The sequence below is a fragment of the Aspergillus affinis genome, assembly GCF_023601865.1.
Source record: "Aspergillus affinis strain CMG 70 chromosome Unknown NODE_20_length_373750_cov_87_641216, whole genome shotgun sequence".
Taxonomy (NCBI): domain Eukaryota; kingdom Fungi; phylum Ascomycota; class Eurotiomycetes; order Eurotiales; family Aspergillaceae; genus Aspergillus; species Aspergillus affinis.
This window is the reverse complement of record NW_026515801.1, coordinates 1-269,337: the sequence shown is the minus strand read 5'-3', so window position 1 is coordinate 269,337 and position 269,337 is coordinate 1. Positions and strand designations below refer to the sequence as shown.

Genomic DNA, 269,337 nt, shown 5'->3' with positions numbered 1-269,337 from the left:
GCATCGAGGAAGAAGCATCTCCGACACGCGGTATACCAATCGCGGTAAGTCGTACAATCGTCAATGGCAATGTCAATGGCAATCAAATTTCCCTGAATACTCCCCATACTGACCTGCTTCTGACCAGCATACGTGACTGGCTCTACGGAGTCCGCCATGACGAGCCCGAATCCGAGACCTCCGCCGAACCGCAAACCGAATCTGAACGTCTCCGTGTGATATATCATATGATCACAGTCCCCAAGGAAGCTGGTGGTGCCGGGATCAGTCCGAAACATGGAGAGTGGGAGAATGTGCTCGCAATCTTCCCGCTGCACGACGTCGATACAAATAACGATTGCATGCGAGATTGGAGCAAGAAGAGGTTCCTGTCGCCGGAGGACTTGGACCAGATACGGAACACTTTCGGAGAAAGCGTGGGTGGGCCTGTTCAACCCGCCATGCAGACTGTAGACCTCTGACGCTAATGACTTTATTTATGCAGGTCGGGTTTTATTTCGCATTTCTGCAGTCATACTTTAAATTCCTGCTGTTTCCGGCAGCCTTTGGGTTCTCATGTTGGCTGCTGCTAGGGTCGTACTCGATCATCTATACCGTGGTGAACTCTCTCTGGGGCGTTATCTTTGTGGAATATTGGAAGCGCCAGGAGGAGGATCTCAGCTGTCGGTGGCAGACCAAAGGTGTTTCGGCCGTTCGCGCCAAGAGACAACAATTCATTCCGGATAAAGAAGTCCACGATGAGAGCACGGGTGAAGTTAAAGGTGTGTTTTCGGCATCGAGGCGAATGTATCGTCAGCTGCTCCAGGTCCCGTTTGCTCTGCTATCGACAGTAGCCTTGGGTCTAATCATCGGAACGTGTTTCGCCATTGAGATTTTCATCGCCGAAATCTACAACGGGCCTTTCAAGACATATCTGGTAAGCTCAGCCGTTCATTACCTTGCTTTTATGTTGGCTAACAAGTCAGGTCTTCATCCCTACTATCTTGCTTTCTGCTCTCATTCCGACCATGAGCACTGTCCTGGTGAATGTAGCGACCAGACTTACTGACTACGAGAACTACGAAACCCAACCAGCACATGATGTGGCATTGACGCAGAAGGTCTTTGTCATCAATTTTATCACATCTTACCTCCCAATCTTCCTGACCGCTTTTGTCTACGTCCCCTTTGCCAGCCGCATCGTGCCATATCTCGACGTGTTCCAGTTGACTGTTCGACCTTTTGTCTCGAAAGAGCATGCGGCGACAATGCATACCGAATTCAACATCGACCCCGACCGTCTACGGAAACAAGTCGTTTATTTCACAGTTACTGCTCAGGTGGTCAATTTCGCCCAGGAAGCCATTCTCCCCATGGTCAAGCAGCATCTTCTCCGCAAGTACAAGGAGTATAAACGAAAGCAATCGGCCAAGGCAGACTCGGACAGTGATTCTGACACCAAGCGCACCCCAGTGGCGCAGTTTGATGACGCCCCGGAAGAGTCCGACTTCCTCAAGCGAGTTCGCAACGAGACCGAGCTAGAAGACTACGACGTCACGGATGATCTCCGTGAAATGTGCATCCAGTTCGGATACCTCGCCCTCTTCTCGCCTATCTGGCCCTTGGTGCCCGTCTCCTTCCTAATCAACAACTGGGTGGAGCTTCGATCCGACTTCTTCAAGATCTGCGTCGAATGCAAACGGCCCTGGCCGCAGCGCGCCGACACCATCGGGCCATGGCTCGAAAGTCTCAGCTTCCTCTCCTGGGTCGGAAGCATCACCAGCGCCGCCTTGCTCTACATGTTCAGTGCCGGCCACGAAGGGCCCAACGGCGAACCGACCACCATCCAAGCTTGGGCCCTTCTTCTGACCATCTTCTTCTCCGAGCACATCTACCTCGCGATCCGCTATGCCGTGCGGGCCGCCATGTCTAAGCTCGAGCCCCCGAACGTGCGGAAGGAGCGCTCGGAACGCTACAACATGCGCAAGCGATACCTGGATTCGACCCTCAGCACTAAGGTCAGTGACGACGAGGGCGATGAGATCCCGTATAACGACCAGTCCCAGGAGGTCTCGCAGATCAGTCGGGCCAATTTGGAAGAGGATGCTCGGACCTGGGCTCGTCACGGCACGGATCCTGCGGAGCGGTTCTGGATGCGCCAGAAGGGGTGGAAGGAGTCGGCTCATGTCGGTTCGGCTATTATAAATTCCTTGTCGATTGTGCAGAATGGAACGAAGAAGGAGCAGTGAGCGGGTGGAGTGTAGGCTGCTATATATAAGGGGGGTTAGGTTAACGAGGACTTCTAATGAGTTTGGTTGTTTTTTGTATCATATAGTTGTTGGCTAGAATATATTCGTCGATAGTCTTCACATAGGGATGGGATCGCATCTTTATCGCATACAGAGGATTGATTTGGTGAAAGACATTCAAGCACAGCGTGTAGTGATTGTGGAAGCTTCATGTCTGAGGATTCAATGCCAAGCATCCTCTTTTGCCCACTTCACCTTCAATTCTACATCACCTAGGAAGATCCATTCTTCCCTGCAATCATCTTCATGATAACCTCTGTCAAATCAATTTGTTTCTGGTCATCAATCAATATCAATGGCCTTTCTAGTCCAGTATTTCTACCGGGACTGTGCCATCGAATAATGGCACTACGAAGTCTGTTAATATATCTATAGGTACAGGTCCACGTTCATAGATTTGATAACACACACTGATTACCCCAGATTTATCCAGACAGAGTGACAACAATATACACCACACTTCCCAATGGAACAATCAACGAATAGTACCTCGAAAACAAACCCACCTCGACAACTAAGAGAACGGAACGCGGAACGCGCTCCGCTCCGTCCGACTCGGAGAGTTCAGGAATACATCAGCTAGCTAGCTAGTAACTAGTTAGTTAACTATCAAAACATGAAATGACTAATTCCTTACGGAGACAAATTGTCCCCGACGGAGATAGAAACACCGTAGAGTTATTAAGGGTCTGTTTTGTTATTGTTATTGACTAATACGGTATAACTAACTAACTAATTGCGCCAGCTCCGAACGACATTGCTCACAGATGCTCCGACTGAGCGCGATGGATTGCCTAGTATGGAGGCGGTGATTGGGAGAGTCGGAAGGAACCGAGACGACTGTATGGAGTTTTTATCCTAGATAGTTTACAATTACTTCTGTACGGAGCAACCTACCTAGACGCCAAGGAAAGGCAAGAGTGCTCGCTCACCGTTCAGTCCAAGAATGTCTACTATTCCCGAGCTTGGATGCATACGGCTCGTTTATACGCATAATTTTAGTCACTCGGCGATAAGAACCGTCGGGTTTGGTATTGCCTGGTATTCCGGTATCGTAGGCGGGTAACTGTTACCATCCTCAGGGAATCTTTATTAGACTAGGATTGGAATTGCCCACCGAGGTACTCTGTGGATCATTAAGATGGTCAATGATCAATCCATTCAATTACCTCCCGTGGCGCGGACTTCCCCTAGTTACTGACTTGCTACAAGTTACAACCTGAGGCACTCGGACCAAAGCGGTGACCAGCACATGCCGCCTGAGTCATCCAACGGTTGGGGGCGGAGATTGTGGAGGGGTCTCATTGGCCGGTTTTGACCGGCGATGACTGGGCGCGTCTGGGCATGTTCGCCGTCCGAGTACCAGTTCCTCACGGTCGGAAGAGAGTCATTGGGAGTTAGAAAGGGTGTTATACTGGCAATGAAACTCGCTATCATTTTATATTGTGTATGTATAGAATGTAAGAGCAGTGGACCGACAACTACTCCGTACAGTCAATGCAATATGTCGGCGGCATTCTCTCCGGAACGCCAGTCTGGACCGCGGTGGCGTCATTCATTACCCCGAACCGTGACCGTAACCAATACGGTCACCGCCTGAATCCGGCGATTCCAACGACTTCCAGCCCGCCGCCCCCCATTTTTTCCCTTTTCTCACGTCACGTCCGAAGTCTGCTGCTGTCTGACTGATCTTTTAACTAATCTTCCCTTTCCCCCTCCCCTTCCTGCTTACGAGATCAACTCCCCCCCAGTTGCATTGCCTAGTTATCGCCAAAAGGCAAACCCGACTAGTCAGCATCATAAAACCCCCTCGAAATAACGACTAAGCTGCCCCGAGCATCGTCTGCTTACCTCATCGCCTCCCTCTCGTCGCCTTCTTCATCTATCTACACATTCTCCGCCGCTTTCTGGGAAACCGTGTAGTTTAAGTCAGTTTTTGACTTCCTCCTGTCCTCTGTGAATTGAACCCTGTCGCGTCTTACTCCGGGCGCGTCTTTGTTGTCTCTTGCGATTCGATACCCTCGATGCAGCAGCCTACACTAGCCCCAGCGCCGCATCCAAGCATGCAAACTTCTGCTCAGGTAAGCAGTCTATGCTTGTCGCGGTTTGTCATCAGATCGCCTGTCACCATCTCCCTCTCGCAATTGTATCCTGCCGCAGCGACGCGATGTACCAGCGCGGGTGTCTTTTGAACACGCCGTCGCCCCCTCGGTCGGCCGCGTGAATCGGGTTTCGCCTCCCTGGGTTTCCGCCATGGGCGACCAGGGCTCCCGCGCTGGTCGCGCGTCTATGGGATTCATGCACTTTGTTTGTTCTTATGAACGCGGTGACTAATGTTGTTGGTGTATCTTCTAGGATCATACTGATCAGAGTAAGTGTCCCTGATCGCGCGATCGTATCGAGTGTGGGAGAAAACGCGCGTTTTCTCGCGCCTGGCTATCGCGCTTGCGAAGGCCGCGAACACGATCATGAACACCACCTATATGGAGTACTGGAAATGACATTGAAGCTAACCGTGGTCCTAGTGCTACATGATCAGCTGCTGGCTGCTCAGCAGCATCTGACACATCCCCAGCAAACGCGTCCTCAACCGCCGCCGCCACAACCCCCGCACATGCAACCCAACAACACGAGTCCGCGCGACCAAAACAACATTGATCCGGCCATTTCGGGGGCGGCGATGCTCAGCGGGCCCCCGCAGACTCCTCCGCAGCCAGAACCAACGGGGCCGGAGTCTCCGAAGACGTATGGCAAGCGACCATTATCTACTTCTAAGCGTGCTGCTCAGAACCGTGCCGCCCAGGTACGTGTCGCCGGACAAAACATGGAAGATTCGTGGAGTCTTGAGCTAACGTGAGTAGAGAGCGTTCCGGCAACGGAAAGAAAGCTACATCCGCAAGCTGGAGGAGCAAGTAAAGGAGTACGATAACATGTCGGATGGTTTCAAGGCCCTGCAGGCGGAGAACTATCAGCTCCGCGAGTACATTATCAACCTGCAATCTCGGCTACTTGACTCTCAAGGAGAGGTCCCCGAATTGCCCGGAAACATTGACCTGAGCCAGCCGCGGACGGATCTGAATGTCACAACTGGCGCCGGCTCGGCGCAGGCTGCTAACGCCTCATCGGGCGCTCAGCAAGCCCAGCCCAATCAGAACCAGGCCGCCGGATCTAATGATGATATGAACTCCTTGAACCGGATAGCGAGTGCCGGCCTCGGCATGCGCAAGCACCCCAACGAGGACGCCAACTACCTGGGGAATAACTTTGCGGTCCGCCGCCCTCGGGCGGATGAGAACCAACCGGACGGTTCAGAAGCGACCAAGACGGAGCCTACACATGGGCTTCCTGTCGTGTCATGAACAGAATTGCTATCCACACGTCCTCTCCACGAACTGTGACCTTCTGCTTCCAGTTTCCTGCGCGTTACTATGTTTAGGACCTGTTATCCTTATCTTCCTTCCTTACTCATGTGCTCTCATTTTTCCCTCTTGTGGTGTTTGGCGCGATATTGCTCGGGTTTCGTTTCTGGCTTTGGAGAGAAGGGGTGGTGTTCTGCGTTCTTGTACTCGGGTTTGCAATGCCACTCACTTTGTGATTTAGACATTTGATGGGTAGGGCAGAAGGATGATCATTCCATATTTCCATAGGGTGGTCATTTTGTTGCGGATCTCCCATACAATACCCCGATGACGGTGGTCGCAGAGTACCAGCCTCTTAGCTACTGTTTTATCCCCCTGTTTCATCTTTCTTATTGTCGGCCTCTGATACGTCACGAGCCGTTTTCTTTTGCTTTTTCTTTTTTATATTAAATTCACATCTACATTACTTGACATGTGCACGTGCAACTAGGTATTATTCGCTTGATTTAAACATATCAATCAACTTGAATCAACTTTTATTTATTATGAATGGTTGAGGTCTGGTAAAGTAGAAGTAGAAGTAGAAGTAGAAGTAGAAGTAGAAGACGATGGGTACCCGAAAGCATAAATCCAACAAACTGCACAGAATAAACAAGTCTAGACATCTCGACCATAATGCCATGAACTAGGGAACTCAAACAAAAAGCAAAAGAAAAAGGAGAGGGAGAGAAAGAAAAAAAAAAGACTTTTTTAATCAAAGAACTTTTATTTTAACCCATGAGCCTCACACAACTCATGGCAAAAAACATACTTTTGACTCCCCTAAAGCAAACAGTCTAGATCTCACAATAACCCAACAACAGACAACACCCCTAAATACAATCCCAGCCCGACAGTGACTGAAAAGTTCCTCCTGTTGAGCAGCCATGCGAGGCCGTCGAAAAGGGCTATGCCGATGGCGACACCGGTCGTGAGCGCTGGATATGGGTTTTCGGGGTATTGGGGATATTGGTTGTTGAGAAGGACGATGGGATCGGGTATTTTGATGGGTAGGGAGTCCCGGGGTTGGGTTGTAGATAGATGGAGGTGGGGATTGGTGTTGTTGCAATTGCTTTTCTTATCATCATGGTTGTTGATGATGTGATTCTTCATGTGTGGCTCTTGCATGGCCATATATAGGAGGTCCCTGGATCTCTCTAGAGATCCAAGAGAGGAGATGGATGAGAATGGGGAAGGGAAGGAGCGAGTGGAAAAGGAGGAGAAGGTGGAGGAGGGGGAGGAATGAGGTGAAGCGGATGCCTGATTGTCTGACTCGTCCACGGTCTCACGAATGTCGGTGATGATGGACACTCTAATTTCACCCTTGATGGGTTGGATGATGGTTATCACGTCTGGAGTTTGCGTTGTGGGTTTGTTGACATTGACGCTGACGTCAATGTCCTTGGGCATCTTGGATGCATCTTCCCGGACGGGGACAGGATGGACAACATCCGAAGGTTTTGAAGTCAGGGGAGATTCTTCGGTCTTGGTCTTGGTCTTGATCTCCTTGGGCATCTTGCGCGAGGAATGGGCCCTTCTCTTCCTCTTGTGTGCACGCTTAATGTCCTGGCCAATATGCGCAATCTGTGCCACCAGGGCACATTTCTCCTTCTCTTTCATCTCGTCATCGTCTTCCGTGTCTGTCTCATCCCCACCATAATCCATACGCCTCACTTCATCCATATACTCATCAACCACACGCTTCGTCTCCTCATCAACCACCCCCCTCAAGAGCGTCTCCAACTCCTGAAAAGAAGCCCTAACCAGCTTCGACGGACGCTCTCGCGAAGGCACAATAGCCTGCAACTCCTGGAGAAGACTAGCCTTTTGCTCTTCTTCCCGAGCGGGTGTTTCTTCCTCATCATCGGTAACGTCCTCAGCCGGCTCCATAAGTTGCAGTTTCTGCATGTGGGCGTCTATTATATTGGACCTGTCTTCGAGGCTTTGACCGGAGGGAGATACCGACATGGAGCGGTTAACCTTGGGGAGAGGTGCTGAAGTCGAGCAGGAAACTATGACTTCGTGGGTGATTGTGCTGATAACCCGAGAGTCTCTTTTAGAGACTTCGTCGGGGCACACTTTGGTGCTGTTGAATCTGGTGGGCATCAGGACTCGTCTGGGGCGAGAAGTTCGTGCAAACATCTCGGATGAGGAGTCTGTTTCTGCTTTTGCTTCTGTAGAGCAAGAAGAGGAGGAAGAGGGATGAGAGGAAGTATAAAGACGAGTATCTCTATGTGTCTGACTCTGTCCCTGGGATCGAGACTGATTTATCTGTCCACAATCACTTTGACGAGGGATAGAAGTATCTCGCAGGCTTGGAACCGGCACAGACGCCTCAACATTGTGATGGCTTTTATGTCGGGGCTGCTCCGCAGGAGGGTCTTGGACTGTTGTTGCTGCTGCTGCTGTTGCTGTTGCTGCAAGGTACCGGTAAACTTGGGATTTCCACTTGACGGAGACTTCCAACGCTTTGGATCGGTGCCACCTTTTACAGAGGAGCAAGAACGCGATATCTTCCAGTATGTCGTCGATGCGATGTCCCATGTAGAGTTGTTTAGTGGCTAGTTCCAGTAAGCGGCTGCCTTCACTGCAATTTTCGGACGTGACTGGCAAAAGGCACCTGCGGCTTTCGTCTTTGATCAAGCCGATGCAGTGTCTATCATGTTGTGGGGAGAGGTTGAGGATTTCGGAGAGATGGAGGGGTGGTGGGTGAGTGGTCATTGGTGATGGGTATTGATGGAAGTTTGAGTATCTGTGCTACGCGATAGGTGCTCAAGGCAGGATGAAGAGAAATACTATGTGGTCAATGGTACTGATTCTTGGCCCTTCTCATGTATGATAATAGAGGGGTTAAAGGGTCATTTTATATTCATATTCTTCTACAGAAAGACATACCTATGACAGGAGTTAGATTACTGCCCTACCACACCTTTGTGGCTATGATCATGACTGCCTGAACATGTACCACATTGCACAGAAGTACAATCCACTTCACCGAGCAGGGTAGCATTCGAGGCTGAGTACTGTGCTTCGAGGGAAGGCAAGAAGCACATACATCATCGCACAGGGTTTTCAAAAATGCTACCGAGTGTATCCAGAGCTAAAAAGAATGCACTTTCCTGAATAGACCAGGGCCATAAATAGTCCCTTGAGTGTATTGATCCTCATTGGCGCTGGCATGGCTTCTGGATGGTGTGGTGGATTTGATGCACTTGCGGCATGCAGCATAGGTATAGACAGACCCTCGAGGATTGTTTCGATGACAGCCTACGATGCGTACGGAATATCCTGCAACCCACCGTTGATCTTGATAAGGTGCTGGATCTAATTGAGGCGCTTATTGGACCGATCCTGCCGTTAAGCGCCCAGCTCTAGGCTCCATCGTTGAATCCCTACCGAGGCTGGACTTTCCATAGAAGTCTGTGGCTATGACGAGGACGAACTGTGGCTGGAGCTGGATAGGGAGGCGCTGGTCTCTGCGGATGGGTTTGAATTGTTATGGTTTTGAAGAACACCTCGGAAATTACAGGCATAGGATGGCCTAGAACACCGACCATGGCTTCAAACCAAGGGACCTCTCGGGGAGTTGTCTGTAGGGGAACTGATTAGAATCAGGTTGAACAATCTCTTGTATACATCTTCCGGTTAAGAGATCTCTTACCCACTCATGATGATATCACGCTCCTGTTCCTAAACTCTAATATAGAATGCATTGATTCTGCCCTGGATTAGTATAATAGGAGCGAGAATTACCCCTGAGACATGCATTAACGACTGAACGAGGAGTGCATGGCTGGACAAAGCACGCTCACAGATGAATTAATGGGCGGTGATAAGATCAACGGTCGGGCTTAAGCGGGAGTGTCCATTTTATTTTCGACCTTGTCGATCGATCCATTTTTAATCCATTTGTTTACCCCCCCACTACCTACTTCGATCGGTTAGATTCTCAGTTCTCTCTTTTGAAAAGCATCCACTCCTCGTCTTCTCCTTCCAACTGCATTCTTCTTCATCCTCCGTATGAGTTTGTTAGCTGCCTGAAGAATAGCAGTAAGGATGGCCTCCGCCTCCACCAGTTCAATGGCCAAGAATGTGCCCGTCTATCAGCCGCGAAACTACCAACTGGAGATGTTTGAGGCGAGCATGAAAGAGAACATTATCGTTGCAGTATGTGATCACTCCGTTTTTATTTTATGGAATACCTGGTTTCTGTGAAGTGTTGGCTAACTAATAAACACAGATGGATACAGGAAGTGGGAAAACGAACATGTATTCATTTGTGGTCGCACCTTGTCTACTATGGATCATTGTGAACTGACATATCTATCCACAGAGCTTTACTGCGAATCAAAGGAGAGCTAGAGAGCGGTCGTCCAGGGAAGGTATGTTGTTACTCTATTCCAAGTTGATATATCAAGTATTTTACTCACAATGTTTCGCTAGCTCATTTGGTTCCTCGCGCCCACGGTCGCATTGTGTGGTCAACAGCACCAAGTCATCACCGAAAATATTCCAGCCGTTCGGACAAGAACACTGACCGGTGCAGACAAAGTGGATCTCTGGACTGATCAAACTATATGGGATGGCGTATTGAAGGACATGCAGGTTGTGGTCTCGACTCACGCGGTTCTGGCAGATGCGATGACCCATGGCTTCGTGAAGATTTCTCAACTGGGCCTGATCATATTCGACGAAGGTTTGACCTGCCTGAATGGTAACACATGCTCGGAGCATCGCTGACGACTGTCTGTTTATAGCTCACCATTGTATGCGTCGTCATCCCGCAAACAAGATCATGCAGGAGTTCTATCATCCCACACTGGCTCGATTAGGCCGGGATGCTGTCCCTCGGATCATGGGCCTCACAGCCAGCCCTGTGGTCAGATCGAATCAAATAGATTTGCGGTGAGTGTGAAATGTTTCGATTGGGTTGTGGGTATCAGTACTTACCTAGGCCTAGTACGATCGAATCGAATCTTGACTCAAAATGCAAGACGCCTCGGATTCATCGGCAAGAGCTCCTCGAATATACCCATAGACCCCAACTGCGACAGATTTGGTACACCCCGCTAGATGTCGAACCGGTACACGGTACCAAGTCCTTGGACGCCCTGAAATATGCGTGGGAGACACTGGACCTCTATGACGACCCGTTCGTCCAGAAGCTTCAACACGACCCATATAATCAAACCAAGCTGCAAAAAACGCTCCTATCTCGCAAGACGTACTGCAACGATCAGATCAAGAAGCTGCTCGACCGCAGTGGCAGCCTCTTTCATGAGCTGGGGGGATGGGCTGCGGACTACTACATACATGAATCTAAGATGCAGGTACTGTCAAAGATATATGAATCATCGGCGATGGCAGACTGGGTGGACGCTGAGAAAGATTACCTGATTGGGTTTATGAATCGCCTGCCCGAGCCAGATGTCTCGCTGGAAGACTTCCGTCTCTCGCCCAAGATGGAGGCCTTGATCGAGTTTCTGGATACTATGAACGACCCCGAGTTCTCGGGGATCATCTTTGTGAAGCAAAGAGTGACAGTCAGTGTCATGGAGAGGTTATTGTCGGTCCATCCAGTGACTCGATCTCGCTTTCGATGCGCTTCATACGTTGGCTGGTCCAACAACGGCGCACGCAAAGAGATCATCGGCGAGCTACTTTCTCGGAAGTCGCAGCACAATACACTGGATGAGTTTCGCGAGGGGCGTAAAAACCTTATCATTGCTACTGACGTCTTGGAAGAAGGAATAGACATCAGTGCTTGCAAGGCGGTCGTCTGCTACGACAAACCACCTAACCTGAAGTCTTTCGTGCAACGTCGAGGCCGTGCTCGACAGAAGAAATCGGTATATGGGATCCTGCTTTCGAGAGTCGATGAATCTGGAGACTTTGCGAAGTGGCAGGGTCTAGAGAAGGCAATGATCGAGACATATCAGGACGAGGAGAGACTTCTCGAGGAGGCCCGATCGCTAGAGGAGCTGGATGAGGATGTGAAGGGAAGACTGGCGGTCGAGTCTACTGGGTAAGTTAATATACCAACCTAGTGCTGTCTTTTCTAATGATCGTGTGATCTGCCTGCTAACATGTGACTATTAGTGCTGTTTTGACCACTGACGTTGCCTATGCTCACCTCAATCACTTCTGCGCCGTTCTTCCCCGTGATACGTACGTCGATAACGCACCTAAATTCTCCTTTGAGACGAACCAGTTCGGCAAGCTGCAAGCCACGGTCACCCTACCGAACTGCGTGAATCCTGCAGTCCGTCGAATGACTGGCGAGCAGTGGTGGGGATCGGAGCGAGCAGCAGTCAAGGAAACCTCGTTTCTGGCGTATAAAGCACTTTACGAATTCGGCCTGGTGACTGACAACATCCTCCCGTTGAACAAGAAGCCGGAGCTCAGCCAGAATCCAGAGCTCACGCAGTTTGAAATGCGCGAGATCCCGGCTATGGTGGAAGTGTCGGAGCAGTACGACCCCTGGACGCATTGGGCGTCTTCCTGGTTGAACCCCGACCTCCATCAGACACGCATTCAGGTGCGAATGAATCGTGAAAACAGCCCCGAACTGTACATGAATCTGATTGCACCGGTTGCTTTACTCCCCATGGCGCCATTGGAGCTATACTGGGACAATAACACAACTTTTATCTTGTCGTTCGAAACTCCGAAGCGAGCGAACGACATATCGGTTGATGATGTGAGAAACATGAGAGAGGTCACCGCGGTGTATCTCCAGGCCACTTCGAGAAATCCAGGACTCGATCGTGACTTTGTGACGTTGTTTACTCCGGACATAGCTCATGACGAATTGGAAGAGTGGCTCCACGAAAACCAGGGGAAAGAGCGCGCGCTCGATGCCTTCAACAGCAATCGGGATGAGAAGCTCATGGGAATTGTGCGTGATGAAGGGCGCTCCGGCGACCTATACGGATTCAAGGGATGGACTTCATCGGAGGAAGATCCTAGCATGCTCGCACTCGAGTGTGAGACATTTCCACGACGCCGAAACCTTCTAAGTCGACAGACTCTTGCTGTTAATAAACCCGCGCTTCTGGGAAAACATGATGGCCCGGATGACTTCGATGCGGTCGCGAAGTTGCACGTTGTCTCTGCAAAGGACTGCACTGTTGATAAGCTCCCTCTCACGGATGCCGTCTTTGGATTGTTCATCTCTGCCATCCTGCATCGGATGGAGACTCATATGATTGCAACCAGCTTGAACGAGACTATTTTGCATAACCTCGGATTCGAAGCCATAGAGAATATACTCACTGCCATAACTGCGCCCTCCGCGCAAGCCTCGACCGACTACCAGCGATACGAGTTCCTTGGAGACTCTATCCTCAAGTACGTCGTCAGTTGCCGGGTTTTCTATGAGCACGGCAACTGGCACGAAGGATATCTCACTGAATGGCGCGGCTCAATCGTGAACAATTCCCGTCTTGCACAGGCAGCTCTTGAGCTGGGGCTTGACTCCTTCATCCTCACCAAGAGCTTCATACCACGCCATTGGAAAGCGCCACTGGTCTCCGAGAAGCTCAGACACGTCGCTGCCCAGCGAGACATGTCCAGCAAGATGCTCGCCGACGTCGTCGAAGCCCTGATCGGCGCCGCATTCATCGAAGGCGGATTCTTCCAAGCCGAAGCCTGTATCCATCGCTTCCTGCCCGAAGTGTCACCCCCGAATCCCAACCCGGGCCCTAATCTCCAAAGCCACGACAGCAACGGTACCATCTCCAACAGCCCCCGCTACCTCATGTACGGACCCCTCCAAGACCAAATCGGATACCGGTTTAACGCAACCATCCTCCTTTTCGAAGCCCTCACCCACCCCTCCTGCCAACACGACGCCTTCACGCAATCCTACCAACGCCTCGAATTCCTCGGCGACGCCATCCTCGACATGCTCATCGTGCCCATCATCTTGAATGCCCCTAACCACTTCACCCCAGGCGACATGACCCGCATCAAGCACGCCGTCGTAAACGCAAACCTCCTCGCCTTCCTGTGCATGGAATTCGCCGTGCCCCGCGAATCCACGGACGTCAGCCAAACACCCTCGGGCCAGTTCACGCTCCACTCGACCAACACCCCCGTCGAGCTATGGCGGTTCATGCGCTGCGACGGCGCCGAGATGAGACGCGCACGCGACCTTGCACTGACCCGCTACGCGACGCTGAGAGAGGACATCATAAAGGGCCTAACCTCTGGGTCCCATTATCCGTGGGAAGCGCTGGCGAGTCTCAACGCGGATAAGTTCTTCTCGGACGTCGTGGAGAGTATAATAGGTGCGATCTATGTGGACTCGGGCGGGGACTTGAATGCATGTGGGCGGTTCATCGAGCGCATTGGTTTGCTGCCGTATTTGCGGAGAGTAGTGAATGATGGGGTCGTGGCCATGCATCCGAAGAATCGCGTGTTTCAGATGGTGAAGGAGGTGAAGTTCAGTGTGAAGAGGGTGCAGGGGCAGGCGGGCGAGGATGCGTCGTATCGGTGTGTGGTCAGGGTGGATGGGGTGGAGGTTGTTGTGGTGGAGGGTTGTTTGTCGGCGGAGGAGGCGGAGGTGAGGGCTGCGAATCGGGTGATCGAGGCGTTGGGATAGGATTCCATGTACGGATACTCTCCCTTTTCTTGTTTTGCCTTGATTTAGAGGATGGGTTTGTCATGGATGTGGACTGAAATTCAAGGACTTTTCCGGTTGATCGATTTATGATGATGGGATATGGATATGTATGGACTAGATGTAGATCGCCATGCGATACGTTGTGACGATATGCATTCATGAATGAATAATGAACTGAGACATTGTGTCCACTAATATCAACAAAGCACTGAAAAGTAACTGAGCATCATAGGTTTTCATGATAACCTAAGAAAAACAAAAATATGAAAGTAACTGGACAAGGAAAGTTTGACGTGTAGTCTACAGAACACAAAAAAGAAACGCTAGTAGGGAGAGACAAAATGCACCAAATGGAATGTTACACAACATGCTGGAATCGCTCTCATTTCTTCTTCTTGCTGCCCTTGGGACGTCCTCGAGCTTTCGGCTTAGGCTCAGGTTCAGGTTCAGGCTCGGGAACAACTTCTCCCTCTTCCTCTTCTTCCTCAACCGGAACCTCGCCATCAGAGCTTCGCGATCCCACCAGGTCATCCTCACTAGCTGCGACCATCACACCCTCATCGGTGGCGTCGCCTGCCGAGGAAGTCGTCTCAGGATCAGCTTTAGGGGAGGACGCCCATGATCTCTGCGTAGTTGGCCTGCGAATCCCAGCCAGGACTTTCTTGGTTTCGCTTTCCTCGCCGTTCCACGATCCGCAGCTACCACAGCGCCAGCGGCCAAGTTCTTCCAGGGTCTTGATGCCCGGAGGAGCCTGGCCGTTCACAAGTCGGCAGGTGGTGCAGATCAACGCGATCCGATTCTTGGGCTGTGTCTCATCCTCGCCCAAGAGCACGTCCAACAAGCGATCATACCAATGGGATTGCTCGATGTATTGCGGGGCACTGGGGAACGCATTGGGGGCGAAACCGGGCTCGTCGAATGCCGAAGGCGGCGGTTGCGGGGACTGCGGCTGCGGGGTGTTTGCAGTAGCCTGCTGTAAGGGGGAGCCAGCGTACGGGGACGGAGGGGGCTGCAGGTCGGGCGAGGAGGGAGCGGGTTGAGGCGATTGGGGAGGGGTCGGTCGTGGGATATTGGCCGTGGGAGGAGGCGCGAGACCGGTTCGCTGAATCGGGGTCTGGGGGGTTGCGGGCTTGTTGCGCTTGGCTTCCGACTTGCGTTTCTCGGAGCCAGGTTTGCTGGCGCGTTCTGGCGTCGGCGACTCCCCCGCGTATTTCTCCAACAGTTGTTGAGTCGAATTGTACTTCGTGGCGACCTTGAGTTTTTCAATTGTTTCGTCGCGCTGTTGCTGGAGTCCTTCCAGGTACCGTTGCGATTTGTTGATGCGGTAGTCGAAATACTTGCTGGCTGCTGCGCGAACGACGTAGATCCTAAGGCGCCAGAGTTGTTAGACATAGTCGGTGTAAAGAAACGAAACGAGGACGGGGAAGCCATTACAAAACAGGGCCGCCGGCGATCGCCGAGTATTCCTTCACACCCCAATTCTCCCATCCTAAAACGAGGGCCAAGATGATCGAGTAGAGAAGATAAGCGAACGTGGTGTACAGAGTCCAAAGGGCTTTGAAACGACGGGCATTTTGGCGGTGAGTATCCAACCGAGAGGTGGTCTGGGTGATTTTCGTCGAAAGAGTGGAAAGTGCCTTCTCGAATGAAGCCGGAGAGTTGTCTTCTCCCTGTCGTCACACAAATGCGTTAGCCTGGAGCGTGTGCGAAGCCACCAGAGTGGCGGGCCTACCTTGAAGGGCCACAGGGACACCATGACCAACGGCGTGTGTGTGGAAGAGTGGAGCTAAATTTGATTTGGAGGGGCTTAGCAAGTCTTGCGCCGGCACATCCTCAAGCGAGCGATAGAGAGGGATTTTGCAATCCCCTGGAACAGTCGACCGGAAAGGGGATGGTGGAGGGAGAGAAGAGGTGGAGAGAGGGCGAGGGCGCGAGGGCAAAAGGCGATGCTCAACGTCAGCTGCCCGCACAGACCACCCGTCCGTCTGTCACTCGCCGCCGTCGGAACTCGTCTTTCCCTCTTTCCCTCTCCTTCCTCTCTCCTTTCCTTTCCACTAGTTGCACAAACTCATCATTTCCACCCCTTTCATCCATTCTTGTACAACCAGAATGAGCTGATTCTTTGTGAGGCCTTCCCTGCGCAGTTAGAGAGACCTTCGTTTGCTTCGTGGAACCATGCCTTTGTGGTAGTCCATTGACTCTAGTATGTCCGTACTGTACAATATGAGAGAGTACGATCAGAAGCGCTGGTCTACTTCAAATGACAGACAGTGGTCCAAATGAACCTCTTCTCAACCTCGGTATCTCATAGCGCCTTCTCGGCTGAGACTTCCTACAGTAGCTGCTCCAAGTCATGACGACACGTTGCCCATGGCCTCAATTGTAGATCATCCTATTTGACGGGTCCGGCCGAGGTGGTTCCAATATCCAACCCCCTTAAGTGTGAATTCCAAATTTACAGTGTCTCTTTTGCGCTCGAGTTCTTTCATATAATCTCCGCGGAGTCTAATCAATTCTTCCCCAGTGGATCCCCTCGAGGAACAAAGAAGATAGAAAGCTAAAACCCGCACGGCCACTCTCGAGCAAGTCCGACGGGTGCTCACCTGTGCTCCAGAACGCCACCGTCATGGGATTGAGAGGCACGTAACAACCGTGGGAGGGAAAGTGATCTATCCTTAGACCACTATCGTTTCTTTGTTCACATTTCCCTACACCTCGGAATCCCACTCTGGAGCCTGGGTCCTGCCATTGGTTAAGCTCTTTTGACTGCCGCTGACCATGGTCGGACAGGGGGGAAACTGATTCCTCCCACGCGTCATTGCGTTCATGATAACAGGTCATTGCAATGGTAACACATTCACGTTTTTCCGGCTTAGAGCCTCATCAGGGAGGACGAAATTCCATGTGCTCCGTGTACAACAATTGCTCATGTTGCTCAGGCTGCTCAGGCTGCTAGGTATACTGAACCAGCAAACCCTTTTTCTATTCTCCCATCATGTTGTCACCACTTCTGAAATTGCGTGTGAGAATTAAGGAGCGTGCAAACACCCAACTGATGATACAGGTCACTCACTGTGCCATCTATTCTCCGGTAACATTTTATTGGGCCAATCAAAGGGAGGTGGCCCTGAGCTGGAACCATGTCCATGTTGACATCGAGGCGCAGGCGCAATCCAAATTCAATTGCTACAATTTGGTTCTTGCTCAATGTTGACCCGTCGAAGAGGGTCGGCCGAACAAACGTTCTGGACCTCTCCATGAGCAAATGTACAGAGGCTCGTGCTATACATGATATGGATTGTTATCAACTGCGTCTGCCTGGTCCATCACATTCCTTGGCCGGAGCAATCAATTAAACTTTGGTGTTGTTTTGGTACTTTTTCAATCTCGTACCCATAAATATTGTAAAGCACGAGCACACACCCCCTGCTTTGTTTTTAAATTCTACGCCTTCGTCTTCTCCCCCGTGCTCATATGCCCGAATTCCTGTCGTCAAAATGTGTTCTATACACCTATGATCCATATTATCAAGAAGGCCCTGTTCCATTGTCTTGTTTCGAGAGAGCAGATGCTCCAATCAATATGACTGGAAGTCCTACTGCACAGTCCGTGGACGTGTCCGAGGGCCTCACCCTGCTACTCGTGTCATTCATGTCCATAGCTATATACAATGGCCTCGAACTCTTTTTTTGGATCTTCGATTTCTTCAAGCGTCGCCATGGCTGCTACTTCTGGAGCATGGTTATCAGCGCCTTCGGCATCATTAATTTTGCCCTCGCCCAGGTGCTCATTTTCTTCAACCTCGCTCCCAAAATCGTATGGGCCCCTTCCATCTCCATCAGCTATCTCACCATGTCCACTGCCCTCATCATGGTTCTCTACTCCCGGCTCCATCTCGTCACCAGCGACCGTATCGCCCGCTGGGCCCTCTACATGATCATTGTCACCACACTAGTCTTCCCAGTCCCCATGCAGATCCTCTTCCTCGTCGGCATCTTCAAACAAAGCATGCGCGTTCTAGATATCAGCCTCATCTACGAACGCCTCGTCGTCACCGTCTCCTGCGCCCGGGAATACCTTATCCTGGCCATCTACAACTTCGAAGCCTTCCGGAACCTCAAATACGTCATCGCCATCAAGGGCCCACAGGGCCGAAAGGTCCGCCGGATCCTCATCGCAACAACCTTCATCATCGTCTGTCTCGACACGGCCCTCCTCGTCACGGAGTTCCAAGACCGCCGCGCCATCACAATGACCTACAGCGCCTTCTCCGTCAGCATCAAGCTGAAGATGGAATTCGCCATCCTCAACAAACTCATCAATCTCGTTCAGAGTCCCGCCAACCCGACCGGCCCCCTTTCTGACCCCCCGTCTTCAGATCAACATCCTATCCATCCACACCCCCAGGCCGCCCAGTCTCAGTCCCCCTCCCGTGTCCATTCCCTTGCTCATTCATGGAATCCCTTCCGGTGCGGCGACGCGAAGACCTCTAACTCGCGGGTCGAAAATAGTCTGTTCGCTGAGGAATCAGGCCTCGGTGGTGGCACCGGATTGACGCGACCAGCTACCCTCGACGAGTACCACGCGTCTGGGAACGCGCGCACGTCATCGTGGGACGAGTTGGTTCAACAACCCAGCATGGAAATTTCGTCTGGGCCGGGTGGTAAGGGGACGGCGGTGGTTAGTCAGGAGAGTAAGGAGCCATTGAGACCGGTTAGTGAATGAGTGAGTGAGTGAGTGAGTGATGCTTCATCATCGTTGTCGACACAAGCATCACGACGCTCATGGTTACCTTGATTCAACTCAGGTAACTCCATGAGACCCTCCTATCCACCCATACTCTAGACGTTTGATCAAGGGATGGGGTCATGTGGCATGTAACATGCACAAGGACAATCAATGCATCACTGAATAGGGAGGCGGAAGGAGTAAGGAGGCCATCTACAATCAGGATTCTACCTTCGGATTTCAGGGTCTCAAGTTACCGAATCCAAGATCCAGGACCAACATGATGAAGTGAAGGAGGGCGCGAGGAAGAAAGTGTAAGACAAGATTATTTTATCTTGGCTGGAATGGGACGACACATTCACTCGTTTTTTTTTATTCTCTTTTCTTTTGATCTGTTCATGTATTTACCTAATATAACCATGTAGTATGTAACTACTAATTGCATCTAAAAGCTATTTATCTGGTAAATTGTATAGATTGTCTTCATTTTCCTTAATCTCCTTTATCTCATTTGGTTTCTTCAAGATACATGTACCTTCATTTACATATCCAAGATAAATCAATACTAATTCTGTTCTTATACATCCTGAGCTTTATAATATGATGCAGTACAAACTAGAATTACAATGAGGTAGGTGAATGAATAAATAGATAGGATATTCATATATTGTCTAGCCCTTTAATCCCCATTCTAATGGTCTATCTTCCCAGGTTGCATAGGTAGATAACTACAGTCCATCGGCAAAAGGCTCAACATGGTGGTCAATTATTGTCTCAGACAAATAAGCTTCCACAATAACTAGCAGCAGTACCAGTACATACATACGTAGCTAGCAGGCAGGCTTGATCCAGAAATGCAAGACACCCCCATCCCTGCCACAGTAAGATAGACAAGAAACCCCATACGTCCTGTCCTATACAACCCCATAAAGTTAAAAGAAAAACGAATTGATAATAAACAACCCTAAATATTCATAACACATGATGGTGGGCTTTCTAACTCCCGCAGAAAACCCCATCTATAGTAAGCTAAGCTCACAAGAAACAACACAATATAAAATGGTTCTTCCGACGTCAAATAATAAACAAAAATATAACTAGTGGGGTATATTCTGAAAGATAAGAGAAGAAAACACAGATCCCGTGAGAGACGGGGGGAAATCATCAAAATATGCCACCAATAAAAGCCAAAAAAATCCCATATCGTATACAAGGATGCGTTTCGTTATCTTTGACGCCATGAAGGGTTCGCGAAATTCAATAGATAGAAAAAAAGATGCCAGGAAAACTTTTATCACGTCATTCAGAGCGTGGCAGTTTTATTTCGTTTCTCGTTCCATAAACCAGCCGCCGTTTTCCCAGTAGCCGAGCTGGTAGGTTGCGCTGTTTCGAGCGTCGTCGAGTTGAAGACCGTCCAACAGGAAGTTGAGTCGGGTGAAGTTGATGGGTTTCATGATCCAGCCGTCAAAGCCGGCGTCGATATATGATTGTGAATCTTTCTCTAGGAGAGAGGCGGAGACAGCGAAAATTGGGATTCGGCCGCCGTTCCGGTTCGAAATAGGAGATAAGTTATCTGCCGAAGACTCGTTTTCAAACTCGCGAATCATTTGAGTGGATTTCATGCCGTCGACAATGGGCATCTTTTAGAAGTCAACATTAGTAAAATGTCTCAAAAGGGTAGATGAATTGGACAATATACGTACCTGGATGTCCATCAAGACGACGTCATATGCTGCAGGATCGGCACGATACGCAGCAGCACAATCTTCGCCGTTCATAGTCAATTCCGTGGTATGGCCAATTTTAGTGAGTCGTTTCTGCAGGATCTTGCCGTTGATCGGATCATCCTCCGCAACAAGTACGCGGAGAGTTCTGGTGAGAGATGGCAGGTCTGGCGCAGGAGGCTCCGCGGGCTTTTCGTTTGGCTGAGTTTCTGGGGCTTGCTCGACTGGTGGTGGTCCATCTGGTTCCTCAGGCGCAATTTGAGAAGGGACCGGGGGCTCACCAGGTTCTTCGGTACCGGGCTGTGGATCCTGAGTATCGGGTTCTTGGGAGATTGGTGCTTCGTCGGTGGGCGGAACATCGTTATCTTGTTTTTGCGAAACATTTTCGGGTGTATCCTGTGCCTCAGGGCCTTTGCTTGGGATGATTTCGGTTATTTTTGGGTCTTCTGGTATCTTAGTGACCGATCCAGAATCACTTTTCGAGCTCTTCAGACTTATCCCGCTCCCCTGACCGGCGTCACTGCGTCTCTTGTCACTGGGAGGAGACCGTCCGTCCACGAGAATGAACTCCTCTTTCGACTGTAGCGGCGTCTTCGGCTCGATAGTGCAAATCGGTATGTGAGATTCCCGGCGACTGGACGGAGGCGCACCTTCCGGGATTGTGAACTGAAGCGAAATTTGGAAACGGCTGCCTTTGCCCTCTTCTGATCGAACACTAAGTTGGCCATGCATGTTACGAACAATTCGAGACACCAGCGCGAGCCCCAAGCCCAAAACCTGCTTATCCTGCTTATCCTGCTTATCCATGATTGCATCCAGAGACTCTGGTTCTTCTTCTCGATCGAAAACGTCATTATCGATCACTTCAGAAATTTGTTCCAATTCTTGGAAAAGCGTCTCGAGTGTGTCATGGGACATCCCAGAACCAGTGTCGTGGACCACTATTTGTACCACAGCAGTGCCCGGATCAGCGTGTCCGGGCGCACGAGATATCTCCACAGTGACATCCCCTGCAGATGTATGCTGAACTGCGTTAGAGATCAAATTCGTGATGGCCTGTCTGACACGCCTCTGATCCCCCGTTACAACCTTCGGAAGCCCCGGGTGTTGCAAAACGGTGAAATTAATGTCCTTTCGCCGGGTTTCTGACTGGAATTGGTCAGTTGCCTCTCTAAAAGTCAAGGGCAGGTCAAATGATTCATCCTTGATCAGATTCTGTCCCTTTTCGGCATTGGTTAGGTCAAGAAGATCATTGATAACATAGATGAGTGACTTGGAAGCTGAATAAGATTTGGTGAGGTTGTCACGTGTCTCGTTGTCAAGAGTGCCCTCCAAGGCGATTTCCAGGTAATTGATCACAGCATTCAACGGGGTTCGGACTTCATGGGCGGAGTTGGCCAATAGCAGCTTCGTCAATTGCGATTCTTGCAAAGCGGCCTCGTTCTGCCGCCACACTTTGATGAACTTGCCGTACACGAGGCACATAATTGCTGCTGTCTCCACTTCCGACTCAGTCCACTCCCGGGACTGATCCAAAACCGTTTCTTTCCAAGTCTGGAAACTGCCGCGTGGCTCCAAATGGTCCCCGGCGAACTTCTTCTCGTAGGGATTCCCGCCCCATTTGATTTCCGTTAGCTGCCCTCGGCGAAAGAAGACAATGAAGTCCATACCGTCCGTTGATAATGGCACATACAGCATGCCCGAAATCGTTTTGAATCCAGGTTGGAAATGCAGATCGGGGAAGTCCCTTTTCACATTGTGAGAAGCAAGGACGGAATTGAACTTGCGGACTTTAAGATATTCCAGCAGAGCCAAAACTTCCTGTGAACGCGTGGATCCACCCAGAGTTTTGATCTCTTCTCGGATAGACAGAGCGGCATAGTCTGCGTTGAATAACTTCAGCAAATCATCTGACGATGCGATTATATACCCCGAAGGATTCGCGTCCGTAGGAACGGTGTTGATGAGTTTGCGCGCCTGTAAGCGGGAGGCATAGGAAAGGCGCTCGATGTTTCGTGATAGAGTGTCGCCAATTAAGCGGCACATTTTTCGGAGCGGGAAGGAGACTCGCATGCCATACTCACTATGCGTATGTAACGAGATCAAGCCCCAAAGAGCGTGCGGCCCGTCAATGCTAATTGACATGGATGCGCGAACCCCCATGTTAGCTAGGTATTTGACATGAATGGGCGACATGGCACGCAAGTAGGAGTGTGTCATATCCAAAGGACGTTCCAGATCTTCCTTTGCCCGACAGACCAAACGAGCGGTGGCCTGGACACGGTCATAAAGCATGCGTACTTTGTTGATCCGGTAGAGGTCGCGAGCTTGCTTAGGGATATCCGTGGCGGGAAAGTGGAGTCCTTTGTATAGATCTCTGCTGGTGCTAGGGTCTACCAATTCGGCCACCACTATGCCATTCCAGTCGACGTCAAACTGATATATCATGACCCGATGAAATCCGGTCAGTTCTTTGACGATTCCGACGGTCGTGTTGAGGAGCGCATCCAAAGTCTCGGGACGACCGAGCTGGTCCTGAATCTGGCTTATAATGCCGAAGACTTCCATGGCCGCTGCTTCACCGCGACGACCGCGCGCTTTCCGAAGTACCCGAAGGGGTTGGCTAACGTTCATTGTGCTAGAAGCCAATTGCTCGGGCGTGAAATTAGCACCAAGGGTATCCGTTGGCGTTGTGGTCATCGACTGTTCTGCAGGGTTCGGGGGGTTAACTCTGTCGTCTTCTAGCTCGAACTCGCAGATAATCAAGTTTTCATTGGCGGGATTGACGTGAATGGCGCACCAGAGCCGGATCGGTCGGCCTACAGGTCCAAAAAGAGACAATATAAACACCTCCGGTCCGTCCGCGCAAGGGTCGTAGGTATCCTCCCTAACGAAGTCAATATGGTCCAGCAAAACATCGGCCTGGTCTTCCAGCATGATGTCGGTGAAACTCTCGAGTGCGAAGAGTCTCCTTGGCGAATAACCGAGTATATGCTTGGTGTTTTCACTGGCGACGCGAACTGCCAGAATGCCGTCGGATTCCTCACGCAGCGCGACCATGGCACCGAAACTCTGTATCGCACCGGGGGTATGAATCGGCTCATCTTCGCAGGCCATGAAGCCGCTGCGAGTTCTCCCTGTGATGATCGCATGACCTTGTTCCGTGAAGATGTGTTTGAATCGTTGGGTGATCAAGCTCTCGTGGTCATCCCTTGAGTCCATGTTCTGACTGGAAGACCTCCTACTGGCATCGTCGACGTCGTGGCTTGCCGGTAGTTGTTGTTCACCTCCCAAGGACGAAGCAGGGATTTCCGGGAAGTCGCTGGAAGGCACTGGGGTGTCATTGTCGGGAAGAGGGGCCTCGGTTGTCGGATTCCGCTGGGTTTGCAACTCGCCCCAGGTCTGGGCATCAATGATGGACAGCTGCCTGGCTCCTGTCGCAGGTCCCCTCGTAGGCGATGTCACGTCTCGCGGGTGTTGTCTGTTGGACGAGGTGTCGACGGAGATGATCGATCGGATGGGATAAACTCTCTCGGCGGCGCCGCCACCGGGTTCTAACGGCGACCCGCGGTTGGAAGTCGGTGTGCGGGAGGTTGCCGTGTCGAAGTCGGATAGCCGCTGCTGCCCTTCTCCGACCTCCCCATCTACACTTGGCCTCGAGGAGGCCTCGTCGGGGTTTGAAGTCATCCCAAACCCCCAGCGGTGTTGTCAAGTAGCGGGTGTAACCAGGATCCGTAAGGCAAGGGCGAGCAATAATTATCGGGGCATCGGTTTCTTTGCGTCGGGCGGGGGAGGCGATTGGGGCGATAGTACGGAGTCCGCGGGTTGTTTGTTCTGAGTCGTGTCGATTGTCGGCCGGAACGATGGGGTCTTAGAGGTAAACGAAGTCGTTTTTGGATACGCGGAGGAGATAGTTGACGGTCATCGCAAACGTAAATAGGGACTGTCTAGAACCTAAAAGAAAGAGCGAGAGGGAGAGAGGGGCACGGGGAAGAAGGGCAAGTTGACAGGCGCGTTATGTAATGAGGTAATACTCCAGCTCGTCTGGTGTATGGTGTGTGTAAAAAAAATGCAGGGACTCGGGACTCAGCACAGGCTATTACCAAATAGATGGTAACCCCGGTAAGCTAGCAGGTTCTGTCTAGTTGGGGCGGGGAAGGCGCGAAACGATCCAACGACACAGTTGAGAATAATCGTAGTCCTACCGGGGAGGAAATCGAGGGAGGCGTTCAGCCCACCCAGCACATTGGCCGCCACCGGTAGAGACTCCCGCCAATTGCAACAAAATCAAGGCTCCCGCCGAACGAGAACGACGCGATGACTTTTCGGGATGCGCAGAGAAGGTTACGGGGTCTGCTGGAGACTTTGGTTGGCCACTCGCTGCATGTCCGTTGACGGCCATGCACGCCCGCCTGGATTCGGGTGCCAAAAGTTGGCACTGCCCAATCGGCCTCTGTCTCGGCTCACCCACTGGGTCTCTGGGTGGAGGCCTCGACCCACGAGAGATCCTCCCTTTTGTATTACCTTACGTCGAGAGACGGAGAGGAAGTGTATGAATGTTTCCTTATCCATCGGTCTTCAACCCATCACTAGCCGTCATCGATTCCCTCGCTCCAATCAATGGATGATGAAATCCAGCATGTGATGGTCCCCCTCGAATTAAGCATCTTACATCTCAGACATCGTACGAACCTGCTTGCTCTGCACCGGAACGTATAATCCAATCTCGCATATCTGCCGATCCCCATTTTGATATCCCAATGGTCATATCTGTCATCTCATATCATAGGTAACTGATTCTATATCCTTCTATGTACCACTTCGACGTCATTTATTGATTTCGGAAGGAATATGCATCTTGTTGTACAAAGATATTATTCTATGTCTATGTAGGTTACCTGAACTAGTTTTTATTTTTTATTTTATTTTTTATTTTTTGGGTGGGGGGGGGGGGGCGGGGTTTAAAAAAAATAAAAAATAAAAAATAAAGAGACTCCGTATGTCCCAATTTCGCAAATTCAATAATCCTACATTTCGAAATCATAAGACTTCGCTTCGCACAAATCCCTATCGCAGTGTAGCATGATTCAATCCCCGAAAAAAGGGGTACGCCCTCAAACGCCACCAATGTAAGAGGAAGCCACGCTCCTGAAAATCAAGAATAACAATGAAAACCAAAGAACCATCCATTCCATCATAACCAAGACATGCAATGCAGTCATGCACCGTCACTGTGACTGTAAGCGATGCCGACAATCGTAATAATACTTACTACCTAATGTCCCACCCGGTACGAGGTACTAACCACTAGCGCTGGCCGTGATCTCGATATTCGGGATCGGGCGACGGATACTCCATTCGAATTTGAATCAAATTGATCCTTGCGATGACCCACACGCGTCTCCAATTACGAGTAATAACTGGATAATTATAGGTGGCTGTGGCTGTGGCATATTAATGCCAATACCTACTGTGTATGGTTGTATGAGCTGTTCTGGCCTGCAGATGTGTGAACTGCCAATTGTTGAATGTCAATGGATTCGGATATCTAGTAGAAGGGTCTAGAAGACCGTTTTCTAAAAAAAATAAAAAATAGTAAGACTAAGCAGCCAACTGACTAGCCAGTAACGGTTGTAACCAGGTCTCTGCCAAGGAGTGGCCCTGGATTCTGGACTAACTAACCTGCTATAGATTATAGACTCGGATATTGATTCCACTGTGATCTCGGCCTTCCAGACAGCACCTGTCGCTGTCAAGGGGACTTCTCATGCCTATAGTCTCTTCTTTAATTTTATTGTCTTAGTATGATTATCCTTATATAGATGCATACTTCTTAAGACGAAATCTGGCTAATATGTACTCGTGTCTTAACGAAAGCAGGACAAATAGATAGTGGTTTGAATAGTGCTTAAATTAATAAAGTTCTATGGTATTGACATCGACGTTATGATACAAATGATAATTAACCGGATCTAGTATATAACATGGATCATATGCATGTTCGTGTGATGTGCATGGCGTTGTAAAATCGGAATTGTAGCGGAGACTCCGTGTGAAATGGAGTCGTATATCAAGAGGTATAGATGATTGTACAATCTATCCTATGGGATTATATAGACCGCAGGCGGAAGGCGGTCTGTCGGAAGGTATACAAACCTTCCAAGGGTGGGGGTCACCCGTCCGACGGGATTCTGGAGCGTTGCGGCCTTCTGTGTCCGGTTTGGTTTCTATCGGCCTTCGCAGTAGCGGTGAATGGGGCACAATCCGGCATTGGCCATTTCCAAGCAATCTCCTTTGAGATCTATGGCTGGCGCTAGGATGTTTTCATCCAAAGCCACAGTCGCACCGCACCCCGCACACCGTAGGGTGGAGTAAATCTTGAAAGTCTATAAAACATCTTCTTTTGGGTTCCCTGATGCTGGTAAAGCCAATTGATAGTTTCATGAAGTTGCTAGAAGATTTCAGATAAATGTTGGGAATTCATCTGTACGAGGAAAGATGGTTTCCAAGGCATGCGATCACATGACTGTTTCCGTTGTGATGAATGCCCACCACGGACGGAGATCAAGTAATCGGTAGATTCATTCCTTGATCTGCCAGACTACATGTTCGTAGGACCTGACAGGTTCTGATTGATATCGCAGACCAATTTTGAGGAATCAGGGTGGTCGAGTGTTGGGTCTTGCGTCTGTAGAGGTAAGGCTATCCATAGAGATTGCAGCCCATGGATAGACGGGGCGACTTCTTTCGGTGACCGGAGTAGCATGGGTGATATCCCCGGTAATTTGATCGGGGTCCACGAAGTTCGGGAATTCTTCATGTTCCGTAGAACTGGACTCTGTGGGATGCGTGTGCACCAGCGAAACAAGTTTCCTGAGGACACCGAATTCCAGCTTCAACTTGATACTGTATACCGCCGCCTTAAGCGTGGTCTGTAACGTGTAGAAGCCAGTATATTCTAGGGACAAAAGAGCCACATCCAAGAGGATAATGATTACGTTAATAGTAATCAGCTCGTACATGGTCTTGTGCCGTTGAGGGTCCTTTTCCGGTCGAAGCCGGAGCAATTTCACCGTCTCGCAAATATAGATTCCAGATATCAAGATTTCCTGCGCACAAAACCAGGCCAGCTGCATGCGCTCCATGACATTGTATCCTCGGATGATCGGGTCTGTGCCAATATATACGGTGGAATATGTGAGGACGGTCGTGGGAATGAGCAAGATGACGGCGTCGACGATGATAAGGTAGAGGATACGGCGTAAGAGTTTTTGGTTTTGGACAACTAGGTGAAGTCGCGAGTAGAGAACGATTGACTGGCCGGGGACCATTGCGTAGAAGCCAATTGTGGAAAGAGTGACTGCTAACCATATGGGCCCTATGGAAAAGAATTCGAGAAGATAGCCAATGGCGTGCGGAATGACTCCAAGGATATCGGAGATCAGCATGGTCCAGAAATAGAGACCAGTGTAGCGGTTGAAGGTGAGAAAAATGAGAATGACCAGCTCAATAGCATTGTACAAAGCAATCGAGCTGAAGACAACGATCAAGATCTTGATCACAGAGCTACCGCCCTGGTACCCTCCGATGAGTCCATCTGGAGGGGTTGAAAGAGCATCGGTCATGGCCGAACAATGTATGTACCAATCCTACCCAATATTGTTTCGAATGTAATATGGTGTAAAAAGGCCAAATTGTCTTTGGGTTGGGATGAATGCGACGTAAACGGTGAACTGACGAAACCTCGAACAAGAATTGGGAAATCAGCGAACGCCATGGTCTTTCAAACCGGGATACCGCGGAAGCCAGCCATATGATAGATCATGGTTCTTTATAGTGGATATTGTAAATCTCAAGGCGTAAGGACTCGATTTTCGATTGGTTTCATCGATGCGACGCTTTGCGCTCTCGATTCCAAGACACCTTGGCTAGTCCGGTATCCTCCCCAGGTGGCACGTTTCCTCGGGAGACGACGGTTCAGTAAGATAGCTGCAATGATCACGGTCTGGGATGTCCTCGTTTGAAATATCACACGATACTTCTTGTTGTGGGAGTGGGCGAGGGCCGTTGGGGAAAATTTCTGGCAGGGGTCCCTTGAGACTAAAGCATTGTACTGCGAGAGTGGAAGAGTTCGTTGGGGTTATATGAGGTATATGTGGACAAAAGAGCGAGTATCAGAAGCTTCGACGCCATTCATACATCATCCGTGGAACAATTTGTCAAAGGAAATCACGAATGGAGTGGAAAGCCGCGGGGGCAGGAGGGAAAAGAATTCAAGGACGCTAAAGGGCGGACAAGGAACGCAGGATGAGAGGATTAAGAAGAGTCCGGGGGGCAATTCTGGGGTGATGGCGCTAAGCCCGTTTGGGCGCTAGCTGGGCAAAAACTGCTGCCAAGTCGTCTCACATGACTGCCCTCCTCTCGTCCGAAACGAATGGAGGTTATTCCTACTCCTGAGTCCTGACCCCTTACGCTGTACGGAATACGCTGTCGGAAGTTGAACCGATGTTGAGCCTATTCATAGCGTGGAAATGGAGGGTTTCAAGGGGCGACAAATGGTTTCTAATCTCTCACATGGGTGAGGCATTGAATGCCAGGCATGATCATCCACTAGACTCCCTCGAGACGGTTGACAGAATGCGCGTCCTCCCATCTCCACTAAGGACAATCGGCAATTAGTATCACTGTCTACAAAATTGGCCGAATCCATCGCTTCCGATAACTGGGTCGAAATGCATGTCAGATGTCAATTTCAAACAAATCTTTACTGAAGGTTCGTGGCTCCTAGGTTCCGCCCACACCGCGGCCTAATCTCCTAGCACCTCCTTGACTTGACCTAGAAATTGGAATTCAGTTGTCGACCAGATTCACAAGAACGCCTCATTCTAGGTTCCTTGGCTGGACGACGATGTCCTGTCCGCTGGACTCTCGGACTTTGGGACCATCGGCAAATCGACGAACGATACGGGTAAATATATTTTTAAAGTTGATCAGGCCCACACACATCATACCATGCAAGGGTCCAGACTCCAGACCGTAGGAATCCCCAAGGCCTTCGAATGTACCTGGATGGAAGGATAGGGGGCCTACTCCGTATTGCGGTCCGAACAATCAGACAACAGAGGAAATCGAAGAACCAGAAGAGTGTCGCTCAAGACCTCTCCAACAATTTAAGAAACCTTCCAATCGCCCTCCAGCCCTCCACTGCGCCATGGAGTCTAGCTTTTGCTCCACATTCCTTTTCGGGGCATCAACTCCTGCGCACCTCAAAATTGCTCTCGAGGGCGATTTCATCTCTTGTATGAATATCTAATGGTCAATGCGACACCATACATTTATCTCCGGAGCTATAGAGAGACATTGCGCACTGTTCAGATGCTGCGACATGGGCAAGTAGCCAAGTGCTCTCTGTGAACAAAACAGAGAATTGGAGACTCCAGGAGACTTTTTTTCTCCCCTTTTTGTGGGGCAGACACTCTAGTCTCCTCCTGGGATCCGAGACGAGAAAAGATGTGCCGAATATGTGGGTCCAACACTGCATTTTGCATGGTCTGGAGTACGTACTCCGTACGCCATCTCTATTCCAACACGTAGGCATGAGGGTAGCCAAATTCGATTTGCCTTCTTGCGATCATGCAATTGAAATCCTTGAGGATCGGCTGACTTCAAGAACTTTCGTCTGTCGCCAAAAGGACTCTGCCGATGATTCTTTGGCTCCCGTTGTAGGGTATGGATTTTTTACGGAGTCCCGCCGAAAGTTTGGGTTGGAACGACCATGGTACGCTCACTCTCCAAGACTAGGGACTGTAGTCGGGGCAAGGCGATTTTCTATGGTCTCTGGTATTCGCCGCGCAAGGACAAGTTCAAGGAGTATTCTGGAACTTTTTCGCTATTTACTCGGTAGGGGTTGCTGAGCATAGACCTGAGCATTGGGCTATTGAGCAGCAGCCAGCAATACAAGCATGATCATTGGGCCAGAGAGCTAGAGTGCGCTGTGGATTGGCGATTTCAGATTTGCGGAGTATGTCTCAGATCCTGCGACCCAGTGGCTGCTTCTAACAGGCTGTTTCATTCTATCCAGATTTCACAGTAGTTTGGAGGTCCAAAAACATATACTATGATGGCTTCTTTTCCCTGGGATCAAATAACAAGACAGTCTGCCGAGTGTTCCTGTTCGTCAAATGTTTGCTAACTGAGAATGGAAAATAGGTCCAGATTAGTCTCTCGGGTGAGTATAATGGTTCTGCTAGAGGGAAAAGCTCAATGAACCACTGTGAAAAGCCGGAGTTTACTCCGTGAGCAGTTCAAAAACCGAATCAGTTTGACCTGAATCAGGGGGCATTAATCCATTGTTAGGGGCTCAGGGAGAACAAAAGCGATCGCTTTGGGGTTGGCCAGCCGCAAGCCCGAGTGGAGCCGCCAATTGACGGAAAATCTCCCTGGACCTCGGGTGTGCACAATGCAGCCGGGCAGATAAGGTTTGCTTTATTGCCGGCCCTTGTACGAAGTAAGCACTAAGGAGTAGTTAAACACCACGCTTCTCGACGGTATATGCACAATGTTGAATTATTAATAGAGCGAGATCTGATCTATCCCACGCCACAGTCTGTAAATGTCCTTCAAATTATTGTTCACCGACTCTCCGCTCACCGAAAGCACGGGCTACTTCCATAGTATGGAGTAGTACCATAGTAGTTTGACTATCTGTGGAATCACCGCCGATCAGGCTTTAGCCAAACTCCACTACCTAAATGAGCCGCGCTTTGGTTTTCGCTTTCTCCGTCTCCGACCACTTGTCCCCTGCCTGCGTTTCTGTCAAGTTTCTCATCTTATCATCATCCTTGCTGCAGATTTCGACAGATACATGACTTCGATTTCGTGGATATAAATATAATATACTATACCCACTCGTACACGCACATCATGAGCTCTGCTAGCCCCTCTTGGGACTTTATTATCGTTGGTGGTCAGTAACTTCGTATTGCGAACAACATCCCTTATCTCAAGTCAGCTCGTTTCAAAATTCATCCGTTAACATACTAATTTCAGGTGGTCCGGCGGGATGCGCTCTTGCTGCAAGACTCGCGCGGTCTTCTATGCGGCCCAAGGTCCTCCTCTTGGAGGCGGGACGGCGCAACAATGACCAAGATCTGACGGTCGATGGCCAAAGATGGACGACCTTTATGAACGGTGACCTGAACTGGGGTTACAAAACCACCCCTCAAGAGCAGTGTTACGGACGTCAGATCGACTACTCCCGTGGAAAAGTCCTGGGTGGTAGCAGTGCCATTAACTTTGGTGTGTATACCGTAGGGGCCCGTGAGGACTATAACCAGTGGGCATCTGCGGTCGGCGATGACTTCTTCAAATGGGAGCGTATGCAGCCGCGATTCAAGAGCCTGGAATCCTTCAGCGGCGCTATCGCTGATGCTAAGAACGCTAAATACGCGACCCCCAATGCATTTGACCATGGATCTCGCGGTGGCTTGAAGGTCGGATATGCCGCTGAGTGGGAAGATGACTTGCCTCTTGTGATGGATGCATTCGAGCAGGCGGGACTTCCTCGGAACCCGGATCAGAACTCTGGTGATCCTCTTGGAATGGCTCTCGTTATCAACTCTTCTCACAATGGCCAGAGAGTCACTGCAAGTGACCTCTTGCTCGGCGCTCCTGACAATCTCACTGTCATTACTGAGGCGCCGATTCAGCGAGTTGTTCTCGATGGCAAGAAGGCCATCGGTGTGGAGTCTAGGGGAAAGAAATGTAAGTCTTGTCTCTGCAGAGTAGACCGGCATCAAGTCTAACGCATAGGTCTAGATCTCGCATCCAAGGAGGTTGTCTTGACCACCGGTTCTCTGGATACCCCCAAGATTCTGATGCATTCCGGTATTGGGCCTGCACAAGAACTCCAGAAGTTCCAGATCCCAGTGATCCACGATGTGCCCGCCTTAGGCAAAGGTCTTCGCGATCACTTCTTTGCGCCCTTGTGCTTCCAGCGCAAACCGGAAACAAATGATCGCAACGCCTTCTTCGGCAACAAGGCCGCCATGGACGCCGCCATGGAGCAGTGGAGAAAAGACGGCACGGGGCCCTGGGCTAAGCATTCCTGCCAGATCGCAGCTGGATGGTTTAAGTCGGACCGCGTCACATCTTCGGCCGAGTTCAAGGCCCTCCCTCCAGCAGTCCAAGATTTCATGAAGCGTGACACAGTGCCCCAGTATGAATTTTTGTCGCATTTCCCTCTCCACCTCCTCGACCCCGACTTCACGAAAGACTACAGCTACGTCTGCATGCTGGTGTTCTTGATGAACGAGCAATCTAGCGGCGAAGTCACTCTACAGTCATCCGACCCCGACGTGCCTCTTCTCTTCGACCCGAAGGTTCTCTCCCATCCCTTTGACCGGCGCGCATGTATCGAAATCTACCGCCAGGCGATGGAGGTGTGCAACCACAACGCGTTCAAGAAGGACAATGTTTCCACATTGATTGCGCCCACCTCGGACTCAGACGAGGACATCTTGGAACACTGGAGAAACACTATGGGCTCTAGCTGGCATATGACCGGCACAGCCAAGATGGGCAAGCCCGGCGACGCTGATGCGGTGGTGGACCCTAAGTTCCGGGTCATTGGCATCGAGAACCTGCGCATCGGCGACATGAGTGTGGTGCCGGTCTTGACGAACAACCACACCCAGGCAACCGCTTATGTGACTGGTGTGACGTGCGCAGATGCCTTGATTGCCGACTATGACCTGGATATCCAGGCCCGGCTGTGAGCGGTGTTTTCTTGTCCTTGAATGTTTGGAACACTTTTTAGCAAAGTAATTATCAGTTTGTCAATAGCATAATATGCAAGTAAATAATATGAATACAGTATCCGTAATTCGAGAATCAATTGCCTCATGCGAATTAGCTGTCGACAGAGGAAGCAAATCACATTTATGCCTTTAAAGCAAGGCATCAACAATATGACTAAGCGAACACGAGAAAGCGAATTTGCGAACACGAAGCGGTTGCATCTAACTTTTGCCTCAATCCCAACGATCATGTACAGGTCACCATGTTCGCAGGAAACCTGGCCCCAATGACTAATCCGTCTATTCGTGTGCGCCCAAAGCAAAGAGCTAGCCATACCAAGTCCCGAAATGGTTGCTACACATGTAAGCAACGACGAGTCAAGGTGAGACATGTCCAAAAATGCGCCCAGATTCTGATACGTATGGTGGCGACCGGGCACAACTGGTCCGTTGGGATATCGATTGACTCGGAATACGTCTACTTACTAATCTCTAGTGTGATGAAGTCCGACCGGTTTGCGGCGCATGCTCGCTGAGAAACAGTGACTGCTCCTTCCCCAGCCATTCGCGGAGCTCCCCAAATAGGCGGGTTGTGGCTCGTTCGGAGCCTCATTCGGAGCCTCGATCAGAGGGTCCTACTGAGCCTGACACCATTTTCAACTCAAGCGACACATGGCCACGGGCTTTCAGGTGCTCAATATCTGGTCCGCCGCGGCCCGTGGACCCGACAACGCTCGACACACAAGTCAGTCATGGTAGCAATGTTATCAACATGACCGATCTGAAACTCCTGCAGCATTTTATGTCAAATATCTCAGAGCAATTATCATTCAGCCCCGGAAAGACGCGAGCTTGGAAGACGATCATCCCGGAGATCGCAGCGGAAAACGAGTATATCATGCACCTTCTTTTAGCATTGACGGGCCTCGATATGCTCTGTGAAGACAACACGCCCGGTTCAAATCCATCAAAGAATAATAGCCCCTTGGGGCATCAGAATGATGCTAGCAACGAGCCCGGGAGTCATGATCGCTACCTACACACAGTGATTGAGCATCATCAAAAAGGTATTCAAGGGTTTATGGGAGATTTGGGAAGACTCTCCGAGTTAAACGCAGAAACTGTCTTTGCGGGATCCCTTCTTCTGGTGGCTTTTGCCTTTGCGTCTCTTCGCGTGAAGAACTTAGACCTCATTGTCAGCGAGCCAGAAGCAAATACGGGGTCCACAAGCCATGACACCTTCTCATCTGACCCTGCGATAGCGTTGAACAAACCTCGCCTTGACTGGTTATATCTTGTCCGAGGGCTAACGTCTGTTGTTGAAAAACACTGGACTAAGCTGCGAACAGGTCCACTGAGGCAGATGCTAGTATTTAGCAATGCCAAAGATGGAGAAGTCTTGGGTAATCTCGTGGAAATCCTGCCGGCCGATCTACCCCACCGAATGGCATGCTTTGCTCAAGGAGCCCATCAAGCGGTTACCAGATTGAGAGCCTTCTCCAAAAGTTTAAAGTCAGTTGTTAGCCCGACGGCTAGTGACTCCGATGCTCATTCAGAACAAATTCGAGAACAGATGGGAAGACCGCTCACCGAAAGTGAACTCGTTGAGGAACAAGAATCCACTATCAGCATTCTTGAAACCATGTATAATCGAATCAAAGCTGTTCTTCTCTTTTCAGACAGCGGTACCAAGGGCTCTGCCCATGCAGACTTGCAAGGGGAATTAGAGGACGCTGCAATCATGGCATGGCCGCACATGTTCCCTCACGGGTTTATTACCTCGTTGGAAGCGGGAGAGGAACACGAAACTCTGCGGTGCCAATCTTTTGTTATTCTTGCCCATGTTTATATCATTGGGACATTGTTCGAATCGCTTTGGTATGCCGCAGGCAGTTTTGAGCGCGAAATCATGAAGATTAATGACCTGGCTCAAAGCACCGGAGACAGTCGATTGGTCTCTTTGATGCAGTTTCCTATGGAAGTCATCGCTGCTCGAAGCGGGACTAATCAACCCTAAGGATTGGATCATCGCCGGACTTGCGCAAAAATAATCGCTGCATGGCCCTACAGTTGCGTATAGTCCATCGCAAGTACACTACGTTGGTTGCCGTGCCCACTCGGGCTTCTCAAAATTTCATGCGGTAAGCCTGGGGCTCTTCCGTCGAGGCCCCATGTTTGATTATTTATTTATCATGGCAAAAAGCAAACAGGCAGTGACACCAGAACTTGGCTCGTTCATCAGCATTGTCGTCATAATCTTTGTCCTAATAGATGTAGCGGAAGTGGGGGTTTTCCTGGTCTGTTCGATCTTCAAATGCACGGCCAAGGTTGTCATCGTTGGGGTCTAGACCCGCCTCCTGCAACATACGCTCCTTCTTCTTGTTTTGGGCCTTCAAATAGAAGCGCAAGAAGATGACAGCCAGAGTCATCGCCGAGTAACAACCAAGATGGACACCGAAGGCAATTAAATAGCGCGGAGCATCCCATTCGAGGAACACTTGGGGGCCTGGGTTCATTAGCTTTCGTGCTTGCCATAATTTGGGAACTGTTGCGACTTTACTTACCGATCGCATTACCCACGGCCCAGGAGACAAAAGTCGCGGCAACAACCACGGACTTCTTGGTGGCACCAGCAATGTTACGAGAGACCATGGAGAGACACAGATTCTGAGCCGACCAGAAGGAAAGCGTGATGTAGTAACTGATGAGCAGACCGACTTTGGTGCTCATGTTGTGATTCTCCACGGTCATGAGGACGATGGTTCCGACAAAAGATCTTCAAACACAGCGTCAGTCAAAGTTTCAAGCGTGCAAGATACTATGGAGGGTTTTGGAAACATACGGGATGATAAAGCCCATCATGACCAACAAGTTCTGGTGGGTTTTCTTGACCAGCCACGCGGAACTGAGAAGCACAATGATGATATAGAAACCCAGAACCATGGCCAGCAGCTGGGTCTGGAGGGTGTTGAAGTCGAAACCGGTGATGATGATGTTCGCAAACGCTCCAAGACCGCTAGTGGGCAAGGTTGTGAACACCTGGATGGCACAGTAACAGTACATTTGAGGGTCACGGAAGGCCTCCCACATCTGGTATGAGCGAAATTCCTTGTTCTGCAAGCCTGTCTGGTTGCCACGGACACGCTCGACCATCAAATGCTTGTCTTCCTCAGTGAAACACTTGGCTCGCATAGGCGAGTCGGGCATCCAGAGGATGACGAACCCCCCCCAGAACACGGAGATGATTCCGTATGTCATGAAGAGGGCTTGCCATGATTGGATAACGCGTTCGTTGCCGATTAGACTGAAGCAATATGCCAGGAGACCTCCGACAATTTGCTGGCCTCCGTTCATCATGTACCTGCGTGATGTTAGATTCAGGCCATGCGATGCCCCCAGGTCTTAGGGGAGGAGCTAGCCACCTACCAATATGTAACAGTGTTGGCCTGTTCTTCTCTCTTGTACCACATACTGGATAGAATCACGAAGGATGGCTGGCAAACGGCTTCGAAAATACCGAGGAAGGTTCGGACCGTGACCAAGCCGGCGAAGTTATGGCAGGCGGCGTGCAAGGCCAAGCATGTACCCCAAAGGATGATGTTGATGCCCAGGTATTTGGCAATGGGGACTCGTTGGATAATCCAGTTGGTGGGGTATTCGACGACCAAAACGGCGATGTAAATACAGGTTGTCAACCAGGAATACTGGGTGGAGAGGGGACTCGGTCAGCATTCATTCGTCTTGGGTTTGAAAGGGTTTGAGGGCTCAAAGGGACGGCAAACCTGCTGTCCATGCAGACCCAGTTGCTCTCGGATTCCCATGATAGAAGCAAACGACATCGTTCCCTTATCAAGGGCTTGGAGGAAATATGTCAAGATCATGATTACCAGCACACGCCGGTCGATCATCCGTCGCAGTCGACGACTGGTAGCATCGTCGACTTCGACTTGACCTCGTGTGGCATATTCTTGGACCTCTCTGTCGACCCTCGAAAAGTCCATGTCATCTTTCTTCGGGTTGTCACTGGGAGAGAGCACTCGCTCAACATGCGAGATGTCTTTCTTGTCCTTGAAATCACCCATTTCCGTTGCTGTCGGGGCAGTCACGGGGTCGATGTTGCCCTTGCCGGACGACACCGAGGGGGGTTTATCTTGAGCCATGACCGAAAGAGATCTAAAAGGAAAAGAGGACGGGCAACAAAGCTAGCCGCGAAAGGTCCTCTGCAGTACGTGCCAACAGCAGGAAAGGAAGGAGACAAGTCAGGCGGTCCTCCCAGGGGGGGGTGGTCTCAGGTTTTTATTATCGGTCAACAGGAGAGGGATCAACACACTTATCCTAGCAGGGAATGTTAAGCACAGTGCCGGTGTGGCTTACTACTTACTATTTAGTGGTACGGTGTACTGCTCATCTCATTATCCCCGGACAGCATTCCCCAGTTTTTTTTTTTTTTTTTTCTTGCCTCTTTGCTGGCCATTTCCGGAGTAGACCCTGTCTGGGGACAAGGGCGCGGGGATGATGGACCGAAAAGACGGGGGACGGCAGGGGCCCATTGGACGGGAGGGAGCTGATCCATCAGCTCGCTAACGACAGGGCCAATGGCGACTGCTCGACCATAATTTGGCAGCAGCTTGGCGCAGGAAACTCGGGGGGTGATAGCCCGAAGCCACAGGATCCCACGCGGAGAATTGCCCGCATTTCTTCCGCTAATCAACCGTGACTCCGCACGGAGAGGGTTATTAGTGCACGCCCCCTCCAGCCTTTCGTCCGTCACACGCCTCGTCGTTGGCTTTGCTTATTTTTTTGCTTAATTTTTTTTTTTTTACTTTCTCGCCTTTCATTTAACATCTTCCATCATGGCCTCCAAACCGTCGCCTCCACAGGTTCGCGAGAAAGTGGACTTGCTGATCCGTAACCTGGTCAACATCAAAGATGCCACCGGTCAATTCCTGCTGCGTCTCCAGGATGGTCGGGTCATCGACACTAAATCCTGGGCCGGCTGGGAATGGACGCACGGGATTGGTCTATACGGCATCTGGAAGTATTACGAGATGACCGGCAACCCGGACCTCCTGCGCATCATCGAGGACTGGTTCGCCGCCCGTTTCGCTGAAGGCGGCACGACCAAGAACATCAACACCATGGCCGTGTTCTTGACTCTGGCCTATGTCTACGAGAAGACGGGCAACGCTACCTATCTCCCTTGGCTCGACGCCTGGGCCGAATGGGCCATGCACGACCTCCCCCGCACGCGCTACGGAGGCATGCAACACGCCACCTATCTCACGGAGAACTACCAGCAGCTCTGGGACGACACGCTCATGATGACCGTGCTCCCGCTCGCCAAGATTGGCAAGCTGCTCAACCGGCCTGCGTACATCGAGGAAGCCAAGCGCCAGTTCCTCGTGCACATCAAGTACCTGTTCGATACGCGCACGGGGCTCTTCTACCACGGCTGGACCTTTGAAGACGGCGGCCACAACTTCGCCAATGCCCGCTGGGCCCGCGGTAATAGCTGGATCACCATCGTCATCCCGGAGATCATCGAGCTCCTGGACCTCCAACCCACCGACCCCATCCGCATCCACCTCATCGACACCCTCGAGGCCCAGTGTGAGAGCCTCCAGCGTCTCCAGGACCCTTCGGGCGCCTGGCACACTCTGCTCGATCACGCTGACTCCTACGCCGAAGCCTCCGCCACGGCGGGTTTCGCGTACGGCATCCTGAAGGCCGTCCGCAAGCGGTATCTGGGTCCTCAGTATCGCGAGGTCGCGGAGAAGGCCATCACCTCTGTTCTGGGCTATGTTGATGCTGCCGGAGAGTTGCAGAACACGAGTTTCGGAACGGGTATGGGAGATAGTTTGGAGTTCTATAAGTTGATTCCTTTGACGGCTATGCCGTATGGCCAGGCGATGGCTATTATGGCTTTGGGGGAATATCTGCGGGGCACGCTATAGATTTGGGGGTTAGATGAGATAAGATGTTACGATACATTTATTTATGAATATATATCAATGCATATAGATGGTTTAGGTTTTGCATTTGCATGCTCTCAGGCTCTATCATGAGTTATAGGCTTTTGCTCATAGCAGCTTTTGTATTCCGTGGATCCCCAGCATCTTGACCGGCCCTAAACTGCCATTGCAGAACATTAGATAAATATTTGCACTTGAGACCTCCCACAATGAAAATAATCACGATGCGCAAATAAATAAACACAGATGGAAAAGCTGCTTATCGCTAAGTGTTATCTCCATAATTATTCCTCATCCTCGCTTATGCACGTCGCCTATCGCCCTGACAGCTAAGCTTCTAGTATATCGCCTCGGAACGAGCCCCCGCCTTTCCCCACCAACCGTCAATGACTCAAGTCAGCTTCTCTCTTCGCTATGAACTTACCCCGAGTTACCTCAACAGCCAACAACCCCAGAGGCCTTGCAAATAGCCTACTCCCTGAATGAGAAACAGCTCATCCCTCCACATAGTAACTATCTACTAACTAATAGGTAAACCTCGCCATGACGCAACCCGATCCAGCTGCGTTCCGCGTCCACGATCCCCGCTTCCTCTCCATCCTCGGCACATCTTACCCATTCGCCCATGAAGCAGGGATCTACCTCCCCAGCAAAGGGACGGTCATCGTAACCAGCGCTCGCCTGACGGAGGAGACTACCACCGAGGCAAACTCCACTTAAACACAACCCCAGATCTAGAAGACGGAGACGCAGACAAAGACAAACCAAAAAGTCCTTATCCCACGCATCAACTTAACCACCGCCGCGGTATCATGCGACGAGATTCCAACCTCCATCCCCATGGCCAATGGCGGCGTGAACTCTTCTCCTAACACGATAACGAAGTCCTAATCTGGGGCCAGGGATCCCTCGACTCCCCTAGCGGCATCTACAGCCTTTCGTTGACGGAGCCGTACGAATCCGTACGAATCCAAACTCCTAGTGGGCTCGTTCTACGGCCGACCATTCAACTCGGTCAATGATGTCGTCGTGCACAGTGATGGATCGGTATGGTTCACGGACCCGACGTATAGTTTCGAGCAAGGGTTTCGTGAAAAACCGAGGTTGCCGAGTCAGGTTTATAGATGGTGTCCTCCGCCATCCTTATCTTCCTCCTCCTCATCGTTGTCGGAAGTGGTGGCAGAGCTGAGAGATGCGAAGATAGAAACTGGTAAGGAGGACGAGGAGGGAAGTATTCGTGCAATGGCCGATGGATTCGGCAAGCCGAATGGGCTTTGTTTCTCGCCGGATGGGGAAACTTTATATGTGACTGATACGCACTGGTTGAGTGGTGATGGAATGTGGATGATGCGCGGGTGTCGTCAATGTATGCCTTTCCCTTTTCCCCATTCCCCTTTTTTTGCCCTCTGGTCGTTGCGCGTTGCTCGAATAGACTTTCCATCTTCATGGTTTCTGTGTTGTTTATTTACCTAATTGACTAACTACCTGATCAAAGCTACGCATTCGACACAACCAACTACCGCAACTCCCCCTTCCTCACGAACCGACGACTCTTCGCAATGACCGACAGCGGCATCCCCGATGGCATTAAATTTGATCTAGAAGGGAATGTGTATAGCGGGTGTGGCGACGGGATTCATGTGTGGTCGCCCGGTGGGGTGCTGCTTGGACGAATCCTGGTGGATGGGGGCGTGGCGAACTTTTGTTTTGGGAGAGAGGGAGAGATTTTCGCGTTGAATGAGCATCGGGTTTGGAGGGTACAGTTGGGGGAGCATGTTAGGGGGGGTTTGTTGGGGGTTTGGAATTGGGTAGAACTTTAAGTGTGAGATGGTTAGATTTAGGGGACCGTTGCTACCACCCCCCTTTGCATGCTACCACCCCCCCCTGCCTGAATTTCGAGGCCAACACTGACCGCTTTTCTCACCGCTTTCATCCTCGAACTTTTATTTATTGCTACCTACTACCCTGCATGTATATCACACATTAGGTACCTCCGATTACTATGTAAATTCCTAGTAAAAATAAGTCACTCCTGTTCCACTGTAGTACCCAATAAGGAATTCAAAAAAATTGTTGTTTACGCCTTCAAACCTCCCATTTTTCTACTCATAACTCGCGGTTTTTACCCATTTCTCTCACATTTCACTTTCCTTTACGATGGCTTCCTCGCAGCCTGATTCGCCGTCCGATTTTGAGCCTGATGCTATTCCCGAGTCCCCGCCGACGATGCCAAGCCATCAAAATACGATACTAAGCCTCTATGACGCGCTGTCAAGCCTTCCTGACGCTATTCCCGAGTCCTCGCCGCCGATATCAAGCCTCCATACCTTCCCGCTACCCCCTCTCGATCAACAGTACGATACGCCAGAGCAAGGAATTACTGCAATCAATGCTTTCGCCCGTCCTCATGGTTACGCAGTCTCGATTCTTCGGTCGAAGCGTACAAAAAAAGGAGTCATAAAGACAGTCCGGTTATGCTGTAATCGAGGACGGGCGTATCGAGATCGGACTGCCGGTAATAAGCGCCAGCGGCAGTCAAATACGCTCGCGATTGAGTGCCAATTCTCGATCTCCCTACGGCTACAAGAGAGCAATACCTGGCGTCTTACAGTAGAGAATTCTACCCATAACCATGAAGCCTCGCCGGTATCAACCCATGTAGCCCATCGCATCGCGGAAGTATCCAATAAAGCGGAAGACATTCGGAAGCAGCTTGATCAGGGTCTTTTAACTCGCCATATCCTTACTGCACTTCGAAAGGAGGATCGAGACTCATCTATTACCGCCCAAGACATCTATAACCTACGGAGAAGGTTTTATACAGAGTTCCTTGCCGGCCGTACGCCTCTTCAAGCTCTATTGATAGAGCTTCCGCGCGATGGCGAATGGATCTTCAAGCATAAAATAGACGATAAGAACTATGTAACAGCCTTATTCTGTATGCATAGATCGAGTATCGCGATGCTTAGAACAAATTCATAGGTTATTTCAATGGATTGTACGTATAAAACTAACCGATACGGCTTTTCATTGCTCAATATCGTCGGCTTTGCCGCTACTGGATCTAGCTTTTATGTCGGCTTCGCCTTCATGAAAGATGAGAAGGAAGATAGCTATCAAGTTATTCTAAGCTGTCTTGCTGAAGCATTCGAATCCCTTAGCCTTGAGCTACCCCAGACGATCCTCATGGATAAGGAAGAAGCACTGATAAATGCTATTAAGCTTGTCTTTCCTTCTACAAAGCATATAATTTGTCTATAGCATATCAACATGAATATTATGAAGAAAGGCCGTCCGATACTCGCAGAGCAGCTAGCAAAAGTTCGGCAAGAAACATTAGCTAATGTTTTTTTCGCTTCTTCCGCTTCCTTAGCTTCCTTACAGCGTCAGACGAAAGCAGAGATAGACCGAGAGCTCCGCGAATTAGTTAATAAAGCATGGGAAAAGATGCTACAGCGATAGATTCGCATCGTCTATACTATTACGACCGAGGAAAGGGAGGAAAGATAGAGGCAATTCAAAGAAAGCTACAAGGAGCCAATTTTCGAGCCTTTACTCGAATATCTACAGAAGGAGTGGCTGGATAGCTGTCCTATGTACTTTCTCCATGAATACACGTCAAAATACCTTCATCTCAATAAAATCGCGACCTCTCGGACCGAAGGAGCTCACTGGCTGCTTAAACAGGACCTTCAAGTCTCTACTAATGATCTACTGGTTGTTTTCCGCACCTTTGAGAATGCTGTAAATCTTCAATTCAAAAAGCTCACCGACGCGATCGAGAGTGATAAGATAAAAAGGCCTACTAATACTCGCTGGAAGCAGCTCTTTAAGCTTGTTTTTGGACGGGTTTCGGTTAAGGCTATTGAACATACGAAGAATGTCTACAACCGTTTCTTACCGGAAGCTGAAGATAAGCAACCGATTCCTCTATTATGTACCTGCAATTCGAAGAATACGGCAGGGTTTCCATGCATTCATCTTATTATGCAGTACGAAGAAGAGGAAAAGAGCTTTGAGCTTAAGTTATTTTATCAACATTGGCATTTGTACAGTGTATTTGTACCTCCTATTAACCCGCTATTCCTACTCCAGGATCCTCTCCAAGTGCGCCGGCGAGGGCGCCCCCGAGGCGCTAGGAACTTCATCGGCGGCAGCGAAAACATTCAAGCAAGTACCCAAGATACCTCTACCCAGCGAGACCCTTCCGGCTTCGAGCTCATGCTATCTCAGGAAGGTGGTCGTGGCCGTGGGCGCGGCCGAGGACGTGAAGGGACACAACAGGCATCGCAGGGGGTGAGAATAGCTTCATCTACGGCCCAGAAAGCTCAACAAGCTTCTCAGGAAGGTGGACGGGGCCGTGGGCGCGGCCGAGGACGTAAAAGGACACTACAGGCATCGCAGGGGGCGGGAATAGCTTCATGTACGGTCCAGCGCGAGGATTCCTGGCCCGACCGCCTCAGGAAACGTCGGGGAGCTCCATAAATGGCTGATCTAATGCAAATTACTCGAGTTTTTTTTTTTACAATTCTCATGCGATTCTTCAAGAAATTTAACCCAGAATAGCTTGATTCTTTCATTTCTGCAGAGTTTTTGAAAACAGCATCTATTTCCTATTTGGGACTAGCGCCATGCAGTTGACATGGTAGGTGGTAGAGTACGAAAGTGACTTCATTTAATTAGGAGGTTGCATAGTAAATGTAAGTACCTCAAGTTTGTGTTAGAAGCATGGTCGATGGTGGCAGAAATATGTCCGGCAGAAAAATATTGGCCTCACAATTCAGGCAGGGGGGGGTGGTAGCATGCAAAGGGGGGTGGTAGCAACGGTCCCCTAGATTTATGGACACATCATAATAATGAGTTGAACGATGTAATATGCAAAGATTCTGACAGCTTTTCAAGAGATACTGAGACTATAGTATCTTGTCCCTACAGATATTTGTCTGGAGTTTATAGCAAGGCAGACCGCACACTAGCCAGGTTGGTCAGATAGCGATATTTCATGTTGGAAATTATGTGTCAGAAAAGAAAGCTAGCAAAGAAAATGCCAATGTTAAAGGCTAGGATAGGAGGCTCTTTTGCCTTTAAGATCACGGCTGTCCATTTTATCCACCAGAGAACCCTCCCGTTCGTCCATACCCCATGTATCAACAAACTATGACCATTAGCACCAGTACACAACCAAGCTTCTAAAAGTAAAAGAGAGATGAAAGGAAAAGAAAAAGTCCACTTACTCCCAACAACCCCATTAACCGGAATATCAATCGAAGTCGTATAGCTCGCCGCATCACTCAGCAAATAGACATACGCACCCCCCAGCTCCTGCACCTCCGCCAACCGCGGAAATCCCCCGTAGTATTTCATCTGCTGCTCCCAGTCTGGCTGCTGCGGCACCCAATACGTCATGGCGGTGTTCACCAGACCCGGGGAAACGCTGTTCACCCGGATGCCGTACTGCGCCCACTCCATGGCCAGGGTATGCGTCATGTTGCGGATGCCGGCCTTCGAGGCGCCGTAGGGGGCTGATGGGACGCGCTGGTCTGTGTTAATGCTTTCACTGGATGAAGGGTATACGAGATGGTAGGTTTTCCTTCCCGATGTATGTACAGCCCATACCTTATTCGGACGATACGAAGCCATCGACGCCGTAAACACGACGGAGCCCTTAATGCCTAATTTAATAAACGCGCGCGCAGCCGCGCGCGCGGTATAAAACGCCCCGAAGAGATTAACATTAAATAGTGATTCGATTTCCTCGGTTGTGAAGTCCAGCGCGGCTTTATGGTGCGTTCGTCCCGCGTTGGCGACCATACCGTGCAAGGCTCCGGCCTCGACGATGATCTGGTCGATTGCGGCCGTGATGGTCGATTCGTCGGACACGCTGGCGGTGAGGGAGAAGAGGCGGTTTGGGTAGCGGGTGGAGAGCTGTGTGAATTCTTCGCCGGGTTGGTTGATGTCGATTGAGTAGACTCGTGCGGCGCCGTTGGTGAGGCAGCATTCGGCGATTCCGAGACCGATTCCCCGGTTGGCGCCGGTGACTGAAGGGGTTTTTATGAGCTGATGAGTTTGATTTAGGCCAGGGTCTTAAGGGAGGGCTTACTTGCGATGACTTTTGAGGTCAAGCTAACCTGGGTTTGAGGACCGGGGTTGGATGTTTCAGCTGTGGTGGCCATGATGATGGTAGTTCCTGCGAGAGTAGGAGATTTTGGGCCATTGTCGATTAGATGTTGCAGTGGCAGTTGCCCTTTTATAGCGATTCTTAGACTGCATGGCTTGCAATTACCAGCATACGACTTGATCACACCCAGATGGTTGCATGGCTTGGAACAGCCCTCGAGTCGACGATGAGTGGGGAAGATCGGCGCGGGGAAGATCGGCGCGGAGGGGAGGGGGGGACCTCGAGACGAGGCAATCATGACATTTCCCCCTGCTCATCCCATGAATGTTGCATGATAGAATATAGATTCAGGGTTAGAGGGGAAGTTCACCTGCATTAAGTTATTTCGCGGTTCTCTGAATGTAATGTCATACTTCAAGGGACCCGGATGGTTAGTATATATTTCAACTAGCTCGGTCTATTTAAGGATGAAGTGGATCGACATGGCGTACTCCGGAAGACCATCATGTTGAAGAAAGAAAAAGAAGTTATGAACGAAGAGAAGATAAAATCGTGAAAAATGCATGCGATGTGAGCACAAAGACAAGAATGCGTCGAGAGAAGGAGAGCCAAAGATGATGAAAATGATGTTTAGGTTTGAGTAACGGGATATTGCAACTGCTAGTATAACAAATCCTCGATGGTCTAACGGTCATGATTTCCGCTTGTCACTCAGCAGAGAACGAGCGCGGGAGACCTGGGTTCGACTCCCAGTCGGGGAGGTTTCTTTTTTGCTCTTGTTTTTTTTGTCCCACCCGTTCGTTAATCAACAAGAGAGATAGATAATAATCTGTTTTCATAATGATTGTGAAAGGAAATTTAATCAAGTTTAATTTCAATGTTATATTTCGATGCTATATTTCGATATTCAAAACCACGTCATTATCATGATATACGACCATCCTCGCCTAAACTAGACATAATTCTGATGCCACGTAAAATCCGGATTCCTTGTCAAAAAGTCCCGAATAGCCTCACTCGCCTTGACCGGCTCTCTCCCCAACACCTCTTTCATCAACGGATGTGTCGTCTGCAACTCCCCCTTCTCAATACCGTCCCACCACGACCTCACCATCTCAAAGAACGCAGCCGGCTTCCCACCCAGATCATTCGCCCCGTTCTTCCGCACGTACTCGTCGCCCGAGACGATCTCGAACGCGACCTGCCGACCGGTCGTCTTGTTGATCACGTCGACGATCTCCGACGGCCGAATGGCCTCTTGCGCCGTAAGAAGCACGATCTTGTTCTCGTGGCCGCCGGCGATCATCAGTCGGGCCGTGGCTTCGCCGAGCTCGCTGCGGAGCGTAAACGCGATAGGCCCGTCGGAGGGGAGGGAGATTGTGCGCGTCTCTGGGAACCAGTTGATGAAGACGGGGAAGGCGTCGGTGTAGGCGCCTTCGCGGATGGAGGTGTATGTGACGCCGGATCTGTGGGTAGGGTGGTTAGATTCGATGGACTTGGAATGTGCTGAACGAGTGATGTGATTTGGTGGTGACTTACTCTTTCAGGAGATTTTCCGTAGTGAGATGGACTTGCTGGACGGCTGCTTTCGAGGTGGATTCCAATCCGCCGAAGGCGAGTGATGTATACCAGACCTATACATAGTAGGGAAATTAACCAATTGCTCTATTTCTTGCTTCGAAAGACGTGGGAGAGAACGGTCGCATACATGCTTCACGCCGACTTTCTTCGCCGCATTGATGAAATTCTCATGCTGTCTCTGCCTCTTCTCATTATCGAACACGTTCGTGCTAACGAAGAGTAGGTTCTCGACGTCGTGGAACGCAGCCTCGAGCGACTCCGAGTCATCGTAGTTCGCGTGGCGGAACGCAATGCCTCGATCTTCGAATTGTGGGCGATTCGACTCGCGCGAGGACGCAGCTGCGAATTCAGATGCGGGGAGGTTGTTGACGAAGTACGCGAGGACTTGTTCGCCCAGACCGCCCGTGGCGCCGGTGACGAGGTACTTGAGGGTCATTCTTTTGGATACGGGGTGTTGTGTGTTGGGTTGTTGTTGTTGTTTCGACTGCGGGGGTGGATTGGGGGCTGGATTTGAAATCGCCGGTGGTAGAGTTGGAGGGAATTGGGGTATATTCGACTGAATGAATGGATTGTTGAGTTCAAGGAGTCAGAGCACGGAGATGTTTTATACTCTGCATGTGTATTTCGTCATAGCTGAATCGAATCGATTAGCTGGCAATGGAATTCCAGTGATGTTCCTTCAGTAGTGTTGGTTGGTAATCTCCCTGCCGCATCGCGCCATGGTGGAGAGTACCTATACTCCGTTCTCCGTGTTTGGGGGCTAGTTACTTACCTTGTTAGTTGTTACGTAGTTAGTACTACTTAGGTTAGTTAGTTCGTAGTGGACCAGAATTAGAATGACAGCCAACGAATCTACGAACCGGTCATGCTCATGATTGGTTGATCTTTAATTTATTTAGAAACAACTGCTTAGAAATAATAACTGCTAAATTAACAGCGGGGGATAAGGGTCTCTGACCACCGCAAAAGGCGATCATGAAGTTTGAGAAGAAGACAAAGAGAAGGAAGGGGGATAAGAAAAAAAACATTTAAACTCGCTGCAACGCGAACTGCACCTGGCATCGATCCTTCAGCCCATTCTCGACAATCTCAATCCCACTGACGGAGCTGTCATCCGAGTCGCCCTTTTTGTTGATCTTGGCCGTCCAGATGGACTCGAAATATTCGCACGCCTTGACAACAAGTTCCTTCAGCTTGGTGGACGTGGCTGGAGGACCCGCCATCTGGAGGTCATATCCGTAGTACGCAGACGTATTCCCGAGTCTTCCGGGGGTGGGAAATTGTGCCGCGGTAGTGTCGGCAGGAGTCACATATGTGTATCCATCGCTGTCGTGGTTTGAATCGCTATCATCCACCAACTGAATATTCTCGGTCTCGTCGGCCCCGTTGCTGAAGAGGCACGCACTGTCGTCCCCGGAATAGAGAGTTATGACGGCGTTAGATACGGTCACATCGTCGGACGACTTGTTTTCTCCCTTGATTGTGATGGTCTTCACTTGCCCTGCGGTGACCTTGAGGTCGGAGATCGTGTATGAGAGCTGGGGGGAGGAAGCAGTATCAAAGGTGTCGATGAGCCGCCCATATGCCTCCTCCTCGATGAAATCGGCTATAGGGTCGGGAGGGGGCTTGGTGCCCATGAAGAAGTTGATCAGGACCTGGACAATCACGAGAACGATGCCAACCACCGCCAGAACAGCCCCAAGGATCGGTAACGCCACGCTCATGGTTTCAGTCACGGCCCAGAGCCCGATGTCGGATCCGACCTCGATCATATCCAGCAGTACCGTCAATCCCTGGACAACAACATTCAACACGCCCAGGACTTTGCCGGGATCCGACAGAGAGTTCCAGTCATTGGCGAGGGAGAAAGACGTGGCAACTACCAGACCGAGGCCCGGGATGGCGTTGAAAACCCGTAGCAGCTTGCCCGACCAGTTGAACCGTTTGGCTGCTTCTTCATAGCTGAGGGGAATATCATCGGCAATGGCATTAAGATCTTCGTTCCACGTTTCTTCGCCCTCCGGCGCCGTGGTAGCTCCCTCGGAATGAAGCCCGTCGGCGATGGCCACTCGATAGTCTTCATCACCGGCGATCTTCTCCGCCACCTCGTCCATCGTCTCCCCATTCTCCATGATTTCTTCCGTCAGGCTCTGACTGAAGTCTCCATGTTGAGCTTATCGGCAGACGTGGAAGCCGGCTTAGACTGGAAACTCTTAAAAGCATTCAGCGCTTTATCGACATCGTCAGCCACCTTACGAATTACTTGGATGATCACATCCGTTCGTTGAGAATCAGACATGGCATCCCACGATTTAACGAGGGACCAGAGATTCACCGCCGCCACTGCCAGCGTCATGCCAACCTGGTATGCAATCAGTTGATCCGCCTGATTATTCGTATGGCTGGGTAGTTGCACCAAAGCTTCTGGCGAAGCGATGGCAAGGGGTCTGGAACCTACCATGCATATGCTTGTGATTCCTTTCAACATGGCCGCACTAGGGAGGGGGATTTTGCTAACCACTCGATCAAAGGCTTCCCCAACCCATTTCCAGAGCGAGGTGCCTCCAAACGCAGCCTGGACCCCTTTGCTAAAATAACTTAGCTAACCGGCGATCTCCTTCATGAATGTGGCACTTTTATCGAGGATCGCTGCCGCGCGCTGCTCAGCATCAGCTTGCTGGTTCAAGTTGTTCTGTTTCTCAAACTCTTCGATCTGCCCCCGCAACGCCGCCTCCACATCGCTTGAAATGGATGGATATGGAATCGTGTAGCCATGGGTACTTGGAATCCTGATTATCGTCTTGTTCGATATCCGCATACTCCAGACCATCCGACAAGGCAAGGGCCATGAATTGGTTGAAAAAACTGCTGTGACCAATCCTTTGATGGACTCAGTATATCCAAAATGTTGCATTGCTTGTTGATCAGGTTGTTACCCTACCCAAAAAATGAATGACATGTTAGCATGGAACTGGTTGCCTCGAACATTGGAGAAAGAGGGTAGGAGGGTGACGAGACGGTACTGACACTGTCATCGATGGGAAAATGCGCCCACTTGCGCAGCTGGCGAGGGTTATTGAGAAGGAAGGTGTAAAGCTGTTCAGCCCAATTATCCGGATTGTCTGCTCGGTACGGTTCCAATTTCTCCTTATTCATCCGAAACATCGCCTCCCAAGAAACTAGGCGGTTGATGTCGTTGTATTCTTCACTCTGCGAGAGACTGTTTTTGCCATTCCCCTGCCACCAGTACCAGAGGTTGTTCATCTCTTTTTCCGTGAAATCATTCATGTAACTTGACGTCCGCCCGACGTAGCGACAAATGAACGCAGGGGCGTACTTGTTCTTGAAGATAACTTTCAGCTTCTGTGGAAGGTTGCCGGCGAGAGAGGCTGGAAAATCCTTGTCCGGCCTGGGTTTATGCAGGATCTTTTCCCTTTGATCACCATTCATCTGGTACAGCATCATTTCCTTGATAAGTGTTTGCGTTTTATTGAGGACCTGGTCGCTCCAAGTTAATATCGACATTAATATGAATAAGGAAGAAACAGAACGCACCGATTTTTCATCGTAGCCTGCGAGGTTGATGAGATCTTTGATACTCAGCGCGGTGGAGGAGGGAAGAGTCTCGGTGATTCGTGCTGGTCGAAGCCGTTCGTTGGCGACAGTGTCGATCTGTCCAGGTCTTGTGATGGCAGCGTACGCCTGGGAGATCTTGGAGCGACAGGCCTGAACTGCTGAATCATCCTTCAGAGTCCCTTTTACCAGATGACTAAATTCATATCAGTACCATGGAGCCTTGCGATGGGTTATTTATTGCCGCTCAGGACTTCTTACCGGTTGCCCTTGTTTTCTCGTTTCGTCGGATCGTATTCAAAGAAGTAGCCAGTGATCTTATCATCAAAAATGTCGCTATCATCGAGCTTGAGCGTCACCTCCTGGAAGAGTGCTGGTATAGTCACATCAATGTCCAGATCCGAGAAGCCCACATCGAAGGTCTTCTGGACATCCAGTCCGGCGTTAGATACAAAGGGAACCAGAGACGCACGATTCTACCGCACGTTATACAGGTCATAGCTCTCGTAGGTCTCGTTACTGCTGTACAGCTTCCCTACCACCTGGTACAAGTCTCCCAGGTGTTGCCCATACTTTTGGTTGATTTTGTCTCTTAGATCGTCAAGTGCAGGTAATCGAACACCGGGGATGTCGACTCCCTGTGAGGTCTACCAGCCATCTTCAATGGGGCCTGCATCGACTGGGTCCTGAGGTTCGGTTCTCTCTTCCTCGTCGGCAGGCCAAACACTGCGATCATACGTTATCTGCCACTCTGATAATTTAGTCCACTCACTGTCATCGTCAGCCGCCCGCCTCGTGCTGGTTAATCGGGAGTTCAGGCTTCGTCCCTGTGCCTCAAAGGAATGGGTCTGGTCCCGACAGAGCGTTTTCTGAGGCTCGGATTCGGAAGATAGGTAGATAGCCCCGCGTCCTGCGGTTGCATGGGAGTAGATCTCCACAACTCCATGCTCGAAGAGGCGCGCCCATTGGATGCTTCTCTGGCGGGGATCATAGGTGCTTCGGAGCTGCACATCGTCGTCGACCATGAAATAGCCATCGACTAGTAGGGTCAAAGTCGGAAGCTCATATCCGGCTGGTAGGCGATCCGGGGCATGAGCGTCGAGGGAAAAGTTTCTCTTGAGCCGTTCAATTGCCACCCCTTTAGGTACTTCATGGGCCTTTCTGAGGTTGACCCAGTCTCTAAACGACAGAGAAGCGATGGAATTCCATGACACAGGATGATTTCCCTCTGAAGAATTGTATTGACCGAATAGTTCCCAGTTCAAGCGCTAGGAGATGGCCTGCACGTCGAATCGCTGGAACATGGGCGATAACTCTCTGCAAGTGGACAAGAGGGCTAGCAGTTGGTCTTCAGGGACCTGGCGTAGCCTCCATCTGGTTTTTCCAGGTGTATGACAGGGGGCATTCGTCTCAACCACATAACCATGTGCGTGATAGGTCTGGTGCTCCGCAGCCAACGCCAGCGTGTGTGTCAGTTCCGATGGAGGCACCTTGTCTTGGTCGATAGACTTGATTTCCACCGTAATCCATTCCTGTCCCTCTACCCGGAAGAGCATGTGTCCGACGGCGAGCTGGCCAATGTGTCGATAGGGGTTGAAACGTCGGGCTCCCTTCACATCTACTGCCCGTGGTCCGGTAGTTGTCTGGAACACCTGCGAGGCAGGTATGCAGGGAGACTGGCCGTCTACACCCATTCCTGTTAGTTAAATGCTATGATAATCGTCTAGAGTGGAAACTGCACTCACTGAACCGAACAAGCCTTGTCTTTGGTGACCGTCTAAGGCGATTCTGGCGTACTGCAACTGACTTTTCCGGGTGATCAGGAGCCAGCATTGCACCCCTGAACGTAAGTCCTCCACCGGTCGTGAGCTCCCATCGGCAAGTGCAATGGGGGTTTCCGGCAGGAAACCAGAAACCATCAACGGAGTGTGTAAACCGCAAGCTTCATCTCTGACCGGACGATTGTCCCCCACCAACCCGTACTGGCCCTCGTTGTAGCAAGCTATTCCAGAAAGTCAGACGTTGAATGATCAAGAGCCAAGAAGCCTAGCGTGATAACCAGATTTGTGACATACCATCGTGCAGCCAAGTCTGGATCAAGGACCACTTCTTGGCTTAAAAGGCGCGATACAAGCCCTCCTCCCAGAGGGGCACAGTCTCAGATTCCCATGCATGAGTCAGCGCCATACAATATGATTGCGATTCATTCACTATCTCTCCTTGGTCCTGCAAGCGCTGCAAGCTCTCCCGCAATTCTCTATCGTACACACATCATCTGCCACAGCGCGGGCCCCACTGCCGGTCTCACTCATTTCATAGAAGGCCTTGGTCACGGTGAATGTCTTCGCGGGGACCTGGAACCCGGTGATCGCATCGAGAAGGCACATGTCGAAGCTGGCCACGCGGCCGCAGAAGCGGACGATGGAATCCATCTGGTCGGGATCTCCCTTGCCCCGGGCCTCCGCCCAGAGGGTATTAGACCATTGAAAATTCTGAGGGTCATCGTTGCTTTCCAAACTCGCAATTCCATTCGCGACCGAGGGAAACATCAGCTTGGTCAACAAGTCGGCGATCGCGAAGATGTCGATAGCCCAATGACCGGGATCGGGGTCGTCTTCGGGGTACGTCGGCGCCCGATCCACACACGCTTGCAGGTCTTGGAGACCCCTGTCACCCTATAACATCTTCCAGACCTTCTTGTGCAGTCGGTGGGCATAGTCGACGTAAGGTAGCTTATTGAGGCCTTTGGTTGCTTTCACAGCGTCGGCGAAAACCTGCTTCACGTCGTCTGACATTGTATCGCTGCACGCAGTTCAAGGCGGCGAGAGTGGCTTATTCAGGGATACTTTTGGACTAGAATCTCTTGTTTGTTTGAGGAGTAATGATCCAGACCACTAAGACCCTCTCTTGCGCATGACAATAGTACGAAATTGCAGCCTCAGGCACCTACAGGGCCAGTGCTGGCCTGAGGCATCACTCTGAGCGACTCATCGTTGCTGGGTCTGAATGCATTCACTTGTACTTTCTGCCGAGGTAAACTGCCTCTCACTTCACTCCTCTCTCCTCTTACTCCCACTTCTGCCAACCCACACTCAAACTGTTAATCGGCCTTTTGCCATAGGCGCGCCTAAATCCTCCCGGGGCGAGTCCTCAGGCCACTCCACAAACCCCATGGCCCCCGTCGCTAAGGATGATGAGAAGATGGCCAAAGGAAAGGAGGAAAAGAAGCCCCTTGAGGGTCTCGCTGAGGGAGTGAAGTGGCCAGATTCTGGCAAGAATTTGTCCTTTTCTACCGATCATCAAGAACTTCCAGCCGAGAATCAAACTGTTTATGTTGGTCAGGAATTCAGTGCTATCGATCTTCAAGCACCTACGAGACCGAGTACAGTCGATTACAAGACCCAATTTCAACAATCGAAACAAATCATCGTCGAATATCTCCTTGACAAAGCCCCGGAATTTCGAAAACTATCTGAGCTCCGGGAGAGGGTGAGTCCAGTAGCGCTTCTTGTATAACCCACACTAATATCACAAATAGGGATGGAACGATCCAGCAGGAGATCAATTCTTTCAAACGCAACGCCAAAGAGCAGACAATGCAGACAAAACTCAGCGCTGGAGGTTCTACAACATGATGAAGGAAATAGGAGAGTATATGCATCAGGTCACTGGTGCATTACGAATCCCAAGCTCTCCCTCAGATACGCCCCGTATCCTTGATATGTGCATGGCACCAGGGGGGTTTCTTGCGACTGCATTGAAGATCAATCCTGAGTCTCAGGCATTGGCGTTCAGCTTACCTATCTCTCAAAAGGGGCATGATGTTCTTCTGCCAAAGGATCCAAGAGTAATACTCAAGTTTCTAGATATCACAATGCTGGCTGCGGATATGGGACTGGTTGATATACCATTTGATCACCCAGACGGCCCAAACTTTCTCTCTCGTCAACTAGGGCCTGAACTTTTTGATCTGATCTTTTGTGACGGCCATGTGCTCAGAAATCATGATCGGGCCGCTTATCGCGAGCATACGGAAGCCACCAGATTAACTCTTACCCAATTAGCACTTGGACTTGAGCATCTTAGACCGGGAGGGACCATGATCGTGCTTCTACACAAGATTGAAGCTTTGCATAACGTTCAGCTTCTATACACATTTAGCAAGTTTTCCACCGTGCGTCTTTTCAAGCATCCAAAGATTCATGGTAAACGGTCTTCTTTCTACATGATTGCGACAGATATCAAGAGCCATGGTATAGATGCTGCTAAGGCGATCGAACGATGGAAGAGGATATGGAGAGTTGCTACTACTGGGACGCTGAATATGTATTACAAGGCTCTCTGTGAGGACAACTACGATATGAACGAGATACTCCATGATTTTGGCTCGGAATTGGTGCAGCTGGGGAGAAATGTTTGGAACATTCAGGCAAGGGAACTGAAAAAGGCACCTTGGACAAGGGAGAATGCAGTTTCTGGAAAGACCATCAGTACCAGACGTTAGTGGTGTATGTTTCATCAGAATGTAGCTGAATGGCCAAGGGATCTTATTTTGATAGCCGTAGTCCACTCAATAGGTTGAGTAGCCCAAAATGGTGACCATGCTGATATAGCAATGAGTGTACCAAGAAAGACGCCTCAGTAGGAACCGTCTGATACGCCTTATTATTCAATCTAAAGCAGAATCGTTACATATACTCGCACGGATTTAGATAAATGTATGCCAGGTGGCTATTGAGGTAAGAGCTATCATAGATTCTTGAACAAAGGACACAAGTCAGACTAAAAGTAAGCACAGACAACTCGTAACAGGACAATCAATCTCATGGGCTCTTCTTCAACCACAATCTCTGAGAGTTACAGTATGATTTCAAACCGTCAACACCCCATTGCACACCGATCCCACTGGCTTTGTGGCCACCGTAAGGAATATTTGGCAGCACATCAAAGTGTGAGTTCACCCAGACATTGCCAGCCTCTAATTGACTCGCGATGCGCTGCGCTCGCTTCAAATCTTTGCTCCAGACCGACGCACCTAAGCCCAAATCGCTGTCGTTCGCGCGATCAATCACGTCGCTCTCTGAACTCCACTTCAACAAAGGCAGGATAGGCGCAAACGGCTCCTCCTGGACCACGCGCGACGCTTCAGGGGGATTATCGATGATGGCCGGCGGGACGAAATATCCATTCGATTCTGGGATGTTACCTCCTAGGATAGGATTCAGGGCATCTTTCTGAATGGTCTCGAAGATATTTTTGGCTTTTTCGAATTGCATTTCGTTCTGAATTGGACCGATGAATACGTCGGGTTCGTTTCCTTCGCCCATCTTGAATGCTCGAACAAATTTGACCAGCTTATCGCGGAACTCATCGTATATGTTCTCGTGGATGTAGAGCCGTTTAATCATCATGCATATCTGACTGGTGCAAAGGAACGATAGAATTGCCACCTATTTATGCAACTAGATTAGCCGAGACGATACCGTCATAGGTATGGATTGAGTCACCTTCGGAACCACAGCATCAATATCAATATCATCGCATAGAATCGCCGGATCATTACCCCCCAGCTCCAGCGTGATTCTCTTCAGCGTTTTCGCACAGCTAGCCATAATCCTCCGACCCGTGACACTGGATCCCGTAAAACTAATTTTGTCGATTCTCCGATGCTCCGTCATCATCGAACCCAGATCATCGCCACCGCTCAAAGCCTGCAACAGACCCGGCGGGAAGCATCTCGTGCCCAGCTCCGCAAGCTTGAGATCGCAGTATGGCGTGAATGGCGACGGTTTGACAATCACCGCATTACCCGTGTAGATGGAAGGCACGATCTTCCCGACCGCTAGCAGGAGAGGATAATTCCAGGGTACGATGGCGCCGATGACGCCTAGCGGGACGTATCGCTGAATAACCTTGCGTTCGTCCGTCTCCTCGATTACTGTTTCGGGCAACTCGAGGGTGGGTAGAGTGCGTGTCCACTGTAGGGTCATGTTGATTTCCATCTGGGATTGGTCCAAGGGTTTGCCCTGTTCACGTGTCAGCAAGGTAGCTAGGGAATCCCTGTTTTCTTCGATGAGATCGGCGAAAGCGTTCAGTGCCACTCGACGCTCTTCGAAGGAGGTAAGAGACCATTTCTTAAAAGCTGCGTGAGCTGCATGGACGGCTTTGTCGAGATCGTAGGCCGTTGAGACTGGGACCGGCGGGTTCGGTTGGCGGTTGGCTGGATTGATGCCGTGATGGGTGGTTTCGGTGCTGGTCAGTTCGTTGCTGATGACATTATGGAAGGTCTACTCTGTTAGTGTCCTGGGTCTGTTTTATCTGAACGATGAAAACCTGGGGATATTACGGTAATATCCAAGGCCATGATGGAATAACCGATGCGTGTGATGGCGAGGTCAGTCTCTCGGACGAGGACCAGGAAGAGGAAGAGGAAAAGGAGCAGCGTAAGAGGTCTTATATGTGCACTTGCTGTGTCACATCTCCATTCTGAAAGAGGCCGTTAGCCCCTCAGTTGTCCGTGCATCATGACAGCCTGTCTAAGTTGCACGATCTGCATGCGAAGATCAGTTTCTATGGCTGGGGGTGCGGGGTTCTTGGTATACGAGCCCAATCAGTAAGCCTCGATAAATCTCACGAAGCACGATGCGATCATACTGCGGAATTTGACAGCCAGTGGGACGCCTAAGGAATTATCTCCCGCATCTGAGGAGAGATGGTCGTCGTGGTTGTAGGAGCAGTAAGGGAGGATTCGGGTACGACGCGGATACGACAACCGCGGAATCTTCTACTTCATACTACAAATCACAGAGAATGGGTTAAGCAAGCAAGACTTCATTGCCCAACAAGTATCAGTTCTATCTTTATCTAAATAGTCGCAAATTCCCAAATCTCATGCCACGGCGACGACAGCAATGCCTGGCTACTATATCACAACTAAGCAAACCATGTCCAGATCCCCAACCCTAACAATAATACCCACTGAACGCTATGAAAATATTGCCCGTATTACACGAGGAGGATGAGTTACCCCCATCTGCGCTGTAAAGTGGCAGCTCTATAGCAGGATTAGCTTGATTCTCTTCATAGAACACCCCTCAAAGAAGACAAGTTACTCACCATTCACCGGCAGCCCCTGTTTCGGCATTCTCACGATCGACAAAGGCGGCGGAGTCAGCGTATTCTCACAGCTGACTTGGTCTCCTCCGCCGTTCACTGAGGCCGAGCCCGTCCAGACATCGATGTGCCAGATGTCCCTTTCCCAGTTCTTGTCGCAGGCCGCGCAGAAATCCTCGTTGCGCGCGTACTTCTGCAAATAGGGCACGTAGATCATCTCGCACTCCTCGAATTCGCCCCTGGCTGTGGCGAAGGTGACTGGGTCATCGTACGTGCCAACTCCGCCGGCACTGTTGCCTCGGCCGCAGTTGTAGAGGATGTCTGGGCCGGGAGGGTCGTTGTCGGGGTAGCCGTAGAAGGTGTGCGAGACGTCCTTGAGGACTTCGCATGCCTTGATGGAGGGAGATAGAGCGAGGAGGGTGAAGAGGAACGCTTTATGCATTATGGAGGACATGGTGGGTAGGCGGGTGGGTGTTTGTATACGAGAAGGCGCTTTTTTGCTATACGTTTTGGAAGGAAGGTGCAGGTGGGAAGGGAAGAATTTCCGGGGAAACTAGGCGAAGGAACGACTTTTTAAATGACTCATAATAGGCTTTTGTTTTGAGTCATCTCGAAAGATTTTGAGGCCTGAGCCGTGGTCGTGTGGCCATGTTGCCGTGATCCTGTCGTCATTTGGAAGTATGGAGAACTTCACGACTCATCATGAAGGAAATGATGAGGAACAGATAGATCATTGATGAAACACGGTTCGACATTCGTTAATACCGCCCTGATGACCCCAGCACGTCCATCATCCGCGCAATCGACTTGGTATAGACCTCCACGGCCTGGACCTTGAGCACGGTTAGCTCCAAGGACCCGGCATTTTCAGCGACAAATTTCGTATATTCATCCCGCACAGTGCGGTTCAGATTGTTCTTCCGAACACCGCACTGAATAGTTTTGAGAAAGAGCTCATCCGAGACAGGATGCGTTCCGTGAAGAGCCAACGGGGTGGTCGGGGATAGTGACTTCCCGATAGCTGCGAGTCTAGGTAATGCATTCATCAGCACTTTCCCTCATTTGTCTTCCATGAATAGGGTCGAAGAATATTACATACCTCCCCAAGTCCCACGCCCTCTCTGGTCCTCCCTCCGGATACCCACCATGAATATTCCCAAATGAAGGCGCCAAAAAATGCACCCCGGTGCGCCGGACAAATTCCTCAACTTGATCCTCCCTCGTCATCACAGCCTCCATATCGACCGTCGGCAAACCGTCTTCTCCGCCCTCAATGCGCCCCATCTCCGCCTCGATGGTGATATTCAAGGCACGAGCCCGCTGCACGATCTCTTTACAGTAGTTGATATTAGCCTCCTCGTCGAGCGACGACGCATCTACTATGATAGAATCGAACGACAGAGCCAGCGCCAACTCGACATCGTTTGTCTTGATGCAGTGATCGAGGTGCACGGCTATGGGGACGCGCGCGGCGTGAGCGCTTCGTACCACGTAGTGGATGAACTCGGGGCCGTGGAAATTCATTGTCCAGGGGAAGAGCTGGATGATTGCGGCCGAGTGCGTGCGTTCGGCGGCGCGGATTATGGCCATTACGCCGTCGGTGTTGTAGCTGTGTTGTTGTCAATGTGGTTCTATATTCAACTATGAAAAAGCGATGAGGAGGTTTTTTTGACTCCTGATTGACAGGTAGGACGATGGTAGGTATACATACCAGTTGTAAGTCCCGACAGCGTAGTCATGCTTGCTGGCATGGTTGAGGATTCTCCAGGTGAGATTGCTTTCGGGATACGTGTATCCATCTTTTGAGGAGGCCATGATTTGTTTGGTGTTTGTCGTGTTCCACTGGTGGACTGATGGATTGTTTTCGCCTTCTTGGCTTATATAGAAGTGTTTGTATGCTTGGAGCAGGCAAGAGGATGACAATCGGATCGCGGTTTATAATGTTGGCTAGGGATTATCGGGCTCGGACCGGGTCCGAAAGGAGTGGGTTGGACTATCTGGACTAGATCTAGGTTGGGCAATTCAGGTGTTGATCGAGCAGTGATTGATTCATCTTTCAATGTATGCGGAGCTCCAGACCTGCTGCAACATATCTCAGTCAGAAGTTTATATGATGCCAGGGAATCTAACGTAGAATTAACCTAAAAGGACAAAATGCAACTTCCGATAGTTTAATTCATAGTTACATCATTGCACTAATTAATAGAAAGCGGTGTATCCGACAAGCTCAACTCATCAATGCCATACTGCTTGGCCGCATCAGCAAACACGCTCTTCTCAGCATCTGCATACGGAATTCCCTCCTTCTGACGCTGAATGCCCAACCGATACTCCGGCTCTCCAGGGAACAGCACCTCCGAGAACCCAGGCGCCGGACTCACCCCATGAACCCTTTGCACCAAGACATCCATCCTGGCCTTAAAGTCCTCCGTACTCATAAACACATCCGGCTTCAACACAACAAAGCAATGGCCCACATTCTATGGCTTCGCATCTTTATACTGATCTCCAACATCCCCACCAAACGCCGCTCCCGTCAAAAACCCCGACATTACATCCATCAGGGTCGCAATGCCCGAGCCCTTCGGCCCCCCAATCGGCGCCATACTCCCATTCAGCGCGACCTCGGCATCAGTCGCCGGATTCCCATCCGCATCGAACGCCCAGCCCAGCGGGATCGCCTCCCCACGACGCGCCGCCTTTCGAATCTTCCCCTTCGCCACGACCGACGGCGTCATGTCCAGCACATACGGGACCTCAGAGCTCGAGGGCGCGCCGGCCGCGAACGGCGAAATCCCCAATAAGGTCTCTTTCCCGCCGAAGGGCGGCATCTGCTTCGCCGAGTTAGTGAACACCAGCGAGATAATATTCGCGGCCAGCGCCTGTAGCACGTAGGTGGCGGCCATGCTGAAATGATTAGAATGGTTCACGGTCACCATGCCGATGCCGTAGATCTCGGCGCGCCGTATCGCGTCCTGCATGGCTTTCGTGGCGACTACGAACCCGAAACCGTTGTCGCCGTCGAGATGCGCGACAACGGGCGTCTTTTCCGTGATCTGCATGTTGGGCGTTGCGTTCACGCGGCCCTTGCTGACGCGGTCGAGGTACTGGGGTAGACGAGCTAGACCGTGTGTATCCTACGTGTAACCGAATAGTATAGACGCAGTCAAGGGAGGTGCGGTGGTACTGATGACGCCGCGCACGTCAGCCAGAACTAAGCATTCCGCCATAGACTTGGCGTCATCTTCGCTTAGACCGGCCTTGACGAGCAGATTGCGAGCGAATTCAGTTGCCTCGGCGGGGTTCGCATAGTATCGGGCCTGTGAGCATCATTAGTGACTTTGGATCACAGCTATTCGTGTTTTTAGTACGCACGTTGGAAGCCATGACGTAGATTTGAGATCGATCAAACCAAAAGCTAGGAGCAACAGTATATTGTGCGTAGAATAAGTTGTTGTATGAGATTGAAAAAAACGGTATAAGTGATGTTTCAATCAGTTAAGAAATTAAATCGGAAGAATCAATGTTTCAATGTCTTTGTAAAAGGAAGGACGGTGGAATAAATCCCGATAGAAGGAGGGCGGTTGGTCTCCATCGGATTCGGTCCGAAATCGCTCTGATTGGCTCGAGATATCTTGTAGAGGGAAAGGGTTCGAACAGCAACCGATCGGACGACCATATAATCATTCGGAGTGATTTGAATGGTTTCAATTAGAGATACTGTAGAAAGGTTGACGACAGGCCCTGTCTTATGCTCACTCCTATCGTTAGTCCTGTAGCTACGACACCGTATCCTGATAACGTTTGCTTTTATTGCGAATTCTAGAAGCTTATCATTCTGATTCACTTTTGGACACAATGTTTTTCATGTCAAGCATCATTGGTCTAGTGGTAGAATTCGTCGTTGCCATCGACGAGGCCCGTGTTCGATTCACGGATGATGCATTTGTTTCGGTTTTTGATTTTTTTCCGCAACATGGGATGTTGTTTACTGCTTCATTTTCCTGCCGAGACCTCCTCATTGACTTTAATAGTGGCATTCCATACAAGTATGGCAGCTAATAATATAGTAAAGCGGTCTTTCTAGTAATATAATGTGGGGGGCAGCATTCTACTCTCCCACATGTATAGTATCGTACACTCTCGGGGCGAGTTCACCCCTGCTTAGCGTCCTTGCAGGGCACCTCGGAGGCCTTGTGACATATACGGTTTACTTACTGAAAATAATTTTAGATTATTATTTATTAAACTATCATATTTTAGTATGACTGCATTGTAGGGGTGTGTATAGAAGATCTAGGTGCCTTGGGCAATCTGCCAAACATGAAAACTAGCGGAATTCACCATGATATCGGCCATCAAGACCATGTTGATATGAAGATTAAAGAGACTTCTTGACCCCTAGATAGTTGATAAAGCAATCCAATCATTTTTTACCACTTCAGCAGCCTACCCCTGGCATCCAGTATTCCTACAATTAGCAACTGCCAAGGGTTGCCGCAGCGTATTGAGAATCGAAGCAGCGGTGGATAAGCGTATTCGCCTTTCCAGACGGTAGTGCTGTGAAAACCTCGCTACGTCCGTTTCGTGGGAAATGCCTATATCAGTCTCCAATGGGTGAAAGCAAGTAAGTCAGACAGAACCATGTGGCGTCTCGGATTACTATCAATGTGTTCCGCGAACCTATTTAGCTGGTAGAACGTTAGGGGCGTAGTTCTTGCCCAGTGGCCGTGCCCAAAATATTAGGAATTAACAGCCCTTGCAGCTCGCCTACAGCACAACAGTTTAGTGTACAGGCTATAAGGGAGGTAGGTCGAACTAGCGGTCAGGATCAATGGTATGAGTAGTTCCGGTAGTTCTATTTAACTCCCAAAGTTCTGCTGCATTAGGACGAACACGGGAATCCGACCAACACTCTCCAGTAATTGCAAGATGGCCCATCCTCCTCTGCATCGAGGGAAGCATGCCACCGCTGTAATTTCAGAATGTCAGCAATTAACAGACCTCATAAACAACAAAACAGAGGTTACACTTGATGGAGAGTCACTCAATGTGAGTGAAGTTGTTGGCGTTGCGTGGTGTGTTGTCGTCCATACACCCTTGCAGATTCCTCCTTGACCTTGGGCAGTTACCAGATACCGGCGTCAATCACTACAGATCCCCGAGTCCATGCCAAATTGAGAGATAGCGTTCATCACCTCGATCGAAAACTGGCCAACGGTGAGATAATCTACGGCGTCAATACGGGCTTCGGGGGCAGTGCAGACACCCGGACAGACGATCATACAACCCTACAGCAAGCATTAATCCAGCACCAGGCGTCTGGAGTACTGCTTCCAACGGACCGCCATGGCCAACAGTGGGCGAAAAGTCAGACTCCACGCATACGGAATCCATACGGCTCGACAAGCCTCAGCATGCCATCTGCCATGGTGAGGGCTGCCATGCTCATTCGCTGTAACTCTCTGTTGCGCGGGCACTCAGCCGTCCGGCAAGAGGTCATCGAACATATTCTGGCCTTTCTACGCGGTGGCCTCACCCCGGTGGTGCCGCTGCGAGGGAGTATATCGGCGTCAGGTGATCTGTCTCCGCTGTCGTACATTGCCAGTGCGCTGGAAGGCAATCCAGACATCTCCGTCCGAAAGGATCTAACCGAAGACGTGATGTCCGCCGACAAAGCACTCCAGCTGTTGGGGCTTGTACCACTCAGTTTCGGCCCGAAGGAAGGCCTGGGCCTGCTCAATGGCACGGCATTTAGCTGCGGTGCGGCAAGTCTGACCCTCTACCAGGCCAACCAACTCGTTGTCCTATCTCAAATCCTCACCGCGATGGGGACAGAAGCTTTGGCCGGCTGCAGAGAAAATTATCATCCGTTTATTGCCGAGGCGCGTCCGCATCATGGTCAAATCGAGGCGGCATCGAACATCTACGCTCTACTGCGGAATTCCCGCCTACTCAAGGCGTCAGTCGACAGGTCCAACGATAGCTTGGCCCAGGATCGCTACGCTCTTCGAACAGCGTCACAATGGATCGGTCCCCAGATCGAAGACATGCTGCTCGCTATGCGTCAGGTGCATTGTGAGTTTAATTCGACCACCGACAACCCTTTAATCGATCCGACAAATGGCCATGTCCATCACGGCGGCAACTTTCAGGCTGCTGCAATTACTGCGGCCATGGGAAAGATTATGAACGTGATGCAGATGCTAGGGAAGATGATCTTCTCCCAGTGCTCAGAGCTGATCAATCCGGCCTTGAACAACGGGCTACCCCCGAACTTGAGTTTCGACGACCCCAGTCTCTCGTTCACCATGAAAGGGGTCGATATCAATATGGCCGCCTATATGTCTGAGTTGAGTTATTTGAACCACCCAGTCAGTAACCATGTGCAGTCGGCCGAGATGCATAATCAAAGCCTGAACTCGCTGGCTTTGATAGCCAGTCGATATGCCGCCGAGACTGTGGAAGTGTTGTCGTTGATGATGGCCGCTTATATGTATGTGCTGTGCCAGGCTGTCGATCTCCGCACCTTACAGGTCGAGTTCATGGAAACGGCGAAATGCGAGATCAACACCATAACCGCTGAGATTTGTGATTCTGCCTGCCACCTTGCCGAAGCTGAGTTACAGCATATCCAAAATACGATGTGGCATGAGATCATGCAACACTGGGCTCGCGGCAGTACGAGTGACCTCCACGACCGAAGCCAGATGGCAGCACGTAACTCCTTGGGAGCGTTGGTGCAGCTACTGCCTGCGCCTAAGACCACCACGTCGGTTGCTGCTTGGCTCACTGCGCAGCACAACTGGGTCAATCGAGTTGCGAACGCCTTACAAACCAGATACTCTGCGGTACGGGAGCAGTTTCAGGCAAATCCTACCACAAAAGGCTACCTTTGCAGGAGCTCGCGGAAGATATACGAGCTGGTACGTGAGAGGCTAGGGGTGCCATTACACCGCGGGATTGTTGACCACCCGACGTATGCTGCGCCGGGCCACGATGCCAAAGAGAAACAATGCACGGGCTCCCAGGTCAGCAAGATATACACAGCTTTACGAGAAGATGAGTTTCGAGAGGAACTGCGAGAATGTTGGGGTTTTGTTGACTCCTCGGTGAAAACTAGCTATAGATGTGTTGAATGTCCTTAAGACAGACCATCATAGACCAACTAATTTTACCGAAATTGCTCTTTATATCCTCTCAAATGCCTTAGAATTAGATATTGCAAGTGAACCTCGCCTTGCAGGCCAAGTGTGGCGGTGTAAAACCGACTGGAAGTTGGCTTTGTACAACTGAGAGATGCGGCTCGCAAGGGTGCAGGAGCAGACGATTTTAGGCCTAATCGGCTAAACTCTGCTGCAAGGGTTTGATGGATCCTGTTTCAATAGTTTCAATACATTTCCGCGACGGTTTCATGTACCTGTAGAACCCTGTCGCATGGGGGTGGTGGTTGGCTCTGCACTTGGTGAGCGTCACCAAGATATGAGGCCCTACCTAAACTAATTTATGAAACATGGGTACTGACCCTGTATTCTCTAGCAACTGAGCATCCAGCGTTAGTACCCGAGAATCCATCCATGATACCGCACAGACACAATTGGGGCCTGCTCAAGGCCCCTTGCTAGTCGCAGCTCTAACGCCGCTCTACATATGCAGGGGGTTCAGCGCGGCATGTTCAGCGCACGAGTCAGACCGCCACATCCACATCGACTACGCTGACTATGTATAACAGCAGACTCAAGAGAGCTTTGTCGTCCAGGACATACATTTGGACCGTATTTTCTCTCGCCTGTCGCGGGAACAGTTGTGAAAGTTGCTCACATCCCTGGAACATACTTTGCCGCGGATCCATCGAGAGGCTTTGAAAATCTCGACTCGACCACATGGAAACCGTGCCCGGACTGTCAGGCTCCTGATGCCTCGCTTAATATGCTTGCATTGATGGCCACCAGAAAAGCAATCAAGTGCCCTGAGAACGGTGGTGTTCCTTGCAATCGGCATGGCGGAGGTATTGAGTTGTAGGTCAACCGTTGCTGCGGGAGACCATGTACTCAAGGGTCAGGAAATCGGAAGTTTTCATTACGGGGGAAGCCCTTTTTGTTTGTTTTTGAGCCAGGTGTTGAGCTGCAGTTTTCACATGCGGTGTACGAGTCTCTAGCTCGTGTACCAGGGATTACTGGTCAATGCATTGCAGTGAATAGTAAGTTGGCATCATTAGAAGTGAATGTATCTTGAATACCCGTTAAACTCGAATTACATGGGCCCTAGGCATCCAACAATGGACCCTACGCCAAAGACCGGTCCAGTTTAGAGGTAGGAAAGAAGCAGTGGAGTCGCCATTCAGGTCAGAACCACATGAGTGGCCATAACTATGCGCAACAACGACACCAGGTACACATATAGAGCCTCCTTGAGTGGCCTGATCAGGCATTTTTATTTCCGCTGGCATCGCTTTTGAATATATAGCTCCTTTTGTCATCATAACGTGCTCAGTAAAGAGTTTGGGCTGTTGATGAATATTGCCACTGTTGAGGAGAACCGGTTAACAAGCCTCTCAGCATCTGGTTTCCCCCCCAACCTGCTCGATAAAATCACAACCGCATACAGGGAGCCCTCCTGTGGATATGTGTAGAGATAAATCGTCCTTTCAGGCGGATTATCGACGCTATGCGCCGACAAGCGCCAGATAGTGTCTCTGACCTGTGTCACTGGGCTAGGGTTAATATTCTCGTGTAAGACTATAGAGTCAACCTCTGTATCACGAGGCCAGTCCGTACAGTTCGAGACAATATCCTGCCACTCAAGTGTCTGGTAGTCTAACGAATCTATGTGTTGGTTCTGCACTGCAAGTAAAAGATCCTTGACCGTCCAGGAGGCGTCGTATTGTATGCGCACAGGAATCGGGTTCAGACATGGCCCTACAATGTTCTCTGGCTCGGGTACATCGACATAACGGCAATTTACCATTTGACAGAAGTTCAAGTCGTCTTTGCCTGTCTCCTGCCGGAGGACGTATGACCAAGCTGCCTTGACTATCGTAGCCCAAGTTATACCAGAAGGGGGTGGAATGGCGATGGGGATGTCGTGCGCAGCCACGATACATGTCTCCTCAGGGTGGTCTCTTGACGGGGTGAGAGGAATGGTCGTCGGCGTCGACCCAACTAGCAAATTACTCCAGAATCGTAAGGAATCTGGAGTACGCATTTCGGCACATTTCCTGACATAGTCCGCGTAGCTGGTTGGGGTACTGAGGGTCTGACCCTCGTATAACTTCCCGAGATCGTTCAAGATCTTTTCCAGGCAGAGTCCATCAAACTGGGAATGGCTAATTCGTATAATAAGCGTATGTTTCTTGAGGTGATCATCCTGCAGCAGTGTGAACTTCAAGAAAGGCCCTCCCTTGGGGACAGGCGATTTCCGATCCTCTGCACAGAGCGAATGTGCCCACATATCACAGTTATAGCTATCGGTGGGTGCCGTGAAACCAGCCCAGGGTACTTCCACTCTCCTCAGAACTAACTGCACATGATTTTGCCTGAAAGGAACAAAGATAGTCCTCAGTATGGTGTGCTCTCTCACTAGATCTTCACAGGCCCGGCGTAGTCTCACGGGGTCCAGAGGACCCGATATTCGGACAAGTAGGTAATCCATGATCTGATACTGGACGAGGAATAATTGTGTCTCCCGGACTGGAACAATGTCCTCAATCATATCAGTGGTCAGTCCTTCAGGAAGATCACGTACAAAATTCTTTCGTAGAGAGTGGAATTGATCCAGGTCCGCTTTGGTTGAGGTCGTTTGGCTCTGCAGGGAGGGACAAGCCTTGCCGCACTTCGCAAGTGCGCTCAGGCTAGGTTGTTGAAGACAATCAGCGACGGTGATGGATACCCCCCTTGCTCCTGCAAGGGTCACCATCTGCCTTGCTAACAAGGAATCTCCTCCCAAACCGACAAATTGATCGTCCATCCCAATCTGTTCGGGTGCAATGGATAGAACCGTTGCACAGATGGACTGCAGCACTGCTTCCTCATTTGTGATAGGAGGGCAATAAGGTCTGGGAGCATTCATATATGCGAGTATCTCCTTTCGACGTAACTGAGAGATCGTCTCTGCCAACAGTTTCCGATGAAGCTTTCCCGACGGTGTTCTCGGAAGTTTTGAAACGGATATGAAAGAGCTCGGTATCATATACGCAGGCAGCACCTTGCTCATCCGGTCCAATGCTCGCTGGGCAAGGTGTAGGAACGTATGACTGGGTGGGAGGAGCTCGCATAAATCCGACTTTCCATCACTCTGCGAAACGGTGGGGACAATGGCTACTAGCATGCCGTACTGAGACTGACTGTCGCTTGGGCGAACTATCTCAGCGACAACATGGGAGGCCTCCGGAAAGTGACTGCGTAGATGATATTCGACCTCGGCCAGTTCAATCCTCTGGCCGCGAATTTTGACTTTTCTCCCTTTGCGGCCTCTGAACTGGAAGGATCCATCAACCGGATTCCGGGAGAAGAGATCCCCGGTTTTCAGAAATCGACTGGATTGATCATTCCCCACTCGTTGCCCCCATAAAGGATTGGTGATGAGTGCTGCCTGCGTTTGCTCTATGTTGTTCAAGTAAGAGCTTGCCAGACACGGCCCTTGAAGGACCAGTTCCCCTTCAGCTCCCAGAGGCATCAATCGGTCATGGTCCGTCGCATCAACAATCCAACCGGCGCCCCAATCTGGGTAGCCGAGCGAGGATAGGTCTCCCGGTTCGACAATGCGTTTTGTCATGATGGGACTACCGCACTCAGATTGTGCATACATTGAGTAGAGAGCAACTTGTTTCGCCCATTTGCTGATTTCCAGCCGCCCTATCGCTTCCCCCACAAGGAACATGGTTTTGATACTGGGAACCTTCTTGGGATCGATGACTCGAGCCACAGATGGTGTAATCATAGCCCAGGTGACACCCATACTCTGGACCAGCCCTTCCATATTATTTTCGAGCTGATGCTCTGATGGGATACACAAACAAGCTCCTCGGGTCAATGCCGCTAGATGCTCCCACATGCAGGCGCTGAAATTATAGGATGTCGATTGAAGTACCCGAGACTCCGGACCTAGTCCAGGAACTTCGGGACCGCTGGCAAAGGCCGTGTGGCTCATCAAGACCCCTTTGGGTACCCCGGTCGACCCGGACGTGAATCCAACGTGTAGTGCGTGATGGCTCTCATCTGTAACTTCTGTCCAACGGTTTGGTTTCCCTGAAGCCTGACGGGAGTCATCATCTACCACATCCGGTATGATCATGACTGGGGGACCAAGGAGAGAAGCCTTAGCATGATGTCGACGTGAAGTGAGGACCACTTGGGGCAAAGCCACATCGCACAGTGTTGCGAGCCGATGGGCTGGCTGCGAGGGATCTAGCAGTGTAAACGCTCCTCCAGTTTTTAAAGATCCAAGTATGGCGACAGGTGTCCATTTAGACTTCTCGGACAAGATAAAGACAACATTATTTGGCCGGACATTGGCAGCGGACAATGTTTGAGCAAGGCAGGACGCTTTGCTGTCAAGCTCGCTGTATGAGAGATCCCCATCCCAGGCGCAAATGGCTGGCGAAAAGGGCCGTTTTTCACATTCTCGTTCAATCAAATGATGAACGCATTCGATGGATTCCTCCATGCTACCCAGCCTGTTCCACTCGCCCATTTTCTTCAGGTCCTCCGGATTGCTTTCTTGGATGTCTGCCAGACGAGCGTCCTGATTCTTAGTGACTTGATCGAGAGTGAATGCGAATTGGTGAATCATGGATTCTACTATTTCCTGACACACGACGTCGGAGTCAAAAACGGCGTGAACGGTCACACATTCGCCTCCTACTCCGCAGCTCACGATAAATGGATAATCAGAACCAGTTGTCTTGTGTAATGTGGCAGTTGCTTCGTCCAGACCGTTCAGCGGCCGAATTAAGAGAATATTGCGGAAGTCGCATATGCGAGTGGCCTCTGCGCTGCTGGTGCGCATATTGCTCAGACCCAGTTGTTCGAAATGGCGCTTCATACTCCAGTATTGGCTCACCATATCAGATGCAGTCCGCACTGTATCGCCAGACTGCAAGGTGAGATGGCAAGGGACAATAGAGTCTGGCCCCTTGTGTTTCCCGTCACTGTCATCCAGAAGGCCATAAAGAACTTCAGATGAGCTTGTATAAATTGCGAGAACTAATGCCCAGCTGAGGCATAGACGGGTTGGCAATGTGTCATCGGAACTGTGATTTGAGATCACCCTTTTGATCCGGCTGTCAAGCGAAGTCATGTAGGATTCAGACGGTAAAGATGGAAACGTCACACCGTCAAACTCCATAAACTTGCTCCCCATGGCCGACTCTGCCATACTGTTATTTTTTCCGGTTGTGGCCGTCATGTCCAGTTCTGTCCTTGTCGCTTAACAAGATATTTTGATCGTCGATTGCTTCAAGACCTTTCAGAAAAATCACACTGTAAGATTTTAACTTGCTGGGAAAGAGTCTTTTTACATAAGACTCTTGCCAAACGGACGGGGTTCTGGATAGACCCTTTGTGAACCAAAATTACCCTAGGACAGAAGTGCCCCGGTGATTCAGGCATCATTATCACAATTCCTATTTCCCTTGATTGTCATATCCCTTGATTGTCATATCCCTTGATTGTCTCAGGCATTGTTTGTTGATCGTTGCATGTTCAGGATTGCGCAGATTTGAATACTTAAGGGGTGAGGATACGAGGATAGATCACGAAGGGGCAACCTGATTTCATTCGTTTATGACCGTTACCTGTGGGTGTATGAGAAAAACTAATTGTGTTGACACCTTTCAATGCTTCATTCGTTCTCCTTCACTGCCACGCCCCTGGGCATTCTTCAACGGACGTGTAATGATGCCAAACAAATGAGATGGGATTCCTCAAGCATTACTGGCGGCATGATACATAGCTGATGATCCTCAGGGTGAGCTACAATACGCTGCAGCCTTTCTACTACTACATTTTACATGATCTCCCTGCGTCGCCAGTACGCGTGGCTGACCTGGCCTACTATTTCAATTCATGTTTTTGTCTACATTCCAGTGTACTCCCACATTGTTTATGCGAGGGCTAATGCCGGCGCCATGTAACACAAGTAAAGTGGTGTATGGAGTATACATCGTCATCGTAAGCAAGGGAGTATGCATCTCAAAGCGGTTCTTCCCACCGAGAGTTTTCTGGCCTACGGGCAGCTCACACTATTAAAGCCATTTCCACAGTCACTCAGAATATTCTAAGCTTTGCGTAAGGACCCCATCATTTCAATCCGTTCGGTCAGCGTACCAGCTGTTCACAATTACACCTCGACCTGTGCTAGAAAGACTCTCAGTGCTCTCAATATGGGCTCTATCGGGCTTGATCATCATGACCCGCAGCTAGCAGCTGCTCTATCCAGCAATGAGGCGGCAGATATGGCCACTCTAGACTGCTCAAAGCTAAAGGGGTCTCCCTCAGAGCGGCGTGAGGCTCTTAGACAACTGGACGAAGCCCTTCAAAACTACGGGTTCATCTACCTTGCCAACCATGGCATCTCACAGACACTTTTTGACGAAGCATTTCAATGGATAAGTCGCATCCTTTCAAGATATATGCTATCCCATATCATGAAGCTGACTAGTCTCATACTCCGAGCGCTTCTTTCACCTCGATCCTTCTACCAAGAATATGATTGCTCGTCCGGCGAGCGACTCCCTGGATGATCACTATGGGTACGCCGCGTACGGTGTTGGGCACATCAGCCAACTAGTTTTTGGAGAAGAAGAGGTCGAAAAGCATCACGCTGCCTCCCCTGACCACAAAGAGACGCTGGAAGTCGGCAATCCGCATGAGCCAAGTGGAAGCGGCCCAAACCGCTGGCTGCCGGAAAATATCTTTCCAGGATTCCGGAAGTTTTATGAGGGATTCTGGGACGCATGCAACGAAGTCGAAAAATCACTCCGACAGGCGCTCTGCGAAATTATCGGGATCGAGCTTGACACCCTCTGTCGGAAACAATCGCTCAATTTCGGTCACATCAGCTTCCTCCATTACCCTCAGATGGCCCTGAAGCCGCAAGACGGCAAAGACCAGCGGCGATTGAATGCGCACACGGACTATGGCAGCTTGACGCTAGTATTTCAGGATAACGTCGGGGGGTTGGAGGTCCATGACGGACAGGTGTTTAGGCCCGTCATTCCCAAGCCGGGAACCATCGTCGTCAACGTCGGCGATATGTTGGAACGCCAATCGAATGGGAGGTGGAAGAGCGCCTTGCACCAAGTGGTTGGTCCTAGGAAGGAGGCAATAGTGGAGGGGTTCGAGACATCCAAGACTCTTCTCGATCGATACTCCATCGCATACACTGGAGCAGTAGACCCAGAGGTGATCATTGAAACATTGCCGGGATGTGAGGTACCGGGCCGATGGAAACCTAGCATGGCGGATTGTGACGAGGAGAAGCCAGTTACCTCATATGAGTGGCTCCAGAAAAGAGTAGCAGCAGAGTACCATCAGACTTCATAAAAGCCACCAAGGAAGCGAGGAGGGGCGAGATAATATGGACAAAAGACATGTGGTTCTTTTTTTTTTATGGGTACGCCTTCCAATTACGCCTTCCAAGCTGCTTGTATAGACCGACATTGATTCCTGAAGTCCGTATTTATGGGCTTACACTACTCGACGCACTGTATATGGTGAGTTAGCTATTATTTTGCCAACAAGGGTGTACTTGCGCTAGATACTAAGCCAAGCAACTAGAATACCGGGCGCAAGGAGAATCATTAAGAATTCTATCAAGGGATACTGAGTGACCCCCAGTCCTAGGCTGCATACCATACAGCTCTGCCCAATGGTACGTAGCTTTTTGAATGCCCAATGCCTCTATCCCTCTGCCTTTTGACAGTGTACATGAATAGACCGCGAACGCTTCAGTTCGAAAACATTATTTCACCTCTGCTTCAAATGCTGCTCCCAAAATGCACCAGGAACTGGAAGTGCCATCATGCAAGGGAACTCAATGGGCACATACCGGCGGGAGTGGGCCCCCTTGGGCAGTATATGTTATTTTCGGTAGGTATTTAGGACTCTCGTAACCCGCCCACTTTATGCTGCTTGTAGTACATTTATGGTGCGTTTTCAGCATCCTGCCACACCTTATTCTTTAAGCTCGCGCTATCTTCTTACCAGTTATTTCGACCCTGTCTATCTGTCATGGTAAACTTAGCTATTCCATGGCTACGCCGTGGCCGAAGCCAGAAAGCTCCCCTGCTGCTTCAATACAGGTCCTCAGTATTCTTCATCACATTTGTGGCTTCATATGCGGTTTTTACAGTACGTACATGTCAGGCTGAAAAGAATTGGGCCGACCGTAGGGTTAACGGGTGGGCTGACAGGACACGTGATAGGACAGCCTCCTGTATGGATTGGTATGCATTCCTGTGCCTACATACGGTCAAGACCGTTGTGGATTCTAACTCATCATGACTACCTTATTAGCTGGTTCCAGTGATACCTACTGCTATGAATGAGCGCCTTCAAGTTCCTGTGAGAGACGGTACAATTCTACAGTGCTCTGCTGCTCTATTACCCATTTATGAGGCTCATGAATATCCAACATCCATGCAGAGCAAAGATGGACATCTATCTTGATGGCTTTATACGGTGCTGCTCAGTTTATCTTTGCACGTGAGTGAACATCGGGCTGTGGCGCGATCGGTGCTAAATGTGTACAGCTATTAGTGGTTTCTTGTCGGATCGAATCGAATCGAGATGGTGGCCCATGATGGCCGGCGTGCTGACTCTAGGTGCCGGTACCGCTTTACTGTGTGCCGGTAGCAGCATCGGACTCTGGGTAACAGGCCGGTTGCTACAGGGAGCAGCCGCTGCAACGGTATGGTCTGTGGCATGCGCCTTAGTAGTTGACACCGTGGCAGGTGATCGGCTCGGCCACGCGATGAGCTATATGAGCATGGGCATGACGCTTGGAAACCTGGCGGGTCCTCTGACTGGGGGTGCAGTATACGAACACGGGGGCTACTATGCAGTCTTCATTGTGGCGTTTGCTTTTATCGGAGTCGATATTGGGCTGCGGCTGTTGATTGTCGAGAAAGAGCAGGCTTTAAAATTCCTCCCGCTACCTGTTACTCCAAGCTCCCACAGCATCACAGCCCAGGCCGAATCAGGGCTGGAACTGGCAGGTCTGGACGACCATGATCCAGTAAGCCTACATCCACACACGGGTCTAAGAGGTTCTTGGGAACTCCTATCCTCTCTGCGCATGCTCATCGTCCTATGGGCTTGCGTCGTGATTGCTGTTATTGTTTCGGCTTTTGACAGTGTCTTGCCGCTTTTTGTTCAAGACACGTACGGTTGGGAGCAGACTGCGCAGGGGCTGATCTTCATCCCGCTCCTCATCCCGAGCTCTCTCAGTCCTATAGTCGGCTGGGTTAATGACCGCTATCCCAGCTCTCGGCGGATTTTGGCGGGAGGTGCTCTGATGATGAGCGTCCCAACCTGCGTTCTTCTCCGTCTAGTAGAAGTCAACGATACAGGGCACAAGATACTGTTGTGTGCGCTTCTTCTGTTGCTTGGTATTTGCATGGGTATACTATTCCCACTTGTGCTCGCGGAAAGCTCATATGCCGCTTCGGAAAAGGAACAGGAAACCCCATCTATGTTTGGTAAACAGGGGGCAACGGGACTTGCATACGGGTTTTCAAATGCCGCCTATGCTGCTGGCTCAATAGCTGGGCCGTTTTTGGCTGGACTCGTCCGGCAATATGCCGGCTGGAGTACGATGTCGTGGTCATTGGGCTTGCTGACCGGGGCCTCTGCTTTGCCTGTTGTATTGTACTTTGGCGGGCTTCTGTCCTGGCGAATAAATCCACGACAGTAGCTAGTTGAATCAAAAGGGAACTCTACATCTTCCATATCGGAATAAAATGTAGAGATTTAGTGGCTAGGCTCCATTCACCCAGAGCGAAAATGCGAGTGACGGATATGAGAAGCGTTCTAGCTATTATGCTTCTAGCCTTTCTAATTATATCTCATTGTCAGCGAATATGGGGCAATTTGCCGCTTCCGTCTAGATCAACTCTGACGGCATTCAATGGCTTCAAGATAAGCCGATTTCAAAGAAGCCACGTAGTCATATTGCATGTTAAATAGCTTCGTTTCGATCCTCTAGATCAAGAGGATCAGACCTTCATTGAGCCTCGATTCTGCATACAAATTACTAGGCAATACGAAACTTTCATGATTCAATACTCATCAAGTCCAGCCGAAGATTTAGAATTACCATAGGACGGAAACTCTGATTGTTAGCGGAATTGATCTGGAACTGGGGTATGGATAGAAGCAGACTTCAGTTGCATTAATTATGCAGATCTGATAGCCCTAACTTATACGGAGTAGATATAAGGCGATCTATAGCAGTAATCAATGCCTTCATTCAGAATAAAACTCGATGTCTCTGCACGGGTAAGAGCTTGGTTAATCTAACTACAGACATGTTTGCAGTCCCTATCCAGTGAAATGATGTACAATATATTCTCCTTCGCTCTCGTAACAAGTACATACGACCACAGGGTGTGGAGAACAGGGCTTCCCGTCCGCTCAGCCGTACTTAAGCCACACGCCGGCAGGTTAGTAGTTGGGTGGGTGACCACCAGCGAATCCCTGCTGTTGTATGTTTTTGTTTTGGCTTAATTTTTGGCTCTCTGCATTGTACAAAATATGAGTTCCGGAGTGTGAACTCTTCTAAGCCCCAAAACAAAGGAACTGGTGGGCCCGAGACAAGCGAGTTGGAGGGTAGGCGTGGCCCATCGATGGACTGATATTGTCACTGAGTTGTGTTGACAGGACCCTGAAGTGAGGTACCACTCGATTTATGCATTCCGACCATCCAATGATGTACTGATATAGATATTGAAAAACTAAATTAGTCCTGCCGCCACGCCCACGATGGCGCTGTGGAGCCTTCAGGAAGTATGCCACTGTATTTGTATAGCGTGGTGCCTTCGACCATGTAGTGGGTGCAGACGTACTTGTCAACTTTTGAAGTTGACGATCCATCCCAGGACCCGGATCAGTGTCGAACTCACATCCAGGTGGTATCTCACATTCTTGTATTGATTGGAAGCATACTGGTTACCTTATTAGAAGGTCGAATATAAATACGAGTGGCTGTGCAGGTATCTGTGTGTTACAATTCCATTGGGGTCATCGACCCCGGACAACCACTGGATCCGACAGTCGTCGGGCAATTTTAATCCATAGGGTGTCGGCTCCACTGACGGGGTTCTCAACAGCCGCGTACAACTCCACAACTAGATTGTAATACGGTTGTTGGCCTCGGCGTTTCCCGTTTGCCGTGGCCTTCTGGAACTGGATCCGCTCAAATGTATGCTGAGTTGGAGGCTGAGACAGTTGTGTAGCGCCGGTGTAGGAGTCACTGTACTCCAACCCCATCCGCGCAGCTGACGAGCCCAGGAAGAATCCGTGATCACTGTTGTTTGGGCTTGAGCCTGGGCCAGGTATTAACGGCGGCGGTTAACTGGGCTGTAGCACTACCTTGGCGGGCTTTCGCTCGGACTGCTTGTCACGTTTTGGCATGTGCTGGACTAACTCTCTGATCTTGCTGTACTGCCCATTCACAATCGCTGATATAGTCATTGAAAACGCAATGATCCTCTGCGTTGTGCTGTCTGGAAACGTGAGGAACATGGGGCCGTCTGTCCACGGTTGCAGGGAAAAGCTACATGAGACGGAAATATAATTGCACCGGTAACAGGTCCAGTTCTCGTTGATTTGGAAAAATCCCTTGTGGATCTTCGCCTGAATCTCTGGCTTGATGGTCTGCTCTCCCGCCATAATTGGCTGAAGGATGCTGGTATCGTGAAATGGAGGAGCATCGGCCATGGACGGCTGGAGGCGCTGGACCGGGTCCATCAATACAGAACCATGCTGAAGGTTTATACTGGAGGAGTGGTCCATGTATCCTTCAAGACCCGTAGTCATTGTGTATGGAGCAATTCTGGACGTATTGCTCAGGCTCGACAACGACGGGAATGTGCCTCCTCTGTGAACAGTGTAAGTTCCCGTGTAAATATCGATTTTTTCTAGCAGCCCCGTGCCCCCTGACACAGTAGAATTTAGTGACTGAAGAGCAGGCGATATAGTGACAGGATAGTGGCTATCGCAGATAATCGTATTTATAATTAACTTCAGTGCGGAAATAATGCCGTGCAGGAATTTGACTTACAGTGAGGGAACGCGGTAGGATCAAAAATCTGACATCCTTTCAAATCAGAGACCCGTCGAGGACGGATGGATAGAGTGGTACTGGGAGAACGCTTCTATAAGCTCTATGGTCAATTGCTTTGCCTTGAAGAGGCCATGCGTGCAGAACAGAATGGGTTGACAAGGCTGAGATAGGGAAGAACCAACTAGGCCTCGGAGAGGGGCAACGAAACACCAAAGGATTACACTAATGCAAGACCACGTACCCCGGTCACAGAGAACCAATCAACAATGATCCGTACCATGAGGCTTCGTACAGCATCTCTCTATCGTAAGGAGTGATGTCGGCTGCGGTCTGCACCATACAAATACGGCAACACAGAACGCGCCCAAAATGCAATTATCTGTTAGGCTATAAGATATGTAAATTAGACTCCCCTACCCCGTGAAAGGCTAGACATTGTACGTACAATGTTGCTGACACGAGCAAACGAGTCACTCAAATTTCTATGTTGGAGAAAGAATTGAATACGCAATGGGTGAGGGGATCTCTGTCATATTCTAGGCTGCAAGCTATAGTTTGCAGGGATTGGGATTATACGATGAACAAGGATATTGGTTTGTCTATGTCAGTCCTTTGAAAGCACAGCCTCCCAAATCCGGTTCCTTTCTGAATTAGTAGGCAACATTACTGGTTTCGCAACTCTTCTCACTCACCAGATTTAACTACAGGTTAGTGGTCCCTCATTCCCTAAGCCGGGGACTAGGGTGCAATCCAGTAGTTTGACCATCCTTATAACAACTATGGATGATCTTTACCAACCAAGCGAGAGGATAACTGTCTTTCTGTCCTGCTACTTCATCTGTGCTTTGGGTTTAACTATGGTTCTACTGCAACATACCCTGTTGTGGCATTCAAAGACTGTCTAATTCTGCGCGGATAGTCTAGGTTACATATAAAATCTATCCAACAAGGTACCTTTATTAACACCAGTACGGCTGCTCTATTAGCTATGCTGTAAATCCGGCTCTTTCGTGTTTTCAAATTAGCTCTCCAGCAGTATTTTCCCGTTCACCTGTTTCTTGGAAACGTCATAACTCCGGACGAATGGTCTGCTCACAACACCATATAGGCAGGATTAGGCTGCGGTATGACCGCGGTTAACCGCGGTTAGCCATCACCTTTCCCGTTTCTGCAGCCTCCTAGCCCTGAACACGAGCAACCTCCTAATTGCTGCAAAGACATAAAAAGAGCTAGACTGCCTGGCAAGTATAATTACTTCAGCTGTCTACCGCGTACGAAGCCTCAGCACTCAGATCCCGACCTCAGGGGAGAGGCTAACCGTGGTAGAATCAAGGGCGCAGAGAAGCGCTCCAGAATTATCGCGCTAGATTGTGTATACAAAAGGAATTTCGACGGGTAATACGATACGCCCAACGGAAATTCTGGAGAAACAAAATTAATGCAACTACTACGAGTAAAGAGGTATTTGAGATATCCAAGTGGCACAAGACAACAGTATCCTACCGGAACCCTCTAATGAAGAATAGGATTTCTTGCAACCTGGCTCCCCCAGCAGCTAGCACACAAGAAAAACGTGAAATCTAGCCCGAAACCCCTACAGAATTTTGCTGAAGCGGAAGATATACCGCTAGACACACCCACGATCCCGTCTAGATCTCTGCTATTCCCAGATATATCAATTGAGTAGGTAGAGAAAGCAGTGCTGCACGCAGGCAATACAACCCCAGGTAGTGACGAACTGTTTACCAGCATACTAAAGACAGTATGGTCCCTGGTCAAGGATATGGTTCTTGCTCTATCAAGGATACTTATTAACTGGGTATTACTCCCAATGTTTCTGACACGCTGTCCTGGCTATCATCCAAAAGCCAAATAAGACAGACCTGGCGAATCCCAGGTCGTCCAGACCAATTGCTCTTCTCTCAATCCTAGGCAAAGGCTTAGAACGCCTGTTAGCACGGAATATAGCATAGATAGCTATTTCCTACAAAGTCCTGGCTAGCCAACAGTTTGGGCCCTACCTCTTCGTTCTGCTGTTGATCCTACTACCTGCCTGCTACATGATGTAGAGCAAGCTCTAAATCTGGACAAGACAATGAGTTTATCTTTCAGCCCATTGCTCCGGCAGATAATCTTCCACTGCTGCTTCCGCTGTGGAGACTTTCACTTCTCACGGCGTAAGAGGAACGGCATCAGCAGACCGATGCATATCGGGCCGGTGACCAAACACCCATCTAAGAGCGTCAGAGTCCTGGGACTACACCTAGACACGAGACTCAACTGGAGAGCGCACGCAGGGGCGCTGCAAGAAAGGATGGTCACCCAAGAGAACGCACTCAAACGACTGACAGGCTCAACCTAGGGCCTCCCCATGCTACAAGCCCGAAGGGTCTACAACACAGTTGTTCTCCCGGCCCTTACCTATGCGAGCCATGCCTAGCACACCCCAATCGGAGGAAAACACAAGATAACACACCCCCACCCTCCGCCTGGCCCGGAAGGTCCAGGCCAGATGCCTACGAAGAATCACAGGGGCATTTAGAGCCACACCAACGTCCACCCTAGAGATACTTGCCCATACTACCCCGATAGAACACTACCTTACGGGAAAATTGGCCGGGTACCATGCGAGGGCCGCGAAACGGGAAACCAGCGAGCTCACAAAACAGATATGCAAGAGGGTAGTGGGCGTCTTCCGGCTAGTAGTCTATAGACAGGAGGTCGTGGGATACAACAGACCCATGCTACAGGGATGGGGCCAGGCATGGATCAAAAGGGCGCTACCACCAGCGGCGAAGAAGTGGACCGAAAAGTGCAGGATATGAGAGGCAGTCCTTCAGAGATCGAAAGAGGAAAGATAAGGGCTCCGCAGGAGTCCATCCGAGGCAGTCCGACACAGACCAACCAAAGACCTGCTCAAGCTTCAGGCTGGTCTGCACAAGGCCGAGAGCCCCGTGTTAATACAACTTCGGATAGGCAAGGTAGGACTGGCGGCCTTTCTACACCACGCAAAGGTGCCAAGAAGGGATTCCCCGATGTACCCCAAATGCAACGGGGGCAAAGAAGACCCTAAGCACGACAGCATACCACGAGGTCAGACATAAGCTAGAGATACAAGGACGGATAGATGTTGGGCGGCTGCTCCCCACCCCCAAGGGGGTACAAAAGATAACAAGGTGGTAGATACGAAAAGGAGTGGTCAATCAAATCCGGCTGGCAAATAGGTTGATTGAGGGTTAATGAGGCTGGTGCTAGCAAAAGGGTACCAGGGATGTGTACGAAGAACGAAAGATGCATCACTGAGACGGAGGGATTTTTTACCCGATAGGGCCCTCGGCCGGGCGGCCCTACGTGGTTTTCCCCCCTAGACAGCGAGATAGACCGGATGGCTATCGGCCCAACAGAGTAACAATTCTATTATTATGACTATTATTATTTGTCAAGACCTTCAATACATTCGTTCGTTGTAGACCTTGGTCACATGAGCAGAATTGACAATAGTAGCCCCCTGCGTAGCTCACAACATAGTACCTAGTGATCCAGCAAATACCTGAATATCAGAGTTCCGATATCAAGATCCTACCCTCCTTCCCCTGTGCAATTCATAACAAAAATCAATGACTAATTAAAAGTAATCGGTTACGATATTCAAGGTGAATATATCGACCACTTTTCAGTAACGCAGCCCATGCAGAAAACTAGGAACAACAACAGCCCCATCCTTAATAGTCAACCGCTCCATAAGCGCACGCCGCAGAGCATTATTGCGTTTCGCCGAGCCACTGGTCCCGTCGCTGATCTGCAAAGCTTCTGCAAGCTCATCACGCGAATCTCGATCCCACTTCAACCCAAGGGCCTTCAGGAGATCCACAACGGACTCCCTCCATTTTTGACCCTCATTCTTGCGCCGGGCTTCTTGGTCTAGCAGATTCGCGAGGGCAGCACCGTGAGCCACAGGCTGAGCTGAATATCCAGTAGAGCTGGATGTAGAATTTGGAATGATATTAGAGGCCGGGATCCGGGAAAGCAGCTCCTTCGCATAAGCTGAAGCAGCAAGCGCAGCATATCTCTTCCAGTGGTCGTTTTTATGCGAGTCTGCATAGTCGCTGATCCCTCGGATCACGAGAGACGGTAAGTTCCGAACGACACCTGCTGCTTCCATCTCAATACACAGGACGCCGTATCTCGCGCGCAAATCTTCTCGTTTGGTCGCACTTTTGACCACCTGGCTCCCGGAGGCTATTGGTCCATAGTGAACGCGAGGGGTAGGCTCGTCGCGGGCATCGCGCTGACGTAGGCGTGTTTTATCGCACCTGTCGCAGTCGACGCTCCCAGCGACGTGTTCGTAGTCCGATTCGAACAGTTTGTCGTAAACATCGTCGGGTCGTGAAAAGGCGGACGCTTGTTCCACGACGTGCGAGATTATCTGCGCGATATTGCTCTGGCTAACGATATCTGTTGCCTGCATATCGCAAACAGCACTCCGAAGCCGGGGCGCAGGCGCGTTAGGAAAGTCCAATTGGATAAAATCATCAGTCAACTGTTTTCCGAAATCATGATGGGTGATGCCATTAGATAGGTGCCCGGGCGCTGCTACCACAATATCGCCAAGGCGAATATCGCAAGTACTGCTGGGTGCCCCGCCACCGATTCCGACGAGGAGGGCGAACCTAATTTCGTGGAAGCTCCACTTCAGATTGGTAGCAGTTTCCGCTGCATTATGCGGTCCTTGAGTGCCAGAGGTGCACAACACGATATTGTGACCTGCGATTTCGCCGAACTTATACTGGTTCGGGTCTTTCTTGTCAATGTCGCGCGGTGCGGTGTGTTTCACCTCCAAAAATTGGCTGAAAGCCGCGAGTTCTTCAGGAATCACTGTGATACAGGCGATATAATAGTCCTCCTTCCTGAGAGTCACGGAAGATGCCATTGTTTGTTGAACCCTGTGTAGGGAGTGGGCGATAAGTCTTGTTAACAGGGTACACCCAGTGTTATCGAGTCTTTCGTTTCGGAAATCATCTATCAGAGCCATCACTTACCGAGGGATAGAAGCTGGTGCTTATTATTTAAGAACGCAATAATAATGTGGGTCGTGATGGAGGGTAGCGAAAGGCTGAGCCTTGCAGTACAAATGTGTCACGCGGGCCTGGCAAGGCATGTTCAAACTCCGCCCGAATCTCCAAGATTACATCGATGAGTCGCCCATGTCAATTGTTGATAGGGGTCAATGAGGAGACTGGTAACCCTGATAGGTGTTCCAAGCCTGCACTAGCGGTGCTGGATTGAGCGTCGTCGAATGGCAGAGGTTCCGAGTCTGAATTGTTCAAGCGCCCACGAGAAAATACCTTGCGCAGGACAGGGATATCGGCCCAGTGTGAGAGGGAAAAAAAAAGCAATAAATCATATGAACAAGGCGAAATTGGTCTTAGCGAACGGTTCACATAATGATTGGAATCTCCTTAGTCTTGTCGATATTGGCTGGCTCTAATCAGTCACTCGCAGTACGTAAACGCCTTGCTGACGTGGCTCTAGAGCGATGGCAGAGCCTCTCTACTGCCGGCTCACGGTTCTCTCGTCGGCGTGTATAAAGGCTGTTTCCCTGTGCCCAGAGATCAGTTATAAGCTGTGGAGTCCGCTGCATCTTCGGTCCACTAAGTGAGGTAGCAAGATTACTCCCCGTGGAACTATTTTGATCAATACCAGTGAATAGCCCTTTAAGTGGCGCCGCGTCTCATCGTTGATGTGCGTCAAAGCTCAAACGCGTTCCCTGTTCATCGCCCGCGATGAGCTCTCCTATCCTGAAATATAGTTCTGACGGTTCCGGCAACGAGGGTTGCGTAATTGATAATGCTCTCAATATCATTGACGGATGGAAAGAAGACTTGCCCACGAAGGAAGATGCAGTTACGCCAACGGACGATAATTTTACATGGCCCTTCAAGCGGTTTTCAAACCTTGCGAAGGTCGCAAAGGGAAAAGTCACTAGTAGCATGGTCAACTTTATCAAGACACAGTAAGTCTGCGAAGTATCTTTTAACTATTGTAATATTTAATTTTCTAACGCAATCTCCCCCTCTAGTCTGAAGGGAACGAAGCTCATATTTGTCGTCGGCTGTACCGGATCCGGGAAGACTACTCTTCTCGGGGAGATAACAGGTCAAGACCTCAATATTGGAAACTCAGCAAAATCAGGTATGTCTGCGCGTCTAAACGGTTCATGATGAATCTCCCTTATGCGTGTACCACAGGGACCCTTGGTTACCAGGTGCTTCCGGCAGTTGTACACGGAGAGCAGTACCTATTTGTCGACACGGCAGGGTTCGGTGCAGAAGATATCGATGATAGAGTGGTTTTTGAAGACATTATGGGCTGTGTCTGTACGCTGGGAGAATGGGTGTCTATTGCCGGTGTTATGTTTGTCCACGATGCCCGCCAGCAGCGATTGACGCAGAGCGAGATGAGAACGATTCGCTGGCTGCAATGTTTCTGCGGTCCCCAGTTCTTTCGGAAAATCACAATTGTCACAACCCAGTGGGACAGGTTGACTAGCGAGGATATGGACCAAGCTCGGGATATAGCCAAGGAGTTGGAAGTATTGGCCTTTGCAGATATTCTGCTGTCGAAGTATGTCACGAGCGGTCATCTTTATTACCACGGAGTGGACACCGGAGATGGCAACGGATGGAATGCTTTGTCCAGAAGTAACTGCCCAAAAGAACGATCCAAGATGGCTGCAGACCTCGTTCGAGACAAGTACGGACTACGTGATGGGATTCCAAGACTTCAGGTCCTAGAGGAGCTTGCCATCGGCTGGGGACTCTTTGAAACCCAGGCGGCTGCGTCTCTTTTCAATACATACCCGTCTTCGACGATCTGTGTACTGCGGTACAAGGCTGTTATTATGAAAGTCGACGAGAAACTTAGGCCTAAACAGCAAGAGGTGGAATTGGCGGCTAGTGCACCAAAGCCTCCACAGGAGAATCCCACTTCAGAAAAGTCTACTTCGAAATGGTGGGAAGTTGCAAAAGAGGTAGCGTGGGCCTTCTGGGGCTTTCAGAGGACTGGAACTACCAAATTTACTGAATACAGACGAGGGACTACTGCTGATGCGTGGGAAAAATTGAAAAATTGGTGGTCAGGGGAGACGCCGCCTCAGTAGGCTACGCAGACTAAGGTACTGGGGTCCGACGATATATTGCAAGAGCAGTTAGAGGCTTAGAGCCATAGGACTTATTGACTAATAGTTTTCAATTATACTGTAGCAATAATTTGATTTTTTTTTTTCCGACTTTTCATTAGAATATTTTTGCTCGTTCGGGAAACAATTTATGTCTTCTTTGAAATTGTTCTTTATCAAATATTCGCATAGCTGATCAATTTGCAGAAAAGCTTTCTTTGCTGTTTTAAATAATTTTTTCTATTTAACATTGTAACGGTACAAATATATTGAGCCTGGCGACATACACCTGTCGAGAGCCATAAAGATAGGTAAAAGTGCTGTTATTCTCCGATTTTGTCGACAATCCTTGGTCGCGTCGACATTGTTTCTCTGATATTTAAAGTAACGGATATGCCAGCCTTCTAATCCATAGAAGCCCTTTAATTCAAGATTCAGTTTTGGAAAACGCAATTGAGGGTTAAGGTATAGTTCGATCAAGAGGCGCAGAATATTTATCATGCATTCGGCGCCTTCAAAATACGCTTTCTGCGTAGACTCTGTGTAACGCGTGTCAGTAACCAAATAGCATTCTTGCAGGTCTACTATTTGTTTACAAGCTTCTATGATAGATTTAAGCAGATACCTTCGTTTTGTGATACAATCACTATGATGATTTGCCGAATAACTCGGGTGATTTGCGTAAAATAAGGGTGTATTTTATTGTGTTTTCCCCGTCTAGAGGGAAGAAGGGGCAGGAAGTGGAGTAGTCAATCAGGTCGCGCCAGTCGCCGGGTGTTGCCGCGCGTCGCCAGGTGACGCAGATGCCATCTAGAGCGCACCTAGGGAGATCGCGCGACGGCGCCAGCGATCGCTAGGGTCGCCGGTTTCAAGGCACCCACCCGCCTATTGACTGCACACAAGCCACACGCCGGCAGGTTAGTAGTTGGGTGGGTGACCACCAGCGAATCCCTGCTGTTGTATGTTTTTTTGTTTGTTTTTTGCTGGATAGGCCGTGTGCGATACAGACGTTCTGTATGCCGAGGGTCTTTTCGAAGGCTTGTAGGTCTGATAGGGATGCGCGCGCGGGCATGAAGTGCCGGCCTGGTGCGAAGGGGAAGATGTCGGGCTCGAATATGTGGTGGTGTGTGTCCCAGTCTCCTTTGGGGATTGGTTTAAATGGGTAGGAAGGTAGGGAGGGAGAGGGTGATATGGTCATGGCGGATTTGTTGGTCAGTTGAGTTTCGGTCTAGATGGAAAGGAAGGGGATTTCGGAGTGTTGTCTGTTGGTGATCATGGATTAAGAGAAGGGATGAAGAATCGCTGTGTTCTCGGTCAATCAAAACTAGTAGTTTTACGTTCGTCAGATTCGATTCAATTTATCTGTACCCAATATATCCTGTATACTAGGTAATTCTTCTATCTATACGGTCCCTCACCCCCATAATCATCATTCAACCCCACCAGCAAACATAATTTCAGTAACCAGTATTATATTAACACGCGCATCCACAGGTAGCAGACGGTCTCTCAAAACTCAACCACCCGAACGGCGGCTTCTTCGAAGGACTAACCCTCTACTCACCGGACTTCCAGTCCGGTGAAACAAAACTCATCGGTCAGGCTTTCACGGTGAAATTCGTCCCGAAGTCAGAGGTCACGGCGCCGAAGTTAGAGGGGAATTACATATGCTGTGATTGTCTTGTTTTTTTGCCCATCCATTTATCTATCTATCTATCTATACCCCCACTCAAAGGATCTGTATCTATATCTATGCATAGATGTGTGGGTCTTATATTAACCCAATGTCCCTTTGATAGATCGACATGATCCCACCATCTAGCGTGATCTTCATCTCGCAACCCCCTCCCCAAGCCAACGCCGTCTACGGAGGTCTAATGACACTCCGGGCCCAGAAACTCGGCGCCGCGGGTGTGATTATCGACGGCCGGGTACGTGACCTGGGCGAGCACCGGGCAGCAGGGTTTCCAGTAAGTAGCACTTGATACCCTTTCTTTCTTTCTTTCCTTCGATTTCGATCGTGAAATAATGTCCAACTAACAACCCAACTCTTCGCCAAATCCGTTGGCACAACCGCCGGCGGCGAAGTCTGTCGCCCATCAGAAGTAAACGTCCCCGTGCGCCTACATCCCCGCGACCAACCAGATGCATGGATCCGGCCGGGCGATTACTTGATCGGCGACTTGAATGGCGTGGTGTGTCTGCCGCAGGAGATGGCGGAGGGGGTACTGGATCTTATCCCTGGGATTGCGGAGGGGATTCGTGCGGGGAGTGTGGGGGAGGTAAGTTTCTACCTTATCTGCTGTCGAGGGGTTGGTAGGGGGAAGATTTGGAGTGGTTAGAGAGAGATGGGGAAGGGGGGGTGGTTAGGTTAGGATATCTAGGGGTTTTATAGAGTGGATGGCGATAGAATTGAGTCTAAGTGAGATTAAAACACATTGCAGTTGTTGGGCTAGTACTATTGACCCCATTTAGTTATGAGTACTGATACTAAATTGATACTGATACAATTACAACAGCCTGCATCTGGGATTCAAAGTGATTCGTAGCTAAGTTTGAAAGATCAAAATTAGCTTGGTCTAATAGAATGCTTTTCGGAATCAATATCGTTAAATGCGTAAACGGAGAAGCCGGTTCCGGTTCCGATAATAGATGGTCCAAACATGTCCGATGGACTCCGTGGGTCGTCGAATCGTTGAAGGGAGGCAGGGGCGGGCGAGACAAATATCCAACAGGGATGGCAAATGACGCAGGGGCATGCAATTTCTACAAAAAGCACGGGCAGCACGGTCTGTGAATTACCCCTGGATCCACACGGAGACGGTGGCGGAGGTGGTATAGATCATGAAGACAATGCCTAGAGCAACCATGACCATATCGCCTCGCTTAGCCCATGGGGACTCGGCCACGCCCTTCCAATGCAGATAGGCGGGGTATATATACACCAGCGGGACGCAGGCGAAGGATCCGATCAGCGAGACAAACTTGTCGAGGTCCCCTGCTCCAGCGGCCGAGATGACACCGCAGCAGATGACCAGCCCGGTGCGGAACACGTTCTTCTTCCATTTGATGGACGTGTTGTGTTTACCGGACTTCGGTCCGAATAATTTACCCTCGATAATGCGTGCGGCAGGGAACATCTGAATGGGGGTGCCGACTAAGATTGCGAGAGCATACACGAATTGAATCGTGTTCACGAACGGGTCGGTCTGCGGGAAGTTACTGAAGATCTCGGTCTGCGTGCTCTCGCCGAATGTGGCGTAGGAGAGGGCGCCAACGGCCGTGAAGAGAACTGTAATGATAGCCATGATGAGATAGAGAAGTCGGTTGAAATGCTCCGGTTTCTTCATAGACGACTGGATAGGAAGAATCAACCCAATCCCTTCGAATGTGAAGATGGAGGATCCGATAGTCAAAGTAAACGAGCTCGGGTTAAAGAGCTTGACGGTGGGCTCCATACCACGGGACATCAGCGTGGCAAGATCATAACAGTAGATGTAAGCCAGACCCAAGAGAATGAATGCATCCGCAAGGAGGGCGATCGGGCCCAATTTGGAGATGTTGCGGATCCAGCCCAGCGGGATAAGAATAACCAGTTGCAGCACGATCAGGTACCCGGCCGAGATAAGAAAATCCGGGTTGGCAGTCACAGCCTGGAGGAAAGCGTGCAGGTTCTCGGCAGTAAAGATGATACAAGCACAGACAAATCCGATTTGGGAGACAGCGATAGAACTCAAGATGAGGGAGCGAAGTCGAGGACCGGAAATCCGTTCACCAATATCACCATACCCACCACCGTACTGACGGCGACATTGCAGTAGCAAATTGAAGCACGCCGTCGAAATTAGCGCGACTGTCACTAGGGTAATGGACGAGAAGAGGATACCTCCGTTTCGGAAGGCCCTAGGCAGGAAGATGATGCCAGTGCCGACAAATGCCTTGAGCAAGGTTAAAAAGGCTTTCATGTCGGACGCATCGCCTGGTTGGCCAACACGCGACCGTCTTCGAGATCCCAGCAACGCCGTGCGTTCCGTAGCATGTCTGCGATCTCCGTCCGGGTGTCGATCGCGCCGGTCCTCGCTGGCCACCGACTCATCATCCTCCTCAGTATCAATCAGGTCCTCACCCGCGAAATTACCGTACAGGTCCAAGAAGTCCACGAAAGAGGTAGTCACCCGGGGATGGTCAAAGTCGGCATGTCGATGATGTTGAATGAAATGGCGTCGAAAGCTGCCTGGCTCTAGAGCAGCCACTCCCTCTTCGATGGCGTCCTCGGGCTCGCGCTGAAGGTAGGAAAAGCTATAGGCTCGCTTGTCTAGTTTAGCCTGCTTGGACCTGGCCTCGATGCGATAGAGATCACGGTGGACGTCACCGCCTTGGAGTTTGAGGGAGGACTGGGGCTCGAGCGCAGGGACGATGTTACTCGACTCTCCGTTGTCGTTCTCGTTTTCCGGCGGCGATGGGTACTGGTCGTGTAACGACGCGGTGAACTGCGGGTCGAGGTGTTGAGCGAGAATGTCGGCCTCTCGGGGGTCGGGCTCGTGGCCGCCCGGTAACGAGGAGGCGCCGACGGGGGTGTGGTCGTCCATAGTATACTAAAAAGATTCAAGAGCACAGCAATGGATAAGGAGGCAGTCTCATCCTGTAGAGGATAGTGAGTGATGGAGGGGTTTGTTTCAAAATGCCCGAAAGGATAGAATGCGAGAGAAAAGCGACGAAGAGAGAAAAGTAGAGAAAGAAAAGACCAAAAGAGACAAAGGATGACGTTCAACACATCCCTCCCGATGTGGAAAAGCGTGGCTGCTGAGTCATCCGGTGCTGACGCAGGGCGCATCACGAGAAGATCCGGTCTGGCCTGCGCTCAACCTTCAGGCTGCCAACTCTATCTTTCTTCTCTGCCTGGTTGCCTCGGTATCAGATGATTGCATCCTACGATGATCTAAATGCCCACGCCTTGGTCACACGGGCCTGGCATCCCGGTTTCGTGAACCCGTGCCGAGTGTTTGTATATATTTTTGGATAGCACTATAGTTGCCAATTGTCTAGTCGTCATGTTAGAACAAATGGACCCTCCGAGGAGATATCTTGCACTCAACAAAAGTCAGTACCCCTCGCGTAACACAAATAATTGCACATTCCTTATACCACTAACTACGGATTATGTTGAGTAACCAAATCCAACCCCTGTATTCCCCAAGTTTGCAGCCAAGACTCTTGGCTGTTTGCTTTCAATATGCGGTGTGCCATATTATCTTACAGTTATTTGGTTTGGGGATATGTATGCAAAAAGTGACAAGCTCTTTCAACAAATGGTCCCATAACTCAGTCGGTTAGAGTGCGGAGCTAATAACTCCGAAGTCGAGAGTTCGAGCCTCTCTGGGACCATCCGTTCTTTTTTGCTTTTTCCGTCGGTTTACTGAACTTTCTTTTCCTTTTAACTTTCTTTGTTTTTGCTCATGCTGTCCGGTAAATTCCCATACTGACATCTCCACACTCGTGAATTATCCATATTACTATATGGATACCTTATGGATAGCATATACACTGTTGACCAACCAGATATAATGAATAATAAATAGTATCTCTACGCATTTGAGGACTAGAGTTGAATAAACCAGCGTGCATTCAGATAACAACAACGTCATCCTCACAAATGTCCTACTCTCACTCAGCTCCCACTCACAATCTTTGCACATAGACCACATCCCGCCAAAGCCAACTGCCCATATCGCAGGCCATCAGAACATGACATGACACCCCCTTAACCATCCCCTCAATAGACAGTAATCGACGAACTCCCACTACTCTGATATCCCTCAGTCGCGACGATCTGATAATTATGGTTCCCCAAGCTCATGCCAAGCTTAGACCAGGCATTGAAATGATTCGCAGTGGTCACACTACCCCCGACGCGCTTCGACTGCCTAACCGACCAAAACTGCGTAAAGGTCCGGGTGCCTTCGATGGACGGCGCGTTGTACCGCACAGACGTGTAGATGTCATACGTGCCGCCGTCAGAGGTCACTGTGCCTCTGTAGGTGCCGCCGCTGCCGGGGTTGTAGGTGCCGTAGGACTCGACGATGTAGTACTCGATGAGCGGGTTCTGGGTCCAGCCGTAAATGGCGAGGTAGCCGTTTCCGCTGGGGTTGAAGCTGCCGCCGTAGTTGATTGTTCTGAGGGGTGTTAGTTGGGTGATAGATAGTAGTTAGCTAGGTGGGTAGGTAGGTAGGTCGGTAGGAAGAGGAAAAGGGGGCCGTGAGTTTGGGGGTATAAGGTAGATACTTGCCTGGTGCTTCCTGGATTCCAACCCTTTCCGCCGACAAAGTTGCCGACGTTGGACCATCGCACGGTGTAGGAGCCTCCGGCGCCGTTGGTGTAAGTGACGTCGCCACCTCCGTCGGTCCAGAAGGAATAGTAGTAGCCGTTACTATAGCCGGTGCTGCTGGGGGTGGAGCGTTCGGCGAGCTCGTGCAGAGTTTCGTTGAAGGAGTCGTTGGCGTACTCTGCTGGTTGCTCGACAGGCGCGGAGAGAACTCCGACGGCAGCAGAGAGCGCCAAAAACAAGGCGGAGAAGGAGACCATGGCTGGCGATTAGCTGTGCTGTTGAATTTGACGCGAGTCAAGGCAGTGTGGATTTGTGTTGATGGATAGTTCCTTTCTTTCGTAACGAAGGATCGCAGGTGCCTTTTGTATACCTTCATCTCGGCATTAAACACTTAGCTGGGATGCTATGTGCGGGGCCCCGGATGTATGGAGGACCTGAAGAAAGGGCCTGGAACGTCGGCTCTTGTTAGTTTAGGCTGATCAGTCGATCATCCATTTCTGCCGATGTACATGGGATAACCCTATTGGCAGACGGGTTGAAGGAGTTCATGAAGGATGAATGATTGCCACAGCCTAAGATAGGTGTGGAGATGACAGGCAATTGTCACGAAGAAGCTGTTCATCACGCCATTACCCCGTATACGCCAAGAACTGACGGGTTTAAGGCCCTTTTGACGACACCGTCTTTGCCTAATTGTGGACTCTTCAGCGTCAGGACTCGAGCTCATAAGAGCTCGAACATAGCCTGAAATGTTTCAAATAGCCTCCTGATGAGAAGGCCCTGAAGCGGCTATTTCTTCACACCTACTCATTCGGGTTGTGTCAAGACAGCGTTCAATTTAGCCTCTGCGCCCGAGAGCGCCACGGAGGGAAACTCGGCTAGCACCCGCATCGAAGAAAGCGACAAGTCTACCCCGAGTTCTTGGGTTACATCGCGGGAGTTTCAAAGTCCCGCTAAGCTATATCGCTTAGAGGTCTGTCGTGACTAGTGTGTCTAGACCGTTTGAGAGAATGTAAATCTTTAGGATATGGGGAAAAATGCACGGGATAATACGAAAAATTATTGAAAGCAGGCGAAACAGATTCTATCATGGGTAACAAGAAAAAACAATAGAGGTAACGTAAGATCACCTACCCCCTTTCTCGAACGTTGTCGTCGACAAAGGAGATCGAGGTGTATAGGCTGGAGGGCTCTCCTCGTCATGTGGCGGGTTTGAATATGAGGCCTCCGTGACTCCCAATTCTTGCCTCGGTAACTCGGCCTCGATTTTCTTGTCCACTCCACCGGTATCCTGGACATCGGCCATTATATTTATGGCTATGTCGGCAACATTAAACTCCAGTGTTTTGCCAGCACATTCAAACACAAACGACCCGGAAAGCGTGTATTGACGGGATATGTTGAACGTACTAAAAGACACGTCCAAGTTCTGGAACACAAGAGGGCTAAACATCTGATTCAAATCGATTCGACCTGATACTGGTGCTCCAACTGACGATTTTGACAAAATCTCGATGCGCTCGTCGACTTCACCGGAAATAGCGCCCATCAGGGACGGCGAGGCCCGCGCTGAAGTGCGACTCACCACGAACATCGACACAGACTGCAGTACGATATCCGGGGCGGTAGAAACCGAAGCGTTTTCCATGAACGGCACAATTTCCAACACACATGGCAGTGGCGTCGACTGAACCACCTGGGCGGAGTAGGTCAAAGAGACCTGGAAGTCAAAACGAGGTAGTCGCGCAGGCGACAGCCACGAGTGAAATTTCTCCTGAACGCCCAGATTCCGGCCTCGGTTTTCAGGAAGCAGGAGTAAGCTCCGAACGGTGAACAGCTGCTCTCGACGCTGCCGATACAACGACGGCGAATCGTACATTTTGTCCACCTGCGCTGCCCGCGGGAGGAAATTCAGCCGAACAATATCATCGAACAACGGCGTTCTTTTACCCAAGAAGCCCTTTTGGGGCTTCATCACTTGGGCCCGGATCCGATACTCGATCGCACATTCTAACTGGCGCAGAGAATCGCCCACTTCCACCGCAAAGGAGGGGGGCAGCGGATGATTGACATCGCTCCGGAAGGGGAGTTTCTCAGGCCATTTGCCGCCCGACCCAGCGTGCGACGGGACCGTGAACTGAAACGGCCATTCATATGTGTCTGGCGAGACAGAGTCGCCGTTTCGGTGCATGAGAATTCGCTCTTTCTCGAAAAAAACGCATTTGCTGCGATAACTTGCGGATGGAGCGGCGGAGCCTTTGACTTTCTTGACCGTGGCCTTGGAGCGCCCGGAAAACGTCACGCGGACGTCTTGGATTTCGATCAGATTGGGGCACTCGAAGACCACCCGGCCTCGGATGACTTCATTCCCCGAGTATAACGGTAGTGGGTTATCTAGATGGATGGCGAGGGGCATAATGGCGGCCTTGAGGGGATGTTAGTGTCCAGTGAGAGATGGGAGGACAAGCTGACGATCACTTGATGGCTTGAAAGGGCCAAGAGGCGGTGCATAGCTAGTTTAAACGGATCCTGGGCCGATCCAATTATATAAGGGAATATAAGATTTTGGTGGAAGTGTTACCTTCCGTCATGCTCCTTAGGCTGCTAGGCATCCTTTCTCTGCCCATGGAGCGCGCGGCTGTAGATTGACCAATGAGAGGCCAAGGGCTACGAGTACGCGGCAGCTGCCCTTTCCGGCGTCAATCACTCGGTAGATCCCTGCCTCATTTATATTTGGACCGGAGTTCTTTCCTTTCTACTTCCTAGACAAAGCCCCAGTATCCAACAAAGTCTGTACAAAGGCCACAATAGCCCGCGTCCCTATCCTAGCAATCTTATCGCCATCTCCCGCGTTCGGATCAAATGAGCAGACCGTCAGCGACTTTGGCGTCAACTTCCTCGGCACCAATCCCATGCATTTGACCAAGTCCGATTCCGATAATCCCCCGGGCGACGGATAATCATTCACCTTGCCATACGACTCGTCCAAGACGTCCAGATCAAGATGCACCAGAGCAGGACTATACGAGCGTCTCTGGAGCTCTGCCTCTAACTCACGCGGAAAATCCACCTTCTTCGCCGCATCGCCCCAAATCGAAACCATCCCTGCATCAATCACTCGCTGTTGCTGGACCTCGGATTGATCACGTAACCCGCAGTACAGAAACCGAGAGTAATCAAAGGGCTGGAACCCAGGGACGGTGTTCATGAGCGCGTGCCAGCTCTCTCCGCGTAGCATGGAGAGGCCCATAGCGTCGAAGTACCCGTTCTCGTTGACGTCGGGGGAATCGAGATCATCGTGAGCGTCGAAATAAATGAATCCTAGATCTCGGATTTGTAGACCACATGCGACGGCGGCGCTGGCCATGCAGTTCCCCGACAGGATGAGGGGGAATGTCTTGTTGTTCACGGCATCCGAGACGGCTTTGGAGGTGCGACGGAGGACCTCGAAGCTGCGACCGATTTCGCCTTCGAATGTATCTACTCGGTCGATTTCTGTGATGGTGATTTTTATGCCTAGATTTTCGAGCTCGTGGACGAGGCCGATGGAGCGGAGGCGATGTGGCCCGTTGCCTACGCGATGGTCGCGGAGACCGACGTGGTATGGGGAGAAGATGATGGTGACGCCGTTGGTGGACATAATGATGTTTGATTTGGAGGGGTGGGTGGTGAGATGTTTGCTTTAAATAGGATCTTGCGTAGACGTCATGTTTCCTAATTCGTACATTTCCCCAACTCAGTGGGTCTTTTGGATGGAGTGTCATACCTGCATCTGGATGTTTCTCCAAAGTGACCTATGATTAGTCATGGACTTTTTATTAGTTAGTTAATCCATCGTAATAAAATAGATAAACAAATCTAATATTGATATTAGGAGAGATTGTCAAACCAGCGAACTTAATTATATCAGTGTCTTTCAACTAGTATTAATGACTCATGTTTCCCCCAAACCACCACCCAAAACCTCATACCGAAAGAAAACAACACACACAAATCCCACCCCAAACCAATCATCCCCCTAATCCAACCCCTCAATAGTAACCTCCATATGAATCTTCGCATTCTGATGATTCTCCAACGTAACAAGACCCGTCTCCGCCAAGTCCTTCATCGCCAGATCAAAGTTCACGCCGACGACCCCAGCGTCCTCATCGACTTTCCAGACATCGGTCTTCACAGGAAGTTGGCCCGTTAGCGAATTAACGGTCTTGATGGCCGCGTCTTTCGTCCAGTCGAGGAGGATGGATGAGCTGCGCGGTGCGATTGGGGCTGCGGACGCGCAGGTCATGAGAGCCATGGTGGCGGTTGAGAGAATAGTGAAGCGCATGTTGATTTGAGTTGGTTGGATAGTGTTTTCAGTATTATTGTTTCTTAAGTAGAAAGAGTGATGAGGGAACTGGGGTTGGGTTAGTTTGGTTGAGGTCCTGATAGCGATAGGTGAGTGCGTGGGCGATAGGTGTGACATACGGATAGTGATAGTAATGTTAGAAAAGAACGACGAGGCGTAAAGAGCGACAGAACAGCTATATGTAAAACGAACGAATGACTGGATGTAAAGGTTCAAAAGAATGGCGGCTAGATAATTACCGTAGCTTGAGGTCTGGATGGGGGGAAGTCAGTTGCGGGTGTCAAACGCGTTCAGGAGATGACATTTGACAAGGCTGTGATATTTTGAGCGAGATCGATCGTTCCTGTCTAGGCTAAGGGCCGTTCTATTTACTCTCTAAAATTTAGAAGAAGTATAAAGTGTGGTTGGGATGCTGATTGGGGATCGCATGGCGCTACTTTCGTGAAGATCCACCAGGGGTTTGTTATTGTTGGTAGAGGCACTGAGGTGGGGACAATTGTTCCTGAGCTGGGTGTCTTTGCAATGGGCTCTAAACTTAAGCTTTGGAAAAATTTTCCTTTCGTTGCTTGAATTATATACGGTATTGGGCACATTTTCAACATCTGTCAAATCCGGTGGCTTGTTCCTAAGAGTTTTTTTGGTTTTCATGGAGTGTTCGCTTATCCAAGTGGATCGCAGATGGATCCAAATTTCGGCATCGGGAATTCTTAGTGGCTTGGTTCTTCCTGACGAAGATCGATTCTATTTCCGGTTTAGATGAAAAACGGGTACTAGATCCATGATAAGGATGAATAAACAAGCCAATCGATAAGAGCACAAGAGACCAGATGCCACCGCGAGGAATCCACTGCATATACTTGAATATCCCTTCGTTAAGAAGGATTGACCCTTGTTTGGTGCACTAGAAAATATTTCATACTATAGAAAGAGACAGCTAACAGGAGCTCTAGGTCTACACATAATTATCCCTAGCTTTCTAAATCGACTTCACCCAGTTTATCCTCTTATAAACAAGGGTGACACATCGTGTGGAGGAGAATGTCGATACTTCGAAGATAATTGGCATATTAGCCTAACTGAACAAACTGCGTCTTTCGAGAAACTTTAAACTTAGACAAAGTCGTAAATCGCTCTTTGAATGGTCAAATCGATCATTATTCAATAGAAACTCTATCTCAATTGGATGGTAATATCATAGTGGCGAAGGAAAGAGGAACTTATACATATTAATTCGTGTTTTCACCTGATATAATCGCGTAGAATGGCTGTTCACCGGCAAAGGAAATACCGATAATTATTTATACAAACTCTTCTTCGCGAAATGAAGATACTAATAGTAAATCACAGCGTCCTCATTCATCTTCCCTTTGGCCTGTAGCTCCTTCACAGTCTCCTTGATGCGAGCCACCAGCGCCTTGCCGTATTCCGGGCCCAGTGGCGGCGCGGGTTTGGAGGTGTCAGGTCGCAGCCAGGGAACGGGTTTTAGCCCCTGGGAAGCGTCTCGAAGAATCTGTATCGCCTGGTCATCGTATCCAGCACCAAGAATAATGGCTCCGACGCCCCAATCGTAATCCTTACTCCCCAGCGCGCTGTTAGACGGGTCATTCTTTTCACCGCGTAGTAGGGCGGGAATCTGGACCACCCCCGCTTCGGTGGTCGTGACGAAATGAATGACTAAGTTGGGATTTAGGTAACTATTGTTGCATGGGCATCGGAATCTGATCGAAGAGATGATGGATGTTTACCTTCTAATTCAGGCTTGACGGCTTCGACGACGGTAGCGCCGATCTGCTCGGTCTTACCGCAGAGGATAACGGGGACAGAGTCTGACATGATGAAATAGGGACCTGAGCTAGAGAGCTCAATAATAATAGAGGATGGCGGGAAAAAAGAACGATGCTTTGCCAAAGGAATAAACAAGTGATTGGACATGCGTTTGGCTCCCCGCTTTAAATACCTAATTCGTCAGTAGGATGGCAGCACCATTGCATTGGAGCCTTGTTCAACACCACGATGCGATCTTGCTCTATAATACACAACATTATTTGACCAATTGTCTGGAGAAATGCAGTATCTTTTAGAGAATAATATTTTGATTACATAGAAATACGTATTTAATTAGCCACCAATCATTGGACAGTTTGGCCGAGTGGTTAAGGCGCACGCCTGCTAAGCGTGTACTTTCGAGTGCGCAGGTTCGAATCCTGCAGCTGTCGATTTTTTTCTTTTCTTTGGTGTTTTGCATATGCCAACCACTATCTATACATAACTCGTTCTTGGTTGGAGTTCCCGCCTTACCAGTTCCAATAGTGAGTGCTTCATCTTGTCTTGATGGCGTTATTCAGGGAAAGTCAGGACATGCGGCGTTGAATGATATTATGTTAATATACGTTATGCGGTGGAGGGTGGTGGTCATAATAAGGAATTAATTATCTCTTAATAAAAAAAAAGAAATTTGTTCTTTTCTGTTAGCATCAGGTACTGAAAATCATCAGTCAGCTGGCTTTTTGGTCTAGTTAGAAGTCGTACCGTTGTGATTGTCAACATGATACTGATGGCGATACGCCGATACCTGAATTTGCCACTGTTTCGCTACAGACTAACTATCCTTGAATTCACTCGGGTCTTTACACGTAGATGTTTCATCTCTACCTCGATCAGAGCAAGTGTCTTGATATGATTATAGTGGAAATAAATTTGGATATTTGTTGTTTTATTTTCCTTTTTGCTTTATTTTGTTCGTTGATCGCGCCGGGATATCTCTCTTATAATTGAACACATTTGGAGACAAGACAAGAACTATTTCCTAGTATATCCCTTAAAGTACTTTCACTTTGAAACAGCCGAAGCTAGGTATCTCAAGTATAGTCGGTTTAACAAGAGGTCGGGTCGTCAGGAATACAGCGCTTCTCGGGGACCTCACGCTTGCCAAAGTCCCCAGGGCTGCAGGAGGTAGGGTCATCGGGAATACAACGCTTGTTGAGAGCAGCGACGTCGCCGGTAGGGGCAGCTGTTGCGCAGACACCGAGCAGGGCCGTGACGGCGTAGAGGGAACGGAGGAGGACCATTTTTGCGGAGCGAGGAGCGAGGATGTGCGGATAGAGGATGGAATGGAGCACGGTATTCAAGAGGGATGGGTGGATATGCTGCGATTCAGACGTGGGAATTCACTGTTTATTTACGATGGATCCATGATCATAAGACAGGGAAGCAGGGACCTCTACGCATTGCCTGATCGACATACAAAAGGGTGTATATGGCGACGACAACGGGAATTACAGGGTCCTGAAAGATTGATAAACGAAAAGCTTTTTCAGTGACAACGATCTTCTTGGCTGTTGGACAGTCGGTGAAACTCCGGGCCATAAGAGGCATACTCCGGAGTAGATTAGATCAGAAGAGTCCGTATCATTGGTAGACAACGTGGGGGATCGGCGGTTTTGATATTAACCTGCAAGAAAAGCTGAGGAGATAGGTAGAGAAGAGGAGATTCCTCGGGAGGAGATTCCTGACAAAGAGAATTGGCCGTTGGTCGTTACAGTTATTAGATCGGCAAAAAAGTCGCAGAAAATACCTCATTATACTGGGCTTAGAGCCAATGTATTAAATAGATATTTCGACCACATAATATGGAATTGTGACCTCCAATCAGCGGGTTTTCTGTAATTATTTTCAAGTAACCTTCAATAGTAACCTGCACAGTCAACTCATGAAGACAAAAATTGAACTGGTGAATTCAGTAGCAAGACACTCATTAGTCCCAATTTTCTTCCCACTAGAGCTGTATCCTGCGCCGATCAGCAGGGCCTGTGGGGTGCCCGGCTCCCGTGTCACTGTCACTGTTAGTGCCAACCTTGAGACTTGGATAATAATATGCCTTGTTCCTGGATGGAAAGAGCCCAGACAGGAAAAGTCCACGGATTAGCCATTATTTGAATGAACGCCAAGGCTTGAGGGAGAGAGCGAGGCGATGTTAGCGGCTATACAAGTTAACATAGTCTAGTCAAATGTGACTGGTCGTGGTCGAGACCACTGCAATATCCAAAATGTACCAAGGTCTGTGACTTATTGAGAATACGGAGTAGTATCCGTCTCCACACCAACCGAGAAACTGAAATGTTATTGGCAGTGACATCAGAGCTCTGTTTGACCTTGAGCTAGCAGACGTCTCTACCTACCTGGACGTCCCTCGCCCGAACTTTATGCAACCTATATCAAAATATAGTGAGCTACCAAGGAAAGAGTGGGGGAAAAAGATAGACACGAAGTGTAAATATTAAAAGCAAATATCGAGAAATTGGCATTAGAAACTTCATATTCGCCCCATTAACAAGGACCACGTACCCTCTCCCCATTAAGGTATGGGTGAATCCACTCTTAGTGCAAGCAGAAGACGCCCTCAAACAGAGGCAAAACTCCCATGGGTAACCGAAAAAAAGTTCTCGTATCAATATCTTTGTCATTATCATAAAAGCTGCGACGAGTGAAATATCGTCAACTCATGGTTCTTTTGGCAAAGTCTGTGGATATCTCCTGAATATCACTGAATATCAGACCGGTTTCTTCTCTCGTCAATAGATTATTTAGACCCCTTGAGTCACTGAAGATGCCCTTTTACCGTATGAAGTGTCAGAGGCTATAACATCGTTGTATGAATCGTTGAAGTGGTAGTTAAACTTGATAGATGATCTCCGTTTGGGACCATTGCAGCACAGGTGGATTGCGGATAGACAAGTACGCTGTAATTACCCGCTGGAGAAACCTACGGATCTGGCGTTGTAGGAATCAGGTCCTCTCCCAATAGGAACGGAACCTCTTCGCCACCACTATCTCCCGTCGTCTCAAACCCGATTCTCCTCGAGTACCAAGAACAAGCAAAATATCCGCTAGGGTACGTGGCCAGGTAATCTCAAGAATAGCATGGTACGAGAGTTCCCCGATATAGTAGCGACCACCGGACGTGATGATAAAATCAACATCAGCATTATTCCATTTGTCCCTGTTGAATAGAACGGGCGTGAAATTTTGTAGTCCATGACGTTGAACTAGACAAAATTCGCAAGTATAAGGTTTGAAATGCTCCTCGAGTAGCTGGGGACCGTCGGACCACCCCATTGGGATTGCGTCTAGCTAGAAGTGAATTAGAATCAGATTTTGTTTTTCTTATATTCTGGGACATCGGTGAGATAGGGCTTACGGGAATCTTCTTGATAGTAGTGCAGTCCGGGCACTGATGGGTAATGCGGAGACGAGGCATGACGTTGTTTTTGAACAAGTATAGTTAGAGTGGTGGTCTAGAGAGAGATTGGACAGCAGAAAGATGCGTTGACTCAGAGATTGAGGTGGTCCGAGTTGTTGATGAGTAAATGATGACGGCACAGTATGTACTTAGAACATGGACCCCCCACACTGTCTTGAAATTTTCGTCCGATTTACTACCGTGACGCTTCTTCAAAACATTTTATATATGCGCATATAAGCAGATTTGATATTTATACATTTAAAATATATCTTATGACTCTGGTAGATAGAGTAAGAGTTGTGATAGAAAGATATATTAGCAATGTAATGATTTCTATTGTATGACTCAAGATTGTGTAGTTACCCGGAGTTGTCAATATTATGCAAGGAGCCAAAAGAGTACCTCAGAATATTTGGTAAGCGTGCCTAATCATGGGGTTCTCCAATTCTTTAGTAAAACCAAACCCTCGTTAATGATGTATAAAGACTGAGCCAGTATTATGGCTCGTGTATTTTGTATTCGGTTCAGAATAATGATAGGACTTGAGTACCTATGAAGATCTTAATAAATTGGAACAAAGCCTACTTTCTCACTTATAAAGCCTTTTAATTGTTAATTCCAATCAAGTATAGTAGATTATCTCCAGTTAGGGATGATCAGCTACGGCGTCCCACCGCCAAAGCCGCGTGGGTGTACATTTATCTACCCGCTGTCTAAACGTTGCACTGAAATGATCATGGCTCTCATTGATCAGATTTTTAGCCGTCTATCTCGACCATTGTCTCATGTATTTAATATACAAACATTTCATGAAGACATCGTCTGGTTGGTAGCCTGGATTAACACCCGCCGATACGTCGTCAGAGGATTAGCTCCGTTATCCTTGACCTCCAAAATCAAATGCAACAACCAGCAACCCGACGGGCTATCACCCTTCCCATTACAGCTGTCGCTGGAAGAGAGAATGTTCATCTGCACCCGCTGACCGTTATCCGAAACGGTCAAGTTCAGCGCAGGAACCTGGCCAGCCACGTTCCAATCATCCGATCCAGGCTCTTGATATTGGAACCAGTTGTACGACAACTCATCGCCATCGGGATCATAAGTACCAGTTGTATCAAATCTGATAGGCGAGCCCACCATAGCGGTCACCTTGAAGGGACTCAACTCCGTGCTTCCATTGACCGAAACAACGGGGTGGTGGTTCGCCTTGCTGACATTCGCGGGTAGGGACCACTACATGCGAGCAGCGAAATCACTTTGGTACGCATCGCGCCATCTCCACATCGTCGCTTGGTTCGATTTGAATGTCTGGTTGTTGACGCCGACCACGCGATCCGCTGCATCGCTGTAATGGTTGTAGTTTACCTCCGTCGAGGGATCAACCTTGGTGTATCGTCCACCCCAAGATCCGTACCCGGGGTTCTCGGGGTCGCCAAGACCGTTCTGGATGAGATACAGGAAAGTCGGGGTATCGCCTTCCATGATATACTTGAAGCTGGGATACGCGACACTACCATAGGGACAGATCTGGATGTTGTCGCGGAGCCACTGATGAGTGACGGTGCTTCCGTTGGGACCGCCCTCGTCGACGCCGTAGTAAGTCTCGCCGGAGATAGCAATCCAGGTAGCAAGGCCGTAATGGTTCCAGCCGTGGGTGGAGGAGATGTAGAAAATGTCGGGGTAGTTGCGACGGATCCAGGCGCCGGTGTCGTCCTGATCGGAGATGGCGTACACACGGAGCCGAGAGCGCAGAGTCGCGGCTTCCGAGGGCGAAAAGTTCTGGTTGATTTTGTAGACCACTTGGGCGAGGACGTTGGTACCGCCCCAGGCGAGAACCTAGAGAGGTTGATCGGACGCCTGGAGACGCTCGAGGAGGAGCTTCCCGCCACCGCTGAGGGTGATGTTGCTGCCGACTGCCTTCATGCCGTAGGTCTATGGTGTGTTAGGTTTAATTGTATGTGATGACTGGGAATGGTGTGGAAGTGACCCACCTTAGGCCCACTGCGCAGAATACTCCGGAAGTAGTCTCCGGAGCGATATTGTGCATCAGGAGGAGCGTGCTGGTTGAGGTTTTGCGTGACATTGCCGTAGGCGTTGATCACCTGCAGCATATCCTCTGGGTGAGTTTCATCTCGGAGCCAAGTGGATGTTGAAGCAACGAGACCCTCGGTCTGGAATTGGTTGGAGTAGAGAAGATAGCGCGTCAAGGATTCTTGATCATCCGGTTCGGTAGAAATGTACGAAAGGATGAACACCCGAGGCTTGTCTAGGTAGGACACAAGGGATGATCTGTTAACAGCCTTGCACAGGACTTGGATAGTCAAGATCCAAAGGATCGTGGACCTGAGCAAAAATGCCGCCATGTTGCGAGACTCCAAAGAAGCAATGATGAAGCAACCGTGACCTAGCAGAGAGGTACAGATACCTTGGGACTATCTTCGAGCCCGTCAAGCCACTCATTCTTGTATGTATTGAGAGTATATTAATGGCAAGCTAGGTATTGACGGGTCTACAGCTTGGAGGTCTCATCACTGCAGTTGTCGTTCTTGGCGCTTCAGTGGACTTGATTATCGCAGCCGAAAGTGGGTCCTATACTATCAGAAATTCAATCTTCATTTAAATCCTAAAGATTCATCCTTTACAATTGTCTCGCAACAAATGGATCAGTCTACAATGAAGCAATGGCAAGTGGAAAGCTCCCAGGGAGCCGACTCTGCAATGCATGGAGACCACTATCCCCCAATCTGGGGAGCATGAAGTCCTAGTGAAATTTAATGTGGCATCCTTGAACTACCGTGATATCATGATTGTGAATGTAAGAATGACGGCCCCAGCAAGGGAAACTATTAATTGAGAGGCGGCCCATAGGGCACATATATGTGGAACACCAAGGATGGTACTGTTCCTGGGTGAGTTGCACGTTCATTTCTTCCTCCGGCCCTATTCTCCGTTCACGTATGCTTACATGTCCCCAAAACGGCAAAAGCTCCGATGCAGCAGGAGAAGTGGTAAAATTAGGACCTAAAGCAACGCGCTTCGCCATCGGTCACCGGGTTTCTCCCATATTCCACCTCACTCACCTGGTGGCGTCTTTGCAGCCGAGAGACTTTTCCTTCCAGCTAGGCTCGACTCAAGATAGCGTCTTCCGAGAGTATGGTGTTTTCAACGAACAATTCTGTGTGGAGGTCCCCTCCAATCTAAGTTACCGCGAAGCTGCATCGCTCCCATGTGCAGCTGTCACGGCATGGAATGCGCTCTACGGCGGCTCCCGCAAACTGATGCCCGGTGATATCGTTTTGACGCAGGGAACCGGGGGTGTCAGTATTTCTGCCCTGCAGTTCGCCAAGATGAGCGGTGCCCAAGTCATCGCAACGACCAGCGCCGCTGAAAAGGCAGAGAGATTGAGAGCGGAAAGCGCGGATCATGTCATAAACTACGAAGAGGACCCACAATAGGGAGAGACGGCCAAGAAGATCTCGCATCGCAGACGGGGAGCGGACTTTGTCATTGAGATTGGTGGCGCCAACATCATGACACAGTCTACGTTGGCGGTGGCTATTGATGGAGAGATTGCTGTCATTGGTAGTCAAGCAGGGGCAACCGAGGATGGACCATCCAGCGGTAATCATTCCACCTCGATCGCCATTATCCGTAGGATCGTGGTGGGCAGTCGACAGTTGAGCGAAGCAATGAACGCAGCTATTGAAGTCAACAATCTGCATCCGGTTATTGAGCCGAGGGTTTGGAAATTCTCAGATCTCCCCAAGGCCTACGATCATTTTGTTAACGGCGATCATTTTGGGAAAGTAGTGGTAGACTTTGATTGATGAAGAACAATTCTATAGTTACGTCAGGTCTCTCTGCAGACCCAACAATCAGCTCCCCAAGTCTTCGCTCGTCCCCGGTGAAAGGATTTCAGATATCTTGACACGAATTAATGATCATGTTCACTGGCTGAGACAAGTGTGTCATGGGCCACCCCAGTAATATATTCCGCTCCATCTTCATATGCTCACCCTGCCAAACGTTCATCAGTCAGTGATCCTTTCAATTGCGGGATGTTCACCTCATACGTACCTAATTTGGGATGCATCAATAAGCCAGGCTCGTATATATCCACGCTTCTCGATCTCATCCAATCGTCGATGCGATTCCAATCTTTACATTGGTGGCGGCCTTGGTCAATGCCGAAGGGAATTCGTTGCCTAGATCTGTCTGAGTGCTCGAGATGACTGAAATTCTTGCTCAATGAGAAGACTTACCCAACGCCCCATTGCATAGGAAAGATGGTTAGATCAGCGTTGCACCTCACCGCATCCAAGAGATATTGCAAGCAGTGTTCTGAAAATAGAGTTAGCCGGAATTTGTTGTCCTATCACTGACAGGGGAGTAGGCTGACCGGCGTGCTGCAAGAGATCAATCTTCTGCTTTTCACTTCTTTCTGGATGGTAATGCTCGAAGTACAACATATGGTGAACTCGCTTGATGCAATGCACCGAGTGGTACACCGCAACATTAGCGTAGACATCTCCCGACCCGTCATTGAGCTCTACAAGACCAGGCAGACCACGATAGTCCTCTGGGACCTCGTCTGGGGAGATACGGATGTTGTTGTCTGTAATTATTCTTTAGTTAGTTTCACACTGGCGCTCAATGTGGTTACCACAGCTGTACGCACATTTCACAATATCCGCCCAGGCGGCGTCAGCCTCAGGACCGGGTGGCAAGAAAATTGCGTGCTGCGAATCGGGAACCTTTCTCCCCTTTTCGTCGTGTGTCGATTTGTCTTGTAAGTCATATATTGTCCACGATATTGCTTCTTCCATGGGCGCTATGCATAATTGTCAGTGGGAAATACTGGCGAAGGGTGGAATTGTGGATGGCCTAACTGGATACAAGATTTGGCCCATTGATCCCATATGGACATTCTCTTTTGGTCAAGAGATACCAACTTGTACCGAAAAAAAAAGACTGCATGAACCAAGATTGATATGAATATCCATCCAATGAAGAATTCGCTTCCTATTCTGCGGTCTGACTTTTCCGTACAGTTGCTCTTGACCGAGGCACTGTCGCGAGGCAGAAAAGCCTCTGTCGAGTCGTGCTCTTCAGACCCGGAAGGACTGTTTCTGAAGAGGCTCCTCATTTTTAGTTGGTATTTCAGCGTGGGTTAGTCTTGTTGCGCGAAATAGGTGATTCTAGGTGAGCTGTACCGGTGGGATCTATTTCTTGATTAGTGTTTGGCAGGGTAGCTCATCCGGCCTTCCCCTTGCATGGTATCTACTTGATCAACCGCCCCCAGACAATAGACCCACTGCCATACGTAACATGCATGCAGCGAAACCCTCACACGGCCGCTTTATTTATCGTTTTCCCAGAATTGTCCATGCGAAAGTTGGTTCCTCGCGCCACGCCTCATCCTAGCTGCGGTGAGAGGTGCGGTTAACAGACTTTCATTATGACATGTCAAAATCGCGCAAGGATCGACCGCAACTTGTCACCTTTCGAATAGTTAAGTGCATAATGCGGGGTATTTGGACTCATGGCGGCATCTCAGTTTGAAGAGTTTCCCGACGAGCGATATCGTGCTCAATTGGCCTCCCATGGAGTATAAATATCTCCATCTTCTCTGCTAGAATTAACCTCTCACCCTCTCATCCACCTCCAGTCAAACGAGTTTTGCAGTACTCTTCAGTTCACAATTTACCACAACCCCAAGCCTATTGCCTTTTCTTCTGACGCCATTCACCATGCAAATCTCAAAGCTGCTTTGGACCATGGGTCTACTGGCCATTGGAGCCCAGGGATTGCCGCAAGGCAACAGACCTGGTAAATCAAAACGGGGTTTAGCTCTCTGAGAGTTTTGCTGACAGTGATTCAAGGTGCTCACAATGCTGGTGTCCAGCATGGTGGCGATAATGCCATAACCGACGATGGCCACAGAGGCCCGACTAGCGCCCCCCACGACTCTGTACCCCAAGTTCATGACCCTCAAGTCCACAATGGCCCCAATTACGACAACATTGGTGACGATCATCAACGCGGAGAAAAGCAGCGTGTTGTGAGTGGAAATGCGGACCAGGGACATCAAGACGAGGAGAAGCATCGTGCTGCGGGTGCAGATGCGCACCAGGGTCACCAACGCGAAGGTAAGCGTGGTATTTTGGGTAAAGATGCGGATCAAGCTTATGAAGGTAACATCAGCCATCGCTCGCCGGGTAAACACGCTGACCAGGGCTATGAAGGTCTACTGAACCGTCGTTCGGGCAAAGATGCGGACCAGGGTTACCAGGGTATCAACGCAAGAGATATTGGTGCTGGTCGTGGCAACAACGGTCACGTTCAGCATGATGGACATGAGGACGGGGACAATGGTCACAATGGTGATCGCGGCGATGATGCCAATCGCGCTGATAAAGGTGTCGTTCAACATGATGCGCATGAGAAGGCCGACAATGATCACAATGGTGACCGCAGCGAAAAGGGCACTGATGGCAACCGTGCTGATAACGGTCGCATCCAACACGATGTGCATGATGAGACGGACAATGGCCGCACTGATGATCGCGACCAGAAAGGCCCTGATGCCTATCGTGCCAATAAAGGTGTCGTTCAACCCGATGTGCATGAAGAGGCTGAAAATGACCACAATGGTGATCGCGGCGAGAAAGGTCTGGATGCCAATCGCGTCATCAAAGGTGTGGTTCAATATGATGCGCATGATGAGACGGACAACGGCCACAATGATGATCGCGACGATGATGCCAATCGCGCTGATAACGGTCGCGCTAACCATGATGTGCATGATGAGACGGACAATCGCCACGATGGTGATCGTGGTGATGATGCCAATCGTGCTGACAACGGTCGCGTTCAACATGATGTGCCTGAGGAGGCGGACAATGCCCGCAATGGCCACAATGACTTCATAATGGGAAGGGGTAGTGGTGGTAGAAACTAATCAAGGGTGTAATGGTGTGAGCTGGTGGAGGAAATCGATTAGAGCTAAAATCGGATTGCGAAAATGGTAAAGCATGCTAGCATCGACTATGGTGATCTTATGAAGGGCATAGTGGCAGGAATTCTAGCATGGGCATGGGCCATCCTGGAACTGTATCGCATAATAATTTTCATGTCTATAGCAGATGATGCTCGTTATAATATAATACGCGAATGATGTCTCTTTTTCCAATCTTGGTTCTTAAAATTTTTGGAAGTTGTATGGAATAATATTCACAGCTAGCCGTTGAAGTAAGCCTCCGTAGTTGATACAAAGATGACAATTTGTTCGAGGCAGTTCAGGAAATAATAAACATTACTGCCTGCAAGCTAATAGTAAGCAGTCTAATAATCGTACTGAGAGTAATTCAAGTGAGTTTAAAAGGAAATTCCATCGACATAGGACGTTTAGTTCTGAGATAGAATATTTTACTCCAAACATGCCTGGGCAGTATATATCTGACAATAGATAACACGGACCCCCAGCGAACTCTGTCAAAAAACCTGCTCAAAACTTTGTCTCCCTAACCATCAACCATCAACTCTTGAACCAGTCTCTGCTGAGAGACCACTCCCGTATAGCCTCAAAGTTTCGGCAGGTGTGCGGTCGCTCCGTTTCGCCCGCAAAGCCAGCACCACGTGGATTGTTTTTATCCCCAAAGTACAAAGGCTTGAGTGTCACCGGGGTTAGATCGGCCGAGCACATAATTCCTTGTCGCAGATGATCCACGCAGTGATCTGCCGGTGATAAAAAAGGATTAGCATGGAGTTCTTTGTCAACGTTCGGCTTTTAATGCCGGTGCCGCACCCCTGCAGCTGCAGCCGAGCCGGCTCTTAAAAAAAAAAAAAAAAACTTTGCAAGGAAAGAATTACCGATATGAATTCGCATGCCGCCCTCTTCTTAAAGCTTATGTCCGCCGTGGTGAGCTTGACCGTTGATATATCTCCTGAGCGCGTCCAGGCAATGGAGTGAGTGCAGGACTTCTACCCCCCCAAACACGCCGGAATGTCTGGTGTGACTTTGAATGCCAACTAGGGGCTCGAGGGCTGGTAGGGATGGTTGGTCTTGATTAAGCCGATCTATTTCTTCATCATGCAAGACAAAATATCGACGCCCAAAGAGTTCGTCCCAGGCTTTGTCGACAGCCTCTAGGTCGCGACCGACATATGCCGTCTCGCCAGGCTTTCCCTCGGCGCGGTATATGGTTCCATTCTCTAATACACGGAGACCCGATGAAAATCGACGTCGCTCGAGAGAGATGTGAAGTTTTGCGTCGTCGAAGTCGGTCGCGAAACCGGTCTCGTAAGACCCTCTGAAGCGAAACAGCGTATAGGAAGATGGGAGGAGGAGAAAGAACTGTATAGTCGCGATTACCAGGAGGATGAATGTTGATAATTGCCAGCCATATCTAGAAAGACGCCGCTGGGAGGGAGGCTCCTCATCTGCTATATCTTTATCACACTCGCACTTTTCATCCTGGCATTCTTTTTTGCGTCGCAGGAGCTTATAGTGTTGCTCTTCATCCATTTTGATCTTGGAGGCGAGAACGCTACTGACGGAATATACAGGTGGCATGAGCACGGGCAGACGCAGCAGCTGAACAGAAGCAGGCGAAAGGATGAAACTTGCACGAGAACTTCATGATCAACAAATACTCGGTAGTGGGTAGGGACTGTCATTCTCGTGGGGAGAAACTTCCCGCCATCAGCGCCGCTGCTTTGGGGCATCAATAGCCCGCCGAGCTTAAGCCAAAAAAAAAAAAAAAAAAAAAAAAAAAACCTTGAATAACCTTTCCATTCAAGGAAACTCAAAATTTAGACTAACCTATTCATCAGTAATCACTGGCTTAAATCCTCAATCGATCTCCTTTTCTTGGAATGTAAGTGATATCCATTCAAGGGAGACGTATGTTGTCCGCCACTCTGCTTTTCAAATCCATTGAAGAACTTTTATAATGTTCCTTCTTATCGGCATTATGCATGAAGCCCTTGGCATTTCGCAATATTAAACATTCGGATGATGAGTTTTTTCCTTTGAAATTAGAAATGGGGGGATAATCGCAGATCAAACTGCTGGTGGCTCATCTGTCACTAATGAGACGAATCCATATCCTAAGAATAGCTGCATAATGTCTAATCTATTATCAAGAACTCTATTCTAGATATTTGGGAGTATAAAGGTGAAATAACAAAATTAACTAAAGTAAAAGAGAACAGTAGGGGAGGTAAAATCTTCTGTCAGAGCCCGGCAAGTCTATATAAGCATATTAAATGGTTTGACGATACGATATGACACAAATGGATGCTTTATCCGCAGCCTTTCTCCATACTTAAAAAAAACACTAAAGGGAGAGGAAGCATGGCTAATGCAACAAACGCTAGTAAAGAATTTCCCCATCCAACCCCCAACGCGTCATACATGGATGGCCCTGCAAGCGGCAAAACAGCTCCCATGAGTGAGCGAAGCACTGTATTGGCCGCTGCTGCTGACGCGGCTTGAGTCGTGAATGCATCGACAAGATATGCTTGGACCCCGGTCTTTAGGTTAATGCAGGTTAGATCTTGTGCTCAGTATACCATACCAAGATGCAGAACATTTCAAGACAATGAGCGAAAAGAGCAAAGAGAGAGACATACAAATGAAGCCACCACACCGACCCCAATCCAGCAAGTCCCGATGATAGGAAGTATTCCATTTCCTCTCGTACTTAACTTATTAGACATACAAGAAGATAACTATTATGTGGAGGCGGCCAGAACCTAGCGCGAATATCGAAAATGAATGAATTACTGAGAGACACGGCCTTCGGAAAGCTGGTTCGAGTCCTGAACGGCCATCGGATTCTGCTCTATCCTGAGGATGCCAATGCTAGCGAAAGAAGGGCCTGCGCTTGGTATAAGTATCGTGGAGTCTGACTCACAAGATACTATTGCTTCTCACCCCGTCGAGAATGCTGGTCCACCAAATAACAGGATTATCGTTGTTGACTCGGGCCCTGATGACAGTGAAGTAAGTTTATTCAGCTGCCCTTCCCGATCTTAATGCTGAGCTAACGCTTGACAGAATCCTCAGAACTGGAGCTTTGGGAGGAAGCTTCTGGCCAGCCCAGTGATATGATTCTGACCTTCGCTATCTATATCGGCTCAGCTATCTACTCGCCCGGCATCCCTGGCGTAGCGACTGAGTTCGGTGTAAGTACGATCGCCTCGACGTTGGGCCTCACCCTATTTGTTTTAGGTTACGGTATCGGTATGCTTTACCCTGCTGGAGATCACTTTGTCTCTTTGAACTTTTCTGACAACGTTGTAGGTCCCATGATATGGTCCCCTCTGTCCGAGCTTCCTGTGATTGGAAGAAATCCTGTTTATCTCTCGACTCTGTTTGCTTTTATACTCCTCAATCTAGTAGTTGTCTATGCCCCTAACTTCGGAACGCTTCTGGCTTTTCGATTCATAACTGGGCTTTTTGGCTCCCCTGCCCTTGCCACTGGAGGCGCATCTATGGCGGACATATGAACCCCTAGAGCTGCCGATTATATGATAATTATATGGGGAACATTTGCTATCGCTGCGCCTGTCCTTGGGCCCATGGTAGGGGGTTTTGCCTATTCGGCCAAAGGTTGGACATGGACTATATGGCACCTGATATGGGTCTCTGCATTCGCACTTGTTTTGTTGTTTTTCCTCATGCCGGAGACGCACGGACCGAATATTCTGTATCGTTGTGCTCGACGCCTGCGTCTTGCCACTAAGAGAGAAATCTTCTACTCCCAGGCGGAGCTTGAAAGTCATTCGTCTACACCCAAGGTTTTTTGCGCATTAATACCTCTCTTTGGAAACTGGGACACTGATGACACTCTAGGACCTTCTATTCGAGACTCTCGTTCGCCCATTCCAAATGTGTTTCTGCGAACTGATCGTCCTTGTCATGAACATCTATATCTCCTTGGTATACGGTATCCTTTATACCTGGTTTGAAACATTTCCAATTGTTTTCAGTGAAATTCATGGATTCAACCCTGGCGAAACCGGAGCAGCCTTTCTCAGAATAATTGCAGGGTCAGTTGTCTTCGCTGTCCCAGGCTATATGTGCTGGAAGTGTTTCTACCAGTCTCAGGTGGTTAATAGTGACGGCTCTATGGCACCAGAGATGCAGATGCCTCCCGCATTCGGGAGTCAGTTGTCTCCCTATTTCTCTTTTTTGGTTCGGCTGGACAGGCAACTCTGTATCGATTAACTGGATGGCACCTATCGCGGCATCAGCACTGTTCTCAATTAGCGGATGTCTGATATTCAACCCCATTCTGTACTATTTACCAATGTCGTATCCAACCTACGCCGCGTCAGTTCTCGCCGGGAATGACTTTTTGCGTTCCTCATTCGGAGCGGGATTTCCCTTGTTCGCATCTGCCATGTTTCACAATCTAGGGGTGGGTTTGGCCTGTACGGTGTTGGGGTGCATAACTTGTCTTTTTATACCGTTTCCTTTCATTTTGTACTGGCGTGGCAAGCAGCTCCGAGGGAGGAGTAAATATGCGCGTCATGAAATCTGATTGTGGGGTTTCTCAGTGTCGCTTGGAGTAGACCTTGGTTTCCATATTCCAAGTTGGAATGTGTGGGCATGATTCTGATTCTGTACTTTATCATTAGGTTGCTAATAATTACTTACATGACTTAAACCCACCTTGAACAGGCGCTTCTAGCGGTGCGCTGGAATCTAGAGCCGACTTCCAAGTGATTAAGGAAAAGGTTTCTACTCAAGCTATTTGCTCTACTGTCATGTTATGTGCGCAACAATTGAAGTGACATTTTCTTCATCAACTAGAATTTCCATTATGATCTCAATTTATTATATTCATCAATCCAATTTAATCAATAAGGATGACATTGGTTACACCAAGCCCTCTTACCGCAGGCTCAAAAGACAATACGAATGACGAAACTTTTTCCATGCCACTTGTCTTCGTTTGGCGCTCACCCCTCCAGATATCCAATCCCCTGATTATATGATCAGGAGCCTCTGCCCTATCTTGCCTGCACTGCAGAGTCACGACTTACACATCATAGGGATTGACAGCCCCTTTGAATTTGTTCTTTGGGTCGTAATGTCTTCTCGACGTCTGTAACTGATGGAAATGGGGTCCCCAGGTCTAGAGCGTGCGTTAGATGCCCGACTATAAAGCCGCAATTTGCAATGTATAAAGCATCATACCTTTCTCGCATCATGAAAGTCTTCAAATCCATTTGGCAGGTAGTGGAATTCTGCACCTTCACCGAGAACGCGGGAGGCGGCCTGACAGGCGAGGTCTCGTGAAAGCTTCTCTTTCAAGGGACCAGCATCGCCAGGACATCCGGTGCCGAGAAGGAGAATGTGCTTTACGCCTTCCGGCCTTGGCCAGCCGCAGTTTGATCTCGGTCCAGCGGGTTCACACTAAGATTGGTGGTTAATCTGGGCTCGTGCGACTCTTTCTAGTCATTGTTATGCTTACCGAGCTTAGTAGTTCGAAAATGAGATAGGTGCAGTCAGCAAGCGACTCGTCGAGCTGTTGAATCTCTTCAGACCATCGAATAGCTCTGACGACGGTCTCTGCGGATAGTTCTCGGATCAGCAAAGGAGCCCAGAACTGCTTCATGGAACCTTTGACGATATGCGCCTTGTCTAGATATTTTGTCAACATCTCAACCCTGGGAACGAATATTTAGATGGTGTCCCGGCATATGAGTCTCACCTTGCAATTTTGCAACTCCTGCTAGAGTGTTGATCTTCGTTTGATCAATCGCCCCGGGAATATTCAACGCCCATTGGAAACTCTTACGACCATGCGCTTCACCAAGGGCGTCGAACGCATGGATGACTAGCATGTCCGAGTCCGTTCCGATGGACTCGAGCAGACTTTTCTTGACCACATACAAAAACATCGTGATCTTAGGATCGAGCGGCTGAGAGAGGAACGTCGCGATTCCCTCTGCTACCTGCTCAAGCCGCTCCCGGGGGACCAAAATCTGACCGGACCAGATATCCTGAGAATAAGGGAATACTCGGAGCACAACCTGCACCATGACTGCACATCTGATCGTCAGCCAACGCCTGTGCTGGAGGTTTCCGAGGGCCATCTCAGGGCCACTTACCTCCAAAGCCACCTCCACCGCCACGCAGTGCCCACAGTAGCTCCGGCTCTGCTGAAGCCCAGACGACTGAGCCGTCATACTTGACGACCTTCGCATCTAGCATGTTTGCGGGGTCCGAGATGCAACCATACTCGCCGGAGAGCCATGAAAACCCTCCGCTAACAATAGTACCAGCCACTCCGACACAAGGGGTGCGGGCTCCCACGACTTATGATATCACGTCAGCCTTGGATCACAAAGTCGCTGATTACTTTGAACAAAAGCGAGATATCCTTACTTCCATATTCCGGAGCCGCCTCTCCTAGCTTCCGATAGACCTCAGACCACGTCTGTCCGGCACCAATAGTCACCAACTCCGAGTGCTGATCGAAGTTGAAACCATCAAAGGCCGACGTGTTGATCAAGACGTCCTTTGCGGATGCGGACATGAACCCCTGTCCATATATCCCGATGTCTAGATCGGTTGAGTATAGGTAGGCAACAGTCTTACTCAGGGACTCGGTCGATGTGGGTCGGACCACAAGGTCAGGATTCATTTGCTTTTGAGAAGCCCAGGTTTGAGCGCGGCACTGGTAATCCGGTGAATCTGGAGTCAAGATCTCATCAGGGCGTAGCAACGACCGCAACGCCGCATGCTGGTCTTCACTAATACGTGCCTCAGCCATATCAACCGTTTTTCTGTCGAGTTGGAAGAGATTTGGTTTGAGTTTCAACCGCCTGAATGACCTGTTGAAATGATCCAGTGGATTATTTATAGAGTTTTTCTAGTAAGCGGTGCGTAGCACAGAGTGGGAAATGTGCATAGCTAACAGGGAACACTGCAATACCTCCATGGCATGATCAACATGATGGGTTGACCAACATGACTCTATTCTCTAGTACTACAAGGTCCACAACACCATTTGTAATTTTAGCCAGTCGAGACATTTCTGCAGCGTCGCCTTTCGCGCTCCGAGAGTGCGCGAAGGGTTCCGAGACTAGGCCGACCGAATCGGTGAAACCTCCGAGAAGGCATTGCCTGTTTGTCTCGGACTTCCGAACCAATCTTGGTGCTCTCAAATATGGACCGTCACAACCGAGGTTTTATTCTTCAGAGAGGGGACTAAATTAAATATACATTAAATTATCTTGCAGCTATTCTACACTTTATCGAAACTCATCCCTATTGAATCCAACATTGTCAGAAACATCATGCCCAACGTTCTTGTCACAGGAAGTTCCCGCGGCCTCGGGCTGGAGACATAGAAGGTATCTCGGTCATAAGGAGCGAGCTTCAAGCCATGTCGAATCCTAAACGGCAAGTCTGGGTTAGAAATAAAATGGCGGCCAAATGCGATCAAAACCTGCTTGTCTGCAAATACATTGTCGACTGCATCTCTCGCCGTGCTGGGAGTAAACCCACCAGCAAGAATCACCGGCGCTGAATCACCCCACGCATCGACAAAAGGATCAATCTTGTACGTGAGTGAATTGAGGCACCGGGTCCTTCATTCTCATACCCTGATACCTTTGCCAGGGACACAAACGGATTCCCACCCGATGAGAGCCCACTGCATTTGACACGGCGCTCGCAACTTCAAGTATAAATCGAGACCGATTTTCGATGCTTCCATCATATTCATCGTCACGCGTGTTGCAGTTGTCTTGAGTAAATTAATCAACCAAGTAGCCACCAGCGCCGTGGATCTCCACCCCGTCAAATTCAGCGTCTATTGCGTTCCGCGCTGCCCGGGCGCAATCGACGGCAAATTGTTGGATTTCCTCTTTCGTCAGGGCTCGTGGAGCTGGCTGGCTATCGTTGCGCTTGAGCTGGCCACATCGAACCCTTCAGCTTTCGCAGCTTCAGTCATGGCGACTCGTCCAAGGGCCCACAGCTGTAGGAATACTACGCTGCCCTTTTTGTGAACCTCATCCGTAACGGCTTTCCATGCTGTGATCTGCTCAGAGTTCCAGATACCAGGAACATTGGGGTATCCGCCCGCCTTGGGTGAAATGAAGGTCGCCTCGCTGGCGCAGATGCTCGTTGTCCGTAGTAAGTTGGCACAATAGGCAACGGGACGTAGTTGGCATCGGCCTTGAAACGAGTCAAGGGAGCCATGACCACTCGGTGTTGTATCTGCGAGCCACCAATATCCAGCGGCGAGAAGAGGCGACTTTTGGCCATGGTGGAATACGATAGAGTCGTAATTGAAGTTCAAGTTTATGAGGATGGCTTCAATATACCTCGTCAATCCATTATGCAACTCGAACTATTTATATTTATATTTTTATCTGGGTATATACTCAAAGTTGAGCAGACGGATAGTTTTCTTGATTTGTAATGTTCCATCAAATTTCTCCCTTCCATTTAAAAACGTCCAGAGTTGACTTCTACCCATTAAAGGGCTCGGGGTTATTTCGGCCCCATTCGAGGCCCGTCACATTACGTACCCATGGGTGAACTGGACAATAAACAACTCTGCTCCCGTGGATTTGTGTCATTCTTTACCAAGCAAATTGGTCAATAAACATAAAGTATGTTTGTTGATGTACTTGGGCCAGTCGAGCATCCATAGAACATCTATAGATCTTAATAGAGAAAGTTGACTGTCCCAGAAGGGAAAACTCTTTCCAATCGCTTCTAATTCTATATTCTATGATTTCGGAGTGATCTCACGGAGTACCTACAATACTTCTCACTGTTATTTATTGGCGAACCTGTGTAGTGAGGACCAACTATTGATTGCGATAATATGTGGAGAAAATGGGCGGAATACAATTTCCGCTCGGAATGTCTCCGCCAACAGATCCCATTTCAAGATCATTCGCTGTTAAATCTTGTGAATTTGCAGATCCCTTTAATGATTTGTTCATGGAAATTTATAGAATAATAAACAAGTATGTGGCTGGTTGGTAATAGTAAGGGGGAGAAGAGAAAGAATGAGCAAACGATTGCTTTGAAATCAAAGTTAATAATGACCCCGCTCTGGACAGCAAGAAATAGCATACATCTGTTTGCATTCTTCACCGTCCCCTAAGAAGGCCCAACTTGCCTACACTTCCAATTCAGAATATTCCTCCACTTTGTCATATTTACTTATTTATTGGTGATTCGCGCGCTTTGTTCACCTTACCATGCCCCCTGTAAAGCTTCTACTTGTGGGAGCAACCGGTTTCATGTAAGTTGCAATTGCTCTATTCGCCTCGTATTCCATTTTGGATGTACCAACTCAGAATACCTGCAGTGGAGGAAGTATCTTACATGAGCTACTGGAAACATCAGAAGCACAGAACGCGAATGTCCAAATCACCGTTGCTGTACGACAGCCAGACCAAGCAGAAATCCTTTCTAAAAAGGGAGTCCGAGCAATTCTGATTGCCGGACTTGATGACGCCGATGGGCTCGAGAATGCAGCTTCTGACCATGATATTGTGATAAATTCTGCGACGGGCCAACACACCGAAGCACCCAAAGCTCTGATTCGAGGTCTCGGGAAAAGAAAGGAGCAGACTGGGCGGCACGGTCATTTTCTTCATGTGGAATTTCCCTTTTCAATTCTTCTTATTAAAATTTGGCATTTCACTAATATTGGGCACTGGTTCCTTTCAGCTCTCCGGAACAACGAACATTGCCGTCCCAGCCATCACGCCATCACCGTACCAGCTGAGGAGCTTCTCAGACGAAGATGACGACCTCTTTGATTACGAAAAGTCCCGCGCAGAAGAAGACCCTTACGGACAGAGAGTTGCAGATGTCGTGGTCGTTGAGGAAGGTATCCGATTCAACGTGAAAACCTACATCGTCATGCCACCCACAGTCTACGGAAATGGCACGGGACTATTCAAGAAACAATCCCATCAGATCCCCACTCTGATAAGAAGCGCCATCAAAAGTGGTCATGCTGAGTATATCGGTACTGGCGAGTATCAATTAGGCCACGTCCACGTCACAGACCTAGCACGTCTGTTTAGCCTGCTAGCCACAAAGGTAGTTGCGGGCGAGACGGCTCCTTCGGGCCGACAGGGCTATTACTTTACGAACACTGGGAACCATCAGTGGGTTGGTGTTGCAAATCTCATTGGGAAAGCGGGCTTCGGTATGGGGGTTCTACAATCGCCAGTTCCGAGGTCTATAAGCTTGGAAGAAGGAGCTGTTAAGTTTGCGGATGGAGATGTGAAATTCGCGGAGGCTTGCTTTGCATCAAGGTATGGTTTCCTGTGCTTTTCTTCATGCATGGAGTCATTCAATATTGATTGAGGCGCTAGTTCGAGCTCCCTACCTCGCAGGGCATTTGGATTGGGTTGGAAGCCCATCCATACTGAAGACTTCAAGGCCTTGATTAAAACGACATTTGAGGAGATACGCAACGGAGGTGTATAAGTGACGGTGGGTCTATTCAGCTACTGAGACAAAGTACTTATAAATTCACATGAAGGTCCAGTAACGCCGTTGAATGGATGTGATTCACCATGGGAGATGGGCCATGTCGCTATAAATTTGTCCACTTTGAAAACACCGTCGACTTGATTGTCACATCAAGCACTTCAGAAATGTCCTATAATCGCGTCAATGTCCTTAAAAGTATATACTCAAAAGGCCCATCCTCACTCCCAAAGTGACCTAGGCCTGACAAACCGGGCTTGTGCCCGTTTCCTTCGCCCCCTCTGGATCATAAGCTGAAACCTCAATTTTAACCCACATATTCTCACCCCCCAGACGACCGACCTGTACACATGTCCACGTGGGATGGTTATCTGGCATCCACTTCCGGAAGTTTCGAGCCATCGCATCCTGGCTCACGGCGTCCAAAGAGATGTGGAAAGAATTCACGCGGTAAACCTGGGACCAGCCCTTGCTGCCTGCATCCTCTAGAGCGGTATCGTTATTGATGAAGGCCTGGTCGATCTGCTCAACGATGGTGTTCGGCTGTGTACCTGACTCGTTAAGGTAGCCACCTGAGACGTGGATTAGCAATTGCTTCTTGTATAGCTAATCATATGGAATGGGGATGGATGGAGTACCTACCTTGGCCAGCACAGTGGATGAAATCACCGGTTCGGACAGCTGAAGAGTACCAATGGCTCTTTCTCGAGAGCTCGCCGAATCCTTTGTAAGCGCACTGTCGCATAACTAGGCATGGTATTTTGTGTAGTAAGAACCCAGTTCAATGCTTGCTTAGTGGGGAATCATTGGCTCCATCCAGAGGAGATTATATTCCGCTTCACGAAGTACCTGTGCATATGGAGACGATCATCTAGGCTACCTAGTAGAGCCGGTGAGTCCAATCCAACCCAGACCTGAATCTCGGCTTTTGGGCTCAGCTCTCAATTGATTGCATGCTTGATTTAATAAAAGTAGGCTGAATAGGATCATGTTCCGCAAAAATAATCCAGAGAAATAATGTATCTTATAATTGCAATCATGGTCCTAAACTCGAGATGTTGGTTAGCTGAAGAGTTATTATCTTAACTGTTAGGAAGGTATCTAGCTTGATTTCTACGACTGAGCAAGGGAATTGCCGAAGTCGTTATGGAATTCAATGGTATCATTGAGTCAGGAAATGATCTTACGTTGGTCAACACAAAGTTACATGCCATGTAGCCGACGCGAGTTGATTTTTTGACTCTTGGTTGTGTTCCATGTTATTCTAGCTCGAGCCTATGTAGAAGATATTCCCGTGAAATTTAACTCATATAGTAGAAGTAGACCCTATGGGTGTAGTGACTACCTAAATTGCCGGGGCCTGTCGCGGCTGGACAAAGCTCACGAAATCAGACCAGTCATAGCTCCGGCCCATCCGTAAATTCAGAGCCCGGCGCTCTGATGTGACTACTTTATAGCAGTCCGTCCTGGGCTCGCGATTCCGGGCGTCAAGTTCTCGACGCGATCCAGATGATGGAGAGGCCGCTGCCAGTGTGTATACCATCTGTACTTATGTGCTCTCTCCGGGCGTCATTTATGTGATGAAGGTGAAGAATCTACCGTATAGGACCAGATTCATAGCAGATCAGTCCACCACTCGTTCAATCACTGTCTGCGTCCTCCTCATCGTTGGCATTCGTGCTGGGTAGCTGAGAGCTCGATCTGACTCCGCTTTGTCGCTGCGTATCAGTGTTCCGTCTCCGATTCTGCGTGGACTGCTCTGTGGAAGTGATCGCCCTCTCTCCAACGAACTTGTCCCCGGGCCACGCGGCCTTACAGACAGGACACTGTTCCGCCTGCTGCACGCGGAAGAAATTCTGAACACAATGATCATGCAGTCGGCCTTTGCAGTCGCGATTCGCACAGCGTTGTCCCTATACCAAGCAAACCGTCAGTTAGCAACAGTCATGTCTTTTAAACAAGGCCAAGACATTAAAAATAAGCGCACGCACCACCGTAATGATATCCCTGCAAGCTGCGCAGAACTTAACCTTCTCCATTCTCCCCCCATCCTCGTTCTCGTCGTTATACGTCGCCACCAACCAGCCCCGTAGCTCCATCAACCCGCGCGGACTCAGACTATAGTAACCCTTGCGACTCTTCTCAAACCATCCATCATTGACAAGTTGTCGGAGAACAGTTTCAGCCTGCGACATGCTCAGCGACTGGGCTGCCCCGCCTTGTGTCTGCGTCTGTGTCTGTGTCTGCGAGTCCATGTTCGATTCCCGGCGATTGGAATCCCCTGCTGATGCCTTGGCCAGCTGAATAGCCTGGATGCCACTGACGACCATCGCCTCGGATCGTCGCGTGTTGTGCGTGTCGAACATAGCGTCCAGGACGCGCTTCACGAAGGCGATTTCATCGGCGGAATAGGTCGTCGCGAGCTGGATCAGGGCGTCGCTGGTTGTGTTGACGAGCGCGTAGATTCGCTCCGGTCTTCGGTTCGTAGTCGCGTCGGGATCTATCGTTGATTGAGTCAAGGTGCTTCGGATTTCGAGATCGAATGGCGAGATGGCGCTGTTCGCTGCCGCGATGTACGAGGAGAAATCATCTTCTGAGATGTCTTCCGGGGAGACGCGTTCTTTTTCTATATCCAGGACAGGTCAGCGATCAGCGAGCTATTCCGAAATAGAGAGGAAATTCTGCGCCCCGAAAAGAGAAGGCAAAGAAGTGATTACCATTGACCGAAAAGATGGCGGCCAGGACGGCATGGGCTTCCTCGACGGTCATGGTTGATCGGGCCATGAAGGCTTGAAGGAAGGCGCGGTGGCCATCATTATAGCGCTCTGTCATTGTGGATCTCGAGCGTCTTGGTGGTCTGAAATTCCAAGCTATCGGAGAAATGGAGCTGTGACGATGACTTTTTGGAAGACAAAGAAAACGCGGTGGACGCGCCCCGCGTTGTTCTCCAAAGTGCCAAGACTTTCCGCCTTTAATTGGTTTCTACGGAGATTCCACCCTCGACAACTAAAAGGAAGCATATCATGAATATCACAACCAGAGCTTGATATCATAGCAATTAGAACAAGAAAAGAAGATGCAGCACACAAAATATGAAGAAGGGAATAGTACAGATGACAAAGAAAGGCCATTATCCCCCAACGCCCACAACAGACGGAAACAACAGCAGATTCTCTTTCTCAAGTAATAAGCACCGCCACCGCTAGGAAGATTCTCAGATCTAAAATCTCCGCCTCGTCGGCTCGGGGCTCGGACTGCGACTGACGCTGCGGGCGTCCCGGCCCCGTTCCTTCAGCCACTTCTTCGTGCTGAGACGAATGTCCCGGTCGAGCTCATTGCTGGGGTCCTTCCGGTGAATGAAATTGCAGAATCCCCCTCGTACACAGCCCTCGCCACTATTTAATCGACAACAAGCTTCTCGAAAATCTGTCACCGGTGATAACTCGCAATATATCGGCCGCGCTGCATACCAGCGCGAATTCAGCGCATCGCAGGCTGCTTGCGCATCTTCCTCGTATTTGAATCGAGCGTAGACGTTTCCGATGAGGTCTGCAGCGAAGAAACCGCGAGGTCAGTTACACTCCTTCAAATAACACGCAGCAAATCAGGGATGCTAGGGGGTCCGGAAAACTCACGGTCATTGTTGTTATCGCAAACCACCAATTCCTCTAGCTCGCCGTACTTGCACATCTCACACCATACATCCTCGTAAAACGCGTCGAAGTGGTTCTGGAGTTGACTGGGGTTCATCTTGTTCTTGGGGTCGTAGGCGGGATTTTGGTACATGTTGGGCATGAGGATGGTCTGCGAGTAGGACGGCTTGACGTGCTTCCGGGAGCATCGGTCGCCGTGTCGGCAGGCGCCGATCTTGTAGTAGAAGGAGCAGTTGACCTTGTCCTGCTCCGTACCGAAAATGGAGGCGAGATAGTTGGCCATGGTGGTTGATGTGAATGCGCCCGAGTCAGATCCGCTGGAGGAGAGTCGCCAAGGGGAGGAGCAAATGAAAGGAGGTGGATAGGAGGGGCGGAACTAGAGGATGGGATAGTGATAGGAATGGGGACGATGGAGAAGCAAAGGTGGTCGTGCGGAGAAGACTCGCTGGAGCTCTCGGTCATTGAAGATTCTGGAGAGCTCCCGTGGCGGCTATGCTGACTAATCCTGATGCCTGAGGTGTTGATTTATCAGCCCTCACTTCTGGTCTTCCATCTACTTTTATAATCTTGATGTTTCCTGTCTCTTTTTCTCGACCTGACAGTTTCCAGTATTACACTGAACTGATTCTCTGCAAGGGGACTCCTGTCTCGCAATACCTACGCGTGTCAGAAAATAATCAGGACACCCTTAGGTACATATAACAACGCACAATCAGCAACTATACTTCTTGTTCTTTTCCCCTAGGTCCCTTCAACGAAATGTGAAGAAACGCGATTATATCATGCGAAGTTTCCTTATAACACTCGAAAATGAGAAGCGGACCCACTCCCACATCGATATAATATCCACTAGCTCGGGTCATGAATTCGCGATGCATACCAGAACCATCATGCACAAAGTCCAGTTTAAAGCCAGCTCGCCCCAGCCCTTCGAGGGTATCATTTTCAACCCTCTTGACCTCGTTAGTGTGTTCGACATAAAGCGCAAATTGGACCAGAAGAGGAAGAACATGAGAATAAAGATCGTGCCTTAGGTAATCATCGACACGAACATTGATGATTGAGATACAGGGATGTCAAGCGCTAAATCACCCCGCACGCACTCGGGATATTTCAGAAGGAGCCGCCCTCCATTCTCTTTTGGAAGATGATTGAAAGCTGGTAGGAGACTACGAAGCCACCGGATTCTGGAATGCAATCCCATAGCTTTGCTTCCATCAGTCTGACTCCCAGATTCATACAATTCTTGTCTTTTGTCCAAAATCCCGCGCTCTATTGATCTCTGCTCAATCAACTCTTGGTCAAATATTTACGAGAATGGACGTCCCTGGATTTGCGGTAATCACCGGTGCTGCCTCTGGCCTTGGAAAAGCCTGTGCGATCGCTTTCGCGAGGGAGGGCGCCGCCGGAGTCGCACTACTAGATGTCAATAACGACGGGCTCCTGGACACCAAGGCCGAAATCGAGCTCGCTCAGGATAGTTGGAACCGCTCGAGACATTGTCAACTTGAAGCCTTCACGGTCAATGTGACAGATGAAGACCAAGTGAACCAAGCCATGCAGACCATCGCTTCCAAGTTCGGTCGACTTGACTATGTTGTCAATGCCGCAGGTATCACCATTCGTCATGAACAGGGTGCTGCTTACGCCTCAGCTGCTGATTGGCAAAGGGTCATCGATACCAACCTGACTGGCACATTCCTTGTTTTCCGAGCCTCGGCCCAGATTATGCTCAAACAAGAGCCTCTTAGATCCTCGCTTGATGGTCGGGAGCTCCAACGCGGCTCGTTTGTCAGTTTCGGTTCAATTTTGAGCCTTGTCGGCAAGCCTATGTCGACTGGCTATATCGCAGCCAAGCACGGTGTGCTGGGATTGACGAGGACGGCATCTGAGGATTACGCAGACAAGGGCCTGAGAATAAACACGATATGCCCGGGCTACATTGACACACCAATGGCTGCGAGTGATGAGCTCATTCAAAGAACTAGCCAAGAAGCGCTGGCGCACAAAGTTCCTATGAAGCGATTCGGGACTCCTCAAGAAGTTGCAGATGGTGTCTTATTCCTGTCGGGCGGAAGAAGCTCATTCATAACTGGATTTGCACTTTGTGTGGATGGTGGCTACACCCAACGGTAACCAAGAATTAATGCAAGATAACATACCTGATCAAGTATAATTGAGTCGTAGCTGCAGCTTTCATGGATGGAAAAGGGCTGTTTTGATCCGGAAGTACAAAAGCGAATGCAACAAACTGGATAATCCAAATTGGGGTTCCTTCTATCTCCGGTCAGCTTGCATTGAAAAGAAATTGTCTACTATGCATACTGTAATGAAAACTCTTTGATTACCGATGGGGGTCAATTGAGTGTCACACCCGCCAGTTATTAGAATCTCTCAGGATATAATTATTTAGCTTACTGATGTACGAGCCAGTAAAACCATACATTTCTACCATTGAGAAGGAACCGCTACAAATGTACATCTATCAACTTCCACTCACATCCCATCTAGACAGAAAACCTCAAAAGATGGAATCAATCTCCACTGCCAAAATCAGAGGAAAGCAATATGCTGAGGGTCCAAGCATAACCTCTTAAATCCGAAAACCGAGCGCAGTAATGTGCTAATAAATGAGCCAACAATAATATGATGCCATAGTTAAGCGATTAGATGTTACTTACCATCCGTGCACTATTCAGGCTTAGTGCAACTATCTCGCAGTGGCGTAATGTATGCTTACTCGCACTGTCCCCTCAAATCGGACGCTCGGAGCATCGGCTTTCCGTCCAGGCCTTGGCTGATTAATGTCAGTAAGCAGCAGCGCCGTTAGTTAAGGTAACTTACCCGTAGCTCGTATAAAGATACCTGATTGGTAAGGCTAGTGGTTGTCTATTACAGGAAACATACGTCAATCTAAACACCTCGTGTACAAATGTGCTCGGCTTCGGCGTCGGAATTATTAATGGTGAATGTGGTTGATGCCGAGATGAAGGTCTAGCAGTTCTTCTGATGTAGTGTATAAAAAGAACATAGATGGAAACATTCTCAATATTAACAATCACAGAAAAACTTCTTGCATACAGCATTACTTCTTCTAAGAACAAAACAATCAAAATGTCCAACCAAGCAGCCTGGATCAAAGAGAAGCACGGCCGACTCGTGCTCGACGAAGCCGAGATCCCAATCCCCGGTGAGAATGAGGTGCTTGTGAAAGTCGATCTGATCGCCTTCAGTCCCATCGAGTCGAAGATTCAAACGTAAGAACATCCACCAACCTTTCTTTGTCTCCAACCTCCTCTAATACAAATACACTAATGAACTCATCAGATTCGGCACCCACCCTATCCCCTATCCCAACATCCTAGGCCAGTCCTTCGCCGGTACAGTCCAATCCATCGGTCCCAACGTAACTAGCTATAAGCCCGGTGACCGGATCGCAAGTAATCGAGGGGCCAAAGCAGTCGGAGATCCTCGCTTCGGGTCTTATCAGAAATACGCCCTGGCGTCGGTGTCCTCCAGTTCCAAGATCGCACCCGACGTCGACCTCCAAGGAGCGGCCACCTCTATTGTGAACCTCGCCGCAGTGGTGTCTGCGTTGTCGATTTATTTGGGGTTGGATCGGCCACCTCTCTCGGGCAAACCAGAACCCAAGAGCAAGAAGGTCTTGATCTATGGAGGCTCCAGCTCCACTGGCGGGCTGGCCGTACGGTATGCTGTCACAGCAGGATACACTGTCGTGACGACCTCGTCGCCGCAGAATCGCGAATTCGTGGAGTCCCTGAACCCGGCTTATATCATCGACCATACGGCGCCGGCAGAGACAATCGTCGAAGAACTTCGCAGTCAGGGTCCCTTTGACAGCATCTTCGACACGATCGGATTACCACCAGTGACGAACATCTTGATCAAGTACATATCTTCGATCGGCGGCGGGAAGTACAACAGTTTGATTCCACCTATCGGAGGGGAAGACCCGATGCCGGATAATGTGGAGAGGCTGTTTGCGCCGTATAGCCGGGCATTTGAGGACGAAGCGAATCGAGAAATTGCTCGTTGGCTTTTTGAAGAGTATTTGCCCAATGGATTGCAGAGTGGGTTGGTTGTGCCGACAAGAGCGCAGGTTGTGGAGGGAGGATTGGACAATGCGCAGCAGGCGCTTGACCTGATGACTCAGAATGCTGTGAGCGGACACAAGCTTATTTTGAACCCGTGGGCTGGGAAGGAGTAAGCTGTTCTAATGGCGAGGGTTTTAAGGAATAAGCCTGTTTGTAATTAATTCTATTGCGTGGTTTCGAATTTTACTACGTCGGAATTCGCAGCGAACGCTTTCAAATATTGAATTCTCGTCCGATCGAACTAAATACGTAACATGAAAAGGGTAGATCATCAAGAAGAGTATCTTGAACTGACAGGATCAGTCCATATGAAGCGTAAAATGCACGCAATGGTATGAATTATAACGTTAATATTATCAGTGTAGCAGTTTACCTTAATTCGCTCGCACCAAGTATGACGCAGTCCGGGAATCTGATTGTTGGCAGGTATTTTCCAATGGCCCTTCGCCGGGTCATGCTAGAAGTTTGCTCCTGCTCGCCAGTAGGCGGGGCCTTCACTGCCCCCGTTGTCTTCTCAAGCAGCCAGGAGAAAACACCGGCGGTGATGCGACCAGCGGCGCCGTCGTCAAAGTCCCCAGTTGACGGTTTGAGCGGCTATCTTCGAGCTTTTGACGTTGGCACAGTCGTAGCTGTTGGCTCCAAGACTCCACCAGGCATAGTGGGCGCAGGTGGGGTGGTTGTATTAGGGCAGGTCACGCAGACGTTGGTGGTTTTCGAAAGCAAGGACGGTCATGGCCATGAAGGTCAACAATGAACAACTAAGGATCTTGGTTGCTCCAGCAGAAAGACAAGAATACATCCATTTTTCTCTATACTAACTAGGCCCGACCAAAAGCAGAAAATGCAGATCATATCATGAAAACCTCTTATTAAAGGCGTGCTGCTGACCGTCATGAAACCTGTTGCCGGCTTTCCGATAAGTACTCATGGAGCGAGAGCGTGGGGGGCAGAGAAAAAAGGCATCCTGATCAGTGACCACGCTGAACCCTATGTGCCATGGCCAGCCAAGGGTCTACTACTGTGTTGGGTGTAAGCGCCGAAGGGCTGCCGTGATACATGTTCCAAAACCCTGATCATGCATTCACTCCATAGAGTTGACAGTTGCAGCAGGATCAATCGTTTACCATCTACCACAGGCATGGGAGTTGAACACTCCCCACTCTTATGACTCAGCCAAGCCGTTGTCACGCCGTTAGTCTGATCTCGGCCTACGGAATACACCGATGTACTCCGTATACCAGCGTACGGAGTACTCATTCCGTATTCCAATGCATATGAGACCGCTGTCTTAACTTATTAGTTGGCGTCCCGGCCGATCCTGGAGGTCTTGGCGCAGGATTCGGGTTGGCTCTGCCGGGAATTCTAGGATGCAGGATGCAGCGAGGAAATCTATATCGAGATTAACAGGCAAATGGCCTCGAATCTGATTTGGTGTGAAACATCGACGTATCATCGGGTTCTAAAATTGCTTTTTGTATTTTACCTTCAAGTTAGTGGGTCCAGACTTGGTCTGTACACCGAGTACTCCGTAAGTATCAAATCGAAGTACTTTGGTCTACAGAGCACTCAGTATGCAAGCAAGCGAATCGACATGTCATGTCCACTATGGTGTACTACAATATGCCTTCAGAGGACTCTATATCGGTCCAACTGTTCACGATAATCCCACGACGTCACCAGATTGTCCTATAGTCGGACAGCATATCTAGATACTCAATTCGCTCACATCTACTACAGGCTGGACCCCTCTCACCATATCGGCAATAACCTTCCCGGTTCCTAGGGACAATGAAATTCCCAGGTCCCATGTCCCGAAGCAATAAATACGCCTCCTTCGCGATTTGTCTTGATGCCTTTTCCTAACAAGCCATCATTTATCCTTGATACTATTGGTATTCCCCATTTTGAAACTGGACGGAAACACAATCCTACGCGAATAACCTCTAGGTCGTCGAGATTAGGATTCTCTTCGCTTGATTCCAGGGCACCATCAGGAAGCTTCCCCATAAGCTGGACAGATATTACCTAAAGCTTATCGAGATCTTTCCGTTGCATGAGATTCAAACTATCCTCTGCGCGTACGGGAAGCTCGGTACGAGGGCTATTCAAACCGGCGATGTTAATCTCACCACCTTGGCGAGAGAATATCTCTGGGCTAATCCCAGACAAGGGGCTCTCGGCGAAGATAGAATGGCTGCGGCCGGCATGTAGTTTCCGTTCGTCTTCCAGTGTATATCGTGGGGGAGCGGAGAACCAGTGAGTACCCCGCTAGAGAAGAAACAGGTATATCGAGCTGCGAGGATGGAAAGAGATCATGGAAGACCTGTAGGGTCCAAGGGCCTGCGCACACAATCAGGTTTGTACATGATAGAACAGTTTCCATATCCGTTTCAATGTTTTAAGATCGTGATCCCTGTGGTAGTGTCACCATCTCCATCTGTAGCGAGACAGCTTGGGCAGGTTGATGAAGTTGGACCCCACGAGAGATCGCCGAATCCATCAGAAACGTGGACAGTTTCAGTGGGTCGCTGTTGGATTTGTTAGGATAATACTTCATTATTTCTTCCTAGGAAGGTCCTTACACTTGGGCAGTATCATCATCACTAATTCTCTCCAACGCCATTCCCTTCTGCCTAGTCAACCACTCTGGGACTTCAACTATAGCTGACTCACTCGATCCAGCAGCAGTCTCGGCTCGACTAGCACCTGCAGTGAGCCAGTCGTCACCGCGAAGTCCCATTTTGCTGCCCATGCTAGGAGCCAGACTCATAGCCGTGCCTTTCATGTAGCCCCATTTTTCCGCGCCACCATTCTCAGCTGCTAGAGACTCGTGTAGATTGAATGAAAGCTCGCCCAGAGGAGCAAGAGAGGGCGTAAACCAGTCTTTTGCGAGGAAGCCTGCAGCATAGCCAGATGCGCCGCTGAAGAGTCATGAAGACTGCTCGATTATATGGACATCTCCAGCTCGCTCGGATTAGGATAAGTAATAGGCGATGGAGGAGCCGATGATTCCTCCACCGAGGATAACGGTTGGCATGTTTGATTTCTCGTTCAGTAATCAATGGGATATAGAAAACTGCGATATGCCAGTTACCAACTTCGAATGGTATGATTGATGTTTTGTTGATGGCCTTACCCAATGATGACCTCAGGATGAGCCTTCGCTACTTCATACACAATCTATAACGAGGTTCCCAATTACGCCCGGCATTAAGTTGACATGCGAGAAAGAGGCAGGTCAAATAATTGACTTCAGTCAAAATAAATCTATTGAAATAGGTGAAATGCAAGATAGACTGCGACCTCATTCTCAATCCTCATAACAGACAATATGAATCAGTACCCCACCGTCCCCTCATAGTTAAATGACATCACCGTCAACCGTGAATACCCTTCCTTCCAGTCTTCTAGAATTCTAGATGCCTCATGATATTGTTAATACAATAGGTATAATTGATAGCTATATTATAAATCATTTCTATTAATATAAATAGAAATGTTAGACTCATTCGGAGTTTCACCAAGGATCCCCGGCGGTGCATGGGGCCGCCGGTTTCCCGGCTAGCCGTGCTTATGTTCGGAATCGTCAACTATATTAACCCAATTCCTTCCCACACGGCTCCATACTTCCCAATTCACACACTCTTCCACCACACCCCCAAACCCGCTTATTCAATATGTCGCCCAAGACTTTCATCGTCACCGGTGCCTCGCGAGGTAGGCAATGGCTCAATCCAGCTCAAATCAATTCAATCCGGCTCTTTCGCGAACCCAAAAGCTAATTCATCTTTTCCCACGATCCAGGCATCGGTCTCGCAGTCTCCAAGTTCCTGCTCAATGCGCCTCAATCCCACAACGTCGTCGTTATCGCTCGCAGCCTCGAACCCCTCCAGAAGTTGAAAGACGAGTACACGAAGCAGGTCGAGGTGCTGAACGGTGATCTTGCCGATTTCTCCCTCGGCCAGAAGGCCGTCGATCTGGCCCTCAAGTCGTTTGGGCGTCTGGATGGCATGGTTCTCAACCACGGCGTGCTGGGACAGGTGGGCAAGATTGCTGAGGCGGATCCTCAGCAGTGGAAGGAGGGATTCGATGTCAACTTCATCAGTCTGGTGGCTTTTGTAAGTTGATCCCGCTGTTTCTCTTGAATGCCAGTGTCCAGTGGTGGGGGGATGGCGGGGTTCTTAGGGCAGGCAGAATCGGGACAAAGGGTTACCGTACGGGTTATATATAATGGCTGCTTGCTTATGCTCGTTTTGCTACAGGTGAAAGCCGGACTTCCTTCGCTTCGCGAATCCAAGGGCAGAATCGTCTTCACGTCGTCCGGAGCTTCCGTCACGGGCTACCCGGGATGGGGTCTGTACGGTGCGACCAAGGCGGCCATGAACCATCTGTGTCTGAGTCTTGCGGGCGAAGAGCCCGACGTGACGTCCATTTCGATCCAGCCGGGCCTGGTCAACACCGAAATGCAGCGGGAGATTCGCGAAGACCACGCTACGACTCTGCCGTCGGACTTCCATTCGAAATTTACTACGGCCCACAAGGAAGGACAATTGCTGAGACCCGAGCAGCCCGGGCATGTCATGGCCAAGCTGGTCATTGGCGCGCCGAACTCGTTGAGTGGAAAATATCTCCGGTAAGTTTTACGCCCAGCTTCTACGACTTATTATTTTTAGTGGGACTGACGAGAGAAAAAGATGGAGCGATGAAGAATTTCTGGCAGCTTTCCAGGAGTAGATTACTAGATAAAATATCTGAACATGACAGTTAGCATATACCGCAATAGAAATTTTCATGATATATGAGCAGCATGATTGGGTAATATAATCAGCCGAAAGATGAAAAGCAATACATTTTAGAAGCATTAGGTGCAGAGCACCTTCATACTTAGCATGGAATGTGTAGGGTGTTCATCATATTACGAAAGGAAAGAAACAGTATCCAGTGAATTCCGTACCTTTTGATTCTTCGCATCTTATTATTGTAACTGAATTTGCTACCTTCCACCAACCGACACGCATTGTACTATTCTCAAGCAAAAAAGACATATGGATGAAAAGGTATGCGGGTTGTGGTTCCTAAATTCTTGGAGCAAGTCAGTAACAATCTTAACAATGACTTGGCAGTTCACAAATGGATGTAAGGATTGTTATCAGTGAGTCCGTTTGGCTAGGACAGTGTAGGTCACCACAGAAGGTCTGATAGGGGCGACAAGCAATGTTCATCATGGTAAAGGAAAGATCAAAAACTGGGAAGATGTGAGGAACGTACCATTTACTACAGTTAGTGATCACTTTGACTGTGTGTTGAAAATTTCCTCAAAATCCTTGACATGAAAGGATCCCAGCCAGTTTTGGCTGTTTTGTCGTTGTGGGAAAAGTATTTGTCTGGAGTGAAAGAAGAAGAGGAAACAAAAATTGCTCGGCGAAAATATACTGCTCTCTGGAGCGGTGAGTTTCTGCCGACCCGTAGTGGTTCGCCCGTCGTTGTTCCGTCCCGAAGGAGTCCCTCCGCGCCGGAATTCAAGGCAAGTTCATTCTTATAAGGGAACAAAAGGCGCCCGCCTGACTCGGAAACGTTCCAAGAATCGTTCCTCTGACAAGAACTCCGCCAGTTTCTATGATCTCTCTTTAAATTTTCATATCTCTCTTTCACCATGTCCGATCGCGAGTTCAGTTGTACGTCTGATCACCCCAAGTCTTGGCATTCTTTGAGGTTCTGTGCTGACTCGCGATACTGCAGCGAACGATGACCTGTCGCTTCCCAAAGGTGTGTGTTGAGCGCATTTCTTCCATGACCCTCGCGTTACTCTTCGCGTCCCTGGAGCTTGTCGGCTTCACCGTGAACTCCTTGCTCCTCGTCTCGTGGAGATATCCCTCATCGCTGCCTCTCGTCGCGTTTGCACCTCGCATACTAATCGCGACAATCTACAGCTACGGTCCAGAAAATAATCACCGAGATCCTCCCCCCGTCGTCGGGCCAAACATTCTCCAAAGATGCACGCGATCTACTCATGGAATGCTGCGTTGAATTCATCACCCTAATCTCCTCCGAGGCCAACGACATCAGCGAGAAGGAGGCCAAGAAAACAATCGCCTGTGAGCATGTGGAGCGGGCTTTACGCGATCTTGGCTTTAGCGATTACATCCAGGACGTTCTCGCCGTGGCTGATGAGCACAAAGAGCAGTTGAAGGTATGTTGTGGGATCCGCGCGACATCTTACCGGCGTGGAGTCGCTAGCTAGGGTTGGGTTGCTTGCTAACATGTTCATCCCTGCGCAGTCTCGAGAAAAGAAGCAAAGCAAGATGGAGCAGAGCGGATTGTCCGAGGAAGAGCTTTTGCGACAGCAACAGGAACTGTTCCGCTCCGCGACCGAGAAATACCATGCCGCTCCTGAATAAATGTCCTGGGATTTACACATAGTGGAGTTCGTGCCGTTTTGCTCGTGCTGGCCATAGAGGGAACTGGATTTGGAGTCTTTGTTTTTTTTTTTTTTTTTTTCTTTTTGTGTTTTCTTCTCTTATTGGTCTTCGAAAGAAAGAAAAGTCCTCGGAGTTCAGGTGGCTGGGGATTCAATCCATAGCTTATTGACAAGGTGGGCGGGTTCTTCTTCTTTTATAGCTTCATGCTTTCTGCTCTGTGTGGTCTTAGTACAGCAGTTGAATTGATACCTTTTCATTTGTCTTGCAACTGGTTGGTGTTCCAGGATTTCTGCGATACCTTGGGAGGTAGTTATTCTACATGGGAGCATGTACCGTCTGGTGGCGAAAAATAAAACGAAATACAGACACATCAATTAGCCTCGAATGACAGTCATTCTTATTCCTATAATCATATTAGAATAGTACTTAAAAACAATAGATGCTACAATAATGGGGGTTCACTATAAAAATCGACACCCACAGCAAATCCCATGCACGGGTCGCGCTTAACCCAAACAGGCGACCGCCCAACCTCTCTCGCGCGCAAAGTCACCGGCTGCAAACACCGCGGAGCCATCCGTTCTCCGTCCGCTGCGAAGGTACTACGAACTGATTCCCTCCCCCCAAGTCTCATCACGCTGGATCGCCCAGGATGCCCCCATTCAAAGATGAGCATATCTTGGTACGTCTGACAACCTTTGTTCCACCACCCACCTCACCTCACTCTGCTTCATGCACAATCCGACATTCATTAAAAGGGCCCCCCCCCCAAAACTAATTCCCTCCATCTCTCCAGATAATTGCTCCAGGTTCGCAAGTGACCCTGGCGCAATTGGGTCTTCCTGAATCGTTCACGCCCGCCCGATTTCGCTTCCCTTCCCGCATGTTCCCCGCCGAGAAGAAGGGCGAGTATGAACCGTACAAGATCCGCGAGCGCCGACACGAAGTCAAAGTCGGCAATGGCGTCGACGCGCCCAAGGACGATGTCGAGATGAAGGATGCGGAATCCGCCGCACCCGATGCTCCCGCGAAGACGGAGGCGGAGACAGACGCGCCTGAGAAACCCGACGGTGCTGAACAACAGGAGGGCAAGACTGAGTCTGAGCCTGCGGCGGGACAAGACGCCGAGGGAGAGACGAAGCCGGAAACCGCGCAGCAGATTTACTACGAGGAGGATATCATGTCGGATGAGGGAGCTGTGTATCCGCTCCGGAATGGAAACATTGTCGATTGGCCGTGTTTCTTCGCCCTTCTTACGCATATTCACAACACGCTCAGTCCGCCGTTCCATACGCCAATCATGCTCATTGCTGAGCCTATCTGGACGGCGCGCGATCGAGAAGTGATTACCCAGTTCGTGTTTGAGAAGTTCAAGACGCCTGCGTTTTGCCTGATGGACTCTGCGCTGGCTATCTGCTATGGCTATGGCACCTCCACGGCCACGGTGGTCGATGTCGGGAAGGACAAGGTTGATGTCACCGCCGTTACCGATTTCCTCGTGAATGAACATGGAAGAGGAAACGCTCTCGAAGGATGCGGTGGAGATTACATGACCGATAGACTCTTGGAGTTGCTGGGCTCCAAGGGGTTCACGCGAGAGATGTGTGAGCAGCTCAAGAGAAGCAACATTACCGAGATTCTACCCGTCGGGATACCTCTTCCTGGCGCGGCTGCTACCGCCCGACAGAACCCCGGAATGACCGGAAACCAAGGCGGTAATGATGCAGCTCCGAAGGGATCGGGAGAAGGCACTCAGACCGGCCAAGAAGGAAGCAACGAAGACGAAGATGAGGGGGTCCTAGATGTCGCAGCCATCGTGAGCGGCAACACGAGCGAGTTCTTGGCCAACAGGGAAAAGGAGAAGGGTGACAAATCGACAACTAAGAAGGGGCAGGTTGATCAAGCCGGAAAACCTCTTCGTCTTCCCAACTCCAAGAAAGAGAAGGCTACGTTCCAATATGAGGAGTTCGTGCAGATTGAGCCGGAGCATAACGTCGCCAGCGGTCCCGGGAAGTTCATTCGTCAAACACGAGATATCGAGGTTGGAGTGGAACGATTCTTGTCCGCAACTCCGAAACAGAAAACCGGAGAGCGGTTTTCAAGCGGTATTTTGGATGACATCGCCACCCAGATCCATCACACTATCCTCGCTGTGCCTGATGCAAGCAAGCGAAGCGAGTTGTGGGACTCGCTGATTGTCGTTGGCAATGGCAGCAAGATTAAGGGTTAGATTTGATTGCTCTTACAGGTCTCAGGATTCCAACTAACTATCTTTGCTTAGGATTCACGTCATCTTTGCTTGGCGCCATCACACAGAGATTCATTCTCTCCCCATCTGCAACCATCTTCACCTCCGAACTTCCCTCCAACTTTTCCACGCCACTTCCTACGGGGGGCACCAACACACCGGCACCCAGTGGGCAGCCTGGCCCAATGCACCACCCTGCAGGCCACGGGGTCAACCCCCTGCTTGTCGCCGCAACCCACTCCAACAACCCCGCGGTCCCCACGATGCCTCCCGGCACGCCTTCGATGGACGCTGCCGCGATCTCCCACTACCGTTCGACCGGTCACTCCCAGACCCCAACCTCAGTCAAGACGCTTAAACCGCCAGAGTATTTCCCCGAATGGAAGGAACAAAGCAACACCAACGCCCCTGGGGCCAGCGGCGCTGGCGGTATGAACAACGCCCCCGCCGCTGCCGGCGGACCTGGCAACCAACCCTCGCTAAGCGGCGGACACGGAATGGAGGAAGCAGTCTTCCTGGGCGCTCAAGTTGCTTCCAAGGTGGTCTTCGTTCTTGACCAAGGACTGAGCAAGGGCTTCATGAGTCGAGTGGAGTATAACGAGAACGGGCCATCCGCGATCCACGAGTACATGATGTGATGGTGCTGCTCACTCACTGACTAAATAATCATAAATTCACAAACATTTGCATGAGAATACGTTGTTTGACAGAGTATTCCGGGAAAGATATGCAATCCATAAAATCTTGCGGGATTAGGGCCTTTTTATTATTACTTATGAAGCTTTTTTTTTCCATTTTCTTTCTTTTTTTTTTGCACCCGCTTCGTTGTTTTTTGTCGTCTGCTTTCCATTTTTTTATATTTGTATTCTACGTGGTGGCGTTTTCGTATAAAAACGATTTCCCCAAGGACGCGATCGATAGGCGGGGAGTCAGGTCAAATACATTGTTTGGGTATGAGCTTTCAATATGGAAGATTGATCTGTAAATCTAACTCACATCTCAGTAATATCAATAGACCAAAGGCACCATACTATGGCCATTGTAGTTATGTGGGGAGCATTCACATAATTAGGATATAAATAGCTCATCTATTTCATTTGGTAGTTTTCTTCCGGTCTTGTTGCTTATTATCATTACGGAGTAGGTAGGGTATAGAGATAAGAGAAGAAGAAGGAATAAAAAGAGCATTATTCCCACCCGATGGTGCTGGGGTTCGATCTCGCGTGGGAACCTCCCGCCGCTGTCAGACCCCTGCACCATCGGGTGGGACCATTCAACGTAATTGGGGCATAGCTCGCTCATCTGTTTTCATTTAGTTAGTCGTTTTCTTCTGCTCTTGTTGCTTGTCGGTAGAGAGAAGATAGAATTAAAAAAGAGTAACATAGATAGATAGGAAAATTGAAACCCAGAAAACTAATGGAAATGGCTGGCTGCACTGGGTCACGTGCCTATTCATATAAGCGGACGCTCCGATCGTCGCCACTCGCCGCAGATTGTCGCATCCATCACCCTCAACCTACTGTCTCTTCGCACTCGATACTTCTCTCTTTCGATTGATCTAATTCTTATCCAGTCGCCAACATGCCTCGCGCCGAAGCCGGAAGTACGAAATCGCTCAGCAACAAGATGAAAGCCGTAAGTCATGGACTCCGCCCGTCGAGGTCATTTAACGCTAACGTCTCGAAGAAAGGCTTGGGCAGGTTGCGATGGTATTGTCAGCTTTGCGAACGACAGATGCGCGATGAGAACGGCTTTAAATGGTGAGTTTATCACTCCACGTCCCATACCTAATTTATCAGGGAGGAAAAAAGAAGGCAACGCGCTAACTCACGACTTTCCTACATAGTCACGTCCAGAGCGAAAGCCATGTCCGTCAGGCGCTTCTTGTCGGTGAAGATCCTAAGAAACATATCGAAGATTACAGCAGGGAGTTTATAAAGAATTTCATGGATTTGTTGCGGACGACGCATGGAGAGAAGAAGGTGCATGTCAACCAGTTCTATCAGCAGGTTATTGCGGATAAAGAGGTGCGTTTGGATATCCCTGTTACTTGTTATTGCCTGCAGGGGGGGCGGGTTGTGCTGACGGTTAGAATCTAGCACGTGCATATGAACTCGACGAAATGGACATCGCTGTCCCAGTTCGCGGCGCACTTGGGTCGAGAGGGATTGGTTCGCGTCGAGGAAACGGAGAAGGGCCTTTTTGTGTCGTATATTGATCGGAGTCCGGAGACTATGAAGCGTCGGGAGGCGATCATGAAGAAGGAGCGCCAGGATCGAGGAGATGAGGAGCGAGAACAGCGGCAGATCCAGGAACAGGTGGAGCGCGCCCAGCAGAACGCTGAGAAGGAGGACGAAATCGATCCGGAGGCTAGGAACCTGCAGCGAGCGGAGGGCGAGAAGGTCAAATTAAACCTCGGCTTTGGTTCTAAGCCCACTGCCACCGAGGAATCGAAACCCGAGTCCGAGTCCAAGTCGAAGTCGAAGTCACAGTCGCCCACGGAAGAAAACGGTACAGCTTCGGAATCTCCTGCCCCGGCGCCGGTCGAAGCGGCTCCGCAGCCAGCCCCGAAGATCTCGATGTCGTTCGGTGGGGATAAGAAACCGAAGAATGTCTTTGCTTCGGCGGCGAAGAAGAACCCTCTTGCCGGCAAGAAGGGCTCGGTCATGGAAGCGCCCAAGAAGATGTCGGAGCAGGAAAGAATCATGAAGCAGGAGATGGAAGCGATGGAACGAAAGCGCATGCGTGGACCATCTGGATTCCCCAACGCCAAGCGCCCACGAGTGACATGAAGAATGAAGCTGAAGGCTTGATTCAACATTCCATGCTAGATGGATGCCTACAGGCTCACGACCTCGGGATGGCTTTCCACTACCTCGCAGGCCATTCCCATTAGTGGCTAATGCTCCCTCAAATAGATTGCTATCACCGATCATTGGAGGAAACGCGTCGCTTTATTCCACCCCCATCAATGATTGTGTCCTGGCTTACAGGATAGGTGATAGGCCATGGCTGCGACATATGTGATGACTAGAGTTGTATTTTCGAGCGGGTAGCGCGTCGGCAACGTCTTACTATCATTCTTGAGGTTTTTGCATTCTCACTTCAGAGTATACTAAGCTACTTTCTATAAAGGTGGCGACATAGATACTGAGACGACGTCATTCGGAGTCAGAGCTGCCTTAATCAGCGGAGTGTCCTGGTTCATAATTACTAGTTTTGAATGACCCTTGCATGAAATACATAGCGTAAACCAGAGCCAGTTCTTCAAGAACTATTTAGCCTAGAGTATTCTGCCCCCGGCTCCACTCGTATCTAATTTAGTTGAGGCGGTTCACTAAATAGTCTAACCAGCCGGGCTTTGTTTCTCCAGTTCCGAACTTCGGCTTTCTTCACCAGACAACGACATCCTCCGCCTGCCGTTACTTGGCCACACCTCGTGGCGGAGATTCACTCCACGATGCCAGCTCCACGAGGGAGCAAATCAAATCAAAATGCCAATCCCGATTCCGATTTATGGAAGGAGCTTGGGTACGAGGCAGTCAGTGTGACCCTCCCCTCGCCTCCTCATCGCCATGCGTCTCTATTATCTAGCTTTTTTTTTTTTTTTTTTTGCTCTCTAACGCTCTCTTCTGGTTTTTACTCAACTTAGCCAACAACTGATGTGGACTTGATGGAACGGATCTGCGCCGTCACGAACGCAGCTGTCGGCGTGAAATTCACGCCCTCGTTGAGCGAGAATCCACCGCCACTTGTCCCTGTGGAACAGATCCGCAAGGGTCTGAATATCTGTCCGCATCGGCTAAATGGCTGTTTTCTATTAGAGCTGGACGCGGCGACGATTCTGAAAGTCGGGGAGACGGTACGCATGGGGGAAGCGGAGGCTATGATTCTGGTCCGGAAGCAGACGTCGGTCCCCGTGCCCCGGGTCTTGAATGCGTATGTGATCGAGGAGGTAGGGTTCATCGTGATGGAAAAGGTTCCCGGCGACGAACTTGCGGAGAATCTACCCCGCGCGATCAAGGAGTCCCTAGCGGGGGAATTACGGGGGTATATACAGCAGTGGCGCCAGATCCGGGGCCCCTTCTTTGGCACGGTCGATGGCGGTCCGTGTCAGGACGTAGTCTTCAAGCATGCCTGGGAGAACAAGGAATATGACTACGGGCCGTTCACCTCCCGCGGGGATTTCAATCTCGGCATGGTCGAGGCCTTGAGGAAGTCGAGGCCTAATCTAACGCTGGAGACGCAGGAGGACGCCCTCTTTGCCGAGGAGCTCCTCGGGTCCGGGGCTGACCAGACAGACACCAGGATATTCACCCACGGCGATTTGGACCAGTCGAATATTATGGTTCGGGACGGGAGAATCTCGGGCATCATCGACTGGGGGGCTGCGGGCTATAGCGTGCCGGAGAGGGAGTACTTTGGCCTGCGGTGGCCAACGCTAGATCTAGATTGGCGCGAGCTCTCCACGACCATCCTACCGCCGGACGGATACGAATTTTGGAAAAACGTCAACCGCGAGATGATGCGATACACATGTATCTAGATAGCATATAGACCTCCCTCCCTCCCTCCCTCCCTTTTTCCAAGAACGCACGAAACGAACGAACGCACGAACGCCTTCCATCCAGCCCCCCTTTCCCCCCCTTCCCTCCTTTCCCCATCAGAACTTCCTCAACGCTATCCAATTCGCCCCAACAGCCCCCCTCACGTACCTCGCCGGCTTCCCAATCATCTCCTTCCAGAACTCGGACGTCCCCGGGGCCACGAGCTCCTCAATCTCCAGCGCAATTAACGTACTCAGCACCCAATCCTGACAATTCCTCTTCCCGTCCTTCGGCGCCTCCTCATTCGCAACGATCTGAGTCGCCCGCTGCCGCTGCTGATCCGTCAGCGTCGAGATCACGCACAGCCCGAGGGCCTGTTGCGTATTCAGCCTCGTTCTCAGCCTCGGTTCGAATTGGAAAAAGATCCCTTTAGCGTCCAGGGTGCGCACGTGCAGGAGGTCGCCGTATGGGTTCGGGGGTTTGTTGATGGTGAAGCCCCAGTGGGATGGGTCGTTTGGGTTTTCGCCGTCTCCGAAGACTTCGACGGAGAGTTTGTATGCCATCTCTTTTGTGTTTTTCTTTTTCCCTTTTTGTATTGCGCTCGCTGGGGGAAGGGTTAGATTTGTGAGGGGTGATGGGGATGGTCTGGTTGGTCATACATACCTCACTTGATGTATAGCGAGAGTGGGTTATTTCACGCCCTTTAGTCTCGTGGCTTCATTGTTTCACCCGTCGTGGCCCTTTCATTGGGCGTGAAGGTACCTATGGGTATGGACGGTATGGTCGTATAGATATATGGATGTATGTATCGTGTGATGATGACCTAGGTAGTAGGTAGGTAGGTAGCTAAGGTAGCGATGCGGTACTATGACGCAGTGCGCACGGAATCCTTCGCTCCTTCACCAATACCTAGGCCGGCTATCGAAAACAAAGAGCAATGAGCTGCAGCACCTCAGAGAAGCAAACCCGACCCTACCCGATGAGAACAGATCGACGCGAGCAAGATGAACCCAGCAGTCTTAGAGAGGTAGCAAGAGACACCATCTATCTATCACCACAAAGCTTCTGTGATCATAACAGGTGTAGGGTTTTCTTTCAACAAGGTCGCACATGGTGGACAGGATTCTTTGTTTGGGGAAAGACCTGGGGCTAGCTGGCTGGCTTTCGCCTAGCCGGGCGCTTACAGGGGGCCTATTTATGGGCTAGACTCCGGGTCTAGCATCCGACTTGCACTCATTCGTTGGCTTTTGTGCTTTCGTGCTCGGTGGCTATTTCCCTGTCGTTTTTATGGGCTGTTTATTTCACTGGGGGGAGAAGATCTTTCTTACTTGGTGACTACTGACTTGGTTTTGAGGGGTTGAGCGATCTAGTTGTTGTTGACTGTGTCAACTGTGACGTTGCAGTGGTCAATCTGGTTCTTTGTTTTAGAAATCAGTATTGATCCTAATTAGATGGGCGTCATGCTTGACATCTTTTCTGTGATGATGGATAACATGATGGAATGAAAGAGTGTATATAAACAGAGACAACAAACAAAGCCTCATTCACGTCACCCGAAATATATACAACCGTGCCTCCCAGAGCCAAATACACATAAACATCCGCAAAACCTCCTTTATCCACACAAAACATAGATAAATCAACATATATAGTTTAATAAATTAAATACCTATTCCCTTAACACTTTCTTGCAGGCCCAAGTCTGAAAACAATCAATGTCTCCAGCCCACATGATTCAGCACACGTCATCTAAAAGGATGGACAAACCGTTTTGGCTTATATAGTCAAAGTCCGGGAATTTTTTTTTTTGGTACCGCGTTCGATTCGCGTCGAGGTATTTATTTTTAGGGTATTTTTTATTGTTATTTTTTTATCCTTTACTTGATTGCATGGGATGCTTGCTAGGAGAGAGATGAATACATAAAAGAAGTGAACTCGTTAGGTTTCCGGGTCAATATCTTACCGCACGTACGGGTCTGTGAAGACTTCTTTCCCCTTGGTGTATATAGTCTGGATGTCAGATAGAAGCGTACTCATCTGAGGAAATCGGGAAATATCCCGATGACCAACCATTCGTCGTACCTCCCTGTAATAGATTGCACCTGTGCCAATTTTCATAGATGGCTCTAGATGCCCGAGGCGCCAAGCATTTCGCCATGCCTATCCCTCGATGGTAATAGGAGATTCACTGGATGATCTATGGGAATTCGAGACAAGTGAATTGTTCTGAAAGTTAACTAGACTCACCGGAATTAGTGACTGTAAATTCACTTAAGGTCACTGATAATGATGGAAGGAGGGGCAACAACAGAGACCCGCAAGGGGTCTTTATCTGTTGCTCCCGCTCGGCTCCATCTCCCGAAGTGCATCCACATCCCCAACCCACTGATCATCGACCATCATCTTTTTCATTTCTTCTATCGTATCTTCTTACCTCTTCACCATCTCATCTTAATCAGCTTCTATCTCACCGCTACCAAAAATGGCATCAACCCGCACCATCGCATTCATCGGATGCGGTACGTCCAATTGATTGATTGATAACCCCTCAGCGATTCGGCTCAATCCCGGCTGACTTACCATCTAGGAAACATGGGTTCCGCCATCCTCGGCGGTATTTTGGACGCAACTCGCGAAGAACACAAAGCTGGAGGAAAGCCTACGATCTCTCGCTTCATTGTGTCCACGAAGAGCGCAGCATCAGCAGAGCGTCTGCAGTCGACTTTCGAGGCGGACAAGGACCGCTTGGTTGTCGGATATGGACAGAACCTACGCGCCTGTAAAGGAGCAGGCATCATTATGCTGGCGTGCAAGCCGTTTCTGGCGGCAGAAATCCTCTCAGAGAAAGGTATCTCGCAAGCTCTGGAGGGAAAATTAGTGATCAGCATTATGGCTGGAAAGAACCCTACAGAGATCCACAAGTTCATCTACCCTTTCGGCCGACCTAGCAACAGTTTTTTCGATGGCGATTTCAAGGCACCGATCATCGTCCGAGCCATGCCCAACGTCGCCGCACGGATCCGCCAGTCCCTGACCATCATCGAGGAGAACCCCGACCTACCAGAGCATCTGTCCGAGACGGTGACGTGGATGTTCTCGCAGATCGGAACCGTCAAGTATCTGCCCTCGGACTTATTTGATGCTGGAGGGCACCTGGCGGGCGCGTCGATGGCGATTTTCACCGTCCCGTTGGATGGGATCTTGGATGGCTGTGTGGCAGAGGGAATCCGCCGGGCAGAAGCGTTGGAGATGGCGGCGCAGGTTCTTACGGGGATGGCGGGACTGCTGAGGGAAGGGGATCACCCGGCGTTGATGCGAGAGAGTATTTCATCGCCTCGGGGAGTTACGATTCAAAGCTTGTTGACCCTGGAGAGGCAGGGGGTGAGGGGAGCGTTTGCGGACTCGATGATCAACGGGGTGAAGCCTTTGAAGGGTGAGAAATAGGTGCTGGACATGGATTATGGTAGATGCATACATGAGAAGTTACATGGCCAATCAATATCCGATAGATAAAAATAGCATTTGCCAAGTAATGCTCCATCGAAAGCATAGGTGATGCCTAGTGTAGATCCGACTACTGCAGTGGACGATGTCATCGTCCCGTGACGGAACCACTGACCGACATGACGGAATGTGCCTCCGAGCTTATCTGCTCCGACAACAGTAGGAATCGATCAAATGACCCAATTGATTTGACTGCGGTGGAACTAGATCTTTCATTCAGACCCAAAGAAACCAATCGGTCCTCGAGCCGGCCTGCAATAACCCCCTCGCCTGTATTCGCTGGCAATCAGTATCAATCAACCCCTCACATAGTGCATATCGGAAGCATGGGGAAAGGTATATAGTGCGTCGATGGCAGCAAGGAGATGCAATGATCACTCCCCCCAGATTCACAGATTTATCAGCTAGAATGGGGCTCAAGATTTCCTGGCCCAAGCGGCCAGGGCTCCTTCATTCTGGGACCAAGCCACTCGGATATGCGAAGTCCTCGTCAACAACTCCCCACCATGCGATTCCAATCCAAGCGGCCTCGTCGCCGCCCAGAAAGGCTCCTCTCTCGGTGATGCCGGCGAAGACGTTTCTTCGGAGTCTGCTGTTCACGTCGGTCATGTCGTCGCCGCTCCTGAGACCTTGCGTGTCGATTTTGAAATATGTGGTCGAGTCGAAGTCGTTCCTGCTCAGTCCTTCTAAGAATCCGATTATGAATTACCTACTACGCACAACAATTTACAATCACTTCTGTGCGGGAACAAATGAGATCGGAGTGCGACGGACGGTTCAGGATATGAAGAGTCTAGGATTCAAGGGTGTCATCTTAGGATATGCCCGGGAGTCTGTCGCGAGGATGGAGGGTGCTGATTCCCGATGGGAGACCGTGAGCCAGAAAGGGCTGGAAGAGAGTGCCGTGGAGGAATGGAAGCAAGGGAATCTGCGAACGTTGAAGATGATTGGCGAAGGGGACTATCTTTCCGTCAAGTGAGACGAAGCCCCCGACAAGACCTGAAGATTTCCCTATTCTGACAGACGCAGATTCACCGGCGCCGGACCCGCGGCTGTCGAGGCTCTCGCGCGTGGCGACCTTGTTCCTCCCCCGCAGATCAAGCAGGCAATCACCGAGCTCTGCGCGGCGACTGCGGCACAGAACTCTCGTCTGTGGATCGACGCCGAGCAGCAGGTCTTCCAGCCGGCAATCGACGCCTGGACGATCGATCTTATGAGACAGTTCAATCGACAGGGAGCCGTCGTGGTACTCAACACGATCCAGGCATACCTGAAGTCATCCGCAGAGAATGTCCACCATCATCTGTGTCTTGCCGGAAAAGAAGGCTGGTCGTTGGGTATTAAACTGGTCCGCGGCGCATACATCGCCCATGATATTCGATCGCGCATCCACGACACCAAAGCGGATACCGACCGCAACTACAACCACATCGTGGAATGTCTGCTCACTCAGAGATTTCCACTGGGAGAGTCGGAGGGTACACCTGTGTTCCCCGACGCGCGATTGTTCGTGGCCACGCACAATGCGGAAAGCGTGCGGAAGGCATCTTCCCTGTTCCAGCACCGCGTTGTGAACGGGTTCCCCACGATCCCGATCGAGGTGGGCCAACTGCAGGGCATGGCCGATGAGGTGAGCTGCGGGTTGGTGGCGCAACACCAGGCCGGAAATTATCTACCAGCAGAAGGAAAGCCTGTCGCTGCTAGCGCGGTCCCCGGCGTGTTTAAATGTCTGGCGTGGGGGACCACTCAGGAGTGTCTGCATTTTCTGCTACGTAGGGCAGTTGAGAATCAGTCGTCCATGGAGAGAACGCGAGATACGGCTGCAGCTTTGAGAGAGGAAGCGAGAAGACGAATTGGGTTGTGATTTTCTTTTTCTGATTATATGAGCGTTTTCTCTTTCTTTATTTTATTTTATTTTTCTTTTCATGTTTATCTTATGACCGAGACGCAAATTATGATTGATTCTCATTTTTCCGAATGTATTCGTGCCCAATACAGATGAAATGTAGTTCGTATGCCGATCTTGCAGACTGGGATGGCTTATGCATGGGGTTAGTCCACCCAGATCTTGCCAACTCACGACATGCCACTTTGCATGTGGACGAGATAAAGCTAGGATTGCGGAGAAGAGAAAACATGGGGAGACTGATCCGTACGGCTATTGGCCATTAGGTAAAGGGTAGATCGAGATCATCGCTCTAAAACAGGTCACTGTGCATAGATATCGGCTGTCGAAGCCGAGCTCGGTGCGAGATTCCGCAGGTAAGGTACACCGTATTATTCTAGCTAGTCTATTATAATCTTTCTCGGAATCGAGTACATGGGTATAAAGGTGTGGAATGTTCTTGCTTTCGCATCTAGTAGATCCTTTCATATGACCTGAGCCAGAAAGGACAAATCATAGCATGGGTCCTCGCTTCTTCTTTAACGTCTCCTTCGCTTCCCCATACTCTGCATCGTCGTCCTCTAGCACGGCTTCCTGTTCACACACCTCTATGATCTCCAAGACATACTCCTGACAGTCCCATTCGAGCGTCTTGTTATCTACTCGGGCGGCGTCGATGATCGCTTGGATGGTGGGAATATCGGGATCTCCGACTTCGCTGACGAAGATGGACTTGATGAATGTATCTGAGTCGGAGGGAGGGCCTGTTGATGTGGCTTTTTCGAAACTTGGGTGCTCGCCGTCTACTTCATAGATGTAGTCCTGGGATGAGGTGTGCAGGTGTAGAGCCCAGTGCTGGAAGTTGCCGTATCGGGGGTGATAGATTGCTACTGCGAGGTAGGGGCGTGTGGTCATGATAAAAGGAACTAGCGGTGGGAGACAAGGTGGAAGGCAAAGTGTATGATTATAGAGTATAGATACATTACTGAAGTAAAGTGAAGAGAGATATCAGGTTTGTTTTGCTTATATTGACGACAGATTCCAGGAGCATGATGTTGTGGCCTGGAGCAAGGCAGCAGTGTGCCTGAGGCCTGTCTGTGCCTGAGGCCTGCCGGGTGGAAACCATCGTCTGTTCTTCCCTCTTCATCTCCCAATCCCCTACAACTATCCTTCATTTCGTCCTACTATTCCTAATCCAGTTATTGGTGTTGGACTTCATCTTGTCCAACTAGTAAGTGTCCAAGTTCAATACTAAACCCAAAGGATCTCATCGTGGCTGCAGGATTCTTCCCTCACATCCTCCCAGCGTAGCGCATTCCGGGCCCTGCGGAACCCCAGATGCGCCTGGACACCCGCCAACCCCACATGATGATGCAAGAGGCTTCCTCCGCATCTTGTCATTGAGATCGTCCAACCCGACGGACTATCATCGGCCAAGCAAAACTCTGGTTCCGGCATCCCGCATTTCCCTTCTTTGTGCGAAGCCAGATTTTCTGGTGGATTTCTTTCCCCTCGGAGTCACGTTGGAAGTGTGGCTTGCTGTTACCCCGCATATTCGTTACTAGACGGTTGGTCTTGAGCAGTACCGAGACTTTCCTTGCTATTTTTCTTAGGCTATATTTGCTATTGTCTTTTTTAAGTAGAGCCGAGTGACCTGAGGTGCGAGCAGGGCCGACCGGGCCCCGGTGCTTTCTGGCTTTAAGCTAGAGGGGATTTCAGTCTGGGCGCTCGTTGGATCAGCGTCTACTTTCCCGGTCTTGGATACGAGTGTGGGGACTCATAGTCCACAAGCGAGGTGGGATTTTTACGTTATTATAATTTATAACCGTTGTTGCTGCCTGCTTGGAAGTTGGCGAGGATTTGTTTTTCTATTCAGGATCTCTCCCTTGACCTGGTTTCCAATTGTATGATTGTTGTCTGACGTCTGGAGACATCTCGCGATGAGGTTGAAGGTAGGCGATCTTTATCCATGGAACAGTTTATCAAAGTTAGCTAGAATTGGAAACTAATAAAGTTACAGATCTTGGAAGCAGCATTGCTGCACTCGTTTCTGTCGACAGCAGTCGCTGGCTCTTCTGGCAAGAATGACCGCATTACAGGTGCCTTGAATAGACACCGCGGAGGCCATGAGTCACAACCCGGCACAGGAAATTCCTCATATCTATACCAGACGAGATTTGACGGAGTAACATGGGATGACGGCAATTGGATCCTGGAGACCACTGCCTTCGACCAAGGACGTTACCAGGCGCGTGGCTCGGTTGCCAACGGATATCTTGGCATCAGCGTGGCCAGTCTTGGGCCTTTCTTTGAAATCGATCGCGAGGATAACGGCAATGAGATTAGTGGATGGCCCCTGTTCTCGAGACGGCAGAGCTTTGCAACAGTTGCCGGCTTTTACGACTCCCAGCCCACCACTAACTCGACGAATTTCCCGTGGCTGTACCAATATGGATGGGATAGCGTGATCAGTGGCGTGCCGCACTGGGCCGGACTCATTCTCGACCTGGGCGACGGGAATTACTTGGATGCTACCGTGGACAACAAGACGATCAAGAATTTCAATTCTGCCTACGATTTCAAGGCGGGTGTCTTGACGTGGTCCTATAGCTGGACTCCGAAGAGTGACAAGGGGTCTTTTGACATCACATACCGACTCTTCGCGAATAAGCTCAATGTCACTCAGGCGGTGGTCGATATGGAAATCACCTCCTCTCGGAAGTCCAATGCCACGGTGGTCAACCTCATTGATGGGAGATCGGCCGTGCGCACGGATTTTGCAGAATCAGGTGAAGACGATCACGCGATCTTCACAGCTGTTCGGCCCTGGGGGGTTTCCAATGCCACAGCTTACGTGTATGCCAACTTGACAGCCTCTGCCGGAGTTGACCTGACAACGCGCACTGCTATCAAAGACAAGCCCTATGTGAGCGCAAATGCATCGTCTGTTGCGCAAGGTGTCAAGGTCAACTTTGTGGCGAATCAAACCGTACGCGTCACCAAGTTCGTCGGGGCCGCTTCCTCCGACGCTTTTGACAATCCACGGAAAATCGCCAAGCAAGCGGTATCTGCAGCATTGGCTGCGGGCTATCAGACGTCGCTCAAGTCGCATGTATCCGAGTGGGCTACTATTATGCCTGATAACTCGGTCGATCGTTTCGTCGACCCCAAAACCGGCAAGTTGCCCCAAGACGATCACGTCCTCGACTCGGCCATCGTGGCGGTGGCGAATGTATACTACCTGCTGCAGAGCACTGTTAGCAAGAACGGAATTGCAGCAGTCGCGGGAGCTCCGGTGAATGACTACAGTATCTCGGTCGGCGGACTGGTTTCCGATTCCTACGCTGGGCAGGTCTTCTGGGATGCCGACGTCTGGATGCAGCCTGGGCTTGTCGCCTCCCACCCAGAGGCTGCTCAGCGGGTGACCAACTATCGTGCGGCGAAGTTCGGACAGGCGAAGGAGAATATCAAGACCTCGTTTGCTGGCGCGAAGAATCAAACAAGGTTCGAACCGTCAACGGCAATCTATCCCTGGACGAGTGGCCGTTTCGGCAACTGCACGGCAACTGGACCTTGCTGGGACTATCAGTATCATTTGAATGGAGATATTGGGCTCTCGATGATTTATGAGTGGGTTGCAAGTGGCGATACGCAGCATTTCCGAGACGAGCATTTCCCTATCTACGATTCCGTCGCGACATTGTACTCGAACTTGGTGGAGCGCAATGGATCGTCATGGACTTTGACGAATATGACTGACCCTGTAAGTATCATGGGCATGACCTTTGCTCTTTCCACTTTGCTAACGGACTACTAGGATGAGTACGCAAACCATGTTCATGCTGGTGGCTTCACGATGGCTCTCATTTCGGAGACGCTGGATAATGCCAATGCATTCCGCCAGCAATTCGATATGGAGATGAATGAAACCTGGTCCGAGATGGCTCGAAATGTGCTGATGCTTCAAGAGGACGGAGTGACACTAGAGTATACCTCGATGAATGGAACGGCTGTGGTCAAACAAGCGGACATTGTGCTCATCACATACCCTCTGGCCTCTGAAAACTACAGTACCGATTCGGCACTGAGTGATCTTGACTACGTGAGTCGTCCCGTCCTAATTGCAACGCTCTATTCTACCCTACTAACCCCATCTTCATAGTATGCCAACAAGCAATCAGCCGACGGCCCAGCCATGACCTGGGCGATATTCTCCATCGTAGCCAACGACATCTCGCCTTCCGGATGTTCAGCGTATACTTACCATCAATACTCCTTCGACCCCTACGTTCGACCCCCATTCTACCAGATGTCCGAGCAGATGATCGACGACGCCAGCATCAACGGCGGCACCCGACCTGCCTTTCCCTTCCTGACCGGCCACGGCGGCGCCAACCAAGTTGCCCTCTTCGGCTACCTCGGCTTGCGCCTCCTGCCTGACGAAGCCATCCACATCGATCCGAACCTTCCCCCCCAAATCCCCTACATCACCTATCGCACCTTCTACTGGCGCGGATGGCCCATCTCCGCCGCCTCCAACTACACACACACCACGATCCGTCGCGCTACCGACACTCCCGCGCTAGAGACCGCCGACCCTCGCTTCGCCAACTGCTCCATCCCCGTACACGTCGGCCTGGATTCCTCCAACACAACCACTTACACCTTGCTCCCCTCTGCCCCCTTGGTCATCCGCAACCGCCAAATCGGCACCATCCCCACCGTGGACCAGAACATCGCGCAATGCCGTCCCGTCACCTCCCCATCGGACTTCGAAGCCGGGCAATTCCCCATCTCCGCCGTCGACGGCGCCTCGTCCACCAAATGGCAGCCCTCATCATCTGAACTCTCCTCCCTCACCGTCACGCTTTCTGAACATAAACTCGCCTCCACCGCCCAAGTACAAGGCTTCTACTTCGACTGGGCCCAGACGCCTCCTGTCAACGCAACCGTCCTCTTCCACGACGAGTTCATCGAGAACCCGGCGTCGTTGTTCACTCCCGGTCTCAGTCTCAGTGCCAGCGCCAGTCCTAACATCACGAACCAATACAAAATAATCACCCACCTCTCCAACATCCCCCTCTCGAAACCATGGCTCGCCACGGAAGATTATAACCAAGTTACCATCCCCGTCGGAAACACCACGCATGTCGAGCTAGACCAGCCCGTGCAGGCGACGCGATTCGCCACGTTGCTGATAGCAGGGAACCAGGGTCTAAGTGTGGGGCAAGACGGAGGCAAGGAAGGAGAGAAAGAAGAAGAAGAAGATGTAGGAGCGACGGTGGCCGAATGGGCGATTCTAGGACCGAAGGGTGGAAAGAAGAACGAGCATGAGCACAAGAGCGACAAGGGATTAGAGAGAAGGAAATTAAAAGTAAAAGATGTGGCTTGGTTGGGGAGACGACAGAGTAGATTGTAAGACGGGATCTATCTACCTACCTACCTACCTACCTACCTACCTACCTACCTAGATGGCGAGATATTCTAGCTCTAACTACGTTAGAAAAGACCTCCTAAGCTATCCTACTACTTACCTAGGGTATAACAATGAATGAATAACTCTAGCTCTGACTGATCTACCTACCTATTCAATCAAGAAACCACTCAACCTACTTTTATTTACCCTTACGTAGAGATTTGAAACGATGCAACCTCTCTCTCTCTCTCTCATATATCTAGCTTAGACCATGGGGAATAAACAGTTCCTTTCTTTTGCTCTCTCCTTGCCCTCGATGGATGGCATAGTCTTCCTTTCTTCTAAAGTCTTCTTTCCTTTACCTTTTCTTATTTCTCGCATTTTTGCAGGTGAACGCAGAAGAGAGAGGGATGAGAGAGAGATTTTTATAAAAACTACATCATATCTCCCCTTATCCCCAGGAACAGACAACCACCCATCTATTAGGCAAGAGCTTCGGTGATAAAAAAAAAAAAAAAAAAAAAAAAAAGGATCCAAGCATTAAAAGAAAGAAGTGAAGCTGGCAGTTTACTGCTAGGTAACTTACTTACCATCTGGATAGATTTCTCTCCGTTGTGTATTTCTACAAAGCAAGCTCAAGTGTCCCGAGTCATGAATAAATAAGTGTTGTCCAATATTAGAATTCGGTTGGATATGATAGTCTGGCTAATAAAATCCCAATATTTCTTGAAAATAAGATACAAGGAAATGGAAAATATGGAAAAAAGATAGAGAACATCTAAGAAAGCAATGCTATGCATGCAAGCAACTCTCTAGTCTAATACTCCCCTCCTTTCCCTTGAAGAAATAGATCATCGATCATCGATCAACCAAAAGAAAGGAAGGTAAGAGGGAGGAACGATCTAGACATCCTTCGCAAATCGATCAAGGAACTTAAACGTCCGCAGACCCTTCTTGATCGAGTCCGCAAACGCATCGGTCGCTGACTGCGCCACATACACACCCTCGCGGCTGGCAGAGATACCAGCGCCCCGGAGCGCGGCAGCACCGTCACCTAGAGCACCTACGGGCTTACCGAAGCGGAAGCCGTCGACGAGGATCTGCAGGGGACGACCAGCAGGGAAGAAGGTCGCCACGGATGCGGTCGCGTTGGACGGGGGCGCCGTGAACGACGTAGGGGCGAACAGGCCCTCCGCGCCGGGGGCCACAACGACAGCATCGAACTGGATAGCGTCAGAGCCGGAGTACGTCTGATCGACGCCGTCGACCTGGCGCTCGGCGACGACAACGGTATCGATGCCGCTCTTGGCGAGGGCGTCCTTGAGCTCGGACGCGGCCTTGATGGAGGAGGCGTTCTGGGCGGAGGCCAGGAAGCCGACTTTAAGACCCTCGAGCTTCTTGAGGGGGTGGCCGAAGGCGCCGATGTTGAGGGTCTTGTTGGTGTGGTAGAAGGTGGGGTCAGGGGAGGGTTCCTTCTCGCCGATGGCGCGGGCGACGCGACGGGCGAGGTCGTTGTCGACGCGGTTCAGCTGCAGGATGACGTTCTGGCGGACGACGGAGCTCTTGACGTTGGAGGTCTCGAAGCGCATGGCGTCGATGAGGAATTGCTGTTCAGCGGGCAAGAGCGAGTTGTAGAAGAGACGAGGCTGCGACCACACGTCCCGGAAGCTAGGGCTGACGGAGCGCGTGAGGTGACCGCTGGGGGAGCGGTTGGGGGCCGTGAAGAAGCCGTTGCCGACGGTTTGGTTGGCTTGCTTGGGAGATCCCTTGTTGGAGGTGTTGGGCGTGTAGGCGTTCGGGTTTAGCGGGATGTACATCTGGCCGGCACCGTCGCGGTTGTTGTTGTGGATGGGGACGCGAGGCTGGTTGATGGGCAGCTGCTCGAAGTTGGGGCCGCCGTGACGGTTCAGCTGCGTGTCGAGGTACGAGAAGAGACGGCCTTGCAGGAGAGGGTCTTCGGTGAAGTCGACGCCACGGACGACGTGGCCGGGTTGGAACTGAGATTGGGGGTTAGGGGTGGATTAATTGGAGAGAAGAGGGAGGAAGGAACGCACCATGACCTGCTCGGTCTCGGCGAAGTAGTTGCGCGGGTTGCGGTTCAGCGTAATCTTACCCAGCGGAGTGATGGGAACGAGCTCCTCGGGCACAATCTTGGTGGGATCAAACAAGTCGAAGCCGAAGCGGAGCTGATCCTTCTCCTCCATGACTTGAACGCCCAGCTTGATGCATGTTAGTCCGACGTGGAATAGAAAAACAGAGGGGAAATCAACATACCTCCCATTCAGGGTAGCGCTCCTCCTCGATGGACTCGAACAGATCCTGGCGCAAGAAATCGGGGTTCTTGCCCGACACCTGCTGGGCCTCTTCCCAGACCAAACTAGCCTTACCCTGCAGGGACTTCCAGTGGAACTTGACGAGCTTGGTGGAGCCGTCTTCGGTCACGAGACGGAAGGTGTGCACACCGAATCCATCAACGTGACGGAAAGAACGCGGGATACCGTGACCGGCCATAGCCCAGAAGAGCGTGTGCAGCGAACTGGGCTGTTGGCTAAAGAAGTCCCAGGCCGAGTCGTGCGCGGTGGCAGCCTGAGGAATCTCATTGTCGCCTCGGGGCTTGACGGCGTGGATAAGATCGGGGAATAGAATGGCATCCTGGATGAAGAAGACGGGAATGTTGTTGCCGACGATATCTAGGTGAGTTAGTATCGTTTGCTGGTATTGATCCATGGAGACAATGACTTACCAAGGTTACCCTCGTCGGTGTAGAAGCGAAGGGCGAAGCCGTGAACGTCACGAGCAAGGTCGGAGCTACCACGACTGCCAGCGACGGTGGAGAATCGCACAAACATGGGCGTCTGCTTGCCCTTCTTACCGAGGAAAGAAGCGGCGGTGATGTTGGAGTAGTCGCCGTACGAGGTGAAGACACCGTGGGCACCGGCACCTCGAGCATGCACGGCACGTTCAGGGACCTTGGATACATGTCAAAATTCTGGCTACTACTGGGTACAGGACATAAAAGTTATTATGAGGGAGGGAAGGCATACCCGCTCATGGTCAAAACGCTGGATCTTCTGACGGAAGATGAAATCCTCTAGTAGGGTCGGACCTCGGTCTCCCACCTGGAGACTGTCCTGATCGGCAATCGGACCTCCCACATCGGACGTCAGGAATGCATCCTTGTCATTGAGATAGTAGTGAGACAGGAACTCCTCGGTATTGGCCGCCGCACCGTCGTTTGAAGCCTCGCGGCGTTCATGCTGGGTGCCCTCGGCGGCCATGTAGGGGCAGACCGCGTTGGCAACGCCAACGAGGCCGAGCAAGGGAGAGAAACGCATGGTCACTGATCAGATGCAGATTGAGATTAGTGTGTGGGTGCATAAGAAGGGCGAAGAAATAGGAATGGGAATGGAATGGAGGGGAATGGCACTCGGAATGAGGGAAAGGAGAGAGCAAAAGGAGGAGGAATGTGTGGGGTAGACAGGAAGACGCGATAGTATTCGAGTACGAACCAATTGGGAATCCAGCGGTGAGACAGAGCAATTGTGAGTTCGGAAAGCGACGAACTGGCGCAGATCGAGGTAGATGTCAGGAGTACTTATATGCCGAGGACCTGCACCGAGGGATCGCAGAACCAATGACGAAGGGGGAGTCGAAAGTCGAAACAGAAAACGGAACAATCCATTAGTTTAGCAAGCAATGATTACAGAAAAAAAAAAAGAAATAAAAAAATGTGATACGATCAGGCCAGCAAACGAGCCCCGGGAGGCTTGGAAGCATGACGCAGGAACGCCCATTCGTTCAGGGCCCGTCGATCCATTCTTGGCGGAGGAATTAAAGGACGCTGGAGGAAAAGTGGATCTTTGCCAGAAGTCGGTCGCGGTCGCCATCAGTAATCCTGGGCCTGCCACTGGTGCTTGGTAATTCTCACGGTCTGGAGCTGTCCGCTGACTTATTATTAAGTCCTGGCTTTAATTCACCATGACTGGACGATCCATTCCCCTGTAGTGAATACTCCGTACGGTGTACTCCGTCGGTGGAGGCTGTTTCGGCATGACGGCCGATTCATCATCTTTCATCTGCCTGAGACACGATCTACTCGGACGTTCGAATCCGTCAATGATGATGCTGCATTGGAGATGAAGCCTGTCGTTCCAGGAAGGATGACGAAGATCCTGGAACGACGGGTTTAGTTGGGTTGGGCCTGCATGCGCTGACGGTCCCGTGCCCCTTCAGGCCCTAACTGACTGGACCTCCATAGTAACCAGAATTTGATTTTTTTCTTTTAGACGGCCGAAACTAAACCCCGTCCAGTCCCTACGAGCTATCATCTGCTATCCACTATCTCCCTAGTCACGCTCCAATGCAATCCGACCGGCGTTGTCACACCAGTCGCGATCGTCATTGGTCTGCTGCGAACCGACCGGCTCCGGGATCCTGGGATATGCAAGGGGACTCTCTCTCAGTTCTAAGAATAAATCCCCCCTCCCAACGGCCAGTCCGGTTTATAGGATTACTATTGACTAGTTCGGTCTCCCGGCCGTTCGGCGTCTGATTACGGAGGATGTTTGTAGACTCCGTGGGTTACTAACTCATTATTGAACCCGCTTTCACATATCCTTGCTCAACTGTGCTCCGTACTTTTCCTCCGTTTTTCTCTCTCTCTTTTCTTGCCTCTCTTCTTGAATCGTCATGTTCCTTCCTGACTTTGCTAACTCTTCTAGTCAATTACCTACATAATACCAATTACCTCCCTTACTTGAACCTTTTGCCTTTTCGCCATCGCCATCGCCATCAGCCCATACACCGTCGCCGCACGGCATACGCATACTAGAAGCATCCCCGCACTGCCGAAGCTCTTGGTACTCGGACTAGTCGGCCAATTCACCGACTCAGAGCTCTCCATCTCGCCATCTCCTCTTTCCACCCGCGCACGCCTCGCGTCATATCCCCGACCGGTGATGGACTTCTCTCGGCATGCATACAATGACGGATAATGGGTTATCCGGGATGGCGACCGCTGCCTTCCTTTTCGGACGGGGTCCAATCCAATCGAATGAAATTCAATCATCGCATCCCAGGATGTTATTTTTAAATCAATGAGGTCTAAAAATATATACATATGCAACTCACATCACGTTTTGATTCTTTTAATCACATTGGCAAGTGGACTCATTTCACAGACAGGACTAACTAACTACTAGTTACTACTTCTACTAGTAACTACTTCGGACAACAGACCCGGCCGATCTCCTCTTCGGCCGATTTAGTACCGCGGAAAAGTGGGATAGGACCAGCTCTTGCCTCCGTGGATCAGTCGCTGATCGACTCCCTCACGCCCGCTGCTGACATACAGCGCCTTCGCATATGCATTCTCGTTCCAGTACCGGTAGGAGACGTGTCCGGGGATAAAGGCCACATCGCCCGTCTGCAGCCGGGCCTCGGGGTAGTCTCCGATCTGGATCGTCAGGGATCCCTCCAGCACTTCGAACGCCGCCGCGCCGGCCGCGTTCCACGTCGGGGCCTTCGCCGACGCCGTCTGTCGGCTCACGATCAGCGTGGACATTGTGAAGTTGGTATCCTGCGACTCGGAGTTGGTGACCAGCGGCTGCACGATCTGGTACGCGCCGTGCTGCGAGTTGAGGTACTTCGGGCCGTAGTTGTTGGCGACGAAGTAGGGGTTTCCGGGCTCGCCGAGGGAGTCCGACTCCGTGTGCCAGCCCGCGTCCGAGGGGGCAGAGCCGTTGGCGAAGTCGCGACGCGGTTCGAAGTCGAGTTCGGCGTACACGTCGAATTTCTCCAGGCCGGACACGCCGCCGGAGCCGGTTGAGCCATTGCTGGCCTGAGGAACGTAGGGGGTGTTGGTCTTGGAGGAGAAGTTCTGGCCGAGCGCGTAGAAGAGGTCTCTGTGAGTTACGACCGTCCAAGTCAGCGAGCTAATTTTGGGGAATTTCATGTGGACCGTGACCGTGGTTGGGTCTCCTTCTCTGTGACTTACTCGAATCCGCCCGGCACGACGACGCCCACCATCTCGGTGTCGGGGTCCAGGATCTGGAACGTATGCGTGGTGTTCCTGGGGACCGACCCGTAGTCTCCCTGCGTCAACAGCCGGCCGTGCTGCTCTCCGTCCTCCTTCTGCGCCCACAGCTGGAAGCGGCCCTTGAAGTTGAAGAAATTCTCATAGTGCTTCTTGTGGATATGGGGAAGTACGCCCAGGCTGCCGCTGGACGGGGCGTTGGTGCTCATCAGAGTGAAAGCATAGTCGGACGAGGGCCCGGTGACCGTGAAGCGATACAGCTGCTGGCCGACGGTGACGGCGTGCGAGTCGGCATAGTGGGGAATGATGTACGGCCGGGGCGAAGACGGTGCGTCGTTGACATAGAGGTCGCTGAGGGACTGCGACGCCACCAGGGGCAGCAGGGAGAGAAAGAGGAGGTTCATGGTGACTCGGTACTGCAGGAATTCTGGCTGCTCGTCGGCTGCTCGAGCGATGTCTTGCGATCCCTTTCCTTATATGTAGACAGACAGCTGGATCTGAAACGAAACGCCATTCGGAATTTCCAGACGACTGCCGACTCCAGCAGGCCCATCCGTCGCCTAATGCTATCATGCACCCCGTTTTTATCCATTGCCCACCCCAACCGGTTAACCGGTTATCAGATCAAACTGGTTCTGCAGCATTCTGCCAATGGGCGACCCGGGGACGGTCGGGAATTCCGAGCCAGAATGAAGATCAGCGTCCCCACCGGGGGAAATTCGTCATGGAACCAGGCAGCTTCGTGCCAACGCTCCGGTGTGCTTTCGGCGTAGAATTAATGCGAGATGGCCGAGCGGAATTAACATCCTGATCATTTTGGTCGATACTGCCTCCGTAGGTCAGTCGGACTCCGGCAAAATCCCGGAGAATAAAGTAGAGATAGACCATCCTCGCATTTGTGGGGGAGGCCCCCGTCGCAGGATGCAGGATTCCATGAGGGATTCGAGTGGATCGAACCGCTAAAACCTCGGACGTTTCGCGTTTGCTGAAGTGGTTCAGGGACAGTCCAAGTCCAAGGCTCCAAGGCCACCACCCATGGATGACGAAGCGTGGCTGCCCGTTACTCAGCGGAACGGCTGGACCGAGGCCGTTCCTGCCTTATCAGGCACAACCCACGACACTTCCTATGGCCGTGGACTCTCTCGGGCGAGAAGACCCCGGCCAGACCCGTCGGTGGAGCCTGGCCTCTGCAGGGGATTCGACGATGGATTTAAGCTTATCAAGCTGGTGTAACATCCTCTATAGACCTACTTCGTATAGATATACTTCGTATAGATCAGACTGTCCGTGCTGCGTCGTTATCCCAGCGTGCCTTCGTTGACAGTGCACTACTACTGAGTGCTGCCTCTGCCCTAACAATTCCGTCATCTGCTTCCATCGGATTCCATTCCATATGGCGCTGACTTTGCACGTGTCGCGTGGCCTTTTCTTGCCCTAAGAAGCCCTTCGAGACAATGTACGGGGCTGATAGACTTAGAATCAATTCAATCCTGAGATACTCTCTTTGAGATATTTCAGCTTTCCCATCAGAGTTACCCATCAGAAATGCCCATCAAAATCGCACTGGACAATGGCTCCGACTTCGCCGTCAACATCGAACGCGCTGGAACATGGTGGAAATGCTCCTAGGCAGCAGCCCCCAGAATATGGCATTGCATCGCAATGTAATCACAATTGCTTCATCTTTGCCGCATGAGTCAATGCCTCCTTCTTTGCCGCTCTACGCGAGGATGATGGTATCGTTCGCCCGCAAACGTCCTCGATTGGCCAACCTCGGCGCATGCCTCATCATCACAGCATCCCGATGCCACAATGACCACATCCTACCAGAGATTCCGTGCCGAGTATGACTGCAAGCCCGTGTGAGTCACACCTGCCCATAAGAACCCCTTCTCCTCCCGTCCCTGAGCCCCTTCTTTCTTCCCTCCCACATCTCTCCGCTTCATACTGTAGGCCCCTGCTGTTGCACTACGACACGATCGACACTTCACTAGGTTCTCCTGTAGAATCACTCGGATTGCACCCAGACTTGTATTTTCCTCTCCAAGATTGATTTTCATGATTACTGACCTTTTGAAACAGATTCCTTCTCTTGACAAGCTGTTGAGACAGCGCGTTCAGCCATTCCTGCTTCTTTCTGGTCAGCCTGATCAGTGCAAAATTTCGATCGTTGCGTCTTGGTCGCTCTTGCGACTTTTTCTTCCTGACCCCGTTTCTTGAGGCTGTCTTTCTGATTTTATTTTCTTTTCGGAGGCGTGTTTGTGTGTTCCCTTTCTCTCTCTCCTGTGCTGGTGTTGGTGTTGCCTGTTGTGACTCATCGTGAGAGCTTCATGTATTTCCTTTAGTGTCTGTCTGTTCGGGGCAGTGTTAGTGTGTCAAGACGATGTGGTTTCTTCCTTTCTCTCTATCTTATTCTTATCTCTTCGTCCGCTTATTGCTGGCATCTCGGTGACTTCCACGGACTTCGACATCTTCTGGTTTCGGTCTTTCCTTCTCTGGACCGGCTCCTCCTGGCCATCCTGGCTCATTCGTAGATCTAGGCGGGTGGGCGGGTCTTCTAGGTACGCCCTTTCTTTCCTTTGTTGCCCTGGACAATCCCAGTCCAGTCTCCTCCTTGAGAGGTGTGCCCCATCTTGGATGACCGGTCCAACGACCCTTCCAAGCGCCATTCAACATGGCAATGTATTCTTATCCAGTTTAGCGGTGGGTGGGTGGGACTAGGTATGTATTCTCTTTTGTATGCCCTGGATAATCCCAGTCCAGTCTCCTCCTTGAGAGGTGTGTTTCACCTTGGTTGACCGGTCCAACGACCTTCCAGGAGCCATTCACATGACAATTCCTTTTCTTTCCTAACAAGCGGCGAGTGGGCGGGATTAGGTCAGGTATGTATTCTCTTTTGTTGCCCTGGACAGTCCCAGTTCAGTCGCCTCCTTGAGGGGTGTGCTCCTTTCTCTCGTGAGATTGAGCTTGATCTGCATGATCGGTCCATCGACCATCCAACGGCCATTCATATGGCAGTTTCTTTCCGACCTAGCGGCGGGTGGGTGGGACTAGGTCAGGTATGTATTCTCTTTTGTTGCCCTGGACAACCCTAGTCCAGTCGCCTCCTTGAGAGGTGTGTTTCTTCCTCAGCGTTGAGGTTGAACTTGATCTTGGATGACCGGTCTAACGACCCTTCCAAGTGCCATTGACATCACAATTTCCCTTCTTTTCTTTTCATCTTTTCCGTTTCTCTTTCTTTCTTTTCAGCTTCCTTCTCCGTTACAAGATCGTCTCATATAGATCTTTCAAGGAGGGAGGGAGTAAATGCATTTTCTTATATAGATTACGCAGTTTTCCTTTGTCTCTTGTGGGTGGGTGGGAATGTACCTACATCTGCGTTTTCCCTTTTCTTGTCTTTTCTATTTCTCTTTCTCTTTTCTTTTCTTTTATTTTTTTTAATTTTTTAATTTTTTTCATTCTTTGCTTTCTCCGCTTACAAGGTTATCTTTCATAGATCTTTATGGAGGGAGGGAGAGACTGATGCTTTTCTATTTTTCTATATAGCTTATGCAGTTTCCTTTTGTTTGTGGTGGGTGGGTGGGCATGCACCTACCTCTGCGGTTTTCCTTTCTCTTCTTTTCATTTTTCTGCTCTTCTCTTCTCCGCTTACAAGGATCTTTTATGGAGGGAGGGAGGGACTGATGTTTTTCTATATAGTCTATGCAGTTTCTCTTGTTTGTGTGGGCATGTACTTACCCTGGCGTCTTTCTTTTCTTTCTTTTCTGACGTTTGCTTTGGGCGACTCTGCTTTTGGCGTTTCTGACTTGGCGTTTCTGGTTTCCAGGTTGGCAGTTGATTATAGGGTTGGACTTGGAGGATTTCGGTCTGGGATCTGGGTGTTGTTTTTGGTTGTGGAGGATTGGGTTCGACTTTGGCTCGACTGACCGACTATCTACGGCATCGACATCGACACTAAAAGGCAATTTCATCAAGCCCTGGTAGGGTGGTAGGGTCGCTCCGACCCGGCGTTCTGGTTCGACTTCATCTTGGGATACAGTAAATTGAACATCTGATCTGATTTTGAGAAGCAGCTGCTGACATTGAGAGGTTTTCCGGCAACCTGGGCATTTATCAAGAGTTGTTAGGGCGGTTGGGATGGGATTGGGCTGCTTTTGAAACGGCGTTGTGGGGGATTGGGTTCGAGTCTGGCTCGACTGACTATCAACGGAATCGACATCGGCGACATCGACACTAAAAGGCAACTTCACCAAGCCCTGGTAGGGTGGCAGGGACGGGCTTGGGCTGCTTTCGAAGCGGCGTTGTGGTTTGTATTTGGTATTGGAAATAGTGAGTTTGGCTTACTTTCCTTTCCAGCCTAACAAGCAGTCGCTGATTGTGAGAGACTTTGCTACAATTTCTTCGATGTCCTCGTGTTGGCATTAGGAGATCTGCGAGTTCCTTTTCTTCGGCGTCATCAGCAACTTGAAGAAGCATTGGTAAGGTGGTAGGTATAGACTTGGGCTGCTCCGAAGCAGCGTGGTGGTTTGACATTCTTCTTGGAAAACAGTAAGTCTACCATCCAACTCAAGATTGAAAGCAAATACTGAAATCAACAGACTTTCCTGCAGATTGTTCAATGTCCTCGTGTTGGCATTGACACAATATCTGCAATCCGCTTTTGTTCGGCATCAAAAGCAACTTCACCAAGCCCTGGCAGGGTGGTAGGCATGGGCTTGGGCTGCTTTGAAGCAGTGTGTGGGTTCAATAATTTTTGAGAGGAATAGTGCGTCTGATATTCATTTCAAATTTTTGAAGCAGGTGCTGATAGCAACAGGCTTCTCTACAAGCTGTTCAATATCCTCGTGTTGGCATTGATACAACAACTGCAACATTCTTTGGTCAGCATCAACGAATAGCAATTTGACCAAGCCCTGGTAGGGTGGTAGGGATGGGCTTGGGCTGCTCTGAAGCGGCGTTTGGCTTCAATCTGTCTTTGAGAAGAATAGTGAGTCTGATATTCATTTCAAATTTTGGAAGCAGGTGCTGATAGAAACAGGCTTCTCTGCAATTTTAGTGTCCTCGTGTTGGCACTGTTGCAAAATCTGCGACCTGCGACTTGCTTTTATTGGGTATCAAAAACAACAGCAAAGGCAATTTTACCAAGACCTGGTAAGGTGGCAGGGACGGGCTTGGGTCGCTCCGACGCGACGTTGCGTTTGGGTCTGGCAGATGGAACTTGTGAGTGTGGCACTCATTCAGGTTTTTCTGAGAGTATCTGCTGATATTGAGAGTCTTGCGTGCAAGTTTAGAGGGCCCCGTTTTGGCCTCTTTGGATACCGGGTTTGGGAGTACCCCCTCTGACGTTGACTGCTTATTATATTAGTCTTTCCATGACTTGGCGGGCGTTGACTATTCGCTACTATAGCTTCTTCTTGTTCACCCTTTATCACTATTAGATATCGGTTGATGGTCCTCTGGGTCTTAGCTATTATTTTGGGCGTTTTTCAGCTTGGTTGTGGTTGATTTTCTTTCTGGCAACTCTCTGGGAAGGGGCGATCGGTATCAGCTTTTGAGTGGTCTGCTTTGGGGTCTTCTATTCTTCTGGTGGATTCCTGCGAAGGAATGTTGGTCGACCACTTCTGCTGTCTCGTTTCGGGGGGTTTTTTTTTTCGGCTTTCGTTCTGGCGACTTATTTTTGCGGCGACATCGCGATTCCCTCCTCTTCGCTCTGCTTATCGACGTCAACTCAGATACATCATCAACGACACGGTCTTAGAAGGCTGCTTGACCAGGCCTTGGCAGGGTGGCAGGGACGGGCCTGGGTCATGTCAACAAAGCGGCAAATTCTGACTTTATCTCCAAGAGACTGTGAATTTGATGCGGGGTCTGAAGCTTGAGGATGTTTGCTAACTTCTTATGCAGGGGTTGAGAGGAGGTTTTAGTGGTACTGACCGATTGACCACCGGCGACTAACAACATTTGACTGACGATCGATGCCAGACTATTCATAATGAACAAATCAGCGGACTTCTTTTCTTATAGTCTTTGACTTTGATTCAATATAATCAAGCCTCGGCGGGTGGTTGGGATGGGCTTGGGTCACTAACGTGATATAGGGTCTTTACGCAGTTATTGAACTGTGAGTATTCGATCGGCCAAATGTCAGGAATATGCGCTGACTGGATGAAGGGGCCACTAGATCATACGGCTGACTATTGTTGGGTTGTTCCTCGTTTGACGAATCTTTCTCGCGTTTTCATCAAGCTCTGGTAGGGTGACTGGGATGGGCTTGTGGCCACTGCGAAGTGGTTTGCTGTAATGATTGTTGTTGAAAAAGGGGTAAGCCAAGGATGACCTTCAAGGAAAAGGAAGTGACTGATATTAGATGTAGTGCAAACGGGGTCATACTATTGACTTTCTTTTTAGGAGGGTCGAGTATGCGCGCTTTCAAAAAGCTCTGGTCGGGTGGATGGGATGGGCTTGTGGTCACTGCGAAGTGGTTCTCTGTGGCGATTGTCGTTGAGAAAGGTAAATGTGGGACTGTCTCCAAAGATGAACGAGTGAATGTCATTTGGTGCAGTGAATATAGGGTGATCGAGATCATACCATTGAGGTTCCTTTTGGGAGAACCGAGTCTGTCGAAGGACTGCTACCAAGTCCTGGTAGGGTGGATGGGACGGGCTTGGGTTGGGTGTTTTTCAGAGATACTGGGGGTTGATGGTCACTTGAGAAAATCGTGAGTCTGATATTCGTTCGTCGGATGAAGCATACCTACTGATTCTCTGAGGCCATTTGGATGAGTTTCCTGGAACGTCGGAGCGTCTTTTGACAGCTATTAAGCCCTGGTCGTGTGGATGGCATGGGCTTGTGGTTGGTGTCTTTCCAAAGACACTGGGTTCTGACAGTTACCTGAAAATCGTGAGTCTAATATTTCTTCATTGAATTCCGCATAAATACTGACTCTTCAAGGCCATTTGGATGAGTTTCCTGCTACATCAAAGTTTGCCTTCGGGCTGTTACCAAGTCCTGGCTGGGTGGATGGGACGGGCTTGGGTCTCTTCGCAGAGAAATTGCTTTCACGCTGACTTGAGAATCGTGAGTTTTCAAGTCGTCCTTTGGATCGAGTACCTACTGACTCTTCAAGGCCACTGAGCTGAATCTCCTCGCAACAGCAAAGCTTGTCCTTTGGATTGGTGTTTTCCTTGTGTGAATTAGGAAAACCTGGCGGATACAGTTGGTCTATTTCCCCATACCTTACCGCATTCCTGGAGACTATGTTTATGCTTCTGTTGTCCCTTCTAGTATCCTCCAACCTCCGACCTCCGACCTCCGATTGCGACTCAGCGACTGAACGTGATGGGTACGTGGAGGCATATACCAGGACATCGGCGTCATTTCTCCTTTTCTTCAACCGTCACCGACTCTCAAAGTGACGTATCGAACAACCGACAACCAATATTCGGTAGCCACCTGAAATAAGGTGGAGGGATGGGGGTGGGCCAGAAGGGATTATCCTTCTTATTCAACAACACCAGCACTGCGGTTATTCAACAGAAAAATTCGGTAGCCGCCTGAAATAAGGCGGAGGGTAAGGGGTGGGCATTCGATCGTTCATTTCAACCTGACGATCAATCACTTATCTCAACACTGCAACTTTCGACAAAAAACATTCGGTAGCTACCTGAAATAAGGTGGAGGGATCGGGGTGGGACACGGATCGCTTATGCCTTCGGGGTTGCGAGCAATATGAATATCAGAATCAACATCTCGACTTATCGACAACAGAAATATACACCCGCCAAAAGGGTGGAGGGTTCAAGGGCGGGCAACTTACGACTTCCAGCATACGCAGTTTCAACATGATTGCAGGTGAACACGGCATGGCGCCGCTTCTCGACGCAATCAACGGAGTCCTCGAGGTATGCAGCTGGGTATCACCAAGTCTGAGGAGTTGAACGAAGCCCCGGCAATGGCGATAATTTATTGTCGATCCCGCCTCAGACATGGTAAGTGGGTGCGCAGGGAAGGGAATGTCTCCGTGAGTTCGTTCCTGAAACGTTTGCAGAGAAAGCAAATCAGCTGCTAATTTTATTATCTAGAGGTTGGTGCATACGAACATGCATACCTGACTGCAGGCTGTATTCAACTGTCCACGGATTGCTGAAGTGTCCATGCGAATTGGCGGGTGGTTGGCGGGTAGCAATCCAGACATGACGGACATGTTGCAGTCCTGCCAATCGGCTTGCGCTTGGGCTTGGAAGAGAACGCAGTGTTTTTTCCCTCAAAAGTAATGGTATTATCTATGGTTACTATGGGTCCGAGCAATCCAACCTAGAAGCCAACAGAAACCTCATATCCCTCCGCTATCTCCTGAACATCAAAGTTAGCCTTGCCCACACAGTCCCCATACTCATACGGCTTTCCCACGGATCCTTCAACTCCCTCAACAGAAGAGAAAGGGTCCCGGAAGGTCGCATTCGTCGCGGGCAACGAGTCACACGTATGACTGGGTTGTGCGTTCCAGGGATAATACTCCACAAACCCGACCTGCGAGTCCGTGATTCCACCAGCGCCCTCAGGCAACGTATACGAGCCGATATGCGTAGAGTTCCCATCCTGGGTATCCAACAATTTCCCGGTCCAGGTCGTAGTCCCCTGCTTATTCTCAACCACCAAGTGGTAAGTACGATCATAGGGGGCAGGGATCTCAATGCTACAGCTCACACCTTCGCCGCCGTCTGCGCCATCGCTGCAGTTGTCGTCGGAGCTGGTAGATCCGGGTACGAAGCTGGAGAAGACGGCGTGGATGATGCTAGTGCCGCCGGTGCTGTCCGGACGGGGTTGGAGTCCAGTGTATCCGATGTCTGAGAGGCCGTGGAAGCCGTATTGCTGCGCGAAGTAGAAGCCAGTCTCGTGAGGCGCGTTGGCGATGGAGATCGGGAAGGTGATGTCCGTGACGCCGGTCGATGGGGCGCCTGTGATGCTCCATTCAATGCCGACGAGGGCGGAGGCGAGGGTTGGGAGGAGGGAGAGAATGGCGGATGTCTTCATGGTGACTTTCGACATGGTGCTGGTGGTTAGGTTAGCAAACGACTGACTGGTGGAATATGGGAAAAGCGAGACGGAGATGGACTGAATACACACTTTATGAGCTGGAGTGCCTGAAGAATGATAGGATGACGCAAGGGATGATTGGGCGGGAATGTATAATTGATCGCTCAACGACCAAGGAGAATGCAAAATAGAAGAGAAAGGAACGGCTAGAGAGATTAATGAACAATCCTGATCAGTGATTTTCGTCAAGGCGGCCATAGATCAGTATTTATAGCTATTCTCTGGAGAACGCGACATGGTTACTTCGGATGAACTGAGTCGCACTGACCTAGTACTGAAGCTATTAGAAAATCGAAACATCAGACTGGGGTTGAATGGTAACATCATGCTAAGCGACCATCTAGGTGAAACTGGAATTAATGAAGGGTTCATGATCAGCTTCACGATGATTTGACAGGCGGTTTGCCGATCGATCGCTTATGTTCCTCGGCTCCACCGGACGAACTCAATGTCGACCCAGCAATGTAACATTAATTAGATCCTTAGACCCTGGATGCTGCGAGACTCGTGTTTCGGGGTTCTGACGCCGGTAAGACGGATAAACGGCCTAACTAAGGATGTTCAGACAGGCGAAGTATCGTTTGTGTTTGGAGAAGGTGGAGCCTGTTCCTCAAGGCAGCTATTGGGGAACAAAAACATTAGCTAGGAAGACGGTAAGGGTGGGTCGACAGCTTCAATCAGGAGACGGACAAATCAGGAGACGGACAACAAAGAATCGTTGGGATAAAAAAACAAAGGGAAAAATGAAGGAAAGAACATGAAAGATCAAGTGATGACCAGTATGAGTTGATCTTGCTATGCCTCGTACAAATTCGAGACGATGACCTTCTCCAAGCACAATTCCAATCCTTTGTCCAGCCTCAGCATTGAACAACTGCAGCCTTAACTTCCCCGTGTCCTCGGTTTCCCTGAATGGGCTGTTTTATTGTCGGAAGATCGCGCTTCAGTTATCACATGACAGTCCGTTGGGATCTCTGACGAGATGGAACAACAGCCGACTGATAAAAATATCTCCAGCTACTTGTTCATGACTGACTAATTTGCCAGAACATTCGACCCGGAATATATCAGAATTATAAAAGAGAGTGATATGATCAGACCAGCGGCTAGGAGAGTTGCTGGCGGTGGATCTGGGCTCGCTGAACGGGGTAAGGCAGGCTTTGACAAGTACCGAAGCCTGAAGGATGTGCGATGAGCAATTTTGTGGAGTCATTCGCTTCTAGAAACAGCTTCATTAGTAGCCTTTCTGTAGCCTGTAGAGAATCAACAGAATTGCATGGGTATCAAGCCTGATCGAATGTCATGGTCCGTTATATATTTGCACACACTAATACCGTAGTTTTGTTTCTCATCCACATCTGAACACATTGTTGTCTCCTCTATGCGACAGATCTCGGTTCTGAATAGAGTGAGAACAAATGCAGCCGAAAAAAAAAAAAAAAAGCAGCCTATTTCCTATCATTAAAGAAAAGACACGGTGACATGCCGGTTCCCATGGATGATTGGATTGGCGACCTATAGCGATTGACCGAGGCTTGTAGACAGCATAGAATGAAAGACAATGCTCAAAGGTAGCAAATTTGGAGAAAGCAAGTTGGATTTAGCAATGTGGATTTGGGAATGGGTACATTTGAGGATCGGGACTTGGCGAAGAAGGCGAAAGGCAAGAGCAGTGCCAACGGAGCCTGAGGCATCCGGATGATCCCGTGTCATCCAATGTTCATCCGTGGAAACACTTCTTTCTATCAGCTTACTTCTTCTTTTTTCAGAACCAATGGCCCATCTAGTTACGTTCAACAAACAGGACTTTACCCGAGAGGGATCTTGTAACCATCTACCTGCATTCGGTGAGTTCTGGCCTAAAGGTTCTTGAGATAAACAAGAAAATGCATCACTTCCTGGTTTCTTCCATATAGAAGTAGAAGCTGAAAATTGCTAAATGAGAGGAAATCATGACATTAGATGCAAGAGACTAACTGTATCAAGGACAAACGGAGACGTCTCCTCCACCAGAGCAAATGCTTTCGATCACCGCAAGATCAGCAAGGGCTTCCCTCGGTCCAGCCTTCGAATCTGCCTTTCCGAGGGATGAAGCATGGAGAAAAGCTTTGATTTCTTCTGATACACCTTGTCCATCGATTATCTCCTCACTCAAAACCTTGCCTTCTTCATCCTCAAGAACGATTCGCCATCCGCCATCCGCCCCCGACACCGTGACAACTTTGTCGTCACCTACAAATATAAATTTAAACTTGTTCTTGGCGGAGGCGAAACAGATACTCAAAGAGCCCAGCGTCCCATTCCCAAACCGTAATGCCGCATTCACCGTGTCCAAAGGTGGGAGATGCGAATGAGTTTGTGCCACAAGACTTGCAGTACTAACGATCTCTTGGCCCGAGATATACCGGATCAGAGCGACGAAATGCACTCCACCATCGAGGACGAACCCTCCTTGATACTCGGGATTCTTGCGCCATTCCGTTTCGTACCATTTGTTGCTAACGGGGCGAATGTTCGTCCATACCCGCGCGTGAACGTGCTTTAGGCTTCCAATCTTCCCCTCCGCAACGAGGTCCCGGACATGGGTGAAGGCACGGTCATAGCGGAACTGCTCCGCGATGGAGAAAACCAAGCCTTTTGGTTGAAACTCCTTCTCGTATTCGAGGATCAGCTGAGAGGCGGCTGCCACGTCTTTCGCAATTGGTTTTTCGCACAGTACATGCTTTCCTGCCCCCAGACAGCGTCGGACAACAGTTGGTTGCACTAGAATGGGCAGAACAACGATGCAGGCCGTGATGTCGTTGCGACCGAGTAGATCCGATAAACCTCGTCCTTGGGCTTCTTCCTCGTCGGAGTATACATCGATTTGGGAGGCTGAAATACCGAGAGCGTCGGCTGCAGATTTCAAGGATTCAGCTGAACGAGTTGACCGCGAATACACCGCAAGAAGATTCGCTTGGTGCTCGGCTATCGCAGGAAGATGGGCTGGAAGATAATGGTTACTCTCGCCGATTTGTATTCTTGAAGTGGTCTCATTTACCCTCTTTGGCGAAAATTCCAGCCCCGAGAAACGCAATTCCGACCATGATGCCGCGAGCTTGGAATTATGCTGCTATTTGGGTGATCTTCGGACCTACAACAGACAGTGCAGTTGGACAGTCCCCGCCTTTATAAAGCCAAATTGATTGATGCTATCAGTCAGCTCCCCGCACTGCCAAAAGCAATCCGGCTTTGCTCCGGCACTGAACCGGTTAGCGTCAGCCTGGGATTGTTGATAAGTTCCAAATTTCACTGATGATGGCAGAGAGCTCTGTCCAATCATGTTGGATTATGCCTGGCGACGAGGATCTTGAGGGAGCTATGTTCGAGACCTGTATTGCAAATCCACAAATTCCTTGACATTATCACGATTCAGATTTAATTAACAAGCTATATTCTATTAGACACAACCTCGAAGATGAAGCGAAAATCAGAAGAAATTTGATCGATCAAAGAAACGACATTGAAATATGTTCTATCGACACTCGACAGAAACCCTGGGCTACAAATAGGGGGTTCCTCAGAAAAAGCATGAATGATATGCCATCATTGGCAATACCGGTTGATTTAAGCATTTTTTCCCGTCAGTTCGATGGTTCAGTGTGGACGAACCAGTCGACCGTGTGGATCCCGATTTCAACCAAGCAATAAGAGAAGCCCGTGGGCGCTGGAAAGTCGGTCCCTGAGACATATGTCGGATTTCTGGGATGCACCCAATAAAATACCACGTTCATCTTTCTGAGTGGATCTGGGAGCGATTTGTAGGACATATCAATGGCCGACAGCAAAGTGGAGGCCAATATAGATCCGGTTTATCGCGACTCACTTACCCTTTTGGGCAAATGGGGTTCTGATTGTTGCCCGTGAGTAAGGCTGTGCCCACAAGATACATGCGTCCAACTCGCAGTGCTCCTGGAAATGTTGGCTCGAAAGGCTGTGCAGTTGGAAATGGACAGGGGAAATACTTGTGAGATAGAGAGAAATTTTGTCTCTCTTTCATCCTCATCTATGTGATTTTTGACGAATACTTGCTCGGCGACAGGCTTTTTCTCCATGCGACCCATCATCTGGAAATTGTTTTTCTGTTTGAGTATCGTTCTTTGCTGGGTCTGGTATGGCAAACAGCATTTTTATCGCGACCCGGGCAGTGTTTTTTATGACAAGGATAATGCTTTCAATCAGCGTTATTCACAGCATCGCAGGAGAGAGGTAGACGATTTTTTACAATCACGACTGACTCCTACTACAAACGAGGACACTAAGCCGGGTCATCGTCCAGCCCTGTGTGCGGCATTCAGTTCGGTGCAACGAAAGAATGCTCAATATCTAGAAGTACGCGCTCTATCCACAGTCATGTCTGTTGTATGCTGACCCAACAAGACCGCACTAGGGAGCCTAGTTCAGGGTTTGACTAGTCAGGAAAGACAAGATTTATACCTCACCGTTCTTATCGCCGAGACCAACGCGTCAACGCATTCAAGCTGGGACAAGCAGTGGGTTCACGATCTGGCCGACGACATATACACGTATAATGTATCGACTGAAGAGCATCGGCACCTGAATCGCCTTCAAAGCACAAGCGCATACTCGGAAAAGGGTGTTTACGATTATATTTACGCGTTGAAACGATGTTTTGAAGTAGGAACACCCTACATTGCGATGTTCGAGGATGACATTATTCTGGCGGACGGGTGGCTCATCCGTACCTTAACTGGCTTGAGGCAAATTGCCTCATCGGACAGAAGCTCATGGCTTTACATGCGGCTTTTCAACCAAGAACGATCTATCGGATGGGCAAATCAATATATTGGAGGAAATAATGAGCACTGGATTGTATTTGGAATTGGACTATTCCTCTCTGGCTCTGCCATATTTGCACGGAAGAGATGGAGAACAGCGCGAAGCTGGATTGACATTGAAACATTATGTATTGTGGCTTTGATTTTGAATCCTGCCATGGTCATATTGTTCTTTCAGTCGGGCAAAGCGTCACTTCTGCCGCCGTCACCAGGTGTCGTCGAGGAGCCATTTGGTTGTTGCTCACAGGCGATGGTATTTCCGAGAGAGCAGATACCGATGTTGATAAACTTTCAGGGAAATAAGCGAAAGGGTCAAATCGACTTACTGTTGAACGAGTTCGCCGAAGACGAACAGCTAGACAGATATGCAATGTATCCAGTGCAGGCGCAGCATATCGGTAAGTATCATTCCCCCCCTCTCCTTTCATTAGTCCACTTCTCGATTCTTTTCTGGTTCTCTCTCATCTTTTTTCCTTCGCCTTTTTATTTATTTCTTCCTTTTCCTAACTGGGCTAACATAAATAAAGGTCTTGAATCCGCTAGAAAGACATTAAAGACCGAAGCGCAAGCCATTTGGAGCATGGCTTTCGAAGATCTTGATGCTTCAGCTTTAAGGACTGAGCATCTTCTAATGGTAGAAGATTATTATTCCCGCTAACAATAACAGTAATCGCGACACAACCGAACTTGTAAATAGAGCCTATGATGACAATTCCACCAATGAATATAACCAGAGCAAATCATCCGCGAAATCTCCTACTGGAATGACAATCATTTTTCCAGCAGGCTGAAAACGCATACAGAATAGACAGATCTCACGCAAGAAGTCTGAGCACTTCGTTAATACTGCTCTAGTATTTAGTTCACCTTGCATGGCAGAACGGCCCGCAGAACCGGTGCAAGAGAAAACTGTGCACACCAATAGAAGCGATCGGCAAAGATGACCTGGAATGAGAGACCTGAAGAAGTGAGCCCTGCAGATAGGCGGAGACAACAGCATAATTAAGCTTAGCCGACAGTTCGATCATGCAGCAATTGCCGGGTGTCGTTCCTTGCCGAAAGGGGCACGGCCACGGGGAACGTACGATTTCGCCATGCGGGGAGCAATCACATCTGGTCAATGAATGTAGACGCTAATGCCCCGAAATTGCTAGACCGTTAAAGGTGATTTTCTGGATCAGTAGAATGGTCTGGATGTCTTGGCCTGTCTGTTGCACTACCATAACAAGAGTCCGGTTAAAGTGGTGGCCTAGACCTACACTGCTTTTTTAGAAGATGACCATACCACATTCATTGCACGGAACGCCACTGGAAGCCAATCATGTCGGTTTGAAGCAGAGGCATCACTACGTTTGCGAATGTGGTCTCTCCGGAAGCTACATTCCCTTAGTGCAGGTGGTGAGCGGTCTTGTGATATCTGGTTCCCGCCTATTATCACAACGGTCAATCTGCGAGAAGCATACTTCATGGCCATACCGAATAGACCACGGAAAGCCGGCAATTCGGCAGTTGATTCCGCCTCAGCTTTCACCTTCATTACTATATAATCCGTGGTGATGCCGACGATTGTAGGTGCAAACCATCACAAGCAAAATGCGGTACACTTCGAGTCTTACATTGCAAGCCCTTCTCTCCGCTGCAGCCGTTCAGGCCCAGCAGACTCTTTGGGGTCAATGTGAGAGACAAAAGTCCAGACCTTTCTTTTTCATTAAACTCGACTGACTGTTACAGGTGGCGGAGCTGATTGGACCGGAGTTACAAACTGCGTCGCAGGTGCAACCTGTAGCACTCAGAATCCCTGTATGTCTGCCTTCAGAGATCTTCGCAATTGATACTCACCCAAAAGCTAGACTATGCACAGTGTGTTCCTGCGACCGCAACTACCTCGACCACTCTGAGCACCACGACTCGTGTCACCACCACCACCACCACCACCACTGCAGGAGGCTCAACCACGACGAGAACTTCCACCTCGGCAACTATCACCTCGGCGCCGTCTGGAAACCCTTTTAGTGGATACCAGCTCTACGCAAACTCCTACTACGCGTCGGAAGTACAGAGCCTGGCTATTCCTTCCCTGACAGGCTCTCTGGTCGCAAAGGCCAGTGCTGTGGCAAAGGTGCCGTCATTCGTATGGCTGTGAGTAAACAGGCTCACTGTACCTGAAACGAAACTTCACTAATTCTACCCAGCGACACGGCTGCTAAGGTTCCATCCATGGGCACTCAGCTGGCGGACATCAAGGCTAAGAACGCTGCCGGTGCCAGTCCCCCGATCGCAGGTATCTTTGTGGTTTACGATCTCCCGGACCGAGACTGCGCCGCTCTGGCCAGTAATGGCGAGTACTCTATCGACAACAACGGCGTCGCGAACTATAAGGCATATATCGATTCCATCCGGGCCCAGCTTTTGAAGTACTCCGATGTGCATACTATTCTCGTCATCGGTGAGTTCTCGCCGATCGTGATTTTTCGAAAAATGTGCCTTAGGATCTAACGCAGAGGCCAGAACCTGACAGTCTAGCCAATCTCGTGACAAACCTGAATGTCGCCAAATGCGCCAACGCCAAATCTGCCTATCTCGAATGCGTCAACTATGCGCTGGAGCAGCTGAACTTGCCTAATGTAGCAATGTATCTAGATGCCGGTATGTCTATCTCTGTCATGTCACCAACATGCCCTCTCCCTTCTCTATCAACCCCTCAACTAACAAAATCAATGAATAAACAGGACACGCGGGATGGCTCGGCTGGCCCGCCAACATCAGTCCAGCTGCCCAACTCTACGCATCGGTCTACAAGGACGCAGGGTCCCCCGCCGCACTACGCGGTCTGGCTACTAACGTCGCTAACTACAATGCCTGGACCATCGGAACTTGTCCTTCATACGCGGAGAGCAACACCGTCTGCGACGAGAAGAAATATATCAATGCGATTGCTCCGCTGTTGCAGAATGCTGGCTTTCCGGCTCATTTTATTGTTGATACTTGTGCGTTCTTCTTCTTCCCCTTTCCCCTTTCTCCTTTTTATATTCCTGTCAAGCCCAGTTCATCTCTCCTATCCATCGAAAACATCGTCCTCAACCAAAAAGACAGGCGAAAGCAAATGACCACTAACAAGTCCATCTAACAAAACAGCCCGCAACGGCGTCCAACCCACCAAACAAAACGCCTGGGGAGACTGGTGCAACGTAATAGGCACTGGCTTCGGGGAACGATTCACTACCAACACGGGCGACTCTCTCGCCGACGCTTTTGTCTGGATCAAGCCCGGTGGCGAGAGTGACGGGACATCTGATAGCTCGGCGACTCGATATGATGCGCACTGCGGATACAGTGATGCTTTGAAGCCAGCGCCTGAGGCGGGGAATTGGTTCCAGGTATGTTTTAACGTCTACTTAGTTCTGGTTATTTGGTGGGGTTTTGTGCTGATGTCTTTGGGTAGGCGTATTTCGAACAGTTGTTGGTTAATGCGAATCCGTCGTTTTGATTATGAGGTTGATTGGAGGGGGTGGTTTAGGTAGTGACGGACTCTATCGACTAGGTTTATGTCTGGGAACTTGGAAACGGAAGTTCTTGAAGGACCTTCAGATCTCAGCTCTTTAGCCAAGCGTCAGCAATTATTCTTAGGTTTTTTCTGCTCAATCTCACAACATTCCTCAGATAATTCTCCAGGTCTGTGAAAAGGCTTACAGAATCTCCACTTCCAACCTCAAACCCGCCTAACTCTCTATCACTCATCATTCCCCAACATACCTGTGAAAAAACCCCACATAATCAAAAATACTCCTCTTATAAACCCTCGTAAACTTCCCATCCGTCCGGTTCACCCCCTGCAACCCATACTGTTCCCCATAACTCCCAAACTCATTATTATCCTGCAGCGACCACGCCAACGCCCCGATGACATTGACCCCATCCTGCTCCCTCGCCTTCATCGTCTCGGTCAAGAAATCTTGATAATATAGCGTTCGCTCGAAGTCGTATCGCTGCGCGGACTCGGACCGCTTACTTTCTTCGAACGGGTTGAATCCGTACTCTGCGATTAGGATCCCGGATGGCCGGAACGTGTTCCAGATGTATCCGAGTTGTTGGCGCACGTACTGTGGTGTGATGTATGCGTAGGCGTTGGAGGCTTGGCCCATGGCCCAGCCGTTGGATTGGATGTTGGTGAGAGAGACGCAGGTGGGCCAGGAGGGGTGGGAGGTGTTAGTGTGGCAGGATTCTTGGTCTTCGTGAGTGAGTGGACTGACGAATTGTGCGGTGTATGGATCGAAGGACCAGAAGTCGACGGTGTGGTGGATGTGTGCGATCTGGGCGTCTGTGAGAGGCGAGAGGAGAGTGCCGTTGGTGTTCGTGTTCAGGGTTTCCTTAGGGTATTGTTTGCCGAGGAAGAGTGGGTTGGCCATGATGTCCAGGATGAAGGATTGGTAGCGCGACGCGGCGGCGTGGTGTGTTGCGTCGTTGAGGTCCTGGGGCACGCCGAGGTTATGGGCGAATTTGAGAGTAATCTGGCCGGTGCCTCGGAGGGTGTCTTTGTACCATCTGTAGACGTCGGCGTGGGCGAGGAGGAGCTGTGTCAGATCGCCGTAGGAGGGGAGCATGAGACCTGGGGCGATGTTGGGCTCGTTGAATGTGACCCAGTAGGGCACGCGGTCGGCGTAGTGGGCCATGGCGATTTGGGCGTAGTAGAGGAAGTGGGAGCGGAGGGAATCGATGTCCTCGATGACGGAGGGGGGCATGTCGGCGTGGTTGAGCGTGACGATGGGCGTGACGCCGTACTCGAGACAAGTGTTGATGAGGTCGTCGTAGTGGTCTAGACCTTGCTTGTTGATTGGGGAACCGGCCACGCCGAAGGGCACGATGCGCGACCAGGAGATCGAGAACGAGTAGTAGGGGATTCCGATGGCGGCGAGACGAGCGATGTCTTGCTTGTAGAGGAAGTAGTGCATGTTTGCGACGTTGGAGTCGTTGAGGTTTCCGGTCTCAGAGGACAGGGCATTGCCTAGTTCGTCTAATTTGCCTGGTCCGCGACCCTCGAGCTGGAGAGCCCCTTCGATTTGCCAGGCGCTGCTTGAGACGCCCCAGATAAAATCCTTGGGGAGTCGGTATCCCGTGTCCGGAGGAGCATTGTATAGTTGAGGAGGAAAGACAAGCTCTGACTTTGCTACTGGGGTCGGGGATACCGTGTTTGTGAAGGGGGGCGTTGTGGTATAAGAATAATCCTTCCACAGGGCAGCGTATGCGCTTTGACCGTATTGGCCATCTGGGGACTGAGTGATCGTAGGATTGTACGAATACGTCGTAGTGGTGAGGCTGTCCGGTAGCAAGGTAGAGGCCTCACGGAACGAAGGAGCGAAAGGAGTTGGAAAAGAAAGTGAAGAAGGCAATGCCGTCGCATAGACATCCGACGTCACCGGAGTGTACTGGAACGACAAGTAGGAATGGGATGCCTCAGGCGAGGACGAGGCCTGGGGAAATGCCAGGGCTGGAAGAGCGCATTCCAGCGCAAGACTCGCTATTGCCAGCCAAGACTGACTCGAAGGCATGGTTTCTGATTAAATGTTGTCCTTTTGGTTGCGCATAGGAAACCCCGCAAACCCAATTCTTAAATATCTACAATCGGCATAACTTCGGGGTGTTCGATCAGCTTCATGATCCCCGCAATATCGCGGGGAATGACGATCATCGCCAGTTCGGATATCCCGAGAATTCAATGAGAGGCTATCCTCTTAGGTAACAGAATCGTTTGGTTCGGAGCACGAGGCCGGCAGTTGCATGTTCCATGGCTCACTGCTTTGGACTTCCTTTAGTAAGAGTTAGTATATTTTATGAAGCATTTCGAGCTCAAATACCCCGCAACCCCACAGCGTTGTTGCAACCCTTGCCAATGAGATATTAATTTATCTTCAGCCGGGGAAGATGGAAGCATCTACCCCACGTTAGTTGTCGATCTCCACATCGGGATGTGGTCCCGTTGTGACTTGATCAAAATCCCCAGATAAGCTTTCAGGATACTATGGGGAAATTCAAGGGTTCAATCTCTTTCAGAAGGTGGAATAAAATGTGATATCAATCTCTTTTACTTGCGGCGGAAGCAAGGGGTTGCAGTAGTGAATGAGAGAACCGAGGCAAGGGGTGGCTGGATGGCATGACAAATTTGACGGATAACTGCTGCCTGGACCTAAGTAGAGATCATAATTCATTTGTGTATGGAGTAACTACTAGATGCTGTGCTGTGAACCAATGCAACTTCTCCTATTCATTTAATAAATTATCTTCTCTTGGACGCAAAGACTTGACAATAAGGGAACCGGGCATCTAAAATGCACGTGCACAGCGCAGCCCTAGGTATCGCCCTTCTGAGCTACCATAACTGATCTCACGGTGCTTCTCCGTATATTATCCAGAAACGCAATAGTCTTCAGTAAACCCCCTATTCTCAGGAGATTCGCCAGAAAGAATACCCCTGAGATCTAGAGCGCCCCGACGCGGATCCTATTCTGGAGACATTCTAAGCACATTCCAGGGGCAGGACATCCCTCGGGATCTGGAATGCACTCCTGCAATAAATACAAAACACCCTTCCTCCCGCCCAATACAGTCGATTATCTCGTATCTGAGCCTCGGTGCTCCCACACAGCAGCATGTGGACGCTCCTCGCACTCGGATTCCTCGCGAGCCTTATATCGCAAGCCATTTGTCAAAACGCTATTCCCCCTTCGCAAGATATCTGGTATACTCCGCCAATCGACATCGACAGTTACAAGCCGGGAGAGATAATTCGCACGCGCCAGGTCTCGAATCGATTGCAGTCATTACTGTCTCTGCCGGTCGACGTCTCGGTCGAGTCGGTTCACCAGTATATGTTCCGCACGACTGATAGTCTGGATAATGCAGCCGCCGCAGTGACTACCCTGATGGTGCCGTTTAATTCAGATCCCATGAAACTACTCGTCTACCAAACCGCCTACGACACCTCCAACGCGGACTGCAGTCCGTCATATACACTGCGGTACCGATCTTCGCTGGACGGAACAACATCATTGATCAACAGCACCGCACCAAGTGACATGCCACTTGTAAGCTCCCAACCCTCCCTCAACCCATCTATTCTAACCCTTTTCACCCCAAAAAGCTAGCCGCAGCCCTCAACCAAGGCTGGTGGGTCCTCACAACCGACTACGAAGGCCTCGACGGCCACTACGTCGCAGGCGTCGAATCCGGCCGCAGCACCCTCGACTCCGTCCGTGCTGCCCTCACCGAAGGTCAGAAAATCGGCCTGTCGCCTGACGTCCGCTACGCGATGGCCGGGTACTCAGGGGGCGCGCTGGCCTGCGGATGGGCGGCCGAGTTACAGCCGTCATACGCGCCGGAACTCGAGTTCGCAGGTGCCGCGTTAGGCGGGACCATTGCGAACGTAAGTTCCGCGTTACGGCTCATCCATGAGAGTCCGTTCGTGGGGCTTGCGTTTCAGGGCATTCACGGGTTGGGGAAGGCGTATCCGAACTTGACGGAGTGGTTAGATGAGAACTTGCTGCCCGAGAAGAAGGAGGAGTTTTATTACATTGCGAGGGCGTGTACGGTTGCGGAGACGGCGGAGAGGGCTAGGGGGCAGGATATTTTTTCGTTTTTTGAGGGAGGCGAGGATGCGATTAGCGAGGATGTTCCGGCGTCGGTGCTAATGTGGGCCGGGTTGATGGGGGTGAAAGGGACGCCAAGAATGCCCATGTTGGTGTATAAGGCTGTCAAGGATGAGATTAGTGCTGGGGAGGATACGGACGAGTTGATTGATAAATATTGTGCGGATGGGGCGACTATTGAGTATCATCGGGACTTGGTGGGAGGGCATATCACGGAGGCGATTACGGGGTCGGCGAGCGCGTTGAATTGGTTATCGGAGAGGTTGGATGGGAAGAAGGTGCAACATGAGGGATCGTGCGTGAGACGGAATGTGGTGCTCACGGATCTGGATAGAGGCACAATTGCCTATTTTGGGGAGGAGGTGTTTTCTTTGTTGAAAACGTTTCTAGGAGGAATGCTGGGGAAGTAGAGTAATTGGTTCATATGTATAGATTGATATTTGATATTCACATAGTGCTTCACAATGATATAGTTAGAGAAGATTGAAACTACCAACTTAGTAGCCCAACAACTGTAAGAGTGATACCTCCGATCAAGCCTCAATGGCGACATCGGCGCACGACAGATAAATCTGTCCGGTCTGCCAAGAGTTCCACTTCCAGGAAAGCAGAGTATGGTCGGAGACATAGTCGGGAATCTTAATCTTCTTCGTCACCGTATAGCCCCCGGCAATGCTGGTATAGCACGAGTTCAGCTCCGCATTGTCGACGCCCTGACACTTGGGGCTCTCGGACGCCTCAAACCCATTGCAAGTAAACCAGTCATTGCGCCAACACGCCTCACCCTCTTCACAGTCCGCACTGTACCCGCATTCCTGGCCGTCGACGTCCGTGCACTTCAACAAGCCCTTGTCGAAGCAATCTTCCGCTGCCTGCTTCTCGTCATCGGTCGGCAGGTAGTCCGGGTCGAGCAGCTTGTCGACGATGTCTTGGTCCTGGCAGATGCGGTAGCTGAACATGCCGCCGTGGTCGCCGTTGTGGTCGACACACCACTGCACTTCGATCTCTTCGCCGGCTTTGTACGTCGCGACAGTGGAGTTGCCCCAGTTATCGGTGGGTTGGTTGTAGTCGATTCCGTCACGGGCGTTGTAGCCGCAAGGGCCGCTACGGCTGACTGGTGCAGCGTCGAGGTCGGGCCAGGAGGAGACGGGCTCGAGGATGGCGCATTCGGGGCAGGAGTCAACTCCGGCCTAGAAGATGGTCAGGACTTTGTTAAAGGAAGGAGACAAGAGTGCTTACCTCGTTACCGAGCTTGGTACGGCTCTCAGGGATATACAGGTATCCGTGACCAGCCACGGTGGTAGCAAGGGCCAAGGAAAGGACGGTGTTGACTGTCTTCATTTTGAAGGCGAGGGGATGTTTTTCTTGATCTAGAGAATTGCTCTGAGCTTTGCTGCTGAACAAAATCATTAAGGCAAGACCTCAGCGCCGTTATATACATGACTAGATTAAGATCAACAGCCAAGATCGGCCCGAGATAAATGACTCAAGTCCGACAAGACAGGGAACGGAGAATCCATGCCAGTGAGATGGATAGCTCAAGCACCGGAGTATCATCTCCAGTCTGCAGGACCGCTGATCATCTGCGCTGCAGACCAAGATATCGCGATTAGATTGGTCTGGCCGGGACTAGCAATGCCAGGGTTAATTTACCGTGCCGAGCCGACGTCGTATATCGCGGTCACTAGGAGGCTAGTCGCGACTTGGCAGGCAGGGAGATTGGATGAGAAGGTCCGGTAAAAGCCCGATGCCTTGAATACTGTTTCGATGTCCGTGACGATTGTAGAAATTTTTCTGACAAGGTTGAGACTCTTGGAATCAACTGTGTCAAATCAATTGGAAGCGTAAGACAAATATTTGCTGGATATTGGTAAACAACAAGTAGAGAGGAAGGTGAAGTTGGTGGGTTGTAGGTTTATATGATATCATGAAGTTAATTTATAGTAAGAATAATAGCAATTCGTGCGTGCAGAAATGATATGGTGGCGTTGGATATCCTGGTCGTTCCGCGCACCACCGCGGGTGGCGCTCTGCTACCCTAGATTTCTCCTCTCTGCAGATAAGAACTTATTGTGACTCTCCGAACACTAGAAGAAATCTTTTCTTGAAAGAAACATTCTAATCCCACTGTTTCCCATTCCACAACTTGAGCAGCATCGAAGCCCAGTAGTCTCGGCCTTTGATTGCCCACACCACCGAGCTGGGCAGAGTATACCCGAAGGCCATCCCAACTCCCTTGTTTTGCCCGATCGGTACAAGCTGCGATACTCTAGTGTTCTCTTTAAAAATCCTATCGTCCCCAACTTCGGTCTCGGTCTTTCCCGAAGCAAGAAGAAGATCGCGTTTGATGTTGGCGCCAAGAACGGGAATAGCCTCGATGATATTGTGAACCGACGGCTTGCCAAATGACGAGGCGTCGCCGATGCCATAGACACGCGGGCCGGCTTTATCCACTCGCAACGTTGATGTATTTGTCTCGACCCGGCCGTCGGACGTCAGGAGAGATTTAGACAAGAAGCTCGTGTTGGGCACTGTTCCCATCGCGGGGATGAAGATGTCGGCTTCGAGCGTCTCCCCGTTGTCGAGAGATACGGTCGTTTTGGTCACAACTGCAGTTTCGGTGCCGGCGTCGGCTGGGGTCACTGTTTCCACTCGGGTGTTCTTGGTCACGGTCACGCCCACCCGAGCCAGGAAATCCTCGGCCTTCGCTGCATTCCCAGGAGTCATGTCGGGAAGAACTTGCGAGGCCGATGTCACCACCGTGACAGGGACTTTTGGGTTCTCGAGTTTGCAGCGAAACCAGCCTGCCCGACCGTTCAGATACTCGCCCAATTCGCCGGCGACCTCGACACCGGTAGGACCTCCACCAGCGATAACGATGCTCTTGGCAGACGGAAGCGCTGCCCGCAGACTGGCCCAGTTTTGGCGCAGGTATTTGTCGTCCTGGAGCAGGGTGATCAGTGGTGAACGAGTGGATGCGCCGGTCGCGACGACCAGAGCGTGATAGTCGATCGTCTCCGCATTCCCATCTACCAGATCGATGGTGACATTTCGACTGTCATGATCGACGCCTGTCGCCGTGCCATGTACAAAGCGAAAGTTCTCACTGGGGTACTGCTCAAAGGACGTGGGGATGTCGATGAAGAATTGATCCTGCGCAATCAAGTCATCGGCAATCATTGCGCGAGGACAGCCGGGTCGACAGATGGCGGTTGCTGAAGGGCTGACCAGGATGACCTGATGCGTTTCCTGGTCGGGTAATTGAGGGATGACGTGTTTAAGGACATAATGGGCAGTGGAGATACCACCGAACGAGCCGCCCAAGACCACGATATTCTTAAGATGCGTTGACATGATAGTGATGATGACAGACTGAGCTCTTTATATGGTGCTGGTCTATCGTGAAACTCCTCCAGTGCAAGTCCGACCGGTTTATATATAAGTCTGTCAGGTAACTCTGTTAGCGTGGATGTCGGATCGGCGGGTAGTTTGGATGCCGACCGTCGGGCGCCGATTGTCCGATGGTCTTGCCAGGAATGAGAAAGAAAGTACGGTGTAAGACTGAGAGATGATCGAATAGACGGGACTGTCAGGGGGATGGAATGTTGGATGGTTCTGGCCCGTTCATTGCTCCGGACAGCTGAGCGCCAAGAGGGTTTGACTGGTTTGCACTGCGGTCCATTGTGGGTGCCTGAGCCATGAGGCAGAAACCAACGCCGGCATCAACTTGTTGAAATTCGTTGCTTATTTTCTATAGCTATCTACCATTCTGCCCTGCTTCTCACTATTTTCGGAACACCAAATTAAGCATTTATTCTATTCTTCAATCAGTGCTTTCATTGCGTACTACATCATCTTCTTTATCCTGAAACTCCATCCAGCGACATGTTACCCATCTATGTCTCTTCGGTCTAGCCTGTTGACGTCCATCAACGGACAAGGAATAGGTAATCGGACACCGAACCGCTGGGACACTGAACCGCCAGTCCGTCACCGCCGCTTCTTATCAAAACGAGGCAATTCAACAGTATGGAAGGCCTATCTCGAGATAGGAGGTTAGCGCTCGCTACTGAGGCCCTTCAAAAAGGCCAGTTCTCCTCTAGACAGGCCTGTGCGGCCGCTTTTGACGTCAAAATAAGCACTCTCAAAAGTCGCTTGAAAGGAATGAAATCGCGCAATGAAACAGAGGCGAATTGCAGGAAGCTCTCTAATAATGACGAATTGGTATTGAAGCGAAAGATCCTCGGTATGGACTCTCGTGGGTACCCTCTTACTATTGAAAAAGTCCGCTATCTCGCAGAGATCCTCCTTGCCGCGAAATTGAAGCCTTCCGCTCCGAATAACGCCTTTATAAGCTATCGCTGGGTCAACCGATTCATCAACCGCCATGAAGCTGAATTGCAGTCAAAATACACGAGGCGATACGATTACCAACGAGCGAAATGCGAGGACCCCAAGATTATAAAACGCTGGTTCGATATGGTGCAGAATACCATACAAAAATATGGGATCTTGAACAGGATACTTACAATATGGATGAGACGGGGTTTCAAATGGGGGTTGCCTCTACTGCAAAGGTTGTATGCGGCGCAGAATCACGAGAAAGGCAAGATCAGTGCAACCAGGCAATCGAGAGTGGGTCACGGCGATCATCACGATCAGCGCCGCAGGCGTTGTTTTACCTCCACAAATCATCTTCGCAGGTAAAATGCAGCAACAGAAGTGGTATGAAGATATTCCCGATGGCTATCAGGTCAGCGTGAGCGAGAATGGATGGACGAATGATAAAGTCGGGTTTGAATGCTGGGGAGTGTAGGCGCCGGCGCGATCCTCAGAGTACTAAAGTGCTTTATGGTAATCTTCAATCTATACAAAAGGAAGGTAGGAGCGCTTCATTCTCCTCGAAAAGATCAGAATCGATATGACTCTGTTGCGCCTGGAAGCATTGAAAGCAAACTTTCTCCGGGCCAAAGACTCCGATACTGTGGCCTTGTCCCTGCTGGTACAGAATACTCACTGCCGCGAGACGAGCCGCCCAGTTCCCATGCGCACGAACAATCCCAACCTCCGGGGCATCTAAAAGCTCATCCCAGTTATCCACTGAGAAATAATCACTATGGGCAATGTCGCCGGTGGGACTTTGGTTGGCGGCCGGCTCATGTCCCGAACAAGGGTCGCAATTCGCGAGAGCTCATCGAAATCAATGCAGCGAATATCGAGGCCTGCCACCCATCTACCACGGTCAAGGACTGAAATAACAGATTCCACCATCATCACATCCTGATCAATCGTTTGCTCCTCGTCATCGGAGAGTGGCAATTTCCACTCGGTGAATGAGAGATGCAGTGATGTACTCCGGAAATTGTCACGGAGAAAGTCATAAGGTAAGTGTGAAATAACGTTGAACGAGTCAGTGGGCTTGCGGATCTTCGGATGCTGAGGTGCCACTAGTATACTGATCCCCGGGCGTCCAATGATTCCGACAATACGTCGTATAGAATGTGGGGCAGGACTGTCAAATGGATCCGATAGAACAATCGCGGCCACGAGGATCGACTCACCAGAGGCTAAGGCGAGTGCAGATTCTAGATCGGCTAGATCAACGTCACTTGTACCGTTTTCAAAACGCGCGATGCACGGGAACGTCTTCGCTAGGTCCAGTGGTTGCGGTTTGGCGGGAATGACAGCAGGCTCGCTATAGTCGAACCACTTGCCAATAGTGTGGTTCCTGAGTTTAGACTCCTGGTAGAAGGGGCTCGGCAGCCAGCGAGATTCATATAATGGCTTGTTGACGAGAGTTAGCGGGATGGTCGCCCCCTGTAAGTTCTCATAGACATCAGCCGCTAGGCTGAAAGCAAACAGCGACTTGCAAAGATTCACAGGGAAATGAAAAGGGAACACGCAAAGTTGTAGGCCAGGAATTTGACCACCATACTGTAGATCGTTGTTGTCTCGACATGGGCCCGTATTTCGAATTCCTTTGTTCACTATAGTGGAGAGATAATCTGCTAGGAGCACAGGCGAGATGGTAGCTTGAGCAAAGTTTTGTAACGCCTTTCTGGGGCTGGGGATATGGTTGCTAGGCTGTACTGCTTGAGTTGCATTTGTCGAAGATCATGGCCAGGTGGGGTCTTGGTGTACAGCCCTAGCTGCTGATTACCGAATACCAAATAGTACAGAGCTTGGGAGGTGTTCTCTGCAAGGAGCCAGAGCGTCTGACCATTCGAAGCTTTCATTGAGCCGAAACGAAAAAGTAGTGACAAGAGAGGAGAAATGCTCCCCTTTCTTAGAGCAGGTGGTTGAGATAAAGTTTGCGAGAGCGATGGAATCAGTCGAAGATCTGGAGCCGCCGCTGAACGGGACGGGCAGTCTCCTCAGCAACAAACAATTATGTGGGTGGCGAGGGTGCTACTTACTTTGCCAATAACCAACGGGCATGCACAGGGTAGCTGACATTTCTGCCATCCGCTCCACGCTTTCGAGATACCCGCAAAGACGGAATAGCTGTTGCGATTTGTACATCAGTAGCAATGATCTTCCCATAATCGGATTTCTTCGTGCCAAGAGTGTAACATATGAATGTAGAATCATCTTCGAGATTTAGCGCCTTGGCCATATAGCGAAGGTATTCAATTCCACACGGATCGTATTCAGGTTCGCGATGATGCTATGTGCTTCTCTCGTGGCAATCCAGGTCATTTGCCTATCTATATTCTTTCAAACACTCTTGAATATCTAAGTCAATGGCCTGTCGCGGAGATCGAAAAACATGTCCAGTCAATGACCACAAGGCTTCTCGATGAACTTGAAAAGATAGTGATCCAATCATCAACACCCAAAGCAGTTGAGCATCACGGGGCAAGTGTTACTATTGACTGTGCTCGCGAGACAAGGTTTTTGCATACCCATCGCATCTAGAGATGAACTCAAGTTTGTCACAATTTTAATTTTTTACGCATAATAAGATTGACGGTATCACGTCGAGTGGTTAAAGCACGGTAACCCTGAATTAGTGGCGACTACAGCAGGTATAACCCTAGTAAGGAAGTTCAGGAACTACCACTTTTTTCTTTTTATGAAAGCCATACTGCTTCACTACTCGGTATTCTTGATCCCCGATGAAACCGAAATCCCTTTGACCAAGACTTTCATTATGAAGTGAAGACAATGACTCAAGCCTTGACAACATTCCCTGCGACAGCGTCATAATAGATATTCACCGTCGGTCCGTTCTTCTCCGAGTAGGAGAATCCCAGCCATCGCTGCACGTTCTTCGTCTGCGAGAGGTCTTGTCGGGGGCTACAAAGTATGGGTCAGTATTATTCTCCTCCCAGATAACTGCCAATGGAAAGACTCACAATCGTTGTCGCAGCTCCTCCTTGTAATGGGTCGCTGAATGCGTCCAGCCCAGAACCTTGAAGAAATCCATCAATGCATCCGCGATGAACTCGTCATTCACTCCGAGCAGGGGGAAGTAGATTTGGGGCTTGATCGCCGAGCTCCCAGGCCGCACTTCGTAGTTCAACATGAAAGGCAACCGTTCCGGGTCGATTGTCTCACAGGCCTTGTCACCCAGGTTCAAACGTTTGGCCAGCGTTTCTGCCAACTCAAGTCCTTTCGTCGTGGTCTCATCACTCATCGCACCGCCGATGGTCCAGTACTCGCGAATTGTGGCAAGGTCCATGCGGAAATTGGCGAGGTACAGTTTCAACCGCGACTTACTCGACTCGAGACAGTCGATGCCGACCATGCCCAACAGGGATCCATTCATGGTACCCTCCGCGGGTACGCGTGGCTTGAGAAACTCCTTAAACACTGCCACGGCCGACTTTAACCCGGCATCCTCCCGGGTCATTTCCAAACTCTCCAGCGCGCCGAAGCCTAAGTCGAATAGCGACTTCCCCGACCCGATATGGACAGGGATGGGGTAGAAGTATGCCTTAGGCACCATGTCGTTGTTTTTGAAGTCGATCGATAGGCTCTCGACTCCGTGGGACTCTCGAAGAAGTTTGCTCGTGACGGCTTTCTGTTGCTCGTGATCGAGGGCAAACTGGCCATGGAAATGATCGAACCACCGCAGGTCAATCTGCGGGAGCATGGTCGACAGCTGCGCCAGCATTTCGCGATTGCTGTCCCTGTTTAGAGGGTCGCGTGTCGTTCCCGCGAACGGTCCGATGGGGCTGAAGCCCACCCTACAGGTGGCCGCGGTGCTGTCCATTTTGACACTGATCTCAAACGGGTGTCCTCCGTGCGACAGACCGCAGATGAAGTCTGGTTCGACCCCGGGGCGCCGGAAGGTTCCCAGCCGGGCGACCACGTGGCGGTGGAAGAAGGAGAGATATTTGTACTGCATGTCGACGCTATAGCCGCACTGAATCATCACCCGGTTGAGGCTTTCAGCGGTATTGAGCCACCATAGCTCATGGTCGCGGTTGTCGAAGCCCAGTCCCTCGGCCAGGATCTGCCAAGGGAGTCCATCGTTCGAGTCGGCGGACGGAGGCAGCATGGTGAGGAGGATTCCTAGAGGTTTCTCGGGGCGGGGTGCTAATGATGATGGGGATGAGAAGACTTTGACAGCAGCGATCGACAGGTCTGGAATCTGCAAGGCATCCCGTGTTTAAGTAGCGCGAACAACATGCTTGCTTTTTGTGTCTCAGGTGCAAGTAATCACTGCCAAGACGAGCTGATCCACTGGTGGGGGCTCTAGGCCAACTTCACGAATTGCTTGCTGACGCGAGTCGAGTCCTGCATCTTGTCCCACATTCATTCGGGTATTCGCCGGTCAGAAAGTTTGCGCTCCGCACTCGGTACGTCCTACGAGAATGACAGCAGACAGGTCTCCTCAGACACGTAGTTTGCTGGCATTGGTAGGTTTATCCATCGGTGGTTTCTAGATAAAGTTCAATAGTTGGACGCCATCATCGCGCAGCCACCAACTCAGCTCATTTTAAGCCTGTTGGGGAGAGGGAGTGGCTTTCTTCAGGGGTTATGTGTATCCCATGCATCATATTGAACCGCCTCCATCGGGAAGTGTACGGGATGTCGGAAAAAATGGCGAGTGGCCGACCGTGAGATCCTGAGATTGTAACTTCGGAAGCCCTAAAAGTGGGTGATCGGGGGAGTCGGGATCCGGGCATTCAACCAAGCCCTCGTCCCGACTATATGTATGGATGGCTGGGAAGAGTCATTATGCAGATCTCCGTGTTTGCTTGACTGCGGAGTAGAAGCCGTCGCATTAATGGGAAAAGGTATTCCTTCCGCGCAGAGAAGGAAACTGATACATTCCTACCACGCGGATGTGATGAAGTACTGTTGGTTTTGCCTGGTGGAGGAAATTTATCCTCGACTGTTTTTTTACCTATGAGGCAGTCAAATAGATGACTCAGAGTAGAGGACTTCACCTTCCTAACCACCTTTCCCCGAGAGAAGGCGCAGCTCACTGCTGCTGTGTAAGTTGAAGTTCAGGCCAGGATCCCGAACTTACGGAACCGAACACAACCAGCCAATAGGCAGCAGACATGCTATAAAACCCAAACTAAAAGGACCATTCCTTCAATTGACCAATGAGACTCGAAGAAACTGTGTTGACATTGATATTAAGGCACCAAATAATCTACCATCCAGTAAATATCGGCAGATTTATCAACGTTCACCTCTTTGGCAAGTTCATTCCCCGGTAGAAAATTGAAGATGCGTCCCCGTCAATATTTATCGGGCTCTATGCCATAGATAATCTCGTTTGCTGTCTACCAAGCGTCATCAGCTTGAGAGTAGGGCGGATTCACACAAAAATCAATTTAGGGTGAATCCATTATCCGTATTTATCACGCTCTCATTAACAGACGGAAGATTATCATCATAGTGACCGAAATAGGTCTGTAAAAGAGAGTTGTCGGGAGTTATGAGACTGGAAACCAGAGACAAGCTCTTCATGTACGCGGGAATGCCACCTGACACAAGTAGGGCATACCAGCTGCGAGGATCGTCTTGTGAAAGCGTAACTTGATGTAGTTCTAGAATTTCGCGACTATCCCATAGACCTTCCCGTCTGTCTAGCGAATTTAGAAGTAGACATGCATATCTCTGGAGATCGGGGCGAGATGTGGAGGACACAACAAGAGATAATCCGGAGATGAGGACACCGTCTATGGAGAACGTTCGTCTTTGTCGTGAAATAAGCGATTGCACCATCCCTTCGATTAAAGTCAAATACGTTGCGCAGGATTTGTCAACGAACGTCTGGTCTTGGAGGTGAATACCGAGAACAGTAAGCCATTGAGTTTGTTGGAGTCGTAAGTGTTTTAGGCGATGTAATTCCTCCGTTTGTAAAGGCCAACGGCACATCTCCTTAACTAGTGGGTCGAAACGGGCATTCCAATACCGAAGGCGAGTGTTGAGAGTATCCAAGGCTATTTTCCTCGACTCTTGACCGGGAAGGTTGGTTTCTGTGTATGGGGACTCCTGTTTTAAAAACAACTGTATATCTTGGATGGAGTCAATATCCACCTTCTTCATGGCTTGCTCCGCCTCTATTAGGTCTTGGAAAGGCCGTGTTTGATCGTAAGCGGAGACCGTCTAGTTGAAAGGATTTCTTAGTGGGAGAGGCTGATCTTCAAGGAATATCGGCACCTCTAGACTGACACGACCGAAGACATTGAGGAGCTCCTTTGCGAAGTCAGAGTCACGAATGCCTGCGCGGATTTCGTCAGTTGGGAGGAGCTTCAAACCGCCTTTAAGATGTCGGATTGATTCCGCATATCGACCCGTCATGCTCTCGTAACAAATGAACAAGAGACAGCATACCATAATGCTCTCGGGTCTCAGATAGGAACTGGTAGTGGTGGAGGTGATGGCGTCATTGTACAACCATAATGCGGCACGGTCCAGCGGCCACGTGCCCCCCGACTCACGTTGGATAAATATCCGATGTGCGACACCGGCTGCCGCGATGGACTTTGCCACAGCCGCGTCGCAGTGGGCCAGGGGTAGCGCATAATGTGTCCAGAAAACGCTGCCGCCTGGAGTTTCCGCCAAGTCTACACAGGTGCAGGTGCAGGTACGGAAGTGGTGGAGGAACTGGACCTCCAGGGTCGAGCAGTGGGTCGTCTCGGATGCCAATGGGGCATTGAACGGGATAGACTGGGCGGGAACGTGTGGATAGTCGTCACAAACGACCCTATCTGCTTGGCACTGACGACAGGCCGGTTTCCCCTCGTCGCACTTCTTGTGTCGTATCCTGGACTCAGGTGATTAGCCTCCGAAAACGAGTGGACCTGCGGATCTGGTGCTATGTTGGAGTCAGCCCTACTTGCTGGCGTCAATGGAAAAAGGAACAGTATTAGCTCCAATTGGATCTGATCAGCCAATGGAATGGAAGTACCAGGTCAGACATCCCGTGCGGACTTGATGACTGAAGGCTCGGGAATAAGGGCACACCCTTCCGCGCACTCGGTGGTCCGAAGTCATGTCATTGGGAGTAGCGAAGTTGACGGGGGAGTAGACGGTAGAAGGGAGAAAGTGAGATAAGAAAACGGGCCGAGGGGAAGAGGAGACTAGTCCTAAGTAGGCAAGTCAGCTTCCCGCCAAGACATCTATACGCCGTGACCAATCACCGTCCGGCGTTGCCTGTAGATCCGTCTTGGCGCCGGATAAGGTAGGAATATACTGCCATGGCCAAGATACTAGGATCAGGGGCAAACAAACATCGACTCTACTGTATAAATCCACACCACTTACCTCCATGACAGTCTTCCACACCGCCACTCGCTCCAAAGAAACCGAGTCTTTCATTGCTAGTCCCTGACCATGCATCCCCGCAGTGCCTTGTTAGGTGAGCATCCTTTTCTTACTCCTTCTACTCCTACTATCTTTTTTGCAACACGACCAGAACAGAAATTGAGCATCGAAATATCTACTAGGCCTTCTCCTTCTCCCGGCTGTCTTGGCTGGTTAGAACAGCCCCCGCGCGGACATTCGTGCAGACACAAATCGAGACAGCACCGTCGATTTGATCGGTGACTCGGACGTTACGGGAAAGCAGGAATGGACCGAGTCTCACGGCGCTGTGTTCCTTCCGAATATCGGAGATACCGACAGACGCTGCTCTAAGAAAGCTCTTAGCGGTCAACCCCTGTCCAACGAGGAGCTGGACAAGTGTAATGATGCCTCGGACAATGTCCAGCGAGCTCCCCACCTGATGGCTCCTGTCCGGACGGTCCCCATTCCGGGCCTTCCCAGCGATGCCCAAGGCTTTGTCTCCGTTGTCCAAAAGCCAGCGCAAGAAAGTGTTCGCATTTTTCGCCCTGATGGTGATGGGTGGGCGCTCGTGAATGCCACTCACGCGTTTCCTAAGAAAGAGCTGGAGAACGGATTGAAGCTTGGTGTTGATGGACGTGATACTCGTCGTCCTAATGGCTGGAACGGTCATGCCACTCTGCGCTTTTCGATCATCGGCAAAGATTTGAACTCAACGGATGAAGTTCATCTGAGAGTTGCCCCGGTGCTCACTCACCATCACCTGTAATCTGTGCAGCAGGTTATTACTGTTGAAGGAAACACTACCGGAACCCCGTGGCAGAAGAAATATACCGAACACCTCTCAAAGGCCGTCAGTAACGTAAGTCTTGATACTGATGTCTACCTGTGCAACCACAGCGATGATATCTGGGCCCAGGACTTCATGGAGCCCGGGTTCGCCAATATGCCCGGGCCTAACGGCACCATCTCTATCCGAATTATGATCCGTTGTTCCCAGGACTCTCGCGTCGCTGGTCGCCAGCTGTTCGAATACTGCCGCAAAGCTAGAGTTAGAGCAGTCCAGCACCTAGGCGGTGCGTGCGACGGGATCAATTCGAGCGGAAATATTGAAGCCGTCCCTCCACACACTGCCCACGGAAAGTCGTGGCCGGCTGGGCGCGTTATTATCGGTACCCACGGTGACCAGAAGCATCATATTTTACCCTATCTCCAAGCGCAGCAGACGCAGGACCCGATCCTCCTCGATACTGACTGGCTAGCTATTGGTCATGTGGACGAGTTCCTGCAATCCCTGCCGGCTGACAATGAACGCGGGTGGCTGGTGGTCGTCGATGACCCCAGGGCAGGAATTCAGCTGCTCAACGATCTCAAGGCATCCGGTCATGGAAACATCCCGTCTAATTCACGCAAAAATGACACACACAGCGGCTAGACGACTTGCGAGGAGGGCCCCGGTTGTGACACGATACCAGTCACGCCCTCTACTATCACCCAGGCCCTCGACGATACGGAGCTGCTGGAAATCAACCGCAAGTGTGCCGAACGCATTGACGCCAACATCGAGATCCTGAAAAAAGAAGTCGGTCTGACCGACGAGGATTTCATCCACATTCCTGCCCTGTTCGAGAATAGCGAGTTCACTGGTGGTGACTCTCAAACTCTCAAAGTGGGTTCGTACCTCCCAGGCGTTGTCAACAATCTCGTTCTCAGCGGCTTCAACACCTGCATTGCGCCCAACCCATGGGGACCCTCTCCGAACGGCACCGATGTCTTCGCAGCGGCAAATCGCAGCAAATACGCCGACATTGGAATCAAGCTCGTCTTCATTGACAAGTGGAACACCCACCATAACTATGGCGGCGAGGTTCACTGTGGTAGCAACTCGATTCGTGATATGTCGCAGGCCTGGTGGTGAAGTTAGGATGGCTAGTGTTGATCCATTAGGTGTGCTGTGTTGACTTTGCTGATTGATGGGCCGCCTTGTCTGTCTTCTGTCATTGAATTTATGACAGGGTAAGTGAACTGGCTACTTGTGATTGAACTTCTCTTTCTCCCCTGCCACAATTCCTTTGCAGGTCATCCAGTCTGTCTTTTGTCTTCTATATACGATGGCGCAACTGTATCTAATATGGCTAGAGTTCAGTCTTGTGATCATAGACAAGAAATTACACCCATATGTAGCGGCTTGCGGACAGCGAGTCAAATATTCCAAAACTTAACCCAGCGAAACTGCTCTATATCTTCTTACACACGGTTTCAAAAATATGTCCCGATAGAATGACGGCATTAGGAGACCAAATCCGCGTTGCATATGAGAGGATGAGAGTTTGAGAGGAAACACTACATATCATTTCATAGACTAGCAAACGCGGGTCGATTAGTAGTTGGATGGGTGACCACCAGCGAATATTACGAATTTACACTTAATATTTATTCTCCAGTTAGAGCTTTTGTCCAATCTTATTCTTTCCACATAAATAGGAGAGTGACAGGGAGAGAAGATAGAGGGGGTATAAGCGGATGCGAATCGACAAATCCGCATCTTTCTATGTAGAATGGCGCTACCGTATACTATGTTTCTGACGCTCTATATATTGGCGTAGCTTCTCGCATGTCACTGACAGTGTGCAATGTCGGGAATGCTTGAAGGAAGTACCGTTAGAAGCATCTTCATTACCGCCATAATAATACACATAAAGTGAATCTTATTCTGAAAATGCCGCCACGAGATCCATTGAGAAAATCAAGTATGGGAATAAAAAATACATTTTTAGCCTACAGTGTACCGCATTCTCTTGGAAACATACTCTTCATCGTCCGAAAATGACGCCAACCGCCTCTGTATATGCACCACTTTGCGGTCGAACATATCGCGAGCGCCAATACGAGAGAGAAAGAGCTTCGTAAAAGCAGCAGCAGTAGCCGCTGCGTAGCAGTGCCAATCGTCATTCTTGTGAGCATCCGCATTATCGCATATTGCTCAGATAACCAAGCATTCTCCAGTTGTCATGACCGCCGCGCCTTCCATCTCGATACATATGGCACCTGTTTGATAATGAATGTGGTCACGAAGCATTGAGCTTTTGATGACTTGGTTCCAAGAAGCGACGAGGCCGTAATGAAGGTGTGCTCCTGGACTTCGTTTCTCTCTGGGAAGTTCGGTACCACCAGAGTTCCCGTAGGATGGTCGACCATCTTCAAACTCGAGCTCAATTTGGAACAGCTGGTCTCGCTCTTCCCCTGGGCTCTGGTATTTGGGCCGTAAATTGACAATATCTTTTATATACTCCTACAGCGGAGTATAAGAGAGATTTTGGTCCGATCTCATAGCACTGAGAGCCGTCATTAATGCCCTGTCTGCAGGTGCTAAGTTCGGTGGATCTAAAAGGAGGATATAGTGAGATTTTTCCAAAACTTAAAAGGACCAGAGCTGTTATGGTATGGAATCAACATGCCTTATCACTCTTCCGGCAGCGGAACTAACTAAATGGGCCGTTTCATCTAGTTCGAAACTCTTCGCCTCTTCCCACCGATCATGGCTATTCCCAAATGGACAAACCATCAACCGCAGAGTTTGCAAATCGGAGATCAGGCGATAATCATCCCACCAAACACAGGAGTATTCCCTAGTATCATGGCGCTCCAAACTCACCCGGCCTACTGGGAGGATCCCTTTGCCTGGGACCCACGACATTGGATATTTTCACAGAAGACCGATCCAAACGAGCCATTGTCTCTTCAAGACAAAGTTTTGCTCACTCCTCCCAAATCCACCTTCTTCCCGTGGTCTGATGGTCCGCAAAATTGCCCTGGGAATAAGTTCTCGCAAGTGGAATTTGTGGCCGTGATTGCGAGCTTGCTACGGAATCATCGGGTCGGAGTTGCGGGAAATCTGCACGGGGCTTTTGAAGAATCAAAGAGGAAAATCCTTGACACGGTCAACAACGTTCAACAAGAAATGCTATTGTGTATGAAGGATTCCGATCGCGTTCGGCTGGTTTGTAGACAGGCGTGATCTGCATCTAACTGCTTGCGGAGAACTACTTCTTGAGCAGTAGTTTTATGGTGCGAGATAGGGAAATAAGTTTGCAAAGACTGGAGACAATAGTTGATAGATGGTCATGATGATGCCTTTTTTTGATACTAATAAGACCGAACCTTCTACGGCTAAAATTGTACTGGGGTCTTCGCAGTCCGGTTTAATCATCAACTAGGACCCCCTAACCACCATCGTCGAGAAAGAACAAACCGGATAGGCGGAGTTCCTTTGCATCCGATCCTAACGAGATGAACCAGCGTTCAGGCGAAGCTGGTGCTAACCACCCAACTCACGTCATCGTTGAATGAGTTGGTCGCATCAAATGTGTGGACGCCGCCGTTGCTTGCGATGTAACCCGCGTTGGTGTAATGCCGGATATAGCGGGTCGGGTAGTTCCACGATCGGATAGAGCTTCCTTTGCCATTGAGACTGGTCTGTGGGCAGAACGTCGCGTCTTCTTTGAACTGCTTCGTGCCGTCGTTGGCATTGAGCAGCAGCACGAAGTTATTGTGCCGTATATAGCTGCCGGCGGTATCTTTCGACTCGAATGAGAAGCAGGCGCTGTTGGCAAGGCCGGCGCGGACAGTCCAGCTGGCCTGTTGCTTGAGCGCCGTACTGCTGGAGGATGAGACGACCTGCGTATCGACGGTTGAGCCGGTGTGTGCGAGGTAGCGCGTCGTGTAGCCGGAGGTGGTGGCTTGCAGCGAGATCGAAGAGCCCACCGTGAGCGTCGTGCCACTGGTGAGCGACCCGGCCGCATATTTAGCAGCGACGATGTTGGCCTGCACTGAGTTCTCGGTGGCATCGGACGGATAGCCGGAGGTCATCACGCCCTCGTAGAATGTGCCTTGGGCGCTGACGCTGTTATCGCCACCGATACCAAGGATGATGGCGCCCTCTTTGCTCATAGGGTTGTAGCCAGATGCGCTTGGCCGCGCACCAGTGTAGTATGTCGACAGCGAGCCGGACGCAGCGTTGGCGCCCCGAAGAGCCCACTGGTTTGCCTTCCCCTTCAAGACTGTAGTGAGGAATCGGTAGGAGAGCGACGGGTCGCCAGCGTTGTAGCCAGTGTTGGCGCCAGAGAAGAGGTTGTTCTCAAGATCCGCCATGAGCCATGGGCCACTTCCAGCACCAGTTCCCCAGGCAGAGTTGTCACCGAAGTAGATGGCCTCCATGTGGCCATTGCCCGTGTCTAGACTGTTTGTCTCGGCATTGCCATAATCGAAGCAGCAGCCACCGTTGTAATGGGTTCCATCCAGGACGGCGTACATGCCCTCTGCCACGTCACCGGTTGCCGTTCCACTGGCGGCGTTGTTGCGATAGCCAGTGCCGGGCGAGACAAAGACACCGTACGCCTTCTGACCGTTCAGCGTGACCGGGGCGCCAATTGCGCTGGCCAGGTTGTCATAACCATTGGCCTCGGGGCCTTGGAAGCCGCCGGGCGGAGCTTGAGTGAGATGGTTCCCGCGGCCGGACTGGTCATAGATGATGGTAATGAGGCAGGTCGTGCCGGAACAGAAAGAGTCCTGCGCGGCGGCATTCGCGACGCCACCAGCAGAAAGCGGCGCGATGTTGGTTGTAGTACCGTCAGAACCGCGCTTTACCTGGTATAGAGAGCCGCTGTACGCACTGTACAGGGCTCGAGTGGTGCTATGCGCAGCAATGCAGGGCGTGCCACCGGAGGAGTAGATATCGCAAGGACCAGCAGCAACGACGGAGCCGGTGCCAACGAGGCCTAGAGCGAGCACGATGGGATGTACAAAGGTTCGTCGTAACATGGTTGATTTCCTCCGCTGGCTGCAGTTTAAATCAGAGACGATGTAGTTGTGAGGCAAAGTAATACCGCATTTACCCTGGAACATTCTCTAGGTCGACAGGTCTATCGTTTTATATCACCTCATCTCTATTTCACTATCTCCGCTTTTTACGTGAATAATGCCACGAGCTGCGCCTGTGGGGTGAATTTCCCTCCAATGAATAAGTGGTGCTTACATCGTTTCCCTACTAGGTGAAGCAGCCTGCCAGTTCTCCAGGTGGAGAAAGTCGATTTTAGTGCTTCAAAAAGCTTGGTAAACCTTCATGATCCCATGCAATTTGGTTAATATGTAATCTGTATATGAGTCCATCCTAGCTGCTGCCGCGTTATCACATCAACGGAAGGTGTTGTTCCACGTCTGATGCTGGTGAGAGAAAACCTCACATGAGTCCCAAGGTCCTCCCTAGACATCCGATTGACGGGGTTCATGAGGCCGTCACTCCATCAAGGCACCCCGCACGACGCCATGCAGCATCGTCATGGAGTGCATGAAGACTCAAAAGGAAGAATCCAATCCGCACATGTATAGCTCAACAAGCCAGCCGTGCCGCCGGAATATTTCCTATCTTTACTCGGCAGAAGTCAAATAAGCGACGGTAAAGGCGGGGGCACTAGCTAAACAATCAAGGGACCCGATCGTTGGCACTGGATGAAGACAAGCCCTGGCCAGCGTAGGATTGTGGCGCCGGGGTGCTCCACTAGGCTAACTGCAGACATCGTAGTTGCAGGAGCTCCGAGCGCATGAGAGCCTGACGACTCCAATCTGCCGTGCGGGGCCCCAGACCAAGCGGCAAAAGGGCAGAGGTGAACAGCTCTGAGTCAATCACCAGGCCCTTGCATGAAAGAGTGAGGAGATTCCGGCATGGAGATGAGTCCGTATCTCCCGAGGGAAGAAAGTAGGAGGTGAACCGAATTCAGAATTTCATTAATATTTTATTAGATATCACTTATACAAATTCAAATATTTTCGCGTTAGATATTATCTAATAAAATTAATAATAATTGTTTCTTTACAAGCAGCATCTTAGTTCTAATAAAATTAGTATCAAAATATATTCCGTTAACATAGATATAAGATGTTAATTGTTTAGAGCCATAGAGCCTGGGGTTGTGCTCGACGATACTGTCATTTATCAGGAGCGATTGCTATCTGCCAAAAAGAATAACTCGGGCCTACTCGTTCCATCCCCGGAATTGTGTGGGGCCTCGACCCGACGTTATTCAAGCCCAGTGATTTCTACAGAGGGGTTGGAATTGAAGGCAACTTCTAAGTATAGGACGGTTGGCGGCGGGCCTTGAATGTGTCCAGGTCGGCATTTTACAATCAATGAGGTTGCCATTATCCTAATGATAATGGTTTGTAGAATTGATATAGTGCCGATCGCAAAACAATGTTGGAAGATGCCAGAGTGTTGACCGCACATCTCGACCTCTATTCTGTCACCTGTTGATGATCTGGCTGTTGAAACCATATCGAGGCCCAATGTCGATGATGGGACATGGTGCCTCTCGTGGGGGACGTAGAAAAGATATGATGGTCTCGCGGCATAGCCATTCTTTGTATTCCACGGAGATTGTCAGCGTATGTCACGATCGTTCATACATGGCCGATTTTCCATGTCATCCACACGCTGGCTATCTATATAGATAAGTCGACAAATCTCCACTTAGTAGACTATCTGTCGAGTACTACCTTGGTGATATATCAGCTTAAGTTACCTGCAGGACTTGACTACCCTTTGGGGTTCTACTGCGTACAAAAGGTTCTACTTGCAGAGCAGAAATGCGTATAGAGCTTTGATACGTGTTGAATAGAGCTGCACATGGGATAATACTGCAGATGAGATTCAACTGCGTGTGGGATGAAACACCATGTGGAATATCATGGCTAGATCGTCGGAAACGGACACCAAAGGACTCCGTACCTATGGTCCTCTGGACGAGTCAGCAAGCGGAACCATTTCATCGTTCGACCGGTTTGGCGTGAAAGGCAACTTACCAGGCTAATGGTATGATGGATCCCCTGGCCCGGTAAGAGCCCTGGTTCTCTGATCTCCACATCTATTCAAATTTGAGACAGTCTGAAGTCTACTGCGCAGGAAAATTAATTAAGTCAGTATGGAGATTGCCCAAGATGTGACTATATAAGGTGCTGGCTCTTATTGACTTTCTTCGATTGTTTTCTTTGATTTCAGCGTGCACATTTTGAGATGAGTTAGATGAGAAAACATATATCGCATGAACCCAGGAATGGGGAACTTAGTGATACTCTCTGTTCACGAGAACACAGCCATCCTACCAGTCAGCAATTGCACATTCCGGAAAGACATCCGAGCGCTCCTATACGCAGTGTCAAATCAAGTGATTAATTCGGTTGCCTGAGATGTCTCATTGTTCCTGATCTCATTACGTTAGATTATGATCATATCGTGAAGGTGAAGTAAAAATCCTAGTTTAGCACAGTCAGCTCATATCCAAATGGTCCGGATAGGAACTGCACGTGTCTTACCACAAGCTTGGCGTGCCCTTTACCATAGTTACATCTGACTATGTGTCGGACTTCCGGCTGATCTTTTGACCCTACGGGATTTCAAATATGACCACCGGTGTCATCAAACGGCCACTGTGACCTTTTGTACACTTCTATCGGTAGCATCAGTAGTATGGAAACTTCATAATACTGTCCCATATTGTTGCTTTCCAGCACATATAAAGTCCTTCGGCTTTCCCCCCTCAATCTGACTTTCATTCCAACAACCTGCCTGACAGAGACCAGCCCAGCGAATCAACACTTCAAACCAGGACCCTACCACATTCTCTCATCATGCGTGCCTGCCTTCTATTCGTCTCTGCCATTGTGGCATCTGCCTCAGCCTTGGGCGTGCGCAATAACGACGGCAAGGACATCGACAACAAAATCGACAAGAACCTGATCTGCGGTGTTGGCGGCGTAAAACGCCCCTTTGTTTCTTTCTATTCTCTCCGAGCAAGAAGGATGAATCGCTGATTTACGTTTTTGGGTCCAGATCTCCGATTTCTTTGACTTCAAGCACATTTTTCACCACATCTGCGACTGTCCCCAATTTGTAAGTTTTTCTTTGGCCAGGGCAGAAAGATTAGATACTAACAAAGATGATAGACCAAATCCACCCCATTCTTCGATAAGCAGGTGAGTCGAATCCTTTCTCACCCATAGGCCGTTCCCACTAATCGATCTATAGGGTATTCTGGTCGGCAACGTCTGTGCCCACTTCATCCACAAGGACGGCGCGCCAACTCCCACACCCGGATGGGCTTGAAACTCGGGTCAGTCTAGATTCCGCAAGGCAGGAGGTTCGAGATGATGGGTTCAGGTGGTATTGACTTGCTTCTATGTGGGGTTGGGATCCTCCTGAAACATGCTTTTTGCTCCTGAACATGACTGGGGATATGATCAGTTCCAACTGTTGTCATTCTTTAGCTGGTTTTGTTAGTGACCAATGTTGAAGAACGCGGCCACATATCGATTGCTATATATTTTGCATGTAGCAAATAATGAATTCGTAGTGCACTCGTAGCGTTTCATCCGCATGTGGAGTCGTTTCAATTGAGGCGGTAGATCTCAGAAAATAGCGACTACCAGTTGCGCAAGTTAGATGTCTAAACAGTGAATATAATGTATTGTACAAAGGCTGGGCACGTGTCAAAAGATGAATTGAGTGATCACGGCGCGTAGGTCTTTTCCAGATAGCGTGTGAGATTGAAGGCATGTTAATCATTGTGGAAGATCCCGGAAGTTTCCATATTCTTGAACCCGAGATCCTGCATGCTGACTACTGCATTTCGCATAACTATATAAAATGCCTCTTTCACGTAGATAGATTATTATATCAATAATCATACTTGAATTCTTAAAGTTCTCGATAAATAATCACATTGCAAACTCTTCTATCCACCATAGCCATGGAATTCGAAATTCGATCTTCGTTTCATCTTCACTCTCCTCATCGTACTGGCCATCGTGGTAGCCGTGAGCCCTACTATCGCTGGTGATGCCGATGCTAGTTATACTGATGCTGATACACTCAAGGTGCGTCATGACAACTATAATTGAACTCTCCGCTGCATTGGTTAGTATTTCTACATCTGTAGAACGCACATGTAGCACCTCGAGTATTTCCGCTGCGTTGATAGTAGTGTTCCTGCCCAATGCTATCATTGACGTTTATTGGAAGGTTTACCTACTCTATTAGCTACTGTTTAGATTATCAGGGGTATAGGGCTTACCCAGGTAATTGTTTCTTCGGTTAAAAATCACAACCTCAAGATTTGAGGCTGAAAGGTTGCTTGACGCCATATTTTGTCTTATCTAGTTAACATCGCAGAAAAGTGTTACGGCAGGCATTGAGGACTTTTAAGTCCTACAAATACAAGCCACAGCAGATAAGACCGCAATAATGAGCCTCGAGATCCAGGTAGAGGTAATCCAAACAGACATTATTTCTAACTATGCCTGATGTTCCGATGAGAGGTTAACTTATTATAAGCACGGACACAGCAAGCTAAAATAATAAATACCACTCTTCCCATGTTGTTTCTTGGACCTTTCTTACCTCAACTAGCAGAGCCAATCTGTTTATCTAGAAATACCTTCACAGATGGCTCAATTTTCTCTCGACTGCACAAAGGGCCCTGTTACTACCCAGGATCACCAGCCACCTGGATGTTATCAGCCAGAGGATGCCCTTGAGTTTGATCTTCCCCTCCAATTTCTTCCCTGATCAGGGAGCAAAGTGTGGTATCTGGCGACACTATTCCAGACACACCTTATAGCCCCCCAGAGAGCCGCATGTTTGGTCATGATCCTGTATTGCCGGAAAGACAATTGGGCGACATGTACCATACTATCCCAGACCTAAGAACACAACCAATAGAAAGTGAGTCAAGTGACCTTGAATTATAGCATAGAGGCAAAGCTCAAAACTCCGTCACACTAGACTCACCCCCTATCTATGGAATAGGGGAGTCAATGACGTTATATCTCTCGCAACGACTGAACCCCGACGGTAATAAGCAACTTCTACGCCTTCAGATTAAATGGTGCTCTGAGGCTGAATGTTCCCAATGAACACACAGGTATCTTAAATTTGTTATGATTGTAGGAGCCTGGTTGATATAAATACTGCTAGTGCGTAACAAAGAAAGATTGACCCGTCTTGACTGGCTGTATACCAAATAGTTCGCAGAGTAGACGATATAAAGAGGTACAGTGTACCTTGTTCTTTAATACAAGGTCTGAAAGTGCAATGAATAAGATATGCTTGTCCTACTATCGCAAGATAGTTTCACCAAGCTACAGGAAAGCCCCACTGATTTTATCGTACATTCAAGTCCAGCATAGACAGCCTCTGAGGTCTGGTTTGGGAGGGTTCCGGTAAGGCTACGGGACATTAGCTATCTAGGAACTAATGGCCGCATCAAGATTATATTTGGAATATCAGTATACTTACGGGGCTTTTACAGTGGCGCGGGTAATAGAACATTATTGAAGAAGGTTCTGTTGAGTAGTATAATGATATTAAAGATACCAGCGGTAAGAGAAAGCGCCGATATATTGTCAAAGGCTAAGGAATCATACAGAGCCATGCTTGCAGAAGGTGGGAGAAAGCGATAGCGACCTTTCACGACTAGCAATAAAGGGGTGAAAGGGGCTATATGAACCCACCTTGGATTTCTTTGTCTTCAGTGGCCACGTCACAGGCCAGTCTCTTGTATCACTTCAATGCTTGTACAACATTGACATCCGCCCTTTTCCTTGCTATCCTGCCAGTGTATTATCTTTTAGAACAGTTGAAACTTATATGGTGTGTATCCAGCTATATAGTCTGACCCAAAATGTCCTTCCATGCTTTGAACAGACTCAACTTGTTTTCAATCCCTAGTTCCGAAGCTCTAGTCTTCTGAAAGTAGTTAGCCTATATTTTCAGCTTGTATCCGCCATGAATAGCACTACGCCCAATTAACACTCCTAAACGATTGTCTATATGATACGTAGGAAACAGCCAAACAATCCAGTAGTTGCCCAGATCCCCAATATAGCGAGCAGGCTGTGAACCAGCGCCGCAGAAAGCAAGTCGATCTCATCCCGCCTGGGCTGGCCACAAAGCATTAATCCTCTAGACCTCCTCTGGTTGCTGCTCACTAGTGGATGCACACACGCAGGTGTAAGGGTTAATTGGGGGAGGGGGGGCTAAATAGAGCGAGCTAAGGGGAGCGGAGAGGAATTGGGGAAAAGTAGATAAAGCTCCGGCAGGAAACGACCTATTAGGTTCAGGCGCAAACTTGAGATCTACGTGCCTAAACCTGCACGAGCATATAGCGCTTGGAGAAGGTTCCCAGGATCGCCCTTAATCCAAAGCAACTTGTTCGTCTTCGACCATATGTACTAAAGTTTAGGCTATCAAAGAATATATATCGACCCTACCAGACTTTCCAACCACCCTTTACCATAGACAATAAAGATTTAGTATCCTACACTCGGCGACGTTATGAGAGTAACCTGCAACCACCAATAATGCCGACCTTTTTCAAAGGATAACACATGGGCAAATCCACCCCTCGCCCTGCGGCGGTTGTGGAAAACCCTCAACCCTCATCCTCTCTTGGAACCTCTGCTCCTCGCGTACCTTTTCCCCAATCGCAGCCCAGTATTCGCTATCGCTTTTACCCGTCGTCTCCCTCTTCGCATCCTCGATCAGATTAACCCTTCGCCGTGCCTCAACATACGACCTGTCGTGTCGCTGAGTTTCCAAGATCATCCGCACAACGTCCTCGTGCAGAGTTCTGAGCAACCTCTTACCATGAGCCAGCTTATCCGCCCTAGGCCCCGTCATACCTTCCAGCGGCTGGTATGCCAAAGCACCCTCCAGCAGCATGATGTTCTTAAATGCCAAGCATTGGTTTTCGTCAAAACGCTGAATCATGTCCTTCTCGATGCCCATTATACGTTGCTCTTGCGCCTGCGCCCTGTCCGCATTTGCTGCAACGTCGTCTCTGCTCGGAAGGAAAACACTGGCTATCATGTATGGGATCAGGAAGTGGAGGCCGATAATGTGCATAACAAAAGACCATAGCCAGCTGACGGAGGCTGCAACCTCACTATTGAGCTGGTTGATCTCCTCCTGACGCCGATAAAGCCTACCGTTGGGCTGCAGATCCTGTGTTATGACCTCGTGACACTTCTCTGCATCGGTTATGGCTATACATAAGGGGACTGAGGGTCTTTCTTCAATATCTGGTGCGCTTGTTTAGCTGCTGACATCAGTAGTAAGCATAGGTGAAAGTCATGACGGAGCGTACCTTCTAGGTTCCACGGGCGATCCTGCAATATCCCCGCGCGCATGAAAGGGAGGGGACTGTAGAAGACACAATGGACAGCTTGATTCGCCGCGCTGCTCAACATGCCTGAGATTTCCTGCCACTCGGGATCCATGCTGGAGAACTTGCACAGAGTTCTATGTGTCCGGTTCGGCGAATACGTGACCTGCTTAGGACATTCTTTCAAGACAGCCGAACTCTTATCGACAATCTGGGCCGGATTAGAAAGATACAAGTTCCTTCATACTTTTTAGATAATAAGGGCAAGGTTAATTCTTACCAACCCAACATTGACTCCCCCGACCACCTCATATATGGTCTCGCAAATTGTAAAGAACCTATACGCCTCCAGTAGAGGCCGGAATCTGACATTGAGCGCATCGTTGTACGACGATTGCGCCTCGACGGCTTGTAAAAACGAATGGTTGACCTGATTGTTCAAACTGCGGATGACCTGAGCGGCTGTCTGCCCCCAGGAGGCATGCTGGGAGCCGTAATGCGGAACGCCGAAGAAGAAAATCCCGTAGGTCATCGCCGGTATTGAAGCATAGGTCCCGTCGCCATGGTAGGCAGTCGCAATGGCCTCTTTCACCAGAATTCCGCCCATGCTATGTGTGATGAAGATTATCGGACGTGCTGGGGCTGCCTGGCAGTGTTGCGATCAGATCGTTAGTCGATCAGGCTTAAATATTTCTACCCACGACGTTGCTTTCTAGGGTCCCACAAACCTTTCGCTTGTTGGATAGACACAACAGCAAGTTGTCGGCCTGCTCTTTTATGCCCGCCGCCGATGCCCCAAACAGGATGTTGGCATTGTAACAGTATGCCAGGATCCTCGCGTAAGGGACTATGCTTGGAAGAAGATCTTTAAGCCAGTTTGTGCCAGTCTCTTGGTCGGTCCAGGTATTCTCCGCATGATCCGGTCTGTTTGTGATGTTCATTCCATGAACTGCGACGATACTTGCAAAGAGTTTAGCAAGGCTGTGTAAATGGTAACCGATCAGCGAATGTCGAAAGACTCACTCCAGCGTCGTATTTGGCGGACAGACGACCTCCTTGAGCCAGTTTGCGTTTGGCGCTGACTGCTAGAGAGAATATTAACCGTGGTGTCAAGGTCTAAAATTCAGGGAAAAGAGCTGGGACACAATACCATTTTTTTTTGGAAGCTAGGACAGCTTAACGACGAGTACCTCTAGGTATTTTGTCGAGTGATCCGGAATGGAAACCTAGCGGTCTCTCGATATCTCGATCTCGGTCATGACATACCCCGCTCTCACCTAAGCGCCTAGGTGCCCCCAGCTAAGTTCGTAGTCGAATGCATGGTAAGAGCGAATCAAAAAGCAAAATACCTTGCCCGGGAGTGTGATCTTTAGGATAAGAAAACTCCAAGGCACAAACAGTCTCACCCCTGTGAGTATCGTTCTTTTCCGTTTATGTAAATTAGCCACCAGTAAACCGGCAACCACTGTCTAGGCGCGGGGTCGTCGCTCTTTCTTAAGTATTCCGAAATCATTCGAGAACTCTGGACCACCGTTGGACCGGCAGACTCTGAGAAACCATTGATTCGACTGGGCTCCGCCTCGCCGACGCTGGGCAAGCGGGCTTATCTACAAACCCCCGCAGACAATCGCGCACCTGCAACCTCACTGAGATCTTTGATTCTTGACAGAACGGACCAACATCACCACCAAATTTCGGTTCACGGGAAAGGATCTTGGACAATGCTAGGAGTAAAGTACACAGCCCTCAAACTTCAAAACGGGTCCTTCCTACCGTCGCGTCTCAATAGCCCCGCCCCGCGTCCTCACCGATGACGAGATCCCCTTCATCGATCTCAGCCCGATAAAAGGTGGCCTGAATGCAAGGAGGAATCTAGCGACGAAGATAAGGGCAGCGCGTGAAAACACGGGGTTTTTCTATATTAGGATTCATGGGATATAGGAGGAGCTCATCGCGGCTGTCAATGATCAAGATGTCGTGCCATCTCGACGGTTGGTTGCAAGATAGATGAACACGCTGGCCTGAGAATTGAGGACGGCATAATAGCTAGGCGGGGTGTATCCTTGACTGTATAGTAATATGTTATACACATAGCCGCGGTTCGAAACCCAGGGCAGGTTTAATTCTTATTACCGAGTACTACGTTAGAAATTTTACCGCTTCTTACTAAAGATTTACTGGTATAGTTACTGTATATACCTGTGACGTAAAATCTATAGGTGTGAGATAATTAGACTACTATCTGGCTACTTTATGGGTCTCGGAAAGAGCCCCGTTGGGAAGCTGATATTCGAGGATAAAATACAGTCAATCAATCAATCAATACGTTCTGTACCCACAGTAGGTCCCAGCTTGAGGAAATGCATTAGAGGTCACGGGAAAAACTGGTAAGCTGACGGAAAAACATAATTTTATATATTTATACTATTTGCTATTCGAAGTCTTTACTTCATATAAGCTTACAATAGCCTATGCAATAGCTATATTCGAGTTTCAATAACTACCATAGTCTACCCGAGCATGCGGTACTGGAAAGTTCTCTTGACACTTATTCTCTTTATATTTCCTTACGGGAGCTGTCAATGTAACGACGAATTATATAAGATTGATTGGTCAAAGACACTGAGAGTTGATCATTTGCCATCTGCGATTCTGACAATGCCTATTACTAGACGGACTGCAGTGGGTTTTGCTATAAATGTTGCAAACATACTGATGCTCATAAACTGAAGGAGCGCCACGACAACGTGAAAAAAAGGTGTAATAAGTCCTGTACTTTCCACTCGTAGTGTAGTGGGCTTTGCCAGATATGTCGCAGGGGTCGTTGTCGGAAGATAGAAGAGCTAAAAGATCTGATTTAAAGTAACTGCTTTCGAATCTGTTTTCTATTCTGCATTTCTTCTCCTAGCCGAATTCCTCGATTAGGTGAACGGCGACCCTCTTAACAGACTGGATGCATTATTCAAGTAAGTTCAAAGAATATTTTAACCCTTCGGATGAGAGATACCTTGGTATTAGTGATTTTCTGGGCTTCTTTAGATGTTCCTTAATTAGGATTTCGTCTAATCAATTGATTCAAAGGGATTTGAGGATGGCGCCAAGATCTGCCAACTCCTCCAGCCTCTCTGCGGATTGCAACGATCTATGTAAACGTGCTATCTTACATTCCACGTTTCCTTCTCAAATCTGTCAAACAGGCCAAAAGCCAGATCACTTATATACCTCCAAAAAGTGCCGTGGACGTGGAGTGAATACACACCTGCCAGTATCTAGAATGACGCGATCCCTTACTGTACCACTCTGGCGACTTGAAAGATAGCACCCTTTGCACGAGGACTCTGTATCTCAAACCCGGGAAAGGAGCTGCAGGCCCCAGTGAAAGCAGAGCGTTCAGATGCATCTGCTTTGTCAAATCTCCATACATGATTGAGCTGCATTCAAAGTCACAGTGTGCCCTTCACTGCCGCTTTGGAGTTGATCACGTGTATCTTGAAGTTGGAGAACCAGGCCAGCGATCTCCTCCTGTCTTCGATCATTCATCGATCCTGCTTTCTAAGATTATTCAAGCAACTTTGGGTATTCATGTGCCCATTCTTATGATGTTTTCCAGGATTGGAAGCCCGAGATTATTAATCTCGTCGTTGCTCCGTGACATAGCAGTTACGGTAGCTTCTTCAAATTCTGCAGGGAGGTGGAAATACAAGGCAACCCATAACCAGAGAATTAAATTCCTACAATATGTTGGGGGGATAGTTTCATCCAAGCCGTTGATCCATGTAGACGCTAAAAGATCGACAGCTTCCCTACTCCGGGACGGTCTCTGTGGGGGAACCGCGGTCTGAGCGGTCTGACGGCGGGCATCCAAGGGCACAGCCGCGTAAGATTAACTCGGAAAAATAAAAATAAAAAAGCCAGGTCCCGTCTAGTTCCAGTGCAACAAATGGCGTAGCGAGTTGCTCATTATCATTGCTGTCAACCCAGAAGTCCTCAAACAAGTCGAATGTGCTTCTACTTACGGTACTGATATGAGTGGAGTCGAAACGTATTATAACTTCAAATCACATGATGAGCTACACTGTAATCTATTAGAAATCACCATACGATCGATACTCATATCTCAATGCTTCTCACGAGTTACCACTCCAATATTGACATCATTCCTTCTCGCAGAGGTTGGATACATACAACTTCGCCGAGTTTGTGCAATCACCACTTAGAAATCTCAGTAAATGTAAATTTATTAAGCATCCTGCATCTTCAACAGAACGAGAAGCCCAAACCAAAACAACGAATCTTTCCTTAGCGTCGCTTGATAGGTCACCTGGCAGCGGGGCACTTTGACAACTCAGCTATATGCTCACGACTTGCTTTTGACAGCAAGCGAGTGAGGGTGAAAGCTGCGCTTGACAAATAGACCAAGACAAAAGAGAGCGAACGCAGAATCTTGCCAGATTGTTAGGACCACCCCTTTGTTTGGTCTATTGCACAAATGATTCCATCTGCTTCAACGAGGAGTTACGGTACGATGAAAATGACACATCGTGGTCACCAGTGAATACAATACAGCCAGCCCTGCATGGCTTACTAGGAGGAAAGTTAAAATTCGATTAGCGTCTCTCCACTTAGGGTGCGGGAATTAGATCGCAAGATTTACAGTAAAACCAATTTCGAATTCCACTATGATTCTATCAATTAGAACGACAAATTCGTTGCTGTACCCGTCTCCTCGTTTTCCACGGTGACTTCCGCGGTTTGCTTCACAGAATTCCAGGTATCATTCAGCCTACACTTCAACCCCTCGTCGGCTACTGGCTCATGGATAGTCAAACTGTTCATCGCAAAGTGAGCTAGCTATACGAACCACTGGCATTTATAGAAAAAAGGAAGAAGAAAAAGGAAGGACATAGTAATGACTGGGAGTGGTATTAGACGTACCCGATCGCTCGAGCAGGAAATCCAGTAGGAGATGGGACAGGCTGTCCAGCAGAGGGGCGGGGTCTATCGCGCACTTCGATAGCCCGCCATCCCGCACATGCATTCAGGAAACTAAAGACACTTATCGTTAATTCAGAGCTTCACCCGCGTTAGATGAATCATCTGAGATCAGGTTTTATCATACGCTGCGAGGTTGGCCGCCGTTTGCTGAGCACGATGCTGGCCAGCCCAATCCTCGTCACCGGGGGCTTGTGCAGCTATTTTGATCAACTTTGCATCATTAGTAAATGGTTCTGTTTGAACTGAGGAATAAGGTAATTCCTACATATGAAGACATGGTGGTAGATTGAAAGAATAAATTTAAACTATGTGAAATATAGAAAAAAAGTACGGTCGGTAGAGGGGTTCGAGGACTATTATATACCTCAATCATCGAAAAGCCTGCCTTCAGTGACCCCTCGTATTCCCGCTACCATTGATTGTGGAGCGAACTCTTCTTTCCCTTCCTGCGGGACACGTATAGAAACTACATAGTAGACACCAAGCCATTCTGGTGGTGGGGGGATCCTCATCCCCGACCTATCGATTAGACCCACTCGGGAACTTGGGAGCTGAACCCGGGATGATCGATCAGAAAATGACGATCGGTAGAGTGAAATTTTGTGTGGTACGAGGCAAGTCTCCATTTTGCTCCACCCGACCTAGCAACATACTCAGCCAGCCACTAGCCAATACTTCATACGTAGACACGCTTCATCGCCTAGAGAAGGTTATTACGCGGGTAGGTCAGTCGCGCCCGCGCGCGGTGGAAATCAATAGTCAATTCGCAGTGCCGGTTCTCTTTCTTTGCTAAATAAAGAATAAACTGGGCGGCTCCTTTTTTGAAATAAGACATTTATAAGATCAGACCTATGCATATTCCCGATATCCTGGCCCCAAGCTTGAAATCACAGGCAAACAGAGAACACTCGGTTTGGAGGCGCTGTTAGTGTCTTTCACAATGTTGTCCAGCGTGAACAATAGTAGGGAGTATGCGACGCTACTGAGATTGTATCCGCCCGTGATGGGCGGAAAACCATTTCCAGGTGAAGAGTTAATGTCTTGTGGAGACGAGGATCCACCTTGCGAAGCTCCGCTCTATACTATACGGTGTCCACTTCGTGCCGCCACGATCGTTCTGCACTCTCCGCACTTATATTGCGGACGATCTTGCCTAAGACAGCAGTCTTATCGAGTTCACAGGCATTGCGACTCAATCGGTACCCCCATGGAGCGACTTGCCGCTGTCTATATGGATGCAGTCACCTTTTTAACCTGTTCTCACTCCCACTCGCTTTTCTTGACCAAGGTGGGTCGCGAATATTGTACATCATTTCCTATTTCAGACGTATGCAGCTGTTGACGTGGATAAGGAGCTGAACGTCCCCCTCTTCTTTTGGGGTTCTGCCTTCGGAATTTCATCTCGCTTATTTTGAGCTGAAAGCTGGTGTTATATGTCTCAATAACTCACGCGCCGCTGAAAACCCCCGCACTGGTCTGTATCTTCCACTTCTGAAAGGCCGTACACGAAGCCACCTCTACAAGATCTTAACCAGCAACTCTTGAAGATGTTCGGCCATATTAAGCATATTAAGGCGAAGTTTCATAGGCACAAAGGCAATAAAGAGGTATTTCAAAAATCCCGGATGGTTATTTGCATCTTGTAGTCCAAAATAGTCCCTCTTTCCTTGTTAAGACTGACTTATTATCCAGCCTGTTGCACCGAACGACAAGCCTGTTGCAACAACCGGCACACTCAACACAAAGGACCAACCCCAAGCAGCTGCGCCTGCTAAGTCCAGCCCGGCAATTTCCTCACACCACGTGCCAAAGAAGCCTGCAGAGAAGGCCCCTGAGGCAGAAAAGCAGCCAGATGGCTCAAAGGATCTATGGGTAGAGGCGCTCAATTCCCTGGACAAACCGAAGCAGGACATATTAAAGAAGATGGGATTCAATACTTCATCAGTCCAGTCAGGGTCTACAAAGTCCAGCATTGACGACCTGATTGGCGTGGTAAAAACGAAGCAGGAAGAGTGTGAGAAAAATTTTTGGAAGGTGAAAGTTGGGAATGAGAACATCCTTCTACGCGATTATACGAGCAGTATCGTCGATTGGTTGGGCACAGCCGGTGATATTGCAGTTCAATTTGCCCCTCCACAAGCTGCTATTCCTTGGGCAGTTATCAAATCTGCTATGCAAGTAAGCATTCGGTGACACTATATGGCCCACGTGCGAAATTAACTACTGCAATAGATTCCTGTCATCGAAGGCGAACAAATGGCCGCTCTCCTTACGACTACCGAGAAGATCGTCAGTGTTATCAGCCGTGGTCAGGTTTACGAGAACGTCTACCTCAAGAACCAAACGGTCGCGGACGACCTATCCAAAAATCTTCAGTCTGCGTTGACCCGAATCTATTCGACCTCCCTAGATCTCCTTGCCGACTCAGGAGGTCTGTTTTCTAAGAAAACAGCTTCCCGCACACTGCATGCGATTTTGAACCCCGGCAAGGCGTCTGGTGGAATCTCGTCCATTAACAGCCAAGAGGACGATCTTATGCGAGATGTCTCGGCTTGTGAGGTCAGACGTAGTGCAAACGCGGATGACAGTATGATTGAAATGCTCAACGCATTAAATGCTCCAATGAAACAAGTGGACGAGGGAATCCAACATCTACTTACGAAGATGAAAGCAAAGGAGCGTATTCAAATGCTGGAATGGATATCCGCCATTCCATTTGGCAAGAATCACAACAACGTCAAGGGAAGACGTACCCCTGATACGGGAAAATGGCTCTTAGAGCATGATGATTTCAGAAACTGGGATCAGGGAGAATCATCTATCTTCTGGCTTCAAGGGTCTCTCGGTACTGGAAAGACGTATCTCACATCGACCGTCATCGACTTTGTACATGATCGTTTGAAAGAAAACCCCAGAGATGAAGGATTCGCTTTTTTTTATTGTGACAAGAACGAACCGCAGCGATCGGACCCTCTGTCGGCTCTTCAAAGTATTGTTCGCCAGCTTTCAACTACGATGAAAAACCCAGACGCAGTACAACACAAGCTGGAGGCACTTTATATCAAATGTCGTGAAGTGGATCAAGCTTCAGCCTTGAGCAATGCAACGAACAAATTCTGTCGTCTATCAGTATCTATCAGAAGACTACGATTATCATTGACGCGATGGACGAGTGTGACCCCGAATCGCGTGATAAGTTGATCGATGCACTGAAGCTATTTGTCTCTAACTCGCCGACGAAGCATATCAAAATCTTCATCTCAAGTCGACCGGATCCCGAAATTCAGAATCTTTTGGAGAAGACGCCTAATGTTGGCATTGACGCCAGTGACAACAAGGAGGACATCAGAAAGTATCTTTCCGAGGAACTAGAAAAGCGCGCTAGAAAGGAACCATCTTTCGGACCCCTCAAGGAAAGGGTTATTGAAACTCTGCTTGGGCGCTGCCAGGGAATGTTCCAATGGGCTGCGCTGCAGATTCACCAAATTCAGAGGTGTAAAAGCGAGGCTAGCGTGTGGAAACGACTTGAGAACCTCCCCGACGGTCTACAGAAAGCGTATGATGAGGTATGGGGCCAGATTGAAAACTTGGAGGATTGTGATAAACTGATCGTCAGTCGCGCCATCATGTGGGTTATGGCTGCAAAAACTCCTCTACTCTCTGGTCAACTCCTCTGTGCTGTACGTATCAACGTGACGGGGGACGAACCTGCCCTGGCTGGCGAAATTGATGAACAGGGGCTGCTCTGGCTCTGTAATAATCTCCTTACACTTGACTCTCAACAGAAGGTGTGGCGCTTTGCTCACTTATCTGTCCGCGAATATCTTGAAACCAAGATGAATTGGCACTTGCCGCAGGTCAACCTCCACGTTGCCAGTGCTTGTCTATCATTGTTTATCAATACATACGACAAGGAGGAGGAGGGAATCAAATTGATGGAGTGGGAGAAAGACCCAGAACCGACTGATATTTACTACCCTATGCATCATCTTCAGCTCTACATCAGACACTACTGGGCAAAGCACGTACAAGTGGCATGTGATGAGGAGGGCAAGTTGTCGATGCTTCTGAAAAGATTCCTCGGGTCTCCGGAAGAAAGCAGCAAGGAGTACCAGAAATGGGTATCGTTGATCAGAAAGGATGCTTTCGACATATTAAAGATCACAGACTTCTCCGTGTGGGAAATTGATGCCGATTACTCGTACCTTATAGCGAGCGGTTTCACTACCGAAAAGGGCCTCGACACAAATGACTTGAATCAAGCCAGACGGCCCCTCGCTCCAGATCAGTGGTGGAACCATACACATTGGAGCCGCGTAGATAGGGCTTGGATGGAAGAGGAGTACCAACGGGCACAAAATCCAACTGTGAATGAATTCGACAGTGAGCTATTACCAGCAAATTCTGCTGTTTTTGCGATGTGTCACTTCTCGTTCGGGACAATCCTAGCCGACTGGTGGGAAAAAATGGAGTTTGATCCATTTTGTGTGAATGAAAGAGGACACAATCTTCTCACGCTTGCTGCTCGGGTCGGATGTACTGAAATCTGCAGGGCGCTCGTCGAGAAGGGAACAGACATCAACCTCCAGGTCGGAAGCTCACGTTGGGCAACGTATGGTAGTGCTCTTATTGCAGCTGCACACCGTGGTCATACAGATACGGTTCGGTACCTCGTGGAGAGCGGCGCCGATGTGAATATGAAAGCGCAAAATGGAGAATATGCCACCGCGCTCATCGCTGCTCTTTCCAGTCAAAGCATTGACATCGCTCGATACCTGGTTCAGAATGCAAACGCAGACGTGAACATCAGTCAGATTCTTCCCGCGAAAGAAAGCACGAAATGGGGTATCGGCGAGCCCATCGTACTTCTGACACCGGTCGGGCTGTCAGCAAATGTCAATGGCACCGACCTGCTGAAGATGATTGTCGATGCTGGGGCCAATGTCAATATTCAAGCACAATCTGGGAACCCACTTTGTGTCGCTCTTGGTGCTGGTAATGTCGAGGCTGTCAAGTACCTTATCCAGGAAGCCAAAGCTGATGTGAACCTGCCGATCTCGAACGCATCATTTTGCACGATTCTCGAGCAAGCCGTATCTGTCAACAGAGACCTTGATATTGTCAAATGGTTGGTGGAGGCAGGCGCGAACGTCAATCCATCCGAATTTGGCACTCGTGGTCCTCCTCTTTTCACAGCTGCAGCTGCAGAAAGCAGCCCTCAAAGTAAACCTGATCTTCTTTGCTACCTTATTAATGCAGGAGCGGACATTGAAAGAGGTGATGGCGAGAGAAGTCCTGTCATTTTCGCATGGGATCACAGGAAAATACAGGCTGTGGAATGCCTGGTTGAAGCAGGAGCAAAATTCGACGCCCAAGACGCCCTCGAAAGGGCTGTTGACAGTGATTTCCTTGCTGGTGCCAGGTACCTAATCAATGAGACCCCTGACAGGAAGCAACTAGTTCTTAATGGGACTGGTGGTGATTTGCTTCAGGTAGCAGCAACACGTTCTCTCTCCCTCGTTGAGTTGCTGGTAAAATCTGGCGCAAATATAAACGTCGATTCGGAAGTCGGCGATTATGGTAGCCCTCTAATAGCAGCATCTGGGCCGAGAGGTGATATTGAGACAGTGGAATGGCTGATTGAAGCAGGTGCCAACGTGAACATGTTGGTGCAGCATGGAGACTATGAATGTCCTCTTGCCGCAGTGATCATGGGTTCGGGGAGACTTAAAGTTGTCAAGGCCCTAGTGAATGCAGGCGCGGACGTAAATCAATCTCTACAGCGTGCTGAATATCCAACTCTTCTAGCTGCAGCCGCGGGTGAAGAGCAGATTAACATTTTGCGATGCCTCTTGGATGCCGGGGCTACTGTGGATCCGTCTCTTGTGCAAGGAGAATATCGCGAGGCGCTAGAAGCGGCAAAAGAGCTGCACGACTCAGATGACGGCTATGTTGACTCGGAGAACGACATCGGTTTCGGGCTTTTTATGTAGTCAATACGGCCAATCAATATGATAATCGTGGGCTCAAACCTTTCCCATAAATGGAACCATATGATGCTCACAAAATGAAAACATATCAATATCCTTCACAATTACAAGTTCATTGTGATCTTCTTGAGAAATAGCACCATTGATTTTGTCTCGAACGTTTTCCTCGTAGCCCTTGGTGAAAAAAAAAGCATAGCCCTTGCGTACCGCTCTGGAGTCTCTTTAAGGCCCTCTCGCTTGATGTCTTCGCCAATGCACCCAACTATTATCCGCACAGTACCAGCAATCTTTTGCAGGCGATCTTCAGACTCTTCGGGTGTTGAGAATTGGCGATTTGAGGTACCTGGGCCTAGAATATTGATAACATTTACGCACTGGTACTTCAAAATTAAGTCCATTAGTCACTTACAGGGCACCACCAAGCAGAACAAGCGCTATCCGAGCCTCCGGGGTAGTCCCTTTCTCGCAATCTGATCGAGCAGCGATCCACGATCAATAAAGTCTGGGTCACGACGGAACGTAACGGTCGAGAGAGGGGCGGTGGAGTTTCCGGTCGCATTGGGCCAAGAAGTGGGAACTATTCAACTCCGAGTAAACCAAAAATCATCTGTGATGACCGCCGCAATGAGCCAATTCGCCTGCCTTTCAATTTCGGCTACGTGACCTAAAGCGTGTGCTTTCTTTATATAAAAGGCCCTCATAATTATCAGCATTCGATATTTTTTCCCCCCACCTTTTTTCCTTGAAAGGAATGGCCAACAAGAAGAAGGAAATCTTTGGACCGTGAGAACGTCGACTAGAATGCATCGATAAGTTACAGTATACAATTCCATCAACAAAATGTTATAAGATTCCATCGCTTACATGACTTCCATTGCGCCGACCAAGATAAATCGCCTAGTAAGTACAGAGTCCTTGATTTTCTGAACAACGATTCGCTCTTGCAATAACCGATGAGGGGACCCCGTCACCACGAGGACATTCTCACGCAAACACGCCGAAGCCGAGTATGCCTTTCGGTCCCTTGACCTGGATCAGCCGTCGATACCCGTCGACCCAATGGGTTTGGGAGTACCTGGTCTTGTCAGTTTATCGACTGGATAGATTTCAGGTCTTTAGAAAGAAAAACATCGAATAAGTATGGTCACCACATACAGTATGTCATCTCACAGTTAATATAGCATATGCGAAGCTGATGGCCAGCGAAAGTCCTTTGATTGGGTGTGCCAGAGCTTTAGGGATTAGAGGTCCTAGCTCTTCCAAACATAGATGTCAGAGATATACATGAAGCATTTAAGATGAATGGAGATATGATCTGCGCGGGACTAGACTTCGGCACAACCCATCGATGGGTCCAAATGTTGGACCCATCGCCAAACCCATATTCTGCACAAATCTGAGACTTGGCATACCTACATAATCCAGCTTACTTAGCAAAATTTCAGATTGTAATTTTGACATGTTTTCTCTTGCTTAGCATCTAATAGTCTTATAGCTATAATCTCTACTAGAAATTTAATTTTTCTTGTTAGCAGAAGGGTCGTCAAATCTGATTCTCTATTAATTTCAGATCAAAACTTTAATTTTAGATGGTGGTGGTATTAAGTCTGTAGTTTGTAAAGTTGTAGTCGGTTTGATGGATGAGGATAAATATTTATGCAAAGGTAGTACACATTGAAATAGAACAAATCTTTGTGAAAGCTCAAAGGATTTTTCTTCTGGCGAAGAACTACAACAATTCAGGGGGAAAACCTTCTAAATGTAAGCCAATAGGTAATGAAGTCTAATATTGTTATTATTCTCATGTAGTTTTGCTTTAATACTACTGTTCTTTATCTATTTATCTTTGAAATGAGGACAAGGCAATTCTGGAGGTTTTCCTCCTGAATATTTTTGGACGAGTAAGGGGAAATGGGTTTTCGATAGGTTTTATGGGTATTCGATAGGTTTTTGATGGGTTTTTGATGGGTTTTGGTTGGTTAGACCCACTAAGATAGCCAATAATATTTGGTCTTCCTATATTGCTTTTGCTTTTCCCCTTAACCAGCTGGAATTAGGGGGATATATCAATTCAGTTTTCTCGACGAAGGTGTGTCCTCTCCTTATACCCCTTTGTCTTGCTTTATGACTTTTGGTATCAATATGTCTTAAAGCTAAAGCCAGCACTCTGACTTCTTACTCTCTCTTTATGAGAAGGAGACAGGTCATTTATCCTATCTTATACCTTTATACTACTTCGCTACACCTACAGATAATATCTTTGGCTCGTGTCTGTCGGTTGACTTAGTCATTGCCCTAAGCAGATATCCTATCGATTCAACGGAAGTAGGTATATGCTCGGTGGGTAAAAGTGAAGTGCTATTCTAAATTACTAGCTTCGTCGAAGATATAATAGCTGTCCATGCCAAGGGGTCATATGACTTAGGCATGTCAGCTGAATAATGGTTTCAACAGTGTCCAATCGAAAATAGCGAATCTGACTTTATCCGACTGAGCAATCCTTGTATCTCTGTCTCGCTTACTCGTGTTGGCCCAGATCAGAGAAAGGCCTTTGTACTTTATAACAATATGGCGTATACTGATTGGGTTGACTGGTGGCTCCAAACAGACTTCAGACAGAAATTTAACCTTAAATAGGATATAAACTATAATGCAGATATCTGGAAACATTTTGATCAGATCGCCTCTCATAAAGACGGGGCGCCAAAGGTAATGTGTAAACGCTGCATCCGGATTTTGGAGCATCCTGCAGCCACTTTACCTAACCGCAAGACCCTATATGGTACATTGACTATGTCAAAGCATCTCAAGACGGTAGGCTGCCAAAAGGCTAAAGCTAACAGTAAAGAGAATGTCTCTCGATTTCTCAAAGCAAAAGTATGTTACCTCTCAAACTTTATTTATCTTATATTGATTATCTTAGGACAGACAGCTACTACTAAACCTTTCGCAAGCTACATAGGTGGCTCAGCTTCTACAGTTTGTTACTTTGAATCGCCTGCTGTTCTATCTCGTTGAATATCTAACCTTCCATACCATTATTCAATTAGCATGCTCGGCGCCTTCTTCTCCAATAATACCTTCTTCGACTACACTTCGACGACAATTACGGGATATTATTTAAGATACACAACGTTCTACTCTCCAAACCCTTCCGCCCGGGTCAAAGATATCGGTTGCACTAGATTGCTGGACTTCCCCATATAATCAGGCCTTTATGGCGATTACAGGTTATTTTATTGATATCAACTGGGTATATCAAGAGGTTCTTCTTGGATTCAAGCCATTACATGGCTCACACACAGGTGCAAATTCTAAGTGCAGTTATTCTCGAGACATTAGTTGGCCACAATATCCAAGACCGGGTGTTCGGGATTACAACAGATAATGCAACAAACAACAAAACATTAGTTGATACAGTTCAGCAAGCACTTCCTAGTGATGCCACTGTTATCCGAATTCCATGTATCGCCCATGTGATTCAGCTGTGTATTAATCAATCAATTACTGGGTAAAATGAAGGCAGTACCCATCAATGATGAGACTGAGATTGAGTGGTCGGATGAGCGTGCATACTCAACACATCCCAAGCGCACAAACAGAGAGATAGTTGATACTCTGAATAAGGTAAGTCTTTCTTCCTCACTTTGACTATAAAATAACTAACCTCTCACTCTATATCTAGATTCGGAACCTTGCTATCTTCATCAATGCAAGCCCACAGCGCCGTGAAGCCTTTTTAGGCCTTCAGACTGAAAAGCCTCATCTACTCCCTATTCAGGATGTTCGTACACGATGGAATTCTACCTTTCTAATGCTCGGCCGTGCAAAGCGACTATAGGAGACCTTTAAACGCTACTTTATACAGCTCTATCCAGAAGAACGGCAACTCTACGGGCAGCCTCGCGCCTGGCTCGAGCCTTCCACAAATAACTATCAATGTCCTTCCGTCACAGTTATCACAATCTGCGGGCTCTTCCTCGGCGCCTCAAGGAGCTCTAATCTCGGTTGAGGATGACTTGAATGATGTTCCTGGACTTCTTGAGGCAGCAGTGGAAGAGTATGCCACTTGGCACCTGTCCAGGGTGGGTACCGAGAGCTATAGGGAACATATCAGAAAAGCGCGGGATATTGCATGGGAAAACTGTCTTGATATTGCACAAATCCGCGAGGAAAGCCCCCATTTCTTTATTCGCCAGGGAGTGGCGGTAGGTGCGGCACGCAGATTTGTTGGTCATACGAGGCTCTGGCTAAAGGGAAGGGATAAGGATACTGCTTAATATGTTACGTCGCCTTAGCGTGTGTATGATTTACATTCGCTCTCTGGACAGTTCGTGATTATATTGCCAATTTGATTCTGTCTATAAAACAAATCCTTCTTGTAAAGCAGCAGATTTAATGGACCGGTGTTGTCACTCTAAATGGGGCAATTATTTTACCTATTAGGTCAGACAATATCAAACCTCGATGGGAATTGCGTCGAAACAAGCTATATAGTTTGTGGGCTATGGACGACAACAAGAATAAAGCCGATGACTTGGTGGTTAGGCTGGTGGAATCTCATAGACACACTCAATCTTTGCAAGCTTTTCTGTTTCGACAACGTAATCAAGCAAGCTTTCGATGCGATCATGCTCATAACCAAGGATGTCATATACGTAGTTATTCAGCTTGACACTCATAGCCTTCATATAAAACGCCATGTTCGACAGCCCATGTTCAGACATAATCTGAGAGATAACTTTCAGGATCTCTCGACGGCTAGGTTCCCTGATAAACCTTAAACAACCGATAAGAGGGCGATTGGGACACTTTATATTCACGAGGACAGAATAGCCCTTTTGTTCCACATGGGATGATTCTAAGCATTGCGTGGTCGGCGTGTTTGGTTCTGTCGCATGTTCACCTGAGCTTGCTTCTGTGGACATGTCAGTTATCGTTCTCAATAGCGTACGCGCTTTCACAAAGTCACTGTAGCCCGCACCTGCTTCTTTTAGAGCTGCCGTGTGTTGGGACAAGACGTCATATTTCGGAGGTGTGGGTTGACCGGCTTTGATCGGTGAGTCCTGTTCCCGGGGCAGGACGATGCGGCATTTTGGTAGCTCATTCTCGGTCACTTGATGATTGTGGTCGATAAAATAAGCCCGCACGCGATTTGATGATAGAGCATGCAGGGCTCGCAGCGCATATGTCACATCTAAACCTGAACTTTGCATGACTTCGATTCGCTCTCCCTCGGCCTCTACCATATATGCCAGGGCGACAACCCTGCCCTCGATATTGCAGGTCACGACATCAACATTGTTACCAAACAAGACGCGAAGATTTGCTGCGATTTCATAATTACTACTTGATCGACAACGCAAAAGGGTAGGACACACCTATTGTTTGCTCACGAAAGAAGAGCTCACGGCTTGGGGATGCCTTCATAGTGATATTGATCTCGGTGAAAGACTTCAATGCCGTGGAGTACTTACCACGTAAGAATAATACGATGCTGGTTATAAATACTCGCAAATCCCTTAATGTAACTTGGAGGTACCGCGGGAATGTGAGGATAAATGCTTCGGTACTACGAGAATGTTAAGAGGAATTCTCCGGTACCACCGTCCCATCTCGAGTTACTAATTTTTCGAGCACTCTCAGCGGTTGAAAAGGGACGATTCCCGCTGCAGCGAAGCCATTTTGAATATTTAAAGCAGTAAAGATCTGTAGATGAGCGGTAGGATACGCCCGCAAGAAATCAAGCTTATCAATATTATTATACCCGAGGCGAATCCGCTGCTCAACAAGTCCTCCATAAGCGCGTTTTAGAGGGCCAAAACAACCAACATCGAGTGGTTGCAAGAGATGAGATGAATGCGGAGGCATGCAGATCGGTATAATCTTATTATCTTGACATAATTTATCGGATGCAGGCGTCAGGTGGCTTCCGTGGCCATCTAAAATGAGCAGGCGATACTGGCCCACTGTACGGCGAGATGTTGTAGGAATAAAGGCTTTTTTTAAGCCATAAAAGTCCGATTTCATCAGTAGTCCAGTCATTTGGGCTAAGTTGAATCATTCAATCGCCTGGAAGGTGTTCCTCTGCATACCAACCTTCAATGTGGACCTTTGTCTTTGAAGATAATGCATGTAGGGACTGACCACCCGTTTGCAGACGGCTACTCGGGCCATAGCTTTCGGAAGGGAGCGGCTCAACATGCACACGATAGTGGGGTACTTGACAACCAGATCTAGATACGAGGAAGGTAGACTTCGGAGCACATTCAAGGTGTATTTTACGACGAACGCTTCAGTTCTGTACAAGCTCAACCACCAGTTCCAGACAGGCTCGGCGGCCTCGCTGTCTCTGCTGGTTGCACCACCGTCCCCACCACCATCCTAGTTTGGCCCGGGTCATTTGGGCAATATCTGAAGCTACAGTCTAAGACCGCAGCGACAGGTGACCCGTTACGGCGAAACTATACTCTTCTTCTCCCTCTTGACTGCGTGAGGTCACCAATAAAACTAATTAACTAACTTCTTGCTCGCACGGATCATCCTCAATGATCTGCTTCAGGATGTGTTCGAACTTCTGTCGCAGTTGTGCATGTTTATATTCAATTCTTCTGTCGAAAGGCATCCGGTCATGGATATTCCATGTTAATCTTGACGCAATCCGTTGACCCTGACAAACGCCCAACATGATTCATGATCTGCATTTGCCAGCTCCACCTTGACAATTCGTCATCGCGGAACCCCGATTGCTCATCAGCAGCCAATCTACAGCGTTGACTTCAGAGTAACTCCCGGTTCCAGGCACGTCGGCATATCCGCATCTATTTGGCCCACCGAAAAACTGGCGCGGGAACTTCTTTGCCATGCATGATCAACACCCCGTCGGAGCACTGTCATTTGCAGAGTCTATCGCGCGATGTGCGGGAAAGATGAGGTGCTGCTGCGACCTGCCATGTGGTGCAAGTTGAATAATAAGGGTCCCCCTTGCACCAGGAAAGTCTGAATCTCGCAAATAAACATCGGCTGTCAGTTTGTCAGTGTACGGCTTCTGGGATTGCCTTTCTGATTGACACCATGGCGGAGTTAACTGAGAAAAAGGAACTGGGTGTTCCCTCCTCGGAGGCGAATTTGAAGTCTGCGACCGGTACTGCTAGCACCGAGGCGAACGAGCACGTGGGTATTAATGAGAAGGCGTTGCTGCGCAAGCTGGACATTCGGCTGCTGCCGCCGTTGACGATACTGTATCTTTTGTCGTTTTTAGACCGTAGCAATGGTAGGTCGCTTGGATTAGTTTACACTGGATAAAGCTAAGCTGTGATCAGTTGGAAATGCACGACTAGAGGGCATGGCGGATGATATCAATATGAGTGCGCTCAGTCCCCCGATTATGAATGCGACTTTCGCTGACACCCAATCCGCAAATAGCTGGAAATCAGTATCTCACGGGCCTGACCCTGTACTTCATTGGCTACGTCCTGTTTGAGATACCCTGCAACATTGTGCTGAAAAAGACTACGCCTCGAATCTGGCTTCCTACGCTTACTTTAATCTGGGGTATTGTGGCCACACTCCTGGGAGTTGTGCAGAACTATGCCGGGTATCTTACCTCGCGAACAGGTATATATTAGACCCTCAATATCTCAATAAAATGACTGCTAATTGCAGAAGGGGTCTCTCGGCTCATTGGATCACTTGATCCGTGAGACCGGAAGGCTTCGGGTATCTTTAGCGCTTGGAATTGCTGAAAGTGGTCTTTTCCCGGGCGTGGTCTTCTACTTGTCTATGTGGTATAAGCGGAATGAGCAACACTACCGAGTGGCTTTGTTCTTCAGCGCCGCATCGCTAGCGGGTGCTTTTGGCGGTATTCTCGCTTGGGTATGTTTTTTTATTGTACGATCGGACCAGCTTACTGAGGCTCTATAGGGAATCGCACACATGCGAGGCGTCGGGGGTTACAATGGATGGCGATGGATCTTTATCCTGGTATGTTCAGTCGTGCACCAGCTGAGACTCCATCTGACGAGGAAATAGGAAGGACTACTTACGGTGGTGATGTCCATCATCGCCTATTTCTGGGTCTACAATTACCCATCGACTGCCGAGTTTCTCTCAGAGAAGGAGCGGGCGTTTATACAGTACCGGTTGAAAAATGATAACGACTCAACTCGCGATGAGAAATTCAGCTGGACGGCCGTTGGAGATGCATTCAAGGATCCCAAAGTCTGGTTATATGGTCTCGGATTCCACACCATGTCGCTGCCCTTGTACACGCTGTCTCTGTTCCTGGTAAGTCTTCTCTGGTATTCTATTGAGCAACCACGCTGACGACAATAGCCAACCATCATCAAGGAACTGGGCTACACAGCCGCCGAAGCCCAATTACTCTCCGTTCCCCCATACGCTGTGGCATTCGTGCTCACTGTCACAGTCGCCATCCTCTCGGAACGCACGCACATCCGAGCCCCCTTCATCATGGGATCCTCCGCGCTCGCCTGCATCGGATACATCCTCCTCCTGACCGACCACCGCCCGGGCATCTCCTACCTCGGTACCATCTTCGCCGCGGCGGGCATCTACCCAGCCGTAGCGATCGTGCTGTCATGGCCGGCCAACAACGTCTCCGGACAGACGAAGCGCGCGATCGCCAACGCCATGCAAATTTCCATCGGCAACCTCGGCGCGGTTCTCGGAACGCAGCTTTATCGCACCGAGACCAGTCCGCGATATTTTCTGGGCCATGGGTTCGCGTTGGGATATCTAGTCGCCAATATTGCAGTCGTGGGCATCCTCTGGGAGGTGTTGAAGCGGGAGAATGTGCGCAAGGCGGAAGTGCGCGAGAGGGAGGGCTTGCAGGCGCTAATGGGCGATATTGGGGATGCTGAGGGTGACTTCCAGGGGGACAAAGATCCGAGGTGGATGTTTCAGGTTTAGACGAGTGAGTGTAATGAATTATCGTTTACAGGTGTCTTGAATTGGACTGCAAAAGCGTGCCCATGAGTACGAACCGCGGCATTTTCTCGCAACTATCGAGCTACAAATACTAGCTAGCAGCAAGTATCTAACCAAAACCGTACATTTCAACGGTCCACGGCCTCGAATCCCAGTTCAGACTCCTTATCGTCAATCGGCCGTAAATGAAACCAATTAAACGAGCCCGGCACGTGGTCGATCTCCGCGATGTCATTTCCTCCAACGAAATCCACCGCCGCCGAACTAACGATTTAGCTTCCCTGCAACGACGCTCGTCGGCCAACCCCGCAGGAACGGGTTAGAGCATTCGTGGCACGATGTTTAATTTCCCGAGGTTATAAATGCAGGTACAAACTCTGACCTTGGGAGCTGGATCGGATGAACCAGAACAAAGTAGCAGGTATCATCTGATCTGAGAAAGAGCAGCCAAAATGACAATCGCAACAACGGCCCTACTGCTCAGCTTGAGCTTAGGCTCCGCTGCGGCCGTCTCTAGCTTTGAGACTCTGGAGCATTTGGGCGCCAATTCGCCTTGGTTTGCTGGTATGCTTTCTGCTGCAGTGTTGTTGGTGCGGGCGCATTTAGAGTCGTTGGGCTAATGATGGCTAGGTCCAAATGTGAATTCCATCCCGTCTACCGTGCCGGAGGAATGTTCTGTCGACCAGGCAGTATACGTCGTTCGTCATGGAAGCAGGTATCCCGACCCCGGGGCCTATGATGAGTGGCAGGCGCTTCATGAGGCTGTGAGTGCCACCACTTTATAAACCACATTGATGAATGATACAGTTTGCTAATTGATGTGGATAGTTCCAATCTGCCGAGTTCACTGCTTCCGGTTCATTGAGCTTTATCTCCAAGTGGGCTCCTGTCTTAAAGCATCCTGATCAGCAGATCAAACAGCTTTCGGTGACGGGGTACAAGGAAACGTATGTTATCATTCCCCATGTTCATCCTGAAATGGTTTTTCGTTTTATGATCTTCATACTTGATCATTGAGATGGCAATTAACGTGGACTGAAGGTATAATCTCGGCGCCGATCTGCGCTTCCGGTACCCCGATTTCTACGCCGACAACACCCCCTTCATGCTCTGGGCGAACGAGTATCAAAGAACTATTGATTCCGCGAGGTATGTCTAATTCCTTACTCTTACAGAAACCCCTTCCCGGGTTAATGGTCTAATGAATACAGACTCTTCGCACGCGGCTACCTCGGCCCCAACGCCTCCTACGGCAACGTCATCAGCGTGAACGCGTCTGCTTCCGATGCTGTAGGCAACTCGCTCGCCCCATCGGGACAGTGTCCTAACTTCAATGACGCCAGCGGTGGTGATCAAAGCTCCACCTGGGATAGCATCTATCTTCCACCGATCACCAAGCGCCTGAACAGTTTGATCTCAGGAAACCTGACCTTGACCGATAGCCAGGTCTCCATCTTTCCGTATCTTTGCGGCTTCGAGACGCAGATCACTGGCAGAAGAAGTCCGTGGTGCGATGTGTTCACGAAGAAGGAGATCCTGGATTATGAATATCGGCAGGATTTGCGGTATTATTATGGTACCGGTATGTTGCTCTCGTTGACTATTCTCTTTTGTGGTGAATTAATGGAGAGCTTCTGACAAATGAGGTACAGGTCCCGGCGTAAACAAGAACATGACCGTCATGCTTCCCGTGCTTCAAGGAATCGTCGATCTCTTGCAGACTGGTCCCAATGCTACCGCGGAGACTGGGAAGGGCAATGTGACGCTTCCGCCGCTGGTTGTGGCGTTCACACACGACAACGAGATTAACGAGTTGGCTTCTTTGTTGGGCGTGTTTGATGAGCAGAAGCCGCTGTCGGGGAGGAAGAGAATGACCAATAGGGTATGTCTTATCTGCGTTTGTCTAGTTATTCCACCCTCTAACTGATATGCCTTTCAAGATCTACGCCAGCAGCCGAGTCAACCCCATGCGAGGAACTATCGCGTTCGAGCGATTGAACTGTGGCGACAGCACGAACGTGCGCATCTTGTTGAATGATGCGGTATACCGTAAGTCACCCTGAACCCCATACACCTCCAGGATGAGTATACCAAGGATAATGACGATTATAGCTATCCCGTCCTGCAACTCTGGTCCCGGATACAGCTGCCCTGTCAAGCAGTACGCCTCGTACGTGTCTAACGAGAGAAAGAAATATGGTTCCTTCGCGTCCATCTGTGGCCTCGAGGAGAAGGAAGTGTCGGCAGGAGATAACGGCGCTGTGACCTTCTTCCAGGATTTGACCTTGGATTATCTGAGAGTCTTTAAGCCGTAGACACTGTAGTCTGCAGCTTTTCTGTCCGTATGTAGCACTAGAAATATAAATATCAATGTCAATGTCAATGTCAATGTGCAGCCAAAAAGCTAAATTGAGGTATAAATATCCCATAAACAAAAACACCATATCTTTTTATCTGACCCTGTGCTTATATTTAACCGCCACACAACGAAATAAAGTCAATCAAGCATCTCTCAACATACAAATCCCGTTCCTGAACCCCTCTCTCCCGTAATTTGTCATATCAATTACAATCTCATCCTGCACATCGCGAAACCCACATTTCGTGTATACATGAAGCCCTTCATCCGACGCCTCTAGCCAGGCGGGAATCTTGCGTTGTTCCACCTCTTTGAGACCGTGTCTTAGGAGTTGCGTTCCGATGCCGCGGTTTTGGTAGTGCGGATGGACGACGAGGACTTGGAGGACTGATGCATTCGTTAGTAAAGAAATATAAGAAGTTCCGTTTCTTGCCCATTTCCTAGTATGACTAAATAGGAAGAAATAGCAAAGGAAAAACAAGTGCGGAGATATGAAATGAAGGAAATAACATACTCGCCACTCCACCCCCTCCCTCACTAGACTCCGCATTCTTGCCCAAGTTAGGGCTGTTCTCAATCCATCTCTCCCTCCTCTTTATAACCTCCGCCTTCCAATCGAGATACGCAGCTGGGTTCAATGCCGTGCTCGGCACCTTAGTCGCCCTCGTTTTGTCTTCCTTTGCGGCCTCCAGGTAACTCTGCTTGTCGGGGTAGATGTTCCACCAGGCCCAGCCGGCCAATGTTTCGTGTTCTGTCCCTGGGTCAGTGTCGGAACCTGACTGCGAGTCTGGATTCATTATGACGGCCTGGGTGAACCGCGCTGTCAGATCTCCGTTCATGATATTAACTATGTCCGACGCAAAGGAATCGACTTCTTCGTCGAGAGGGCCGTACATCAATTCGAGAAAGTCGTCGGTGGCAAAAGCGGCGTTGTGGAGGGTTGCGAGGGCACAAGCAACAGAGTGATTGGCGGGTATGGGTCGAAGGGCGACTTGTGGTTTAGTCGTGGCCGCCGTGTTGGTTTCTGACATGATGGGCTGGATAGTTCTGATAAGTTGATATGGGGAGGATGGAGTAATTTGGTGTATGATAGGGTGTATGAGATTAGAGTATTTCGGGACAAACCTAGTCGTAAACGAGACGACATAAAGATATATGTATGGACACGAGGTAGTATTTCCAATCAGTGGGCTGTTTAGAAGGATTGGCGACTTTACCGGATCGGGACGCCGATGAGGTTATTGTCTATACCGGACTGGGAGCCCGACAATAGCTAGCCCCGGGAGTCTGGGAATAGACCCTACGAGCGGGAATCTCTTCAGCGGCGATGTTGCAGACTGAACTGCAAGTATCGCATGTTCAACGAGGTGACCAACTGCAGTGCTTATCGTCGGCGGGAGCGAACCTGAGCCAAATAGTTTAGATACCGATCTTTACTTCGAGTATGGCCCACTATTCTATTCAGAGATGTGTTATACCAGACATGGAGACGGTGGTAGAGCTAATGGAGGCAGAACAACCGCACGCATAGTAACGTAACAAGGTGATTCATATTGCTATGTGACCTGCAAGTCTATCAAAATCGAGTTCTATATGTTTGTTCCAGTACAGATTAAAGCACATACAACCACAGGGTGTGCCGCTCCCTGTATGCCAGATATAGAGACACTATATCGGTAGGGCTGACATACACGCAACTAGGATTATCTCATGAAATTAGATCAGAATGTTATAACAAATGTAGCCACCGGCTAGAAAACCTACACACCCGTCCTCCTGCTCTTGTCTACGCTCTCACCATATCCCCTATTGAGAGAAAGCTTAGGCGCCGCGAAGCAAGAGGTAAGGATATGGGAGGTAGGGGGTATATATTTGCGAGCTTTGGGGTTATAGAGATGAATGTAGGGGATAGGTAGGGGGTAGGATTTGATTATATGTGATACTATTTTCAACTAAACGGTAGGGAACTGTAGGGAGCCCTTTAGGGTATCGCCATCATCCCCGACAGAGCGCGCCTGGGCGCAACCGGGCTCGCTCAGATACATACTGAACACGAAATAAGTGTTAATTCTCTCCACTGGACTAAATATTTGGGGGAAACTAATCAGGGTGTAGAGGTGATTGGCCGGTACTGAGAATTCCCCTCACTATCGAGTCCTTTTCAGCGTCCTCCTCGACCATACTTCTGAACACACCATTATCTCGACGCATAAGCTCTACAGGTTGACCGAACTCCAAAACTTTACCTCCGCCAAGGACTAAGATTTGATCAAAGTCTGCCACTGTACTTAGACGATGGGCGATCACAAGCAGCGTACTATCATTTCGACCGAATTCCGACCGGATTGATTGTTGAACAACGCTGTCTGTTGTCTTGTCAACGGCCGAGGTCGCTTCGTCGAGTATTAGCAAGCGTGGCATCTGGATCAGAGCTCGCGCTAGGCACAGAAGTTGGCGTTGGCCGTATGAGAGATTAGAGCCTCCGTCAGCAACCGGGCTATCCAAGACCGAGGTGTCATCATCGCTCTTTTTTTCCTTCCGTGTGCCACCCTGCGAAACAGGTTTGTCGATAGCCTGATCCTCCGAAATGTTGGCCTTGCTCCAATGAACGCGAGAGAGGGCCGAGAGAAGCTCAGCGTCTTCGCAGTTCCCGAAAGGATCCAGATTCGATCGCAATGTGCCTCTAAAAATGAAGGGAAACTGGGGAATCATAGCTAGTCGTTTTCTGACGTCATGCAGACGAATATCAGAGATATCAACTCCGTCGATAAGAATCTGCCCCTCACTGGCGTCGAGGATTCGAAATAGCACGAGGGCCAGAGAGGATTTCCCAGCACCGGTTCTCCCCACTACTCCAACACGTTGGTTTCGTGTCACTCGGAAGCTAACATTTTGAAGCGCTGGAAAAATGCCAGGGGCATATCGTACTGTCAAGTTCTTCACTTCAAGCACCCCTTCTTGTGGCCAGTCGACAGGTGCAGGATGACCCGAGTTATCCTCGATCTCTAGATTACAGTACTCTAGAATCCTCTCCACGCTACTCAGGTCCAGCTCCAAGGACGCATACCGGCGGATCCCCATTGATATCGACTGCGTGAGTCTCATCGTAAAGCTAATGGTGAATCCTGCGGTCGAGGCATCTACCGCAAGCATAACCACAGCAGCAGCAGAAATGGCCGTAAAGATCGCACCGATCAAATCCAAACGAAAAGCGAGCCACTGGTTGAACATCCAGCTGTGCCATTGCGTACGAGCACGGCGGTCAAGCTTCTGTCGGAATTGCTCCTGGTATACACCAGTTTTTCCGAATGCGCGGATTGTCCACAGACCTGCCAAAGACGACTCGATATGCTCGTATATAGGGCTTCGGGCGACGCTGTCGAGCCGCTTCAGTTCGCGGGCACCGACCAAGTACCATTTTGCGTACCGAGTGGTTATGGCTCCGAGAATACCGCTAGAGACGAGGAAAAGGGGGTTGACGACTAAGCCCGGGACCACAGCCATTAAAACTTCCATTGAGTAAGATAGGATGGCTCGCACATCATCGCCAAGTTGGGTGTCCACGAGACTGAAGTCGTTCGAGAAGCGGTTCAGCACTCTCCCAACAGGAACTGTATCTATCCACCTGAGAGGGGTCCGGAGGACCTGATGTAGAAACCGACGAAAGAGGCTATGTGAGGCCTTCATGGAGCCCAGTACTGCAAAGTAGCTCCGCAGTGAGCCGACGACGCACACCAGTACCGACAGAATAATGTAGATTTGGGCGTGGTATCTGAATTGATCACTCTCTGTCGTTGACGGAGACTCATAGGATTGACTCCATACGCCGAGCCACCAAGCCTAAAGAACATCAGTTGCCCTTTCCGCCAGGAATACGAAGTTGCGTGCTTACCCTGCTAAGCATGAGTCCGCTATAGCTCAGGAACCCCAATATAAGTAACAGCCAATAAACCAACGTACCACTCTGTTGAATATAGTCTTGCAATATCCCCCATTGAACTGAGCCTGTTGCCCGGAACTCATCATGGGTAAATCGCTTGCCCGGGGCTTGGGTTAAACCCCTCGCTTTCAGCGTCTTGTTCTCATCTTTGCTAGCATCCTTAACATCACTAGACGCCAGGATTGATGAAAGAGGCATGCGATTGTTTTCTTTCCCAGATTCTCTCACATTAGTAGCTCCACTGTAACATACACTACCTTCGCCGATATGCATTACACATGTAGCGTAGTTCAAACACAAAGATACGTGATGTGTTACAAGAACACATGTCCTTCGCTGTGCCAGGGGCCCAGTCAAAGCATGTTTGCACAAATGAGCCGCAGTGTGCACATCAACTGCGCTAAGTATATCGTCCAGAAGTAGGACCGTGGCTCGCGAATAGAGGGCCCGAGCGAGACATAGTCGCGACTTCTGTCCACCGCTTAAGTTGACACCATTTGGACCCAATTGAGTCCGGTCCCCATCGGGAAAGCTCTGCAGATCATGATCCAACGCACACGCAGCCACCACCTGGTCGTATCTTTCGGGGTTGTACGGCAAACCGAACAGGATATTATCTTTTATCGTAGTGGCCTCGATCCATGGGGTTTGAGACACGTATGCAATTGCTCCCTCAACGAGCCACTCCTGGCCCCGTTGAAAGGTCGGGTTCCATTCCCGCCTGGTTGGAGCTCGGACTGTGCCGCTGAGAATGTCACACTCGCCTAGTATTGCGGCCAGGAGAAGACTTTTGCCAGCACTCGTCGGTCCCGCAATAACCGACATACCGTGTTTTGGAATTTTTAGATTGACATTCCTTAAAACTGCCACTTTGCCATCTGTATGTCCATGCCATGCTAGGGATGCATCGTGAAATTCAATATTTTCAGATGGCAGCACAACAGAAAGCTGCTCGGGGGTGGTGAGGTATTCCGACAACCGTTTTGAACTAAATATGCAATTGAGTCCAGATGATATGATCCCAGGCATAGCCGTCAATGAGCTTTGCATGGTGTTGAGCACAGACATGACCGTGAAGGCAGTGGCCGGCGAGAGGGACCCATGAACAACTGAGTGCATCGTCAACACCACCGTCGACAGAACTGTGGGCGTCAGTAGGTATAGAGCCATCAGGACGAGATTCCACTGGAAAGTCACTCGTTGTGCCTCCAGTTCCCCTTCGCGCAACAAGTTGATTTTGTCCTCCCATTGCTCTTCCATCGCGGAAACCTTTATCTGACGAATACCATGCAGAGCCTCTGTCACCGATGCCATCTTGCGGTCCCTGTATTCCATCATTGTTTTATTCGCACAGGTATAGCGCTTTACAGTGTACTTATTAAGTGGCCAAAGCAGCATGACAATTATCACACTGGCAAGCAGACTTTGCCAACCGACAAGCCTGGTTAGCATCGCAGCAGATACAAGGAGGCGTATCGGAGTCTCAAAGATAGCGTAAGAATTTAACATAAGGTCTGATACTCGTTTCAAATCAACCGACATCAGGGTCATCAGACTGCTAGGATCTGCTGTGTTTCTGGCGGCGGTCTTTTTCTCCATCGATAAATCAGTTGGAGAGGCTAGATCTAGACGGGTGGCCTTGTCGAACAAAGCGACCATCAGGTGCTGCTGAACTCGGAGCGATAAACACCGGTAAGAAATCCAGTATCTCCTATTGTCGAGTATTGCCGATAGAACGAGTGGCAGACACAGACCGAGGACATATGCCCAAGAAACCGTCCAAGAACTATTGAGCGAGTCGAGAAGACCAAACAGTGCTGCTTGAGGAGCGAAGCTCAAGGCAGTGATCATGATGCCCATCAATATCTGCCCAGGAAGAGATTTGTATGTGAGATTCCATAGGGCAGATACGAACGGCCACCTTTTTCGTAGCGCAAAATTCCTCTGCTCTATCAAGAAGTCACCTTTCATGCTACCCGCACTATATTCATCGCGGAGGTGAGGAAGATCCTGCATTTCGAGAAGCCCTTTTTCATTGGAATTTTGCAGAAGGGGACTTGCCCAGCTGAATGACATTTTGCTGAAGAAACTGCTCGTTTCTTCTTGGTCCACTTTCTGGTCCTTTCGCGAGGCACCTTTGGAACCAGGATTAAATCTCCAATTGCAGTAGACTCCACCTATAGCCGTAATTACTTGGAGCTGGGAGAGTAGTAGACGCTGATGGTGAAAGCTACCACTCCTACGTTGTCGATAGCAGTCAATCCCAATGACTATGGCGGTTACAAGCCGCCCGGCACTTCCTGGTAAGTCAGTGGAAAGGCCAGCAGTATCCGGTCGCCCAGAGTAGCAGAACAGGCATTCGAGCAGATTTAGTGTCTGTTTCGGTCAACGATCTTCTCAGATCAACGCGCATCCAAATGTTTAACTTACCCACATTGACAGTTGTAGTCCGATCTCACGTTTCATGGGCTTTCGCTCGGCATCTAGGAACAAGGTCCATAGACTGACCACAGGCAGTGCGGCTCCAAGTGCAGTCCATACCACATTGCACTTCCTGCCATCGATGGCCACCCTTTGTGCATACTTCATAGGTGTTTTTCCTGGAGTTGGTTTCCGTGACGCGTGTTTGACAAAGCGCAGTCCTAGGTGCTTGGAAAGGCAAAGGTGGGCATGAATTCGGGTTGAATATATTCCTTTCGTTTCCGGGGATTAAGCCAAGGACTGTACGAAGTATATTTGCTGGTCTTCGGATCTTCACACCTGTATGAAAACCCAACACATCCACTGCTGCAAGGAGCATTCGATAGACGTCCTGCACCCGATCGAACATGATGAGGTACTGTCCGCAACGCGTCATTAATGCAGAGTTATAAGATCGACATACCACCTAGCACAGACTTGTCATTGAATACGTCTTTTCTGTACCATGCAGAAGACATATCACGTTGAGTTGTCAATAGCTCCGCAGGGTAGAAGATCCAACTTCGGGGCCCCACCGAGGGCCTTTTTCTTGGGTGTCATATGCAGACAACAAGTGCCTGTTTTTTGGGTGGATAGAAGACTTTGGATCCTATTATTCGTTGTTTGTCTCATCTCTCTACCAGTTGTGCTGCAAGGGTGATTAAAAGCAGATTCCTAATTCTTTCAAATTTGACGATATATTTCGTGCACGGACTGACCGTGTTTCTCTCTGCTCTTCAATAGCTCAATGGTATTGTTTACCCTTGCTATCTCAAAAGCTTTGCTTGTAATGATTAGATTTAAGGCATACTAGAGTCCCACGCCTTAGCTATAATTTTATAGTTCATGACACCATGGCAACATGTCTATCCGCTCGCACCAGCTCCCATTCCTTAAAGAAGGTTCAAGGCCCCATATACCACAATCATTACCTCCACAATATCCTTCCAGCTCACCTTACCATTCGCACACTTATTCTTCTTCTTTACCTCAGGTGCCCGATACGCCCCATCAACATCCTTATTCAGTAGCTGTCGCCTCTCCGGCACAGTAGGCGGCCATGCCATATACTGTACCGGAATAGACAACTTCATAACCGAAGAGAACAGAAAAACGACCACCGCAGGACTAGGCGATATGAGTTCTCGTGTTGGCGTGGTTGTGTACGAAATGCACCGCCACATTAGTAGTACAATCGCGTAGACAATCCACCCAACATACATCAGGATCATCGAGTTCAGAAGACGAGTCCATAGTGGTTTGCGGTGCGTGGCGGAACGCTCGTTGATCGATGATACCACTGTTCCTGTGATTTCGAAACTCACGATGTTGCCGGGGATCCAGGAGCGGATTATGCGTGCCGTGTTTACTGTAGGATGTAGGTCATATTAGTACGGAGTAGGAACGAAGGATTGTGTCTTGGGAAGAGGTACTGACAAGGCGTATTCCAGAATCGGTTGGCTTGGTGGTTCTTAGCGACTTTCACACTGACGCCTGAGTGGATCCGGGCGTAGCAGAACTTCTGAAGTAATGTGGCAAGTAGGAAGATGAGGTAGGATTGACCCAAGTTATGTCTCCATGAGTCAGGTAGTTCCGTGCCGGTCCATTCGACTGGGTATAGAGCCAATGGAAGAAGGACAATGAAGAACATGTTAGGAAGAGCGACGTAAGTCTTCGCGATGTGGCATAGTCCTAAGATACGCTGGAGTGCTGTCCTGCGACTACCAAAATCGTTGTTTGAGAGAAACCAGCCAAGGTTGCGATATGAAAGAATGTTGCCGTCCGTCTAGAAAGCATGTCAGGTTCGGTCACAATCAAGATAGAACAAAGATTTGGGGACAGATATCAACCTACCCACCGTGCACGCTGCTTGAACCATGCAGCCAAAGAATCAGGAGCCAGTCCGAATTGTACCTCATCTTTCACAAACGTAAGGTCCCATCCTTGGGAGGTTAGAAGCCAGGCACATAGTATATCCTCTCCGGCGTTCTGCAGAGGCCATCCCCCTATGCTATTTAAAGCATCACGGCGACAAACGTAGCCAGACCCGGTACAACAAGTACCTCCCAAGCTGTCGTTCATTGGCTCTGTCAAACTTGCGAACACATTCGTATCTTGGCCCAGCATGTCGTTCTTTGGGGTGTTGTAGAACCGCTACATATGGATCAGCCATGCAAGGATTTCAAACCAGTGGATAGAACAATCGCACCTGCGGTGGAATAGCCATTGCTACATTTTGATCCAGAAGCAAATGAGGAACGACACGTCGAAGCCAGTCCTTCACGGGGATCATGTCGACATCCAATGCTGCCACGAACTCAGCTCCTCCGCCTCTTCTGGCACTCTCTGATAGTCCATACCGGAGATTCCCCGCCTTGTAGTGATGCGGAGCTCCTTGTTGCTTCTTCCGGGCCAGATAAATGACATTCTGGAAGCCATTGGGTCGTTGATTGTTGAATTCTCGGACGGCAGTCTCCAGTGCCGAGCTTTTCGCGTCGTCGAGCAAGAACACACGGAATCGATCTCGTGGGTAACTTTGTGAGGCGGCCCCCGCCACTGTATCCATTATCACGTCCAGATCCTCCCCGCAACAGGTGATACATATATCCACAGCGGGCGCAATATCTCCATGTAGGTAGTATGATGGACGATGAGCAGGTCTGCGCCCAAACGGGATATACAGGAGAATTTCGAACCGGGAGACAAAGTCTGATAGAATGTTGATTACCTCCATCAAGACATTGAGCCATAGGAAGGACCAAGTCACGGTGTTAGGAACATACAGCTCCCAGATGAGCTTTACTCGCCATGCCAGATACCCGAAGTAGAGGACCCATGTCGCAATGTGGGCGCCTGCGGTTACCGGCGAGTCCAGTGGAAAGTCCTCCAAGCTGGCCGATGACTCCTCAATCTGGTATGTCGGAGACTTTTTCCGAGACAGGCTGGTTGCCGAGGGCTTCGTGTAAGTCCTTGACATGCCGTTTGTCTATCAATAGACTGTCGTGGTAAGTGGAATAGGGTGCCTGGCCAAGCGTTGCCGGGAGGGGATGATGAGGTATTTATCCGATTTGTCTGTCCATTAAGCATCATCTGTGAGTCCATTTCATGAAGATAGCTAAGTACAGCAACTACTTCCCCCCTAATATGCTCGATTCAAGTTTAATGCCGATGTATAGATCCCTCGTTGGGAGAAGATCTGCGTGGGCTACACCGCTCCCCGGCTCCTTGCATGACTGAGGAATCGGAATGGATCTGTCAGATCTGAGGGAGGATATACCTGTCGATCGGATCTCATCAAGACACACCGTCAATCTAGGACCCGTGAATTTCCCGATTGAGTTCATTAGGAATATCGTGAGCGGATCAAGCTAACCAATGGACTCACGAGCACTGTTGGCGTGGCTTTCTTCATAGGTTCTGTGCATTGAACACCAGCTGTCAGATGCGAGATACCATCAATCGAGGAATAATATGCCAATTCGGAATATGACCCATGTTCCAGTGACGTACGCCTGTTGTCCTGGGTCCAATTCCAAGTTTCAATCGGGGCCACTTCCCAGTCAATGTATATCAGTGGCAAATGTTCTGTCACAGAATAAACTCGAATCTCCCACCCGACTAGAACGCTGAGGAATCAGGATTGAGTTTCTCTCTGATAGTACGGAGTACTAAACTTGTGGATTCACGAACCAAGCCTCTTGAAATGGACCAGCGAACAACAGTCAAGGATGCCCTACAGGCTAAGGCCGCGTGCAACATGATCATATGCGGAACCATTCAGGACGTTCGACATCAGGGAGAATACTTGACCCTCGCTATCAACGACGGGTCTACCGTGACTCCAATTCAAGCCCGATTAACCAGGGCCCAGGTGGGAGATGACTCTGGCATCTCACGAGGCAGCACTATTCAACTCCACGGGCAGATGAAACCTCTGAGATCGTCATGCCTCGACCACTACAACCACCCAGCCTTTGAGATAGAGAGCTTCTCAATCCTTGGCCGATCTGATCCCAATTCCTATCTTATTTCTCTGGTCCATCCAAGCCCAGAATTCCTTCATAAGAACCCCCACCTTCGTGTCCGCACACCACAACATGCCCTGGTTGCACGGTTCCGCTCAACAGTCATATCTGCCCTGAGCAGGTTCTTCGATTCTCACCCGGACGGGCCATTCTATCAAGTCCATCTCCCTCTTCTCACATGGACAGACTGTGAAGGAAGTGCAGAGGTCTTCGCCACGCCAACGCAATGCTCCAAGCAAGAAGGTAGCGAGATGAAAGACACCTATTTCGACGCACGGCGGTACCTCAACGTCTCTGCTGTCTTCCACGCTGAGGCGTTCGTGCAAGGTCTGGATCGTATCTGGACACTTTCTCCCTGCTGGAGAGCCGAACGCACGGATAGCCCGCGCCACTTGGCTGAGTTCTGGATGCTTGAAGTTGCTGTTAATTACATTGACTCGCTGGAACCGCTATATCAGCTCTTAGAGGAGACGATTCGCAGTATCATCACACTTCTGCAAGACAGTCCCGCCGGACATGAAATCCTCGCTCAGTCGGCTACAAGAAGCAAAAACCTCAAACAGCGTTGGAACAAGCTCCTCACCCAAAACTGGCCGCGAATCACCTTCGCCGACGCAACGAAACTTCTTGAGCCCGCTCGCGCCGCAAAGGGCAGCCAGCTCCCAACAAAGTCCTCTCCACATGACGTCACGCCTGATGAGGAAAAGTACCTTTGCGAGCATTTCGACTCCCCTGTCTTCCTGACACACTTTCCCTCACAGATCCGCCTTTTCCAAGCAGCCCAGTCAGCCAAAGACATCGCTGAGATACCCCCAGGGACAGGATTCCCTTCTTCGCAGACAACAGAATCATTCGATCTTCTTCTCCCCGGTATTGGAGAGGTCTGCAGCGGTGGTCTGCGAGAACACAGACTCGACGTGTTGATCGATACCATGCGCAAGAAACGGTTCCTGCAGGGCCAAAGAGAGGGCCCTGTTCCGGAGCGTAATGCCCCCGCAGATGCTGAGCCATATCCGTATCTGCATCCGGGCGAGGATCTCAAGTCGGTAGAATGGTTTGCTGATTTACGGCGGTGGGGAACGTCGCCTCATGGTGGGTTTGGGGTGGGGTTTGAGCGGTTGTTGCAGTATTTGACCGGGGAGGATACCGTGAAGGAGGTGATTTCTTTTCCGCGCTATTTTAGGGTTTGTGGTTGTTAGAGGGCATCGAGGGGATTCAGGTTTGATAAGATACGAGAATGAATGTAGATGAGGAGCAAGTGAGGTATGCCTGTAGATATGGCCAAGTTCTAGCAGGTAAGCAACGCTAATTCGACGGGTAGTGGTAGGAGAGGATATTATAGGTAGCAAAGATATAAAGTTGGCTCTTTCTGGCGAAAGCGAGGTTCGCGTTGATTGTATATATTGTACAGTAAATAACATCTAGATTTTATATCATTGGTTACGTTATACCTGAATGTCAGCTTTCTTCAGGTCTTCTCGAGACTCCCGGATCCCGGGATTGATTCTATACCATTCATAAACGCGCTCATCTCCATCCTCACCAGGTTTAAGATCGTAGCGACGCGGCTTGCGGTGCACCGTCTTCTCGAAATCCGTCCTCGGTAGCCATGCCATGTCCCAGTATTTCGGATCTCCTAGGGAAACTTCCCTCCCGATCGTCCCGATGCGGAAATCAATAGGGTCCTCCCACTTCTCGGCATCCTCGCCCTTCTCGGCGGGAGCCGGCAGACGCATCCAGTAGCGCACGCTGTCGGGGATCTCTTCCCAGTTGTGAGTGATCATGATGAGCGCCTGCTCATCGGTGAGACCAAGGAAGCGAGCATTCGAAGGGGTGGTGTTGTAGCCCTTGAGCCAGGTCCTCGAATGGGAGGCACGGCGTTTGCTGGTGGACCAGGCCCGACTAGCCTCCCCGACCTCGAGAAAATGGATGCATTTATCGCGCATGGTAGCCGGCATGCCAGAGAAAGCCTCGTCTAGGATCACAATGTCCGGTCGGTGCACAAGGGCGCGGATGAAGAGTATTAGGCGTTGCTGTGCCATGTTCAGCTGTCCGAATGTTATCGAGTCCGCATACTCGACCACCCAGTCATCCGGAGCCGGAGAAAATTGAGCCACATGACCCATTTTCAGCTTGGGGAAGTGGGACCGCGCTTCTAGGGGCACCTTGGGCGGTTGTTGCTTCATCGTCACCGCAGCGTCGGGGTCCAGCTCAGGCTTGAAGAATCGCAGCGTGGCACTCACGTCAAGATCCCGCTCGTAGTCCAATGTGGGCTTGCTGAGGAAGGTTTCCGCAAAGGCAGACTCGATAGACTGCCGCACCGTCAGCTGTCGTGGGAAGAAGGCGTGGATCTCCGGCGAGGAATGACCGAGACGCGACTGCAGCTCGAAGACGGATATCGCCGGCTTACCCGGCTCGGGTAGACGCGAGCGCCCGAATAGTTTTATGGGCAGCGCGTACGTCTGGGGATGATCCGACGTTATGAGTGACAGCAGGGTGGTCTTGCCGGACCCGTTGGCGCCTAGGACGACCCAGCGTTGACCGCGACGGACTGTCCAATGCAGGCCGTCCTTTGGTTCGTTGTTTACTTTTTGCTCCCAGTCCCCGAGGACAACCTTGTCGCCATACTGAACGCGAACTCCATCCATCTCGATCAGTGCCTCCCCACCCGGGAGGGTGGGGATGGAAAATGCTGTCGATGTCGGAGTCGTGATCCGGAGGTCCCACAGAAGTGTTCGATCAAGGTAACCGGCCTTCATGGCCACCTTGGCCTGGTCATACCACTGTCTTTCCTCGCCCGTCCATGATTCGTCGGGCCGGGCCCCGCGATGTACGGTCCGCCAGACGTCGAAGAGCTTCTTCGTGTCTGAACGAGAACCTTGAAAAAGCACCTGGTTTGAGTTTCCGAGGATCATGACGTGTGTGATCCAATCAGGCACAGAGTCTTGGGGCCGCAAGGCAAGGATTAATCGGGGGTTAGACTTGGCGGCGAAGCGTTGGAGCAAGTCGGAGACGCTTCGCACGGTGGGAGGGTCAAGACCCACTGGAAGAGGTTACTCACTGGCGGTCTTCGAGAAAAAAACATTGATAGAAAGCAACTTACTGAACGGGTCATCTAGTAAGAGTAGTTCGGGCTTGCTGAGAAGGGCCTTTGCGATACGGGCCCGCCTCGTCTGGCCATTGCTCAAGTTCGCAACTGGCATATCAAGGAGGGGACTCAAGCGCAGATCGACCACCACCTGTTCAAACAAATCCTGGTCCTGTAGCGTACCATCCTCCTCGCCTTCTAGCGGATTCAGCGAAATCTGCCCCTTGAGGTATTGTTGAACCGTCCAGTCGGTCTCTTCCCGGAAACTCTCGTATCGGGCACTCAGATAGGCGCCGCGGGTGCCGCCGATGGCACCAGAGCCCTCTCCGCTGAATCCGATGTACTGGATGGCACTCCTGACAGAGCGTAGACGGGGATCTTTCTTGGCAATCTCGTCCGTGAGAAGGTATGGATAGGATCGAGCGGCGGGCGGCAAGCAGACGTACTGGCCGCGGAGGACATCGAGCAGCTGGGCTCGGCCGTTCGCGCCGATGACAGCCCATTTCTGGGAGACATTATTATCCTTGGCATTGTCACCGATCGTAGGTTCTGACGGGAGCTCGAAAGTGAAGTTGGGAAACAGCGGTGGGTTTTGTTTTTTCGCGGTGTCATCTGGGGTGGGATAATTTTCGTAGAAGGTTCCGTTCTGGATGCGAATCAACGGCGGGGAGGATGAGACTAGGCGGGTAGGGAAGAGAAACGGGAGTCTCGGTAGCCTCCGACGCAGAAGGGGTGGACGCATTATGGTCTGGATCGCCATTGTTGAGTGACGGACAGACCCGACCTGCGGGGGAAGTGGGAAGGAAGGAAGGAAATGAAGCCTTCAAATGACGCTGGATCCGTCGCAGCGGAGGATCGCCGCGGGGAGGGAAGGACCAACTCCGGTCACGTCGGTCACGTGTAATTCATTGCCTGAGGCTGCAAAATTAGTCATTGCGATCCCTGAAGTCTTGGCGTTGCCTGCCTGAGGATGTCTGGGCCACTTCCATCCTGAGGCATCCGGGTACCTTACTCCCTAAACAATTAACGGCCTTTTCTTCTTTTCTTTCATTCCGGAAGCTGCAGGGGATCAGCCACCGCGTCACGGCACAATGGCATCTTTCAATTCTTCATCTTCTCTACCCCCCTCTACTCAGGTTGTATACCCTCTACCCCATCCTCCGGTCTTCCCCGTAAACCCTCTCAGCCTGGTGGGTTCATCGCTGACTGCTAGTTCGTCAATCATTACTCCATTAATTAATGGATTTAATTAATTCAATTCACCCGAACCCCCGTCCTCTCCTTATCGATCGGTCGATCTGACATCTTTTCTCCCTCTCTCCTTCCACCCCCTACTCCCCCTCCCCCAATAGCTCCAGTCATGGCAGCTGTATCCGCTCAATCCAACCGCCAATATGTCGGCTTGGTGTCCGCCGTGAGTCTCGCCGCTCTCGTCACCATTCCGCTGCTTACCTCCAACCTCTTGCGCAATCGCAAGTCCAAGACTACCGATGAACAATCCCTTCCATTGACCGCAATTCCCTCCTCCCTGCCTCTGTTCGCCGAGGCCCGCCGCATTGCCCAGAATGATCCCGAGAAAATCGCCATCATCGACGCCACCAAGGGTCAGGACTTCACCTTCGGCCAGCTGCTGGCCGACGCCGCCGCCCTGAAGAAGCACATCCTCGAGGAGTTGAAGCTCACGGAGACCGGAGATCTGGAGGAGCGACGCATTGCCTTCCTGGCACCCAATGGTTATGATTACGTGGTTACACAGTGGGCCGTGTGGGCGGCCGGTGGTGTGTGTGTGCCGCTGTGTATGAAACCCTTATCTCCGTTCGATTGAAGATTGTCTCCAGCTGACGCGATCACGCATGTAGGCACCTCTCACCCCGTCCCGGAGCTACTGTATACCATCGGCGACTCTAATCCATCTATCATCATTTTGCACCCGTCGTTCGAACACTTCGCCCAGCCTCTCCGCGACGGAATCACCAAAGACATCCCGTTCATGGCATTGACCCCCTTCACGCAAGCCGAATCGCCCAAATCAATTGTCTTGCCTGCCTTCAGCCCCGTGAACTTTCTGGACCGCCGCGCGCTGATGATCTACACTTCCGGCACGACCTCTAACCCCAAGGGCTGCGTCACCACCCACAAGAACATCACCTTCCAGGCCAAATGCCTCGTCAAGGCCTGGGAATACAACCCCTCGGACCACCTCATCCACGTGCTGCCTCTTCACCACGTGCATGGCATTATCAACGGCCTGGCCGCCAGCTTAATCAGCGGCGTGACGGTGGAAATGCACCCAAAGTTCGACCCCAAGACCATCTGGACGCGCTGGCAGGACCGCGGCTCGTCGACCATGTTCATGGCCGTCCCGACCATCTACGCGCGTCTAGTCGACTACTTCGAGACGCATATCCGTGGTACCGAGCATGAGGAGGCTGCGCGCAGCGGCGCCAACGCATTGCGTCTTGTCGTCAGTGGCTCCGCTGCTCTGCCCACTCCCATCAAGACCAAGTTCGCCTCCATCACCGGCCAGACGCTGCTGGAGCGCTACGGCATGACCGAGATCGGCATGGGGATCAGCTGCGGGCTGGAGGTCGAGAAGCGCATCGACGGCAGCGTCGGTTGGCCATTGCCGGGTGTGCAGGTGCGCTTGACGGATAAGGAGACTGGGCGCGTGATCGACGCCGTCGACGAGGATGGTATGATCGAGGTCAAGGGCGATAACGTCTTCCGCGAATACTGGCGCCGCCCCGAAGCTACGGCTAAGGAGTTCACCTCGGACGGATGGTTCAAGACGGGTGATGTGGCGCGGCGGGACGAGTCCGGTGCCTACTTCATCCAGGGTCGCGCGTCCGTGGACCTGATCAAGTCGGGCGGGTATAAGATCTCGGCCCTGGAGGTAGAGCGCAAGATGCTGGGACTAGACGCCATCCAGGAGGTCGCGGTCGTTGGCCTCGCAGACGAGGAATGGGGCCAGCGTGTAGGCGCGGTGGTGAAGCAGCGTGAGGGTGTAAGTCACTTCGTCTCTTTTAATTTCTTTCTTGATTCCCTCCAATGCTAACGAATCTGCAGACCGACCCCCTTGACCTGCAGACTCTCCGATCCCAGCTGAAGCAGGAGATGGCGCCGTACAAGATCCCCACGGTATTGAAGCTCGTGGACGGCATCGAACGCAACGCCATGGGCAAGGTGAACAAGAAGACGATCATCCAGAAGTACTGGCCCGAGCTATAGATCTGTTTTCCATAGGCATGTTGATAGATTGTACAGATACCGGTTAGATTAGGTATACAGATGGCGCTATGTTAATGAAATTTTGATGCTTGACTCCGTGAACCTGTCTGTACGCATCGCAAGGGATAACAAATAGCCAAGCCCACATTAGCAGGAACAGCGCCCATGAACCAGAAAGCTATTAAAACCAGCTAAGACAACATCTCGACCGCCAACGCATACGCTCTTTCCTTCCTCTCCCACTGCACACTCCCCTCTTTGGCAAACTTATCCCACGCATGTCCGCAACCTTCCATGCGCAGCACCATCACGCGCCTTTCTCCCTGTCCTTGTTCATTCTCTGTTTCTCCCTGCTGCAACGCTGCCAACCTACCTCCCAAGCCTTCTGCCTCGTCCGCCAAATTACACTGTTCGGCCGTCACAAACAGACATCTCTTCGGAAACCTACTCAAATCTTCCATCAACGCCGGCGAGATCCTCGTATCACGAACTCCTCCACTTCCACCCTTCTCAGCCCCAAACAAATAACACTTCTGGAACACCCACAACAACCACCCCGGCAGCGGCCTCCCACCTCCCTCGGGAGCCTTCTTCTTCCACGGCGAGATGCTCGCATCACAAGCCGGATAAAAAGCAATCACTGCGCAAAACGTATCCACCGGAAGATTTCCCGCCAAGGAAACCGCTAACGCCCCGCCGGCACTGAACCCGCCGATGCTGATCCTTGACGCATCGTATGTTTCTGGTTGGGCTTGCACCCAGCGGATCACGTCTTCGACGTCGTGCAGGGCTGCGGGGAATGGGTTCTCGGGCGAGAGGCGGTATTCGATGTCGAGCACTGTGGTGGGGACTGAGGTGCTTAGGTGGCGGCAGTAGGCGTCGTCGAGGCCGTGGCCGGGGAGGACGAAGCCGCTGCCGCAGAGGTTTAGGTGGACTGGTGTTGGGGTTGGGGTTGTTGGGTTAGTGGTCGAAGTCGTGATGGTGGTAGGGAGAGGGGTTTTGATGGTTGGAGATTCTGAGCTGTGAGGTTCTGAGGCGTCTGGATGGAGTTCGGACTCGTAGACAAGTCTTAGCGAAAGTCTAGGATCAAGTCCAGAGGAGGCCGCAGGAGGGGGATGGTAGATGTGGATTTTGATCGATCGGCCGGCATCGCGAGATGGGATGTATTTGATCTCGTCTGGGGATGCTTTGATCGCGGGCAGCAGCTTGCGGAGGAGACGCAGGGTGGAGGCGATTGATTTAAGGATGAAGTAGGGAGGCATGGTTGTCGTCAACCGATAGATATTCAGGCTTTGGAGAAGGAGCAATGAACCGGTAATCTCCTGGGTAGAGCTAAGATGAACATGCCCCGTCCCTCCAGATAGAAGATAGAAAGCAAGCTAGAAGACGCGAGGAAGTTGAGATGAAGTGCAGAGTGAGAAGGGGAAAACATGGATCCGCCCAGTCCAGGTATTCTCACTAGCACGTCCACTTTCTTTGTCCCTCTCCTATCTTACCGAGGTCCACTGCGCAGAAGCAAGTCGGAGAGAATACATCCACTTTCCCATGCCTTCCAGACAGGTCGAAATGCTCCGATATGAAACCCATCTACAGACAAAGAGCCGGGAATCCAATTAGAGGCTGCCGAGGACGGGATGGTGCAGGTCGTGTTCCACAGGTGGCTGCAGTCGCGTGGGCTAGTAGAAGTATATACCAGAATAGAAGGAGTATGATATCCGCGTGCCAGGAGCACAAAAAGGCCTCAACTTTCATTTTTTTTAAACGACCCAACCGGTACCGCAGCTTTCATAAATTAACCCAATCCTCCCCCAGGCCAAATGGCCGACTAGTTAAACACACGAGGCACGAGGAACCACTCATCAAAACTCCCATCCTTCTGTGCTAGACTTCTCGGTATGCCTCCCCCACATGCGATACTGTGGGGGGGCTTTTGCCAAACCAAAGAAAATCCCAATAGACGTCCTTCCAGGGGGGTAGATCATCCTCTCTGCAGCCCGTCAGAAAATCATAGAACGCGCTATCACTGTTAGCCTCGAACGCGAAGTCGTTATGATGCGGGGATGAAAACTATACATTCTATCGGTGGCATCGTGCCAAAACACCTTCTCAGGTCCCGCAATCAACCCGTATTTCCCGATAGTGGCGCACTCACTTGAGGTGGCCTCGTCCCAGAGGACCCTCGAAGGTGCTGAGATCGGGCAATACTTGTCAACAGTAGTGCATGCACTGGAGACAAGTCAGCGTCGTTGCAAAAGTCACAGAGAAGCTATTGCGCTAAAAGAGGAAATGCATATACCACTTACAGCCACGCTGCCTTGAACTTGGCTCGCCAGAATTCTCGCTTCTCCAGATCCAGCTGCCAGAACCAGGGCCCCTTTTTACGCCGGGGAGCTTTTCGAGTAGGAGACATGTGTAGAATCCACCAGGGATCGGTCCGACGGACTCTGGACCTTGCGGGAAACCCCCAGCAAGCGCGGCGCTGAGCTACACTGCGCCTCTTCGAGCAGCGTTAAGGCGTCCAACATATTTCGACCGTATCTTGGCCGGGTCTGCGCGGCTTGGCGAGCTCTTGCTTATAGTCGGGGCCGGCATGGGACATCCTAGACAGAAAAAAGCTCAATATCAGTATATACGTAGGGTAATTCATCGGGGTAGGTGTCATTTACTGTAGAATGATATGAATAAAGGCCTCTTGAGTCACGTCCGCCGCGTCCTTGGCACGGAGTATGCCATAAGAGACAGATGGTTTGTCCCATGACATACCAAAACCCCTCTCTCACCGTGATGTCCCCCACATTCTGGCCGCCCTTGGCGCTGTGCTTGATTGGAGTGCTGTATTCTAGCACTCAATTGCCGGCAGGGTCCTGCACTTGCTGCAGGATAATGGTCTCATCGTATGTCGACAGGAATCACCGTCCCCCCTCCAAGCGCCCGGCGCTGCCGAGCCCGTTGATGGGAGGGTGCATTTTCGCGAATGAATCAAGTCAGCTTTCTGGGACTCCTATACATCATCGGGTTAATGAAAAATATGATCTGTTGATAATCCAGGTCGCCATGCTTCGTGGCAAGCTCTACATCACGGTGATGGATACCTTATCCTGGTTCTACCAGTGGATTGTAGCACGACATCATCAAAATCGCTTGGCGGGAATCCCCCATAGAGGTCAAGAGCAGTTCCGATACGATCATGTCGCACACCTTAATCAGGGTCTTAAGAAATTACGAGACTCATATGTTGGCGGTGCCTCGCATGTTTGGCCTTCCGAATGTAGTTTAGTGCACCACATGACCCACACAGCGATCGTAGATAGTTAGCTAGTCTGCAGCCTCGCTGCATAGAATTGATCAAGCATTCCACCAATTTCATCGTCAGCCATGCTGTCATCATACATTCTGGATGTGAATGAACTCGCCGGCCAACTAAAAGCGTTTGATAGCGACTATCCGATCGTGTGGAACACACGCCGGTCTGCCCTGAAGAAGACCGTTGAAGCGTGGTTTCGACACCTCGGCAGGGAGCTTGACAGCGCCAGTTTTGTCAACTGGGATTTGGAGCCATTTTCATACGGTAGACACTCTTTCGGAGACTTCTCCAAGAGTCTTGACCAAGCTAACGCCAGAAGAGCGGCTAAAGCAAATACCTCTCCACCTCACGATAAAGCTTAGGTAGTGAGGTGAAGGAATTCCTGACCTCACTAGTCTACACATACTCCCTGACAACTGTCAACGCACAAGCCAAGTTGAAGAGAGGGCCCCGGGCGCAGCCCTGACAATTTGTCAACTGGATGACTTTCGAAACAATGCTTTACTGACCTCTAGACTCTCCCGCCAGCAGCGCCGAATACCGCCGTGGTAGCGTGTACACCGTCCTATGACCAAGTCGTGGATTGGAACGCTGAAGCGGATTTGCTGTGTGTGCTAAAAATATTTGCGTAGTATCCTCTCCATATTGGTAACCAATTCGCCGATTGATGGCTCCGGTGCGGATATGATGAGAGACCGATACAGATGTGGAATGGTTATGATCTGATTGTTGATTCTTTGAGTGGATCGCGAAGGGCGGGCGGCGGGGACATGGATTCCTGGGCGGTGGCAGATGGTTGAGTCTTCATCTCTCGTAATCCAATTCTTCAGCAAGATCGAGAACGGCAAAACGCTTCCGACTTCCATGCCATTATTGAGATCCGTTGGGGGAAAAGTTGAACTTAGGGGAGCATTTTATAAGTATAGGTTCCCCCTTTCCCAACATCCAAACAGTCCTACATTATTAACGACACGGACAGAAACATAATCAAAATTCTAATGATTGATCAATGAAACAGAGTAGGCTTCACCGTTGTTACTTCTGAAGTCCTGTCCTGCTCTAACACAAGTTGGCGGAGAGTGGCGGCGAGTTTTTGTGCCCGGCCGCGTTAAGTGGGTGTCCACGGCGTGTCCCACAGCGGGTATCAGACTAGTTGTGGGGGCGCTCGATCCGGTCCAGATAGTTTACTGGAAACTTCAAAGTATATGTAGGTGGCACAATTTGCGATGTATAATGGAATTTGTATCCTATTAGCCTACTTGAAACTGTGAGAATTATAAAGTTTGATGCCGGTTTGTGACGGATGCAATACAGCACTTCCGGCGAAAGCAGATCTCCATGGCAACCAAAGGTCCGACCCCCTTTGTAGAAGGACATGTCTACTCAGCTCAGGCCTCGCATAGCTCAATGCTCGGAAACATTTTGTCTCAGTGACAAACATCCACGAGAAGCTTGCATCTCGACATACTGTAAACATTGTCATATTCGTTGAGTAACGCATTTTCTTGATTGCACTGGGAAAACAAGAGGAATCCAGTATCCAGTATGGCTACTAAGGGTCTCGAGGCTCGTCTCAGGTCGTTGTCTGTTAATGACGAGAATGATGGATACCAAGGAACCAATCCACGTCCAGATTCCAAGGTATGGTTTTTTACAAGGTTTTTAAAACATGTGTTGAGAGCAGAGTTAACAACAGGAGGCATATACATAGATTTCAACTACGAGCCCACGTCGATCGAACAGAACCCGAGCACCAGAGCACCCCAAACCTGACACTTATAAAAAACAAACCGTGATCGTCGAGATTCCTATCTCCCAGTTATCTGGAGAACAGAATGAGAAGTCTCTCCGACGAACTCGAAAGCTGCTTGCAGATGTGTCGAGGCAAACATCGAATGAACCCGAGAAGTCAAAAGAACACTCCATCAAGGATAGCAAGCTACCAAGTACACCACTAAAGCATGTCCCTTCGCAAGTGGCTAAGATTAGGAATGGACAAACTCCTTCCCGGTCTCCACATCCCCTCTCTGTTGTTATGTCGCAGATATCAGATGGTGTGACAGAAGAAGACGCGGCTGGTGATACCAAGCCCAAAAGCAAAGTGCCTGATCATGTCGCGTCCCAAAGACCCCAAACAAAAGGCGAGAAAGCGCTCCTTCCAGATCGAGGCAATCACTCAGTTTCTCTGTCGAAAACGTCGAATGACGTGTGCTCGGCACCGCTGATCAAACAAGCCCTCCATAAACAATTCCATTTAGGAATGTTCGAGGTCGGTCGACCACTAGGAAAAGGGAAATTCGGTCGAGTATATCTGGCCCGAGAACGAGAAACTGGTTTTATCTGCGCGTTGAAGGTCCTACATAAGAATGAGATCCAACAGCACAGGGTTGAAAAGCAGGTAGCGCGGGAAATCGAGATTCAAAGCAACCTGCGCCACCCCAATATCCTCCAGCTCTACGGACATTTCCACGATCGGAAACGAATAATTCTGATCCTCGAGTACGCCGGAAAAGGGGAACTATACAAGCATCTGCAGAAAGCGAACCGTTTTCCAGAGTGGAAGGCAGCACAATACATTGCGCAAATGGCAACGGCGTTACGATACTTACATCACAAGCACGTCATCCATCGAGATATCAAGCCCGAGAATATCCTTGTTGGTCTCCATGGGGAGCTGAAGATGTCGGATTTTGGCTGGAGCGTTCATGCGCCAAGTGGTCGCAGGCTCACGCAATGTGGAACACTCGACTATTTGCCTCCTGAGATGGTGGATCCAAAGAGACAGGAGAAGCCGTATGACGAGAAAGTAGATCTATGGTCACTGGGGATTTTGTTGTATGAGTTCCTGGTTGGAAACGCGCCGTTCGAGGACACGCCTGCCATGACACAGAGACGAATCGCGAAGGGAGACATGACTGTGCCCTCTTTTGTTAGCTCCGAAGCTAGGGACTTGATTAAAAAGGTGGGTTGGCCTTGAGAAACTATTTCATTCAAGTACTAATTGTGATCTAGCTACTCGTCGTTGATTCGGAGCAGAGGATTTCTTTGAAGGAAATCCGAGAACATCCCTGGATACTTAAGCACTGCGCGAGCGGCGCAAAACAAGTTAAATCTTGAGTCTCTTCAGGACAAGGAAGGCTAATGAATGCATTCTTGGATATATATAGATGGGAGTTTGATGGCTTGTCTTTTAGCGCTCCAGCTAGATTGGTAGTGATTTTACCAACGAAAGCTATTGTCGAAAGCTATTGTCGAAAGCGATTCAAAAGATCGTTTAGCCGGTGTAGCAAGAATTACCTCTTGGGTCTCGACGCCCACAGTGATACAGGCACGAAAACTCGCCGCCGATACCACTCACTCTCCGCCAACTTGTCGAGCCTAACATCACTAGATTGAAAACGATTGCTACGCTGCCTAATTACAGTGGTGTTGGCGCCACACAGAGAGTTGATTGTTACCTAGCTGATGCCGAATGGGCGTGATGCCAAATGCACGCGCAGGGAGATCTTGAGGCAGAAGCGGATTACGAGAGATGAAAATAACGCAAGAGTTATTATTCCCACAGGCTCGTCAATTTGTAGGTCCGGAGGACTGGCTCGAAGATCACCTACGGAAAACGTGCTTTTTGGCCACGCGGGGGGACTCCGGCATCTATTCTTAGATTTCAGCAATGGGCGTGTGCACTTCATCCCACAATGCAAAGCGTACCGAAAGCTGTCTAAGCTCTTTTAAATGGACGATTAGCCGGATTCCGCTAATTGCAATAATCAAGGGGGCGTTTTTGGTGAAGAAGCGCATACGGGATTATGTATGGTCGAAGAATGCTGCGAAATGGATCGCAGATTGTGCCTTAGGCATCTGATACATTTACGACAAGACTGGTGCCTCTTCATTGAATCTTCCACTGTTATGACAAGATGCATGTTATTGGATGAATAATCTATCAAGAAAAAGCACACGAGATATCAACCGCAACGCCGCTGCAAATTCCCAATCCAAGTCCAAACATAGCAAACGAAACCTATCCCAAATCCCATTCCGCTCCATCAATCGAGTTCAATCCCATCGTAATCAATCGCTAATCACTGTCCGAACTCGAACTCGAACTGGAACTGGAGCTGGAGCTGGAGCTGGAGCCCGAACCACGCCTACGATGAAGCGCTTCATATCCAATCCCCAACATGGCCATGTTCGCGGTGATATCGCTCTTATTCCGGTCGATCTGCTGGCGTGTCTGTAGGTGGCACGGGCCTAGTCCGTTCCGCGCCAACATCCGGTTCTGCTTACACAGCGCCTTGGTTCGTCGCTTCATCATCTTCGCCTCGGCTTTGTCCTGCTTCCTGTGCTCCTTGCGCTCTTCCTTTGCTTTCCTTTTCTGCTTCTTGTCGTATCTGGTGACATTTGTTAGATACTTTGGACATGGACTTGGACTTGGAGGGAGATGCGAGGGAGGAGAGGAAGTGGTAACTTACATATGCTTTCCGATACCCAGCACAGCGCTACCCGCTATCGCACCGCCCACAGTCCCCATCTTCCCGCTACCAAGCTTGTGTGCCATGAATCCGCCGGCGCCGGCACCGACGACCGCAGTTCCCAGACCCTTTTCCTCGTCGTCGGCGGTCCCGGAACCCTCCATTGAGACTTGGGGGTTGTAGTAAGAGGCGTTGGCGGGTTCGGGGGTACGGGTACTGCCTGGTGGAGGGTACTGGGGCTCTGCACCAGGAGGCGGATAATGGGGTGGTGGGGGAGCGTAGAAGGAGTTATCGACCTGGGGTTGAGAAGCGGGCACTTTCGGTGGAAGCGGAGGCCTGTTGGAATAGCCGCCGTTGAGGGGGTTATTAGGGGGAGGGGGGCCGGACACGTTCAGTGGTGGTGGGAAGTCGTTGGGATAACCGCCGTTGGGATAGCCGCCATTGAAGGAGGGCGCCGGAGAATGTTGCGGGTACATGGGACCCGGAGGCGGAGCGCCTGTTGGTGGAGAGAATTGTTGAGGAGGAGCAGAATAGGGAGCGTATCCACCAGAGAAAGAGAGCTGTCGGGACGAAGACGGGGGAGTATCATCGAAGTGGAGTTCCTTGGCGCCGGAGAGAGAAGGGGAGTGAGGGCGCGAGGAAGGCCTGCTTCCGGGCTGCAGTTGCATGGGGTGCGGCGAGGAGCTGCCACTACGCTCTCGGGTCTGCGGGTGCTGGGGGCCACCGGGATATGCGCTGTAAGACGGTGACCGAGAGCGGGGTGATGAGGGAGCACTTTTTCCTCCGGGGATTAATGACGAGGGATATAGCGAGTGGCTACTGCTTCGCTCGCGCGTGTTCACAGGCGGTTGTCCGCCGGCATTTGCGGTGCTGAAAGAATGCGAATGACGATATGAGACGGGTGGAGTGGGCTTTAGAGAATCGGACTCTGGGGGAGTAGAGATCTACAAATTTCATTTCATGTTAGCGGATGTCTTGAGGTCGTGATCTGTCGTAGACAGAGCCTGGGATCGCCGTACCGTAGGAGTAATGGGTCCGTAGAACCGTGGAGGTGAAGAGCTTTGAGGCCGGCCTCCTCTGTTTTGTCCATCCTGGGCGGGACGGTATGGTTCGACTTGAGAAGACATGCTGTGTTTCCAGAAAACAAAAGATTATAGACGACAAGCAAGAATATGACAATCGACAGTGTTGGTGAGAATGCAAGTCAGTCTCCGTGAAGAGGAAGAATAGGAAGCTTAAATCACTTTTCGCCAGAGCCCTAAATCCCAAAGGATCGCAACGTTTACCCTTCCAGCTCACACCCTAGGGGGAGGCGGTGTTGGAGGTGGAGCGCCGGGTAATTCAGCCCCCACGGCCGCCATTCAACATGGAGATATGATGCATCCACCGGCATCGAGCACGACGGTGGTTTCCGACTCGCAAAAGACACGGACTGGTCCATTATCGGGGCTTTGGCGTGTGTAGCGTGCACGGACCTGGCTCATCCTTTCCTTCGTTCGTTTTCGATGGCAGGACAGTCTGGGGAGGAGTTCTGATCATCAGTGGCGTCGCAGGATCGTGGTGTCATATCAACTTTGTTGATTCGAGGCTGAGCGAGATCGAGCGCGGGAGAGCCTCTCCAGCGGGCCAAGTGGAGCTTCGCAGGCTTAATTCACCGACCAGCTTCCACGGCCATTCTGGCCCCCACTGCTTCCTGTCCAAATGAGCGACACTAACCAACGCAAGCTCGCCAATCGCATCTATAGCCTGGTCGAGAAGTTATGACGTACAAGTCATTTAGTCACGGAATTAGTGCTCGGGGTGACAAGGCTGACTGCGAAGCCACACGGGCTTTTCCAGGTCTCTCGAATTCAGCCGCCCCGTCTATTCCTTCATCGTATCGCTAACGTCGAGGATTCCCATGGGTGATGGCCTTATTATTTGTTGTCCTGATACCATTCGCCGTGGTAGGGGTGTAGGGCTGAAAAACATGAACGAGCAAGGGAAAAGGAAAAGTACTCCGCAGAAGGCATGGGCGGGCTGAGTATCCGTCTAGTCCCGGGTAGGCATAGCGCACCCTCCCACGTTAATTAAGCCTTCTGAATTAGGAAGGAACGGCAAGGCTGTGTTGATCAATATGGACAGCCTTGCGGAGATACGGTGTACAAACTTCATTCACTCATTTCTTAGTTCTAAAGCAGTCACTCTAGTGTATAGTTAATGTCCGCTATAAACACAATGAGCCACAATGGAGTTGGCATAGCCCGTTTGCACTTTTAACATGCCTCACGGACTGATGGCCCTGTAGGATAGGATTGGCGGACAGACTCGTATTAATTGTTGATGACATGACATCAAAACCGTACAGCACTACAGCTGCGGCCTCCAGTTCTCGAATTACTGACCAATCAACCGCACTCCCCGGGGGCTTATTGCACTCTATTTCAGGGTCTTCCGAGTGTATTCAACTCAGCCTCCGTAAAGCTTATGGAGACATGAATGTTTATACTAGAAAAATTAGCATTTTTAACCTTTGGCACCTTGGATTCTGCAATCACTCTATTACTGTATCCTGATTCCCTGCTACACGTGCTGTCTGTTGTGGCTAGTTGGTCAAGCTCTATGGAGTAACATTCCGTCCCGGCCCTGGTGGGTCTAAGCGCGGATTTGCCTTTTTTTTTGAGGCGCCAATGCCAGCCTGACCGCCTTCAGCAGAATCGCCGACCGACCTCCTCCAGACCTCGATCGCAAGAAAAACAGTAAAACAAGCCGTCGCATCTTCAATCACCTCCTGCGTCCGGAAAAGACATGATACCTCGAATGAAAATGCACCACTAGATAGCCAGTATTTTCCTTTTCATTTCTCCAAATGTTTCTGCACTGAACCGCCTTTTTGAGAGAGCCAGGGACATTCAAGTATTGGTGCCCATACAATTTCTGTTATTTTCAAAAAACACCCAAAAAGTCAGATAAAATCTGTTCACGTGACTATATGTCTTAAGGCGGCGGCCGCCTCGGCGATTATGATTGTTGATTTACGTTGAAGGGAACCAAATGGAATACTCATTTCTCTTGTTGGTGTATTATCTCTTTGCGAGCCATGCTACTGATAAAATAAGTTTTTCATTCTGTTCTGGCATTGTAGATCGTGTGTCGGCATATATTGGGTGCAGAAATATATATCCATCCTCACCACACCAAAGGTCTTCATCATGTCCCCAGTTTAACTATACCGCGAATTGATTGGACACATGGAACCACAAGGCCGACTATCAAATGATGAATGTTTTGAAGATTACAATGGCTCATAAAAAAAAGTCTTCCTAAGTGCTGTAAACATGGAATGGTAAACAATCGCCATTTCTTGGCATATTACAGCCTCAGGCATCAAACATCCAGGAACATAGTACGAGTGCTGGGCTTGTCCATCACTGATTATAAACCCGTGGACAGAAATCCTGAATTGATAAAGTACAATGAGAACGACCCTTGATTTATCACCCTGCTTCCCATGCACTGGCCAGCTAAGTATCCTGCAAGTGGAGATGACGGACTGATATTATGCATAATGCGTATATGATCCCGGATAGTAGTGCTTGACTTCATTCGCTGCGGAGTACATGATAAGGCTTATGCATATGCATGGGGTAACTAGTTGGATAAGTTGGATAGAAATTTTCTAGAAATTGCAAAGATGCGATCATCACTCTAACGGATGCACACATGCACGCAGTGCTATGAACTCTGAGAGAAAAAATCATCGAACTAGACTAGCAAAAAGCAGACACTGTCATCATACAGATACAGCATGGGTATGTACAGGCATCTATAACCTAAGCCCTGGGGGCCTCGGCCAAACCAGCAATCAATGACTCCGAGCGTGTCATCTGGGGCGTCGGCTCATCGCCGTTCGTGTCTAAGCCCTTTGCTACTAGATCTGTGAAATCCACACCGACCTCGGAAAGCAGGCTGGCCTGTTCGTGCACGATGTCGATGCATTTTTGCCAGACCGTAGTGCCGCGCTGGACGCTGCTGAGTTGGCGGGTGAGAAGGGCGTTGAAGCCGTCTAGGTGGAATTTGGCCCATTTGATGCAGGCGCTGGTCATGACGGCTGGGAAGCATTGTTGGTAGATGCTGATGGTGTTCTTGATCAGCGTGAAGTAAACGAACGAAATCTGGAATATGTAGAGGGGGAGGTCGCCTTCGAAGACACATGCTCTGAAACGAGTTAGTAACTAATTGTTCCTGGCCGACATAAATGATCACCTACCGGATTCGCTTCGAAACGATGTCCGTTCGAGTCTTAAGGTAGGCTTCCCGCGCTTGGTCCTCGAACCCGAGGCGGGTTAACCATCCGACCTTGGTCTTGGTTGCATTCATGAACGAATGCGTGTCGACCAAAGATCGAGATAAGACCCCGGCTAATTTGGCAGCTCGCTCGTCGACCTTAACATTGATCACGTCCTGCGCGACCGAGTTACCCTTGAGACCTCGTGCGAGCTTGCGTAGTCGCTCAATATTAGCGACAGCTTCTTCAAATCGCTGCAACGCAATGTCGATATCGAGCTCGTCCACTTGACCCTCCACCCAACGCAAATTCTGCTGCTTGCCATCCACATCGATGCGTACCTCCGGCGGATCGCTCGAGAAATCCATGGTATCGAGGGCATCCGGCTTGACGGCGTAGATCGACTGCCTGGCTCCCAAGTAGTTGTACGACTCGTTGGATTTGCTGGCTGCTTCGGTTTCCGATCGAAGGGTCCGTCGTAGATCCTCTACGGTCTTTCGGAAGGTAGCTAGAAGCTCACTTTTAGCAGAGCTGTCCCGCTTGTCATGACGATAAGTGAATGGCTTTGATCCCACGCGGACGTTGACAGCGTTGGTGATCCCACGGTCTTCAGCCTCCTCGCGCGATACTCCAGGCCCAAGGTTGGCGCCCAAATCGATCATGTCGACATCCTGCAGCGGCCAGCACTCCTCGGCGACTAGTTTGGTTGGGATTGGCCCGCGATGGTTGGGGTTGCTTTGGTCGACGCGTTTCCGTTTCTTAGCTGCCACCAACAAATGATCGTTGAGAAGCACAATATGGACGGGTCGCCTCGGCTTCCAGGTCGCCGAGTCCAGCTCGACCCAATGCCCCGTTTCCATCACAATGTGCCGACCGGGAACAACGGGAAGGAACTTCTGGGACCCCTCAACGGTCTTCCACAAGGTCTGCAGCTGTACGTTCCACATGCTTTCCAGATTAGCGACGGAGCTTCGATTTGCGTTGCGTTTCGGTAGGCGTTCGTCGACTGTTGGTGACATCGGGTTCGGAGAGTTGCCAATGGATGTCTGTCCCAGGGCCGTGGTGAGTTCGGACATCAAGGTCCGGAGAGTGCGCATCTCCCCTTTGAGCTTGTCGGCCTCCTGACTGATTTTGATGAATTGTGTACGGTTCTGATAAACATTTTGTTGCAGATCGGTGGACGTCCTGTTTTTCACCTTCCGGAGGCTTTTCTGGTACTCTTCGATGTCTTCCTCAGTGGCATTGCTGAGTAGGTTGGCCACGTCTAGAGAATGGCACAAGGGTCATCGGTTAGAAACACGGTATCGCGGGCATGGCGAACAATTGAGGTGGGAGAAACTCACATCTATCGACAGGCAAGCTGGGATCGCGCAAAACATTCAAGTCTACCTGCGGGGGCCCCGTAGATTCTCCCGACGGTCTTCTACTCTGCTGCTGGGGTGGGCTGAGGCCACCAAACTGGGGCGGAATCTTGGGAAGGCCGGGGACTGGAGGGGCATTGACATCGAAATCCGGGGTCTGATTGAACCGAGTGGAATAGCGCCGCTTGACTAGATCAGAGGTCGCATCATTCTGGGGGGTGCGTTCGCGAGAACGCGAGGAGCTTGCGGTCGTCGGTGGCTGGCCGGGATCGGCCGGTTTATGGGAAGGCGGCAGAGGACCGGAGATGGGTTTCGGGGCACTGATCTGGGGGCGAGGGCGACGCGACTTGCTGCGGAGAGTCAAACCGCGGGATTCCATGGTGAGAGAAAAAAAGGAGGGAGCCGCCGGTCGGAAGGGGAGAAAGAGAAGCAGCAGGAAGAGAGGAGAAGGAGAGAGCAGATGATGATGATGATATGTTCAGTGCCCGAGTGGGACAGAAACACCGAGGCGGCCCAACGATGATCCGGCTCTTCAAAATTATGCGGCAAAAGAGGCTTCAGTCGTCATGAGCTTCATCTTCCGCCCTGCTCGTCCATCCTCTTCGCTTTCTCTCCCCTCTCTTTCGTCCTTGTTCTTTCTGTACTCTAGTATACACGCGTTTAATTCTACTTCCCTTATATTTCTCCGAGGCCCATAATGCAGACCTCCACCTTGGTCATCGCCTCCGCCGGCACGGTCTTGACCGGCCTGTTGGGTAAGACCCGAATGAACCATCGCGGCGACTTCGCGTTGAGACGGAACCAGTTGCTAATATATGATATCTTCCTACGTAGCCTATGCCGTGTACTTCGATCATAAGAGACAGACCGACCCCGAGTTCCGCAAATCGTTGAAGAAGCACAACCGAAAAATGGCGAGAGCCGTGAAGGAAGAGGCGGAGGCCCAGGGCGCGATGGAACGGGAAACCATCAAGCAGGTCGTTCAGCAGGCCAAGGATGAGGGCTTCCCGGTCGACCTGGAAGAGAAGGAGGCTTACTTCATGTCCCAAGTCTCCAAGGGAGAGTCTCTCTGTGCCGAAGGTATGTTTCCGCCGCGATGACGCGACTCTCCTCCAATTTCATCGATTCGTCTATCATCTATCATCAAAAAAACTTGTTGGCCGATTTACTTACCGATGTCTCGATGTAGACAAGATTGAGGCCGCCCTGGCCTTCTACAAGGCCTTGAAGGTGTACCCCCAGCCCAAGGACCTCATCTCGATATATGACAAGACCGTCCCCAAGGAGGTGCTGGAGATCCTGGCCGAGATGGTCGCCATGGATGCTGGCCTTAAGCTCGGCTCGTTCACTGGCGAGGGTGGCAGTGCTGAAAGCCACGGAGTCGAGTAAGAAGTTGCCTTAATTCCGCCATCGATTATTCGTCTGCGCCTCTGCATAAGATCCTTGGCCGATCCACGTGTTTCTTGTGGTGGTCTTGGGTTTCTTCTAAGACGGACCTATCTCATGTCATCCTTCGACCTCTTGCTTTGGTCGTCGCCATGTCACACTCTCATCATCTCCACTATTTCTGTACTCTCTTCCATCTTGGTTGTTTCCCCCCCCCTTCGCCCTTGTATATTTGCATTTGTTATGCCTTGGCCACCGGTGCGGCGGGCCATCTTGGTATTTCTCGGCGCCATGAAATTTTTCTATCTTTCTTGTTTCCTTCCCCTTTTTCTTTTTTTAGCCGGTTGAGGTTGTGGTTTCGGTTGTTGGGGGCTCTGGCAGATGTCTTGCCAATTTCCCGTCTCCCAACCTGGGGGGACCTTTTTTTCTTTTCTTTTCTTTTCTTTCCCAACTTTTGGGCTGTATTCTAAAGATGCTCCACGGTATTAGGTATTAAGTAGGATAGGCAGGGTTATTGCTTAGCGAGTGCAGGGAAGGAAATATTCCCGACGTGGATCGCGATGTGAATTGAGTATGAAAACATGGCATGAACGCAACCGGACTCCACCCTGATGATATTCAGCACTACGACTCCGTAGTACGGAGTATTAGCAATTTAGCCTTCCAATTCGATATCCACGCTGCAGAAACCGCGTCCCCTGAGAACGGGCGTAAGCGATGGGACCGGCGCTAGAGGGCAGGTTAGACTATTAGACCCTTCGCCAAGGGTCCCTGGCCCAGACAGATGAGACACTGGTGCGGTGGATGCTGCTAGTTGCCAAAAGCCCAGCTCTCTAGTCGGCTTGGGATGGTTTAATTAATTCTGGGCAGTTGGAGGGGGCAATCTTGGACTCGCTTTCTTCATTCTTCTTATTTCTCGTCGCGGCGCTGACACCTCCTTTCTTCTTTCTCTTTCTTTTCCTTCCCGGGCTCCCGTTGTTCTAACTTCTTATTCTTCCTCTTCTCACACTCGCTACTTCCGTTCTTGACTGTTGGTCTTTATCTGCGCCTATCTGCGCCTGTCGCCGTCACTCTTTTTAGACCCAACCCATCTCTTCTTGTTTTTGGCTCTTCCTGTGGAAGATACCGTCCGATCGCTTACCATCACTACGACTTTTATATATTGTTTACGTCTCCCTATACCTGATTAATCCGCTTCAAAATGGTTTCGGTGAGTACAGCGCAAACCAGAATATCGGACTTTCCTGATCAATATGACTGTAGACTCATGCTCGCCTTCTGGCGGCCGCCTGCGCTCTTGCGACGACCGCCCACGCCGTCACCCCCATCGAGGTTGAGGGCAAGGACTTCGTCAACAGTGACACTGGAGATCGGTTCCAGATTATTGGTGTCGAGTAAGCAGTTCGTCTTGATAGCGCGGATATTCCATCGCGTTACCCGGTCTGGAAAGCGGTAGTACTGATCGTCGCCGATCGTCAACAGTTACCAGCCCGGTGGTTCTTCAGGAATGTCGAAGACCAAAGATCCCTTGAGCGACCCCAAAACGTGCTTGCGTGATGCCGCTCTCATGCAGAACCTGGGTGTAAGAATACTCCTATGATCCAACTCTCGGCAAGATTTTGTACTCATGCCACTAGGTTAACACCATCCGTATTTACAACCTTTACCCCGGCCTTGACCACGATGAGTGCGTCTCCATCTTCAATGCGGCTGGTATCTACATGATTCTCGATGTCAACTCTCCGCTGTATGGCGGTTACATCGACCGAACCTCGCCCAAGTCGAGCTACAACGATGTCTACTTCGAGCAGGTCTTCGGTATCATTGAGGGCTTCAAGAACTACCCCAACACTCTCGCCTTCTTCGCCGGTAATGAGGTGATCAACGAGCAGAGTGTGAAGAGCGTTCCCGGTTACATGCGTGTAAGGAATCCGATTTTTTTGGGCCATTTCCTACGGTCATGCTGATGAAATTCTTGTTTAGGCCGTCCAACGTGACATGAAGGATTATATTAAGAAGAACGCTAAGCGCGCCATCCCTGTCGGCTACTCCGCTGCCGACATCCGTCCCATTCTGACGGACACCCTGAACTACTTCATGTGCGAGGACTCGGACGAGCCCACCTCCCACGCTGACTTCTTCGGTTTGAACTCGTACTCGTGGTGCGGCGAGTCCAGCTACAAGAAGAGCGGCTACGATGTCCTCACCGAGGACTTCCGCAACGCCTCGCTCCCCGTCTTTTTCTCCGAGTACGGCTGCAACGAGGTCACGCCCCGTGTCTTCACCGAGGTGCAGGCCCTCTACGGCAAGGAGATGTCGCAGTCTTTCTCCGGCGGTCTGATCTACGAGTACACCCAGGAGGATAACAACTACGGCCTCGTCAAAGTGAACAAGAACGGCACCGCCTCCTTGCTCGTCGACTACGAGAACCTGCAGAAACAGTACGCCAAGCTCGACATGAAGGCCATCGAGGCCTCCAACAAGACCCAGACCTCCTTCAAGGCCCCCAAGTGCGCCTCCAGCCTCATCAAGAACAGCACCTTCACCGACGACTTCAAGCTGCCTTCCCGCCCCTCCAAGGTCCAGGACATGATTGACGACGGTCTCAAGGACGCCAAAACCGGCAAGATTGTCGACGTCTCTTCCAAGGACGTTCCTCAGACCATCTACGACCACAAGGGCAAGGAGGTCACCGGTCTCCGTCTCACCGTTCTCAAGGATGGCCAGTCCAACGCCCCCGGCGAGCACACCTCCGGTAGCGCCACCTCCGGCGGCTCTAGCAACTCTGACTCCGATGACGACGACACGCCCGGCACCTCCAACGGAGCCGGTCAGATCTCCGCGTCTTTCATGAGCCTGTTGACGGGTGCTGCTCTGGTTGCTGGTTTCTTCCTGTAATAATTCAGTCTTCTGACTGATCCATTACTTTGGTGATTTTAGTTATACATATTCTTGTTCTGCCTTACATATTTTTTTACTATTCGGGTTCTTTTCTGTTTCACTATGGTTTGGAATGAATTGATTCCATGTTTATTTTGTATTGAAAAAGTCCGATCGGGAACATTGCTCGGTTTTTAGCTTTTGACATTAGCTGAGTCTGTATTGCTACGTGAACCAGTGCATATCCTTCGAGGTTTGAAATTATTCACGTGTTGTTATCATCTACCTAGTAATCGATGATACTTGTAGAGAAAACTGTACCGCGCCGTACATTAGCCCTGATTGAAAGTCTTCTCAGGAGCTACAGTCGAAAGTCGTTGATTAGCTCACGATACATGCCATTCTTCCTTATGTCCAGTATGTACACATTTTGGTGCCTGAGGCAAAATGCCAAGCATTTCGCTCCTTTTAGATTGGCAACACTGTGGAAGACCTCGCTTCTTCCTACATCAAACAATCAATTCAGTATTCACCAGAGCATCCTATCCGCTCAGCCATACTTAAAACATATAAATCCATATCGTCAATCGTCAGAAAAACTTTTTCTTAATTTTTAATTATATCTATCAAATTAATTATAGATTGGATATCCTTCGCTCCCTCTCTCGCCAGACAGAAACTCCGTATGTTCTACTCCGTATTCTGCGGTGACGGTGAATTACTAGAAATGGTTTAGCGTTCCTAATAGGGGAAGGCGTTTCGCTGGCGCTTGGCATCATGGTGCGTGGACTATAAAGATGGCCTCCTCTCCCTCTGATCATGGCCACCACTCGACACTCTTTTCGCGCCCTTTGCGCGCCCTTTGACGGTTCGACGACTCCAGCCAACTCGAGGCATTTTTGCCATTGGTCCGTATGCTCCGCATTCTGCACCTCGCCACCCCCTTTTATCGCAATGAGTCGCTCCTTCGACCATCGTTTAACAAATAATTTTGTTTTTTTTGTTTTTGAACAGGAAGAAGTGACGGAATTCAACGCGATTGCGGAATCTCACAGGCAGCTTACTCCAAGAATCCACACTATAGTCACGATGAGCGGCAGTCACGGGGCAAGACTAAAAAGACGCGCGCTATGTGACAGATCGCATGGGTTTGGCTTGTCACAGGAATGGTTGGTGGGCTGAGCTCAGGAAGAGCGACTTGATAGTCCCCAAGATACTCGAGTCGAGTCACAACGGTGGAAGTTGACCAAAGAGTCCATTGCTAGTGCCATACTACATGATCTAGGCGTCCTCGGAGGCGCCGGCGAAGCCTCGGCATGCTCTGTCTTAGTCGATGTCGCCAGAATTCGTGCACTCATTCGGCGTCGTGCCTAGGATGCTGACTTTCGTCACGTACCTGTCGCCTCCCTCCGCCTAGCTATCGCAAATTTGGGCTCGTCCCTAACCTTCAGACTGTGGGGCCCGGGCGTGAACTAATTCGTGGGGGAGACTGGACCTTGCGACGTGCACACCGATAGTGCGCTTTGACTCACTGTCGCGCCTGTATGGGCCTATTCTTGATACTTGCAGGGCCCAATTGCACGACCACTTCGTACGACTCACAGATTGAGGGCTCTGAAGGGCAGCTACGGAAGAACATTTAAGTTTATGCTTGTATCTTGAAGTATGATGTAATGTACTAACCGACCCCTCCACGCTAAGCCTCCGGGGTAGGTTAACTTAGGCCAGGCCATATCTAAGCGTATAGGACAGTTGTTAAATCTTCTAAAAAGATGATGTCAACCAAAATGATAATAGGGGCCTTATTATTGACGGTTGTCAGATCGTCGTACCCTCGTTTCTCTTGATCCATGGGGAACAGTGCTACTTTGCGCGGCGGTGGTTTTCTCGCTCGTTGGCAAGGTTGCGAGGAATTTTATACGATTCTGTTGACTATAGGTCAATATTTCATCCCCTTTGAGGAAATAAACGATAGACACAATGCACCCTCTCAGGGGTTTACACGCGCTGAGTTTCCCCTATAGATTGGTGGTTGGCGGCAAGAGTGAGGGAAAATTTCCTGGGCGGGATGTTACAGCAGCACAGGGTTGCTGCAGTTTGATGTCGCACGGCAATACGTTTATGAAGCCATCCGCTAGGACACGCTCAAAGACAGGCTCGGCCGTCTAAATACGGAACTCCGTGGATTTTTGCGCCAGAAGTGAAAGGCACGACTTGGGCAATATCTCAAAGAATATTGTGGATTTGCAGCTACCGCAGTCCACCGCATCAAGAAAAGCCCTATTGAGACCATACCACGGATGTTTGGTCCATCCGTGATGTCCTATGCGCAGCTCCAGTGTGATGACTGTAGGCTCGAAAGAATCCGTTCCAGGGATACACTGCAGTCGTATCGCTTCAAAGCGACCAGGACACGAATCTACATTACATTCAAAGCGGATAGCACAACTTCCCACTTGTGGTGAATTCATCATATCATTAACAAGAGTATTGGTTGTAATGGCTAACCGTAATATATCAAGCACCCGATGAATGGTTGCATGGACCAATATGCCTTGGTGAATGGTTCGCATTTTGTCGGAGCTACCTTCGGTCACCACCATTGTGGAATGTGACGTTCCCGTGGAAAGTCTGATGAACGCCTTGATTCCCAACTTGCGCGTGGTTATTGAACACAACCCTCTTACCCTACGCCGGCTGGTCAGTGATGCATACCGACATGCAACTCCAAGTAACTTACAATATCATCGGCCGCATCGGTCTCAGGTCGATGTTCCTTGGCCGTTTTGGTCGAGCGGGACGTGCTACTTTCACCGGCCACTCGCCACTCCCGGAGCAAGGCTTTTGTATACGCTGCTGCAGTGACAGAGGCGTACCTCTGCCATTTCTTATTTTTATGACTGTCGGCATAATCACAAACACCTTTGACAATGATAGTGGGAAGGTTATCCCATACACCAGCACCTTCCATCTCGAAACCCAGTACCTTCTCCTGGTTGGCAATTCGATCTCGATCAGGCGCAGACTTCATGACTTGGTCGCTCGAAGCGATACGACCGAAGTGGATGGCCGGGATAGTATCGGTTCGCTGTTCTCTTAGGACGAGTTGGGCTTCATCGCATTTCAGCAATGCACATGAGGTTGTAAGGGCGCTGTCACAGGCAACAAGACCTCCCGGGCCAGGTTGAGCACACAGAGAGCAGACCCCGGAGTCTCGATGTATGTGGCCATATTCTGCTCTGTACAGCTTATCACTCTCTGCTCCCGGGCTTATCCAGCTGCTAAACCCTTCCTTACTGCAAATCTCGGAAAGATTTCTCGACACATTCTGTCGGAGTTTTTCCCGGCCTTTCCATCCTTGAAGCTGGTGCAAGAATGTCCGGATCTCGATATTAGGACGCCCAAGATTGTTATCAAGCGTGTCTTTGCGAATAAGTTGATGCGCGTACTGTCGTCCAAAGTCGGATTGTACCACTCCCGTACTGATAATCACGTCGCCAAGAAATATCTCGTGGTCGGCACCTTGAGGCACACCACCACATATGCCGACAACTAGCCCAAGTCGAACAAGTGGGAAGCTCGTGCGAAAACTGGCGGTCAAACTGGCAGAACTTGCTTTCCCCATGCCCGGCATATATGCTAGAACTACATGGTGCACGCCGATTTTGCCAAATGTGTAAGAGTTCGGGTCTCCTGCAACTTTATCATAGAGCAGCTCATCGTCTTCAAAGAAATGATCAAACGTTGCCTCGACTGCATCGGACTCTTCACGCAGCGCACAGATAATTGCAATACTGAAGTCACTTCGATCTACTGGCTGCAGCTGCTGCATACTGACGAGACTTGCTGTACAGTTGGAACAAGTGGCAGACCGATATATCCTGCGTCAGTCTGAACGTGGACAAGATGAGATATATGGCTGTGAGTCTACAGGAACAAAATGAGGCTGGCACGGAATACCGTCAGCTGACAGGATGCATGACTGTCGCCGCGGATATGCACTAGAAATAAGCCCTTACTACTAAGGGTTGACCCTTTTTAGTGCAGCGGTATTTTTTCCACAATGACTTAGTCGCTTCCTGTGTCCATGCTTATGATTGGCCGCAGGCACAGCCTCGCGCAACCCCTCATTTGAGAAGTTGAGGCTGACCAGCCTCAAGTCCAGCTGGTGGACGGCGAGGGTTTTAAACAAACTTTGAACCCTCTTCGGCTTCGCATTGCTATGGTATTCGATTCCAAACTTGATAAGAAGTCAAGAAGACTAATCCTGCGCATAGTAATGCCACACTGACCATGGAAAGCGAAAGAGGGTACGACAATCCGACAACCTTCAATAACACGGACGCTGTCAGTTTCCAAGCACTTCACCAGACGATAAACACCGACAGCATTGTCCTCAACAATGGCCAGACCAGGGCATATATGAATATCGACGAAGAAGGTATGTTGGTGCCCACAAGACCTGAATACTTAAAGTCGCTTTATTGACGCTCAAAAGTTCTTGGCTCTCTCGCATTCCCAGAAATGCACCAAAGACAAAGCAATATTGAGAAACCTCACATGCACACCTGCAGTTGGATTCTCAAACTAAAAGAGTACAATGACTGGATGAACGCGTCTAATGGTCTCCTGTGGATCAAAGGAAAGCCAGGCTCTGGAAAATCAACCATCATGGCATTCTTATACCAACAGATCATGAAACCGCACACTGCAGAGAAGGGTATTGCGCTAGAATTTTTCTTCAGTGCTCGAGGGTCCGAATTACAACGCACACCGCTAGGACTGTTTAGGACATTGCTGAATCAGCTATATCGCCAAGATTTTAATCTATGCACAGTCCTGCGTGAAGTATATCAGGACAAATGCGATTCATTCGGTCGATCAAAGCACGGGTGGGAGTGGCAACTACCTGAGCTAGAGAGGGTCTTTTACGATAATATCGCGATCTCTGCCCAAAGACAACCCTTAATCATCTTCGTGGATGCGCTAGACGAAGCCGGGCAGGAGTCCGCACGATATCTTGCCAAATTCTTTCACCACGTTAATGATTTGATTAAAAAACGTCCAGCGTCCGGAAAGATATGTATTGCATGCCGGCACTATCCTGGCATAACCAGTACGTGTGGGATCGAGATCGTGGTAGAAGATCACAACCACGATGATATCACGACATATGTGCGTGATTCTCTCCCTTTGGGCTTCCCCTTATCGCCGGGCACACCTAGTTACCAATCTTGGGACTCTGTGGTAAACGATCTGATCAAATCTGCACATGGTGTTTTCCTGTGGATTCGTCTTGTCGTACCTCTGGTGGAAAAAAGGGTGCAAGATGGGGAGTCGCCTGAAAATATTCAGCGTTTCTTACGGAAAGTCCCTCAAAAGCTCGGGGATGTTTACGAAGATATCTTGCGGAATACTATTGAACAAGAATATCGTAGCCAGGCATCTCTCCTATTTCAATGGGTATGTCTTGCAGAAAGACCTCTGTCAGTGACAGAGATGCGATATGCGATGTCAGCGAGGGACATTTCCATGAGTCCATCCCGTGTGCGATGCAATGAAACTTCTACGTTTGTCACATCTGATGAGCTTATGAAGTTACGAATAAGAGCCTGGTCTGGCGGGTTAATCGAGGCGATAATAGATCAAAAGTCCACAACTGAGACCGTACAAGTCATTCATCAATCCGTGAATGATTTTATTGTCGATAAAGGCCTAGTTGTTCTTTCTGGACTCCACGATGGCGAACAGAAGCGTTGCCAGTTGGAAGGAAGACAATGGAATAGCACCTTTATGATGAAGCATAGTCAGGGTGTAATATACCGCTCATGTTTAAACTATCTTGCTACGGAAGACGTTCAAGTTACATCAGATGACAACAAGGAAAGGCTTTTACAACGTTGGCCCTTTCTCAACTACGCCACGATTCAAATTTTCATGCATGCCCGCAAGGCAGTGGAACACCGTTTTGGAAATGTTGAAAAGGAGGTGTTTCTACTGCAACATGTTATCCAAAAATGGATTGCCAGTTATAGTTTGATGGATGGGTTTTCTCCAATGTGTCCAGTGCCCATCACAACGTTACTACACATTGGTTCCGCCAGCAATATGACCGATATTATAAAGGATCTAGTATGCAGAAAGATATATTTGAACGAAGAGGACAGCATCGGAAGCACCGCGCTTCATTATGCAGCAAATTATGGAAGTACAGAAGCTGCAGAGATTCTACTCCGAAGCGGAGCTGACATAAATTTGAAAAACCAGAGGAGTGTGACTCCTCTTGTCTCTGCAGCGGGGCATGGCCAAAAGGCGCTTGTTGAGCTACTGCTTAGAGAAGGGTCAAACGTTAACGAATCAACTGGGTATTCTGGGAACGCGCTGCAACAGGCAGCCTCCTCCAAAGGGTCAAAAGAGGTGGTCCAAGTGCTGCTCAATGCAGGTGCAGATATCAACGCGCAAGGTGGACAATTTGGTAACGCGCTCCAGGGAGCCTCCTACCAAGGGTCAAAAGAGGTGGTCCAAGTGCTGCTCAATGCAGGTGCAGATGTCAACGCGCAAGGTGGAAAGTATGGGAACGCGCTCCAGGCAGCCTCCTTCCGAGGGTCAAAAGATGTGGTACAATTGTTGCTCAATGCGGGTGCAGATGTCAACGCGCAAGGTGGAGAGTATGGCAACGCGCTCCAGGCAGCCTCCTTCCGAGGGTCAAAAGATGTGGTCCAATTGCTGCTCAATGCAGGTGCAAATGTCAACGCGCAAGGTGGACACTTTGGCAACGCGCTCCAGGGAGCCTCCTCCGAAGGGACCAAAGAGGTGGTCCAATTGCTGCTCAGTGCAGGTGCAAATGTCAACGCGCAAGGTGGAATCTATGGCAACGCGCTCCAGGCAGCATCCTCCGAAGGGACCAAAGAGGTGGTCCGAATGCTGCTCGATGCGGGTGCAAATGTCAACGCGCAAGGTGGAATCTATGGCAACGCGCTCCAGGCAGCCTCCTTCCGAGGGTCAAAAGATGTGGTCCAAGTGCTGCTTAATGCAGGTGCAGATGTCAACGCGCAAGGTGGACAGTATGGCAACGCTCTGATAGCCGCCATATTTCGGCAACGCCGTAATGTTATAGCGCTTCTTCTCGCTAATGGCATCAACCCCTCTCTACCGTCTCAAAATGGTCAGACGGCTGCTCATATTGCCGCACGGGCAGGCTCTAGTGCGATCATTGATATCATAAAAATTAACCCTGCATGCCTTCATACCAAGGATTTGTTCGATAGAACGCCTATTCATCTTGCCATATATTCCGGCCATCTTAAACATATTCCCCTTTGGTCCACTGGAGATCACGACCACCCTATTATGGATCACTACGGCAAGACTCTGCAGGACTGGGCTACTCGCGACCAAGCTATGTCGATCGAGTTGCAGAAATATTTGCCTGTGCTTCCTCCTACTCCAAATCACATCCAAATCAAGGTTCTCTCACAATCTGTACGAACATTAACGAAAAAACTGCTCTACACAAACAGATGGGCATCACCTGGACTATTCGAATTAGGTCGTTGTTTAATGTTGCTTGAAAAGTTCGATGACGCTCGTTTCGTGTTATCTCAGCAAGCTGCACAAGTTAGTACTTATGACATTATCGAAAATGCTGTTAAGTGCCATGTGTGTCACTCAAGCTGGCAAGCGAGATCTCGATTTATCTGCAAAGCATGTCCTGAGGTAGATTTGTGTTCATTTTGCATGGCACGATATCCTCACCGTAGGAATCTGCCCTCCTGCAAAAGCCATGATTTTCTCGAGATCCCATATCCAGACGGAAACCATGAATCCAGCTGCATCATGTCTGACAACGTGCAAGAATGGTTTAGGCGCCTCTTGATTCGATTTAGCGAATCGCAAGACCATTTATCTGAAGACACACCGGGCAGCAACTTGAAACGTATTGCGAATCATGTTATTAATAGTATCATGACTGCAGCCATCATGATTGGTGTCCTAACTTTCTACTTTATATCCAAATACATGTGAACCGCCAACATTATGAGTTTAACATCTTGTTATTTTATTGTAGGCAAGGTAAAGTCATGAACTTGTCCATGGCCACTAGTTGTCGTCTCCTCCTAGTCCATTGAACAATGGTATCTTCCTTGACAATTCCTTAGCTATATCACTTTGATAATCGAGTGCAAACGTGTAAATATTCTTGTTCGAGAGGTACAAACCAACATCCATCAAAATCAATAGCAAAAATGGCAGGGAATTTACGATGAATCCTTAGTAAAAGCCGTCGGGGGTGCACCCGACCGCATTGAGTGGCCCGTTCGGCAGAGTTGATACTACTAACCGAAGACCAATCATTCAAGCCCTCGTAAAAGATTCGTGTGGGGATTTGTCCTTCTTTGTTTCTGCTATTACCCTACTAGATGTGACCTCCTGAAGTCAAGGAACTTCCCGGTGCGGAGGAACGTTCTGGTTAGTCAGTATAGGATCGAGGGACCCTCCGGTAGGCATCCAGGAAGGCTCCTGGATGCTCTGCAGGCATTTCTGCCGAGGCTTAGCCTCGGGCAGTATATATAGGCTCTAGAGCCTCCCTCCTAGGTAGCTTTTCTTCCCCATGGGAAAATTCTTTGACTACGAGTGAGAAACAAACTTGTCTTATACTAAGCTTCTTTGTAGACCTTCACACTATATTCCTCAATAGTACCAAGCTGTCGGTTAAGAGGATACTCTTCCAAAGCTTCACACAAACTACCGTTTTCTGTGGGGTTCGCACTAAATAGGCACAGAAACTTCTGGAGTTTGAAACGAAATGTAGCCCAAATGGCTATACTGAAGTCTTTCCTCGTTCATTTTACTCTAGCAAGGGCGTCCTTTCCACCCACAGGTTCCTGGAGTATGAGTAATATAGGTCATTGACGACAAGACCGGAAATATTACAGCCGAACAGTCAGCCTTGCTCAACCCATAGCATTCGTTAGAAATGGTTCGAAAGCTCGGTAATATTAGCTATATAATCTGCCACAGCGAGATCTTATGTACCGTGCCCAGGTGGAATTTATATTTTAGGAGCATGTATGAGACCTCGTCGCAGCCAGGATAGTCACATGTACGGCCCTTGGGGAACTTTTGACTCAGATTGTGGGTATCAAAGTGTCGCTGCAGCGAGTCCTTTCGAGCGTACCTATATCGCTTTGCCCGCGAATGTACATTTGACCGGTCAAGACAAACTGGGTACTCCAGTCCACTTTGGTTCTCCAGTGGTGTAACTTCCAGGAGGCCCGCGAATCATCTGCGACATCGGGTAAAGGCTCGTAAAAACAGATTCGCTTCTGCAACGGCCCTGGAACTTCCAGGTCATGGAGAGCCAATCTTATCTCGAGCGAACAGATCCGATCATCAAGTAGTTCCGCATCACTGATAGAATCCACATCTCTGTTCCTGAATTCGAGATCCGCTAGGGCTTTTCTCTCGGGTACCACATGGGATATATCGGGTTCAAAAGTGATCGGTCTACCCTGATAGTTCCTATCGACAATTTGATTTCTAACATTCTGGAAAAACCTCTCGCGCTGCTCGTCTTTGGCAGTTGAATGCAGCTTTTTTCTCTCTGATCTGACCTTGTTCTGTGACTTCTGAAACTCTGCAAACAGAGTGGTACCTCGGGCATAATGCAATCGACCGTACTGTTAAATAATGTCCTTCCAGAGGGAATCGCGTCTCTATTTTAATTTCATAAGACCTGGATCACTTTCGATTGTTGTATTTTGATAATAACTTAAATCCTGGGGTGCAGATGCATCCTGGGTCAGGCTTAAATTCGTTGCGAGTTTTATTAAAGAATCTCGAGTTGGTGTACCCATAAAAGCAGATTGTGTGTTGTCTTAGACCTGTACGTAATATGCAATTGTAGAGCTCCTGCTGTGTCCCATAATGATATTCCGAGAGTGTCCGTCCAGGTGTCCTTTATACGGGTTAGATGGTAGGTATTTTAGGCAGCGGCAAATACTTACGAAGGTTTGCTGTAACTCCTTTACGATATTTATATAAGGACCCGGGGTTCTTGGGAACTTCCGATTTACTGGTCGCAACTTCATCTTCCTGTGCCTTATTGTATGGTAAGGCACTTGTAGGGTGGGTGCCTGACCCACCCTTTAAAGCTCGGCAGAATATTGGGATCTCTTGGACACTCTCTTTGAAGTGAATTGGGGTGCTTAGTCGATGAGTCGGCACTAGGGTATAACGCCAGATGTCTCTAGGTTCCTTAATGTGCTCACTAGCAAATGCGTTGTCGCGAAAAGCAAATTCGAGGATGTCTTGAATAACGCATAAGCCAAGGTTATCATTTCGCTCGGTATAGGTGAAGACCTGTCAAACATAGGTTAGCAGGCTCCAGTTCTGGCAGGAAGGGTAACTGTTGGAACGATGTTATCAACCAGACCAGAGAAGTGGAGTATCTTGACCTAATCCACATACCGCACAGCACCT

At 49.8% G+C, this 269,337-nt stretch overlaps 95 protein-coding genes across 95 annotated transcripts in view; 43 read left to right on the top strand and 52 right to left on the bottom strand.

Annotated features, from left to right (window-relative positions):
- The window catches only part of KD926_004408 (anoctamin family protein), a gene marked incomplete at both ends in the record, with an annotated part of 2,480 nt that extends 252 nt beyond the window's left edge, over positions 1-2,228 (top strand). Inside the window, 4 exons of the mRNA XM_053097936.1 lie at positions 1-44; positions 128-416; positions 485-916; positions 966-2,228. The exon at positions 1-44 is cut by the window's left edge and continues 113 nt beyond it. Coding sequence (XP_052958205.1) covers positions 1-44; positions 128-416; positions 485-916; positions 966-2,228 — 2,028 coding nt within the window. The remainder of the gene's footprint in view (positions 45-127; positions 417-484; positions 917-965) is intronic.
- A 2,084-nt stretch (positions 2,229-4,312) lies between these two features.
- KD926_004407 (uncharacterized protein) lies at positions 4,313-5,647 on the top strand (the record flags this gene model as incomplete). The annotated part of the gene is made up of 5 exons (XM_053097935.1): positions 4,313-4,369; positions 4,449-4,595; positions 4,644-4,659; positions 4,814-5,091; positions 5,150-5,647. 5 exons carry the CDS (start codon positions 4,313-4,315, stop codon positions 5,645-5,647), a joined length of 996 nt encoding a protein of 331 aa, XP_052958204.1.
- Positions 5,648-6,490: 843 nt separating this feature from the next.
- Positions 6,491-8,407, bottom strand: KD926_004406 (uncharacterized protein; the record flags this gene model as incomplete). The annotated part of the gene is made up of 1 exon (XM_053097934.1): positions 6,491-8,407. One exon carries the CDS (start codon positions 8,405-8,407, stop codon positions 6,491-6,493), a length of 1,917 nt encoding a protein of 638 aa, XP_052958203.1.
- A 1,335-nt stretch (positions 8,408-9,742) lies between these two features.
- On the top strand, positions 9,743-14,291 carry KD926_004405 (putative RNA helicase/RNAse III; the record flags this gene model as incomplete). Its single annotated transcript, XM_053097933.1, has 7 exons — positions 9,743-9,853; positions 9,927-9,955; positions 10,020-10,068; positions 10,130-10,382; positions 10,444-10,591; positions 10,647-11,711; positions 11,786-14,291. The coding sequence occupies 7 exons, from the start codon at positions 9,743-9,745 to the stop codon at positions 14,289-14,291; spliced, it is 4,161 nt and encodes a 1,386-aa protein (XP_052958202.1).
- Positions 14,292-14,694: 403 nt separating this feature from the next.
- Positions 14,695-16,068, bottom strand: KD926_004404 (uncharacterized protein; the record flags this gene model as incomplete). Its single annotated transcript, XM_053097932.1, has 3 exons — positions 14,695-15,679; positions 15,747-15,982; positions 16,045-16,068. The coding sequence occupies 3 exons, from the start codon at positions 16,066-16,068 to the stop codon at positions 14,695-14,697; spliced, it is 1,245 nt and encodes a 414-aa protein (XP_052958201.1).
- A 1,718-nt stretch (positions 16,069-17,786) lies between these two features.
- KD926_004403 (uncharacterized protein) lies at positions 17,787-19,037 on the top strand (the record flags this gene model as incomplete). Its single annotated transcript, XM_053097931.1, has 1 exon — positions 17,787-19,037. The coding sequence occupies one exon, from the start codon at positions 17,787-17,789 to the stop codon at positions 19,035-19,037; it is 1,251 nt and encodes a 416-aa protein (XP_052958200.1).
- A 1,322-nt stretch (positions 19,038-20,359) lies between these two features.
- fphA (putative sensor histidine kinase/response regulator) lies at positions 20,360-24,451 on the bottom strand (the record flags this gene model as incomplete). Its single annotated transcript, XM_053097930.1, has 2 exons — positions 20,360-20,680; positions 20,744-24,451. 2 exons carry the CDS (start codon positions 24,449-24,451, stop codon positions 20,360-20,362), a joined length of 4,029 nt encoding a protein of 1,342 aa, XP_052958199.1.
- A 2,972-nt stretch (positions 24,452-27,423) lies between these two features.
- On the bottom strand, positions 27,424-28,389 carry KD926_004401 (uncharacterized protein; the record flags this gene model as incomplete). The annotated part of the gene is made up of 1 exon (XM_053097928.1): positions 27,424-28,389. The coding sequence occupies one exon, from the start codon at positions 28,387-28,389 to the stop codon at positions 27,424-27,426; it is 966 nt and encodes a 321-aa protein (XP_052958198.1).
- Positions 28,390-31,687: 3,298 nt separating this feature from the next.
- KD926_004400 (GMC family oxidoreductase) lies at positions 31,688-33,540 on the top strand (the record flags this gene model as incomplete). Its single annotated transcript, XM_053097927.1, has 3 exons — positions 31,688-31,730; positions 31,814-32,527; positions 32,582-33,540. 3 exons carry the CDS (start codon positions 31,688-31,690, stop codon positions 33,538-33,540), a joined length of 1,716 nt encoding a protein of 571 aa, XP_052958197.1.
- A 421-nt stretch (positions 33,541-33,961) lies between these two features.
- On the top strand, positions 33,962-35,578 carry KD926_004399 (Zn(II)2Cys6 transcription factor domain-containing protein; the record flags this gene model as incomplete). The annotated part of the gene is made up of 2 exons (XM_053097926.1): positions 33,962-34,006; positions 34,058-35,578. The coding sequence occupies 2 exons, from the start codon at positions 33,962-33,964 to the stop codon at positions 35,576-35,578; spliced, it is 1,566 nt and encodes a 521-aa protein (XP_052958196.1).
- Positions 35,579-35,825: 247 nt separating this feature from the next.
- KD926_004398 (putative 2-ketogluconate transporter) lies at positions 35,826-37,721 on the bottom strand (the record flags this gene model as incomplete). The annotated part of the gene is made up of 5 exons (XM_053097925.1): positions 35,826-36,067; positions 36,126-36,337; positions 36,404-36,922; positions 36,988-37,265; positions 37,344-37,721. The coding sequence occupies 5 exons, from the start codon at positions 37,719-37,721 to the stop codon at positions 35,826-35,828; spliced, it is 1,629 nt and encodes a 542-aa protein (XP_052958195.1).
- A 693-nt stretch (positions 37,722-38,414) lies between these two features.
- On the top strand, positions 38,415-39,515 carry KD926_004397 (glycoside hydrolase family 88/105 protein; the record flags this gene model as incomplete). The annotated part of the gene is made up of 1 exon (XM_053097924.1): positions 38,415-39,515. The coding sequence occupies one exon, from the start codon at positions 38,415-38,417 to the stop codon at positions 39,513-39,515; it is 1,101 nt and encodes a 366-aa protein (XP_052958194.1).
- Positions 39,516-40,657: 1,142 nt separating this feature from the next.
- KD926_004396 (uncharacterized protein) lies at positions 40,658-44,018 on the top strand (the record flags this gene model as incomplete). The annotated part of the gene is made up of 6 exons (XM_053097923.1): positions 40,658-40,743; positions 41,029-41,290; positions 41,706-42,471; positions 42,516-42,531; positions 42,602-42,758; positions 43,104-44,018. The coding sequence occupies 6 exons, from the start codon at positions 40,658-40,660 to the stop codon at positions 44,016-44,018; spliced, it is 2,202 nt and encodes a 733-aa protein (XP_052958193.1).
- Positions 44,019-44,680: 662 nt separating this feature from the next.
- On the bottom strand, positions 44,681-45,706 carry KD926_004395 (NAD(P)-binding protein; the record flags this gene model as incomplete). The annotated part of the gene is made up of 4 exons (XM_053097922.1): positions 44,681-44,688; positions 44,768-45,068; positions 45,150-45,571; positions 45,634-45,706. 4 exons carry the CDS (start codon positions 45,704-45,706, stop codon positions 44,681-44,683), a joined length of 804 nt encoding a protein of 267 aa, XP_052958192.1.
- Positions 45,707-46,603: 897 nt separating this feature from the next.
- On the bottom strand, positions 46,604-47,668 carry KD926_004394 (putative NmrA-like family protein; the record flags this gene model as incomplete). Its single annotated transcript, XM_053097921.1, has 3 exons — positions 46,604-47,117; positions 47,191-47,285; positions 47,360-47,668. 3 exons carry the CDS (start codon positions 47,666-47,668, stop codon positions 46,604-46,606), a joined length of 918 nt encoding a protein of 305 aa, XP_052958191.1.
- A 592-nt stretch (positions 47,669-48,260) lies between these two features.
- KD926_004393 (uncharacterized protein) lies at positions 48,261-53,600 on the bottom strand (the record flags this gene model as incomplete). Its single annotated transcript, XM_053097920.1, has 12 exons — positions 48,261-49,386; positions 49,437-49,686; positions 49,840-50,021; positions 50,174-50,730; positions 50,788-51,001; positions 51,067-51,230; positions 51,291-51,439; positions 51,578-52,073; positions 52,164-52,489; positions 52,613-52,807; positions 53,072-53,480; positions 53,529-53,600. 12 exons carry the CDS (start codon positions 53,598-53,600, stop codon positions 48,261-48,263), a joined length of 4,140 nt encoding a protein of 1,379 aa, XP_052958190.1.
- Positions 53,601-53,976: 376 nt separating this feature from the next.
- On the top strand, positions 53,977-55,309 carry KD926_004392 (uncharacterized protein; the record flags this gene model as incomplete). The annotated part of the gene is made up of 2 exons (XM_053097919.1): positions 53,977-54,294; positions 54,344-55,309. The coding sequence occupies 2 exons, from the start codon at positions 53,977-53,979 to the stop codon at positions 55,307-55,309; spliced, it is 1,284 nt and encodes a 427-aa protein (XP_052958189.1).
- A 319-nt stretch (positions 55,310-55,628) lies between these two features.
- KD926_004391 (aldehyde dehydrogenase family protein) lies at positions 55,629-58,372 on the bottom strand (the record flags this gene model as incomplete). Its single annotated transcript, XM_053097917.1, has 5 exons — positions 55,629-56,255; positions 56,313-57,092; positions 57,152-57,291; positions 57,833-57,859; positions 57,922-58,372. The coding sequence occupies 5 exons, from the start codon at positions 58,370-58,372 to the stop codon at positions 55,629-55,631; spliced, it is 2,025 nt and encodes a 674-aa protein (XP_052958188.1).
- Positions 58,373-58,676: 304 nt separating this feature from the next.
- On the bottom strand, positions 58,677-59,733 carry KD926_004390 (class II fructose-bisphosphate aldolase; the record flags this gene model as incomplete). Its single annotated transcript, XM_053097916.1, has 3 exons — positions 58,677-58,947; positions 59,018-59,527; positions 59,630-59,733. 3 exons carry the CDS (start codon positions 59,731-59,733, stop codon positions 58,677-58,679), a joined length of 885 nt encoding a protein of 294 aa, XP_052958187.1.
- Positions 59,734-60,113: 380 nt separating this feature from the next.
- Positions 60,114-61,305, bottom strand: KD926_004389 (Ldh family oxidoreductase; the record flags this gene model as incomplete). The annotated part of the gene is made up of 4 exons (XM_053097915.1): positions 60,114-60,368; positions 60,432-61,055; positions 61,122-61,238; positions 61,294-61,305. The coding sequence occupies 4 exons, from the start codon at positions 61,303-61,305 to the stop codon at positions 60,114-60,116; spliced, it is 1,008 nt and encodes a 335-aa protein (XP_052958186.1).
- Positions 61,306-62,850: 1,545 nt separating this feature from the next.
- KD926_004388 (uncharacterized protein) lies at positions 62,851-65,940 on the top strand (the record flags this gene model as incomplete). Its single annotated transcript, XM_053097914.1, has 3 exons — positions 62,851-62,996; positions 63,047-65,013; positions 65,651-65,940. The coding sequence occupies 3 exons, from the start codon at positions 62,851-62,853 to the stop codon at positions 65,938-65,940; spliced, it is 2,403 nt and encodes an 800-aa protein (XP_052958185.1).
- Positions 65,941-66,396: 456 nt separating this feature from the next.
- On the bottom strand, positions 66,397-70,293 carry nrps6 (putative nonribosomal peptide synthase; the record flags this gene model as incomplete). The annotated part of the gene is made up of 1 exon (XM_053097913.1): positions 66,397-70,293. The coding sequence occupies one exon, from the start codon at positions 70,291-70,293 to the stop codon at positions 66,397-66,399; it is 3,897 nt and encodes a 1,298-aa protein (XP_052958184.1).
- Positions 70,294-71,299: 1,006 nt separating this feature from the next.
- KD926_004386 (uncharacterized protein) lies at positions 71,300-72,461 on the top strand (the record flags this gene model as incomplete). Its single annotated transcript, XM_053097912.1, has 2 exons — positions 71,300-71,528; positions 71,578-72,461. The coding sequence occupies 2 exons, from the start codon at positions 71,300-71,302 to the stop codon at positions 72,459-72,461; spliced, it is 1,113 nt and encodes a 370-aa protein (XP_052958183.1).
- Positions 72,462-72,786: 325 nt separating this feature from the next.
- KD926_004385 (MFS transporter) lies at positions 72,787-74,832 on the top strand (the record flags this gene model as incomplete). Its single annotated transcript, XM_053097911.1, has 4 exons — positions 72,787-72,789; positions 72,854-73,007; positions 73,563-73,622; positions 73,670-74,832. The coding sequence occupies 4 exons, from the start codon at positions 72,787-72,789 to the stop codon at positions 74,830-74,832; spliced, it is 1,380 nt and encodes a 459-aa protein (XP_052958182.1).
- A 1,325-nt stretch (positions 74,833-76,157) lies between these two features.
- Positions 76,158-76,955, bottom strand: KD926_004384 (p53-like transcription factor; the record flags this gene model as incomplete). Its single annotated transcript, XM_053097910.1, has 2 exons — positions 76,158-76,443; positions 76,564-76,955. 2 exons carry the CDS (start codon positions 76,953-76,955, stop codon positions 76,158-76,160), a joined length of 678 nt encoding a protein of 225 aa, XP_052958181.1.
- A 3,920-nt stretch (positions 76,956-80,875) lies between these two features.
- Positions 80,876-82,132, bottom strand: KD926_004383 (uncharacterized protein; the record flags this gene model as incomplete). The annotated part of the gene is made up of 1 exon (XM_053097909.1): positions 80,876-82,132. One exon carries the CDS (start codon positions 82,130-82,132, stop codon positions 80,876-80,878), a length of 1,257 nt encoding a protein of 418 aa, XP_052958180.1.
- Positions 82,133-82,985: 853 nt separating this feature from the next.
- KD926_004382 (Rab family GTPase) lies at positions 82,986-84,361 on the top strand (the record flags this gene model as incomplete). Its single annotated transcript, XM_053097908.1, has 3 exons — positions 82,986-83,215; positions 83,282-83,394; positions 83,451-84,361. The coding sequence occupies 3 exons, from the start codon at positions 82,986-82,988 to the stop codon at positions 84,359-84,361; spliced, it is 1,254 nt and encodes a 417-aa protein (XP_052958179.1).
- Positions 84,362-87,177: 2,816 nt separating this feature from the next.
- KD926_004381 (putative amino acid transporter) lies at positions 87,178-88,968 on the bottom strand (the record flags this gene model as incomplete). The annotated part of the gene is made up of 1 exon (XM_053097906.1): positions 87,178-88,968. One exon carries the CDS (start codon positions 88,966-88,968, stop codon positions 87,178-87,180), a length of 1,791 nt encoding a protein of 596 aa, XP_052958178.1.
- A 2,862-nt stretch (positions 88,969-91,830) lies between these two features.
- KD926_004379 (uncharacterized protein) lies at positions 91,831-93,120 on the bottom strand (the record flags this gene model as incomplete). Its single annotated transcript, XM_053097905.1, has 1 exon — positions 91,831-93,120. One exon carries the CDS (start codon positions 93,118-93,120, stop codon positions 91,831-91,833), a length of 1,290 nt encoding a protein of 429 aa, XP_052958177.1.
- A 339-nt stretch (positions 93,121-93,459) lies between these two features.
- On the bottom strand, positions 93,460-94,344 carry KD926_004378 (arginase family protein; the record flags this gene model as incomplete). The annotated part of the gene is made up of 1 exon (XM_053097904.1): positions 93,460-94,344. One exon carries the CDS (start codon positions 94,342-94,344, stop codon positions 93,460-93,462), a length of 885 nt encoding a protein of 294 aa, XP_052958176.1.
- A 378-nt stretch (positions 94,345-94,722) lies between these two features.
- Positions 94,723-95,031, bottom strand: KD926_004377 (uncharacterized protein; the record flags this gene model as incomplete). The annotated part of the gene is made up of 1 exon (XM_053097903.1): positions 94,723-95,031. The coding sequence occupies one exon, from the start codon at positions 95,029-95,031 to the stop codon at positions 94,723-94,725; it is 309 nt and encodes a 102-aa protein (XP_052958175.1).
- Positions 95,032-96,382: 1,351 nt separating this feature from the next.
- On the bottom strand, positions 96,383-98,120 carry KD926_004376 (uncharacterized protein; the record flags this gene model as incomplete). Its single annotated transcript, XM_053097902.1, has 3 exons — positions 96,383-96,726; positions 96,798-96,899; positions 97,976-98,120. The coding sequence occupies 3 exons, from the start codon at positions 98,118-98,120 to the stop codon at positions 96,383-96,385; spliced, it is 591 nt and encodes a 196-aa protein (XP_052958174.1).
- A 1,717-nt stretch (positions 98,121-99,837) lies between these two features.
- On the bottom strand, positions 99,838-100,309 carry KD926_004375 (uncharacterized protein; the record flags this gene model as incomplete). Its single annotated transcript, XM_053097901.1, has 2 exons — positions 99,838-100,182; positions 100,250-100,309. 2 exons carry the CDS (start codon positions 100,307-100,309, stop codon positions 99,838-99,840), a joined length of 405 nt encoding a protein of 134 aa, XP_052958173.1.
- A 792-nt stretch (positions 100,310-101,101) lies between these two features.
- KD926_004374 (uncharacterized protein) lies at positions 101,102-102,660 on the bottom strand (the record flags this gene model as incomplete). Its single annotated transcript, XM_053097900.1, has 3 exons — positions 101,102-101,530; positions 101,663-102,133; positions 102,289-102,660. 3 exons carry the CDS (start codon positions 102,658-102,660, stop codon positions 101,102-101,104), a joined length of 1,272 nt encoding a protein of 423 aa, XP_052958172.1.
- A 594-nt stretch (positions 102,661-103,254) lies between these two features.
- KD926_004373 (putative quinone oxidoreductase) lies at positions 103,255-103,752 on the top strand (the record flags this gene model as incomplete). The annotated part of the gene is made up of 1 exon (XM_053097899.1): positions 103,255-103,752. One exon carries the CDS (start codon positions 103,255-103,257, stop codon positions 103,750-103,752), a length of 498 nt encoding a protein of 165 aa, XP_052958171.1.
- A 557-nt stretch (positions 103,753-104,309) lies between these two features.
- On the bottom strand, positions 104,310-105,443 carry KD926_004372 (oxidase ustYa family protein; the record flags this gene model as incomplete). Its single annotated transcript, XM_053097898.1, has 6 exons — positions 104,310-104,314; positions 104,375-104,502; positions 104,560-104,638; positions 104,697-104,912; positions 104,976-105,128; positions 105,347-105,443. 6 exons carry the CDS (start codon positions 105,441-105,443, stop codon positions 104,310-104,312), a joined length of 678 nt encoding a protein of 225 aa, XP_052958170.1.
- A 604-nt stretch (positions 105,444-106,047) lies between these two features.
- On the top strand, positions 106,048-107,258 carry KD926_004371 (uncharacterized protein; the record flags this gene model as incomplete). The annotated part of the gene is made up of 2 exons (XM_053097895.1): positions 106,048-106,126; positions 106,180-107,258. The coding sequence occupies 2 exons, from the start codon at positions 106,048-106,050 to the stop codon at positions 107,256-107,258; spliced, it is 1,158 nt and encodes a 385-aa protein (XP_052958169.1).
- Positions 107,259-108,197: 939 nt separating this feature from the next.
- Positions 108,198-108,824, bottom strand: KD926_004370 (uncharacterized protein; the record flags this gene model as incomplete). The annotated part of the gene is made up of 1 exon (XM_053097894.1): positions 108,198-108,824. The coding sequence occupies one exon, from the start codon at positions 108,822-108,824 to the stop codon at positions 108,198-108,200; it is 627 nt and encodes a 208-aa protein (XP_052958168.1).
- Positions 108,825-110,074: 1,250 nt separating this feature from the next.
- KD926_004369 (uncharacterized protein) lies at positions 110,075-110,812 on the top strand (the record flags this gene model as incomplete). Its single annotated transcript, XM_053097893.1, has 4 exons — positions 110,075-110,190; positions 110,270-110,310; positions 110,361-110,546; positions 110,607-110,812. The coding sequence occupies 4 exons, from the start codon at positions 110,075-110,077 to the stop codon at positions 110,810-110,812; spliced, it is 549 nt and encodes a 182-aa protein (XP_052958167.1).
- A 1,352-nt stretch (positions 110,813-112,164) lies between these two features.
- KD926_004368 (FAD-binding oxidoreductase) lies at positions 112,165-114,090 on the bottom strand (the record flags this gene model as incomplete). The annotated part of the gene is made up of 7 exons (XM_053097892.1): positions 112,165-112,294; positions 112,355-112,446; positions 112,509-112,727; positions 112,786-112,955; positions 113,026-113,358; positions 113,426-113,632; positions 113,703-114,090. 7 exons carry the CDS (start codon positions 114,088-114,090, stop codon positions 112,165-112,167), a joined length of 1,539 nt encoding a protein of 512 aa, XP_052958166.1.
- Positions 114,091-115,194: 1,104 nt separating this feature from the next.
- KD926_004367 (uncharacterized protein) lies at positions 115,195-115,803 on the bottom strand (the record flags this gene model as incomplete). The annotated part of the gene is made up of 2 exons (XM_053097891.1): positions 115,195-115,648; positions 115,709-115,803. 2 exons carry the CDS (start codon positions 115,801-115,803, stop codon positions 115,195-115,197), a joined length of 549 nt encoding a protein of 182 aa, XP_052958165.1.
- A 736-nt stretch (positions 115,804-116,539) lies between these two features.
- On the top strand, positions 116,540-117,785 carry KD926_004366 (NAD dependent epimerase/dehydratase; the record flags this gene model as incomplete). The annotated part of the gene is made up of 4 exons (XM_053097890.1): positions 116,540-116,583; positions 116,650-116,927; positions 117,046-117,610; positions 117,671-117,785. The coding sequence occupies 4 exons, from the start codon at positions 116,540-116,542 to the stop codon at positions 117,783-117,785; spliced, it is 1,002 nt and encodes a 333-aa protein (XP_052958164.1).
- A 240-nt stretch (positions 117,786-118,025) lies between these two features.
- On the bottom strand, positions 118,026-118,533 carry KD926_004365 (uncharacterized protein; the record flags this gene model as incomplete). Its single annotated transcript, XM_053097889.1, has 2 exons — positions 118,026-118,360; positions 118,431-118,533. The coding sequence occupies 2 exons, from the start codon at positions 118,531-118,533 to the stop codon at positions 118,026-118,028; spliced, it is 438 nt and encodes a 145-aa protein (XP_052958163.1).
- An 895-nt stretch (positions 118,534-119,428) lies between these two features.
- KD926_004364 (non-structural maintenance of chromosomes element 1 family protein) lies at positions 119,429-120,620 on the bottom strand (the record flags this gene model as incomplete). The annotated part of the gene is made up of 3 exons (XM_053097888.1): positions 119,429-119,701; positions 119,780-120,414; positions 120,506-120,620. 3 exons carry the CDS (start codon positions 120,618-120,620, stop codon positions 119,429-119,431), a joined length of 1,023 nt encoding a protein of 340 aa, XP_052958162.1.
- A 388-nt stretch (positions 120,621-121,008) lies between these two features.
- On the bottom strand, positions 121,009-121,724 carry KD926_004363 (zinc finger CCCH domain-containing protein; the record flags this gene model as incomplete). Its single annotated transcript, XM_053097887.1, has 3 exons — positions 121,009-121,183; positions 121,259-121,337; positions 121,424-121,724. 3 exons carry the CDS (start codon positions 121,722-121,724, stop codon positions 121,009-121,011), a joined length of 555 nt encoding a protein of 184 aa, XP_052958161.1.
- Positions 121,725-122,758: 1,034 nt separating this feature from the next.
- Positions 122,759-123,577, top strand: KD926_004362 (SDR family NAD(P)-dependent oxidoreductase; the record flags this gene model as incomplete). Its single annotated transcript, XM_053097886.1, has 1 exon — positions 122,759-123,577. The coding sequence occupies one exon, from the start codon at positions 122,759-122,761 to the stop codon at positions 123,575-123,577; it is 819 nt and encodes a 272-aa protein (XP_052958160.1).
- A 978-nt stretch (positions 123,578-124,555) lies between these two features.
- KD926_004361 (zinc-binding alcohol dehydrogenase family protein) lies at positions 124,556-126,310 on the top strand (the record flags this gene model as incomplete). Its single annotated transcript, XM_053097884.1, has 3 exons — positions 124,556-124,698; positions 124,769-125,665; positions 125,917-126,310. The coding sequence occupies 3 exons, from the start codon at positions 124,556-124,558 to the stop codon at positions 126,308-126,310; spliced, it is 1,434 nt and encodes a 477-aa protein (XP_052958159.1).
- Positions 126,311-127,954: 1,644 nt separating this feature from the next.
- KD926_004360 (putative oxidoreductase) lies at positions 127,955-128,928 on the bottom strand (the record flags this gene model as incomplete). Its single annotated transcript, XM_053097883.1, has 3 exons — positions 127,955-128,084; positions 128,139-128,477; positions 128,900-128,928. 3 exons carry the CDS (start codon positions 128,926-128,928, stop codon positions 127,955-127,957), a joined length of 498 nt encoding a protein of 165 aa, XP_052958158.1.
- A 305-nt stretch (positions 128,929-129,233) lies between these two features.
- KD926_004359 (SDR family oxidoreductase) lies at positions 129,234-130,290 on the top strand (the record flags this gene model as incomplete). Its single annotated transcript, XM_053097882.1, has 4 exons — positions 129,234-129,273; positions 129,361-129,674; positions 129,819-130,189; positions 130,251-130,290. The coding sequence occupies 4 exons, from the start codon at positions 129,234-129,236 to the stop codon at positions 130,288-130,290; spliced, it is 765 nt and encodes a 254-aa protein (XP_052958157.1).
- A 919-nt stretch (positions 130,291-131,209) lies between these two features.
- On the top strand, positions 131,210-131,954 carry nctB (negative cofactor 2 transcription regulator complex subunit NCB2; the record flags this gene model as incomplete). The annotated part of the gene is made up of 4 exons (XM_053097881.1): positions 131,210-131,231; positions 131,296-131,322; positions 131,487-131,746; positions 131,835-131,954. The coding sequence occupies 4 exons, from the start codon at positions 131,210-131,212 to the stop codon at positions 131,952-131,954; spliced, it is 429 nt and encodes a 142-aa protein (XP_052958156.1).
- A 673-nt stretch (positions 131,955-132,627) lies between these two features.
- KD926_004357 (putative chromatin remodeling complex subunit (Arp9)) lies at positions 132,628-134,861 on the top strand (the record flags this gene model as incomplete). The annotated part of the gene is made up of 3 exons (XM_053097880.1): positions 132,628-132,657; positions 132,772-134,200; positions 134,257-134,861. The coding sequence occupies 3 exons, from the start codon at positions 132,628-132,630 to the stop codon at positions 134,859-134,861; spliced, it is 2,064 nt and encodes a 687-aa protein (XP_052958155.1).
- A 943-nt stretch (positions 134,862-135,804) lies between these two features.
- Positions 135,805-137,015, top strand: KD926_004356 (putative C2H2 finger domain protein (Kin17); the record flags this gene model as incomplete). The annotated part of the gene is made up of 4 exons (XM_053097879.1): positions 135,805-135,858; positions 135,910-135,983; positions 136,070-136,250; positions 136,323-137,015. The coding sequence occupies 4 exons, from the start codon at positions 135,805-135,807 to the stop codon at positions 137,013-137,015; spliced, it is 1,002 nt and encodes a 333-aa protein (XP_052958154.1).
- Positions 137,016-137,896: 881 nt separating this feature from the next.
- KD926_004355 (phosphotransferase family protein) lies at positions 137,897-138,769 on the top strand (the record flags this gene model as incomplete). Its single annotated transcript, XM_053097878.1, has 1 exon — positions 137,897-138,769. One exon carries the CDS (start codon positions 137,897-137,899, stop codon positions 138,767-138,769), a length of 873 nt encoding a protein of 290 aa, XP_052958153.1.
- Positions 138,770-138,886: 117 nt separating this feature from the next.
- KD926_004354 (uncharacterized protein) lies at positions 138,887-139,333 on the bottom strand (the record flags this gene model as incomplete). Its single annotated transcript, XM_053097877.1, has 1 exon — positions 138,887-139,333. The coding sequence occupies one exon, from the start codon at positions 139,331-139,333 to the stop codon at positions 138,887-138,889; it is 447 nt and encodes a 148-aa protein (XP_052958152.1).
- Positions 139,334-141,252: 1,919 nt separating this feature from the next.
- On the top strand, positions 141,253-142,214 carry KD926_004353 (pyrroline-5-carboxylate reductase; the record flags this gene model as incomplete). The annotated part of the gene is made up of 2 exons (XM_053097876.1): positions 141,253-141,289; positions 141,358-142,214. The coding sequence occupies 2 exons, from the start codon at positions 141,253-141,255 to the stop codon at positions 142,212-142,214; spliced, it is 894 nt and encodes a 297-aa protein (XP_052958151.1).
- Positions 142,215-142,683: 469 nt separating this feature from the next.
- Positions 142,684-144,138, top strand: KD926_004352 (putative proline oxidase Put1; the record flags this gene model as incomplete). Its single annotated transcript, XM_053097875.1, has 2 exons — positions 142,684-143,249; positions 143,304-144,138. 2 exons carry the CDS (start codon positions 142,684-142,686, stop codon positions 144,136-144,138), a joined length of 1,401 nt encoding a protein of 466 aa, XP_052958150.1.
- A 534-nt stretch (positions 144,139-144,672) lies between these two features.
- Positions 144,673-145,074, bottom strand: KD926_004351 (uncharacterized protein; the record flags this gene model as incomplete). Its single annotated transcript, XM_053097873.1, has 1 exon — positions 144,673-145,074. One exon carries the CDS (start codon positions 145,072-145,074, stop codon positions 144,673-144,675), a length of 402 nt encoding a protein of 133 aa, XP_052958149.1.
- A 1,025-nt stretch (positions 145,075-146,099) lies between these two features.
- On the top strand, positions 146,100-149,578 carry treA (alpha,alpha-trehalase treA; the record flags this gene model as incomplete). Its single annotated transcript, XM_053097872.1, has 4 exons — positions 146,100-146,111; positions 146,180-147,922; positions 147,977-148,261; positions 148,322-149,578. 4 exons carry the CDS (start codon positions 146,100-146,102, stop codon positions 149,576-149,578), a joined length of 3,297 nt encoding a protein of 1,098 aa, XP_052958148.1.
- An 899-nt stretch (positions 149,579-150,477) lies between these two features.
- On the bottom strand, positions 150,478-152,910 carry cat1 (catalase catB; the record flags this gene model as incomplete). Its single annotated transcript, XM_053097871.1, has 5 exons — positions 150,478-151,572; positions 151,630-151,794; positions 151,850-152,265; positions 152,319-152,544; positions 152,620-152,910. 5 exons carry the CDS (start codon positions 152,908-152,910, stop codon positions 150,478-150,480), a joined length of 2,193 nt encoding a protein of 730 aa, XP_052958147.1.
- A 1,928-nt stretch (positions 152,911-154,838) lies between these two features.
- KD926_004348 (cupin domain-containing protein) lies at positions 154,839-156,013 on the bottom strand (the record flags this gene model as incomplete). The annotated part of the gene is made up of 2 exons (XM_053097870.1): positions 154,839-155,478; positions 155,571-156,013. The coding sequence occupies 2 exons, from the start codon at positions 156,011-156,013 to the stop codon at positions 154,839-154,841; spliced, it is 1,083 nt and encodes a 360-aa protein (XP_052958146.1).
- Positions 156,014-163,922: 7,909 nt separating this feature from the next.
- On the bottom strand, positions 163,923-164,657 carry KD926_004347 (uncharacterized protein; the record flags this gene model as incomplete). The annotated part of the gene is made up of 1 exon (XM_053097869.1): positions 163,923-164,657. One exon carries the CDS (start codon positions 164,655-164,657, stop codon positions 163,923-163,925), a length of 735 nt encoding a protein of 244 aa, XP_052958145.1.
- Positions 164,658-166,686: 2,029 nt separating this feature from the next.
- On the bottom strand, positions 166,687-167,791 carry KD926_004346 (Gfo/Idh/MocA family protein; the record flags this gene model as incomplete). Its single annotated transcript, XM_053097868.1, has 2 exons — positions 166,687-167,690; positions 167,746-167,791. The coding sequence occupies 2 exons, from the start codon at positions 167,789-167,791 to the stop codon at positions 166,687-166,689; spliced, it is 1,050 nt and encodes a 349-aa protein (XP_052958144.1).
- A 727-nt stretch (positions 167,792-168,518) lies between these two features.
- Positions 168,519-170,201, top strand: KD926_004345 (uncharacterized protein; the record flags this gene model as incomplete). Its single annotated transcript, XM_053097867.1, has 4 exons — positions 168,519-168,607; positions 169,024-169,076; positions 169,135-169,941; positions 170,071-170,201. 4 exons carry the CDS (start codon positions 168,519-168,521, stop codon positions 170,199-170,201), a joined length of 1,080 nt encoding a protein of 359 aa, XP_052958143.1.
- A 935-nt stretch (positions 170,202-171,136) lies between these two features.
- On the top strand, positions 171,137-173,030 carry cbhC (putative cellobiohydrolase; the record flags this gene model as incomplete). Its single annotated transcript, XM_053097866.1, has 8 exons — positions 171,137-171,218; positions 171,275-171,343; positions 171,394-171,682; positions 171,736-171,989; positions 172,052-172,189; positions 172,273-172,530; positions 172,679-172,920; positions 172,986-173,030. 8 exons carry the CDS (start codon positions 171,137-171,139, stop codon positions 173,028-173,030), a joined length of 1,377 nt encoding a protein of 458 aa, XP_052958142.1.
- Positions 173,031-173,280: 250 nt separating this feature from the next.
- KD926_004343 (beta-glucosidase) lies at positions 173,281-175,089 on the bottom strand (the record flags this gene model as incomplete). The annotated part of the gene is made up of 1 exon (XM_053097865.1): positions 173,281-175,089. The coding sequence occupies one exon, from the start codon at positions 175,087-175,089 to the stop codon at positions 173,281-173,283; it is 1,809 nt and encodes a 602-aa protein (XP_052958141.1).
- A 1,098-nt stretch (positions 175,090-176,187) lies between these two features.
- Positions 176,188-177,593, top strand: KD926_004342 (putative lipase 2 precursor; the record flags this gene model as incomplete). Its single annotated transcript, XM_053097864.1, has 2 exons — positions 176,188-176,622; positions 176,679-177,593. 2 exons carry the CDS (start codon positions 176,188-176,190, stop codon positions 177,591-177,593), a joined length of 1,350 nt encoding a protein of 449 aa, XP_052958140.1.
- A 123-nt stretch (positions 177,594-177,716) lies between these two features.
- KD926_004341 (chitin binding domain protein) lies at positions 177,717-178,524 on the bottom strand (the record flags this gene model as incomplete). The annotated part of the gene is made up of 2 exons (XM_053097862.1): positions 177,717-178,373; positions 178,423-178,524. 2 exons carry the CDS (start codon positions 178,522-178,524, stop codon positions 177,717-177,719), a joined length of 759 nt encoding a protein of 252 aa, XP_052958139.1.
- Positions 178,525-179,301: 777 nt separating this feature from the next.
- KD926_004340 (NAD(P)/FAD-dependent oxidoreductase) lies at positions 179,302-180,537 on the bottom strand (the record flags this gene model as incomplete). The annotated part of the gene is made up of 1 exon (XM_053097861.1): positions 179,302-180,537. One exon carries the CDS (start codon positions 180,535-180,537, stop codon positions 179,302-179,304), a length of 1,236 nt encoding a protein of 411 aa, XP_052958138.1.
- Positions 180,538-182,044: 1,507 nt separating this feature from the next.
- KD926_004339 (uncharacterized protein) lies at positions 182,045-183,799 on the bottom strand (the record flags this gene model as incomplete). Its single annotated transcript, XM_053097860.1, has 3 exons — positions 182,045-182,373; positions 182,421-183,247; positions 183,600-183,799. 3 exons carry the CDS (start codon positions 183,797-183,799, stop codon positions 182,045-182,047), a joined length of 1,356 nt encoding a protein of 451 aa, XP_052958137.1.
- A 556-nt stretch (positions 183,800-184,355) lies between these two features.
- KD926_004338 (uncharacterized protein) lies at positions 184,356-188,854 on the bottom strand (the record flags this gene model as incomplete). Its single annotated transcript, XM_053097859.1, has 5 exons — positions 184,356-184,482; positions 184,542-185,782; positions 187,012-187,758; positions 187,813-188,419; positions 188,796-188,854. The coding sequence occupies 5 exons, from the start codon at positions 188,852-188,854 to the stop codon at positions 184,356-184,358; spliced, it is 2,781 nt and encodes a 926-aa protein (XP_052958136.1).
- Positions 188,855-188,988: 134 nt separating this feature from the next.
- On the top strand, positions 188,989-190,855 carry KD926_004337 (uncharacterized protein; the record flags this gene model as incomplete). The annotated part of the gene is made up of 4 exons (XM_053097858.1): positions 188,989-189,013; positions 189,165-189,661; positions 189,716-190,319; positions 190,413-190,855. 4 exons carry the CDS (start codon positions 188,989-188,991, stop codon positions 190,853-190,855), a joined length of 1,569 nt encoding a protein of 522 aa, XP_052958135.1.
- Positions 190,856-193,239: 2,384 nt separating this feature from the next.
- Positions 193,240-194,757, bottom strand: KD926_004336 (alpha-L-arabinofuranosidase B; the record flags this gene model as incomplete). Its single annotated transcript, XM_053097857.1, has 1 exon — positions 193,240-194,757. One exon carries the CDS (start codon positions 194,755-194,757, stop codon positions 193,240-193,242), a length of 1,518 nt encoding a protein of 505 aa, XP_052958134.1.
- A 2,862-nt stretch (positions 194,758-197,619) lies between these two features.
- On the top strand, positions 197,620-198,094 carry KD926_004335 (uncharacterized protein; the record flags this gene model as incomplete). The annotated part of the gene is made up of 4 exons (XM_053097856.1): positions 197,620-197,745; positions 197,822-197,881; positions 197,935-197,964; positions 198,017-198,094. 4 exons carry the CDS (start codon positions 197,620-197,622, stop codon positions 198,092-198,094), a joined length of 294 nt encoding a protein of 97 aa, XP_052958133.1.
- A 3,267-nt stretch (positions 198,095-201,361) lies between these two features.
- On the bottom strand, positions 201,362-203,304 carry KD926_004334 (uncharacterized protein; the record flags this gene model as incomplete). The annotated part of the gene is made up of 6 exons (XM_053097855.1): positions 201,362-202,068; positions 202,134-202,362; positions 202,432-202,797; positions 202,880-203,132; positions 203,175-203,236; positions 203,302-203,304. The coding sequence occupies 6 exons, from the start codon at positions 203,302-203,304 to the stop codon at positions 201,362-201,364; spliced, it is 1,620 nt and encodes a 539-aa protein (XP_052958132.1).
- A 3,539-nt stretch (positions 203,305-206,843) lies between these two features.
- Positions 206,844-207,423, bottom strand: KD926_004333 (uncharacterized protein; the record flags this gene model as incomplete). The annotated part of the gene is made up of 4 exons (XM_053097854.1): positions 206,844-206,979; positions 207,087-207,197; positions 207,271-207,356; positions 207,412-207,423. 4 exons carry the CDS (start codon positions 207,421-207,423, stop codon positions 206,844-206,846), a joined length of 345 nt encoding a protein of 114 aa, XP_052958131.1.
- A 1,270-nt stretch (positions 207,424-208,693) lies between these two features.
- KD926_004332 (putative ferric reductase transmembrane component) lies at positions 208,694-213,139 on the top strand (the record flags this gene model as incomplete). Its single annotated transcript, XM_053097853.1, has 4 exons — positions 208,694-208,753; positions 208,839-209,324; positions 209,379-210,221; positions 210,287-213,139. The coding sequence occupies 4 exons, from the start codon at positions 208,694-208,696 to the stop codon at positions 213,137-213,139; spliced, it is 4,242 nt and encodes a 1,413-aa protein (XP_052958130.1).
- A 3,513-nt stretch (positions 213,140-216,652) lies between these two features.
- On the top strand, positions 216,653-217,416 carry KD926_004331 (uncharacterized protein; the record flags this gene model as incomplete). The annotated part of the gene is made up of 3 exons (XM_053097851.1): positions 216,653-216,763; positions 216,822-216,920; positions 217,015-217,416. 3 exons carry the CDS (start codon positions 216,653-216,655, stop codon positions 217,414-217,416), a joined length of 612 nt encoding a protein of 203 aa, XP_052958129.1.
- Positions 217,417-217,680: 264 nt separating this feature from the next.
- On the bottom strand, positions 217,681-218,566 carry KD926_004330 (uncharacterized protein; the record flags this gene model as incomplete). The annotated part of the gene is made up of 3 exons (XM_053097850.1): positions 217,681-218,054; positions 218,121-218,465; positions 218,518-218,566. The coding sequence occupies 3 exons, from the start codon at positions 218,564-218,566 to the stop codon at positions 217,681-217,683; spliced, it is 768 nt and encodes a 255-aa protein (XP_052958128.1).
- A 1,644-nt stretch (positions 218,567-220,210) lies between these two features.
- Positions 220,211-222,067, top strand: KD926_004329 (MFS general substrate transporter; the record flags this gene model as incomplete). The annotated part of the gene is made up of 6 exons (XM_053097849.1): positions 220,211-220,409; positions 220,459-220,571; positions 220,802-221,011; positions 221,060-221,119; positions 221,168-221,422; positions 221,471-222,067. The coding sequence occupies 6 exons, from the start codon at positions 220,211-220,213 to the stop codon at positions 222,065-222,067; spliced, it is 1,434 nt and encodes a 477-aa protein (XP_052958127.1).
- A 470-nt stretch (positions 222,068-222,537) lies between these two features.
- Positions 222,538-224,400, top strand: KD926_004328 (putative histidine acid phosphatase; the record flags this gene model as incomplete). Its single annotated transcript, XM_053097848.1, has 8 exons — positions 222,538-222,649; positions 222,716-222,849; positions 222,914-223,032; positions 223,127-223,234; positions 223,297-223,667; positions 223,738-223,967; positions 224,026-224,134; positions 224,198-224,400. The coding sequence occupies 8 exons, from the start codon at positions 222,538-222,540 to the stop codon at positions 224,398-224,400; spliced, it is 1,386 nt and encodes a 461-aa protein (XP_052958126.1).
- Positions 224,401-224,586: 186 nt separating this feature from the next.
- On the bottom strand, positions 224,587-225,475 carry KD926_004327 (GNAT family N-acetyltransferase; the record flags this gene model as incomplete). The annotated part of the gene is made up of 2 exons (XM_053097847.1): positions 224,587-224,831; positions 224,959-225,475. The coding sequence occupies 2 exons, from the start codon at positions 225,473-225,475 to the stop codon at positions 224,587-224,589; spliced, it is 762 nt and encodes a 253-aa protein (XP_052958125.1).
- A 1,069-nt stretch (positions 225,476-226,544) lies between these two features.
- Positions 226,545-233,821, bottom strand: KD926_004326 (uncharacterized protein; the record flags this gene model as incomplete). The annotated part of the gene is made up of 10 exons (XM_053097846.1): positions 226,545-228,284; positions 228,337-230,760; positions 230,815-230,984; positions 231,145-231,223; positions 231,801-231,972; positions 232,066-232,213; positions 232,282-232,630; positions 232,699-232,850; positions 232,908-232,998; positions 233,054-233,821. 10 exons carry the CDS (start codon positions 233,819-233,821, stop codon positions 226,545-226,547), a joined length of 6,093 nt encoding a protein of 2,030 aa, XP_052958124.1.
- A 726-nt stretch (positions 233,822-234,547) lies between these two features.
- On the top strand, positions 234,548-236,068 carry KD926_004325 (class II aaRS and biotin synthetase; the record flags this gene model as incomplete). Its single annotated transcript, XM_053097845.1, has 1 exon — positions 234,548-236,068. One exon carries the CDS (start codon positions 234,548-234,550, stop codon positions 236,066-236,068), a length of 1,521 nt encoding a protein of 506 aa, XP_052958123.1.
- Positions 236,069-236,314: 246 nt separating this feature from the next.
- On the bottom strand, positions 236,315-238,717 carry KD926_004324 (putative ABC transporter; the record flags this gene model as incomplete). The annotated part of the gene is made up of 2 exons (XM_053097844.1): positions 236,315-237,912; positions 237,973-238,717. The coding sequence occupies 2 exons, from the start codon at positions 238,715-238,717 to the stop codon at positions 236,315-236,317; spliced, it is 2,343 nt and encodes a 780-aa protein (XP_052958122.1).
- Positions 238,718-239,317: 600 nt separating this feature from the next.
- Positions 239,318-241,185, top strand: KD926_004323 (acyl-CoA synthetase; the record flags this gene model as incomplete). The annotated part of the gene is made up of 3 exons (XM_053097843.1): positions 239,318-239,753; positions 239,817-240,961; positions 241,024-241,185. 3 exons carry the CDS (start codon positions 239,318-239,320, stop codon positions 241,183-241,185), a joined length of 1,743 nt encoding a protein of 580 aa, XP_052958121.1.
- A 191-nt stretch (positions 241,186-241,376) lies between these two features.
- On the bottom strand, positions 241,377-243,595 carry KD926_004322 (alpha/beta-hydrolase; the record flags this gene model as incomplete). Its single annotated transcript, XM_053097842.1, has 4 exons — positions 241,377-242,517; positions 242,682-242,772; positions 243,338-243,411; positions 243,489-243,595. 4 exons carry the CDS (start codon positions 243,593-243,595, stop codon positions 241,377-241,379), a joined length of 1,413 nt encoding a protein of 470 aa, XP_052958120.1.
- A 965-nt stretch (positions 243,596-244,560) lies between these two features.
- On the top strand, positions 244,561-245,060 carry KD926_004321 (uncharacterized protein; the record flags this gene model as incomplete). The annotated part of the gene is made up of 2 exons (XM_053097840.1): positions 244,561-244,753; positions 245,005-245,060. 2 exons carry the CDS (start codon positions 244,561-244,563, stop codon positions 245,058-245,060), a joined length of 249 nt encoding a protein of 82 aa, XP_052958119.1.
- Positions 245,061-246,034: 974 nt separating this feature from the next.
- KD926_004320 (aurora family serine/threonine-protein kinase) lies at positions 246,035-247,606 on the top strand (the record flags this gene model as incomplete). Its single annotated transcript, XM_053097839.1, has 3 exons — positions 246,035-246,130; positions 246,201-247,451; positions 247,502-247,606. The coding sequence occupies 3 exons, from the start codon at positions 246,035-246,037 to the stop codon at positions 247,604-247,606; spliced, it is 1,452 nt and encodes a 483-aa protein (XP_052958118.1).
- Positions 247,607-248,567: 961 nt separating this feature from the next.
- On the bottom strand, positions 248,568-250,088 carry KD926_004319 (uncharacterized protein; the record flags this gene model as incomplete). Its single annotated transcript, XM_053097838.1, has 3 exons — positions 248,568-248,880; positions 248,962-249,905; positions 249,981-250,088. 3 exons carry the CDS (start codon positions 250,086-250,088, stop codon positions 248,568-248,570), a joined length of 1,365 nt encoding a protein of 454 aa, XP_052958117.1.
- Positions 250,089-252,773: 2,685 nt separating this feature from the next.
- Positions 252,774-254,968, bottom strand: KD926_004318 (exocyst subunit EXO84; the record flags this gene model as incomplete). Its single annotated transcript, XM_053097837.1, has 3 exons — positions 252,774-253,158; positions 253,211-254,492; positions 254,572-254,968. 3 exons carry the CDS (start codon positions 254,966-254,968, stop codon positions 252,774-252,776), a joined length of 2,064 nt encoding a protein of 687 aa, XP_052958116.1.
- Positions 254,969-255,286: 318 nt separating this feature from the next.
- Positions 255,287-255,978, top strand: KD926_004317 (TOM complex receptor protein TOM20; the record flags this gene model as incomplete). Its single annotated transcript, XM_053097836.1, has 3 exons — positions 255,287-255,344; positions 255,424-255,669; positions 255,779-255,978. The coding sequence occupies 3 exons, from the start codon at positions 255,287-255,289 to the stop codon at positions 255,976-255,978; spliced, it is 504 nt and encodes a 167-aa protein (XP_052958115.1).
- A 1,198-nt stretch (positions 255,979-257,176) lies between these two features.
- gel2 (1,3-beta-glucanosyltransferase gel2) lies at positions 257,177-258,873 on the top strand (the record flags this gene model as incomplete). The annotated part of the gene is made up of 5 exons (XM_053097835.1): positions 257,177-257,185; positions 257,239-257,369; positions 257,458-257,557; positions 257,613-257,897; positions 257,959-258,873. 5 exons carry the CDS (start codon positions 257,177-257,179, stop codon positions 258,871-258,873), a joined length of 1,440 nt encoding a protein of 479 aa, XP_052958114.1.
- A 2,565-nt stretch (positions 258,874-261,438) lies between these two features.
- KD926_004315 (5'-methylthioadenosine/S-adenosylhomocysteine nucleosidase family protein) lies at positions 261,439-262,687 on the bottom strand (the record flags this gene model as incomplete). The annotated part of the gene is made up of 2 exons (XM_053097834.1): positions 261,439-261,543; positions 261,596-262,687. The coding sequence occupies 2 exons, from the start codon at positions 262,685-262,687 to the stop codon at positions 261,439-261,441; spliced, it is 1,197 nt and encodes a 398-aa protein (XP_052958113.1).
- Positions 262,688-263,148: 461 nt separating this feature from the next.
- On the top strand, positions 263,149-266,570 carry KD926_004314 (uncharacterized protein; the record flags this gene model as incomplete). The annotated part of the gene is made up of 3 exons (XM_053097833.1): positions 263,149-263,296; positions 263,354-266,472; positions 266,529-266,570. 3 exons carry the CDS (start codon positions 263,149-263,151, stop codon positions 266,568-266,570), a joined length of 3,309 nt encoding a protein of 1,102 aa, XP_052958112.1.
- A 1,413-nt stretch (positions 266,571-267,983) lies between these two features.
- Positions 267,984-269,337, bottom strand: KD926_004313 (uncharacterized protein; the record flags this gene model as incomplete). The annotated part of the gene is made up of 2 exons (XM_053097832.1): positions 267,984-268,492; positions 268,863-269,217. Coding segments are annotated over 2 exons (864 nt in total), but the record flags the coding sequence as incomplete, so codon positions are not given.